The sequence below is a fragment of the Juglans regia genome, chromosome 7, assembly GCF_001411555.2.
Source record: "Juglans regia cultivar Chandler chromosome 7, Walnut 2.0, whole genome shotgun sequence".
NCBI classification, from domain to species: domain Eukaryota; kingdom Viridiplantae; phylum Streptophyta; class Magnoliopsida; order Fagales; family Juglandaceae; genus Juglans; species Juglans regia.
Genome location: NC_049907.1, coordinates 46,176,068 through 46,404,541, shown reverse-complemented (window position 1 = coordinate 46,404,541; position 228,474 = coordinate 46,176,068). Strand labels below are relative to the sequence as shown.

General features: G+C 35.0%; 29 protein-coding genes and 1 long non-coding RNA gene across 39 annotated transcripts; 11 read left to right on the top strand and 19 right to left on the bottom strand.

The window, feature by feature from the left end:
- Positions 1 to 3,513: 3,513 nt before the first annotated feature.
- LOC108998335 (cucumber peeling cupredoxin-like) lies at positions 3,514 to 4,720 on the bottom strand. The gene is made up of 2 exons (XM_018974863.2): positions 4,395 to 4,720; positions 3,514 to 4,134 (listed from the first exon to the last, which is right to left on the bottom strand). Exons 1-2 carry the CDS (start codon positions 4,576 to 4,578, stop codon positions 3,674 to 3,676), a joined length of 645 nt encoding a protein of 214 aa, XP_018830408.2. The 5' UTR covers positions 4,579 to 4,720; the 3' UTR covers positions 3,514 to 3,673.
- Positions 4,721 to 7,385: 2,665 nt separating this feature from the next.
- On the bottom strand, positions 7,386 to 8,433 carry LOC108998338 (cucumber peeling cupredoxin-like). Its single transcript, XM_018974866.2, has 2 exons — positions 8,161 to 8,433; positions 7,386 to 7,923 (listed from the first exon to the last, which is right to left on the bottom strand). Exons 1-2 carry the CDS (start codon positions 8,345 to 8,347, stop codon positions 7,490 to 7,492), a joined length of 621 nt encoding a protein of 206 aa, XP_018830411.1. The 5' UTR covers positions 8,348 to 8,433; the 3' UTR covers positions 7,386 to 7,489.
- An 18,784-nt stretch (positions 8,434 to 27,217) lies between these two features.
- On the bottom strand, positions 27,218 to 28,449 carry LOC108998324 (cucumber peeling cupredoxin-like). The gene is made up of 2 exons (XM_018974845.2): positions 28,104 to 28,449; positions 27,218 to 27,843 (listed from the first exon to the last, which is right to left on the bottom strand). The coding sequence occupies exons 1-2, from the start codon at positions 28,285 to 28,287 to the stop codon at positions 27,389 to 27,391; spliced, it is 639 nt and encodes a 212-aa protein (XP_018830390.2). The 5' UTR covers positions 28,288 to 28,449; the 3' UTR covers positions 27,218 to 27,388.
- A 3,020-nt stretch (positions 28,450 to 31,469) lies between these two features.
- On the bottom strand, positions 31,470 to 34,149 carry LOC108998303 (glucan endo-1,3-beta-glucosidase 11-like). The gene is made up of 3 exons (XM_018974827.2): positions 33,982 to 34,149; positions 32,215 to 33,251; positions 31,470 to 31,708 (listed from the first exon to the last, which is right to left on the bottom strand). The coding sequence occupies exons 1-3, from the start codon at positions 34,055 to 34,057 to the stop codon at positions 31,643 to 31,645; spliced, it is 1,179 nt and encodes a 392-aa protein (XP_018830372.2). The 5' UTR covers positions 34,058 to 34,149; the 3' UTR covers positions 31,470 to 31,642.
- A 1,054-nt stretch (positions 34,150 to 35,203) lies between these two features.
- On the bottom strand, positions 35,204 to 38,617 carry LOC108998356 (methyl-CpG-binding domain-containing protein 11-like). 2 transcript variants are annotated; one of them, XM_018974892.2, is made up of 3 exons: positions 38,402 to 38,461; positions 36,956 to 37,044; positions 35,204 to 36,380 (listed from the first exon to the last, which is right to left on the bottom strand). In XM_018974892.2, the coding sequence occupies exons 2-3, from the start codon at positions 36,956 to 36,958 to the stop codon at positions 35,484 to 35,486; spliced, it is 900 nt and encodes a 299-aa protein (XP_018830437.1). In that variant the 5' UTR covers positions 36,959 to 37,044; positions 38,402 to 38,461; the 3' UTR covers positions 35,204 to 35,483. The 2 variants fall into 2 exon arrangements, with proteins under 2 accessions (XP_018830437.1, XP_018830436.1); XM_018974891.2 differs by lacking the exon at positions 36,956 to 37,044 and having other exon boundaries at positions 38,402 to 38,617.
- Positions 38,618 to 44,952: 6,335 nt separating this feature from the next.
- LOC108998310 (G-type lectin S-receptor-like serine/threonine-protein kinase SD2-5) lies at positions 44,953 to 48,313 on the top strand. The gene is made up of 2 exons (XM_018974832.2): positions 44,953 to 45,122; positions 45,725 to 48,313. The coding sequence occupies exon 2, from the start codon at positions 45,761 to 45,763 to the stop codon at positions 48,218 to 48,220; it is 2,460 nt and encodes an 819-aa protein (XP_018830377.1). The 5' UTR covers positions 44,953 to 45,122; positions 45,725 to 45,760; the 3' UTR covers positions 48,221 to 48,313.
- Positions 48,314 to 50,988: 2,675 nt separating this feature from the next.
- Positions 50,989 to 54,084, top strand: LOC108998363 (G-type lectin S-receptor-like serine/threonine-protein kinase SD2-5). Its single transcript, XM_018974903.2, has one exon. The coding sequence runs from the start codon at positions 51,528 to 51,530 to the stop codon at positions 53,949 to 53,951; it is 2,424 nt and encodes an 807-aa protein (XP_018830448.2). The 5' UTR covers positions 50,989 to 51,527; the 3' UTR covers positions 53,952 to 54,084.
- An 8,232-nt stretch (positions 54,085 to 62,316) lies between these two features.
- On the bottom strand, positions 62,317 to 64,669 carry LOC108998357. The gene is made up of 3 exons (XM_018974893.2): positions 63,892 to 64,669; positions 63,502 to 63,674; positions 62,317 to 62,675 (listed from the first exon to the last, which is right to left on the bottom strand). The coding sequence occupies exons 1-3, from the start codon at positions 64,513 to 64,515 to the stop codon at positions 62,525 to 62,527; spliced, it is 948 nt and encodes a 315-aa protein (XP_018830438.1). The 5' UTR covers positions 64,516 to 64,669; the 3' UTR covers positions 62,317 to 62,524.
- Positions 64,670 to 66,002: 1,333 nt separating this feature from the next.
- Positions 66,003 to 73,746, bottom strand: LOC108998359. Its single transcript, XR_004801980.1, has 2 exons — positions 73,434 to 73,746; positions 66,003 to 66,346 (listed from the first exon to the last, which is right to left on the bottom strand). It is a non-coding gene; the product is annotated as an uncharacterized LOC108998359 (long non-coding RNA).
- A 6,572-nt stretch (positions 73,747 to 80,318) lies between these two features.
- LOC109013122 (26.5 kDa heat shock protein, mitochondrial-like) lies at positions 80,319 to 81,713 on the bottom strand. Its single transcript, XM_018995100.2, has 2 exons — positions 81,255 to 81,713; positions 80,319 to 80,904 (listed from the first exon to the last, which is right to left on the bottom strand). Exons 1-2 carry the CDS (start codon positions 81,559 to 81,561, stop codon positions 80,492 to 80,494), a joined length of 720 nt encoding a protein of 239 aa, XP_018850645.2. The 5' UTR covers positions 81,562 to 81,713; the 3' UTR covers positions 80,319 to 80,491.
- A 1,309-nt stretch (positions 81,714 to 83,022) lies between these two features.
- Positions 83,023 to 87,276, bottom strand: LOC109013123. Of its 4 annotated transcripts, none has more exons than XM_018995104.2 (6): positions 87,039 to 87,276; positions 86,764 to 86,886; positions 84,955 to 85,216; positions 84,554 to 84,644; positions 83,494 to 83,560; positions 83,023 to 83,419 (listed from the first exon to the last, which is right to left on the bottom strand). In XM_018995104.2, exons 3-6 carry the CDS (start codon positions 85,073 to 85,075, stop codon positions 83,366 to 83,368), a joined length of 333 nt encoding a protein of 110 aa, XP_018850649.1. In that variant the 5' UTR covers positions 85,076 to 85,216; positions 86,764 to 86,886; positions 87,039 to 87,276; the 3' UTR covers positions 83,023 to 83,365. The 4 variants fall into 4 exon arrangements, with proteins under 4 accessions (XP_018850649.1, XP_018850646.1, XP_018850647.1 ...); XM_018995101.2 differs by having other exon boundaries at positions 84,955 to 85,211; positions 87,039 to 87,204; XM_018995102.2 differs by having other exon boundaries at positions 84,955 to 85,211; positions 87,011 to 87,175.
- Positions 87,277 to 98,276: 11,000 nt separating this feature from the next.
- On the bottom strand, positions 98,277 to 99,346 carry LOC109013126. The gene is made up of 2 exons (XM_018995109.2): positions 98,777 to 99,346; positions 98,277 to 98,626 (listed from the first exon to the last, which is right to left on the bottom strand). The coding sequence occupies exons 1-2, from the start codon at positions 98,943 to 98,945 to the stop codon at positions 98,400 to 98,402; spliced, it is 396 nt and encodes a 131-aa protein (XP_018850654.1). The 5' UTR covers positions 98,946 to 99,346; the 3' UTR covers positions 98,277 to 98,399.
- Positions 99,347 to 102,576: 3,230 nt separating this feature from the next.
- On the bottom strand, positions 102,577 to 107,573 carry LOC109013124 (phospholipase D alpha 1-like). The gene is made up of 4 exons (XM_018995105.2): positions 107,314 to 107,573; positions 107,042 to 107,141; positions 103,316 to 105,221; positions 102,577 to 103,201 (listed from the first exon to the last, which is right to left on the bottom strand). The coding sequence occupies exons 2-4, from the start codon at positions 107,132 to 107,134 to the stop codon at positions 102,768 to 102,770; spliced, it is 2,433 nt and encodes an 810-aa protein (XP_018850650.1). The 5' UTR covers positions 107,135 to 107,141; positions 107,314 to 107,573; the 3' UTR covers positions 102,577 to 102,767.
- Positions 107,574 to 115,732: 8,159 nt separating this feature from the next.
- Positions 115,733 to 121,811, top strand: LOC109013127 (DEAD-box ATP-dependent RNA helicase 15). Of its 2 annotated transcripts, none has more exons than XM_018995110.2 (12): positions 115,733 to 115,956; positions 116,108 to 116,226; positions 117,157 to 117,257; positions 117,989 to 118,161; positions 118,383 to 118,614; positions 118,778 to 118,896; positions 119,387 to 119,443; positions 119,544 to 119,728; positions 120,759 to 120,903; positions 121,013 to 121,096; positions 121,253 to 121,316; positions 121,494 to 121,811. In XM_018995110.2, exons 2-12 carry the CDS (start codon positions 116,114 to 116,116, stop codon positions 121,502 to 121,504), a joined length of 1,284 nt encoding a protein of 427 aa, XP_018850655.1. In that variant the 5' UTR covers positions 115,733 to 115,956; positions 116,108 to 116,113; the 3' UTR covers positions 121,505 to 121,811. The 2 variants fall into 2 exon arrangements, with proteins under 2 accessions (XP_018850655.1, XP_035548084.1); XM_035692191.1 differs by having other exon boundaries at positions 115,770 to 115,956; positions 117,855 to 118,161.
- A 1,496-nt stretch (positions 121,812 to 123,307) lies between these two features.
- LOC109005276 (RHOMBOID-like protein 5) lies at positions 123,308 to 125,164 on the top strand. The gene is made up of 5 exons (XM_018984121.2): positions 123,308 to 123,769; positions 124,072 to 124,235; positions 124,319 to 124,482; positions 124,563 to 124,819; positions 124,948 to 125,164. Exons 1-5 carry the CDS (start codon positions 123,483 to 123,485, stop codon positions 125,006 to 125,008), a joined length of 933 nt encoding a protein of 310 aa, XP_018839666.1. The 5' UTR covers positions 123,308 to 123,482; the 3' UTR covers positions 125,009 to 125,164.
- Positions 125,165 to 125,406: 242 nt separating this feature from the next.
- On the bottom strand, positions 125,407 to 128,098 carry LOC108981709 (DCC family protein At1g52590, chloroplastic-like). Its single transcript, XM_035692192.1, has 5 exons — positions 127,845 to 128,098; positions 127,234 to 127,291; positions 126,215 to 126,322; positions 125,764 to 125,856; positions 125,407 to 125,646 (listed from the first exon to the last, which is right to left on the bottom strand). Exons 1-5 carry the CDS (start codon positions 128,026 to 128,028, stop codon positions 125,565 to 125,567), a joined length of 525 nt encoding a protein of 174 aa, XP_035548085.1. The 5' UTR covers positions 128,029 to 128,098; the 3' UTR covers positions 125,407 to 125,564.
- Positions 128,099 to 130,090: 1,992 nt separating this feature from the next.
- Positions 130,091 to 140,151, top strand: LOC109015575 (signal peptidase complex catalytic subunit SEC11A-like). Its single transcript, XM_035692190.1, has 8 exons — positions 130,091 to 130,365; positions 131,522 to 131,634; positions 131,968 to 132,039; positions 133,760 to 133,795; positions 137,135 to 137,180; positions 137,460 to 137,547; positions 139,298 to 139,355; positions 139,822 to 140,151. Exons 1-8 carry the CDS (start codon positions 130,287 to 130,289, stop codon positions 139,870 to 139,872), a joined length of 543 nt encoding a protein of 180 aa, XP_035548083.1. The 5' UTR covers positions 130,091 to 130,286; the 3' UTR covers positions 139,873 to 140,151.
- Positions 140,152 to 141,182: 1,031 nt separating this feature from the next.
- Positions 141,183 to 144,784, top strand: LOC108984531 (putative disease resistance protein RGA3). Its single transcript, XM_018956519.2, has one exon. It carries the CDS (start codon positions 141,318 to 141,320, stop codon positions 144,756 to 144,758), a length of 3,441 nt encoding a protein of 1,146 aa, XP_018812064.2. The 5' UTR covers positions 141,183 to 141,317; the 3' UTR covers positions 144,759 to 144,784.
- Positions 144,785 to 144,859: 75 nt separating this feature from the next.
- Positions 144,860 to 148,263, bottom strand: LOC108984535 (O-fucosyltransferase 13-like). Of its 3 annotated transcripts, XM_018956524.2 has the most exons (7): positions 148,007 to 148,263; positions 147,712 to 147,788; positions 147,216 to 147,286; positions 147,019 to 147,107; positions 146,364 to 146,585; positions 145,232 to 145,952; positions 144,860 to 144,949 (listed from the first exon to the last, which is right to left on the bottom strand). In XM_018956524.2, exons 1-7 carry the CDS (start codon positions 148,132 to 148,134, stop codon positions 144,917 to 144,919), a joined length of 1,341 nt encoding a protein of 446 aa, XP_018812069.2. In that variant the 5' UTR covers positions 148,135 to 148,263; the 3' UTR covers positions 144,860 to 144,916. The 3 variants fall into 3 exon arrangements, with proteins under 3 accessions (XP_018812069.2, XP_035547791.1, XP_018812070.2); XM_035691898.1 differs by lacking the exon at positions 144,860 to 144,949 and having other exon boundaries at positions 145,018 to 145,952; positions 147,216 to 147,320; positions 148,007 to 148,028; XM_018956525.2 differs by lacking the exon at positions 144,860 to 144,949 and having other exon boundaries at positions 145,182 to 145,952.
- A 13,352-nt stretch (positions 148,264 to 161,615) lies between these two features.
- Positions 161,616 to 163,497, top strand: LOC108984534 (metallothiol transferase FosB-like). Its single transcript, XM_018956523.2, has 3 exons — positions 161,616 to 161,971; positions 162,193 to 162,298; positions 162,818 to 163,497. The coding sequence occupies exons 1-3, from the start codon at positions 161,817 to 161,819 to the stop codon at positions 163,058 to 163,060; spliced, it is 504 nt and encodes a 167-aa protein (XP_018812068.1). The 5' UTR covers positions 161,616 to 161,816; the 3' UTR covers positions 163,061 to 163,497.
- A 646-nt stretch (positions 163,498 to 164,143) lies between these two features.
- LOC118349023 lies at positions 164,144 to 164,768 on the bottom strand. Its single transcript, XM_035692188.1, has one exon. It carries the CDS (start codon positions 164,679 to 164,681, stop codon positions 164,400 to 164,402), a length of 282 nt encoding a protein of 93 aa, XP_035548081.1. The 5' UTR covers positions 164,682 to 164,768; the 3' UTR covers positions 164,144 to 164,399.
- A 1,830-nt stretch (positions 164,769 to 166,598) lies between these two features.
- On the top strand, positions 166,599 to 171,462 carry LOC108984533 (peptide deformylase 1A, chloroplastic). The gene is made up of 4 exons (XM_018956522.2): positions 166,599 to 167,000; positions 167,756 to 167,845; positions 168,914 to 168,981; positions 170,831 to 171,462. Exons 1-4 carry the CDS (start codon positions 166,638 to 166,640, stop codon positions 171,069 to 171,071), a joined length of 762 nt encoding a protein of 253 aa, XP_018812067.1. The 5' UTR covers positions 166,599 to 166,637; the 3' UTR covers positions 171,072 to 171,462.
- Positions 171,463 to 171,545: 83 nt separating this feature from the next.
- On the bottom strand, positions 171,546 to 176,846 carry LOC108984532 (probable polygalacturonase At1g80170). 2 transcript variants are annotated; one of them, XM_018956520.2, is made up of 9 exons: positions 176,365 to 176,846; positions 175,006 to 175,137; positions 174,729 to 174,899; positions 174,623 to 174,643; positions 174,279 to 174,486; positions 173,126 to 173,207; positions 172,943 to 173,051; positions 172,726 to 172,842; positions 171,546 to 172,168 (listed from the first exon to the last, which is right to left on the bottom strand). In XM_018956520.2, exons 1-9 carry the CDS (start codon positions 176,578 to 176,580, stop codon positions 171,887 to 171,889), a joined length of 1,338 nt encoding a protein of 445 aa, XP_018812065.1. In that variant the 5' UTR covers positions 176,581 to 176,846; the 3' UTR covers positions 171,546 to 171,886. The 2 variants fall into 2 exon arrangements, with proteins under 2 accessions (XP_018812065.1, XP_035547817.1); XM_035691924.1 differs by having other exon boundaries at positions 172,161 to 172,264.
- A 5,258-nt stretch (positions 176,847 to 182,104) lies between these two features.
- On the bottom strand, positions 182,105 to 182,999 carry LOC109016101 (MAPK kinase substrate protein At1g80180-like). Its single transcript, XM_018998559.2, has one exon. The coding sequence runs from the start codon at positions 182,814 to 182,816 to the stop codon at positions 182,439 to 182,441; it is 378 nt and encodes a 125-aa protein (XP_018854104.1). The 5' UTR covers positions 182,817 to 182,999; the 3' UTR covers positions 182,105 to 182,438.
- A 4,567-nt stretch (positions 183,000 to 187,566) lies between these two features.
- On the top strand, positions 187,567 to 191,053 carry LOC108984009 (DNA replication complex GINS protein PSF1-like). Of its 2 annotated transcripts, none has more exons than XM_018955830.2 (7): positions 187,567 to 187,766; positions 188,007 to 188,149; positions 188,747 to 188,814; positions 189,810 to 189,923; positions 190,034 to 190,196; positions 190,368 to 190,514; positions 190,606 to 191,053. In XM_018955830.2, exons 2-7 carry the CDS (start codon positions 188,075 to 188,077, stop codon positions 190,630 to 190,632), a joined length of 594 nt encoding a protein of 197 aa, XP_018811375.1. In that variant the 5' UTR covers positions 187,567 to 187,766; positions 188,007 to 188,074; the 3' UTR covers positions 190,633 to 191,053. The 2 variants fall into 2 exon arrangements, with proteins under 2 accessions (XP_018811375.1, XP_018811376.1); XM_018955831.2 differs by lacking the exon at positions 187,567 to 187,766 and adding an exon at positions 187,774 to 187,823.
- Positions 191,054 to 191,152: 99 nt separating this feature from the next.
- Positions 191,153 to 192,656, bottom strand: LOC108984008 (F-box/kelch-repeat protein At5g15710-like). Its single transcript, XM_018955829.2, has one exon. It carries the CDS (start codon positions 192,325 to 192,327, stop codon positions 191,218 to 191,220), a length of 1,110 nt encoding a protein of 369 aa, XP_018811374.1. The 5' UTR covers positions 192,328 to 192,656; the 3' UTR covers positions 191,153 to 191,217.
- Positions 192,657 to 194,786: 2,130 nt separating this feature from the next.
- LOC109015427 lies at positions 194,787 to 198,199 on the top strand. Its single transcript, XM_018997895.2, has 3 exons — positions 194,787 to 195,087; positions 195,874 to 196,105; positions 197,569 to 198,199. Exons 1-3 carry the CDS (start codon positions 194,996 to 194,998, stop codon positions 197,863 to 197,865), a joined length of 621 nt encoding a protein of 206 aa, XP_018853440.1. The 5' UTR covers positions 194,787 to 194,995; the 3' UTR covers positions 197,866 to 198,199.
- A 4,003-nt stretch (positions 198,200 to 202,202) lies between these two features.
- LOC109015428 lies at positions 202,203 to 205,558 on the top strand. Its single transcript, XM_018997896.2, has 3 exons — positions 202,203 to 202,530; positions 202,627 to 203,425; positions 205,233 to 205,558. Exons 2-3 carry the CDS (start codon positions 202,724 to 202,726, stop codon positions 205,515 to 205,517), a joined length of 987 nt encoding a protein of 328 aa, XP_018853441.1. The 5' UTR covers positions 202,203 to 202,530; positions 202,627 to 202,723; the 3' UTR covers positions 205,518 to 205,558.
- An 837-nt stretch (positions 205,559 to 206,395) lies between these two features.
- On the bottom strand, positions 206,396 to 213,592 carry LOC109015429 (biotin carboxyl carrier protein of acetyl-CoA carboxylase-like). Its single transcript, XM_018997897.1, has 9 exons — positions 213,391 to 213,592; positions 210,969 to 211,163; positions 209,832 to 209,911; positions 208,942 to 209,001; positions 208,559 to 208,789; positions 208,430 to 208,492; positions 206,907 to 206,975; positions 206,714 to 206,759; positions 206,396 to 206,622 (listed from the first exon to the last, which is right to left on the bottom strand). The coding sequence occupies exons 1-9, from the start codon at positions 213,398 to 213,400 to the stop codon at positions 206,552 to 206,554; spliced, it is 825 nt and encodes a 274-aa protein (XP_018853442.1). The 5' UTR covers positions 213,401 to 213,592; the 3' UTR covers positions 206,396 to 206,551.
- A 10,436-nt stretch (positions 213,593 to 224,028) lies between these two features.
- Positions 224,029 to 225,820, bottom strand: LOC108996099 (TATA-binding protein-associated factor 2N). Its single transcript, XM_018971873.2, has 4 exons — positions 225,733 to 225,820; positions 224,797 to 225,196; positions 224,521 to 224,615; positions 224,029 to 224,357 (listed from the first exon to the last, which is right to left on the bottom strand). Exons 2-3 carry the CDS (start codon positions 225,189 to 225,191, stop codon positions 224,540 to 224,542), a joined length of 471 nt encoding a protein of 156 aa, XP_018827418.1. The 5' UTR covers positions 225,192 to 225,196; positions 225,733 to 225,820; the 3' UTR covers positions 224,029 to 224,357; positions 224,521 to 224,539.
- Positions 225,821 to 228,474: the final 2,654 nt, after the last annotated feature.

Below are 228,474 nucleotides of genomic sequence, written 5' to 3'. Positions count from 1 at the left end.
GGCATTTTGGGAGGACCTGGCAGCTATCGGTACTGAAGATCTTCCTTGGATTATTTGTGGTGACTTTAATATTATCCAAGAGGATTCTGAAAGAAGAGGTGGTCATCCTTATTTCTAGTACCCCAATTTTATAAGATCTTCCTTGGATTTGTCTTATAAAGGCTCCAGAATGACGTGGTGCTTTCTCGTCTTCTTAGAAAGTCCTTTGAGGATGGTAAAATTGGCCATTTTACTCAGGCTAGAGGCACACCCCTTATTTCTCGCCTTATGTATGCCAATGATATTATCATTTTTGCTAATGGTGGTAATAGATCCATGAGGAACTTGACCTAGGTTTTAACACTTTATGAATCTTAGACAAGTCAAGTCCTTAATAAATAGAAGAGTGCTATTTATAATTCTAAATGTATCTCTATTCCTAGAAAAGCTTCTCTTTTGCGCATTACTGGTTTTCTTAAGGGTCCTTTCCTTTTAAATATTTGGGTGTCCCTGTAGTGGTTGGGAACCTTAAAGCTAGTGATTTTGGTGAGTTGCTTGGGAAAATCAATAAGAAAATTATGGGTTGGAAGATGAAATTGCTTTCTGTGGGTGGCCAGATTATCCTTCTTCGCCATGTTCTTTCTAGTATGGCTACTCATCTTATGGTTGTTTTACATGTCCCTTATTCTGTTATCAAGGCCTTGAATAGGACTATGAGTTCTTTCTTTTGGGGTGATTATGAAGGGAAATGAAAGAGGAAATGACTTTCTTGGTATAATATATGTAAGCCTACTGAGGAAGGTGGTTTGGGTATTCGTAATTTTGAGGACACTCAAAGGGCTTTACATATGAAACTTGCTTGGAGTCTTATTAAGGGCCAGTCTTTATGGGCGGATTTTTTTAGAGCAAAGTATATCCGTAATAATCACTTATCTCTTTTGATGCCTAGTAAAGGCTTTCGATTTTGGAAATCCTTTGTTCGTTGTATCCCGGAAGTTTTAAATAATTCGAAGTGGATTGTGCGAGAGGGGAATATTTCCTTTTGGTTTGATGATTGGGAAGAAGGGGGTCCTCTTAGTTCCCACTATCCTTTTCTAGATCAGCCTATGTTGAAGATTAAAAAATGTCGTATTGAAAATGGTTGGGATATTCCTTTACTGGAAAGCCTGGTGGGATTTCAAAAAGCTTCTGATTTATGTCAATCCTTGGCTAGGAGGAAGGAGGGCAGGATGTTTTAATCTGGATGAAGGATAGTGATGGAAACTTCTCGACCAAAAGTGCTTGGGATCTTATTCGAGTTAGGGCTCCTTCCTTACCTTGGGCTCATTGGATTTGGCATAACTCCCTCCATAAGAAGATTTGTATTATGATGTGGAAGGCCTATAATAACTGTTTGAGTGTTGATGAGAAGATCAGATCTATCGGCATTCCTCTTGTCTCTAGGTGCAATTGTTGCTCTTTGGTTCATATTGAGGATTTGAATCATGTACTTTTTACGGGGGATGTCGCTAGGCATATTTGGCATATGGCTTCTATTCAACTAGGTGTGCACATGGGTATTTTCCATACTTGGAATGAGCAAGTTAATTTTTGGTTTCAGCATGTCGAGAAGTCTTCTCAGCTTCGGATTATTTTTGGACTTCGCCCTTCTATTGTTTCTTGGCAGCTTTGGAACAGGCGCTGTAAGGCTCGTTATGAGGATAGAACTGATACTGTTGACTCTGTTTGGCATGCCATCAAATTTTGGATTCGTAAAATCATGGAGTCGATTATGAAAATTTCTTAGGTTTCTCACCAAGATGTCGTTGTTTTGAATAGAATGGGCATTCTTGTTGTCCTTCCTAAGCCTAAGATGGTTTGTGTGGTGAGGTGGTCTAGACTTCCTTAGGTTTGGGTGAAGCTGAATACTGATGGTAGTAGTTTGAGTAATCCTGGTCCGGCTGGTGATGGTGGTGTTATTCGTGATAATTTGGGTATGTTTCAAGTGGCTTATTCTGTTTTCTTGGGTCAGGATTCTTTGCTAAATTGAGAAGTTTGTGGGAGGGGTTTAAGAGATACTATCAGTTTGGTTTTTCCGGGTTGAGATTGAGATGGATTCTCAATTTCTTATCAATTTGCTTACTAAAGGTGTTTGTCGTCTTTGGTACCTTGAGGATTATTGGGAAGATCTACTTGGTTATGTAGAGTGCATGGAGTTTCGTGTGAATCATGTTTATCGTGAAAGAAATATTGTGGCTGATTTTCTTGCCAAAAGAGGTGCAAGGGGTTCTGATATGGATTGGTACAATGATAGTGATGATCTGTGGAGAGCTAATTACAAAAATAAAAACCTTTGTACTTGACTAATTAAAGCAATATCATAATCTATGAGACAGCCTCAAATGGCTCCACCATTCCAGTGGCAATTTCCCCGTCAAATCTGCATATGCTGCTATTGTTTTGGACTCCCATAGTCAAGATAGTGAGCCCACCCTATCTATTTGGAAAATGCTTTGGTCACTTCAAGTCCAAGATCGTCTTAAACTTCTCACCTGGAAAATTCTAAGCAACATTCTGCCCGTTAGATCTCTACTAAAGTAGTGCATTTCTTCTAGTAATGATCGGGCTCTCTGTCCTATTTGTCAATCAGCTGAGGAAACAACTTCCCATTTATTTTTAAGTTGTCCCTACTCAAGAATTCTTTGGAGGCAATCTCCTTGGCCTTTAAACATTGATATTATAGCAGGTTATGATATCACAAACTGGATTAAGATTATCTTGGAACCTATTGTTAATCTCCCATTTCAATTGCAGGAAGCTCAAAACTTTCAATTGTTTGCGATTCTGGCTATGGATTGTGTCTGGTTTTATAGGAATCAAATAACCCATGGGTCTATGCCTATTCAAATAGATCAATTTGTAGCTAGAACTCTAAAACTCTATCAGGAACATAGGAATGCTTGGGTTCTTAAGCTCTCTCAGAATACTCCCATTTGGAACCCCCTGCCATAGGACAGATTTCTATATCATTTGATGTAGCGGTGAGAGACTCAGGTAGTACAACAGTTGTTGTGTGTAGAGACCACTTAGGCAGCATTGTGGGTGGTATTACGGAATTTTCTTCCATATGCAATCCAAATGGAGGTGAAGCTCTTGCAGCTTTCATAGGTCTCAAAATGGTAGCAAAAGGAAATTGGCTTAATATCATATCATTGAATGAGACTCATAAGTGGTAATCTCAGCTCTCAATAATTCACATCAAATCCTAGACTGGACCATTGAAGGAAGGACACGGGATGCAAGAGTAATGCTCAACAACTTTGTTAAGTGGGAGGCAATCAAAATACACCGGACTCGGAATCAATGCACGCATACATTGGCACAATGGGCATCTTCAAAAAATTTCTTTGGAGATATATACCCCTCATAGAAGCCCATTTTTTTTCGCCCAATCTTTAGTCTATTGTGAGTGGTTACGTTCTGACAATGAAGCAATATATAATATTTAGGAATAGACCTATTATATGTGGACACCACTACTTTTTGAAGAATTCCTTTATTGATCATATGCTGCTCAAATAATACATTATATATGTAGTTCTATTACAAAATTCAATCACCGGTTGAACAAATCATGACATAAAGAAATAAGCTGCAAACAAAATTCTAACTACATATCAATGTATCATCGACTATAAATTCAACACTTTTTTTCTCAGAAAAGGAAAACCATGGCAATGGACAACAAAGAGATGAATAAACTAGCAAAGACAAAGACAGTACTAGATGATGAAGAGTCAGGCGGCGACATTGTTTCCGGAGTGGTCGGACCCATGGGTGGGGATGATGTCGGGGATGATGCAGGAGTTGGAGCGCAATCAGCAGGGGTCCCTGATGTGGGAGATGGTGTTGTAGAAGGAGTCGGGGTGGCAGGTGGAGTACTCGTTGTAGGCGGGACAGCACTTGGAGAACCGGAGACGGTAACGGCTAACTTCTGACCCGATTGGCAATGCCGGCCAATAGTGCAGATGTAGTAGTGGGTGCCAGCAGTGGACAGAGTTATGTTGACAGGGCCAGTGGTGATGGTGTCACCAATGGGATTAGACGAGCTGCAACTGTCATAGGATTCTTTCGGTACTTGAAGAACATCATGCTCATTTGTGGCAAAGTTGAATACTGTAGGAGGACAAAATATGATATCATATATACATTAATGACAGAGGAGGTGAAGGATGAGGATAATGCATGCATGTGTTGTTATTCACAAACTACTTTACATAGTTAGATTGTCATCAAATAGTTACGGATAGACGCATCTCATGAAGTTGAAGAAGAAATTAATTATTGTAATTTGGAGATCGAATTAATGTTAATTTGAAAGAAGTAAGGAAGATGGTGATGGAATTGAAAATGAAAAGCAGAGGCAGGAATCTTACATAGGATATCGCCAACCACGAATTGCTTACTGGCCGCCCAAGTTTCGTATGCGGAAGCACCTCCTGTAGGAACCCTCCAACCGATGCTATCTCCTACCACATGCACTGTTTGTGCTGCTGCGCATTGCAATAGCAGCACAACAACAACACCAAAAACGGCAACAACACTCGTGAACTTCTCCATTCTCTCACTCACAATTTTGGATATAAAATATATAACTGTGTTTTAAATATGCCTATAGTACTATTGAGACGATCGATCGATCCGAGTGTGTTGTGTGTTTTGAATGGCTTTTGACACAAACTCTGTGTGCTGTAATGCCTTATAGACTATATAAAAAATTTGATGAGGATGCTAAGGCTCCCTATAGAGTTATATAGTCACGCAAAAACCAATGCGCAAGAACTCGTCCTTCAGGACAGATTAGCGAAGTACGTACGCGTTCTTGACGGGGAAATGGAGACGCGACCTGGCTCCGATCGAGACGTTACGTTAGATTTGCTTGGATCGATGCCGGTCCATTTTGTACAAAACAAGTGGAATCTTCCGGTTGAAACCCAATGCAAATTGGCTGAAAGTTCGAAGGTGGACAGTTTCTACGTTTTCATTAATTGGACCAGACTTAACATTCAACAGGGCGAGACTGCCTGAATTGCCACTTGAATTATTGGCCTTGGAAAAACAGTACGTACAGACGTTTTTTGACGTACCCCGGTAGTAATTAATTAATTAATTAAAAAGCTCGAAAGTACTTCCTTCGCTGGTTGACAATAATTTACTGAATAGTACTGTTGATTAGATCAGGAAATTAAGCCTAATGATATAATTAATATAAAATTAGTGAATTAGGATATGCATGCATAATTCATTGTTTCTGTTAATCTTTTTTCTCCTTTAAAATTTCCTTTCACTCATGAACATAGTACGTACCAAGAAGCAAGCAACGCACGTCGACGAAATATTAATATCGATTTCCCAGTAATTCATGTCATGACTTTCGATCGACTAAAATTACTTTTGACTCTTGACTTGATTAATTAGGCGTTTATATTATTATATATGTACGCAACGAGAGAAGATATCGAAAGTCCAAGACAAGACTTGGAAAAACATGAGTTGTTGGATATTTGAGGTCTTTTTGAAACAGCTAGCTTTCTCACCCTCCATAACAATGGGGGTGGCTTCTTCATCATTTCCTGTGTCTTATCAATGAATTAAATTTCCAACAACTTCCGGAGTTACAGGAGTTTGAAACTTTCCCTTGGCTTTCAAAGCACTCTATATAATATTTAACGTTGATAATCATGCATGCAGGTAATTTGAGAATCTTTATAAACGTGTGAGTTAGATTCTTGTCCGACTAGCGTAGTTGCAAGCTGTCTAAAAAAAGTGAAAACTACTGATCATTTAAAATCAAGCTGAAAGATGTAGAAGTTGCTAATCGAATCTCACAAGTTTGGCCGAAAAAAAAATAGATAAAAAATAAAAATAAAAATAAAAATAATAATAATAATAAATAAAAATGAAGAAGAAGAATTTCACAAGTTCGACGTACACGAGTACGTACGTGGAACATTCTACATATGCGCAAGTTTAATTATCATGATCAAGAGAAGAAAAGGACAATAAATAATGCTAAAGGAGGAAAAATATTTAAGAAAGCATTGACTGATTAGAAAATGTACGTATGGCATGAAATAAATTAAAAGTACTGCATTTTGGATGGGAACTAGTAACGGCTAAGTCGTGATGTATCATTTTCACATTAATGCTGCGCGCAGCGACGTACGTGCCACTACAACAGCTTCCTTTTACTGCGGAGATATTTACCGCCGCAGAAAGTCCAATTTCTTAAAACTTATTGCCGTCAACACATTTCGCCACAATATGGTCGGTAGTAATCTGTCAAGAATTTTTTTTTTCCGTCGTTATTGGTCGCCGCAACAAGTTATACGAACTGGTCACAAAAACTATAATATCGTAGGAAAAGTGAAAACCATCCATTAGCGTCCATGTATGTGCGCCACTAATAAACATGAATCACCGGTAACACTTTGCTAAACCGGCGATATAATTACACCGCAAGAAAGCTGTGCTAGCGCCACAACTAATCAACTTACGTGACAGTCCAGTCTGTCGCAGAATTATCAACAAGGCTATCAATGTATTTGGACGCAAATACTTTTAACGGCGAGAGTATTGAGCGACACAAATACATTATTAACGGCGAGAATACAGTTCACGTGAATAAAATATTATTCGACGCAAATGAGTTTTTATTTTCAAACTGTTGTCGTTAATGTTCAAAAATTCGCAGCAAAAACGCGCACTTGCTATTAGCGACAGAAATGAGCTGGTCACTAATGTAAGAATCTCATTATTTCCAGACAGCATATGTGATATGAAATTGATTATTATGAATATTAATTTTGCTTTTTGCAAACCGTCAAATATTTTCCCACAACTACCTAAATAATTAACAAAAGATCTTCTAAAGCAAATATGATTATTAGGTAATACTATATATATATATACATACATATATATATATATTTGAGTGCTTTATATAATTAGCTTAAAATGATCATTCAATATATAAGGTTTGACTGCCATTTTGTTGGACTAATAATTATAAGCTGGCTATTAATTAAGAGGAGATCTAACTACAAGCTAATAAACATATATATGGAAATCAATCCCCCACTACAAGAAAAATGGGCTTTTGTGGCTAGCTATTTAATTGCGACGAAAAGAATATTTGTGATTAAAATAGATTTATTTTAACTGTAAATAATCATTTCGCTGGAATTAACTGGCCACAAATAAACAATTTTCTTATAGCGCCCCAAACTTCAGTAGGTACAACTGCTCTCACTCCTATTTATGTTATGTGGTTCCACCACTGCCGCTTTCTGTCAACAATAAAGGAATATGAAAATCTTTGGGAATACGATTATGGATTTTCGGTTACTTCGTAATAATCACTTTATTAATCATATGCTGCTCAAATGACATAAAAAAATAAGCAAATAAAATTCTAACATCACAGTACGTATAGTGTACTATTATCGACTCTAAATTCCACCCTTATTCCTTAGAAAAGGAAGCCCATGGCAATGGCCAACAAGGAAATAAATAAATTAGCAAAGACACCAGACGATGAAGAATCAGGTGGTGACATTGTTCCTGGAGTTGGAGTAGGGGATGATGCAGGAGTTGGAGCGCAATCAACAGGGGTCCCTGATGTCGGAGATGGTGTGGCAGGAGTTGTTGGGGTGGAAGGTGGAGTACTCATGCTCGTAGGTGGGACACCGCTTGGAGAGCTCGAGACTGTAACAGATAACTTCTGGCCTGAAAGGCAATGCCGACCGAGAGTGCAGATGTAGTAGTGGGTGCCAGCAGTGGACAGAGTTATGTTGACAGGACCAGTGGTGATGGTGTCGCCGATGGGATTAGATGAACTGCAACTGTCATAGGATTCTTTCGGCACTTGAAGAACATCGTGCGCATTTGTAATGAAGTTGAACACTGTAAGAAGATGATATCATTAATGACAAAGGATCGAAATAGAATGATAATACAATTGATGTTATTCACTACTTTAAATAATGGTTAGATTGTCTTTAAATAGTTAGAGATAAACACATATGAAGTTGAAGAAATTATGGTAATTTGGAGATCAATTCATGTTCATGATTTGAAAGAGGAAAGGAAAAGACGGCGATGGAACTAAAAATGAAGGGCATGCATAGGTGGGAATCTTACATAGGATATCACCAACCACAAACTGCTTACTGGCCGCCCAAGTTTGATATGCGGAAGCACCGCCTGTTGGAACGGTCCAACCAATGCTATCTCCCACCACATGTACCGTTTGTGCTGTTACGCATTGTAAAAACACCACAGCAAGAACGCCAAAAAATATAACCACAACACTCGTAAGCTTCTCCATTCTCTCTCTCTCACAATCTAATTTATAAACCAATGTTCGCTAGCTTTATATATGTTGTATGCCTTTGAGACAAGCTAGCTGCTCAATATGTGTATGTCTGTATATATACGCCTTTGATGATAATCTGAGGGTTCTCTCTGCACTATATATAATAACGCAAAAACGATGAGCAACGTACGTACAACTCGTCTTGGACTGTTTAAATGGGGCCTAGCCAGCTAGAAGTCAGAGTTGAGGGTCGAGCGCCTGCGACGCGACAATTAATGGACCAAGCATTCTGTTGAAACCCAACGCAGTGTGGAAAAGTTGGAAAGCAGAATTGGTCTACTTTGCTCTGTGTAGGGGCGCGCGCGCGCGCGCACAAACATATACATATATATATATATATATATATATATATACACTACAAGAAAAATAAATATTTATAATAAATTATTTGTGACAAAAATAACTAATTACGATGAAAACAAATTCAGCAAAAAATATTTATTTTCGTAGTAAATAATTGATCTCAAATAAATAATTTTTTTACTCTAATATTTGAGTGCTTTATATAATTAGCTTATAATGATCCTTCAGTATATATATAAGGTTTGACTGCCATTTTATTTGACTACTAATTATAAGCTGGCTATTAATTAAGGAAGAGATCGATCTAACTACACGCGAATAAACATATGGAAATCACAATTAATTAGTTTCTTCATTCGTTTAGTACTCTTTTAATTCATGAATGCGTACGTACGGCTAGTTTAAAGGATGATCATAATTAATGATATAATTAGTTTTAATTAACGAGCTAACTATATATGTTTGGGCATGAGAGATACTATATATATATATATATATATATATAATTATATACCATGCATGCGCAGCTAGCTTGCACGCATGCATGCATTTGATCATTCTTTTTGGTATAATTACTTTTTCCTGGACCCTAATTATTAATTAATTAATGTTTCTTGAGTTTTTTGTGCCGTTTAGATAGTGAGTGAGTGAAGATAAAAGTTAAAAATTAAAAATTAAATAAAATATTATTAAAATATTATTTTTTAATATTATAATTATTTTAAGATTTAAAAAAGTTAAATTATTTATTATATTTTATGTAAAAATTTGAAAAACTTATAATTATGAGATGAAATGTAATACTTTCACCATCCAAACGGGCCGTTTCTACGTAATACTAAGCAAAAGCCACAATCATGGAAGATTTTTTATTTTTTATTTTTAAATTTTACTGTTAATCAATGCCTGCTTGAGTGTAAATATTTTATTTGAGTACTTGATATAGGTACTGATCATGTTATAAGTAGTAGCGACGAGATCGATCGAAGACATATATACCAAGTCCAGATCGCGAGTACTTGAACCGTTATTGCCCTCATTAATTATAAGAGTCAAGGTTTCCATTTCCACGCCATTTCATACTTTTCCAGTCTATATTCGATTAATTAAACTTCCAACTTCGATCGATCTTCTGGAAGCATACGTACAGGAATTGAAATTTCTACGCCATCAAGATCCCATTCAAATTAAGTGCAAAACACGTTTCCCTAGTTGGGTGAAACAGATCATTATTTAAAGATAATAAAACTTTTAAAGACTTTGCTAAAATAAAGGAATCAAAGAAAGAAGAAGGGCAAACTTATTGGCATATAAATGAAAAGTCCAGATAATAATACAAAATATTACAATAATCAGACAACACAAACAATGATAATAATACAAAATTTGTCTTGAGAAAAAGACTTGAAGAAGAAAAGAAAAGACCTTGCGTTAAGGGAAAGATTGCGGACCAGCAAACCAGGAGCAGGGGAGCGGCTGTCTTTGTAGGACTTACATTAAAACACATACTAAATTAAGGTTTGTCGTTTGTACACTAAATTAAAATCACTTGAGCTGCATTAAAACATAGATACAAAAAATAAGAAAATACTAATTATCTGAAGAGAATGCAAGCAACAAAATCTAATGTTCTATTTTATGTTAATAATTTACCTGCCAAAAAAATAATATATATTTTTGTGTTGTTCCATTATATATATTGGTAAGTATGATAAGATACTGACTCCGATAACCTAAATAACGTAATAACATGAGACCAGTACCTTGTAGTGTGTCAATAAGCTATTCCACAGTGGCTGTTTGCTCAGGACTCAGATAAAACTTGAGAGAAGTGGAGCATTAGAAATAAGACAGACAAGATTTGCATGTTTGAAGTTTATAAAACAACCTATATTTAAAAGAATGAAATCAACAAGAGAAATTCAAAGAATCATTAGAATATCAAAATTTTCAATCACTTGAACTAATCAGAGTCAAACCAGATCACACCACAAAAAAAAAAAAAAAAACTAAGTAAATAAAGTTTGAGCCAGTGTTTTGAACACAAAAAGAACAAGAACAAAATAAACAAAATTTGAAGTTCGATTCTTGCAACCACGAACCAGGCCATTGTATCTGAGGGAAAGGGGGAACAACAAACCATGGGTATATTTAGAAATGTAAAACAGCCAGCAAAAAGCAATGAAAATGCCAACCAGTTATGACATAGATAGGACACCATCTGTTTGTTTGGTTCTAATGAACAATGACTAAGGATAAAATCAAAACTTACTCAACGTACCATAAGCAATTTTGTGCTTCCAACAACAGAATACACATGATATGCATTTGGGGGATCCTTTTTCAATAAATGCATCAAAATTAGTTTGGTTCAGAAACCTTTTTAAAAAAAATTAAAATAAAATAAAATAAAAATCTGCATTATTCAAGTCTTTGAGAAAATACAACTAAGCAAAACCCCAAGAAAACAAAATGTAAGATTCAAACTACCAAACCTTCATTCCCTTCCCATTACCTCCACTTTCTGGAAAAGCATACACAAAAGGCAGTAAAGATAACTAATTCAAATCTTACACCTAGATCAGACCCAAAAATTAATAGAATAACAAACATTCAAAGAACAAGAATAGAACATAAAACCAAAAAAAAAAAAAAAATTACATGTCCCAACCAAAGGTACCTTGGGTTGTACCTCAAAATTAGTTTTTTCCAGGAATTTTTTTTTTAAAAAAAAATGGGACATCATTCAAGTCTTGAGAAAATACAACTAAGCAAAAATATGCACTATTTAAAACATTTGATTTTCACACACAAATACCCTTTGAACCAAAGGTACTCTGGATTTTTTCACAACTCAGAGAGAGATAGACAGACCAAGACACTGATATGAAGAGATTTCGAGATGGAAAAACACACCACACGAAAAAAACAATTTCTTCCTTCTCCTAGTTTGCTATACAGTTTCTTCCTTCTGCTTTTTGGTTTTTTGGGTTGCTCCAAAAATTAGAGAGACTGAGAGAGAGAAAGACCTGATATGAACAGATTTACACAAGAAGTACTTTCTACAGTGATCCATGCTTCTACAAATTGGCTTTCCGATTCACACGGTCTTAGCAAGAGAAAAAACACAAAAATGTAGGAAAAATACAACATAAAAAAAAAAGTAAATAAAAATTCCAAAACAGACTGTAATTTTGGGCATCAACTACTATTGGCTTTATATTTTGGTATTTAAAAGTTAGTTTATCTCTGCTATTTAGCTAAGCACCCATGCTAAAGTGAACTAAATTGATTTAGTAATGTTTAGTTAAGTCTAAGTAGTTTTACTTAATGAGAAGCATATCTCTGTTTTCAATAAAATCCTTCAGTTCTAATGTAAAAATAAAAAACTAAAATCCTAAATATCTGAACCAAAAATAACATAAAACCTAATACCATACAGACCGAATGAGAAGTATGTGTCTGTTTTTAATAAAACCCTTGAATTTTAATGGAAAAAGAAAAAAACTAAAAGCCTAAAAATAGAAGAACATTTATTAATCTATTAATAACAAAATCTATAAATCCAACAATATATACAAAGGGGAAAAAATAATCAACATTCAAAAAATATAAATTTTTAACCCACTTGCTCAAATAATACCAACATAAATATAGAAATCGGGAGAAAATAAACTGGAAGATATATATCTATCTATATATATATATATATATATATATAGTCCAAAGCAGGTTGAACTCCAAACCAAAAAGTACTAACCAAAATATACAAGCTTGAAAAACAGCTGAAAGACATACAAACCTCAAAACACCATCATTTCTCAAATAAAATACTTCAAATTTCCTACAAGAAGCAAACCAACAAGTCATAATAAATAAATGGAAAAAATTCACTAAAACACCAAAACATGGAGAAAAAATGGAAGTTAAATATTTTTTTTAGAAAGATAAATAAACAAAAATGTTCTCTAAAGTCCAATTTTTTTCATTTGTTTCTTTTTTGACAAAGACCTCATTAAAACCCATAAACCTTATAAAAAGACAAGTGGAAATGACAAATCCAACAATATACAAATCCAACAATATATAAAAAAAAATACCCAACACGTTAAAAATATAAGTTTCCCAAAAAACAAAGATCCAAATTTTAAAAGACAAATATAGATGACAAACAAAACTTAAATAAAGCAAAAAAATCCATCAACCAGAAACCGATTTCATCATGTTTGGTTAAATCCAATTAGTTTTTACCTCATGAGAAGCATGTCTCTATCTTTCATAAAATCCTTCAGTTCTAAAGGAAAAGTAAAAAATAATACCCTGACGAGAAAAGAGTTAAGAAAAATTCAGAAAAAAAATATGCACCAGGAAAAGGAATAGAGAGAAAGACACAAAGGGGGAAAAAATCACAAAACAAACATAGAACAACAAAAAAAGAGTAACGAAATAGGAAAAGAAACCACACAGTCAGACCAACACATAATATGGGAAAAAACAAGAGTGAATCTCAAAAGCTAAGAAGAAACTTGATTTTTGGAGGCGAATTTGCGCACCGAAGATGACATGGATTTATGGAATGGGGCTGAGTTAATGAAACGGTGCGGATTGCTCTGGCGGGAGACGAAATTGAAGAGGGGGAAGAAGGCCTAATTGAAAGGGTGCGTTTCACCCTTCTCCTCCTTCCCTATTCCCCCAAAAGTTCTTCTCCTTCGTCCAAGTTGCCCCTTAAGCTTCTGCAAGCCACAGACTCAGCCTCCTCCTAGGATTTTGTTGTCGCTGTGATTTTCTTCGTCCTCACTCTGCAAGCCAGTTCAGTCACCATCGAGATATATATATATATATATCTCTCTCTCTCTTTGTGATTTTTTAAACCAATTTTGATTGTTTTTATTTATTATGTGCTGAAAGTTGTATTTTGATAGAAACCAATTGTTCGTATTTTTGAAGGGTATCGCTTGATAATCGCTGGTTGTCTTATGGATATGCATATTTGGGTATTTGTTGAAAATATTAGGTTTTTAATTTGTATTTGTTGGATGACTTTTTAATTTGGGTAGGAGGATGAGGCTTTTTGGATTAGAAACCAGGACACAACCCTTTAGACCTAACACTAGATTGTTTTTTCGATTAGAAACAAGAACACCATGGTCCGAGTGACCCTCACTGCCCACTAGCTATAAAAACAAATAAAAACACTGATTCCTGCATGCACATAATTTTTATACATAGGTTTTTAGGTGAAACGGCAAGACAGAGTAGCATGATAGGAACCCAAGTACAAGTTACAAGCTTATTAACATCATAGATTGAAACTTGTGGAATTGCATACAAATGGAGCTAACCAATTTTGATACTATATGATGTAATTTCTAACTTTAGCTCCAATTTTGATACAAATCGATGGAACTGTAAGTAATCTTAGTCTTGAGACTGAGTTCCTGCTATTTTTTACTCTTTTATACCTATTTTTAGGGAGATGCCTTATTTTGATATATTTTAATACTAAATATTTTTCCACCAATGTAAGACATGTTTTGTCATCTGAATGCAATTAATAGAAGGATGTCATTTTCCCATACAAATTCAATTCTTTTGGAAAGGAAGAGTTAAAAGGTGGAGTTGATGCCTAGGCTATTTTGAGAAGCTAAATAATATATCGAGTCATTTTAGAGCCTAAAATACTGGGAGGCTTGAGGTGCTTGTAAACCTTTTAAGTTGAATTGAAGGCTCGGAAAGGATGGACAAGGTAAGTATTAGAAACGTGAGATAAGATGATGGCTTCCCTGCAACTTGTTATTTTGGTCTTGGTGAAGTGAAATAAGAAAGTTGGATCTATGGTTTTTTTTTTAAAAAAGGTGGCTACTGAAATTAGGTGGCAAAATTAGCTCTGCCAAGACTTCACTTCATAAATATTGCACTCAACCAAAAAGAGCCAAAATCGTAAATTCATGGTGTTGCCTTTGGAATTATTTTTAATCATTTAGAGATTTTGAGAGTCGTATACTTAATTGTTGTTTCATTGGCTTGTATAGAATTTTGATACTAAGTACTGGTTGTTTGTTTGTGATCATTAGGGATTACCATACTGCAATTATTTCAGATGGACAGATAGTGGTGAGGACATCGAAAAAGAGAGGAACAACTTCTAAAGAGGAGGAAGAACAAGATAGAAACTGAATTGTTAGGATGGAGGAGGAGCTTCGAAAAAGAGAGGAACAACTTCTGAAGGAGGAGTTCGAGGTCCACAACAACCAACTAGCTATTCAATGGCAAGAAGCAGATATCCTAGCAAAACGCACACTACTTCGTGTGTATTGAATTATTTCTATATTAATTTCATTGTATTTCATACGGTCACAGTGAAACCCCATTACGGGAGAAAGTTTTGTATATTGTACTTTTGTGGCTTTTGCTATGTATGACCTCAACCAACTAGTTGTGAACTTTCTTGTAAGTGACTTTGTCTTTGTGCATGGTGGGACTTTCGTGGCCTTCATGTTCAGGTTTGCTAAGCTTTGTATCAACTTGGGAAGTGTGATATTTGTGAGAAAATTAATATACTTGCTAAGCTTTTTAGTAAGCTTGGAAGATGCATGTGCATCAGTACTCTTGGTATTTATAAATGGGAGATTCACCTGCAAAAAGAGACTGATCATGGCAAATGGCATGGCAAAAAGAGACCATCCTGAAATTACATGAAAAATTCCTCCACTCATTTCATGTAGTGGAGGAATTTTTCATGTAATCAAAACCTCATTCAAGTACCTGATCTAACTTTAACAAAATATAGTTTTGGGCTGTCCAAGCAGCACCTCATTCCATTGCATATAAATAACATACTCCTTACTTCACAAGTATTAATTAACACTTACAACTCAACGTACAACCATGGAATGAAATATACTAGTTCAGTTTCCAAACTAAAACATAAACAATGTATTGTACATCTCTGACTTGAGTGTAAACAAATACACCAACAAAAGGCAAAACCATCATTCGAAAGTAATTTCATAAATCTTCAAGCCTGCAAGTGTCCAAAGTGCTATCCAATTCCATTTTGTACAAACATACATCATTATTTCTGCAGAAAAAACAGAGAAACATATGTGAGGGACTTAATTAATTCTCCATTAAAGTTCCACTAAGAAAAATAAAACATGTCCTACCAATACCTTTAACTTCATACTTGTGCTCAGCATGCTCTTTCCCTTTCCCTATCTAGAGAATAATTTTTGGAAGTGATTATAACCAGTATATACTAGGCAAACAAGCAAGAAAGAGGTGAAGAGAAAAAACTATTGATTATAAATATACTGGCCAAACATTCACTCTCCACCATGTATCTTATAAAAGAGGAAGAATATATAATTGACTCAATACAAGTAGTAGAAAATTAAGTTAATAGTAAAAAAAATTATACAGGTTAAAGTGAGATCAATATTCTATTCCTAAGTGAACTTAACTATCAATTTAATTAAACATCAAACTGTAGTATTTGTCTAGTATGACATCGTATAATCCAACAACTCATGAGTAACTTGATCTCTAGATATGACTTTCAATAAAATTACATATAAACAAGAGTTGTTGGATTATACATATAAAATGGTCTTGGTATCATTTGATTTGATGGATTTGTTGATGCATTTTCGATAGGAGGTGTGATTGGAGATGCGTGCTCTTTTCCTTTCTCCATCAGAATACTTTGTTGGAAGAGGAGCCACTATATATTAATTTTATTGATCAGTGCTTGAATGTCCTGCACAAGAATAAGTAAACTGAAAATTAATCGAATATAATCACTAAATGGAAGTAAGGATCAAATCTGAACACCTAACAATGAAGAAATGATTTATTTGTTACAGGATTTCTTTCTAGCCAGAATAATACGATACAGGACAAAGCAGTCAGTCAGGCCACTGAGCATGTACATCTCCGTCTAGGCTATGTCAATCGCAAAATACTAAAGTAACACCATCCAATTTACAATTGCTGGGAATCTATACATTCTAAATCCCATTTGAAACAAACAGGATTTAAACCCCTTGCCAAAAAATAAGCCACTTCCCAAGAGAAAAAAAATACATATAGCAAAAGGTTAAATAAAAAAAATACACAAGGAGAAGCATCAGGCTTCCATCACGAGGGAAACAACCTCAAGCAATCAAAACTCTTCTGGTCCCAAGTCTATGTAGCATCAATACATGACACCAATTCTGATCCTATATGCAAGTACTGCTCGCAGTTCACATAAAATACACTTCAAAAGGATAACTCTGAAATCCTTATTGCTTATAGGGATATTGCTTCAAGAGAGACAGGATTGCACAAATTTTACAGTAACCAATTACAATTGAAACAGTGTTGGGCGTAAAACACATATTTGACACAGATTATGAAGAGGACCAAAGCTGAACTTAAAACTAATTTTTTCCTCAAAAGCAAGAACAGAGAGTAAAGTCCACTACCTTCATCAGAAAAAGAGAAAAAAAAAATGTAAAAATCCTAATTAATCCTAGAAAGTGGGCAACTCTTTTAGAGCAAAAGCTCCTCTTTTTTTCACTCCTCATGGCTGATATTTACCCCCTTTTTACAGGGATTTTAACACTAAAGCATGCTTCTTTTTGTACATTAAGATGGTTGACATTTTTCCTTCTTAGAAATTTTAGTTGCAAAAACAGAATAAATAAATGTGTTCTTGTACACTTACTTCACATCAATCTCACCGTCACGCACAGAGGAAGAGATTTGGGGAGCCTTCGGAAGAGATTTCGGAAGAAGGAGGAAGTGCGCTGGGAGGGAAACAAAATTGACGAAGGATTTTCTCTCCTTTGTTTTTATTGCTTTTATTTTTTTACTTTCCATAATTACATATATACCCCCTGCTGCCTGCCATGTCACACTTGGGTACGCAATTTGTACGCGGTTCGCTTGTACCCAGCAGAATTGAAAAAATAATACACTGATGAGAAAAGAGTTAAGAAAAATTCAGAAAAAAAATATGCACCAAGAAAAGGAATAGAGAGAAAGACACAAAGGGGGAAAAAATCACAAAACAAACATAGAACAACAAAAAAGGAGTAACGAAATAGGAAAAGAAACCACACAGTCAGACCAACACATAATATGGGAAAAAACAAGAGTGAATCTCAAAAGCTAAAAAGAAACTTGATTTTTGGAAGAGAATAGCTTGGGTGAGAAAGATGTTACACACAGGAGAGAAGAAAAAAGAACACTAATGAAACTTCAAAAGACTCATTACCATTTATATATAAACCAATGGTCAAAAATGTAACTACGCAAAAAAAAAAAAAAAAACATAAATCAGCCAACCACTCCAAGATAACAATGAGAAAAAGCAAAGAAAAAAACACTAACCAACTGACACACGTAAACCCAACCCATTAATCTGATTCATTGCCTCTTCCCCAAACACTCAACTCAACGGATAAGAAGGAGAAAAAATAGATAAGAAGACTGAGCGACTGACACACATAAACCCAACCCATTAATCTGACTCATTGTCCCTTCTACAAACACTCAACTCAACGGATAAGAATGAGAAAAACAAACAAAAAAACTCTGACCGACTGATAAACATAGACCAAAACACTCAACCCATCCCCTCAACCTGACACACTGACATACAAACCCATCAGCCGATCCCTTTCCCGCCCCAAACAATAAAATAGCATAGTTAAGAACCATGTAGTTAAAAAACCAAATAAATTAAAAAATTAATAAACAAACAATGAAGTTCAACAAAAAATTGGAACTGCCCTTCATATTGATTCACAATGAAATAAAAATATAATATTGACAGTCAAGAAACACAAAACGAATACAAGTCAAAACACATGTCAAACATTATGTTTAATGTCATTTTAAATATAAAATAAACAACGTGTGAGTTCTAAAATGAGTTATATAATACATCATTTCTGTTAAAGGCTATGTTGTGAATAAAACATAATATCAGAACAATTATACTCCATACTCACTAATAAATAAGCAAAAATTGTGCATTATATCACAACGGCATACCCACCAACATAGATGACATTTTCAATAAATGCATCAAAATTAATTTAATTCATGAACTTTTTTTTCCTAGAAACAACGACAACAAAAAAACTTGAAATCATCCCTTAGATCTAGAGAGACCTAAACATTGATCTTAACATATTTCAAAAAACAAAAAATGAAAAATACATTTCGAGCTACCCATGAGAATCACATCCCAGATAAAGAAGAGAAAAATGATCGGAAATCAACACACCAGAACCCACAATGAACAAAAGCAATCGATGCGGCTGCGGATCTGAGTTCTGAGCTGCAGTGAGTGGCAGATCTGAGTGGAGAGCTACAGTGGGTCCTAATCAACCATCCTTGTGGTGGTCTCGTGGTGGCTAGGGTGGTGGTGAGAGGCGGAGCACAGCGGCATCGTGGTGGTTACAAGGCTAGGCTGTGGGTCACAAATAGGGAAATGGAGAGGACGGCTCGGCTGGGTGCTGAGTGCTGGGTTGGCCATGGAGGAGCTTGGGAGGTCGGTTAAGGCAGGTGGTGGCTCGAGGAGGCGGTTCAGTGGCTGTGGTGGCGGATCTGGCTGTGTGAGAGAGAGAGAACCCGTGAGATGGATTCGTGCGTGGGGGAAAGGGGAGGAGCTAAGGGTGGTTAGAAGAGCATGGGGAGGTCACCGGAGAAGGGGAGCTCAATGGTGGTGGTGAGGTGGAGTGGGGACGGCATACGGCAGCACTATGGTGCAGAACTCGTGTGAGACCCATTCGAGAGAGGGAGTTGCGGGAGGGAGGGGTGGCTTGGGTCCATGGGGGTGGTCGTCAGCATAAGGGAGGCTGTTGGTGGTAGCGTTGCAGCTGAGAATGGCCGCGGTGGCTGGGAAGCCAAGAGGGAAGAGATCAGGAGGGATGGGGAAGGCTACGGTAAGGGAGAGAAGAGAGAGAGGGAGAAAATGAAAGTGAGGAGAAAGGGAGGGAGCTATTTAGGTATCCCAAATCTGATCATGGAATGGAAGAGAAAGAAGACTGGAGGAAGACTGGAAGAGACAAAAAAAAACTAAAGCTGCTAACCATGGACTAAAAAGCAATTATACCCCTAAAATAAAAGCAAAACGCAGACTTATGCATTTAATAGCAGGGCAAAATTGGTAAAAGAATAAAAAAATGGAATAACAAAATTTACTGTTTATTACTATTTCTAACTGATAGAGACTTTTAATCATATAATAGATATATATATATTAAGTTATTTAACCCTTGGCACACGTGAAAATTAAAAAATCAAGTTGGGCTGCAACTAGGTACGTGCAGTTTGTGGGCATGCATGGCTCTGATGAGATTCCTAGAACTGATCGGTTTTATTATAATTCTATGAAAAGTATTGCTACAGTCACAAAAATATTTTATAAAAGTAAATCTACAAACTGATATAGATTTATATAATACGTTAAATCTAGTACTTTACAATAAAAGTAGTTTTACAATCTAACGTATCACATCAAACTACTTCAATTTGTAGATTTATTTTGTAAGATATTTTTGTGATTAAAATATTTCTCTTATTTTATACCATATATGGTAGATATACGTACGTAGCTAGGTTTGCACACATGCTTAAAATTGGGACGAGGTAAATATATTGGCATACGTTGGCTAGTCAGTACACGTACGAACCTAAGGCGAATCATGTGTTTGTGCATAAAAGCATGCAAGAGGTTATATATATTTATATAGTGCCCAACAAAGTTGAGTTAAGGTCCATATGGGTAGATTTTACAGAGAAAAGGCTTTAACTCAGATGGGTTTATAGAGCTTGAGAAGAATTTATCAGCACTTTCTTATACCTAATTCATCCAATAGATTTTTCCTTGCCTGTTGCACAATGGTGTGCCTTTTTTTTCCTTTTTCATAATAATTATAAGGTAAGCTTCATAACTTTTACATCTTTTTCGTTCTACTAGGGTTTTCATATTTTTTCAAGTTTTGTATCCCGCTTGGCTGCATGGCAGCCATTGCTGGCCTGCCTCCCCTAGCAGGTCCTCAACGGTCGTTCGCAGAACTTGTCTCAGCAGTACCACAACCTTTACCGGAGATGGTGGTTCCATTTTGTAACCCAAAATCCATGGATGGAGAACTGTTTTTCACTTTCTCAACGGTGGAGATTAATAAAATGGCATAACCATTTAGGTTCTCAATGGGGATTAAATTTCTCAGGCAGAGGCCTTCGTTAGACTCCATTCGAACGTTCATCAGGAATCGTTGGGGAGTCTGTTCCTGTTGTGTCTGCTATGCAACTGCCCCGTAATGTTTTTATTCGAATGGCAAACGAGAATGACTTCAACAAGGCTCTGTCAAGGGAATCATGCGACATAGATGGAATTCCTTACCGCTCTTTTGCATGGAAACCAGACTTTGATGAGTTTTTTTAGCCACCGAGTGTCTCGGCATGGGTGTTTCTACCGGGTCTTCCACCAAACTACTACCATGCCTCCATTTTGAAGATTTTTTTGGCACCTTTCGAAAGGTTTATCCGCTGCGACAACTCGACGATATGCTCTACTAGGACCGACGGGGCTAGGGTTTGTATTGAAGTTGATTCCTCAAAAGATCCGATTTCGCATTTTTGGATTGGCCAACCTGGGTTACTGAGTAGCAGGTGGTAGGAAGTAGTTTTTGAAACCTTACTTGCTTACTGCTCCTTCTGCCGTTGCCAAGGTCATAATATGAAAACTTGTAGAAACGATAACGATTAGAAAAACATGAAAAAGGGGAGGAAAAGTTTGAATAAAAAAAGGTGAAAAAAATGATGTTGAGCAAGATAAGGTAGAAAGTGAATTGGTCTTGCATGATGCAGAAAAAGCAGATAACAGGATAGTACTCTTTGAAGGTATTGTGGTGGTCGTGTCTGAGCAAGTGGAACAAAGGATAATGAGTGATCTAGTGCAAGGTGACCAAAGGACAATGCAAGTTGAAACTCGGTGGGAGTCCTTGACACATTCAGCTAGTTCTAATGGAGGTGATGTTGCTACTATGGTTCCTCCTGTGAATGGACTGCACCTTTCTAAAGTACCTTTGTCGGGAGATTTGGTTGGTAACATGGGCAAGGAGCTTGTAGTATGTGAGTCTGAAAAGGCAGTGTCGTTGGAGGGTCAGTGTAATGGGCCTATTACGGTGCATGACTTGGGCCTAGTGGGTCAGCAAAATGGGTCCATTGCAGTTAATATGGAGGAGCCCTTTGGTTTTATACCATCGGGAACAGAAGAGGCTGGGCCCAGCCATCAAATGGCCTCGATACTTTCTAAAGTCCAGGTTAGTGCTGAAACTTTTGGCACGGCTGATAATGATGTTATGATTGAAATTGAATTGAGGGATGAGTCCCAATCAGATTATAAAACTGAAATAGATAGGATTAGAGAAGATATAAGGAAAGAGTATTGCACTGATTTTGAAAAATCCAGTAAATCAGTTGGTAAGTTACAAAAAAAGAGTTCCACCCGGGTCGTCACTCGCCCGTCCAAACTTAATCTATGATTAGTCCGATATTATTTTGGAATATTAGAGGAGTTGGTACCTCGCAATTACGCCTGAAAAAGATAACAAACAAATTTAAGCCTAACATTTTAGCTTTGGCTGAGCTTTTTCTGTTGGAGGAAAAAATTCCCTATTTTTTGGGGAGCTTAAATTGTGATTCCTTTGTTACTAATGAGGTGCATGGTAGAAAAATATGGTTGTTGTGGAGTTCTGTCATTTCTGTTCATTGGATGAATGGCTGGGTCTAATCAATTCCTTACGGTGAAAGTAGTGGAGAATGGGCATGCTTATGTTCTTACCATTGTGTATGCCAAGTACAACCAGTTATAAAGGAAGGCATTTTGGAAGGACCTTGCAGCTATCGGTACTGAAGATCTTCCTTGGATTATTTGTGGTGACTTTAATATTATCCAAGAGGATTCTGAAAGAAAAGGTGGTCATCCTTATTTCTAGTACCCCAATTTTATCAGATCTTCCTTGGATTTGTCTTATAAAAGCTCCAAAATGACGTGGTGCTTTCTCGTCTTCTTAGAAAGTCCTTTGAGGATGGTAAAATTGGCCATTTTACTCAGGCTAGAGGCACACTCCTTATTTATCACCTTATGTATGCCGATGATATTATCATTTTTGCTAATGGTGGTAATAGATCCATGAGGAACTTGACCTAGGTTTTAACACTTTATGAATCTTGGACAAGTCAAGTCCTTAATAAATAGAAGAGTGCTATTTATAATTCTAAATGTATCTCTATTCCTAGAAAAGCTTCTCTTTTGCACATTACTGGTTTTCTGAAGGGTCCTTTCCTTTTAAATATTTGGGTGTCCCTGTGGTGGTTTGGAGACTTAAAGCTAGTGATTTTGGTGAGTTGCTTGGGAAAATCAATAAGAAAATTGCGGGTTAGAAGATGAAATTGCTTTCTGTGGGTGGCCAGATTATCCTTCTTCGTCATGTTCTTTCTAGTATGGCTACTCATATTATGGTTGTTTTACATGTCCTTTATTCTGTTATCAAGGCCTTGAATAGGACTATGAGTTCTTTCTTTTGGGATTATGAAGGGAAATGAAAGAGGAAATGACTTTCTTGGTATAATATACATAAGCCTACTGATGAAGGTGGTTTGGGTATTCGTAATTTTGAGGACACTCAAAGGGCTTTACATATGAAATTTGCTTGGGGTCTTATTAAGGGCCAGTCTTTATGGGTGGATTTTTTTAGAGCAAAGTATATCCGTAATAATCACTTATCTCTTTTGATGCATAGTAAAGGCTTTTGATTTTGGAAATCCGTTGTTCATTGTATCCCGAAAGTTTTAAAGAATTCGAAGTGGATTGTGCGAGAGGGGAATATTTCCTTTTGGTTTGATGATTGGGAAGAAAGGGGTCCTCTTAGTTCCCACTATCCTTTTCTAGATCAGCCTATGTTGAAGATTAAAAAATGTCGTATTGAAAATGGTTGGGATTTCAAAAAGCTTTTGATTTATGTCAATCCTTGGCTAGGAGGAAGGAGGGCAGGATGTTTTAATCTGGTGGAAGGATAGTGATGGAAACTTCTCGACCAAAAGTGCTTGGGATCTTATTCGAGTTAGGGCTCCTTCCTTACCTTGGGCTCATTGGATTTGGCATAACTCCCTCCATAAGAAGATTTCTATTATGATGTGGAAGGCCTATAATAACTGTTTGAGTGTTGATGAGAAGATCAGATCTATCGGCATTCCTCTTGTCTCTAGGTGCAATTGTTGCTGTTTGGTTCATATTGAGGATTTGAATCATGTACTTTCTACAGGGGATGTCGCTAGGCATATTTGGCATATGGCTTCTATTCAACTAGGCGTGCACATGGGTATTTTCCATACTTGGAATGAGCAAGTTAATTTCTGGTTTCAGCATGCCGAGAAGTCTTCTCAGCTTCAGATTATTTTTGGACTTCGCCCTTCTATTGTTTCTTGGCAGCTTTGGAACAGGCGCTGTAAAGCTCGTTATGAGGATAAAACTGATACTGTTGACTCTGTTTGGCATGCCATCAAATTTTGGATTCATAAAATCATGGAGTCGATTATGAAAATTTCTCAAGTTTCTCACCAAGATGTCGTTGTTTTGAATAGAATGGGCATTCTTGTTGTCCTTCCTAAGCCTAAGATGGTTTGTGTGGTGAGGTGGTCTAGACTTCCTCAGGGTTGGGTGAAGCTGAATACTGATGGTAGTAGTTTGGGTAATCCTGGTCCGGCTAGTGGTGGTGGTGTTATTCGTGATAATTTGGGTCGGTTTCAAGTGGCTTATTCTGTTTTCTTGGGTCAGGATTCTAACAATTTTGCTAAATTGAGAAGTTTGTGGGAGGGGTTTAAGAGGTACTATCAGTTTGGTTTCTTCCGGGTTGAGATTGAGATGGATTCTCAACTTCTTGTCAATTCGCTTACTAAAGGTGTTTGTCGTCTTTGGTACCTTGAGGATTACTGGAAGGATCTACTTGGTTATGTAGAGTGCATGGAGTTTTGTGTGAATCATGTTTATCGTGAAGGAAATATTGTGGCTGATTTTCTTGCCAAAAAAGGTGCAAGAGATTCTGATATGGATTGGTACAATGATAGTGATCATTTGTCTAGCTAGTTATGTGGTCTTCTCAGAATGGATAGAATGGGTCTTCCTTATCTACGCATTTCATAATTTCTATCCCAAGTACAATTTCTTGGTTTCAATTAGACTGACTTTCTATCATTATTTGCCTCTGTGGTTTTTTCTTCTTGCAAGTTTTGGTTTTGTATTGGTCTTGTCTTTCTGAACATTTAGTTTGTAGATTGTTTGTTGATTTTGATGTCTGGGAGTTGGGTTTTTTATTTTGCTTATTTGTCCATCCCAGACATCTAAAGTTTGTAACCACAGTTTTCCTCCATCATAGGTGAGGGCTATCAATAAAATTAAGGTATCGTCATTTTTCCAAAAAAAAAAGGGTAGATTTTACATTGTCAGGAAAGAAATTAATTGTGAATAATAATTCATAAATGTCCAACCAATTATCTTCTAAATTTTAGGCGAACTGTGGAGAGCTAATTACAAAAATAAAAACCACTCTACTTGACTAATTAAAGCAATATCATAATCTATGAGATATCCTCAAATGGCTCCACCATTCCAATGGCAATTTCCTCGTCAAATCTGCATATGCTGCTATTGTTTTGGACTCCCATAGTCAAGATAGTGAGCCCACCCTATGTATTTGGGAAATGCTTTGGTCACTTCAAGTCCAAGATCGTCTTAAACTTCTCACCTAGAAAATTCTAAGCAACATTCTGCCCATTAGATCTCTACTAAATTAGTGCATTTCTTTTAGTAATGATTGGGCTCTCTGTCCTATTTGTCAATCAGCTGAGGAAACAACTTCCCATTTATTTTTAAGTTGTCCCTACTCAAGAATTCTTTGGAGGCAATCTCCTTGGCCTTTAAACATTGATATTATAGCAGGTTATGATATCACAAACTGGATTAAGATTATCTTGGAACCTATTGTTAATCTCCCATTTCAATTGCAGGAAGCTCAAAACTTTCAATTGTTTGCGATTCTGGCTACGGATTGTGTCTGGTTTTATAGGAATCAAATAACCCATGGGTCTCTGCCTATTCAAATAGATCAATTTGTAGCTAGAACTCTAAAACTCTATCAGGAACATAGGAATGCTTGGGTTCTTAAGCTCTCTCAGAATACTCCCATTTGGAACCCCCTGCCATAGGACAGATTTCTATATCATTTGATGTAGCGGTGAGAGACTCAGGTAGTACAACAGTTGTTGTGTGTAGAGACCACTTAGGCAGCATTGTGGGTGGTATTACTGAATTTTCTTCCATATGCAATCCAAATGGAGGTGAAGCTCTTGCAGCTTTCATAAGTCTCAAAATGGTAGCAAAAAGAAATTGGCTTAATATCATCATTGAAGGAGACTCACAGGTAGTAATCTCAGCTCTCAATAATTCACATCAAATCCCAGACTGGACCATTGAAGGAAGGACAAGGGATGCAAGAGTAATGCTCAACAACTTTGTTAAGTGGGAGGCAATCAAAATACACCAGACTCAGAACCGTTACACGCATACATTGGCGCAATGGGCATCTTCAAATAATTTCTTTGAAGATATACCCCTCATCAAACTTCCAGATTGCATGCTAGAGTTCCACAGTGGGAAGGACCCACCCTAATTTTCTTATTGTGTAACAAACTTTATTTCCATTATGTTTGTACCTTTCTGTTTTGTCTTAATTGTAATGAACTTCTTCTCTGTTATGAAAGGTTTCATCTTTTGGAAGAAAAAAACAAATTAAAGCAATTTTACGGCATGATCATGTACCATATTTAAATATAATATATTAGCTTGTAAAAAATATTAATAAAAGATTTCTTCAAGATTGACAGATTCATCATGTATAGATTTCTTGATCGATCAGCAAAAAGGAATTGCAGATCATGATCAATATATAAGCTCTGACGGCTGAAAGTTCCGTTTGTTCAGTTAAGAGTTTGATCTGCAATAATAATTGTATCTCAATGATACTGTTTTTTTTTCAAAAATATTCTTATATTACTAATTGAAAAAGAAAAATCCATTACGACGTTTTGGTTCTATGCGAGTTTCATGATATGTTAAAAACGTTCAATATTAATAACTTCATTGCTCATAATATAAAAGATCATCGACGTGTGACAATGGTGTTTACAAGAAATATGGATTTTGTAAACTTCTCATAATTGTTAAAAATTATGAAAATTAAATATTAAAAATTAAAAAAAAAAATATTTCTCGTAATTGGCCCATAATCTTTATTTTTTGTGGGGGTCAAGAAAAAAAATTTCAAAATCTTATAAAATTTCATAGAAGCCCATTTTTTTTCGCCCAATCTTTAGTCTATTGTGAGTGGTTACGTTCTGACAATGAAGCAATATATAATATTTAGGAATAGACCTATTATATGTGGACACTACTACTTTTTGAAGAATTCCTTTATTGATCATATGCTGCTCAAATAATACATTATATATGTAGTTCTATTACAAAATTCAATCACCGGTTGAATAAATCATGACATAAAGAAATAAGCTGCAAACAAAATTCTAACTACATATCAATGTATCATCGACTATAAATTCAACACTTTTTTCTCAGAAAAGGAAAACCATGGCAATGGACAACAAAGAGATGAATAAACTAGCAAAGACACTAGATGATGATGAAGAATCAGGCGGCGGCATTGTCTCCGGAGTGGTCGGACCCATGGGTGGGGATGATGTCGGGGATGATGCAGGAGTTGGAGCGCAATCAGCAGGGGTCCCTGATGTGGGAGATGGTGTTGTAGAAGGAGTCGGGGTGGCAGGTGGAGTACTCGTTGTAGGCGGGACAGCACTTGGAGAACCGGAGACGGTAACGGCTAACTTCTGACCCGATTGGCAATGCCGGCCAATAGTGCAGATGTAGTAGTGGGTGCCAGCAGTGGACAGAGTTATGTTGACAGGGCCAGTGGTGATGGTGTCACCAATGGGATTAGACGAGCTGCAACTGTCATAGGATTCTTTCGGTACTTGAAGAACATCATGCTCATTTGTGGCAAAGTTGAATACTGTAGGAGGACAAAATATGATATCATATATACATTAATGACAGAGGAGGTGAAGGATGAGGATAATGCATGCATGTGTTGTTATTCACAAACTACTTTACATGGTTAGATTGTCATCAAATAGTTACGGATAGACGCATCTCATGAAGTTGAAGAAGAAATTAATTAATGTAATTTGGAGATCGAATTAATGTTAATTTGAAAGAAGTAAGGAAGATGGTGATGGAATTGAAAATGAAAAGCAGAGGCAGGAATCTTACATAGGATATCGCCAACCACGAATTGCTTACTGGCCGCCCAAGTTTCGTATGCGGAAGCACCTCCTGTAGGAACCCTCCAACCGATGCTATCTCCTACCACATGCACTGTTTGTGCTGCTGCGCATTGCAATAGCAGCACAACAACAACCCCAAAAACGGCCACAACACTCGTGAACTTCTCCATTCTCTCACTCACAATTTTGGATATAAAATATATAACTGTGTTTTAAATATGCCTATAGTATTGAGGCGATCGATCGATCCGAGTGTCTGTTGTGTGTTTTGAATGGCTTTTGACACAAACTCTGTGTGCTGTAATGCCTTATAGACTATATAAAAAATTTGATGAGGATGCTAAGGTTCCGTATAGAGTTATATAGTCACGCAAAAACCGATGCGCAAGAAGTCATCATTCAGAACAGATTAACGAAGTACGTACGCGGTCTTGACGGGGAAATGGAGACGCGACCTGGCTCCGATCGAGACGTTACGTTAGATTTGCTTGGATCGATGCCGGTCCATTTTGTACAAAACAAGTGGAATCTTCGGGTTGAAACCCAATGCAAATTAGCTGAAAGTTCGAAGGCGGAAAGTTTCTACGTTTTCATTGGACCACACGTAACATTCAACAGGGCGAGACTGCCTGAATTGCCACTTGAATTAGAGAAATCATTAATGTAAGGATTGTATAATCATTTTAAAAAATAAAAAATAAATATAAGATCTATTTAAAAAGAATTAATTTTTTAATAATAAATTTTACTCATTTTCAAAAATATTATATAATATTTATACATTCCACAATTATATATAAAATCACTCCCTGAAATATTGGCCTTGGAAAAACAGTACGTACAGACATTCTTTTACGTACCCCGGTAGTAATTAATTAATTAAAAAGCTCGAAAGTACTTTCTTCGCTGGTTGACAATAATTTACTGAATAGTACTGTTGATTAGAGGAATTAATTGAGCCTAATGAAATAATTAATATATAATTAGTGAATTAGCATACATATATATATATGCATTCATAATTCATTGTTTGATCTGTTCCTTTTTCTCCTTTAAAATTTCCTTTCACTCATGAACATAGTACATGCCAATAAGGCTATAAATGAGTCAATCTGTTTGATAATTCACTCAGTACTCACTCAGTTAAATTCAAATTGAACTAGACTCGTGAAAAAAAAAAAAAAAAATCATTCGTGAAAGTAAATATCCGCTCGATTTATAAATAACACATACCCGACAAAACTCGACTCGACTCTTCTAAGATTCGTTAAGACCTGCTCGTTTATGCTCGAGTCGACTTGTTAGCTCAATTCGATTAAAATTCATTCATATATTGATAAATATAAAAATACATCTATGTATATATACATATATATGTATTAGTTAATAATATAAACATACAATTTTTATAATTAAATATATAATATGTAATCTGATTACTTATGTCTATATAATAAATATACTTCATAGGTATATTTTTTAATTTGTATAATAATTAGTCGATAAAATTTAATAATTTCATATACTAATACTATGTGATAACTATATATGAAATAGATATATGCTATCATATTAAGTGTATGTATTAATAATATATATAGGCATATAATATATTGTTATTTTGGATAAATATCAACTAATTAGATATTAATTATTTATAAATTTTTCAAAATTTTGTAATTCAATAAAGATTCTACTTGTTAGTTGTATAAATTCAATATTAGATCTTTTTTTATTTAATTTGTTAATTATTAAATCTTATTCAAAAAATTAAAAAAAAATAAACAATTCAAGCTCGAGCTCGGTTCGAGTTGAACTCATTTGTGGAACGAATTCGAACTCGAGTTGAGAGTTTAACTTATCAAATCAAATTCAAATAAAGAATAAAAAAAAATATCAAGCTCAAATTCAAATATTTTGAGACGATCCAAGACCGGCTCAGCTCGATTAGAGGCCAGATACTAATTACGAAGCTACAACGCACGTCGACGAAATATTAATATCGATTTTCCGGTTAATTCATGTCATGACTTTCGATCGACTATAATTACTTTTGACTCTTGACTTGATTAATTAGGCGTTTATATTATTATATATGTACGCAACGAGAGAGGATATCGAAAGTCCAAAACAAGACTAGGACAAACACGAGTTGTTGGATATTTGAGGTCTTTTTGAAACAGCTAGCTTTCTCACCCTCCATAACAATGGGGGTGGCTTCTTCATCATTTCCTGTGTCTTATCAATGAATTAAATTTCCAACAACTTCCGGACTTACAGGAGTTTGAAACTTTCCCTTGGCTTTCAAAGCACTTTATATTTCTGTACCTAACAAAGAAAATTGCCCGTACACAACTTTTCCAATATTCTCCAACCTTATAGGAATTCTAGACTCATTATATTGGTCGTTATCTTCTTGTAATAAGTTAACCCCTCTGGACTGTGGATAATTATTTATAAAGATTGTAAAAGTAAACCTAATTAATCAACAAGTGTACAGGATCGATCTACAAAGATTGCCTTCGCGTTTTGGAAGCTCCGTATTCCGTAGTACAGTTAAATAGTTAATTCTACCGATTAATTGGTGCCAACAAAATGAGTAATTTTGGATAGAAAAGGGTTGAGATTACGTAAAGTAAATCAACATAATATACTTTTATACGATACGTTAGATATATTTTATAATAAAAGTAGTTTTATCATCTGACATAACATATCAAATTACGTCAATTTATGAACTTATTTTTATGAAAATGCTATGAGTCCCGACACATTGTCCCGATAATGTATTCCAACTGTTTTTTTTAATTTTTTTTACTTAATGATTAATGAAGTATTTTTTAATGATGTTGTAATTTTTTTTTAAAAATGTTTAAGGGTATTAAAAAATTACATAAAAAAGATTAAAAAAAAAAAAAAGTGGAATACACTTGATCTCGAGACACATTGTCAGGATAATGTATCGACTGTAGTGTCATTCTTACTTTTATAGAATCTCTTTATAGCTAAAACATTTCTCTTTTGGATAATAATTATAACCCAAGTTCATATGGTTTTTAATTAGTTTTAGGGGTCAATGATCCAAAACAACACCCTACCTCACAAGTTTCGCAGATTCATTAATTGAAAGTGTCCGTGTATGTACGAATAATATTACCATACCAAGTTATGTTTATTGATCTCTAAAAACAAAGTAATCTTTATTGGTAGTTGGTTGAATTTTTTAAGTGGGTACATCTCAAATGAAAATTGAACGAATCGCTTTAGTCATGTAAAAGCTAACAGGATTGATCATATGGAGAAGAAGGAAGATTATTGTACTGTGCTCAAATAAGAAAAAACCCATCAGCAATTTTCAGTCAACTATTGTTTCAATAATGAGTGTTAATACAAAGAATAGAATGAATCATGTGTTGTTACAACAATTGTTATGAATTCAAGAACCCAAACTTCCCCGAGCTTGATTGAGAGCGTTGACAGATATAAGGGGGGTACAACCTTCGAACCCTTTGAGGAATAATGACGTTAAAAAATCAGTAGCAGAATTGCAGCACAGCTTGCAAAAACCAGAGTGCATGACGATCCAATTTCCTGCAAGCCAAAATTTTAGAAGAAACCTTACCAATTTAGCATGCAATCGATAAACAAAAACATGACAACTAATTGTAGCTTTCAGAAATATGTTCTTATTGTTTAGTCCTCAGATTCCTAAAAGTCTGTGATCCTATATAAAAAAAAAAAAAAAAAAAAAAAAACATTGCAACACCTTCTGATCATATAAAGAAGTAGAAATGTTTCTAGTTTTTGGCCAAGCATAAGAAGTTCAGCACACAACAAAGTCCCCTGCTTGAAAGAAATATGAGCATATGAGCCCGCTTCATCGATCACAATTATCTATACATTTCACTTTATTGCGATGCATCCCTTAATCTTGATGGAAATGGATTCTGTTGTGCTAAATTAACATTGCCTAGCATGTATTTTATTTTCTCTTTGAATTCCTTAGGATAATCATTTCGTCATGCAATAAATTTGTACTTATTCTGCATATTTTACTTGCTAATTGCAAAATTTGCACAAAAACTAGGAAGCCATACCTTGAAAGAGAGCAGAGATGAGGGTGCTGCAGAAGGCACAAGGCCAGTAAATCCAATGTCATATGAAATGCTTCCATCAGCTTTAAACAATCCAAAGTTCCTCTCGGAGGTTGGCCCTGGCTTCAAATTCTCATTGAATAAAGCAAAAATATAAGCCTTCACCGCAATCTTTGGCCTATAGGGGGTCCCCTTCTTTTTGGCTAGCTTCTTGCGCAAATTATAATTGTAAGTCCTTGCATTGTCTAGTGTGGCACCTGCTTCATTGTCATCTCCACGAGAAGCCCAGCCAGTTTCAGAAACTATGACCTCCATCTTGTGAAACCCGACCTTTTCTAAGGCGGCATAAGCCGCATCAACCTGTGCATCAAACATGTTACTATAGTGTAACTTAGTCTTTGCATCATAAATTCCAGGATTTGATTGGAAGAGAGCATATTTGAGATCAATATGCTCAGGGTCACTCTTGTAGGCCAAGAATGGATAAGCATTTATGTAAAAAGGAGAACCAGTCTCCGAGAAGAACTGCAAAAGTGGCTTCATGAATGGAAGAATATCTTCCCTGAAATTACACAAAGATGGAGGGAAGGAATTGGCGAAGACAGCCTCTGAATGTGGGCTTGAGACCTCAACCTTCTTGGTCAAACCCAATCTATCAAGTGCACTGTAAACATTCTTTACTGCAGGCAGCAACACCTCCCAGAGCTCCACATCCGCGCCTCCCAAGATCTCATTCCCAACTGCAATTCCACGTATAGGAGTTCCAGGAAGGAAAGGCTGCACATTTTCTTTTATCCAATTCATGGCACGATCCTCGCCTACACTGATGTCTTTCAGGAATTCATTTCCGAGTCCAACCACTATCTCAATGCCAGATCCTTTGAAGGCCTTGAGGACATCCTGGTTAGCGTCATAGATTCTAATGTTTTTTATCTTTGCAGCTTTGAGAAGTGTCACCACACTTTGGGGTGAAGGTATGTTGTCTGCTATTCTGCCATAGTTTACTCCATATGTCCCCGTGAATGCGTCTGCTGTCAAAACTGCTCAACAGAAGATGGATAAATAGTGCCATTAACCAATGACTCACCATGATAAAAGAGAGAATGCAACTCATGAACATGTGAATTACGTATGTGCTGAGGCTGATTTTGATTACAAATCATTTGTGCCTAATGTTACACCGACATAATGAAGGAGAGGCTCGAACTTGCGTATCAAAAAAATTCAAATTTAAGTTCGATTGGGAACAGTTTTAAGATTACTTCAAAGAGAGAAAATTTTGGACCTAGATACAGGCTCAAATTTCAAAAGGCAAATGTTCCTAACGCATCATGCCTGCCTGGTTCGAACCTTGCATAAGCTAGGGAGCAATTCCGAAAAACTAATTATAATTCACTGTGGACTATGAAATGGATATTGAAGTCCAATGAGTGAATGTTTGATAATAGAAAGCTTTTCTGATATTCCGTTTGAACTGACTGATCATTATTTAATTAATATTCTAGTGACTATTGACAGGATTTTCAACATTCAATCACACACACACACACATATATATATTAAAAAAATAACAGAGCCAATAGAATTCCCATACAGGTTTGATGTGTTTCTTTTCTGGAGTTGCAAACCTAAGCCAATAGAATTTCATCTATGCTCATGGGGAAAAAATACCAATAGAGTTCAACCTCCAGTTCGTTGGCCATACTAAGCAATTCAAACATGTCATAAGATTCAACATGAAGTTGAAAGCTAGAAAAGAATGATACGTACCATTGAGAGATGTGATGGAGAAGATAAGGAGAGACCAGAGAAAGAAAGAAGAGAACTTCATTGGTTTGATTGGCATATTAACAATGAAGGAGGAGAATTCCAATTTGTAGAGGGGGCTGTGGGTATGGTGCTGTATTATGTAATCCAAAAACGGTAACGTCAACGGAAACAACACCATAAACTATGCTCTGGATGATGCAATGCTTTTCTTTCAGGCATGCCATAGAATCCAGATTCCAAAGATAACGACAGTAGATGAGGGAAGAAGATTCTTAACCTTACTCAAAAGATGATGAAAAAATGATATATGGTATTTCTTGGAGGGGCTTAGAGAATAGATTCTTCCTTTACGCTCACTTTTTATCTCCCTCTCAAAGTATACCTTTTTTCACTTTCTAGTTTTTGTTTCCATCTGGGTGTATTATATATACTCTCTCTCTCTCTCTCTCGTGTTAAGGTTCTGGAAGGATAGTTCATATACCTTTCGTGGTTAAAGAGGAGTTTGAAACTTGGGGAGATGGTGGGATTAGTAGATGGGCAATAGAGGTGGCAGGGGTAACCAAGATTTAGCTTCTTGGCTTGGATCAGTTTGGGCGGTAGGCATCGACTTTCTGGTGTCCACTGTTCAAACTCCAAACAGTACGTGAAAATCTTTTGGACATTCTAGCAACTTCAATGTTTTTTCACCCTGGAAACACAAAAGCAATCTCCACGTTCCTTTTATTTATTTGTTTAATTTGCAGCATATAATAAGGACAGGCAAGCTTATAAACAATAATAAGTCGAAATTTACCTTCAGAGTATCAAACGTGACGACTGTTTGCATATGTTACACGCTTTTCTAGTCTGACCCAACCAAGACTATAATGAGGAAAAGGTGTTTTTTGTTGGAGGAAAACAAAACGAAAGAAGTTCGGAGCAGAGGAAACCACAATAGCATGTACCTCGTAGTTTTGTCATGCATGAAATGGGATTGGCTGCAAGAGCCTCGTATAGAGTATATACCTAGGTTCGTCTAGGCAACATCACTGCAGTGTAGCAAAGATCTGGACACGACCGCAAAAACATTGCATTTTGAGAATCTATTTCTTTTCCGACTAGTCTCCGCTCTGTTCCATCTTGTCTATGTTTATTCCTAGGTTATTAACGTTCTGTTCAGCTTGATCAGACCATAATATCCCGAAACACGAGTAATGGGGCCTTCTTACCACAAGATAAAACAGGCAGCACGAGCATATCAAATCTAAACTACCAACCATGATGTCAACGAATATGGTCTTACAGTCAAGTCTAAGTTCCTCCATATTGTAACAAAAGCTGCAGAATCTAAAATCTATTCTACCATCTTACAGCTTCATTCCCTCACCTACATACAATCAAATCTAGCACTCAACAACACTAATATTAGAGCTATTCTGAGGAATCCCAAAGTTAGGAAACCTAAAAGAAAGGACAGACGAGGTGTTACGGGACTAACTGCCAAGGAAGGCAGGACGGCACGTTCAGCAGCTCACAGTGGAGGGTGAAGGTCGGTGGGGGGCATCAGCTGGCCCCACTTCCTTAACCTTAGCATTTTCAATCACCTCCCCATCATTTTTCTTGACTTTCTCACCAGTCTCAACATTAGATTTTCCATCATTCTCGGACAAAGCTTGTTTCTCATTGATCTCTCCCTTGGGTTCTGCAATTCCACAAGGATTATCTTGCTTTGCTCCCCCATTTGCTTCTGGGTCATCCGGTTTCTTGTCACTTGTACCGTTTGTTTTCTGTGTTTCAGCTTGTGGCACCTTTTCCACATTGTCCTCTCCCTTCTCACTTTTAGTTGCGTCTGTAGTAACATCTTCTCCAGCAATCTTTTCATCTGCTGCTGCTACAACATCTAGATGCTTGACATTAACCTCAGCTTGGGTTTTATCAGCACTAGGCACTTCCTCATTCTTGCTTTCCTCAGCATTGACCTGGAGTTCATCTCCATTTTCTTTTTGTGTTTTACCTCCATTGTCAGCTGGAGCTTCCTTGGAAACATCTTTCTCCTTCTCAGTTTCTGCATCTTCTTTCCCAGCTACCTCCGCATCTTGCATTTGAATTTCCTTAGTACCTTCATTTTCTTCCGAAGCACCTTCCAATTCTTTGTTGTCCTTCTTTATCCCCAATGATTTTCGGCCACGCTTCCTTGGGGACTCACCCTCTGATGGCGGAGTTGCCTTGACCTTTTCGCTGATTCGTGCAGATCTTCTAGGAGTCTCTCCAGTACCCCAATCAAACTCTGATATTGAAGGATTACCAGGGTGTGATTTTAGGTACTGCTCCAGTTGTTTTTTGTTGTTGATCTCCTCTCCAGTAGGAGCAACAAACATGATCTCATTCTTCCTTGGTGTACCTCCTTTCTTGGGTAAGAACTGATGGGGAAACAAAAAGCAGAGGCACATGTCAACTGGTACACAACAAGATTTATGAGCTAATAACAAAATCAATTGAACGTGTCCTTGAATACTTCCCATCATGAATTCTGTTATGATAGAATGCACAAGGCCGACTAAGTTTTTATTGAAGCATAAAATAAAACAATATAAAGGCAAATAACAATTTAAGAGAGAAAATAAGAGAGAAAAGGGGGGGAAAACAAAAGGAATATTAAATGTATGTTCTCAGCTATCCTCTCCTCTTTAAGTAGTCACAAAATGTCTTCACAGCTATCCTACACATTTCTATTGTGCTCTTTAAGTCATTAGATGAAACTTCCTACAAATCCCATGAGGTGGTGATCATTAATTTTCTAGCAGGATATAAATTCAGTAATCTCAAAATTACAAAAAGATTAAGAGTCAAGTCCTCAAAATTCAAGCCGAAGAAAGACCAGAACCTGTATAACATATATGACAGAGCATTCAAGGTATGCAGATTAAAGCCTATTTTGCCTTTGAGGAAAAACATATGTACTCAAGCTTTGATTTTAAAGTAGGAGATCACAAACCATAAGAGCAATGATGGGGGTCTGTTTCTGACTTCAGATCATGTTACTTGAAGGAGTTAACACTGGTTGACTAAGCAGAAGTGGTGAAGCTGAATACTTGAGGAAAAGATGGTTATGAGCAGAATTTGATTACAGCAAATACTACCGAGCAGCATACTACAATTTCTTCTCAGCGGTTACTTAATAATAAAAATTCTACCACCAGTTTACATACTTGATGATTTTAAACATATCAATAGCAAAATCACCCATTGCTCATGGCCCTAAATGCCTATGCATCATTTAGGATAATATGGATCATGGCTAGTTCAGCATTGGTTTTGAGTTGTCATAAATTAAACTAAAAAGAGTCCAAAACCCAGTCCACCAATAAGGGTCCTTGCAGCTGGATCCTATATGCAATGAAGATATGGGAATCAGGGAATAAGGGCAAGTTAACTTGTTACCCTCCTTCCTAATCCTATGGTCCCTTGAAATTTCAGTCACATAAATTGAATGTATGTGCATCTAAAATTAAGAAAACAAAATAAACATCTCTATTCACTGCCCATTTTGACAAACATAGCAGAGACATTATAGAAAATAACAAAGAAACAGTGGATATTCAGTTTTGAATACTTGGCAAACAGAACTGGAATGAAGAACTGAATATTTAAGACAGTTTGCAACTCTGTTTGTGATCAAACTAGCTAAATTAGTAAGAATTATAACTAGAAATTCACCAAAAAAAAAAAAAGTAAAAAGTAAATGAAGCAAATACCAGAAGAATCACATTAAAAAGAAGAAACTCAAACCTGTTGAACCATATGTGGCTCTAAAATATGGTAAGGAAATAGTTGGTCCGAACCATATGTGGCTCTAAAATACGGTAATTTCCTTAAAAATAGCCTATCATTCCAACCAACTACTACATTTTTTTTATAAGTTCCAAACAAGTACTACTTCCAAATTCAACTTTTAGTTTGCCTCCCAAAGGTTAAAAATTTTTCTTTTCACTTTTGATCTACTCAAGGCTTACTTACTACACAGAAACAGGAGTGTCATCAACCACAAAAACAGTAGAGTTCACAAAGTTCGTAAGCAAAACAATTAAAGAAATTAAATAATTACTCCAAGAAAGACATCACTGGACCGAAAGGACGAGCCTTTCAGAAAATTAAGCCATATTATCGACCAGATTCCAGCACACTCACACGACACAACATTCAACCAAAAACCCTAGCTGAGGGAGGCGAAACTCCATGTTATCAACAAAATTACAGCACATGATTTTACCAAAAAGCATAATCCCACCACAAAAAGAATAATACTAATTCAAAAGAAGCAAAAACCACATACCGAATTTACCCAGAAACATAACAGAAAGAACAAATTACAAAGCTCTAAATTGAAAAAAAATTAAAAAAAAAAGGACAAGTTTTTATAGGTAGAGAGAGAGGGAGAGACCAATTTCTTCCAAGAAACAGGAGCTGGGAGCTCCAAGGAAAGAACCTCCTCCTCTTGGGCTCCGATTTGTGCTTCCTTCTCCATCTTAACCTGCAAAACCGAACAACCGAAACCGAACCTAGTCTATCTCGCTATATTGTTGTGTTTGTGTGCGGTAAGAAGAGGGTCGGAAAAACAACCGTTGGGAGTGTGTTGATAGCATATCTCTGTCTCTCACAATCCGCCACGTAGTGCAATGAGGCGGTGACAAAGTGAGCATCACGGTAACGAATAGTTAGGCTAGATTCTTCTACCCTATGTGATGGAAGAGTCAATAGCTCGTTCAAGTTGCATTTGTTACTTTCTGTTTTTTTCTTTTTTTTAATATATTTAAATATTTTTAAAAAATAAAAAAATATTTCAATACATTTAAAAAATGGGTTCCGATTGGGTCCCTTAATTTTTTTGTACTTATTAATAATTAAGAAAGTGTTTTTAAGTGATTTAATAAATTTTTTTTGAAAGAAAAACATTTTAAAGTATAAAAAAAAAACAAATAAAAAAAACTTTTTGTTCTTTTCGGAGCGCGGCTCAACATTTATTTATGAAGAAAAAACTGTCCAATCAAAAGTCAAATCGGTGTTCCATCCGTTAAAAGCCCATTTTTGTGCTTGCTCCTGAATTAACCCACCTACCTACTTTCCTTCGTTTTCAATGCGAGGAGCACGTGTCCATTTATGTAATCCTTAATTTATTTTTATAATTTCTTTCAATTCACTTCATTTTATTTAATTATTATAAATTTTTTAAATTTTTATATAAAATAAAATAAATAATTTAATTTTTTCGAATCTTAAAATAAAAATAATATTAAAAAAATATATTTTAATCATATTTTATTAAACTTGTAACTTTAGACCTAATTTAGATATTGAGATATTCTAAAAAAAATCACATTACTATTTATTATTTTTGAGTAATGCTACATACAGTCGTGGAATGTATAAATTTCGTGCAGTCGCTTTGAAAAAAAGTAGGATCCACTGTTAAAAAATTAATTTCTTTTCCTGTGGATCCCATATTTATTTATTTTTTTCAAAACGACTGCATGACGTTTGCACACTCACGACTGCAAGTATCATTTCTCATTATTTTTTACTTACTTTTCACTATTATTCACTATTATTAAATATTTTATTATTTTTTTTACTATTATTTATAAAATATCTGAAAATATCTCACTATTTAAATATATTTCAACTCATCTCATCTGTAAAAATAAACTAAATTATCTTACGAGTAAATAATAAATATCATGTATTTTAGAGTATATATATGATACTTCTTATTTGTTTTAATTTTTAAAAAAAAATGTTGTATACTATATTCTCAACTTTCTCTCACTATCGACACGATATTCTCAAATTTATTATTTTAAAATATAAGATTCAATATAATATTTGATAGACAATATCACACAACATAATATAACGACTGGTAAGAGCATCGATATTGGACTCATCAAATCAGTTTAATTTTTAAAATTTGATGAATTCATATTTAAAATCACTGCATTGAATTCACCAAACACTAAAATCTGAAATTTTGAGCTACAGTGCATTCTAATTCATCTTCAAATTTGAAGACTCACTATTCACACTCTATAAGCATCATTTTATCTACTTAAATTATTGTTTCCAAATTTTGAGCCACAATATATTTAACTTAGGAAACAATAATTTAAATATCAAATTAAATTATTAATTAATATATAGTTAGTGTGAATATAAAATATAAAAAATAAATAAATAAAAAATATTATTATAAAAAAATAATATTATATTATTATTTTGATAAATCCAATAGCTAATTCAATTTGAGGTTATGAATATGAAGATTTTGAATTTATGAAAAAATATGTACTTTTCATCAAATTTTAAAGATAAAAATGATAAATCCAATATTAATGCTCTAAATAAAAACATAATATATGACATAAATATCAAAATAATAATAAGTTTTTTATATGTGAATAATGACAATCATATACTGTAGTAATATCATTAAATTAAAAAATAGAATATTTCGTAATCCATTAATAACCTTCTATTTAAAATAAAAATATTCTAAGTATTATTACTCTTTATAAATACCTAATCACTATAAACAAGATGCTGCAACTATTATTTTTTGGTCGGACCATCTATAGCATGTACCGACAAAAGAAGAGAGACTGAGAGATTGCGGATAACACTCTTCTCTTCTCTTAACTGAATTTTGTAAGATGGGTCTGCAGTCTAAAGCCCACTACAAAGCTTACTACAAAGCCCAATGTAAGGTTAGAGTGGACCTGCGTCGACTCCCTCAATAATCTCTATTGTATGAGAAATTATATTTTTAATTATATAATGTATAAGTATTGTATATTTATTTTTAAATAAAATAAGTAAATATAAAATTTACATTAAAAATTTAATTTAGTATTGTATATTTCTTTTTAATAAAATAAGTAAATATGAAATTTATATTAAAAATTTAATTTTTTAATAATAAACTCTTTTTTTTTTTTTTTAAATATGCGACACTTATACAGCATTACTCTCATTTTATACCTACACCTTTCCATTAACGTTGTAAAAACAATTATCATACGGAAGTCATTTTAGTAAATTTAAACTTCCTATGCTCCCTGTGGTGAGTCATATGACTGCTTACTTTTCTTACCATTGCTTTTACTCAGCCGTCCAATGAATGTTCACCACACTACCCTTTATTCTTGAAAGGCTTACTATGGCAATCAAATGTGATGCTATATTGTTTATTTATTTATTTTATCTCTTTTGCAATGGTGTCGTGTCAACATCAAGGAATCTATCATATTACAGTAATGGTATTATAAGAAGAGTAATTTTATATATAATTATTTTAAAAATTTCATAAAAAGAGTATAATTGTATAATTGTATATATATATTTTATAAGAAGAGTATAAAAATTTCATATTGTATAAAAATTTCATAAGAAGAGTAATTGTATACATTGTATATATATACAATATATATATTGTTTTATATATATTGTATAAAAATTTCATAAGAATAATATAAAAATTTTATATATAATTGTTTTAAAAATTGTATAATTGTATATACAATTTTATATACAATTATAAGAAGAGTAATTTTATATACAATTTCATATCAAGTACGTAAACATCGCGTAATTGTTTTAAAAAAAAGTGTGAGTTATTATTAAAAAATTAATTTTTTTCATGTGAGTCACATGTTTTATTCATTTTTTTTAAAACAATTATGCGATAATTACATAATTTTACGATTACAAATATCTTTTATCTTATAAGACAAAGAGAAATACCTGTTCTAATTCTTATGTTAATTTTTACATGTTTCCTTAGTTAGTTAGTAGTAATATATATATATATATATATATATATATATATATATATAATTATTGGTCGTACGTAGCCGGAGCGACTTGTGTATTAGGCAGCGGCCCCAAATGCTGGTTTTCTTGAGATATAAATGTTTTAAAATTCGTTCAAAGCTTTGTTCAACACGAAACTCTTTAATTAGTCACGAGTATTGGTGCAGAAAGTGGGAAGACAAATTAATTAAGCAAGCTGTAACAACTAACATTTTTCCAAAAAGAAAATTAAAATAAAGGTGTATTAAAGCTTATATATTCGTGATTCAGGTTCATGAATCCGACTCAAGCTTTATCGATTAAAAATTGTTAACTTTTTTGTACACAAATAAATCAAAATATAGTTAATATAAAAAAAGAAAGTGACCCTTTTATTTTTTATTTTTGTATCTAAGTGTACAATCTTTCCATCCCAAATCAATTAGTATCTATCAATGGAAGCAGTTGGAGGGAAGACTTTAGTGGTTTTTATGAGAGGCTGTTCAAGGTGTTTCAACTTATACGTATATATATATTAATTAATTCATGTTAATCCTAACTACTACGCTTAATTAATGTGAATACAACATGTATATTAATATGATCATGATCAACAAGCTAGCTAGCTTCCATTCATGTTTGAAATTGCTTTTTGCTTAGACTTCTAATGTCATGATGGCATTTGCTGATGCATACATAACCATGTTGTGACTACGTTATTATATTATATATTGTTCTTATTATTATTTTTAATTACTATATATATATTTCATTTTTTTTTTCTATTTTAAAACCAATAGGAATTCATAAACTAGTGCAGCCTTTGACCATTCAACATTAACGTCACAATCACTTTTTGGTTGTAAGTCCGCAATGTATTACTCGTAGAAACTTGTTTGACTAAAACCAATAAAATGAGCTAAATTACGACATTAGCCCACTAATTATCACTAATTAAAGTAAGAGATTATAACAAAGACTTGGTTTGAGTTCAAGAATGTGAGACATTTTTTTAAAAAAATAAAAAGGCTATAGTCCATATGTGAGAAATATAATCTAATAAAGTGATATTATTACATTAATTAATTGTAAGATGAATTATACAATAATTATAAAAGAGTTATAAGCGTAGTATTGTTTTTATAATTTTACTACGTACAATCGACGGTGGAGAACAAACGGATAATCGGCTGGCCAATATATTAAAAAAAAAAAACTAGACACGGATGTAACTTCCGTCATCACAATAGCCAATTCAATAAACTTGACAATATTTTCATGGCAAAGATGGAGTAGGATGTCTAGCTCCTGCTTGAACAATTGGTTTAGGCGCTTGTTGCCAAACTGGATCTTGATTGCCCCCAACCCCAATCCATGGTAACAAATATGAACAAAGCAATTCCATTAAAGTAAGAGAAGCAGTGAAATATGAAGAATATGAAGGGATGAAAACACAGTCTGTGGTCGTCTTTGTGGCCATGATTGGGCTTGCCGGCATTGTCTATTGCTGAGGAGGAGCTTCTCGGACGATGGCGTGGCCGAATCTAACGAACGAAGGCATGCCCAGATCAAGACACATTGTGCTATCCAGGGACTATTATAGCCGCCGGAGGCCATGACTGACTGGGCATGCCGGCATTGTCTGTCGTCGGGGAGGAGCTTCTCGGACGATGGCGTGGCTGCATCAGACGAACGGAGGCATGCCCAAATCAAGATGGGAGAAAATGGGATTTTGAGAAAGCAAAAAGATGGGGGAAATGAGATTTAAGAGGAATGAACAAAATGCAGTATTGGAGAAGGGGAAAGGAGATTTCGGGAGAAGTATGAAACGCCACCATTTCAATAATTCCACATGAGCCGCGATTACCCTGCGATTCTCCCAGCAATTACGTTTAGCATTTTTCTTGTCTTTAATAATATGATACTATATTTGATTCTAATTTTATAAAATAAATAATTTATTTATTACGTGAATTCTAATGACGACGATCGTGGCAATGCGCATGCGGATAAAAATAAATAATCGTTTCTTTTTATTGAAGATAAATATTAAGTTTGTAAAGAAAGCTACGAAAAAACATTATAAGGTTGTGTTTGGATGTTGAAGTGAGTTGAGTTTAGATAATAAAATATTGTTAGAATATTATTTTTTAATATTATTATTATTTTGAAATTTGAAAAAATTGAATTGTTTATTATATTTTATGTTGAAATTTGAAAAAGTTGTAATGATGAGTTGAGATGAGTTGAGAAGATTTTTGAAACCAAACGAAGCTAATTAATACTAATTTGATACGATAGTATATATTATAATTTTTTTAATTTTATTTTTATTACTCTCTTTCTAAAATTTATTTTTGAAGAACTCTCAAGTAACTATGTTTCAAGTTTCAGCTTTGTTTAAAACATGGTAATTTCTATAAATCTCGTATTGAGAAACAAATGGAAAAGGAACATATGAATTTAATAAAAGTGCTTTTCTCAACTAAAACATAAAAGATGGGTAGAGGAGGTAGATAAATGCAATTAATTTAATTTAATATACTCTGCTTTCTCAACCAAAACAGAACAGTGGGACGAGGATGCAAAAAGTTTCCCACGATTCTAACGTATCCACCACATGCTCTGGAAATTTAGATAAAAAAGAAAGAAAAAATAAGAAAGAAGAAAGGAGAAGGCATCCACCATAAGAAAATAATAATATTAGGTATAAATGTAGAGCGCGTAAGTATTGTATTATTTTTTTTAATATAAAATTTATTATTAAAAATTAATTTTTATATAAATTTTATATTTATTCTATATTTTTTAAAATTAGGTATGAATTATGGAGTCATTCTAAATATCATTCGAAAGTTACTATTTATCAACTATTATTTATTCTTACATTTTATATTTGTATCTTTTTAATAAGCTGTAGATGTATTTTTTTATAAAATATAAATTTATTTTTTATAATATGTGCGATGTGGAGCGTAAGAAGGTAAATAATGACGAATAATATAAAATTTTTCATATCATTATTCTAAAAAAAAATAATAATAATAAGCAGCAGTTTCTTGTGAATAGTCAATACAGATGAACGCATTTAAGTTGGTTGCAGTGTAACTATTATAATTTATAACGACAACTTTTAGTACTTGCCAAGGCTGCCAGCTCCTTCCCGATCTCTCTCTCTCCGGCTCTCTCTCACAATCTTGCAGATAGAAAGAATCACTTTCTTTCTCCCCAAGCAGGAAGAACGAAGCACTTAGATTCATGGCATATCTTCTACTGTAAAAAATAAAGGAAAAAAAACGAAGGCTTCATCAACGAATGAGGTGAGTCGAGTTTCTGTAATCTTCCCCAGCTTCCCAACCATTACCTTTTATCTCTGGTTTATTCTAGTTCCTTCTTTCTCATTTAAGCAGTTTATTTATTTATTTATGTTTTTTGCTTCACGTATATAAGATTGTCATATCTATGTTCTTCTTTCTTCGTACCCCACCTCGAATACCATAAAGGAAACTTGTAATTCGTTTTGTGTTCAAAACATTTGTAGAGATTTTTCCGCTCGAGTTTTTGTTTATGCTTAAGTTCTCATGAATATATACTTTTTGTAGAGATTTTTCTGCTCGAGTCTTTCTTTATCTGTTAGTTCTCTTGAATGTATAATAATTCTATTTTCCAAACTGGGTATAATTTTCTCTATGTTGCAATCGCATTTTAGTTAGGTTGGATAGCGAGTTGAAATTTGAGAAATTATTATAATATTATTTTTATTTTAAAATTTAAAATAATTAAATTATTTATTATATTTTGTCTCAACCGAGCCGGATGCAGAGAGTTAAACTCGAATAGATATCGAGCGTATCATTTCAATGTTCTTTTCGTTTCTTTCAGTAGTTTTTTGTTTCTTTAACACCATATATTTCTTGGACAGACATTTGGGGATTATTTAGCCAATAGCAGGGGGGGGATGCTGCAGTTCCAGAAATATATGGGTTTGTTACATTTCGTAACGTTGTGTCTCTGTCTCCTCTCTGTGTTTGAGAGCTGCATTGCCATTAATCAGCATGTTGGTCGGATATATCCTGGATTCCAAGCGTCTCATAGCGAATGGACCGATAAAAATGGGCTATTTCTGTCATCCAACAATTCGGCATTCGCCTTCGGCTTTTACACTGCCCTGGATGTGGAATTGTTTTTACTAGTAGTCATTCACATGGGTAGTTCCAAAGTGGTTTGGACTGCTAATAGAGGCTTACTGGTTAAGAATTTTGACAAGTTTGTTTTCGAAGAAAATGGAAATGTGTTTTTGGAAATTGGGGACGGTGTAGTTTGGTCTACTAATACGACAGGGGAAAAGGTTGGATCCGTGGAATTGCAGGATTCAGGAAACTTGGTATTGCTTGCAAAGAATAGAAGTATTCTTTGGCAAAGCTTTAGCCATCCCACTGATACCCTTTTACCTGGCCAGGTGTTCCGGGAAGGAATGAGTCTTAAAAGCTTCCCAAACCGCAACAACTTGTCTCATTATCTTGAGTTCAAACCAGATGATATGGTCTTGTATGCAGGTTTTGAAACCCCACAACTCTATTGGTCTATAACAACTGATGGCCGGAAAAGCAATAACAATGTCACCAGCAGCGTCCATTCTGTCTCTCTGGTGTCCAATTCATGGAACTTTTATAATCAAGAAGGACTTTTGCTTTGGCAATTTGTCTTCTCTGACTATAATGGCACCAGTGCCTTGTGGGCTGCTATTTTAGGCTCTGATGGGTCAATATCATTCTATAATCTTCAGAAGGGAAAGAGTGTCGCTCCAGAGGCAACCAAGATACCAGAAAATTCCTGCGGTGTTCCAGAGAATTGTGACCCTTATCATGTGTGCTATTTTGACAACTGGTGCCAATGCCCACCGCTTCTCAGCTCTGAATTTAATTGCAAACCCCAGACCGTGTCAACCTGTAATAGCTCCAAAAGTTCAGCCAAGCTTTTATACGTTGGTGAGAAGCTAACTTATTTTGCACTTGGATTTGTTAAACCCCTTTTGAAATCTAATCTAAATGCATGCCAAGAGGCTTGCCTTACAAGCTGCTCTTGCCTTGTGCTGTTCTTCGAAAGGACCTCTGGGAGATGCTTTCTATTCGACCAGATAGGGAATCTGCAACGCTCTGCTGAAGGTTCTCCTGGTTATATTTCATACATGAAGGTCTCAGGTGTCAGAAATGGTGGACCAAGTCCTGCAAGCAGAGAGGAAAGGAAGCACGTTATAGCAATTGTAATAATTGTTATTGCAACCATATCGGTAATTCTTGGTCTAATTTACATGGGATTCTGGTGTCACTGCAAAAAGAAGGGATTGCTGGAATATTCTCGAGACAACCTGGAAGAAGATAATTTCTTGAATAGTCTTTCTGGGGCACCTGTTCGTTTCAGTTATAGTGATCTCAGTCTAGCAACCAAGAACTTTACTACAAAGATTGGTGCAGGCGGGTTTGGATCAGTCTACCTCGGTGTGCTTCCAGATGGTACCCGCTTGGCTGTGAAAAAACTGGAGGCCATTGGGCAGGGAAAGAAGGAGTTTAGAGCTGAAGTCACAATTATCGGGAGTATCCATCATGTCCATCTGGTCAAGCTCAGAGGATTCTGCGCTGAGGGGTCTCACCGGCTTCTTGTCTATGAATACATGGGAAAAGGGTCTTTAGATAAATGGATATTTAAGAACAATGAAGGAAGTCACTTATTGGATTGGGATACCAGATTCAACATAGCATTAGGGACTGCAAAGGGATTAGCTTATCTCCACGAGGAGTGTGAAGTGAAGATTGTTCATTGCGATATAAAACCTGAAAATGTTCTTCTTGACGATAATTTTACTGCAAAAGTATCTGATTTTGGTCTGGCCAAGCTAATGAACCGGGAACAGAGCCTTGTGCACACGACGCTAAGGGGTACAAGAGGTTACCTTGCACCCGAATGGATCACCAAGTATGCCATATCAGAGAAGAGTGATGTATACAGCTATGGCATGGTCTTGCTTGAGATCATTGGAGGGAGGAAGAATTACCATCCAGAATATAGTTTAGAGAAAGCCTATCTTCCCTGGTATGCCTCCAAGATGTTAGAAGAAGGAAAACTGAAAGAAATATTTGATTCTGAGCTAGAGATAGATGAGAATGATGAAAGGGTTTCCGCTGCAATCAAGGTGGCACTGTGGTGTATACAGGACGACATGCATTTAAGACCACCAATGACTAAAGTAGTCCAAATGCTTGAAGGCATTTGGGCTGTGCCTTCGCCTCCAATCTCCTCCCAAACCAGTTCTCACTCGAAGTTCTTCAAATGGAGCAGTGGAGAGACTACTTCATCAGGACCGATTGATTACTATAGCGAGTTGGCCATGTCAGATGTGCGGCTATCAGGCCCAAGATGAAAGCAATTTTCATTAATGTAAACGTAAATATTGCCTTCTTTGTACTTTTGAAGTGAGAAAAAGTTTTATTATAGCCCTTCATATTGTTCCCTATTATATGCTACAAAATCCCTCTGCTGAATTTATCTCAAACTGAATGGTTCATGCTTTTCCAATCATTTGTTGCACTGGGAAATAGCAATCCATTCATACTGGCGCATTCCCTTAACTGAACCAATTCTTCATTAAATTAATGACAAGTTTAACGAGAGTTTATATTTAATAAAAGTAATCCACACGAAGGAGAATCACAAGTTAAAATGAATTTATTTTCATCCAAGGTAGAAACTCGTAAGAGTTATTTCTTTTTTAAGTTGGTGTGTAGAGTACACCATTTATATTACTTAAAATAGTAATATTTGATTTTTAATATTTAAATTTTAAAACTTATCTTCTAAATCAAATTATGTCACGTAAGCACTTTACTAGACATACTCTACACACCGACTGACTTGATAATAGAATTTTTCAATCCTTAATCATTCTCGCTCCAATAATGCTACTCTTTTATCTTTAATTCTATTATTTTAATCATAACGATTGATGTGATACTAAAATTCCAATGAAAAATATAGTTTTATCTTCTCACTTACTTTGTGCAACAGTAAGACAACTAAATAATTACGGTTGTCATGTGTTATATATATTCTAAAGAAAGCATTTTCATTACTCTTCAATGTTATCAAATTCAAACCTCTTACAAATAAATAAAAAAATCCCATTCTTTATTACTTTAGATGCTTCCATGTTGCTTTGTACGAAAAGTTGTAGACATGTCTGCACTAGAAGCTACAAAATGGAAATGCCCATGAACCTCAGTTATATATATAGGAAAAAGTGTTTTACTGCTTTCGAAGTTTGAACACCTTAAAAGATGTGGGGGTTTTGCAGTTGAAGCCCCTAATAATCTTAAATATTGGTATTATAGCTTTATGCTTTGCAAACCTTTTTTAAATTCTAGCTGGTAAAGTATATTGTGTCTTCAACAACATCGTTACAACCTCGACATAAGAATACCGAAGGACAACTAAGCTCTTGACCGTGCAGAGGAAAAAACCAACTGGAAGAGTCCTTAATTAAGATCACTCCTACATGTAGGATTCCATCTATTAACCTTTTATGTAGCAGCCCGAAATCATGGCAGTGTTGCACTAGATCTTCAACCAAAGAGATTCAAAACAAGTTGTGCATGCAATTATCAAAGCAAAGCAGCCAATAGACTGGACAATGCATTCCATTATTAGAGATATCAAGTATCTGTTTATTAACTTTGAAGAATGATAAATGAAAAAAATACATCGATTTCAAAATCGATACGCATATGATATTGCGCAACGGACAATTTCCAAGCTTCTATATGGTAGCATACTCTTAATTAGCATTTTTCAATGTCTATTAACTTTCTATAGTGGGAAATACCCTCCCACCAATTCTGTATAATTAACAAGACTGTTACTTTGCTGTTTTGGTTAATGAATAGAAATTGCTTGAAAAAATAAAAATAAAAGCCTTTTGACCGTGGAGAAGTGGCGTGCAACTTCCTAGGACAAAGCTAAATTGGTATTCTCTGCTTGGAGAATGTAGCACCAGAAGTGGGACTGCAGTCCATGAGACAATAAACCCAATCAAATGGTCAGACTCAGGCTTTTTTTTTTTTTTTTCTTGGTGAAGAATCAATATCCAAGTTGGAAACATATACTTATATATAGATATAGATATATATAATGGTTTGCCAAACTTGGTTTTGTCATGGGCACGATTTTCTTGTCGCCTATGTGGCCGTGGTTTTTGCCATGCCATGTTTTTCAAGCAAAAACAAAATGGCGTGCTTCAAATTTAAAATTATGTCCATTGAGTCATTGACCTAAAAGAAGGAAAAACAAATCGTCTTTTTGACTTGAAATAAATAAAAACAAAATTACATGTGGCACTGACATTATTTATCATTAGTATTAGAAAAATGAGCGGAAGTTCCATTTTTCAAGATCAGAGCCATTCTCTAAAGTCATTATTGGATGGCACGTCTTTATTTTCTTTGTTTTTTAATTAATTTTTTTGGCCAAATTTAGAGGTCAATTTAGGGTATCAGATGTTGGGGTACCCTACCCAGTTGCACCAATTGCATGCACAGCCGTTAGATCAAAAATCTCAAGTCGGTGAAGGGTACCATCACATTGAACTCTTCCAAACACCATGATTGTGTGAATGGTACTTTTCTTCTTTGCTACGGATCATTAGAGTACTGTTTGGCTAGTAAGAAAATGATTGATTATCAAAGACCATACGAATTACAGGACAAATCAAGTAGGCAAAGCAAAAAAACCATCGAACTTTTCACTTCAGCGGTCAGCCTATTGAAAACTCGATTTATTCATAAAGAAAAAGAAAGGTAAGGAAAACGACAAGACCTTGGTATGTTTGGTGACACTTTTGAGTGTCCCGAGAACGAAGTGTCAAATTTGTCCATATTCAAAATATTCTTATTTTCACATGTTACCAAGGGACTAGGGAGGGATGCTTATGATCAATAACACAGAAACTGGGACACGAATGCAAAACCATTTTCCACACACATCTCACAATTTTCGAAGAAAAAATAAAAAAGCAGTTGACTAGCTCAGTCTGAGAGCATCTTCGTTGTTTTCTTTTGATGAATAGCTAAAAGTGTGGTCCTTCTTAATAAATAAGTACTTTTTGTGGAACTGGATGAACTATTTCCCCTATATATCTGTTTGTAAAGTGTCTGTGTCTCTTGCCTGCAAATACATGGAGATAGAGGGACAGTCATGGTTCATGTTAATTCCTTTTGTAGTCCAAAAACTGCGGAAAATGCTCAAAACCCATCTTTGCACTTTGCAAACCCGTTTGTTTCGGTGACTGAATCATAAGGTTAGTCATATCTCGTTACCCTTTTTTTCTTCTGGGTCAGTTTTTCTTTTCCCCTTCATTGATGGCGATGCAAAGCTCTTTTGTTGTTTTAGCATGGATTTTAGTATTTCACACATTTATGCAAAGAAGCCCATCAAGAACCACTGAGGAATAGGCCATTCTCTCTGTAAATGCATGGGATTTTCGAATAACATCAGTCTCTTTTCCCATTTACTCAAATATTGAATTTTAGAGACTATAGAGAGCCAAATTCAAGTTACTTAAAAAATAGTGGTTTTTCAGCCTAAGTTCGCCCCCCAGAAATTTTTGGCAGGTATCCTCCATATATTTCTTTCACTTATTTAGCCAAGCTCAATCAATTGATTCAGTTACAGGAATTATGGGTTTGTTCCAAATTAGAACCTTATTTCTTTGCCTCCTCCTTGTACTTGAGACCTGCATAGCCAGCATTCAACAGTTCGGCCGGATATATCCTGGGTACCAAGCGTCTCAGATGGTATATATTGATCATAAAGGTATATTTCTGAGGTCGAATGATATGAAATTTGCTTTGGGCTTCTATACTAGTTTGGATGTTACATTGTTTCTACTGGTTATCATTCACATGCCTAGTTCCAGAGTGGTCTGGACTGCTAATAGGGGCTTATTGGTTCGAAATAGCGATTGCTTTGTGTTTGGAAAAAATGGGAATGTCTACTTGGAACGTGGAAATGGTGTGGCTTGGTCCACAAACACTACAGGAGAAACGGCTAAATCCATGGAATTACACGATACAGGAAACTTGGTATTGGTTGGGGCTGGTGGAAGAATTCTATGGCAGAGTTTTAGCCATCCTACTGATACCCTTTTGCCTGGTCAGGAATTCTTGGAAGGAATGCAGCTCAAAAGTTTCCCCAACCGTCATAGCTTGTCTCACTATCTCGATTTCAGGTCGGGTGATTTGATCTTGTCGGCAGGGTTTGAAACTCCGCAACTTTATTGGTCCATATCAAATGACAGCCGGAAAACAAATAACAGCATCAGCGGCAAGGTTCATTCTGTTACTCTGGTGTTTACATCCTGGAATTTCTACGATCAAAATAAAACCTTACTTTGGCAATTTATCTTCTCCAATAGTCCTGGATGGAATGCCTTCTGGGTTGCTGTTTTAGGCTCCGATGGCTCCATATCATTCTATAATCTTCAAAAGGGGAAGTCAGTTACTCCCGAGGCAATAAAAATACCACAAAGTTCCTGTGGCACTCCAGAGCCTTGTGACCCATACCATGTGTGCTCTTTTGACAATAGATGCCAATGCCCTTCACTTCTCAGATCGAACTCTGATTGCAAGCCTCAGATTAACTCAACGTGCAATGGCTCCAGGAGTTCAGTAAAGCTTCTGCACATTGGCGAAGAGCTTAACTATTTTGCACTGAACTTCGTTACACCTTTGATGAAACCCGATCTAGATGCTTGCAAAGAAGCATGCCTAGGAAATTGTTCTTGCCTCGTGCTGTTCTTTGAAAACTCATCTGGGAGTTGTATTCTATTTGACCAAATTGGAAGTTTGCAACGGTCTAATATGGGTTCTACTGGTTATAGCACGTATATGAAGGTTTTAGGTGGTCTAGGTCCTGCAGTCGAAAATAGAAGGAAGAACATTCTTTTAATCATGGTCATAGCTTTTGCAACTGTGACGATTATTATTGGTCTACTTTATGCAGGATACTGGTATCTCAAAAAGAAGATATCACCACAATATCATTTAGATGATTCGGAAGAGGATGATTTCTTGGACAATCTTCCTGGGATGCCTCTTCGTTTCAGTTATATTTATCTTTCTAGAGCAACCCAAAACTTCTCTACAAAAATTGGCCAAGGAGGGTTTGGTTCAGTCTATGTAGGTGTGCTCCCAGATGGTACACAAGTTGCAGTGAAAAAGTTAGAGAGCACTGTTCAGGGGACGAAAGAGTTTAAAGCTGAAGTTACCACCATCGGGAGTATCCATCATGTGCATCTGGTCAAGCTAAAAGGCTTTTGTGCTGAAGGGCCTCACCGGCTTCTTGTATATGAGTATATGGAAAAAGGTTCATTAGATAAATGGATCTTCAATAAGAATGAAGAGGGTCACATATTGGATTGGGATACGAGATTTAATATTGCTTTGGGAACAGCAAAGGGTTTGGCTTATCTCCATGAGGAATGTGAAGTGAAGATTGTCCACTGTGATATTAAACCTGAAAATGTTCTTCTTGACGATAATTTTGTTGCCAAAGTTTCAGATTTTGGTATGGCTAAGCTAATGAACCGAGAACAGAGCATTGTGTATACGACGCTAAGGGGTACAAGAGGGTACCTTGCACCAGAATGGATTACCAACTTTGCCATCTCAGAGAAGAGTGATGTATACAGCTATGGCATGGTCTTGCTTGAGATTATAGGAGGAAGGAAGAATTATGATTCGGGAGAGAATTCAGAGAAAGTCCATTTTCCTTCTTATGCGATCAAGATGTTGGAAGGAGGAAAATTGAAAGAAATTATTGACACAGAGCTAGAGATTGATGAAAAAGACGATAGGGTAGTCACTGCCATCAAACTTGCTTTGTGGTGTATACAAGATGATATGCATTTGAGGCCACCAATGACTAAAGTAGTCCAAATTCTTGAAGGCTTTTGTGCTGTCCCTCCGCCTCCAACCGCCTCTCAGCTAGGTTCACTATCAGGTTTCTCTAGATGGAGCAGTCAAGGGGCTACTTCATCAGGATTTGAAAATTATTCCGGTGATGTAGCCTTGTCAGATGTTCGCTTATCAGGACCAAGATGATAGAACCAAATATCATGTACGTTGGAATGTTTCATCTTAACCTCGATCTCTGCATCGTTATCGTGATTCATGAAGTTTTCAAGTTCTGTAATGGCCTCATTTACATCAATAATTCATTTTTACTAGATCTCAAGCTATGCTCATCTTTGTTTCTGACTACTATTGAAGTTCTTGTCTCGAAACATTACCCCCGTTTGGTGACCTTTGTCTTGAAGAGGAGAAATGACAGCTCTCAAATCTAGGAATTTTCCTGGAAACTCCGCTACTGTTGTTGGTCATGTTTTAGGTCTGGTTGCCATGCATGTGTTCATTTTCTCCTCGGATAGAAAAATACATCACCGAGATGGCTGTTGAAGAATTTGATTTGATATTATCTTTATTTGATTTTCATAATAATTAAAATATTTAACTTATCTCATTTCAATGTAATCTTCCTATAAATAAGAATTTATATCTTATATTAATAGCAAAGATGTAACCTCAAATTATCTATTCCTCGTTCTCTTCTCCATCTTCTTTTTCTATTATATTATATTTTCTATCAATGGCCAGCTGAAATAACCATAATCCAGAAAGGAGCATCAACAATATATTTTAAGGGAGCACCGGAACATGCGAGGTTGAAGGAAATTCGAGCATCATGATGCACGTTTGCAATCATATACAAAAATAGAAAGGATCTCAACTTGGGATTTAAAAGTCTATGGTTTGTTTGTATAGTAAGATGAGATGATTTTAAATTATTTAAATAAAATATTATCTTTTAATATTATTATTATTTTAAGATTTAAAAAATTAAATTATTTATTATATTTTGTATAAAAAATTAAAGTGATAAGATGAGATAAGATAAGATAAAATAGATTAAAAATATTTTCATATTCAAATCGAGCTTAAGAGACAGCAATTGTGACACGCACCATAAGGGACCACATTACTCTGATCTTGGAGACTCGTTCAAAAGTTCAATTTCTCTCCCCTACTAGAAGAGCACTAACCCTACCAACAGGGACAGATGGTGGGATTGACAAAATAGTAATTTCCTTCATAAGGACTATTTTTTTTTTTTTTTTTTACAAATATTAATTATAAGCATCTAAGTTATTATTAGCATGTCCTCTCAAAAGAATTATGGGAATATTATTCCTATAAACTATTAATGTGTGTACGTTTTCAATGTTACAATTAATAATTAGTATGAATTAATGCATCAAAAAATTATTCATTAGCATGTATTGAAAGTGGTCATTAGAAATTTTTTACCTGTTGCGTAATATTATAAATAAGAGAAATTCTATTTATAGTCTACAAATAGCGACTGCATGTACAAGCCTTTCATTAAATAGAAAAAAGTATTATTTTGATAAGGATATTATTGTAATTTTAAAAAAATTTAAAAATAAAATTAACTAGACTTACAATGCAGTCTCCAAATAAAGACTGTACATAATATTGCTCTATAAATAAATAAAAGAAATCTCTTCATAAAAAAATGATAGAATTAGAATCTCAACAGGTCGAGCCTAATTATTCATACAATAATAAGCTAACAAATCCCAATAGAAAATACCATTAAATAAAAAACACAAATTAAAATATCTCTAAATTTTCGGTCAAATATATTTTGAACTAATCAATTAACTGATTAGAACCCTAAACTCTTAGTTAATTAACAGAATATTATCAAACCGTAAACTGATTTTCATTAAATTTCGTAGTCATCCCAGTAATCGGCCTAGGTCAGCTAGCTGGAAGTGTGAACAACATTGGATAAGGGAATTAAGAAAGACCAAGATCACCTATGGGGAGTCTTGAGTGGTCTGAATCTGAGATTCTCTGCCAGTTAAGACCGGGCCGGACATGCTTTGGGGTTGGGTTTCTGGGGGAGGTTGGATCTGTTGTTGCTCTTCCTAAGTTTTTTGCATGTCATCTCGACACTTGACTGTAGTTTAAAATTAAATATTCTTTGAACGACAGACAGCAACTTCCACAGTGGAAGCTGCCGAATTTAGAGTTTTCATAGCCCCTGTTAAGTAAAGGAATAAGAAACAAAATAAGATATTTGCAGTGATGCATGTGTTGAGATGTATGTAGAAACTGATTTTGGAGCTGAAAATCGAGAAATAGAGTGTTTGCTTGATGTGCACTCGACTTGGGCTTGAACGAAGCTCAACCTGTGAGTTCGCTCGAGTCCCGCGCGACAATGAGCTCGAGTGAGACACAAATCCTAGTGTTTGCTCGACTTCTGCTCGACACCCCGCTCGAGCCAATATTGATTTGATCGTTCGCTTGATGCGTGCTCGACACGCCACTCGAGCGAAGAACATTGATTTTGTCAAATTAAGATTTTTGGTGTCATTTGATATATATACATATATATATGTCATATTTGACTTATGTTGAACGACTTTTCAACATATTTTAGAAGAGAACAATTATTAAATGAGTACATATTATGTGAGAGAACAAAAAGTCATAGAGAGTGTGAGTTGAGATTGAGTGATTATAATCTCCTTTGATTAATAAGATTTCTGCAGCTCTGTAGACGTAGGTAATTTGCTAAAACATGTATATTGTGCTTTGTGTGTTTGATTGTGATTGTTTTTACTTTATTTGTCATCGTTAGTGTATATGTTTTGCACTGATAAAAACATATAAATAAGATCATGTTTGTCTATTATCATAGCACGCTTAAACTCATGAATAGAAGAAAACATACCTCCTCCATGGTTAAAAGATGAGCTTGTCATTACCTTCATGTATTCCAAAATAATCTGGTGTTTGTGTGTTGAGGAGACTTTTACTCTCTTCCCTCTCGACACAAAAATGGCTCTCATGAAGTCTCATGGGCCAACTCCATTTATATATATATATATGGGGTGAGAGTAAGGGCTTCCTCAAGTGCTCACTAAATAGCCCACCTCATTATGAACTCACATTATGACTATGCTAGTCCACACATAAAAAGTACAACATGCACAACATTTCACAACAGCATGTGCTGTGACAAACGAAGGTTTTAACTTGGTAACATTCTGATCACCACCATTATGTGCGATAAATTAAAAAGAAATGCAGATGGTAGCAAAGGTTTAATGTAAACAAAGGCAATTTGGATTTTTCGTCTCTTCTCTCAAATCAAGGGAAAGGCCAAGGTCCATGATACATCGGCCATCTCCTTTTCCGATTAATACAGAATGAGGTCAGTACGTCATATATTTGTAATACGTTCTGGGGCATGTTGTGCTCCTCATCAATGGCCATGCAATATGCCAATATGTTTCTAGTCTCGACCCTCTTCCTAACTTGTCAACTAGATCTCGCAAGATTATATATATTCCTTTGTAGGTTTACTGGTTGCTTTTGGCTGTATTTGTTTAATTTTCTTCAAACCCAGAAATTACTTCTGCAATATATCATTTCTTAATTTTATCTGTCCACTTCAAATACCAGACAAGACTTTCCATATAATTTAGATTTTTTTTTCCAGAAAAAAAAAAATAGCTTGAACTTTCATCCAAATACATGAAAAGAAATCAGTCAATTAATGGTGGGGTTAAACTGAAACAAGCTATGGATTTGCTCCAATTTAAAGTCTGGTGTTTCTGTCTCATTCTTGTGTCACAAACCTGCGTTGCCATCACTCAAAATATTGGTAAGATATATCCAGGATTCAAAGCGTCTCAGATGAAGTGGGTTGAGTACGATGGGTTATTCCTCTTATTTAACAGCTCAATATTCGCTTTTGGCTTTGGAGGTAGCCAGAATGTCACTATGTTTGCACTAGAAGTTATTCACATGCGAAGTTCCAAAGTGGTTTGGACTGCTAACACAGGCTTAATGGTTACCGATTCTGATAACTTCGTGTTTGACAACAAGGGGAATGTCTACTTGGAAAGTGAGAATATTGTGGTTTGGTCAACAAACACAACAGGGGAAACAGCTACAGCCATGGAATTGCAGGATTCCGGAAACTTGGTATTGCTTGATGAAAATGGAAGAATTCTCTGGCAGAGTTTTAGCCATCCAACAGATACCACCCTTTTACTCGGACAGGACTTCTTGGAAGGAATGCAACTGAAAAGTGCTCCCAACCGCGATAACTTGTCTCAGCATCTTGAAATCAAGTCAGGCGATCTGATTGAATATTAAAGTTTTGAATCCTTTGTCTTTTTCTGATTGATTTATAATGCTTCAAGAGCTTACGACGTCTTCATCAAATGTTTCATTAGCTAGCTTCTACAGTTTCACATTGAGATATCATGACCGTTTGCTCTTGTTGGGCCGTGCTTCATTAGCTCCAAGCTGGCTGTAACTCGTATAGAAATTCATCTTTCTCCGACTTTGGATTTTCACTTGACCCATTTTTTCAAAAACAAACACAAATTGGGCCTTAAGTTTTCGACATGGACGTATTAAGATATAAAATAAACAATAAAATTTATTTTTTTTATCAATTTAAACTTTTAGGACAAGTGATAATTTCACATGGTATCAGAGTAGAGGTCCTGAATTCGAACTCTGGCTCTATACTCTATCTTATTTAATTAAATATTTCACTTGTTGGACCACCTATTGATAAAGAGTCTAACTAATACGTGAGAAAGAGTGTTAAGATATAAAATAAATAATAAAATGTACCTCTTCTATTAACTTATACTTTTGAGATAAGTGATGATTTCATAGGATGTCGAAAACTGCACAGGCACACAGAGCATTCATCTTCTCTAAATAATTTATCTTTCTATGTTATATCTTTAGTAAAATGATACCATTTACTCTTATAGTGGTCAAAATTAAAGGGCATGTTATAAAAGTGAGTAATTCTACCTATACTTATACGATTATAAATATCTTTTCGTAAAAAATAGAACTACCGAAAACCTGTACTATGTGTTTCATTCATATCAACCGTTGCCATCTATAAAGTGACAATGATGTAGGGTGAAAGTAATATCTAGAAATTTCTAAAATATTAGAAACCAAATAAAAAACCAACCAAAAGTTAGAAAATGAAGTCAGAAAATAGTATGATTCAGGTGTACTAGTCGAGTTGACCAATAAAAGGTATCCTGGATTGAATTTCAGTGGATCTATGTACGCAGTGACCATGCATGGTTCTTCTGTTCACCTACCACCACTAAGGTACCAATTGCAACTCTGTGGCTGAGATGTTTCGAAGTTTAGAACCTGGCAGATATATATTTTTTTTTTAAATAATAATTAGAATAATAAATGTATAAATATCGTATAATTATTTAAAAATAAATAAATAAATCTAATCATTTCTTTTCAGAGAAATGATAAAACAACGACTCTTTTACCATTTTTCTATGATCTTTTAATAAAATAATAATTTTTAAAATATTTTTTTAAGTTTAGATTTAGATTTGATGTGTTTGGAATTTAAAAAAAATATTATTTTGTTAAATAATTGTAAATAAAATATAGTTAAATTGTAAGGTTATCATTGCTCGAGAGGCTGGAGTGCCAGGGTGAGAATCAGACTTTACAACTGGAAGAAATGTGCAGTACTATTGCAAGTGAATGTGGGTCCAAAGATTGCAGTCTTGAATAAAAATCCAATTTTTTGTGGGGCCAAACACATGAAGCATTCCAGCCGTGCATCAGGAACTAGCCAATACAATAACAGTAGATGGAACGGCTGGAAAATGACACCATGTCTCAGGAGCTCCACTCCTTTTTTTTATTTTTTATTGAAAACAACTTGTTGATTGATAAAACTGCGTTAAGACACAGACAGATTACAAGTTGGCACTCGATTACACACTCAATCACTGTTAAAATATTTCTCCCCAACGAATAAACAACTAAATTCCCTTATAGTTATGATAACTACAGACAACATAAAAGGAAGGTTAAACAATATGGAGCATGATAATGATTTGATCGAAGTGCTGAGAGAAAGGAAATAAAGAATGATATCTATTGTGTGTATGTACGATTTTTCAGAGATTGTATAGAGATTGTACTGCACTCCCACTTGCAGCCGCCCTTTCCCCACCCTCCCTTACTCTCCAGTCCAGCGTCCAGTTTTGGCAGTGGATATTTTAATGTTGATGTTGATCTGGTGCCACTAGTCCACATAATTTTTGGAACTTTACATTTCTTGGAAATTGTTGGCTCCCATTGTATTTACACAAATTCAAAGAGATTTGACAAGGCTAATCATGATCAGCCCAAGGAATGATAATTTAACCGCGCATGATATTACAATAGTACATGCAATTTGTTTAAACAAAATTATTGTCTTATTCCGTCGTAATAAATCATGCTATTAAAGTTTTTTATTTTTTCCTCATTACATAGATCATTAACTAAGTAGTTATAAAAATACAAAATTCAACGGGTGGATTACGGGAGTTTCTAACAATCGATTCAAAACAAGCAAAATCAACACTAGTGAAAATAAAAAAGTAGGATCTGAAACCAAAAGTTTGATTCCCACCCATTTCATATTAAGGGAAAGCTGCTTAAGGCCCAGTTGGTTTAGATGACCAAAGCATCTTATCTGAGTTGTACGGTCTCAAAGTTTTGTCTATCCAAATATTGTATTTCATTTCTAAGTTTTGAAAACATCCACTTAAATAAACAGTAAATAAACAGTATAAAATTGACAATGACCAGTTCAAAACAGTAAATGAACAGTATAACCTGACGTGAATAGTACGTGAACAACATAAAATCTCAAGAATTCAGGTACTCTATAAATTCCGTGAGACCCACACCTTTTTCAAATCCCAAAAATTCAAAACCATCTCATCTCAACTCAGTATTAAAACATGTATTTTTTTTACAAATTATCATATTTCATCTTAACTCAAAAAATCTCATTACTATTTAAAATATATCATCCTATCTCATATGAACTATATATTCAAACCAAGCTAAAGTGGTTTTAAAATAGTTTGATAAATAGACTATAAAATTACGATTAAAAGTCGTAGTTGAGAGTTGTGTGCTACATTTTGCTGGTCTGGTCCGATTGAATAAGACTTTCACGATCACTTTATCTTAATCTTTAGTTAGGAAAAACAGGAACATAGGAAAATAGCAACATTAAGATGAGTCGATATGTCGGTGTAGGACTGTCATTGGCGGTGGTGGCGCGTGCGGCTCAAACGCCACTCTTAGGAAGAAAGTAGTACTCGGATCTAAGAGATCCGAAGTCGCTGACCCTGACGGTGTCGCGCGTGGTGGCAGAAGACTCACCCTGGCATGGCGGTGAGTGGGTTTCAAGCGCACTGTAAGCCCCGCGTGAGACACACGTGCCACTCTTTTGGACAATTTTCTCCTTTCGTCAGAAAGATCGGTGGCTGGGGAGTCCGATGGTAGGGCGCATGGCCGTCATATAAAGCCGGTAAGCAGTAGATCGGAATATTTTGGTGCTATAGCTGAAAAAGTAAAAAAAAAATGAGGGAAAAAATCGATATACATGGCTGTCAATGATTGGACAATTGTAGTTAGAGATGAGCCGAAGCTCCAACACCCCGTGGGCGGAGAGGCTGGGATAGCTGGCTGCTTGAGTAGAGAGAATAAGAAAACTTGGCACTTTTTTCTAATCATGCTATTAAAGTTATTTATATAAAAAATAATATTTAAGGGGCATAATATCTTGTAATAGGATTTATAGGATTTTTTTTTTATATATATATATATAGGATATTGGAGTCCCACGTATTTAATAATCAAATCAAGGCTATTTAATAATCAATCCAAACTTTGCATCATGCTGTGGTAGGAGACAGTGAAATGAACCAAAACAAATCGACGAAAAAATAATTCCAAGTTGGAAAGCAGCCATCGATCTCTTCAGCTAGCTCGATATATCAATTGCAATTATCAATTACCAATTACCAATTACCAATTACCAAGATCCAGTGGTTGAAAATAATGGGGTTTATTGCACCAAACTGGGGAGTGGCCAGAGGGATTGATGGATTCGAGTATTTGCAGTTTCATCCACCATTTTCTACCATACATCGATTATCTTTTGCCAAGCTTCCTTGGCTTTATACCATTTTAGGAAGAGTGATGCTAGGCCGGCATAGGCAAAACTCATATTTTTTATTACACATTTTTTTACCATCTTTAAACATTTTAAAATATATATATATATATATATCAATTCACTACTAATCAACACTTATAATAACTTCCTTAATCAATAAGTAAAAAAAATTAAAAAAAATAAATACAGTCAAAATAAAGAGAGAGAATGAGAAGACAAACTAACATTTCTCATTAAGAAAACCAAGTTAACAATAAAGGAAAAAATAAATACAAATCCACCGTTTCCCTTTTTTTTCCCCCTCCATATAGGGCAAACCATAAGGCACAAGGCTAGTAGATATATATATATATATATATATATATATTTCCTCAACAAACGTACAAAAAATTTCTCCAGCTGATGAAAATTTACGGTCGGGACTTCTTACCCAAATTTACAGAAAAGGGGGTACGGTATTTATTGTCTACTACGTTACTTGAGCTATCTCACAGGGGAGAGAGAGAGAAAGAGAAAGAGAAAGAGAGCTGAAGATTTGAGATTAAGAGGCTGCAGTAAAAGGAGAATGGTGAGAAGCTCCTTGGAAGAGATTTGGCAGGGTTGCAAGGTTGTGGCCACGTTCATGTTGTTCCTCTTGATCATCCTCTTCTTCGGCATCCCAAAGAAATCGAGCATATGAAGCTAAGACATAACTGCAAACAGTCCAGAAGTTTAGATCAAAACTTTAGCACTAACTTTTATTATGACATCTACAGTAAGAAAGGTACAGACCAATACTAAAAAAATCTCCTCACGATCAGACAAATTATTGGAGAGCCGGAATAAAAAGTTGATCAAATCATGATGAAAAAATATCCAGTACTTGAAGGAATACCTCTATAATTAAAGCAGTAATTCAATCACACTAACTCAATATATGTTCTGAATTAAGAACTTGAATACAGAATATTCTATTCAACAACTTCTAAAAAAAATTGTGTTACGATCCCGAGGGTCAAAGGCTTAATCAAATTAATATCCAATAGTTTTAGGACTTTTAGATCAATGGTTGGGTCTTTAACAATTGATATAAGAGTAAAGACTACATCACGAGTTCAAGTCACGGAGAGGGCTACCTATAGGTTGGACTAAAATGCCTTAGTCCTATGTATGGGCATGGTATTAAGTCATTGACTACTGATAGATGAGTGAAGCCACTTAAAGAAAAAGGGTTACCACCAAGTCAATGTCGATAAAGTAGGCTGCAATGGATGTCGGATTCGGAAGCGTGGTGGAATGTTATGATCTTAAGAGTTAAAGGTTTAACCAAATTAGTATCCAACAGTAAATCTTTGGATCAATGGTTGGGTCTTTAACAAATTGATCTCCACTGGACAGAAACCACTAAACATGCAGAGCCCATCAATGCTTCGTTTTTATAAACCATTCACAATATTAGAGTTGAGATCCAGAATTTGGCCAAATCCAAGCCCGAAGATTTCGATTAAAACAAAAAAAAAGGGGTGATGTCTTTCTTACCAATCGTCTGGGGCGGTTTTGACAGCTTGATGATAATAACTCTCGGCTCGATCAGCATCCTTCTTTGATTGCCATATCAAATCGGCATAGAGAGATAAAACATTCCCATCACTTGGGTTAGCCAAAATGGCCCTTCCACAATACTCTTCTGCTCTAGCGAAATCTCCGCGAACCTATTCACAAATCAAAATTCCAAACAAAAGTTCACAACACAAGTCAATCATATAGCTATAGGAGGCCAATCTCATGACTGCTATGTTAGAATATAACAATTGTACTAATATTTATACGATCAGTTCTTTTAGGTTAGCCATTTTTCGTAGCAACCAAACAAAGAAAGGGATCAACATGCCAAGAGTTTGCAAGATTTTCCAATCAATTCTTGATTACCTCTTTCAAAAACTTTGCATAGTTTCCAAGCAAGAGCGCATTGCCTGGGTTTGCTTCGATCATCTTCTGGTAATAAGCGTCTGTGTTTTCACTCCCATGATTATTACTTTCAAAAGACCCTGACCCATCATGATCACCTCCGTCTCCACCGTCTGATCCTCTCCCACCACCGCCACAAACCCGACCACCATCGCTCCCACCTCCACCACCCACCACCAGAGTCTGCAACAAACTATCTTTCTTCTCCACAGCACGTTCCTCATCGTCCACCACCGTATCACCCAACCCAGAGCTTGAAAAGAGCCTCTGAATCGAATATAATGAAGGTAAAAAATTGCGTTTTTGCTCTTGTTCTTCTTCTTCGCCCTTGATTGTAATTTTTTGTTGTTTTTTAGGGGAGTGAGATACGGGATTCTTCTTTCTGGGCTTTGGTGGAGCTTGAAAGTCCGTTTCAGTCAAGATTTGGGTCACCTTCTTCGTTGAGTCTTCAATGGGATAACGATTAAAAGATTTTGAGAAAGAAACTGATCTGGTCCTTGGAAGCGCGTCGGCCTCGGGGGATGAATCCTTGGAGTGGGGTACCCATGACTTCAAGATAGGTGCGGAGGAGCTCCTAAGAAGCATGGTTTATGATTTCAGAGAGAGAGAGAGAGAGAGAGAAGGTTGTACAGGGAATGAAAAGACAGAGAAGCGGAAAAGAAATATGGCATTTGAGAGAGAGAGAGAGAGACAGAGCGGCAAGGAGATTGTCAAAGAGATATATATAGAGAAGCAGCAGAAACAAGGAGAATCAACAGCTGAGCGTCGGATTTTATTGTATAGAAAGTAGGAAGCAGCAGAAGATGAATGGAATCTGGACCGTACGAATGCTGGGTCCACGTGGGATATTACGTGCTGTCCGCAGAAATAAAAGCCCATGCGGATGAATGCGTAGTTCGGTAGAGTTAAATCTTTACGACCTCTGAGGAACTGACACCCGGCTCTGTGTCACGTGACGTCCACCATCGCCGTTCTTCTTCAAGACTACTATTATTTCAATTTGGTGCTTTGCTATCAAACTTTTGGCTGGAGCTTGGACGGTCACGATTCACGAACAACTGACGCAATTGGCATGCGTCGCTCCCTCCCATCTTATTCTTAGCTTCCCTCATTGTCCTTTTCACTAAGTTCTGGAATAATATTATTTATTGTCTTATCGAAATATTAGGAATTAATTTTTAATGCTATGATAATGAAACTATCACCTATATATTTATTTTCGTAAATTATTCTCGAATACACTTCTTCCATACCAATAATATTACATAAATAAATTTGAAAGAAAATTTACAAATTAAATTTTATCATATCAACAATATAAATAGTATGCTTCATACCGATTTATATGTATGGAAATAACATAAAAAATGGATAATTGACTGACTGATGACTTAAATCCAGATGAATCCCATTTAGAAAGCTAGTCCACTTGAATGAAAACGTCTACATACAGAGATGTAGGGTTTGCTTATCAGATACAGAGACCATAATCTACCATACGAGAGTATATACATCTTATCTTGTGGGTACCCATTCAAACAGTGGGTCTTATGGTCCTGAGTTTTTCTCAATAATTTGTTTGTTGGGAGTGCGTTTAGGTGGGGGCAGTGAATAGTAACTGATGAAAAGAATTATTCTTTATGAGCCATACTTAACTTAAACTATCTTCTAATTCTAGGATAGTGTGATGATCTACATCATTTATCAAAGCCCTAGTAATGCACAAGGCAAGCATGCATGGAACACGACGCTAAAATAAAGTACCATCCGTGAAATACCAAATCAAAAAAGATTATCCTTCAACTACACAAGTTTAGTATATCTTCGGGTTCTTTTTTTTTTTTTTTTTTTTAAACCAGCCTCTACTTTTTGGCCAAGTATCTTCATATCAATCACAATAGGACCGTGTAGCTGCAACCTTTGAGGCAAACGCAACCCTGCATCTTATCCCTAGAAAATGGGAAATAGTGCGTTGCTAACTATAATTGAAATAGTGTGATACAAACTATCATTTCATAGTATCTATTGCCTTTCCTTTAGTTGCCATTGGAAATGGATAACTACCAAAAGAATTGTGAAGGAATGCAAGCCTCGATAAATAGCTTGGTGCTACTTCAAATATCATATTGACTTTGATTATTACAGCATTTAAACTTTATTTATATAACAGAAACAAGTTTATTCCACTACCCTAATTCAAATGCTTCCTGCTTGATGTAGATTCTAATGCCATTCCCCTAATCAAAACATTATATACATGATAAAGGCTTACTGGGCTATCTTCTAAATCCAGATCCTTTGTCCGGTCTACTTCTCTCATCCCATACAGAAGCCCAGAAGAATAAAGACATCCAAAAAAAGACAGCAAAGAAGATCTGTACTCTATCTTGAAATTTGGACAAAGATGCCGCAAGTCCTGTTCCCAAAAGGATGAGAAAGATCACTAGGTCAGTGAACACCAAACTTCAGATACTTAAGGGATACAAGTATATAATGCACACAAGAAATAAATGAGTCACAATATCTGACAAGCTCACATAATTAAGGTCACTTATTCATCAATCAAAGCGTCTTTAACAGTTTGCCAAATGTCATTCCATATGGAAAAAAAAAAAAAAACTATGTATTTTACAAGCATATGGATATGTACATGGGATGCAAGAGGACGGGTGGGGGAAAGGATGCAAATTTGCCCCATTGAAACAGAGAGACTGGCAGAAATCCTTAACCAAATATTCCCTAGACAACTATCCATTGACATGCATCAATTATTAGCATATTCTGCACATACCACCCATAGTTCATGGTATGGCTCTTTTTAATCATCCTTGTATTGTTTGCAACCCACAGGCCATTGACAATTAAGATCCCCCTTTTTTTTCAGTAAGGGAAAAGAATAACACCAGATTGCATGCATGACTCTATTGCTAGCACAGTACCCTTCCGACCAACATTTACTTTACTCCTTACTTAATTGTATATTAATTTTATGTTGGGAGACAGTTTACAGAGTTCAAAACACTTGTGATGTATGATCAGTGTAATGTCTTCAATACTAAATTACCGTATAGAGTCCACTGAGGAGTTAATAGACACCAAAACTTCCATTTTTTTCACGACATGGATCTTCAGCAAGGTAGAGCCCTTTGTACCCAACCTGGAGAGTAAATCTCAGGTACACAACCCCACCCGTGAAAAATCATGTTTCAGGAAATTCAGGAAAAATGTGAAATTGAATTTGGGAGTTCTAAGCCTACAGCTCATCCTAAGCCAGCCATTTGACCACTAGACTGGTCCACGACAAGTATATAATAATCCCCTTGGCATAATGTTGTGTTTTAGATATTCAAAAAGGATTTGGCTTGTGTTTTGTTAGATCGGAACTAGCCTGTTCATTGAGGGACAAGTATAGCATAACAAGGGAAACTTCAAAAGAAGAAATAACGTGTCAAGTCATCTATTTCTGCAGTAATAATGTATGCAATCTGTTTGATAATTCAAAGCTTTCTCTCTCCTAGAAAATTTTCTCTCCGTACACATGCATTTTTTTTCTTTCTCGGTCTGGTTCTTGATTCATTTTGCTTCACCAACGTGGGTATTGCTTGGTGATAGTTAGATGGGTCGTTTTATAGAACTAGTTATTGAGTCTAAGTGCTTCACTATAGCAATATGTGGAGGTGGTGGTCTGAGAATTACTGAGAGAAGCTGGAAGACAGAAAACTCAGTGTTGCTGGGCTTCTCCTCTATTCAGTGGCTTGGGAAGATGTTAGAGGAGAGCTTGAGCAAAAAGGAGGTATACTCGGCAACACGTGATGGGTATTGTAGTTTTATTGATCAACGTTGTGAAAATAGGAAAGGAAGATACGTTGAAATATCAGAGTATAGTCAGGGGGGGAGAAGGAATATGCTATGTATTCCAAAAGGTGAGAATGGTGGGGGATGGAGGAAGATGAGGGAGGCTTTGGTAGAGTAAGGGAAAGAAAAAACCAAGGAAGGTGGTCTGCATGGAGGAGCCAAACCGAGTGATGGAAGAGGGAAACTAAAACACTATGAGCAGTCGTATAAGGAGGTCCTTGCGACGTCGATACCGAGAGCTGAGAAGGAGAAGGTGGCTGGTGCGAAGGTTTTGGACAGAGGTAAGGGACGTTGGCAACGTGAGGGTACGGTGAACCATTCCCATGGCAGGGCCTCTGTCGCATGTCAGTCATGGGAAATGCAAAGGAAGTTGTTGGAAATGCAGGGGCAGCTGCGCGCATTGCAGAAGGATATGGCTACAATTGTAGCATTTGTCGGTTCATTAAAGGAAAGAGGAGGAGCAGATAAGTTGAAGGATGATGGGCTGAGTTTAACTCGGAAAAAGGCTCTACCGAAGGGCAAATACAACAAAGGATGGAACGTATGGCGCCGGGCTAAGTCACAAGATCCTTTTGGGGCTAGGCCGTCTCAAGTTAAGGCCCAGGGTATCGGGCTACATCCTAAGGCCCATTCAGGCGGGTCGCTACCCAGGACCCAATTAGACGGGTCTGGATCCGAGCCAACAGAACTCGCAAAACCGAGTTCTAGCCCGATACATTCCACCGAGCTTCACGGGCTCGGGTTCGTGCTGGACAGCATACAGACGGCGCCGATAGAGGTTGAGGGGATACAGACGGCGCCGATGGAGGTAGTGGGGGTCGCCGGTGTGGTCTCGCCAGAGTCTTGTGCTCAACAGCCCTTGTTAGGCGTAGAAGCTAGGGTTCCTTTGTCTCTGGAGAACCAGAGCTCGCTGATGAGGGAGGCTGGGGTGTCTCTGATCCCGGCAGCAGGGTCGGGGAGACCAGTAGAGGACCTCGAGTTGGCTAAGGTTGAAGAAGACTCGGATGACTTCATGCATTCTGTGGAAGATGAACTTTTCATCCCCTGTGGTTTGGAGGATTTTTCAATGGGAAGTGAATTTCAGAACCAGAATAATAAGATGGGGAATCCTACCCCATTAAATTATTATTTTCCAGATCAAGCATGAGATTGGGTTATACATAAAACTAAAGAAATTCAACATGTTGTGGGAATTGAGTGTGTTGGGTATGAGGAGCAGTTTATAGCCTTGTTAACTGCTATGGAAGCTGGCTACTATCAAGAAAAGAGGGGGAACACAAAGAAAAGTCGGGAATTAAAAAGATTGATGTGGTCGATGAACTCGGAAGCAAGTTCTAGCAGGAATAAGGCAAATGGGAAGGGGCTGAATGTTCTCCAATGAAACCCAAGATTTTATCTTGGAATGTCCGGGGTCTAAACGAGGTAGAGAAGCGTCTTCGGATTCGTCATCTACTCCGTGAGTGGAAAGCGGACATAGTATGTTTACAAGAGACAAAGCTGAAGTTGATTAGTAGGAGGATTATTCGGAGTGTGTGGAGTAATATTTATGTGGATTGGGTATATTTGGCCTCTTCAGGGGCTTCGGGAGGAGTTGTGGTAATGTGGGATAGACGGGTAGTAGAGAAAGTGGAGGAGTATATAGGGAGATATATGGTAGCTTGTTCTTTTAAATGTGTATTAGATGATTTCTTGTGGGCATTTGCAGGAGTATATGGGCCTAACTTAGATGTCAATAGAAGTATATTATGGAATGAACTTGTAGGGGTACAAAGTTGGTGGGACCTCTCTTGGTGTATTGGGGGGGATTTCAATGTGGTGCGCTTCCAGAGTGAAAGTCTGGGAAGTAGATGATTGAGACCAGCAAGCCTGGAGTTCTCAGAGTTTATCTTTGATTTAAACTTGATAGATCTTCCATTAGCAGGGGGTCCAGCTACTTGGTCAAATAATCAGACGTGATCCCGCTTGGATCGTTTTCTGATTTTTCCTGAATTTGAATGCCATTTTCCGGATGTATGGCAAAAGCATTTGAGTCGTATAACTTTGGACCATTGGCCTATTCTACTGGATTGTGGAGGTGTTCGTAACAGCAGAAGGTATTTTAAGTTTGAAAATATGTGGTTGAAGTCAGAAGGTTTTGTGGAAAGGGTTAAAAAATGGTGGACTTCGTATCAATTTGAAGGTACATCCAGTTTCATTTTTGCAAACAAACTGAAAGCCTTAAAAAGGGATGTAAAGGAGTGGAATAAACAAGCTTTTGGAAATGTGGAGGAGAACAAAAATTCCAAGTTGATGGAAATTCAGTATTTAGAAAGGCTACAAGAAGGGAGGCCACTAAATGAAGAGGTACAAGCACAAAAAATTTTGTTGGTTGCTGATCTTGAGAGGTTAATCTTGCAGGAAGAAATCTCATGGCGCCAAAAATCAAGAGCACTTTGGTTGAAGGAAGGGGACCGGAGTACGAAGTTTTTCCATAGAATTGCAAATCACATAGAAGAAATAATAACATTGAAGTGCTGAGAATTGAAGGGGTCGAGAATAGAGAAGAAGAGGTTGTCCAAGACCATGTGGTTGTTTTCTTTAAAAAGCTTCTCACGGAAGAGGTGGGTTGGAGGTCTACTTTAGATGGTTTGGCTTTTGACACTATTGAACCAGGGGATGTTACCAGATTGGAGAGGGCTTTTAAAGAGGAATAGATATTTGAAGTGGTAAGAAAGATGGTAAAAGATAAGGCTCCCGGACCGGATGGTTTCTCTATGGGTTTTTTCCAAGAGTGTTGGGAGGTAATTCAAGCGGATCTTTTGAAGGTATTTCAAGAGTTTTTCTTGTTAGGAAAATTTGAGAAAAGTCTTAACACTACTTTTCTTGCACTAATCCCTAAAAAGGTAGGGGCCATTGAGATTACAGATTTTCGGCCTATAAGTTTAGTGAATGGTGCTTATAAGATCATTGCAAAAGTGCTTGCAAATCGATTAAGTGGGATATTGGGAAAGATTGTTACCAAACCACAGAATGTTTTTGTTAAGGGTAGACAGATCCTTGATGCAGCTCTAATTGCTAATGAATGCTTTGACAGTAGATTGAAGATGGGCAAAGCAGGGATTATGTGCAAATTTGATATGGAAAAGGCATACGATCATGTTAATTGGGATTTCCTTCTTTATTTACTGGGTAGGTGTGGGTTTGGTGAGAGGTGAAGGTCATGGATCAGATGGTGTATTTCTACGGTACGATTCTCGGTGTTGATTAATGGTAGCCCAGAGGGTTTCTTCCCAAGCTCTCGTGGCTTGAGACAAGAGGATCCGTTATCTCCTTTACTTTTTGTCATTGTTATGGAAGCATTGAGTAGGATGATCTCAGCCTTAGTGACTAATGGTTCCATCAGTGGTTTCCAGATTGGATCACCGAGTAGGGGTATTACAACTGTTTCTCATCTGTTGTTTGCAGATGATACGCTTATCATGTGTGAGGCTGATCACGCTCAGTTGAGGGCTGTGAAGGCATTGCTACTGTGTTTTGAAGCAGTATCTAGCTTGAAAGTGAATTATGATAAATCTGAGTTGGTACCGATTGAAGAAGTTCAAGATATAAGAGATCTGACGGGCATTTTGGGGTGTAAAATTGCGTCTTTACCTATGACTTACCTGGGATTGCCGTTGGGTATAGCACTGAAGTCTCGTATGATATGGGATACAGTGATTAAAAAAGTAGAGAGGAGATTAGCAGGGTGGAAGAAAATGTATTTGTCGAAAATGGGTCGGACTACTTTAATCAAAAGTACACTTTCCAACCTTCCCACCTACTTTTTATCCTTATTCCCTTTACCGGCAAGTGTGGCGGGTAGACTTGAGAAGTTACAGAGAGACTTTTTGTGGGGGGGCTTGGGAGATGAGTTTAAATTCCACTTAGTTAAGTGGGAGATGGTATGTCGGCCTATCTTCAATGGCGGTTTGGGTGACAGAAATTTGAGAGTTTTTAATCGGGCTTTACTAGGCAAATGGTTGTGGAGATATACCAAGGAACCAGAGGCCTTATGGAAGACTGTGATCGAAAGCAAATATGGTGATCTAGGGGAGGGGTGGTGTACCAGAGAAGTTAGAGGAACAGCGGGTAAGGGGTTATGGAAACACATTAGAAGAGGATGGGAGATCTTCCAGCGATACACTAGATTGCACTTGGGGACAGGTGTCAAGATCAGATTTTGCAAGGATGCATGGTGTAGTACCAGTGTTCTACTAGATCTGTTTCCGTCTCTTTTCTTGATTGCAAGCAACAAAGATGCCACAGTGGCGAAGGTTATGGAAGTCTCAGTCTCAGGTAGAAACATTCACTGGAACATCAATTTCAACCGGGCAGCACAGGATTGAGAGATGGAAAGTTTTGTAGAATTTTATAGCCTCTTATATTCTGTTCGACCGAACATTCAGCAGGAAGATGAGTTGTGGTGGCATCCTGCAGGGAAAGGGGTATTCTCAGCTCGCTCTCTCTATAAGGTTCTCACACAAGTTCCAGAGATACAGTTTCCTTGGAGAAAGCTTTGGCGTCATAAGGCTCATTCCAAAGCCTCTTTCTTTGTGTGAACAACATCTTTGTGTAAGATCCTCACTACGGATAATCTAAGAAAGAGGAGGATAATTATTGCAGATTGGTATTGTATGTGTAAAAGCGGGGGTGAGTCGGTAAATCATTTACTTTTACACTGTGAGATAGCTAAGTCTATTTGGGACGAGGTGTTTAAAAGGATGGATATGGCGTGGGTGATGCCGGAAACAGTTTTGGATGTATTGGCTTGCTGGAATTCTATCCGTGGGGTGAGACAGATCAAAGCAGTGTGGAATATGATCCCTATCTGTATTATGTGGTGTCTATGGCAGGAACGAAATGAGAGGACTTTTGAAGACAAATAGAGATCTGTGGAGGAGCTAAAATTGTTAGTTTTTAGAACTCTTTGTATTTGGGCCATTGCTGTAGACTTAAATGGCATGGACCTTCATGAATTCCTAGTTTCCAACATGCCTACATAAACAGGGCATTTTCCTTGTATCTTATTACTTTGGTGATTTAATAAAGTCTTATTTTACTTATCAAAAAAATAATAATGTATACAACATTCAAAAAATGGTCCTCAACCAAAAACAAATTGATGTTAAATGGGAATTTAAGGAAAAAAAAAAGCATAAACCAATTCACATACATTAAAGATTGGCAGCCACAAAGCCATTTCACAAATATAAGATTTAGTTTCTTTGCCGCGATAAATACAAGATTAAATGGCTACAAAAAGGATAGGGCGAAGAATTAGATCCCAGACATTAAACCTATTGATTCTTCTATTTCTACTTTCACTTCGGATAACAAGCTACGGTTTTTTTTGGGGGTGGGTGGTTGGAAACTTGGATGAGACTCAGCTACGTATGAGCAAATAGGTGATTGGATGAGACTGACCTACGTATGAGCAAATACATAGCTTAAAAGGCATAATTATTCTTAAGGTCAAAAGAGGGAAAAATCATCAAACAATTGAAGTCACAAAGTCTCTTAATGCTGCGTTTGGAAGAACAAAATTGTGTTTCGGAATCGGAAATGGAGCACAAAGCAAATAAAAAAAAAATCCCAGGTAAATGTAATGAATTTAAAACAGGAATCCGAACCTGAGAGAGGGACTGAGTCATCCTGGGGAGGGGGACCAGGGCTGGCGGCATGGCAAGGACGACAGGGCCGGGGGACGAGGGGGTTGGAGCGGAAGGAGGGGGATGGACGGCAGGGATGGACCGGAGAGGAGAGGATATGACAGGTGGAGAGAGGGAAGAAGCGGTGACAGCGGGTGGAGGATATTATGGGGAAGGAGAGGAAAAAGAGAGAGAAAGAACTTGGCGGTGGTTTATGGAAGGCGATGATGGTTTTGGCAGACGTAGAGTGAGCGGAAGAGGGAGAGGCAAAAAGGGGTGCCATTTGGAGAGGGAATGTGCTTTCGATTCCCGAGTTGGGATGTTTTAACAGTTTTATATAGGGCCGGTTGGTTGGGCTATGTTTGTTGGATTGGGCTCTTAACTCAAAAGTAGAAGTGGGTTTGGTTCATTTGAGGTTTCTTGAAATTCCACGCTCTCCCTCCGTTCTTTACCCGAACAAAGTATACTTTAGATCACTCCAGTGCGCTAAGAGCATTGCATTGGCTTCATTAAAAATTAATACATCTTCAAAATTTGAAGAAGTGTAAATAAAATTATTTATATTGGTTTCATCAAAATGTAAAAATTTAAACTTTGAGTTATAGTGATTTTAAGCATATCTTCAAATTTAAAGATATACTGTTTATCATCAAAAGTAATATTTTATTATAAAAACTAAAATCAACTCATTTCCTGTATAAAATAGTGTACAATAATATAATAGTTTGTTCTTTAAATATTAATCCATTTAAATTCGTATAGGATTAATATTATAGGATTATAGCTACATTAATTTTTATTTGTTATAATAATATAATATAATATAATATTATTAGCTAAAAAATCGGATGCTCCCATCTAATTCCAAGCTAGTAAAAAGGTTGCTGATGCTATCTGGGATGCCTTCCGATTAATCTTTGATTATTACTCGTTGGCCTTTTTTGGGATAGTGTAATTGTAAAATATAAAAAATATATATTATTATTAAAAAATAATATTATATTATTATTTTGATGAATCTAATGGCTAATCCAATATGAGATCATGGATATAGAGGTTTTGAAATATGAAAAATATGTAATTTTCATCAAATTGTGGAAATAATTTTGATGAAGCCAATGTCAATGCTCTAAGAATGAAAAGCTTTATAGAACCGTAAATAAATTTTATAAAAATAAATTTATAAATGGATATAGTTTATATAATACACTAGATATATTTATAATAGAAGTAGTTTTACATCTAATGCACCATATCAAACTATTTCAATTTATAAGGGTGGACAACAGGCCCCCGACCACATCTACCTTGCCCCCGCATGGTGGGACGAGCAACCCCGCCTTCTTGCCTGCCCTCCTATGTGGGGGCTGGGGCTTTGCCCCACAAGGAGAAAGCCTAGCAGGCCCGCCCCACTACTTATATATATTTTATATAAATATATATTTATACATATTTATAAATATATGTTATTAGTTTTACTATATATAAACATAGTAATATGCATTAAGTATAGTTTTTACTTAATATTTTGTGTAAGTTACAATGTAGCCTAACGTAACCTTTATATAATAGGCCACACTTAAGCTATACAGAATGTTGAGTGATTGGGATTACGGTTTGGTACTGAACCTATTCCTACATCTGCAGTGGTGGAACCAGGAACTTTTATAAGAGGACCAACTTTTCTATTGTGTGACACATTTATATAAATTAAAAAGAAACTGAAAAATCATAAAAATATAATTATATATAAAATTAGATCTCAATAGTTTGTTACATATACATAGAAATAAAATTCTAAAAAATACAACTTAATATATGTTTCAAATTTTTGATGATAATGTTTCGAATAATATTAATCCATTATTATTTTTATAATGAAATATTTAGAATTTATTTTCTTCATAGAAACTATCAAGTGATATTTTAAAAGGTCATCTTTCATTCTAGTATGTAAGCTAGTTTATTAAGTTTCATGTAAAATCTAAATATTTTTGTGTCACATTAAGCATATAATGCTATAATTGAGACCTTAAATAATTTGTTTTTACTCAATGAAATCTAGAGGATAAAACCTCTCAACTATTTTTCATGTAAATCATCAATCTTAAATGATTTTTCTTATACTTTCACTTTAGATTCCATATTAAGAAGTCTAATATTGTAGAACAAAAAATAAAAATAAAAAAACTTGGAGATCCATATTAATAAGTTTATTATTTTTCCAAAACTTAGTTTTAATTTAATTTTGGTGAGGTCACATCTTTGAAATTAAATAATATATAAAAATTATACAAAATTTTAAAACTATAGGGAAAAAACTGAAGAAAGTATACTGAAATTTTTAAAAATTTTTTAAAAATATGGGGATTGTAATTTTTTTTTTTTTTTGGAGGGGGGGGGGGGGATTTGTTATATTTATAGAATTATAAATAAAATATAGGGTATAGCCCCCCCTTATACATAAGGTAGGTTCGCCACTGCACATCTGTATTTCCAAACGACGAGATAGTAGTTATCATCAGCTTCCCGAGATGATGCAATGAAACCATTTCTCACATATTCTCTCAACTTATCTCATCTCATTTCATATAATATTAAAAAATATATTCTAACAATATTTTACTCAATTTTTAACTTTAATCTCAATTCATCTTATATCATCTCATCTTATACACGAAAACAAAATAGGCATGTTGTAAAGTACTCTCAACGAGAGAAAGAAAAATGCCCGGTTTGGATGACCAAAACATCTCATTTGTATCTCATCTGGGTTGTACGGTCTCAGAGTTTTGTTTATCCAAATATTGTATTTCATCTCTAAGTTTTGAAAACATCCACTTAAATAAACAGTGTAAAACTAACAATGAACAGTTCAAAACAGTAAATGAATAGTACAACCTGAAGTGAACAGTGTAAAATCTCAAATATTCAGGTATTCTATAAATACTATGGATCCCACACATTTTTCAAATCCTAAAAGTTAAAACTATCCTATATCATCTCACTATTCAAACATAAGATTTGTTACAAATTATTTTATCTCATCTTAATTCAAAAAATCTTACTATTATTTAAAATATTTCATTTTATCTCAACTGAACTATGTGTCCAAACCGAGCCTAAAAGAACTCTCAGTATTTTATTCACACAGCTAGGTGGCTTTGATCCCCACGGCATTTTCCTTTGTTGTAAAGTACTCTCAACGAAAAAAAAAAAAAAACATGTGAAGACGGAATATGTAACTTTAGTACCATCGACTCAACTGGAGTCCGAATTAGGTAGAGGCCTAAGTTCTGAACTCAATGTTGAAGACTTCAAATCAATGCTACACAATAATTACAGGTGAAGCTAAGAGGGGAAGAGATCTTTATAAGACCCGCAGATCAGTATTCAGTGAATCACGAAGAAACTAAAAGAAAATTAAAACGGAAAGAAATTAACTAATTCTTTTGCAGAATAGAAACTGATCAAGCACCCTAATTTGGAATTAATTAAGATTCACTTTCGATTTTTGTACCGTGAATGAGAAAGCGCAGAATCACACATTTTTTTACAATTTTTACACACTTATATTTTAGATGAAAGATATTTTTGTAAAATAATTTATAAAAATAACATCACTTTGACACTTTTAATGCTATGTATAACTCTTAAATATACAAATATTGTATAAGTATTTTGTAAAAATGTAAGCCCCATAAAAAACGTAAAATTTTCATATTTTTTAATAGTAAAATCTATTTTTCTATAAAAGACTTGTGCGAAGTAATCCGCTTAAAAATTTGTTTATATCACTTTTCTTACATAAATAACCTCGAATTAATAAAAAAAAAAAAAGAGTTCATTACTCTTCTAAAGTGAAAAACTATTACCATCATAAGCAAAATGTATGGGTGGGCTCTAACTCTGACAAAGTTGAAATGCTCACCTCCGATTGGAGGTCAAAACCCCCTCCGACTCCGACTCCGATCGGAGTTGCCAAAGTCGGAGTCGCAGAGAGAAATCATTCACAGGAAAAAGAAAAAAGAAAAAAAAAATCAATCCAAATGCAAATTTGATACTTTGATTGCCAAAATCACCCACAAACAAAAACCAATCTAAATCAAATTGCAAAAATACCCACAACAAGAAATTATATGCACAAATCAAGCCATAGAGAAACTAAGAAATAATGGCTAAATCTTGAAGAACATGCAAGGGACCGATGATGAGGAAGAACATGTGCATGACATCCTTGTAGTAGCAAAACACTTAGACTGAAATCTGAATCTTGATAGAGAAGGGACGAGTCACAGTGTCACAATGGAGAAGATGAAGAAGTTGAATCCTGAAGGGACAACAGAGAAGATTAAGCATTTGAAACCAGCCAAGAGGAAAAGGGATGATAGAGAAGATGAAGATTGAAGAGCATGTCATCTAACTCAGTCCTATCAAAGAATGTGAAGGTGATCATGAAGTGGCAGAATGAGTTGAGGCACTGGTAGGAGAAGAGAGAAGAGAGGAAATGAATAGGTTAGGGTTTTATTCTTTGAAAGAGATGAATATATACCCTATTAAAAATGGAGTCATTTAAGATTTTCTTAAAACAAAATTGCAAAACACAAAACTGGGGCCTAAGAAACTCAAACGCAGGTTCTCATGTTTCCAAAATACTGTCACAACCATTAGGCTAGTTGGCTACCTGATATATGTATTACAATATATAATATATAAGGTATAAATAGTTAGAGTTTGGATTCGGAGTTCGGAGCCAACATGACCTCCAAATTTCGACTAAGGGATTCGGAGTTACTCCAACTCTGGGAGTAACTCGGACTCCGATTTTCGAAACCATCAGAGTTGGCAGAGTTTTTGCCCACCCCTAGCAAAAAGTCATGTTGCAATCAACATGTGTCAAAATCACAGTAATATTTTTGTCGGTCAAATTTCATCTCTGATGGATGTTGATAGAAAGACTAATGATATACTTACACCTCATTTGTTACTGCTTTACTATCCAGTTTCTTTTCTTCCCTTTTCCCTTTATCATTTGAATCTAGATTAAAAATAAATTTAACTTTATAAAAGTTGACTCAAAGAGCAAAAGAAGTTTAATTTTTATAAAATTGAATTTATTTTTAATTAAAAGTTAATTACGTTAGTTGATTAAATTTATTTTCTTCTAAATTATGAAAAAATGTTATGTTTTAAGATTTTTAATCTAAATTTAAAGAGCAAAAGAAAAAAAATAGTTAAGTAATAAAATAATAGTAAAGAAAATATAAGGTGTCATTTTTCTCATGGAAAACCCTCTAATTTTGGCAGTGGTTCTTATTTGGGTCAAAACAATTGCCCACCTTTTTCTTCTTTTTCCTCGTCAGCAAAAGCTTCATCTCACTCCTAAAAGATTCAATTATTTTCTTCTTTTTAAGTAATACGTCTATTTTGGACATGTTTTGTACGCACCACAAGGTCTTATCAGACAATTAGGGAATTGATTACTTGACCTGCACCAACGCAAATTCAAAGGAAAGCTCGAGGGTGGTCAGGGAACCCTCCGATGCCTAAATCAGTTTTATCTATCAGAATTATGATCAAATTTTTTTCTACTTGAATTCGTATGTACTTGATGGTCTGCTTTTATACTAGGTATGGGGGAGATCTTGCCTCCGTCACCATGAAATAGTCCCATCACCTTCATGTTTCGGCCTTTAACGAGACTTAAGCTTTGTTTGTTTTTTAAAAACATCTCATCTCATCTCATCTCACATCATCATTATAATTTTTCTAAATTTTCACATAAAATAAAATAAACAATTCAACTTTTTTAAATCTTAAAATAATAATAATATTAAAAAATATATTTTAACAATATTTTATTTAATTTTTTAACTTTAATCTTAATTCATCTCATTTCTAAAAACAAACTAGCTCTAATATACCCGAGAAAGATAAGTAATGTGGCGTGGGTCTCTAACAAATACGTTGGCGACCTCTCAGCTTGTGTCGGCGGTGCTTGCCTTTTCCATTCTCAAGACGTGGGTGATTATTACTTCTCTTGCACGTCCTTCAGCAGCCACAACTCATGAGTGCCTGAGGCTTACCAGAGGAAATCATTGTGACGTTGCGTACTGAAGAAAGGTAACTAATACGGCATGGACCTTTGATAGTTTTGCCAGCGACCTCTCGACTACGCAGACAAGGCTCACCTTTGTCAACTCTTTGTCAGAACTTTATCATTTTTCCTCGATCCCCATTTTTATTGCAGTGAGATGAGCCTCTTGTTTCCCATGAGGCTCTAGACCGAATAGACCCTGGACCGAGAGATCGGCTTCTCATTTACTGTTGAGCTCAGCCCGGTTTTCATCCCTTCCAACGTCCACTTAATTTTATTTTATTATTTTGAAAAAAAGCTTCAAACCGGTTAGATATATTTCATTTTTTATAACCTGTTCCGCAAATAGGAGAGTTATCGAAGAGTCATGATATAAGCATAATTTTTTACAATTTTTTTAATATAATTATATATAAAATAAAAATATTCATCTAAAGTTATTACTTTTATAATTATTTTATAAAAACACACCTTAATTAAAAAAAAATTTGTACAATTAGTCTGAAACAAACATTCGGATATAGCAAGAGCGTCAAAAATTGATACAATTAATATAATTTAATTTGTAAGATTTAAATTTTAAAATTCATAAATTGTGTGCAATGTAAAAACCTTCAAAAAATTTCATACATTTAATCGTTTCAAGTTTAAAAGGTGATCAGCCATGTAATGTGAAAATTTCAGACCCAAATGGTTAATTGCAACACGTACGTGGTAGTGCATGGCATTTTCATTTCAACCCAGCGCATGACATCCAGAAAACAGAAACGTCAATGCTGTTGACAAAAAGAGTCGCATAGATCTTATTGTGTCATGTAAAATATATACGAGTACGTTCTTCAAAACAGAGGCACACACACAGTAACCCTTTCCTTTGTTTTCCACATACATAAACACGTACACATCGCAGGCTCCATCAAACTCGATCAGGCCTCCTATCAAATTAATGTACTTTCACTTCCTTCACATCCTTCTTTGGCTTCTCAGTTCTAGGAATGACAATAGTTAGAACTCCATCCTTCAACTCCGCCTTAAGCTCGTCAATTTTGGCATCCTCGGGTAGCAACAGGTTTGTGTGATAGTAGCCATAGCTCGCAGCTGACCAAGACTCATCGTCCGAGTCGTCTTCGTTCTCTTCCTTGTGCTCTCCGGTTATTGTTAAAACTCCGTCATCGATGGTGACCTTCAAGTCTTCTTTGGATAGCCCCGGCACCTCATACCGCAACACGTAGCTGTTGTCCTTCTCTTTTACGCGGCCGCTGAGTGTCCAGGGGGTTATGTTCAATTTCTCGAACAGACTGTTTATGTTCTGGGTTGCTTGCATGAGCGCATTTCCAAGCCCCGAGGAAAAGAAATCTACATATATATAGGCAAAGCAAAAAAAGGTATTGTGTTGGTCTATTCTATTGTTTTAAATCTGCATCCCACTAGCAGCAAGTATTTTAAGGAGATCGTATATTCTTCACATGAGAATATTACTGTGTAATTCAACAAGCATGCCCAATTAAGATAAAGTATATATCTAGTTGTATAATTCATTGACGATTCAAATATTGCTTCCTTTTATATATTATTCAAGTCCAATTAATTTAGGAATTTCAATCATGATGTGGTGAACGTTTAAAAATAGAAAAAGAAAAATGGTATTGATATGCATATATAGGCCTGGCGCCATAAAAGACGCACTCGAGAGAGAGAAAGAGTACCGTAATGGGCAGGAGAAAAGTCATGACGGTCCTTGTTCCTCCACAGCCACCTCTTGCGTTGCCTCTTTGGGAATAACTTGGACTTCTTACCACCTTCAGAAACAGATACCTGATCTTTGCCATGTTCTGTTTTCTCACCAGCCACCTTATCAACATCTGCTGCAGTAAACGTCCTCACAATCTCATTTCCCCACCTCTGTCTCTGAACACCACCAACACTCCTCTCACGAGCACCTTGACCCAGCAAAGAATTAGAAGCCAACACCCTTTGTAGGATACTCTTCGAAGTTAAACGAGGCAAAGCCATCGATCAGTTTTTCGCTTAAGAATTAGTTCCTAGAGTAAGAAACCTTGACGATCGAGTATTTAGAAGAACATCTGCGTACTTGTTGTCGCCGATGGTTTAGACTAGGGTAAGAGGGCAGGTAGCAAGGAAATTTAAAGAGGGCTGCTTTGGTTTGGACAGTTGGAGAAGTCTCTGGGAGGTGTTAGATCATGACACATCAGAAAAGTGATATACATGAGGAACAGAGGGATGGTTCTTGGTCCTTCTCAAACATACCACGTACCATGCTGAATGAGGAAGAGTGTTCTAGAGGGAAATGCATCTGATTCATTTTTTTATAACTTGTTCTTTTTCTCTCAAAATGAAAAACTTTGTAGATATAGTTAAGAGGGACCCTTAATCATAAATATTTTAAAGATGAGGATTAAAATGTTAAAACATGGAATTTAAGTAATTTTTTTTTTTTTAAAAGTGTCGAAATTCAGAATTGATTTGAAGATCTTCAAATAGAATTACACGTAGATATTTGATTTTATAATCAAACGATATAAGACATCTGGGACCTTCCTGGAATAACATTGAGCATAAAAAGATGCTCGGAAAATAAAAGGAAATAGAATGGTTTCTAAACTTGTGCGCAAGCAAGGATGTAACGAGAACAAATGAGGGGTAGGTATTTATTTGGAGATGGTCGTATTAAAATCAAGTAAACATGATCCAAACTCACTTTAGTTCAAGATTATCAGCCTGCAATTTTCTGAAAGTTGATTATGGGAATAAATAAAGAACAAAACTCAGTTGGAGTTGAGCATTAGCATTGGAACAGGCAAAAGCAAATTTAAAATTTGGCTAATATTACATGTTTTGTCATTTTTCTATTCCATTCAAAACCAATTCTCAATTGGATTATCCAAATATTAATAATTTAATAATTTATTATTATTTTGTATCTTATATTATAATTCTACCGATCATAAATCAAATTATAATTAAATTATTATTATTTAAACAATCATATTTTCAATAGTCATTTAACACTAATAACTACAAATTTTTATACTAGTGTTCCATTTGATGCTGTAAAGAATGCCAAGGCCTGGGGTGAAAAATACTTCTTCAATAACTTTGATAGGTTGATAAGTGTCGAAACAATTATTGATGCAGATAATGTCTTCAGAAATCAGCAAGGTATTCCCTCCAACGTCCCAGGCCGGTTTCAAAGCCCCAAAAAAATAATAATAATAATAATAATTCTAGAAAAAGAGAGGTTTTTTGCGTGGGCCCCATGAAAAAGAAAGAATAAAATAATTTTTGTCCAAGCTACAATATGGCAAGTATGAACCCAGCTATAGAAATACTGTAGCTCAAAGCCTAACATATTTTGGACTTAATTTTTAGTAAAATTTAGGCAAACTTTTGACTTTGATTGAGGATGCATGTTTCAATACCAGTGCTCTTAGACATGCAAACCAAGAAATCCTGTCACAAGGTAATAACTCAGAGATTTATATTAAGAGAAAAAGGGAGGAGGGAATTTACCACAAGCCCTAACTTGCAAGTGCTGGTAGCATTCGAGTCAGTGTAGACAAAGTTTAATAGATTTTGCAAAACTTGCCCCCTAGAACGCTCGTGCCATAATTTGAATTAAATGTAATACAAGCATGTCTAAAAGGCCTGAATTATAGATGATGTTTCTGTTGATATAAAAGCCGCTATTTGCCCAAATCACCCCCACCCCTTACCATGGAAGCAACTTGAATGTTAGAACAGCTATGACGGGTTTTGATATCTCAAAAACCTTTAACGCATCAAACATTTCTGCTGCTCAATCATATAATCCCTCCTGCTCCCAGATGTCCACGAGAAAATCTACCATTTCCTGTGTTCAGGATCAACAAAGTATTAAATAAAGCATGGTATCATGATTATCAGCATTTGAGGGCAGATGCTTACAACAAGCGGAATAGGCTGAGGGAATGGCTTGTTGCTCCCAAGCAAACTTTCATACGATGCATTCCAACTGCAAAGCCAGGATTTGTTTTTTAAATCAATGCATAGACAATGAGTGCTGAAAAGATAAAAGAAATTAATTCATGAATAACCAATAACCGCTTTACAATCTAAGGGGTATACATTCCAGAAACTGTTCTCCAACATTTCCTATATCTTCCACTCAATGCTACTTTAATGCGTAAACTCAAGTAATGAGATCCTAAAGTGCCAGCCACACTAAATCAGACAGGAGACATGGGATGTGACACCAATATTCAACTCTCTTTCTTTCTACTTTTGTTTTGTAGGGATAAAGGCCAAGGCCAAACATTGCCCAACAAGGAAATGGGTCTGTTCAGCAAGATAGTTCATATGCTACAATGAAGTGGATAAACTAAATACAATGAAGGTAAAGAAAGTCTTCGCCTAAGGGTGATCATCATCTTTCTTTAAGGCAGGGAAAGGTGGAAGGGGGAGGAATGAGTTTGGCCCAAAGGGAAGGGAAATGGGAAGATTCAAACTAGTAACCTCCGTTGCATGAGGCATGATCCCCAACCACTTGTGCTACCCCTTGGGGCTTCTTGGGATGATATTATTTCTTGAAATCCTGATATAAAATAACAACTTAGACTCAGATTGTACAGAGGAAAAAAAAAACTTGTTCCAAACTCTTATTTGGAAGAAACATGATATAAATCCATCTTCATGTGCTGTCAAACCCCAAAGGGAAATAATAAAACAAAATAAAAATCAAACTCACCCTCCTCTTCCCTTCTCAGTTTTCAATGGAAAATATGTAACTTAAAAGTCTTAATAACTGAAAACAAATCTTACTAACCAATGAATGAACTTTTTGATAAGTTAGGCCGGGCAACTAATTAATTATCATTCCTTTGAGAAGGAGAGAGAGAGAGAGTAAAATAGGCACAAACTCACATTAGTGTTACACTACTGGTAGATCAAGTATTTTTTTTTTTAATGAAATTAAATCATTTCCCACGCAAAGATTAGAGCAACTCACCTTAATTTGGGTTCTCGTGTCTGTTGAACCCTGTTCTCGGACCTCTTACTTCCTACCCAACGCTGCCTAGTCTGATTCCAGAGAAGAAGACCTATTGCCCGTACAAGATAGGAAATGTAAGTTCAACATAATCAAAACAAAAAAATGGACAAATACACAGACAAAGTCAACACAAGACAAATTTCAGAGCAATATGCTGTACCATCTACAACATCATATAAATGTCTTTTTTTTTATAAGTATCATCATATACATGTTGGCACCCAACAACCTTTGAAATATCAATCGGGGTCCTATATAACTCCAACCCCCCACCTCAACACACCAAAAGGAGAGTCGAGACCCACCCATAGCTGTGGCCGACATATGCACTTAACATTCAAGTAGAAGTAAAAACTTGCCATGATTTACAAATTCAGAAGGGGTGTTAGCATTTCCAGCAACACCATGCAAATCCAGAATTTGATTGGTTGTACTGATTGATGATAAGCTTCCTTGCGACTGAACTGCACTGTTGTCCATATCCCACGTACTGGTGGTCCAGAAACCCTCTGATATGCTAGGCTTTTTCACCTTCTGACCTTGAATCTGCTCTCCTTTTGATTGTGTATCCAATGAGGTAGTTATTGTTGGCTTGGTATAGCGACCAAGACAACCACTGCTCTGTTACAAAGTGAATTCTGTTCTGTTACAAATCTCATATAATAATATAGCCGAGAGCAGCCATCACAACCTAAAAAACTTCAGGCTGATACCTAGATAAATTGGTCCACATAGAACCTTCTCTATCTATCTCAACCCAGAAAGAAAAGACTTATCATTTTATAAATGAACAATAGAAAATCACATATGAATAAATCACTAGACAAAGAATATGAAATTAGCAACTAAAATCACCCATCAATTTTGTTGAAAGAGCAACACCTCAACAAGTAGAAACTGTACGGGGAAAAGTGGAGAGGAAAGAGTTCAAATAATCATTCTTTTATAAGGTTCAAAAAATCATTATTTGGTGTACATCTAGAATCCATGGAATACTTGTGATAACAAACTTGTTTTATAGAAACACTGCTTAATAAATTGCATCAGTTCCCCAGACCTCAAGTTGCTAACAAGTTTTTTCATGCTTTTTGCCAGCAAAAGTTTCATTGGATGCAAGTTCAAGCCAAAACTAATGTTGTGGTTGAGGGGCCAAATGCCAGTGTTGTTAAAGACACCAGATGTAACAATGCTCAAAGGTCTCATGAGGCCTAGGGTGACAGGGTCAAGCAGATATGCATTTTTTAAATACATATCAAGTCATGCAAGATCATTATTTTTGGATCCTAGAATGCTACGGAACTAAATACAAGATCAATGATTTGTATACAGGTGAATCAAAGGGCAAGTGAAACCAATGCCCTGTTTACAAAAGGGCAACTCATTCCATTTAGACAGACGTGATCTTTTTGCTTTTAAAAAAATCTTGCTGGGGGCAGGGCGCGGGGGGGTGGGAGCAGGTGATGTGGTTGCTTGGATTTGGTATTAGACTTTATCACGCGCATTTAGCCATATAAAGTTAAGGGAAACATATAGGGTATGGTGTATTGGACTATGACAATAGTTGATCAACTAATCAACGTTAATTATATATTGTTTAGACCTCATCATCATTTTTCTAATCAGCTAGCAAATCATATTTTTAATCGAGTATTTCTTAAATAAACAATCAAAAGCACGCTCTTCAGTGCCTGGTGCTTCCGGAATAAAATTGGGCACTTTTTCCGCTTTTGGTGCATGCACTTTCGCTATGGGAGTGAGAAGCGTTTTTCTTTTGGCGCTTTGGACCTAGGTTCGCTTTTGACAACAAGGCATGAGATAAGCAGAACATTTATGTCATCTCCGAGATCAAATCATATGATCGAAAACCGGTACTCAACGGGGGGCCATCATGGTGTCCCCCCCCGCCGGAAAAAAAAGGAACGGAACATGATGAAACTATGAAAGTCTGCTACAGGTCTGAAAGTCTGCTACAGGTCTGCAGTGCCCATATCATTTTCTTTATTCAACGTCAGAACTCATTTTTTCCTTCGTTTTCTCATGAACCAAACAACTAAAACCACGATAGATTCCAATTCAAACACGAAAAAAAAAACCAAAGCTGGAAGACTAATTGAACCAAAAATACCCATAGAACTCCAAATCTGTAATGGGAATCAGAAAAAACTTACCCCATGTCATTCAATACAAGAAAGACCCACGAAAGCCTTATCAGATCCACTTAGAAATTTCCCCGGGAAAATCAAAGCTCAAAGGGAAACCGATTCCAGGAAAGAAAACAAGAGAGAGCCCTCCTATGTGCCAAAAAAATAATGGGCATCAGGAAAAAAATTAGAACAAACATGAAAATAAGAGAAGAATAATAATTTTTTTTTTTTTTAAAGGATTGTTTTCTTCAATCAAGGGAAAGAAAAAGACCCGTGAGATTGCGTAATTGAAGACTCACTATCTTTCTCTTTCCTGGAACCGAAAGCAGGGATGGCCTTTCGGATCGCTGCTTGCTTAACCTGTTCCTCTTCTCCGGCTAGTATTTGGAAGAAGGAATAAAGAGGGGAATAGGTGGAATTGAAGAATATTATGTACAGATGGTAGGGTGGAGATTAGGCTCCCCTGCAGTTTTCCACTGTCAAGTTGTTCTTTTTGGTTTCGTTGATTTCCGACACCTCACGACTCCAAAAAGTCAATGAGAATCTACCACACACGAGACATCCATTATTGTTAATTTTAGTTCCTGTCTTTTATTTGTTTATTTTTAGTTTTGGGAAACAAATCAATTTACTTACATTTTCAGATAATTTTATTTTTGCTAATCCGATTAAAGGTGGTCTTAATTTTTTTATGTAATATTGAGTAAAAAAACATAGTCTATTTCGCACATAATAATATTAAATTTCATCCAAAAATTTACTATTCCCATACAAGAAAATAATACACTTTCAAAATTATTTAACATTATTTTTTTGGGAGGATACAAATCCTAATAGGATGCAAGCCACCGAGATCATGTAGCCATTCATAAATTGCTTATCAATTGCAAAAACTCCTACTATAAAAAAAAAAAACATATTATTATATACTTATTTCTTTTCATAGTTATAATTAGGGGTGTAACTGATTCAATTCGACTCGATTTTGTATATTTTTTAAAATCGAACCGGTATATAACGGTTTTGAAAATTTAAGAATCGATACCAAAACTAGAATTTTTTATTTTTTTCAATTTTAGTCCGGTCTAATCTGATTTTTTCAATTTTATGAATTATCTATATTAGTAATAATATGATGTTTACATAATACTAAACTATTAGTTTATTTATATTATAGTATAAATACATTATTTTACAACAACTAACACATATTAGTATTGTATTTAATTTAACTATAGATATACGTTCTAGACTTTTTATATTGGTATATATGATCAATGTATTTGCAAAAGGAATATATATTTATATTATAATTTATTATGTCAAAAATGTATTTATCCTTGATATTTATATATCAAAAGTAAGTTTATATTAATAACTTAATCTTAATGTTTATGTTTAAGATTAAAATTTTATGTTATATTAATTTTATATTATAAATTAAAATTTATATGTTATACCAAATGTTATATTAAAAGTTATAAGATTAATTTTATGTTATGTCACATGTTATATTAATTTTATGTTATAAGATTAATAAATTTGAATAATAAGATTAGAATTTCATGTATATTAATTAGCAATTTAACATATAATATATAAAAATTATATATAATATAAAAAATTATAAATACATATACCGATCCAGTTCGGTTTAAACCAGTGTTTAAAATATTAAAATCGGTACTGAACCGGTCCGGTTCAACCTGTTTTAAAATATATACATATATATTTTTTTAACCCCTACTTGTGACTCTAAATCACAACTTTTTTTCTCCTATGAAGACGCACTGGATTCATATAAGAGAAATTATGTTTTACACTCAGAGTATAAGCGCTACGTATTTTTTTTGAAAAAGTAAGTATAAATAGGACCCATACGAGAAAAATTAATTTTTTAAAGGTGGACCTCACTTTTTTTCAAAAGAAATGTGCGGCGATTGCATAACTCACGACTGTATCTAGCATTATTTTAAATTAAAATTTATTGCCTTGAAAAATCACTAAATTCTTAATTGTCAAAATAAGATAAATTAGTCATGATAAATGATATTTGCAGTTATAGAGTGCACAAGTGTCTCGCGCTCACTTTTTTGAAAAAATGAGTAAATATAAAACTCATATGAAAAAATTAATTTTTTAATAGTAAATCTTACTCTTTTTTAAAAAGAGTGCACGACGCTTGCATAATCGATTATATCTAGCATTATTAGTGAGTCTAGGATCCAAATTTCACAGCAAAAAATATATCCACAGCCTAAATAATAGAGCCCAATTGGTAAGGAGGATTTATTGGAAGCTATTTATAAGTTTTTCCACACTCATTCTATTCTTAGATTCTATGTTGCTTCTTTTATTGTTATGATTCCTAAAGTGGACAAGCCCTCTACTTTTGATAAATTCAGGCATATTAGTCTTTATTCGGTGATTTATAAGATTTGTGCTAAGATTATTGTGAATCATTTGACGAACTTGCTCTCTAAGATAATTTATCAAAAGCAAGGGCATTCATCCCTGGTCGTAGTATTTTCGAGAATATTAGCTTAACCCAAGAGATGATCCATTCTATTCATAACAATTCAAATGGGGTAATGTTTTAGTCAAGCTTAATATGTCTAAGGCTTATGACAGAGTTGACTGAAATTTTCTTCTTCATGTCTTGGCTTCTGTTGGTTTCTCTTCGCAAGTTTGTAATCTGATTAGGATATGTATTGCTACGCCTTAGTATTCTATCATGATGAATGACACTCCTTTAATGTTCTTTAAAGGCGAACATGAGTTGAAGCAAGGTGATTCTCTTTCACTATATATGTTCATTAGTATGCAAGATGTGTTTTTTCGTCTCTTCAAGAAATCCTTTGGAATGGTAAAATTGGGCAATTTTCTCAAGCAAGAGGTACCCCTCTTATTTCCCATTTTATGTATGTTGATATAGTTATATTTGCTAATGGGAGTAAGAAATCTATGAGAGGTTTGATGCAAGCTTTGACTCTACATGAAAATAGGACAAGTCAAGTCCTTAATAAGGATAAAAGTGCTATTTACTTTTAAAAAAAGAAAAAATCCAATTTTCAAGAAAAATTTCTTACTTCACATTACTGGTTTTACTGGAGGTTTTTTCTCTTTTAAATATTTGGGTGTGCTTATTGTGGTTGGTAGACTAAAGGCCTATGATTTGGTAAGTTACTCTGGAAAGTTAAAAACAAAATAGCGGAATGGAAAATGAAAATGCTTTCAGTTGGTGGTAGAACTATTTTGTTGAGGCATGTGTTGTCCAGTATGGCCACTCATATTCTTGCTATCTTATATGTCCCTAAGGTTGTGCTCATGGCGCTTAATAGGATCTTGAGTTCATTCTTCTGGGGTGAGTCTGATGGAAAAGGTAAGAGAAAATGAGTGGTTTGGAAAAATATCTATCATCCTACTGATGAAGGGGGGTTCGGGTTTCAGGATTTTGGAAAGATTCAACGACCTTTGCATTTAAAGCTTGTCTGGCGTCTCATTAAAGGTCATTTTTTATGGGTAGATTTCTTTAGAGGAAAGTATGCTAGGGGTAATCACTTACCCCTCTTGGTACCTAATAAGGGTACTCGGTTATGAAAGTTTAATGTTCATACTATTCCAGATGTTTTGAATAGCTCTAGGTAGGGGTGATACCCGCCCCCTACGGGGCGGGGCCACCCCTCCCCCGCCACCCGCCCCCGCATATGCGGGGGGGGGATTTTTTCCCCCGGACCCCTCCCCCGCATGGGCGGGGGCGGGGTCCCCCGTCCGCTGCCCGGGGTGCGGGGGTGGACCCCCACCCGTCCGCACCCCCGTACTGAGTACTGGGCCTCCGGCCCAGTACTTTTTTCTGGGCCATAAATGGCCCAGAATCAGTTTTTGGGCCCCTTTGGGCCCAGAATTCGTTTTGGGCCACATTATTTATATTAAAAAAAATATAAAATTAAAAACAGAAAAGAAATATTTTTTTTTGATAAGTAGATATTAAGTTTTAACTATTAAATAATTAAGTAATATTCATCACTAAGGCAATAAGACACTATGCTACAATAAATAGTTTACAATTATACAAATTAAGAGAACTAATAAACTATTACACTATTACAAACTCTTCTAAAAAAAATAAATATTACAAATTGTATAATTAACTATTGTAGCAACATTACAATAATTGTAAATTAAGAAAATTAATTTTAGGGGTGGAGCCGTAGTTGTGAGTTCACTGAGCGACTGCTGCGAGACTGAAAATCAATAAGTTAAAAATAAAAGTTAATAAGTCAAAAAACCTGAAATATTAATAAGTTAAAAATAAAACAAATTAGAATTAAAAAGTTATAAACAAACAATTAGGGAAGAAATTATGCAAACCATGGCAATGGTGAGTCCAATACAAAAGTCATACTGCATCGGAGGTAGCCGTAGACGCCGTCTCATGTATCACTATAAGTATTAAATTTGAAATGAAATTAATGAATACCAATTAAATGAAAATAAATAAATGAAAATAAGAAATTAGAATAAATACCAGATCCAGATTGATCATCACCCTCCTCCTCGACGTCGGCCTCCTCATACTCAAGAACATCCGGAACATGAATTGGAGTTCCCTTGATCCAATTCTGGGTGCAAATCAAAGCCTCCACAGTGGCAGGAGCTAATGAACTCCGAAATGAATCTAATACACGTCCTCCGGTGCTAAAGGCCGACTCTGAGGCTACTGTGCTAACAGGGATGGCCAAAAGTGAGCGGGCTATCTCTCCAAGGATGGGATACTTCACAGCATTCACCTTCCACCAACTTAATATATCGAAATCTCGTGAAAATGGTAGCATCTCTGCTGCTAAGTATCTGTCTATCTCTGACTGAGCCTCTACAGAAGTCCGGAGGAAGGGGGCCTGCTCATACCTCTCACCCCACTCCAATCTACGCCTTTTCCCACTCTCGACTTCAGGAAACTGTGAGCCTGAGGCTGAGGGGGTAGATGTAGGTGCCGCAATATTACCACCCCGCAAGGTGGAAAACTCATCAAATAATCTAGTAAGGGTTTCCCGAACCCTTGTTGCAATAAGCTCCGCCCATACTTGCCCGTACGCAAGGCCCAATCCAAATATCATGCCATCCAACTTATACCTCGGGTCAAATACGACAGCTACATATAACAAAATATTAGCCCTAGTTAAATCTCCCCAATACTTGTCGTACTTTGACCTCATAATCAATGCCATCTCCCGCAGCCTAATGTGACCACCCGCGACCATGTCATCTAATTCTTCTTTTACCCTACATATTTGCTGGCATACAACATTGGATGTAGGGTACAAAGTTCCAGATAGCCTCGTGGTGATATCGTAAAAAAGCCTCAAAAAGTCTACAAAAATAGTTACAACTTCCCAATCATCAGCTACGGGTTTCCCCAATCCCCCGTGATCATCAAAATATTTTACATATTGGATGTCTTCATCACCCAATAATGCAAATGCCAGCCTATATTCTTGGGCCGCCTCTAACATCAGAAATGTTGAGTTCCATCGTGTAGGCATATCAGTACAAAGACCCTTCTTAGATGTTAGACCCGCAGATCTCGCAGCAACCTTGAATTTCTCCAACCTTGAAGGAGAAAATCTCACCCATCTCACAGCAGTCCTAACTCGAGCAATCGAGTCATGAAGATCTCTCAAACCATCACTGACAATCAAATTCAGAATATGTGCTGCACATCTCACATGCAGACACTCACCACCCATAAGTGTCTTATTTGCCTCTCTAAGATAAGTTCCAAATGTCCTAATGCAACATCGTTAGACGAGGCATTATCGACTGTGACTGTAACAACTCGGCTCAAACCCCACTCTTTTATTGAAGCCTCCAAGGCCTTCCCAACTGTCTCACCCTTATGATCGGTGATTTTACAAAATTTTATGATTTTCTTATGTAATGTCCAATGGCAATCAATAAAATGCACAGTCAAAGACATATAATTAAAATTTTGGATCGATGTCCAAGTGTCAGTGGTGAGACAAACAAATTGATCTGCCAATTGACCCTTCAACTTCTCCTTTTCAATGTAAAAATGCTTTTTTACATCCTTTGCCACCGTGTGGCGAGAGGGAATATTAAACCTTGGTTCCAAGTAGTGAGAATACGCCTGGAACCCTTTCCCGTCTACAATTTGAAAAGGTAGCTCGTCCATTATGACCATACGAGCTAGATGTCTTCTACACTCATCGGGATCATACTTAGTATACCCCCTCAAACTTGCACCCCCACTAGTCCCATCCGCCATTTTTTGAAGTCCAACTTCTAGCCTAGATTGGCTTTTATCTTGTAATGATCTTAATATTGGACTTTTTTTGCATTGCTCTTCTAAGTGCACCTTTAATTGAGAGGTGCCATGTTTCCTATAGTGGCGTCCATAAATTTTGCCACAATGGTTACACTTGGCTTGGGGGTTACTTGAGTCACCACCCTCTAATTTGGTGAAATGAGTCCAAACTATTGAAGCAGGTTTCTTGCTGGGCTTGGGGGCGGGGCAAGGTGCCGTAGGGCTAGGGGTAGGGGTATGAGTAGGAGGGGTAGGTGTAGGTGTAGGTGTAGGGGTAGGGGTGCCCTCGGCCTGAAAAGGAGAGCTCGCACTCGAATCCGCTGGAATATCCATGAACTAAAGCAAACAAGAAATCTGAAATAATAGAAAACATAACTATATAATGAACATAAAATAAAAGTAGAATAACAAAAAGTATCACACTATCACTTTACATTCACATATATATATAGTGTACTTTGGTTATAAAATGTAATAAAGTATATTAACAACAAATACACTATATGTTGTTAATAAAGTATATTAACAAATACACTATATGAGGCAAGAAAATATGGATGTTTCCTTTATTTAAGTAAGGTGGAAAAGTCCACATCCAACAAATTATAAAATATTAACAAAGAAATGAGAAATAAAAAAATAATATAGCCTTGTAACATGCACGGCAGTGCCTATATAATGAAAGCAAGTCCTCACAAAGGAGGTATTGAATCCAATTTGACACCTTCTAGCTACATACAATTATATATAAACAATTATTTGCTTATTAGTTGTATATACTATCCAACTATTTATATATATATATATATACATACAAGTTGACATAAAAAGGGGTGCCACTTAACCAATATGCATGTGCACCCAGCTTCGCAAGAAGACTGCATGTCTTCAAATGTGTACACACACACACAGAGATCATTCCATAATAACAACAACAATTGTTACTACTAATATTGGATATGATTTTCAAGAAGCAGCAGAAAATCCAAATTATCATAGGCTTCATAGCATAATGGATATGCAAAAGAAATTGTGAAATGGGGCCTAAAACTCATTTACCTCCCATTGAAAATATCAAATTCATTTTCTAGCTAATACGAGGCTTTGGATGCTATATATTTGACCCCACATGCCAACGATGAATTTATCATCTCCTAAGAGTTTAGATTTTTTGGAGTTTAAATTTTTTAGATAAGTATGATTTAACTCAAAGAATGAAAGTATAGCATGAGACTTTTCGGAATTAATTCCAAATCATGCTTGCTCTCTACTGATTTTTCTCCTTTGAAAGCCCTAAATTAATTTAGGGTTTCGGATTTGAGCCCTAAATTAATTTAGGGGTTTCAATCTTTGAAACCCCTAAATTAATTTAGGGTTTCGGATTTGAGCCCTAAATTAAATTAGGGGTTTCAATCCAAATTAATTACACAATTAATTTCAATCCAAAGATTCCAAACCGAAATAATTACAGAAATGAGAAATCAAACACAATTCACATGCATTTCACGGACTCATTCAAATTTCAAACCAAAACACATGCACAATCTAAGCTCCACAGCACACAATTCACAAAAATCCCATCCTCCATCTCCGATAAACCCCATCCTTCCTCCAATCTCCATTAAAAATATAAATCACAACAAAATAAAATGGGTTTCGTCGTTTCTTACCTTTCGGGATTCGGATCTTCGGTGAGATGCAGAGAAACGGACCGGATGGGCGGATGCGCACGGCGACGTTGAAGCCACCGCTGGTAGCTGGGTGCGGCGCCGGAAACTCAGACTTAGAGAGAGGGAGGGTTGAGCGGCGGAGAGACAGAGATGAGAGAAGTGAGGGTCTGAGAGTGAGCGAGGCCGAGGGAGGGAATCGGGGGGGGGCTAATTAACCCAGGCATGAAACGACGTCGTTTCATGCCTGGGTTTTTATATATATATGGATGCGGGGCGGGTGTGACCCCCATCCCGCACCCGCCCCCGGATAGAGCCCCAGATGCGGGGCGGGTGACCCCGCCCCGCATCTGGCTGACGGGGTGGTCCGCCCCGCCGCACGGGTGCGGGGCGGAACCGGGCCGGGGCAGCGGGGGCGGGGCCCCGCTGCCCACCCCTAGCTCTAGGTGGATCGTGAGAAAGGGTGATATTTATTTCTGGTTTGAGAATTGGGAGAAAGGGGCCCTTTGAATGGTCATTATCCAGTGATTGAGAATATTTTGCTTAAAATTAAAGAGTGTCACATTGAAAATGCGTGAGATACTTCTCTTTTGGAATGCCTAGTGGGTCATCAAAAAACAGCTGATCTGGTTCAATTATAGGCTAGTCGTAAGGAGGGGCATGGTGTTTTAGTTTGGTTGAAGGATACTCATGGTTAGTTTACTGCGAAAAGTGCATGAGATTGTATTAGAGTTCGAGCGCCGCCTTTACCTTTGGTTCAGTGGATTTGGCACAATAACATTTCTAAGAAAATTTCTATTATGATATAGAAAGTTTCTAATAACTGTTTGAGTATTGATGATAAGATTAAAATGGTCCACATCCCTATGATTTCTAATTGTAATTGTTGTGCCATAGGTCATTTTGAAGATCTTAATCATGTGCTTTGTACTGATGATTTTGCTAATCAAATTTGGCGTCTGGCTGCGACTCAATTAGGTGTGCATATGAGTAATTTTTGAACTTTGCATAAGCAAATTAATTTTTGGTTTCGTCGTGCTGGTAAGTCTTCTCAATTACGGACTGTTTTGGTCTTCTCCCATATATAGTTTCTTGGAAGTTTTGGGAGAGGCTTTGCAAAGCAATGTTTGAAGATAAGGTTGACACGGTTGAGTCTGTTTGGCATTTTATCAAATTATGGTTTCGTCAGATTATGCATATGATCATTAAAGTTTTGAGGTTACCTAATCAGGATGTTACTATTTTAGATCGGTTGGAGATCCCGATGGGCTGGGTCAAACTTAATATGGATGGGAGTAGTTTTGGTAATCCTGGACAGTCAAGAGCAGGGGATGTTATTCGTGTTGATAATGGTACTTTGTATGCTGCTTATTTTGTTTTCTTGAGTTAGGACTCTAATAATTTTGCTGAAATACAGATTTTGCTGGAAGGGTTTCGGAGGTGATATCAACTTCTTTTTAACTGGGTAGAAATTGAGACTAACCCCCAAATTATTATGAATTGGATCACTATGGGTGACTGTAATATATGGTATATGTGGAATTTTTGGAATAAGCTACATGTTTATTTTGCTTCTACGGAGTACCGAGCGAAACATATTTTTTGAGAAAGTAATGCGGTAGCTGATCTTCTTGCCAAGAGTGGAGCTGAGAGATTAAATCTAGATTGGACAGGTGATAGAGATAAACTACACAACAATTTAAGAGGTCTTCTACGCATGGATGAAATTGATCTTCCTTATTTACAGATCTCGTAGTGTTTTCCTATTAAGCTGCATTTGATTTATTTGTTTATTTACTTTATATGCATGCGGTTTCTTTTCTTTGTTTGCTTGCAAGTTTTTAGATTGGTTTTTTATATTTGGTTAGTTCTTTCTTTTTGGGTATATTGCATTGTGGTTGGGAGTTTTAGGTTTTTTTTATGCCTATGTTTGGATTTCCTTAATTATTTGTACCCCAAGTATCAATAGATATAATCACGGTTTTCTTCCATCATAAATAAAAGTTTTTAGTAAAATTAGGGTATCATCCTCTTCTTTAAAAAAAAGGAAAAAACCCCCCCCCCCCCCCAAAAAAAAACTCAAATTAAAGTAAACGAAGTCAGCAGTCAAATCTTTAAAAACCCCAACTCCTTTGTGTCGAGAAGATTCGACCTTTGCCCGCTTGAGGCATGTGATTGGGAGATTGAGAAAGCAAGGTAAAATGACGCAGATTAAATTCAATTGCTAGAAGCCGTACCCAGAAAATGTTGTACCTTGTCGTTCTCCCTTTCCGTTTAAACCAATGAATACCTTCTTTTGGCAGATAACAAACAAATACATCTCATTTGCAGGACCATTTTGCCTCCTTAAATTTTTATTTTCGAGTGGGAAAAGAACTTGTTGGGATTCTTGATGCTTGTGTCTGTCCAGATGCTTGATAGAATACAAAGCCTCCATGAGCAGGAAAAGGGCTTTTCAGATTCTTGTCAAAGGCGAGAAAAGGAAATCAAAGCATGCATAATGCATTAGTGCAATGCGCACCAATATGCAATGTAAGAGTCAAAAGAAAAGAGTTATTAAAGATCACCAAGATGTAACGCTTGCAGCTGCATATTGTCTGCCACTCTCTGCAATTTGCACCACTGGATGTGAAGTCTCAACCATTTCATTAAATAAAACTGATAATCTGCAACCCCATTTTCACAATATCTACCACTACCTACCAAGATAAAGCCCCCCCAAAAAAAAAGGAAAAAAAAATTCAACAAATCAATAAAAACAGAGAGATGTTATTTTCTGTTAACAGTTGGTTTGGTCAAAATTTTTTTTTTTTTTTGTTGGGCTGGTTTGATATCTTAGCTCACAGACAACTGTATGTGACTCAATAATTGAAGGGGGGGCTCAAGTGCTCAACACCTCTTTGTTGTGTGGTTCCAAAGAAAGTGTCACTCTCAAAACTCACAAGAATTCGGCCTTTGCAATTAATTCAAACTTCACTTCATTCCTGTGATGGGTTGGGTCTTTCAATCAACTCAGCTGCTGCAGTTCTAATAAGCCATTGGTCTTTAACTCGGTTCTAATTATCCACTCGAAAAACACCCGTCTTTCACAACCTATCCCACCACAAAAGCTTGTCTTTATCTTGGGTTGAACCCTGAATGTTCTGGTTTTTAAGAAAACTACAAACCCCAACTCGATGAATAATTGAATATTAGCCAATAGATGGATAATCATCAAACATATTAGTTAGCTAATATACAATATATACGAACGAGCATGAGTGTGGTCCAGAAGCCACCCAATGCCTTTTCTTCTTATTATTTTTTTAAAAAAAAATGAAAGAATGACATGGCTGAAGATTATATTACAATGATCATGTTAATCAAGGATCCTTTTATTATTATTACTATGAATATTTTACCAAATTATTTTCAACCACAATTCAAGCAAATATTAGAATGAAACTGACTATTAAATCCCACCACTGAAACTATATAGAATGAATAATAAATTTGGATGGAAACAAAACTTTACCCAATATTTCTCTTCTTCTTTTTTTTTTTCTTTTTTTTTTTTAAATGTAAAAACGATGAGTTGGACAGAGCCCAAGTATTTACAAACCACAAGAAAACCAAGATTTTTCTTCTTGTGAGAGCCATACCAGAAAATCCAAGAAGTTTACAACTCATCAATATGAACACTGCATTCTTTGCACACGGTCTTTGAGAATTCCATTGTACAAAGCAATCCGATTCTCTGGCATTCCACGAACTCCCCGGATTTTGTTTCTGCAATCCATTTCAGCTTTGCTCGGTTTCGTTTGCTCCTTCCTGTATTTGTCGCCATTCCCACTTGGGTCCTTCACATCCTCTGCAAATTGCACTTTCTTCTTCTTTCTCTCCTTTTTCTTTTCCTCTGCAATAATGAAGAGAAAACACACAAACTATTTGTTAACCGGAATGATCGGATGTGTTCGACGGTTGCGCAGAGCAAATATCCGAAAAAGACAAAAAAAAAAAAAAACCATATTAAAAGGGAAAAAAAATATAAGGGACACCCACGTACCTGAATATAAGCAAGAACGTAGAATTTGCTTTTCCGGGTGCTGGGGATCCTGATTTTCGGAAATCTGGGTCGGTGGGAAAGACTTCTGCCTACAATAAGCAAGAAACAGGGCTGTGCTAGAGATAGCCATGGCGGTAGCCAAGACCAAACCTTGTGATATGGAAGACATAGCGAGAACAAAACCTCAAAAGCAAGAACAAGCAAGAAATATATTTTCCATGGCGGTAGCCAAGACCAAACCTTGTGATATGGAAGAGCTATACAGAAAAATAGAAAGTCGCGTTTGATACTTTATAAGTTAGAAGTGGGAAAGCTTAGGAGACGCTCAGAAAATGGGAGAAGGCCATTATAATGTGAAAAGAATTGAAGGAGAAGTTGGGATGCTGTTAAAAGAGAGTAATTAATAGACGTGAGCATCTGGATTTCTCGGGTGAGAAGGAAAAGAGGGAGGTGAGCGTTCGGTGTATTTGTGTTGTGGCAGTGCTGGGAAAATCTGGAGTCTTTCGGGTGAGGTCGGCAGTCAACTTGAGTAGAAGTTGTGATTAATGAGCCCCGGGTAAGTCGTGGGAACGGGCGCAACTACTTCTAATTAATCAGGCCTCTGCCACTTGTCACTCTTAACTCAATTTTCCAATAATATAGGAAAACATCTTCGTTGATGATGTTTTAATTCTTTTTTAATTAAATCCCTTTATTTTTCTCATTTTTATTGTCGGTACACGTACACGGAGGTTCAACTCTGATTGCTCACTGAAAGCCACATAAAAAGTCCACTTCACAGCAGATAGAATATATGACAACATCAATCTCATCACACGTGGAAGCTTCGTAGTTCAGCAGCACCTACTTTGATACACGTGTCCAACAGAACCAACGAATACGGACGATGTGGACAAAGAAGGCCTGCGTCCCGTTGCTGTTGGAATAGCGTATACGATGTTAAGGAAGACTCCGCCTTGTAATTTGCCCCAAGTCATCCTGCACATTTATGAGATTAGAAATCACCAAGACAAAAAAAAAAAACAATTATTGGGAAAAGAGTAGACAAGTCAAACTAATGAGAACTTGCCCATCAGTGTAATAATGATCAACCAAACTTGATGATAGTAATAAGCCAGATAGACCTGCAAAACAAAGGACAGCTGCTCAAGAACCTTAGATTTAAAAAGCATATGCCTTCAGAACAAAACTAATGAAGCAGAGAGTTGAACAACATTACAACATTGATCACAGAAAAGAGAGAGGCTATACTTTAAGCAATACAAGAGATCAAAAGAGACGCAAACTAAAATTTAATGATTAACAATAACCTAGAAGACAAAGGAAGATACATTCTTTTGGCAGATTTCAAGGCCCTTTGAAGCAGATTTCAAGGACCAAAGTACTCAAAAGGGCAGTCAACTCAATATTGGCACCTAATATACAAGCAAATATGTAGTTAAGACCAAGAAAGGATACGTCATGAGTTTAAAACAGGCAACTAATATTCACATATTTATCCGATCTAGGAATATAAAAGCACTACAAGTTTCAAAAACTGGTGAAAATGAAAATATGGCGTTACAAAGATCGGGAATTCAAGTCAACAACAAGATGTAGACTAAGAACTTTCATCAACCATTACATTTCATAGCCTCGCACTTTAATAGTCACGTTTCATATTATTACTTATCAAAATAATAATAATCACTTCTCATATAAATCCCCCAAAACAAGGACATCAACTGGTAAACAACCTCACCTAATCCAAAAGTTCAACTTACATTAATGGTTACAATCTTGACTCTTGCATAATAAGAGGGTAGTCACTAAGGAGAAATCCGAAATCCTCTGTTCTAACTGACATTTTGGTAGTATAGATTCATTAAAGCTAGGTTTATCAAACTGACTTCATATGTTGTAGATGACATGATTAATTAATTTTCATTACCAGTCTGCATGACTTGATTCTTAATTACAAGAACATCAATTTCCAGTAGAGATCCTACTGACTTGGAATTTCCAACTGATAGTAGAGACGTGTAGCCATGATAAATGTACAATTTAGAGATTCATAGAATGGTGCAAACCAAAATGAGTGGCACACATTTGCATCCCCGTCAGATACAGTTCAATTAGCTATATCGTTGATCACATAAACCATTTTTGGCTTCTCCCAACAGATGATCCAAGAGTGAAAAATACTTTAACAGCTCGATACTACACAAAAACAAGGATCTCACCAACAAAGGCAGTTAAACAGTTTTTAATACAGGCAAAAAAAAGCAAGACACCTGAAAGATTTCAGCTAGGCTCTTATGTTTGCTCCCAAGTCCTAAACCCGGCAAACCAATCAGACCATCACCACCCCACTCTGCAGAGCCATGTCCTTTGTCTGACTCAAGCTCAGTTTCGAGTTTCCTCGCATTAAACCCCGGGGGCATAGAAAACAACGAACTACTACTACCATCATCGACTCTATTCCCTTTCCTCCTATCTCCAATCCCACCTAGGACTGAACTCCCCCCTTTCAACCTTTGTGCAAATCTCCAATCCTCCTTTGAAAGCAAAGGAGGTGGAAGCCTCGAATTTAGATTCACATTTGAGTAATAGTATGAAAGATAAGCTGGGTCAGACCTAAGCTCCTCCTCAGACGAAAATCCATTTCCATTCTTAGTCTCAGAAAACTCTGAAAAGGTGCTACCACCTCCACTGCCACTAGCAGCAGCAGAACCACCAAACAACCCACCAACCACACTTAATGAACCCTCCACAGTCGGAGGAGCAGATCCACTTACCACCAGTCGACACTTCCAATGAGGAGAAGGCGGCGAAGACTTGCTAAGTTTCGGGAGGAAGAAAGAAAAGGGCGAAGAAGAGAATGGATTTTTGGGAGAGAAAGAAAATTCAAAGAAGAGAAGGGCGTTTCGGGAGAGAAAGAAAATGGAAGAAGTTAATGGAGTTTCGGGAGAGAGAAAAGGGCGAAGAAGAGAAGAAAAGAAGAAGAAAATGGAGTTTCGGAGAGAAGTTTCTGGAAAAAGAAAGAGAAGGGCGAAGAAGAAAGGAAGAGAAAACTTTCGGGAGAAAGAAAGAGGAAATGTGAGGGTTTCGGGAAGAAGAGTGAGAAAAATCGAGGGAAAGACGAGCGGGAGACAACGAAATGATAAAATATTCATTTGGTCCGTATACAGTAGCTCGTCAAGTCTAGCGAGGGGTGAAGAATCACTATAGCATAAATGTCAAACTTTGGATGTATAGCTAGGCCAATGTGGATGTTTTCTTTTGCTTTTAATTTAAACTTGCATTGGTAGCCTAGCCATTTGCCAATGCTCCAAGAAAGAGATTTATCAATCTCATCATTACATCCATTCGCATTATTTATTATGGATTATTTATTACGAGTAATGATGTATCACAATACTTTATATAATATTTTTATATAATATTTTATAAAACTATCTCTCATTTAAAATATTATTGTGTAAAATATTATATAATGTATTATGTATAAATCATTTTCTTATTTATTATACATCATACTCTATTTCATTATGATAAAAAATATTTAAGAAAATATCATTCAATAATAATAAATATGTCTTATTTTATATAATAAAATAATAATATGGGATCTTACTATTATAACAAGATTTGATTATCAAATTTTAAAATTTATTTTTTAAATTAGATTATACCACTTAAGTGTAAAAACTTTATAATAGTAATACAGTTTTAAAGCTTCAACGTTAGTTAATTAATGATTTATTTTGTTTTTGGTAAAATTGTCGTAAAATCAAACACCCATTTTTGCGCAGAAATAGTAGATAGAATTTGTTTTCGAAATATAACAAAAGGGGAAAAGAACTCATGAGCCAAACAAACAATACTCGTCACTCGTCAGCATCAAACTCACACAGCATTACCACATCTTTACAGCATTACCACATCTTTCTATATATAGGTCCAGTCATAAGCAATACGTACAACTGCGTACAAACAGTGATTAATACCACTAAGTGGTAAGGATTGGAGGCATGTAGTCAGACTTGGCACCCAGAACACGAGCCTTAGTGTCAGGGAAGAACTCAAATCCAGGTAGCTCTGTGACTTCTCCTTCGGAAGCAATCCCGATGGGGTAACGCAGCAGGTGACCGGGTAGATCATGTTCAAGTGTCTCACTTGCATATTGATCCCAATATTTTTCAGCAATCTGGTTCACTTTCTTGATGCACTCCTCGTTTTCTGGATTAAGGAAAGTATCGTCAAGCATGCCAAGGTGCTCATACCACAGTGCCATGCGGAAACCATGGATCTGGCCTCGTGCTGGCTGCCTATTTGCCAGATGATATGGTTGGTACGCCCCCATTGCTATCTCAGAGTCCCTAGAACCGTCCATCGATCTCTGGTTTATGTTGGCAGATCCAACTATTATATATTCATCGTCAACTGCAAAAAATTCATGGGTTATCTTAATGATTTGATATGAACTATTTACATCTAAAATGAATAAGTCCTATGGAGATTGAATGAAATTCGAAGTTGGTGGCATATATGTCTTACCAATCAACATCTTGGCATGTACATAGATCATGAAGCGCCTGGCCTCCTGGGCTCTGATATAATCTGTATCAGGTTCTGGTTTTTCTGAAGGCTCATATTCTCCATGCTTCTTTACCTCCCGATTTCCAAGGCAGAAAAATGTTAAATAGTTCCGAGGATCCTCGTCAATACCCTTGGCTTTGAGAGCCTGAATGACATCTTTATACATCATCTCCATTGTCCTTTTCTGCCAATCTAATATTGCTTGAACTGATCCACTCTCCGGCATACCCTCCGGCCACATTGGGACAACAATATAGACTCTGAACCTCTCCCCTGCTTCAATCTTACTAACAATCTTAAGCGAAAGCTCCTTTGGAATCAGATGCAGAGCACCGATTTCCTCAGGCTTAATACCATCAGCACTCCAGGCAAAGGAGCTTCCGAGGAAATACTGATTTTCGATATAAATGAATTTCTTTGCACGTCGAATGGCATTGATATAAGCATCCTGAATACTTCTATCAATGATATTATCCTTCCCACTAACAAGCCCAGCTCTGGCCGCGTCTTCAGGAGTCTCTGGGAAGCCAAAAGCAGCCCCACCATCAATGGATCTAAACAACTGCACATTCCAAGTCTCATGGTCGTCTGGGAACATAACCGGAGATGGGGTAATAAGAGTACCATCAAGATTAAGATCTCTGAGCTGAACAAGTAAATCTTTACCACCCTGCTTTCTCCACCTCTGCTCAAAATTATATAGGACATCCCAGGCAATGGGTCCTTCAAGTCGGGAGTGTATGTCGTGCCATGGTTCCCTTGGGCCACCTTTTTTGATTGAAGTACCTTCAAAATTTGGCTGATGAAAATCATCATGATGTGCTGTGTCCAAAGTCCTGAAAAGTGAATGAAAGGCAGTGTCATATCTCCCATCACAAAGATCAATACCCCCAACAAAGCTCACAATTCTCCTCTTCTGTGATCCTCCAGAAGGCATCTCACTGTCCACCACCACAATCTTCTGGTGATGAGTGAACATGGTAGAGATCTCTAAATCCTGAATAATGCTCCCACCATCATCCGGATTCCGGGGACACAAGACACAGTGCACCTCAGTATCATGGAAGTAATGTTCTGTTTCTTCATCGTGCGTGGCCATCAGTCCATCCTTTTTTAGTAAACCAACAGAAGTCCTGTCATCCCAAACAAGCATAAGAACCCTAACACCTTCATTTGCCTTTTTCTTGAGCAGCTCACCCAGCATGATGTCACCTCCAGGCTTTGGCCTTCTCGAGTCCCTTACCAGGGAGATTTCAGTATAAACAGACCATCCAGCAATGTAGATCAAGTGCTTTGCATTAGTAATGGCATCAAAAACATCTTCCCAACATCTATGGGGCTCATAAAATGTGCCACCAGCAAGAGGGATTTTAGGAACAAATTTATCTGGTACGTGAGCATCTTGGTACAAAGAAACCCTACAACCTTGTCTCTGCGTGAAGAACGTGTATGGCACCCCAGGAAATTTAGGACTTCTGATACCTCGTGACCAATTACGGTCTTTTGTGACATCAAAATATTGTAGCTTCACATGGATCTTAGAACTTCCATGTATAGGCTTTTTGTCCTCATCCAAGATTTCAACCCATTTATCCACTTCTTCTCCATCCAATATTTCTTCAACTGGCACATATGCTCTTCCAATTAAGGTCGCTCCAATAGGATTATCATCTTTGACAGTGAATACGACATCTGAAGCCATGTGGGCACAGTATATATGAAAAGACTCGTACCACCTGGGGTTCTTATGCTCCTTTTCTATTATTCTTGTCCTCCCAACTCTTGCTTTTCCTAGATCAATAGTTGCATAGAGTTTAGTAACTCCTTTGCCAAAACCAACCGCCTCTTCAAGGCCTTGTGCAATCTACAAAATATCATTTCACCAATGAAATAATATAAATAATATATGACGTACCGATGCCTAGGTTTAATGGGAAGTTAATGGGAAGAAAGTAGGTTTATTTATTTTTCATATATCCTTGAAAGGGAGGGGAGGGGAGGAGAGGAGAAGAGGGGGGCACAATGAAATTGCAATGGGATTTATAAATCAGAAGTCAGAGCACAAGTTAAAAAAGACGTAAATCCAAGTGTTTTCTACCTCAATAAGTGAATGAAAACCCAGTAATTATGATCACTTCAGAACAAATACCACTCAAATAAGCCTTTCGGATCATAAGCCGATGTCAATTATAGATGCACTTTGAAATAAATGGCAACTCTGCAACCAGCTGTTAGTTCCAATTCCATTTATTTCGAAAAAAAAGTAAATATTAGTATTCCCTATGTCCTATAAATGGCGTTTTCTTCGTCTGCTTTAAGGTAGGAGAAAGTTTACACAAATGAAAGCATTTATCTAGTAGCCTCCCATATTATCCTTAAGTTTGAATCTTTTTTTTTTCCATATTTGAGTTTGTATTTATTTTTTCAAAAAAAAAAAGGTTGGACTGTGGTGAAATTTATCGCATTCTTTCTACTGCAAAAGCTATTTTTTATATTTTTATTTCTTGAAATCCTTTAACATCATTAACAAAAATCACCTCACAAATATCACGATTGTCGTTGGCCACCACTGTCTAGGACTCTACTGTCTGATAAATATCCCCATAATAGCAAATCCCAATAAATGCGAGCAACACGTTATGTTAGGGATAATCGAGAATTAAAAAATCTATACATCTTTCATACATCATATTTTTTATTTTTTTTTTCTTTTATAAAAAAATTAATATATAAGTATTAAATAGAAGAATTAAATTAGTTTAAAAATAATAAATTCAAAACAAATTTTAAAAAATTTTAAAAATATGATATGTGGAAGTTGGGAGGTTGTGTAGCATTGCTCATCGAGAATATAACCTTTGGGTCTAGGCTGCCGCCCACCGCTGGGCGTGCCGCCTGCAAAAACTTTCTTTTTTTATTTTTTTAATATATTTAAATATTTTTAAAAATTAAAAAAATACATTAATACATTAAAAATTAAAAATTAAAAATTCTTTTTTTTAATTATTAAGTAAAATAATATTAAAAATAAATAAATATATAAATAGTGAGACAAAATGAAATGTGAAACTAACATTTTCCTATAACCTTTTTCCCCCCAAAACAAATCCACTAATCGCTTTAGTTTTCATAATTCACATGAACAGCCCCATTTATGTAGCCCCATTTATGTATTCTAGTAAACATTAGCAACCCCAAACTTGATGAACACATCTCTTTGGAAGTTGAATTCAATTGTGATCAATTTAAATATTTAATTCTCAAATTAAATTCATCTTAATTTAAAACTTCTTTACACATAAGATCTATAATTTTTTTTTAATTCAACACTTCTTTACACGCAGTACCCATAACTTTTTTCAATTTTTCATAAATATATATAAACTCATTTTAACATCCAAACACATATAAATTCATTTTATATGACCTCACAAAACTCATTTTACCATTTTAATTTATTATTATTCATAAAAAAACTTATCTCAACTCAACACCTAAACTGATCTAAACCCTGTTTGGATATAAAAATAAGTACAAAAGACAAGTCACAAAAACAAGACTCGTCGTGAAGAAGTTATGCTGTTAAATCGCCATGATTGTCTCGGATCCAAGCTGATCATGATATATATTATATACAAACCTTGTATAGAAAAAAATAATGAAAGGAAAATTAAATATATATACCTTGCTGAAAATGTTCTTGCCACCGCCCGTGTGGATTTCGTCCACCTCAAAGATGGTAGCGTGCAGCGTCCCATGTAGCAGAATGTTCGCCATTTCTCACCTGCATATATGCGTGCACCAGAAATCAAAATTAAGAGAAAAAATAATCTCTAGTAATAGAAGATGAGCATATCGAGTATAAGCCTTGGAAATAGAAGGAAGTGATCATGGGATCAGAGTGCAGAGGACCTAAAAGCGTTGAACCCTAGGGGATATTTTAATCGGAGACTTACAGCGGTCGGAGATCGACGTCGTACGGTAGATCAATCAAAGATAAAGAATAGGATTATCTTACAACAATTATGAGTTTACAACTAAGGTAGAGAGAGTTTGGATTCGCGAATTCAAAGAGATATGGAAACTGAGAGAGCAAGAGAATGGTGGGGAGGTGACGGGCCTGAATATATACAACAATCTGAGAGCCAATGTGAAAAGGAGAAGAGAGAGAGATCCACGAAAGCAATGAAGAAGCTACTAAAACAGCTCCCCGTGAGGCGTTGGTGGAGTTGGAAGAGGGTTAATGAAGGGCGGGGTGGCGGACCTATTTGAAAGGATGTATTCTTTTGAAATTTTATATTCATTTATTTCCTTACATGTTTTCCTTTTTAATTATTATATTTTTAATACTTTATATATGGAATAATTGATTGATATAAAAAATAAAAATTAATTATTTGATTATAATATCAAATTAAATAAAAATCTGATATCCATTATCTAGCATATATACTAATACCACATGAAATAATAAATAAATGATTCCAAGGCCCAAGTCAAACTTCAAATTGATTTAATTACATAAAATTAAACTATCTCATCTCATATAATTATTATAATTTTTTTAAATTTTTATATAAAATATAATAAATAATTTAATTTTTTTAAATTTTAAAATAAAAATTATATTATAATAAAATTATATTGTATGATCAAACGACCTTAATATTGGCAAACAATTGAACTTTTCATCCATTTGTGGTTCATTTTGTCTCGTGATTTATCAAGCACATTAACAAAAATCAAAATTCAAATTAAACAGCAGTACAGCATAAAATAAATACCTTTATTGGATTAAATCTATTATCGTTAAACATTATTTTCGGCGGGGAAATTATGATCATTTAGAAACATTCATTACGAAAGTTACTGGTGGGCCCCAACATAATAGTACAAGAGCAATGATACAATGCAGCCTATCTATTATTTGTTTGAATAATGCCACACACTATATTTTTTTATCTTATTTTAATTATATTAAATAATATGTATCATATTTATTATTATTAGATAATAAAAAAATATGTAATAATAATTATTTAATAATAATAAATATATCATATCTTATTTAATAAAATAAAAAATAAGATAATAATACAGTGTGTACAACTTTTCATTTGATTATGACTGGAAGGTTACTTTGTTTCCCATTATTATTAGTGTCTTGTCCTTTTGATATCCATTATCTAGCATATATGCTAATACCACACACCTCGGCATTTTGTGAGGCGTTGGTTCGTTGGCAGCTCACAAGGAAAAAGAGATTTGTCATACCCTCCACGCACACAGCACTACAGTCTACACCCATTTACACACGCTTTCACACGACCGTGGCATTTTGTGAAGCGCTGGTTCGTTGGCAGCTCATAAAGGGAAAGAGATTTGTCATACCGTCCACACACACAGCACTACAGTGACACAGTCTGCAGCCATTTACACACGCTTTCAACTCAAAAAATACCTGTCCACCTTTAATGATTCTTAACTTGAATTTTTGTATGAAGAGTTGGTGGTAGGAAATATTATATGGTATGATTTAATTTATAAAAAATATTAATTTTATTAGTTTAATTTTACTATATAAACTCTGTATATATATGGATGAAACTATAATTATAAATTTAGAAGGGTAGGATACTTTTAGGTCTGAAATAAATAGTTAAAATTAATTTGCCAAAGCTAAGTGCAAATTTTACCTTTTTTTATCACAAAATTTCTACATTGAACTAGCTATAGCTATATATTTTAGTTTTGAGTTACAGTAATTTTTCCCACCTAGCTATATTTGGCTATACACTATTGAAGGACCAAATGAGTTTTTTATTATTTTTTTTCAATTTCCCTCCCTTTCCTTCCCTTTTTGGTAATTTTTCTTGCCAAATTACTTTTCTTTTATGATAAAGTTTCTAATTGAGGGTATATTTATTTTCTATCATTATTAGCTTAATACACAATATAAAAATATAAATAGCAAAAAAAAAAGGTTAGCAAAAATTAATTTGTTGGTTTCAAGAATTGTTGTATAATTTTTTTTTATCAAATATTATTAAAATATATGAAGTATATTTAAAAATATGAAAAAAAAAATTTGTCAAATATTATTAAAATATATAATATAATAATATTATTTTGACTTTAAAATGGCTAGTCCAATGTGGACTTAGATAGTCAAAAGTTAATACAATAGCTAAAATGTAAGATTTTAGCCAAATTTTAGACTTGGCAATGGCTAGTCCATTGCCAATGCTCTTAGTGTCTTGTCCTTTTGATATCCATTATCTAGCATATATGCTAATACCACACACCTCGGCATTTTGTGAGGCGTTGGTTCGTTGGCAGCTCACAAGGAAAAAGAGATTTGTCATACCCTCCACGCACACAGCACTACAGTCTACACCCATTTACACACGCTTTCACACGACCGTGGCATTTTGTGAAGCGCTGGTTCGTTGGCAGCTCATAAAGGGAAAGAGATTTGTCATACCGTCCACACACACAGCACTACAGTGACACAGTCTGCAGCCATTTACACACGCTTTCAACTCAAAAAATACCTGTCCACCTTTAATGATTCTTAACTTGAATTTTTGTATGAAGAGTTGGTGGTAGGAAATATTATATGGTATGATTTAATTTATAAAAAATATTAATTTTATTAGTTTAATTTTACTATATAAACTCTGTATATATATGGATGAAACTATAATTATAAATTTAGAAGGGTAGGATACTTTTAGGTCTGAAATAAATAGTTAAATTGATATTTTTTTAATAATACCTTTAATGAAGTGATAAAAACATGTAAAAAAAAAAAAAAGAAATAAATAAATGAATTTCAAATTTGGATTTTTTTTTCATAAATACTATTAATTTTACATATAAACTCTGTATATGTTGCAATTAAAATGTTAGATTTAGCTATGAAAACAATTTATATAAGAATTAAAAACGGTAATATATATAAAACATAAACTAAGTGTTGGTATTTTTTAATAAATAGAGATTTTGTAACGTTTTTTTTTTTAGTGCTATTACGGTAGCATTAGAAATTGAGAAGGGTCATTAATGTGATTTTATTCCTAATCCGTTAATAGTTTTAATAGTTTTTTTAGTGCTATTACGGTAGCATTAGAAACCGTAGTTTATGTTTGATCATTGGTATTTTAAAGAAAAAATTATGTTTGATCATTGTGGGGTTGAAACGTTTTTTTCAATTAGTTTTTTCACTTTATTTCTTACCGGTTCTGAACTCGTGTTAATTGCTAAGCCGTTTTATTAATATTAATTTGGATGTCTTTATTCTTTTAATTGCCCAGTTTCATCTTCACTTTCCCTACCTCTCAGGAAAAAAAACAAAATCTCACTCAGAGGCCATAGAACTTCAAAGGGTAACTTGCTATTAAAGGAACGGTTGCCAGGGCAAAGTCTGCAAGAGGTTGATCTACGCTTCTCAGCCTTTTGGATCTAAATCCACGGTCTCCCCTTAGAACTGATGACCCAAGAAAACGCTGAAAATTTTGGAAAAGTCCTGGGCAATATTCTGGAGTTCGACCACCATGCCATTTCAGTAAAAAGATTTCTCAGAATTAGGGTGGAAATGGATACATCAAAACCTATTTCAGAAGGTTTCTCCCTACCAAGAATTAACCGAAAACCGGCAGTAATTTCCTTCAAGTATGAACGACTTTCGGAGTTTTGCTTCATTTGTGGTATACTTGGTCATGTATACCAAGCATGCCTTCAAGATCATGGGAGAAACACTGAGTTTCAGTATGGGATAGGACTGCAGGCTGAAGGACAAGACCAAAAAAGACCTATCAGGATTGATGAGCCAGCGAATGAAACTCTCCGTTCGGTTTTTCAAACTCCTATCATGCCTCTAGGGCTCTACCGCCTTTCAGAATAAAGGAGCCCACGAGCAGCATTAATAACATTTCGGTCAACAACCAACCTGTCGTCAATCAATTTAATCATCAACCTGGTTCTAAATGGAAAGGTAAGCAAACTCAGGAAAACAAGAGAGAAGCAACCAAAAATTCAAAAATCCATCAGAGAATGCTTTTCAAGGGCAATGGCTGCGACTTTTCTGAGTTTGTTACTATTCTTCTCCAACCTCCGAGCCAACAGTACAGTGATCTGGAAAGTCCATGCAAAATCTCCCCGATACGTGGCGCCATTCCAGGACAGCAGACAGATCCCTTAAATGGAATTAAAGAAGGCTGCGGCAGTAAGACTATTATTTATGAATGAATGAATCTTGCTTAGACAAAAAAAAAAAAAAGTAATAGATTGTTTACCAATATTTTCTAGGCAGTTGAATTTAATATTTTGATTAGTGAGTAATGCTGGATAAATTATAAATTATGCAAACATTACATATTATTTAAAAATTAATAAATTTATTATTAAAAAATTAATTTTTTATATAAATTCATATTTAGTTATTTTTTTTAAAAAAATATGTGACGTTTATGCATTGTAAATAGAATTTATCATAAAAATATATATAATTAAACTTATACTTAAAAAATAATAATATATACACAATTATTTTTATAATCATATTTTAAAACAAGTACATTTTATAACGGAAAGGGTAGAAGTACGCTAGGATTAGATATGACCGTCGAGACTAACATCACGTTGTTGACCATTATGATTAAGTAATATTATGTATAAATTTTAAATAAACAAAATTTTTATATTCTTTTTATAAAAATGCGGGTCTCATTCAAAATAATTTTTTTACAATAAAATCTACATTTTATAAAAAAAATTATATAAAATTTATCTATTTATAACTTATACAATTATTTCTTATCTGCATTAGCGTGTACTGCGATTGTTACTAAAATAGCAAGGGGAGGATTTACGCGTTGCCGACAAAAGGATCCAACGGCTAACATCACGAAAGAAATCGCCGTCAAGGCCGTTGAAAGTTGGAGGTGTTGTCAAAGGGATAGGATAAGGATGACCCAAGTGTTAAAAACAGTATCGTGCGTGATACGTTGCCAGATGTCTACTCGCCACGTTTCCAGCAGGATTCTGTCGAGATAAAATAAGCAATAAAGATTTCAAAAAAAAAAAAAAAAGGCAATAAAGAAAGAAAAAAAAGCAGATTTAAGGACGGCCTGACTCGTTATTTTAATTTTTGGAAAATGATCGAGCCACCTCTCGCTAGAGTACAGACTCATCGTTGGTTCTAGTTCTAATTTCTATAATGTATTTTTTTACGTGTTTTTTTTATAATTATTTTTATATAAATTTTTATAATAATTTTAAATATTTAAAAATAAATAAAAAATATTATAATATTATTAAAAAATATTTCTTAAATCATGAAGTAAAAAAAAATTATTTTTTTATTTTATTTCGTAATTAAGGAAATATTTTTTAATAATTTTTTTTACTTCATGATTAAGGAAATATTTTTTAATAATATTCTAAATTTATTTTATTTTTAAAAAAATTTTAAAAATATTAAAAAATATTTTTATAAAAAGTAATTATAAAAAAACACATAAAAAAATATATTCTAAGCTAGCGGTAGCTCTAGCATTACTCTTAATTTTTACTCTCTGATTTTACTTGCACCTTTAGGTAGGTTTTCCGGTCTGGCCGAATTAGGTTTCATTGCTATACATAGGCTTGGTTTTTAAAGTGAAAACATTTCATTTCATTTTATTTAATCTCATTATTATAATTTTTTAAAATTTTTATATAAAATATAATAAATAATTTAATTTTTTAAAATTTTAAATAAATAATAATATTAAAAAATAATATTTTATTCAATTTTTATCTAAAACCATATCATTTTATCTCATTATCCAAACCGTATCTAAGCTTTTAAACTAAAGGTGAAAACTGACGGTTCCAGATTTGGTTTCAATTCAAAATCGAAACCAAATCGACAACTTATAGACATGTATAAAATCAGTTGAAACCGGCTGGTAAAAAGAGAGAAAATCAGCAACGTTAGTTTCAGTGTGATCTAGATCGATCGTTGGTGTCGCAATGAAACGGAAAGTCGACTATTTCGACATTACGAATGCTTTGAAACTGAGATATGGTTCAGCGTGGTGAGACAATGAGATGATTCAAGGTCACGATGAGAGAAAGAAATCTGTGACAGATGGCAAAGAGAGAAAGATGCGCCACTGCGTGAGAGAGGAGAGAGAGTGAGAATTGGGAGAAGAATAATAAGAATGAAAGATGGGTATTAAACCCTAAATTGAAATGACGTTGTTTGGTGTATAAACGATGTCGTTTCTATTTTTTTTCCTAAATAATAAGCATAAAACGACGTCGTTTCACTTAATCGAAATGATTTTGTTTTACCTAATATTTGCATATATATATATTATATTTAATCGGCCGGTTCGATGGTTTGAACCAAGTTCAAACTGATACCTATTTAAACCGCATAATCGACTGACGTTAGTTTCAACTTATTTATATCGCCAGCCGACTGGTTCTCTACAAGTTTTGGCCGGTTCCATACTCCGATAGTTAGTTTTCATCCGTTTCGACCGGTTTGACTAATTTTTGTACACCCCTACTTTAAACAATACTACTAATAAAAATATTAAACTTGATTGAATCAATGGTCGACAATGATTGAAAGTAATTTAATACGAACATTAATCCTAAGAAAGTATTTATACTATACTATTAACATAATTATTTTGATTTGACTCTTTTGTTCTGTATTTTGGGTTGTCGCAAATTTTGTAAAATCTTGAATATAAGTTGAAACAAGGATACACATACATACATACGTAATTTTTTTCACGTTTATACGTTATTTTATAAAAACGTAAATATGATTATATAAAAATTGTTAGTATGTATATTATTTTCCATTATAATTGTGCTATTCCTATCCTTCGATTTGGCACACATATACACGTTGCGAATGTGATCGTTAGATTAACGTTTGCCATGTCAGCTAAAAACTACGTGAATGGTAATAAACTTGTTGGGACACTTGGAGTGTCTGACTTACGTGAATAGTAATAAATTGTTTCGAATTAAAATATTTTATTAAATTTTAAAAAATTAGAGAGAAAAAATTAAAAAAATATATTATAATTTTTTTTTAAAATTGAATATAATCTTTTAATGTTATTTTTATTTTGAAATTTGAAAAAATTATATTTATTTTTTATATTTTGTTTTAATATTTTTAAAAGTTTGATTATTTTTGTGTTTAGATAATGATTAGGTAATAATTATATAAAAAGTTAAATATTTGAATAGTAAAAGTGTTTCATCTCATCTCGTCTCTTCTCATTATTATAATTTTTTTAAATTTTCATATAAAATATAATAAACAATTTAATTTTTTCAAATCTCAAAATAATAATAATATTAAAAAATAGAGTTAGTCTACACAAAGTTACCAAATGGTGATTGCTCATGCAAACTTATACATTTATGTTAAAAAAAATTTTAAAATTACAATAATCTCCTTTTTAAAATAATATTTGTTTCCATTTAACCCTATTCATCAATGAGACTGTACATGCAGTCCCTCACTCAAGATTACAAATATAATTTCTTTAAAAATAATATTATAATAATATTTTATTTAATTTTCATATTTTATTTCAACTTATTTTATCTTAACTTATTATTTAAATAGTACGTAAAAAAATATTTTATGTTTAATGATATTTGAAAATAAAATTATAAAAAATTTAGATAACCTCATGCCTCATCTATCCAAACTTCCCCTCATCAATGTCATCATTGATTTAGGTGCTAATAATCTAGGATTTTACAATTAGTCGTGGGCTATGAATAAGATGACTTCCGACCTTTAATAGCTCATAAAGGGTTCGAGTGCATTCATGGACTTGGGCCAAGCCCATCCTCTTGGTTATTAATAGAGCTTACAGAAAACAATGCCCATGATTTCTTGCGTTTGTAGTTGTACTCCTCCGTCGACGTCTTCTCCCAACTTGAGCTGTTCTTTCATCAATATTGAAGATGAGTAATGGTATTTATCATTTAAATTTTTATTATTTTTTTATTATTTTATAATGTGATATTAGATAATTAAAAATTATTTTTTATTTTTTATTTATGAATTTATTATTTAATACAACATCCTAAAATGAAGAGAAAATGATAAAAAAATTTAAAATACAACATCCTAAAATAAAGAGAAAAAATTTATTATTTAATATAACATCTTAAAATGAAGAGAAAATGATAAATAAATAATAAATAATTTTTTTTTGAAAGGATATACGAGAAATTTGTGTCAATTAAAAAGTAAACAAAAAGTACAGGTTAAAAGAATGCGATATTTTGTGTGCAAACTGCAAAGGCAATAAGAGGGAAAGAAAGGACAATTTCGTCAAATTTGCCAATCCCTATAGCCTATATGATAATATCTTCTCCACTCTTATCCAACCTAGTCTTTCTCTCCGTCTCTCCAAAACCCTAGATCCTGGTCCCTCCCTGCCTCTGTCTCGGGAATTTTCATTGTTTTTTGTTGTTTAATTTTACAGACGCTTCAGCCACTCTCGGTGTCGGAAACCATAATACACACGCACTCTCTTTCTCTCTCTCCCCGATAGAGCTGAAAGGTTAGCAAAGACAAACTATCAAATCTTCCTCCATAGCTAATTTTCTATACCTGCTAATCTATAGATATTTGTCCCAAAAACAAGAAGGAAGCAACACTAGCCTAATTTTCTATATATTTGATTCGTCTTTTTTTCCCCTTTTTGTGTGTAGAGGAAGATGGGTGAAGTCAAGGACAACGACTACGAAGAAGAGCTCGTCGACTTCGAAGATGATGACCCTAAGGCCCCCGACTCCGCCTCAGCTAGACCCGCAGCTGATTCCGTCAAGAAGTCAGTCTCTCTCTCTATGTCCCTCTTAGTGATTTGTTTTCTGTGTTTGTAAAGAGACTTGAAGAGTAATAGATTGGAAAAATTGGTTTAATCTCTTATCGAGGAAAGCCATGCCTTCGTATATTCATAACATTTGTGAACTAGAGATTAAGTCAAATAAGCTACAGTTATTTATCAAACTAATGAAGCGGATTATAACATACCTCCAGATAAGGATAAGGCCAAGGCTAAGAAGCATGGTGATAAAGATGAAAACAATTAAAAGGAACAAATTGATAGTGATCTGATGGGTTATTACTTGAAAGAATGAAATAGAATTTCTGCGGGTTGTGTTTTTGTAGTATTCTTTTCCATTTCAAATATGAAAAACCCCACCGGACTTGATCATGTAATGGAGTAAGCCTTAGCAAGTGTGGCTGTTTTGATTACGGAATCTTCCATTTAATGAAAAGTGAAAAACCAAATAGTGAGGGGCCGTGCTCTGTAGTCTGGTTTAAGGTAGGACGGGATTGAGATGTTTTGGTCTGGTCAGGATATGTCGTCACACTTGCCCAAAACATGCTTTTAGAAGTTTTGGACTCTTAGCTGATGTGCTGACTTTAATCATTTATTCATTGTTGTCTGGCGATTAGGTTTACAGGACCATCTGGCTGTTGCAGCTGTTCTCTGGCTGTCAATTTTTTATTAAAATTAGTATTTATATATTTTAATTTTATTCGGTTAGTTTCATGTGCATGTTGTTTAAGTACTCGGTTCTGTGATTTTATTATGTTGGACAGTTAAATTTGGTGTGAGAACCTCCACATACATAATTTATTTTAAGAAAGATATTGTATTTCTAGACTTTTTTTTTTCATCTAAATTTTTTGGACTAAGTTGTCAACTTCAATTTTCTCATCTGCTGGATATACTTTTCTTTTTCTGGTGTAGGGGCTATGTTGGGATTCATAGTTCGGGATTTAGAGACTTCCTGTTGAAACCAGAGCTTCTTCGAGCCATTGTGGATTCGGGATTTGAACATCCATCAGAAGGCAAGTTCTAATCAATTTTTTTCGTTATATCTCAGTGGGTAACAATATGCTTGCTGAATTGTTGAAATTTGGAAGTTCCAACATGTTTTTTCAGGAGAAATGGGATGCTTGTTGATTTTAAAATCTCATAAATTTTCTTCAAATTTGGCTTTTGCTTTTATAGTCTTGCACTCATGCTATGTTTCATTTTGTTGGTTTCTTGCCTCTTTTTCTTTTAGTTTGGAAAATCTTCTTGGTCTAATTTTGCTGTTTCTGTCCACGGTGGCTGATTTGGGTACTAATTCTAGTTTTGGCCTATCTTACTTATAAAAAAAAAAAAAAAAATTGGCCTATCTTGATCAAGTACCATGCATTCTATTCTGTCCAGATGTGTCTTGGGCCTTCCCTGGGTCGTTATGTAACTTATTTGTGATACTTGATGTTTGTGATGGCATCTGACTTGCTATTTCGTTGATAGTGCTGATTTGGATTGGTCATATGACTCAAGAATTGACATGTTTTGGTTGCTTACATGCTTGCCGCATCCTGTCCAATCCTGCATATTATTTGTGCTGGCCTGTCTTTGATATTTTTTCTTCTACTCTATATCTTTTGCAGGTAATTACTACTGCCATATTCATGATTTGGGCCAGAAAACTGGTTTGATAAACCTTTCCATTAAAAGGACCTGGACAGTCATTTATACTTAACTGAGGATTCGTCTGCTGCAATTTTGTTTGGTTCTTCAATAGTGCAACATGAGTGCATCCCTCAAGCTATCCTAGGAATGGATGTCATCTGTCAAGCAAAATCTGGTATGGGGAAAACTGCTGTCTTTGTCCTATCAACTCTTCAGCAGATTGAACCTGTTGCTGGTCAAGTGGCGGCTCTTGTTCTTTGCCACACAAGAGAACTAGCTTACCAGGTTGGTCCAATGTTTGTTATAGTAGATTAATTCCCTGTGGTGGTGCTATAGTCTCCAAAAATGATAATTTGCACTTGTATGTGTCTCAATGTTGGAATTTAGTCAGATTTTCCATGTGTATTTGCATTTCCTAAAAACATTGTAAGTTTGATATTTTACAGAATTTTACTTATAAAAAAAATCCTGTTAACATTCTTCTTTTGTTCTTTTAACTTCTACAGATTTGTCATGAATTTGAGAGGTTCAGTACATATTTACCTGACATCAGGGTTGCTGTCTTCTACGGTGGTGTCAATATCAAGAGTCACAAGGATATGCTAAAAAATGAATGTCCTCATGTTGTTGTTGGAACACCTGGACGAATATTGGCTCTAGGAAGGGATAAAGATCTTGGATTAAAGAATGTGAGGCATTTTGTTCTTGATGAGTGTGATAAAATGCTAGAATCACTTGGTATGACTATCTTCTTATTCTTCTTCATCCTTTACCTTGTTTACGTATTCCTAAAGCTGAATTTTGCAATTATCTTGTTTCATTTACTGTATTCTTATGAAGTTAACTGGATATTTTCTTATGTTAAGTTATTTTGTTCTCCTTGTGTTTGTTTCTTTTATAGACATGAGGAGAGATGTGCAGGAAATCTTCAAGATGACTCCTCATGACAAGCAAGTGATGATGTTTTCAGCAACTCTAAGTAAAGAGATCCGTCCTGTTTGCAAAAAATTTATGCAAGAGGTAGTGTTATGCCACTTTTTCTTGGTTGCAATGAGAATGCACATTTTTGATATGATTGTTTTCAATGTCATTGCTTTGCTCGTTTTATATCAGTTGTGCAGTTGTGGCATAGCATCCAATTTGCCTGCAAGGCAGTCAAGGCTGGAACTTGTAGTATTTGCAATTAGTTTAAAAATTTGTTTTTCCTAGTTTGCACTTTTTTCCTTGGGTGTGACCCAATCCTTGAAATTTTGGCCATGTATTTTAGTGATGGTGTTCGTGGGGCCCAAGTGAGGATATTGGTTCATTCTAATATTACTGGGTAGTAGTTGGACGTTGCTGGTATTTCAGGCATGCAGAAGTCAATATATATCAGGGTCCAGAACGATTGATTTCTCGGGTGGTTGCTGTTCCTTTATTTTAAATGTTTCACCCCCAACTCCATCGGTGTTGAGTTCTGCTTTCGGGAGAATTGGTATATTGACACAAATTAAATGGATGTCATTTTCAGCCAATGGAAATTTATGTTGATGATGAGACAAAATTGACTCTTCATGGTCTTGTACAGGTATCTGTAAAACATTGTTGCAATCTTTCTTTTTGCCAATTGACTTTTCGTTGCTTGTTCAAATAATGCCTGCCTTCATTTTAACTCAATCTCCGTGCAGCACTACATTTTATTGAAAGAGGCAGAGAAAAACCGCAAATTGAATGATCTTCTTGATGCATTGGACTTCAATCAAGTTGTTATTTTTGTCAAAAGTGTTCACAGAGCAGCTGAGCTGAACAAGTTACTTGAGGAGTGTAACTTCCCCTCTATTTGCATCCATTCAGGAATGGCTCAGGAGGAAAGGTATGTATTCTGTTGCTTGTATTCAGTTGGCATGTAATGTATATGCTAAGTTATGCTCACTAGCTAGTCTCAATTTTCTCAATGCTTGGAATGTTGCTTGTATTTATCTAATATTGGGTAGAAGCTTCTGTATCTTCAGGCGGTGAGGCTGATTTTGGTTTTGCTTTATTACTGGGTTGTGGGAGTCTTGAAAATGGTTGCATGGCACCATATTCTTTTAACTTTGTGAGATCTATTTGGACTTAACGTGTAAAATTAACAATACAAGTAGGGAAGAAAGTCTACAACCTAGTGATGACAGTACAGGGCAGGGATAACATGGAAGCATTTTGATAATATTTAGGACTAAATTGGCTCAATCAACAGATTGGGATGAAATTTAAACCTGACGTATATAAGGGACCAAAATGGTATTTTAGCCCTTTTTTTAAGAGGTTGGCAATCTGGTAATGGTCCATGCCAAGCTTTGGATTACCAATCTGGTATTTGGGATCTGGGGCCAACAAGTGGATTGGTTGAGGGCCGTTGCAGTGGGCAATGGGTGATCTGGACAAGGGATTTATGTTTGGGTGGGTTAGAGATGCGAGGAAGAGATATGCCTGTTCTGGTGGCTGGGTGATGCTTACTAGGAGGGTGTTGATCAAATCTGTATTGGTCAGTTTTTTTATACTCACCACTGAGTCCCAACCCGATGATGTCAGTTTTCCCAGTCCCATCTAATGTAATACTCTATAAATGCTTCCTTGCCATATGTTTTTGTTTCTTTTGTAAGTAGAATGCTTAATGATCAGGTGTTTAGCCTCGAGAATTTAGATTTCATATGAATATAGCTAGAAATGGATAATGAAAGTGACAAACTTTTTGCTTATTAGCAGAGTGACTAGTTTTCTTGGTGGTTGAGAGAAATGATCTTACAGGGATATTTGAATTTACTCTCTTATCTCTTTGCTTAATGGAGTGGGTAGTTTAGTTGGTGGATACTCATCAAAATTGTTTAGTTGGTGGCTGATTCTGTATTGGTTTTCTTCAGGTTGAAACGTTACAAGAATTTCAAGGAGGGGCAATCAAGAATTCTTGCGGCAACAGACTTAGTAGGAAGGGGGATTGATATAGAGCGTGTTAACATTGTTATCAACTATGATATGCCAGATTCTGCTGATACATACCTGCACAGGGTACTTATTTTATTTAAGACCTCAAATAATCTGTAAATGGTTTGTAATTATTCACTAGTTTTTACTGAATTTGCTTCCTTTGTCGCCTGGGGTTGACATAACTCCACAGGTGGGCAGGGCTGGCAGGTTTGGTACCAAGGGGCTTGCAATCACATTTGTCTCATCTGCAGCTGACTCAGATGTTCTTAATCAGGTAATTTAGACATTTCAAATTAATGCGCTCATAATTTTTCGTTCATGTTGTTATTCCCTTAGATCCGTTGTTATTCCCTTAGATCCCATCATTTACCCTTCTTGTTGTTTATTATGCTTGGCCATTAATGTCATACTTCACATTGTTGTTTTTCAGGTTCAGTCGAGGTTTGAGGTGGACATAAAGGAGCTTCCCGAGCAAATTGATACTTCAACTTACAGTAAGATAACCTCTTTGACCAAAAAGATTGATAAAATAGCTTTATTAATTATAACAAGTAATTATGTCAATCTTGCAGAGTTGGGGATTGGATTATATTCAAAGGACCCTGTAACTGCTAATTTGATTCCTTATGTTTTGGTTTCTGAAATTTTTACCCATCTCGTTTTGTATGCAGTGCCATCATGAGGGATTGGTTTATGGTGGGGAACAGACCTGTATGCAATAGTGTTGCCGATGATGGATGTCAGCGGGCAGTTGTGTTAGTGACAGTACTGTTGTTTTTAATGTAGAATCTTGAGATTATTCGGCGAAGGATTAGAAGAATTATTCTGATATTGTACTCCCGTGTTTTGACGCTTGTAATTCTGGGCCTAGCTTTACTTGCTTAAATAGGACTTTATGCTATCGGTACTAAATAACTAATTTTATTAGATGTTTACTTAAATCTTAAACTAATTTATTAGATGTTGGGTTTTTTTTGGTTGTTTTTGTTTAAGTTATTTTTATCCCCCAAGTTATATTTATCCCCCGTGTTTGGTATTACATGGCCTCTACTGTACAATTGTGTTTTTGTTCAGCAGTTAGTATCATTTGTGTGTATTTCAGACATATTATACACAGCATCTACGTGCAGCATACACTTAAACATCAATTATAATAAGAGATGTGCTACAGCAATAGGAATTACAGAAATGTAATCTTATAAATTGACGTGATTTTATATGATTCGTTAGACTTGTTTTACAATTAAAGTAATTTTACAATCTGGCAAATCATGTCAAGTCTTATTGGTTTGTGAGATTATTTTTGTGTAATCTCATATTGATTAATTTCTCTTGTAATAATGACTAATGAAGTTGCACATGTTTCTATTAAATCCTCGTTAGTGGTTTTAAGAAATTAAATCTTGACCTTATTATCTTCAGGGTCCATACAGTAGTACCTAATCTTCGTATCTGGCGTCAATAACGTTTGAAATCTTAATGATAGAATAAATTATGATTTTCATTCAAACTCGGGGTTGGATGACAGATGAATATTTCATAATTTGCTTATTGTATTGTTAAAATGGTGATAATTTGAGGGAGAAAAGTGACTTTGTGGTGCAGTTGTTGGCACTTCTATTCTAGGCCCCTTTCCGGCTGCTGCATCACTCCCAATAAAAGTTTTAATGTGTTTGGATGTTGAAGTGAGTTGAGTTGAGTTGAGTTGAAATGATAAAATATTGTTAGAATATTATTTTTTAATATTATTATTATTTTAGAATTTGAAAAAGTTAAATTGCTTATTATATTTTGTATTGAAATTTAAAAAATTGTAATAATAAATTGAAATGAATTAAAATGAGTTTGAGATCCAAACTTGTAATGAAAAAGTTGTAATGATATCTTGATCTGAGTGATCTTATGTCTTTGACATTTTCAAAATGCATTTAACATCTTTGATACTGATGGAATTAGTGATATTTTCGGTTCTTGCTTTAAATGGCTTCCACCGTAGGTCTATTTGTTATGAAAAATGGTATTTGTAATTATAAAATGGGTAAATATCATGCATTTTTTTTTTAAATGTAAGTAAATATAAAATCTATATAAAAAAAATTAATTTTTTAATAATAGATTTCAATCTTTTTTAAAAAAAATGCACGACACTTACACTACTCATAATTATATATAATATTACTCAATAATATATCTAAACAATGGTGATAGTTACCAAAAAGAAAATAACATAATAAAATATCTTCGTAGGAATCAAAAAAATAATTTGTTAAAGGGTTAAATACTTGACTGATGGTTGCCATTAATTTCGGAGAGACATGCTAAAGATGTAGATCCTACTATATTTAACATTCTTCTACAAAGGTTCTAAATGATATAAGATTGTAAATTTCACATAGTATTTAATGTCGTGTTTTTCTCTCTCTCTTTTAAAATCGAATATTTTATTTCAGTCAGAGAATTGAAGATTCCCTCAATTTTAAAAACCTATTCACAGCAAAAAAGTACCTAACCTAACTGCCAACCCAACAAAGACCCATTCCTTGCCACCCAAGGCTTATTTCTCTCCCCGCGTCCTACCTTCTAATAATGGTCTACAGACGAAGCTCTAACGGCTGCACATAGGCGTCGGTGTGGTGTGCACTCTCCTCACCGTTGCCTGTATGGCGAAGAGGCCTCCATCGCCATGTGACATTGAGGCGGGACCTCGAGGAACTCGGCCACCTCTACCACCATCGCCACATTTTCAACCTCCAACCCCTAAGACATGGCTCTCGTGGCTTGTGCCTCTCATTTTTGCGGCCAATATCATGATGTTCGTGTACACCATGTACGTGAATGATTGCCCGGCAACAACCGGAGAGGAGGAGTGTCTGCTGTCTGCGTACTTGGGGAGATTGTCTTTCCAGCCCTTCACGGAGAACATGCTCCTTGGCCCTTCCATTACCACGTAAGACGACGTCTATTTAATTCGGCTTTGGTTTCTTAACCTTCTTAAAAGACTTCTGAATTGCAAACACCCCCACCCCCAACAAAATATCTTTATTATTTTGTGTTAATGTACATCCTTCATTTGATGCATTTCAATTTATTCAAACATGTAAAATAGATCCTTTCACAAAACTGAACATTGAAAAAGCCTGTTCAAAATAATTATATATTCATGTCAAGCATCGCCCCTTGCTAGGGGCGGACATTTGTTATATCTGTTAGTGTTGAAGATCATCCATATTCTTAAACTTGATTATACAGGCTAATAAAACTCGGAGGTCTTCAGAAGAAACTAGTGGTGGAGGAAGGTGAAGGATGGCGCCTCTTGTCCTGCATGTGGCTTCATGCCGGAGTTATCCATTTAGTTGCTAATATGTTGAGTCTTCTATTTATAGGAATCCGGCTTGAGCAGGAATTTGGATTTGGTAAGAACCTTGATATGGGGTTACGCCTAATCTGTTTTGGTATTCTCAATCTTCGCTAATTTTCTCTCTCTTGGATTTGGCAGTGAGAGTAGGAATCTTGTACTTGCTTTCTGGTTTTGGTGGAAGCTTGCTATCTGCTCTTAATTCTAAAACATCAATATCAGTGGGCGCATCTGGTGCTCTTTTCGGGCTGTTGGGAGGTGTGCTTTCTGAGCTTCTCACTAACTGGACAATCTATGAAAACAAGGTAAGAGACTCAAAGCTAAGGTTCAAACTGTAAGCAACAATAAGGCTACTAGTTCGTCGTCCTGATACCTAATTATACAGTTGGCAGCACTTCTAACTCTGGTGCTCATCATTTCCCTCAATTTGGCCGTTGGGTTTCTGCCTCGCGTAGACAATTCAGCTCATATCGGAGGATTCCTGTCGGGATTTCTCCTCGGCTTCATTCTTTTAGTCCGTCCTCAATTTGGATATGTAAGCCCCAAACACATTCCCCCAGGATATGATATAAAGCGCAAACCCAGGCACAAGACCTATCAGTACCTGTTGTGGGTGACGGCTTTGATCATCTTAATTTTTGGGTAATTTACTAGAAATTTTCCTTCTTTATGAACTTTTAGATTAGTGCAGTTATCCAATATGGAAACGATCCAATCTCAGCTAACCTCTTTCTTTTTCTTATGTTTTTCTCTTCCCCTATATTTGGCAGCTTTGCATATGGCAGTGTCAAGCTATATAATGGCGAGACCCCGTATATTGTGCCTATCTAAAGCATCAATGATCAGCTGGATGGTTTTGCCAAACTAACTGCATATTCTTCAAGCTTTTGGAAGTATAACACCAAAAACTTCCCTCCTATCTATGCATATACGAGAATCTGAATATCACGCGCGTAGATATGTGATTGAGCACCTTCTGTTTCTTTACTGAGGACATTATGATGAGATTTTTTTTTTTGATAAATAACATTATGATGAGATTTCATCTTTTGGTTTGTTTCTTTCCTTTATCTTTAAATAACCCTGCACGCAGTAACCTCCGATAAGTTAACGTACACATCTGATCTTTCATAGCTTTTTGAAACTTTGCCTTGCTTGGTAAAAGGGGTAGAACAAGAGATACAGCTAAAAGCTTGAAATATGAGAAGAAAAAGAAATTCAACCACACGAATCAAGAACAGGATTATACACAAGTTTTTTATTCATAAACATGAATATACCTTCATTCTATTCAGACAAAACATACAATGGTTAACCTCCTGGGGGAATATTATTTCTGGACTCTACAATATATAGAACATAGGCTAAGTACAATGAATTTAGCTGTTTATATCTCACAGGATTCTGAGCGGCCGAAAAATGTGTAACGGTTGTCTGCCACGTTATCGTATGCAAAATCCCTTATGAACCTGCAGTCATCCATGGCAATGGATAAATAACAGAGTTACAGAGCAGCTCTGACTGTTTCCCTTAGCTTCAAATCTGAAGTCCGAATCTATAACAGAAACTGGAAAGGCGGTACTTACAGCGGCACAAAGTGTAGAACAAATGCTAACTGGGGAAATGGTATATCTATGTAATCCATTATCTTCAGCACAGCTTCTGACTTTATGTATGATCTGAAATCCACCATGGTTTCTCAATTTCTTCAGATGACATCTCTAGGGCCATCTTCTACGGTATTTTAGTATAAGCAAAATTGTTGAACCATTAAAGTAGCTGGTCTACATAATAACATCTTTTCACAAGAAAAAACTTTGTGGAATCCATTTGGTTGATGAGAAGCATGGAAAGTGAAGAAAATTTGGATTGTCCCTCGGTTAGGAATTGTTAAATGTAGAAATTTCACTTTTCTGTCCATCTTCTTCTCAACCAAATGAACTGCTATGGAATATTTGATGATTGGTAATCAAATTTGGTCAGCTACGCTTGGTTATTGATCACAATTGAAGTTAATAGAACCTATGATATACAAACCTATCCTTTTCAACAAGTACAACACTGGAGATATCATCAGGAGCCCTCCCTGACCTCCTAAGTAATTTTTTGCCTGCATCGCTTTGGAGAGGTTCGAACCTGATTCTCCTGCCAATATTCAGAGAAAAAAAAGAGATCAAACAAACAGGTTTTTAGTTGTAAAATTGAACCTAAAATGTGGTGGGGAATCCCTATTCATGAAAAATAAGAAAGTGCACCATCAATACACACTTTTTTTTCCTCATGGGAAAGCCATTCTCCATGTATCATTTCAGTAGAACTCATATTATATCATTACATCTCTAACAAGAATTTACTTTTAAATAGTTTCAGAGATAAATTAGTTAACGTCCACTACAGCCAAGTTTAGCTTCTTAACTCCACATCTTAAATGCAAAGTATAACAGCTCGTGATAATCTCTACGGCATCAGACCTCCTTTATCATCTCTATTTGATTGTCAAGACCACCAATCATGTCATGTGAAGAGTCTAAATTTTCAACTTTCATCAGATTTACCAGCAGATTTATTTTAGCAAGCAATATCACGAGTAGCACATAAGTTCAATTATAGCAACTCTGGTTAATGGGCGATTTTTTTTTTTTTTAAAGAAAAGTTAATGTTCTTGTTAGTACGCATATCATACTTTCCTTAGGGATGAACTTAACCAAGACATTGGGATGAAACTTAGTATAACAAAATCTCGTAGCAAGGTCATTGCAAAGGACAAATAACTTCATAATAGGATGATTCGAAACATTTGGCATGAAGTGTTCCTTCCTAATTTCCTAAAAAAGTTCGTGTTCCACCGAACATCACAAGTAAAGTGGTTCCTTTTTCGATCTCTTCATACCTCACTAATGTTCTTAACATATATATAACGCCACTTCAAAAATAGAATTCACTGCTTGCCCCTAAATATATTACATGTTATGAGCCATAAGACCAAATTTCGTGAGTAAATGATGAATTGAAAAATCTGAGCAACTGTTAGAATTTCAAAGACGATCGAGGCTTACCTATTTCGATCATTTTCACGCACAAACCTCACACCTCCGTTACACAAGTTGCATACACCTGCCAAATACAAATTTAGCAAACAAGTTTAATTGCTGTATACATCAATCAAACGAAAAACTGGGCAGAATCATTTGTGCTATTGGCAGCAATTTCCCAATAACTCAACCTATTTGAACTCGGGAAAATAAATCACATAAGAATTTCGTGATATATAAAAGCTATAACAAAATTTACGTTTCCATTCATTCTATGCGTGCGTCTGCAGAGCTTACTTACTCCAAGTTATCGGTCAAACATAAGCCTAATCATTGATTTGGCAAAAGCCCTTGTATTCTTTATTCCTGGACTATATAAACTACTCACAGTTTTTAGTTCATTGGAAGGAGCCACTTCCAACCGTTCAGCTCCATCTATAAGGTCAACAACACATAGAAAAACAAAACAACTAAAATTTTCTGGTACATAGTGTTCCCAAAGGTTGCGTTTTTTTCCCTTTCCATCAACACTCATGGAATCAAAGTAAACCCAAAAGTAATTTCATGGTAGAAAACGATGTGCAAAAAAAGGGTTATGCAAGCACGCCGGTAGAGTATGGTTCAATGAGCCATACCATCAAACAACATGATGGGCCTCGCGTCTTGTTCGAAAAAGCTCGAAGTTGCTTCAACCCAGTCCACGGCATGACCTCCAGGAGGGGATAGAGTAGCGAACGTAGTGATTCTATGTCTAATGGGTGCAGGGCGCGACGCGCATAATCGAGCGCACCCACCGGGAGCCAGTAGGGTTAGAGCCATGACGGCAGGAGTGTTCACCAACAAGCTGTAGGCTTCAGCTACTGAAATAAACAGCGAAAAGCAGAATTAAAAGATAATTGCATCATTTACCAGAGCGTTTCTTGAAATGCTGAGTTGATGACGTGGCTCCATTGTTTTGGTGTCACGTGTAGATTCAAAAATCACTGGAAAATTTTCTGGGTGCCATGCCGGCTCTGTAGTATTTTAGAGCATCCCGTCCGGATGTCTAAAACACTATTATTTTTAAATTATAGGAAAAATTATAAGGAAAAGTTTAAAAACTTCCTCCCATCCCATTCTTTATTTTAAGATTTTAATTAATAAATAAACAGTAACTCTTTAAATATAGGAAACTACTATTAATCTCATAAATTATTTTTTATTAATATTTTATTCAAATAAATAAAATAAATTCTTTTTTCAATCAACTACATTTTCTCTTATACTCATATTTATTATACTTTTAAATCATATTTTTAAAAATAATTTAAATAATTACTAAAATATAAAAATAATAATTTTAAAAATATTATTAAACCCTTAAAAAATAATTTAAATTTTTATTTAAAATATTCACTATAATAATAGTTCAAAACATAAGAAAAAATATTAAGTAGTGAAGTTTGAAAATGGAAGTAAGAGAAAAAAGTAATAAAGAAATAATAGAAGAATATTATTTTAATAGAATAGAGAAAAGATAGGGAATGGAATGTAGAAGGTTTTTTAAAAATGAGTAAAATTTAAGATAAAATTATAGGGAGTGTCATTTTTAACTAAAATTTAAGAAAAAATTTAAGAAATCGGATGGAAATGCTCTTAGTGGCTCGTGTTATCTAACGTTGTACCACTTATGCCCGGTTTGGATTATCTCCAAGACCTTAGAGTCATCCTAAATTTCGGATGTAAACTTAACAACACTTTAAACTAACAAAAAAAACAACACTTTGACATAGGGAAAATGATTTTATATAAAATTTATTTCTTAGTTATGAATTTATTTTTAATAAAATATACGAAATTTACCCTGTCTTAATATTATATATAACACTACTCTTAAAATATTTTTGTTTGAAATCAAACGGATGGATACTCATACTCTTGGAATGCTTTTTAGCACAACATTTTTTGGCTACCTAACAGCTTTTGTTTGTGTTTTGGAACATTGAAGACTAACATGAGAATTGTATGTAGCGTGTACCTTAAAATTTTATATATATTTTAAGAAATTTTAGTTTTTCATATTGAGAAACTATATTACAAATATTATTTGTGAAATACTTTTTCTTGACATCGAAGATGTTATTTACAATAATAGAATAAATTAACTAAAATGAAATTATATAAGTTGGTGTAGAGTACACTCAATAATAATAATAAGTGTTTATATAACATAATTTGACTTATAAGATAATTTTTTAAGTTTTGAATCTTACAACGACGACACTTTGTTTAAGAATAAAACATTTCATTATAATTCTTAATTATTATATTTTTATTAGAAAATACAACTATATCTCTTAATTTATACCACTCATTTTCATCTTTTAACATGTCACCACAAATATGGTGCCACATGACTTATTAAAAAAATTCAAAAATTTTAAAAAATATATATTTAAAATAAAATGAGTCAAAAACATCAAAATGTGAAGATTAAAATCTTAAATTTTCTCTCCTCTTTTTTTTTTTTTAAAAAAAAATATATGTCGGTATTTTTAATTTTTTTAATAAATTACGTAAATAAATAAAATGTATAAATTAGGATCCAAGCATTATCCATTCTTTTAATTATATTAAAATCCTAATTATCCAATAACTCTGTCAGGAAGTTTTTGGTTATGTTTGGACGTTGATGTGAGTTGAGTTGAGATGATAAAAGATTGTTAAAATATTATTTTTTAATATTATTATTATTTTAGAATTTAAAAAAATTAAATTATTTATTATATTTTATATTGAGATTTAAAAAAATTGTAATAATGAGCTGAGATTAATTGAGATTAGTTTAATATCCAAACGAAACCTTTCTCTTTATATATACAGTCGTTTGTTTTTTATTTTTCTTTTACGAGAGCCGAAGAAAAAAGTTAGAGAGTGTGAAACGGCCCTTTGAAGAAGCAGCGGCCAGGGGTTGCGGGTTTGAAGAAGCAGTAGCTCTCCTCTTCGGACAAAAGAAACGGCACTTTGAAGACGCAGTGGCTCTCCTCTCCGGAAAAGAGAAAGAGAAGGCAGAAGAGAGCAAGCGGGAGGGACAAAAAATGGGGTGGATCGGTGAGACAATCGACTCTATCAAATCCCTTCAGATCCGCCAGGTCCTCACCCAGGCCGTCAGTCTCGGTTCGCTCCCTTCGCTCCCTTCATAGCTCTCTCTCTCTCTGACACACACACAGCCGCGCGCGCGTTTTTGAGTCTTCTATTGAATTTTCTTGATCTTGGTACTGTCTAAGGGGAGAGGGAGAACATGGTTTATGCGTCAATACTCTGTTTGGGTGCTTAGAAAATGTGGGAATGGTTAAAAATTGAAGCTTGGACGTTATATATTTCCTTATTCTCTCTTGTATACGTCGCGTGTATTTGGGATAAGCCTATTTTTATTATCAATAAAATCTTCGTTTATATTTTAAAAATATATATTTCACCGTTTATTGTTTTGACGCTTAACAGAAGAAAAAACTATAATTTACTGAGCCTGATGTGATTCTTATGGCCTCGCTGAATTTGGGAATTTCTATTTTCATGGGAAAGATCAAAATAAAATAATCTACTCAAAAGTTTCGTGAATTTCTTCGCAGCTTGATGCACGTTTTGCTTGTACCTTATAATCTATGCCGAGTTATACCACATTGAATGCCAATTACTAAATTTCTAAAGCAATCCGAATTCCTTTATCAATTAGGCTCTTCAACCATGTAACTTGAAGCTAAATTCCTTTGCTATCGTTTCTCCTGGTTTTTAGTTTTTCAAATGTTTTCATTGATAGCCCAACATACTCATATTTAGATGTCTTAATATTATCTATAGTAGAAGAAGCAGCGCAATCCAAGATATCAACGGTCAAGTATGTTTGTTAACCAAATGTTAAGATTTTATGGAATTGGAACGAGTCTTAGAAAGCACCAGCAAACTATCATCTAAGCAAGTGTATAAATTGAAGTAATGTCGTCTAGGCAAAATGTATTACACTTGGCATGAAACGGATATAGCTTCAAAGTTATTCTTTCTTTCTATCCAATGTAAGACAGTTCTTCAAATATCAGAATCCTTGAGAACTTGTGTTGATAATACCGAGAAGGATGCGTTGTTCTTGAATTGGAAGGGTTGTGATCCAAAATTGCGAGGAAGTTGGTATTTTGCATATGCTTTAACAATCATATGAAAAACTAATTGAATTGAAAAAGCATTTAAGTGTGATGGTTCTGACTATTTACTTTGAAATATAAATCTGTTCGTCAATAGTTATGTCAATGTTGTAAATGTCATGCTTTTGTCCCAGGCATGATTGTTACATCTGCACTGATAATATGGAAGGCATTAATGTGCATTACTGGCAGTGAATCCCCTGTTGTTGTTGTCCTTTCTGGAAGCATGGAACCTGGCTTCAAGAGGGTAAGTTAATCTAATGTGTGGAGACATAATAACTTTTTATCGATTTAAAGTTTTGATGATGTAGTTTTGGTGTGTCTTGGTAGCAATGGTTAGTTCTTTCTCTAGCCAAGTGTCGTCTCAGGATTTTTTTTTCTACGTTAAAAATGCAATGGTGGACAAAGCAATTACATTTATGAGTGTGGTGAATCATATTCTAAACATGTCTCTTCACATGTTCAATCTTGTTTTATACTTATAAAAATAAAAATAAAAAAATAAAAAATAAAAATAAAAAAACATGTTCAGTCTTGTTCTCACATTGCTTGACATGCGATAGTCTTATATGATATGTAGGGGGACATCTTGTTCTTGCACATGAGCAAAGATCCTATTCGTGCCGGGGAGATTGTTGTTTTTAATGTTGACGTAAGTTTCTTTTGAAGTTTTATTCTTCATTTTGCTCACTCTGGTTCCTTATGATTTTTTCGTTCAGTTGTTAATAGGCTCGTTTTTTGTAAGCACACCAGGTTGGAACAGTTTGCACTTTAATCCCTAGAAATTGTAGCTCTAGCACAACTGCTTCATTTAGAAAGTGAATACTTACAGTGTGCATATTAATGCATGAGATAGGAGCCTGACTAGCGAAGTGGTTGATAGGTGCATAGGATAACCTTTATATTATTCAGTATATGGCTGTCTTGCATAACAATGGGTGGTAGGTTATGGTTTTAGAGAAAACTGGATGCTGGGAATTTCCTAGCAGCAATAGCTTCCAAGCTAGGATTGTAAGGGTTAATTACTGTAAAAAAAATTCAGAAAAGTATACGTTTAGGGGTTTCAAGCTTTGGGAGAAGGGACATAGTTTGGGTTTGAAAGGAAGAAAACGGAAGAATCTGGTGGCTGTTCTAATCTGTGAACAAAATTTTGAGCAACAACGTGAACAGAAGTTAGTGAAGAAGTAAAGGGATCATACTAGGACATACATGCATTCTGGAGCAAAATACTTGATTCTGAATTATTCGTGTACAACGGCTCCTATATACAGATCTTTGCTTCTAAGAGTTTCAACTTCTATTGTTATATTTATTTTTTGATCGGTAAATACGAATTCTATTGTTATATAAAAATTAAACGTTTTGTTTGCATCTAAAAAAAATCGACGAATGAGATGAAATTTCTTTTGAGTATTCTCACTTATCAAAAAAATAAAATTTCTTTGAGTATTCTCATTCCAACCTTGCAATAGATACTGCAATGGGGCTTGTACATTTCATTTTATATTCCACTTATTTTTTCGGCTGGAAAAATCAATCAAGTAATTCATAAGCAAGCATAATATTGTGATGGGTTTTAGGATGGAGACTTTTAAGTTGATCCTACATATTGCACTGCTGTAGAAATCCTGTAAGGTACATGTTGTGGAAAAGGAAAAAGGAATGCTTTGCATGAAAGTATCCTGTTAGTAACCCGATTTCTTTTTAATTTTTTTTTTTTTTTTTTTTTTTTTTTTTTTTTATAAGAGGTAAATTTTATCGATACAAATGAAATAGGCATAGCCCGTATACACAGGAAGTATACAAAAGAACACCTACATACATTCTAGGATTGATAGATTAAGGACAAGAAATCATGAGCATTGTTTCCATTAAGCACAATGGCTGAAAACCAGAGCAATAATATGTGTACAAAAAAATTCTGAAGCTCTTCCATTGTGCGCTCCCTATCTTCGAAGCACAACTCATTCCTTTCTGACCAAGTACACCACTTAATATGCAACAGAATCATCTTCCACACTGCCGCCACTTGAGGACAGCCTTGAATCTCCTTCCAACAAGCCAGTAGATCAACTCTTTTTAGGTTTTAATGTTAAATCAATTGCATTTTGGAAAAAACTAGACCATGAACAGAATTTCAATGAAGATGAAACTAGAACACAAAACTTTAGTGTATCTATGAATTTCCATAGTTGCAGATGTTTACAAACATTTATTTTGTTGTCTTTTTTCATGCATGGATATTTATGTAACTTATTTTTCGAGTTCTTGTTCATGAGATATGATGCTTTCTTGTTCTGTAAATTCTCCTTTCCTCCCCCTTTCTTATCCGTGTTAATAATTATATATTTCTTGTGTATGTATTTCTTCAGGGTCGTGAGATTCCAATTGTCCATCGTGTTATTAAGGTAAACACATTATGCATGCCTCATACAGCACATTTGATTTTCATGGAATACTGGTACCATAATTACTTTGTGGAAGCTATCTGCACTGTGATTATTCTCCCTATTCACGTGTTTCTAAAAAACTCACTCGATTCTGTTATAGTGTACCTTATCAAAGTGTATGACTCAACAATTCTCCCTATTCACGTTATAATATTATATTACTTCATAAATAAATGTTAGAAGATTATAATAGTGCATTACAAACTAGCCAATAGAAGTGGTCAAATCAATGCTTATATTTGTCTGCACCTGACCCCCATAGATGTTGATGCTTAAGGGCATGTTATAGTGTGCTTAATTTGACCAATATTTTGACTCAGCGTTCTTGGCATTGGTGTAATTTATAGAATGTTCTTAGTGATACCCATTCTCTACAAATGACATGAGGATCTTTTGATCTTTTTTTTTTTTGATAAGTAATCGATAATATTATAAATAGAGATAGGCAAAAACCCAAGTACACAAGATGGATACAGGAGATAAAACCTATCTAGGTCAACGAAAGGGAAGCTAAAAAGTCATGTACATTCAGGCCATTAAAATCTATAGCAATGGCCCATAACATTAAAGTACAGAAAAATAAAGCTCTAAGTTCCCCCGGCGACCGCTCCTTATTTTCAAAAGTCCGATCATTGCGCTCTTGCCAAATACACCACATGATACAGATCGGGATCATTTTCCACACCTCCTTAATTTATTGAACGCCTCTCGGGAGTGTCCAACTGGCCAACAGATCAACCACAGTTTCTGGCATCACGAAGGGTAACTCTACTCGACTGAAAACTTCCACCCACAAGGCTCTCATTATCTCGCAATGTAACAATAGATGATCCACTGTCTCACTTGATCTCTTACACAAGCAACACCAGTCTAGTATAACTAACCGTCGCTTCCTCAGGTTGTCAATGGTCAGAATCTTCCCCCATGCTGCTGTCCATGTAAAGAAAACCGCTTTCGGAGGCGCCTTATTTCTCCAAAGTCTCTTCCATGGGAACTGAATAGTTGTGGTGTGGGAAAGGGACTTATAGAAGGATCTAACAGAGAAGATGCCCTTACCCGTCGGGTTCCACCATAAGCTGTCAGCTTGCTGTCTATTCGGCTTCACAGAATATATGAGACTGAAAAAGGCTTCAAAAATGTCTACTTCCCAATCTTGTGCCGCTTTACTAAATGTCACGTTCCACTGCACATGATCCCCTGATATACTCATGAGGTCCTCAATGGATGCTTCCTGGTTGCGAGCCACGCGGAAAACAGCTGGAAATGCCTCCTTTAGGGCCTCACTCCCAGAGTCCCACACCAAATGTCCTCCCAAAACTTAATATGGGATCCCCTCCCCAACACCATTTTAGAATGAGTAATAAAGTCCCCCCACCCGCGCCTAATGTGTTTCCATATCCCCACTCCATTAGCCCCAATTACCTCTTTTGTGCACCAGCCCCCTCATAAGCTTCCATGTTTATAATCAATCACCAGTTTTCATAGAGCTCCGGTTTCCAAATTATACCGCCATAACCACTTCCCAAGCAAAGCCCGATTGAATGTTCTCAAATTCTTTATGCCCAACCCACCTGACGAGATTGGTCTACACACCTTGTCCCAGCTAACTAAATGAAATTTGAATTCATCCCCTATCCCACTCCATAGGAAATCACGATACGGTTTCTCAATCCGAGCCGCTACACTAACAGGCAATTGAAACAAAGATAGAAAGTACGTAGGTAAGTTAGAAAGGGTACTCTTAATGAGAGTAACCCGGCCACCTTTCGACAAATACAATCTCTTCCATCCTGCCAATTTTTTTTCTATCTTTTCAATAACAGAATCCCAAATGGATGAGGCCCTAGCAGCAGCCCCCAAAGGTAATCCCAAATAGGTAATGGGAAAAGAAGCCATCTTACACCCAAGAATGCTAGCTAACTGCCTAGTATTGCTCACATTCCATTCCCCACTGGTACTAACTCTGACTTGTCAAAATTAATTTTCAGGCCTGACGCTGCTTCAAAGCATAATAACAGAGCCTTCAATGTACTCAACTGGTTGTGATCAGCCTCACAAAATAAAAGGGTGTCATCTGCAAATAGTAAGTGAGACAAAATAATAGTACCCCTATTGGGGTCACCAATCGGAAAACCAGCCACCAACCCATGCGTGACCACCGCCGATATCATCCTACTCAATGCCTCCATAACGATAACAAAAAGGAGTGGGGACAGAGGATCTCCTTGTCTGAGACTTCGAGAGCTGCTAAAGAAGCCAGTCGGACAGCCATTTATCAAGACTGAAAATCTGGCCATAGAGATACACCACCTGATCCAACTACACCATCTCACCCCAAAGCCACATTTACCCAGCACATACAAGAGGAAATCCCAGTTTACATGATCATATGCCTTCTCCATATCTAATTTGCACAGAATCCCTGTAGATCCAGCCTTCAATCTGCTATCTAGTCCCTCATTTGCAATAAGAACTGAATCCAAGATTTGTCGCCCCTTAACAAAAGCATTTTGTGTTTTCGTGATAATCTTCCCCAGAACCGCCCCTAATCTGTTAGCCAGAACCTTTGAAATAATTTTATACACTCCATTCACCAGGCTGATGGGTTGAAAATCCTTAATCTCCACCGCCCCCATCTTCTTAGGGATCAACGCAATAAAAGTGGCATTTATGCTTTTCTCAAACTTCCCAACCAATGAAACTTCCTGAAACACATTCATTAAATCTACTTTCACCACTTTCCAACAAGAGTGGAAAAAGCCCATCGAGAAACCATCTGGACCGGGAGCTTTATCTTTGACCATACGTCTTACTACCTCATACACTTCCCCTTCTTCAAAGGGCCTCTCTAACCACGCCTCTTCTTGAGGCTCAATCGTATCAAAACCAAGGCCATCCATCTTTGGCCTCCATCCCTCTCTTTCTGTAAGTAGTTGTTCATAGAAATCCATCACATGTTCACTAATCACAGGGGCCTCCTTACACACCATACCATTTATATTCAACATTTCAATAGTATTATTTCTTCTATGGGAGTTGGCAATTCCCATCTTTTGATCTTATGGGAAGTTCCTACCCTAAAATAGTTCTGAAAGAGATGCCTTGACAAAATTAGTTTTGGCTTGGGGAACAAGATGTGTTGAATGATGATAGAACATGGGACTGTGTGTTAAGACTACAATTGACAATTTTTTTTTTTTGGCATTTAATGCCAAATGCCAGAAAGAACTGTTGGGAGTTAATTGAAAGAGATATTTGCATACTTCTGTTATTACTGAGCTTATGCCTTTTCTTCAGGTCCATGAACGACAAGATACTGGCGAAGTTGATGTCCTCACAAAAGGTGCCAGCTTTTAGAAAATTGAACACTTTCTTTGGAATCTATCGAGTTACTTTGTATTATCTCCCAGTGTCTTAGACGAGGGTTACTTTGATAGGAGGTTGTGCATCATTATCTATGGGCTTGTCATAGTGTCAAAACTCTTTAGTCCTTGCCTTGTGTTTTCTACATATGCTGTATCTGAACATGTTACTTATTGATATTATTATCTCTACTCTACATTTTTGTAGGTCCTCTGCTGTAACGTAATGCTCTTTCTTTGTTATCATTGATTTGTATCAGGAGATAATAATTATGGGGATGACAGGCTTCTGTATGCTCATGGTCAGCTTTGGCTTCAACGACATCACATAATGGGCAGAGCTGTAGGGTATAAACACTACCAATATCTTCATCTTCAATATTATTGTTAGGCTATGTTTATACCATATTCGCATGGAGAAGTCCTCATTTTACGCAGCCTTGCCAATAACACTGCTTTGCGCATGGACTTTTTTTCCGTAATGAACAAGATTTAACTAAATAGAAAGAGACAGAAGGATGGATGGACAACCCTTACAAAACACTTCATTACAACCAACACCCAACATGAAAATGAATTTAAAAAAAGAAAAAGAAAAAGAAAAAAAGAAAAGGAGAATGAAGCCAAAAGGCCCAAAACATTGGTGTGGGCCCATGTTCCTTGGTTGGACAAAGGAGAGAACTGCCAAAAAGGAGGTTTTGATGCACCGCATAAGGATTGTGGTACTGTGGCTGAAAGCCACAAAATGTAATGATCTGTTGTATTCGACATTTCAGGATACTCGGTAGAACTTCCCACCCTCTTGCCCTCTAAATCCTTCGGAAGGAAGCAAGAATTGATTGCTTCCAACAAAAGATAGGATATATTTAATTTCCAGTTAAAAGGGGGAGTAAAATGGAGGAGGCAGCCATGAGGGGTAGTGGGTCATGATGCTCATGCTCTAGTGAAAACTCGCTGGCAAAGGCTGTTTTGGAAGATTTTTTTTAATTTTTAATTTTTATTTTTATGGTAAATAAGATTTTATTGATCATGAGGATAGGCAAAAGCCCAAGTACACGGGACATATACAAAAGCAATGCCTAGGTGTGATATTCTAGTGTTTTGGAAGATTGGAGGTCCGGAATTCTGAGGGTAGGGCAAATGTTGGCTGGAAGTGGGTGGATCATGTTAGATCTAGCCTCCAAAGACCAGAACAAAAAATATAAAAAAGAACTCAGGAAAAAAGAAAAAAAAAAAAAACAGAAAAAGATGCAGAAGATAAGGGAGAGGGGAGAGGTTGAGGAATTAGCGGTAGGGAGCTATAGTTTGGTGCGAGGGCTTCTCCCTTTCTTCTGTTAGTTTAGCCCTCTCTTTCTTCTGGCAGTTTTTGAATTGGAGGTGCTGATTGGGGAGGTTATCGAGAGAGGTTCACAGGAAGAAGGGGTTTCATTTAGAGATAGAAACGATTATTCCAAGAAAGCATATCTTAGACTTACACAAATATCATCTCTCACCTTCTGCTGTGCGTGGACCCATCATAACACGCCATATATTTTACACTCTCGTGACACTTATGCATGCAGCAGAAGGGATATATTTTCAGGGCACTTTAGATGTCTCATGGCTCTGAAATTATCATTTAGTTTTTATTATTTGCTTTCTTTTTTTCCTCTTTGGTGGCAAAATCGTCATCAATAGAACATGCAAGGGCATGATTGCATCCTTCAAATGGTTTAGGAAATGGATTTGTCACCGCATCTGGTGGTAAATGCCAAGATATTATTGTTTGATTAAATTTTTAATGATAATTGCACTTTAGGATAATGAATATATTGCAAGAAATGTAACCCGTAGGGATTGGCTCAAGTGGTAAAGGCCTTAGGCTTGGGGGTATGCTTTCCCCCAGGTCTAAGGTTCAAATCCCCTTGGGTGCAAACAATCTCTAGAGTATGATGAGCACTAGGGATTGACACCAGTTCTCATCCATTCTTCTAACAAACATAGCATATTAAACAGGTGAAGAAAAAAAAAAAACAGCACCTTTTTTTCCTTGAATTAAAAGAATAGATCTTTTGGTGGCTTACATTTTCATTTTCATTTTCATTTGTGTTGCTTGCAGGTTCCTGCCTTATGTTGGCTGGGTAACAATTATCATGACTGAAAAGCCAATCATCAAGGTTTGATCATGAAACCCTAATTGCTTAGGTTTTGTAACTTTCCACGTATGTTTGACAAAAGGTGTAGACTATTTTTCCTCTTTTTGGCGAGCATCTAATCAGATTTTGTTGGTAACTCTTTGTTCATAGTGGCATCTTTTGAGTTTAATCTCAGAATCGCAAAACTGATACTATTCGAAGTATTGGTTCATATACATGAAGTGTCAGAATTGGTTAAATTTTAGAATGTCAAAACTGTGAAGCAATCGAATTTATTATGATAAATGATAGTTGCAGTCGTAAGTGCGCAAGCGCCGTGTAATCACTTTGAAGAAAGTGAATAAATACGGGATTCACATGAAAAAATAATAATTTTTAAATTGTGGATCTCACTCTTTTTCAAAGCAATTGCACATTCCACGACTGCATGTAACATTACTCACTTATTATACGGGAAGTAATAACATGTGCCATTTTGCTCTTGCAGTATATTCTTATTGGTGCATTGGGGTTGCTCGTTATAACTTCAAAAGATTGAAGAGTGAAGCAAACCGAGTTGTGGGTGATCTCCAATAGAAACTGAAACTGTTGAGCAGCTGCTATCCTCTTCTTGAATGTATTGAATCAGAATAGATGGCTTGGTTTTTTGCCTTTTATCTAAATCATTATCCAGGACGTTGCACTTTGTTTATTTTTAGTTGACCAATGCTCTTTTTAATCTGGTAAACCCTTTTTTTGGGCACTGGTAGTGATACCTTTCATAACAATTTAGGAGAAAATAGCGCATGAAATTTGATGCTGTTTACCATTGAAACAACATCTTAAAGCTAGCAATTTGTTGGGTTAACAAACTTACAGTTTGGATGGTGTGTTTAGATGAGATGAGATAAGATGAGAGTTAAAAGATGAATAAAATATTATTTTTTAATATTATTATTGTTTTAAGATTTGAAAAAGTTAGAATTATTTATTATATTTTATGTAAAAATTTGATAAAGTTGTAATGATGATATAAAATGAGATATTTTTACTATTCAAACGGTTTCAAAATCTTGCAAATTGTTCAATTTTACTTTACATTAATCGTTGTGACTTGTTTACTCTTTTCTGGCCTAACAGCTAAATGGTTTTGACTCAAAAGTTTTAAAATATTGAAATTCAGTCAAATTAACACTTCTTGTAAGTAACAAAAATAACACCAACTAATTTGAATTGAAATTAGGCATAATTCCAACAATATAAATGGTTTTCCCATTCTTCTCCAAGTACTTTGAAGAGCAAGAAAGGATCGGGAAATCCAGTCCCTCGGCATCTAACAGCTCTCCACACCTCACAAAACTCATTTCACATTTTCTTCCCTCGGCATCTATTTTTTAAGAGTTAGTCTATAAACACTCTCTAAATAGGAACTACTCGTACAATGCCATATAATTATATTTTAAAACTACAATAATATTTTTTTTAAAATAATAATTTTTTTTCCTTTTATCTTCATTTATCAATGATACTGCATATACCGTCCGAGACTGCAAATAAAATTTCTCATTTTTTAAAAAGTATTGTCATCCCAAACAATACGAATATTCTTCTCACCAAAACACCCCAAAAAATAAAAAAAAAATACAAGAGGAGAAAACGTCAACGCATTGATGGTCTTTGCTTCAGATGACAAGGTCCTTCAATGCATTATCTGTAGCCATGCAAAATATACAAAGTCTACTCTGAAGAGAAACTTCTCTCTTCTCTCTGCGGGAGACATCTATAACTCGATCATCTCCGGCTTGCATCTCGCCTATATACTTCACTTTAAAGGAACAAATCAGATCTTGTTTCCCTACCGGTCCTTCCTCTTTGATCAGAAAACTTATCGGGTCTATCTTGAATCGTATTCATTTTTGTTTTCTTTCCTTCTTAAACCGTTTTTATTCGATCGTCTATAATTTGGGTCCCGGATTTTCTAGCTTTGAGCAAATTAAAAGCTGCATGGCTGATCTAGTTTCAATTGTCAGTTCTATTGTCACGATCGTTCAAGAGCAGGTCTCTTCTTTTCTCACGGAGAAGTATCTCGAACTCTATGGTGTCGAACAAGAGATAGAAAATCTGGAAAGGTTACTTAGAAAAATTCAAGCCTCGGTTAAAGATGTGGAAGAAAATCCTTTGATCTCTAACTCGATGAGGGTTTGGCTTGAAGATGTACGCGCAGCGGCTTATGATGCACAAGATTTGTTGAACTCTTGGACGACAGAATGTAACCTGCAGCTGGTGGAGAAGCAGGTAAATAAACTCCGTCCTTTTATTGCACATAAGTTATATAACTTGCGTGTATCGGGTGAGCTAAAAGAAATTGTGGCAAGGCTAGATAAGATTTCCAAAGAGAAAAACGAGTGCCATCCTGCTAGAGGGGTGGATGTCCCTGAAAATCCCTGGCGGAAAACTGGTTCTCTTCTAAACAATTTAGTTGTTGGTAGGGAGAAAGAAACACAGGACATGGTAAAATTGTTGGTATCCGATACTGGAGAAACCAGTGCAGGGCAAAACATTGCTGTCATTCCCATTGTAGGAATGGGGGGTGTGGGTAAAACTACTTTGGCTCGACTTGTCTATGCAGACGACAGGATATCCAGATATTTCAAAATTAAGATTTGGGTTCCGGTCGGGAATAATTTTGACTTAAACCAAATTTTGAAAGAGATTGTACTATCCCAGAATAACGATCGCGATGACGGCTTTTTCTCCTTGAATATACTACAAACCCGAGTTGTCGATATCTTGGCTGGTAAGAAATTTTTACTAGTTCTAGATGATATCTGGATTAATGATTATCAAGAGTGGCAAGAGCTGGAAAACGTCTTAAGTCGAGGGGGCAAGGGAAGTAGGGTTCTGGTAACTAGCCGACTCTCAACTGTTTCTAAGGTCATGGGTGCAAAAGCCCCCTATGATTTACCATGTTTTGATGATGATGAATCTTGGTCATTGTTTGAAAAGGTTGTATTTCAAGAAGGTAGTTCGACGGCCGATGCACGTGAAGAATTAGAAGCATATGGTAAAGAAATTGCAAGAAAGTGCAAAGGTTTACCTTTGGCTGTCAAACATATAGGAGGCCTTCTACGTGGAAATGTTGACGTTCAAGAATGGAGCAGGATCGTGAAGGAACTTGACGAAGAATCAAACTCCAAATCTAAAAGCAACACTATTCTGCCTGTTCTCAGATTGTCTTATGATCGTCTATCTTACAATCTGAAGCGGTGCTTCGAATACTGTTCCCTATTTCCCAAGGCTTATGTATTTGATAAGAATGACTTGATCAAATTATGGATGGCAGAAGACTTCATTGAGCGTAATGACATCGACAGAACAGAGGAGATAGGAAGCAGAGACTTTGATGATTTGCTAAACAGGTTCTTCTTTGAATGCTCAAGTGAAGACAAGACAAAATTTAGGATGCATGATCTTATTCATGACTTGGCAATATCAGTCTCCACCCCCCTATGTTTCCAAGTGAAGGATAAGAAACTAAGTCGTGTGCCTAAAGAATCTCGTCATGTATCTGTCTTTTGTAAAGACGTCGAGCAGCCTGCTTTGGAGATAATTAAAAGATTGAAGAATCTACGTACGCTTCTATTTCCAGTTGAACACCTGAAAACTTTCGATCAGGTCCCTGGCAAAATATCGAGTTCACTGAGATATTTGCGAGTTCTTGCCCTCAGTTCAAGCACAATTCTGGCATTGCCAAAATCAATTGAAAATTTGAAGGAGTTGCGCTACCTTGACCTTTCAAAAACTGATATCAGAGAGCTTCCAGAATCGATATGCAAACTCATCAATTTGCAGACGCTGAAACTCTTAGGTTGCCCTTGGCTTTTCCAATTGCCCAGCAAGCTTGGAGCTCTGGTTAACCTGAGGCATCTAGAGCTGGACGAAATGTTTTGGAACAAGATCTCCATATTTCCACCAAAAATGGGGCAATTGACCAATCTGCACAATTTGCACACCTTTGAGGTTGGCCGCAATCCTGGACACAGAATCGAGGAACTGAAGAATTTGGTGTATCTTACAGGAACACTGCGCATCACAAAGCTCGAGAATGCAGTGAATCCAAGAGAGGCTAACTTGAAAGACAAAAAAATGGTACAGAAGCTGGAATATGTGTGGAGCAATGGATCAAATGTAGATAAAGCGGGGGACAGAGACGCGCTTCTTGAAGACCTGCAACCACACTTAAATGTCAAAGAGCTCGTAATTTGTCACTATAGGGGCAATGAATTTCCAACTTGGATGAGAAATGGGCTACTTAGTAACTTGGTTTCTATTTCCTTGAGTCATTGCGCAAGAACGAAAATCCTCTCTCTCGACAAGCTACCCAAACTTGCAAAACTCCACCTTATGAATATGCAGGAGTTGGAGGAATGGTCCGAGGAGCGTTATCCATCCCTCAAAAGGCTTAAAATCATTGACTGTCCCAAGCTCAGAAAGTTGCCCTGCTTCTTCCCTAAGCTAGACGTTCTAAAGATAAAAAGATGTGAATCATTGGATGCTATTCCATTAGCCCAACTGGAAGTTATTACACTTGTGGACAATCCAGTTCTACATCAATGGCCTGAAGAAGATATACCATTCAGAATTCAATATGAAGGTGGCGAAGAAGTCAGCAGCACACTGGCCTCTTCAACCTTTTGCCGCTACGTTAAAATTGTCAATTGCCCTGAGTTGTGCAAGCTGCCAACGGAACTCTATCCACAGAGATTGGAGATAAGTGGGTGCAGGTCATTGACTGACCTCCCAGATGAACAGCACGCAGTACGGCTTGAGCATATAGCATTATATGGATGCCATGACGAAACATTGTTGGGAATGATACCCAGCACCAGCAGTTTATTCTCCTTGGTCATTTCAAACATCTCAAACATGAACTCTCTTCCCAAATGGCCCCGTCTTCCAGGCCTCAAGGCACTCTACATCCGTGACTGCGAGGATCTGGAATGTCTGTCCAATCAAGAAAACACATTGTCCCAGAGTTTCACCTCTCTTGAACTATTGTCCCTTCGGAATTGTCCCAAGCTTGAAACGTTGCCTGCTGAAGGGCTCCCCAGAACTCTTGGATATTTGAGTATCGCCTTGTGTGCAAGGCTCAAGTCATTTGGCCCAAAGGACGCACTTAAGAATTTGACATCTCTCCATGATCTTTACGTTGAGGACTGCCCTGAGCTCCAAGCCTTCCCAGAGGACGGTCTTTCACCCTCACTCCTTCATTTGTGTATTCAAGGATGCCCACTACTTACAGAGCAGTGTCAAAAAGATGGAGACCTGATGCTGAAGAACATCCCAGATCGGGAATTGGCACCCACCGAAATTCCGAACTCATCATCATCTTCGTGGCGGGGGTGGGGGTGGGGAAAATTGCCCTTTAAAAGACAAAAAATATGACAAGGTTAATTCATAGCACATTACAATTAAAGTTGCTGGCATTATGAACAAACAAAATTAGACTTGAATACTCCCAACTTTTGCTATTGTAATAGAAGTCCATTTTCTGCATTGAAAGAAATGAATTACTCCAGGCTGCCTGCGGGAATATTGGTCGTCTAGATACAATTTATAGGATAGCTGCTGTTGGCCTGATAAGACTCAGAAAGATCAGAAGATTTTCTGGTATAGTTGATTATACAAATAAAAGAGCTTTCCATTTATATATCTAGAAAATGTTACTTCCATATTTGTGTCTATGCATTTCCTTTTTTCCTTTTTCTTTCTTCCCTCACAAGTTACCCGCAAGACCTAAACTGCAGAGGAAACCTTACAAGGATTTCTTTTGGGTAATAATCACCTAAAAATTTGAAAAACAAAGAAGAAACAAACAAATAAAAAGATATATCTGAAATGTAAAATTACAATTTAACCTCGCAAAAACAGTAGGGCAAAGCAGACCCTCTTCCTATGACAAAATCATCTCTATGAGCTTTCTGCAGAGCTTGCATCAAATCTCTCCCTCTCAAGCCCTGCGACGTGAAATCTGCAAAAGCTCTTCTGCTTAAGAAAAGAGTTTTGTACAGCCCCTTGAAAGCTCGCATTGCAGCAACCATCTTGTCCATATTTCCAAAATATGTAGCCACGTAAGAATCACTATTAATAGACACGTGATAATCCAATGCAGCTTTCGTGTTCCCATGCATGCTTGTGAAATCCTCACCAGTAAGGAGGCTAGACTTAGTGACTACATTGGTGTAAACAGATGTTAAACCTTCAATTTCCATAAGCCCATCCCCAGCTGCCAGATATATATTTGTGCTTGTCGGGATGGAAAGTGCTTGAAGTATGAAGGCCGTCTCATTAGGCGTAAGAGGACACTTCCCCCGTTTTCTCCAAATGCGGGCCAACTCTCCAGTCCACGGTTTTCTATCTCCTTGTGCTGCCTCAATGGTTTTGATGGAGGCTGAAGAAAGACCTGAGTATTGGCATTGGCTGTAAGCTACCATGTCCGGTTCAAAGCGAAGGTGAAGAGAGAGAAAAGGTTTGGGTATAGCTTCTAGAAGCTCAGAGGCTTTCTTTTCCAAGGATCTTGTGAGGCGTAATGCATTGTAACAAGCTTGACAAAGGGCAGCTTTAGCATTTTGAGGATACCTACAAGATGCAGAAAGCAAGTGTTTTACAAGCAAACATGCAAATCACAAGTCTGGTGAATCAAAAGAAAAGCACGTACAAAATAGAAGTTAAAAAACATTTCTGTTAACATCAAACACCTTTAAGCAATACGAGTAAAAAATAAATGGCATTATGCTGCCAGGTGTATCCACAAGACCCAATCTTAAGATATGCTGCTAACACCCCACCCCCCAAAAAAAATAAAAAAATAACACGTCATTACAACCAAACTACATATTCTAATTTGACAGTTAAACCCTGATAAAAGAATAGTGACTATGATATCTGTTCAATAATCAACCTTGTCAACAGTGGATGCATTTCTCATTCATAGCGATAAGCTTCTAATGTCACCACTAAGAAATAAATATAAAAATACATGGGAAATACCTGTCTCTTCTTTGGCTCATTGCTGGTGTAATTGAAATATAACGATGTTCCAACAAAGATGGAAGAACACTTTCAACATAATCAAATTGGCCTTTGCGTTTGCTACAGTCTACTTGGAAAGGCTCCTTTGATGCAAACTCTGATGGCAACTCTTTCACAACCTTAATAAAGCCATTCATCTGGTGGATAAAGTATTCGACATCAAATACATCTGCAAAGCCACTGAGGTCAAGCAAATAGTTATAAAAATATATACTTATAAAAAAAAATAGTTATAAAAATATATCCCCTAAAAGGGAAAAACACATACACCTTATAAATGCTTGGGAAACCTTTTTGCATCTAACTCATGGCATCATGCAAATACAAAATTGGACGGAAGTAAAATAATTTGGGAAAAACATATGTAGCTTTTCATTATTAATCACAGAATATATGATAATTAATTTTATAAGATTTGCACAAGATGTAAAACAAAACAAAAGGAGAACAATGAATTAGCTTGATAAGTATCTACTATGATCGAAGGTGAGAAATAATATTCATAAACTCTTAGTTTCTTCCAAACTGGAAACAAATGTTTGTGAGGATAACAAAAAATCTCACATATCTCACAAAAATTTCATTGCAATTGAAGAATATAAAGATATATTACCTCGACTCATTCCAATATGCAGCCACTTCAAACTTTGGCAAAACCAGGGTTGCATTTAACAGCCGTGCAATACCAACACCATCACACAACTGCAGTCAAGATAAGTAATGTTCCATTGTTACCAAAGAAGCAATTAAAAGTGAAATCTTTTTCCAATGATCTGAAAGTTGTAATTGCAAAGCTGTCTAAGCACTCACATCTCTTCGCATCTGATTGAGGCCACCATAGCAATCCACTCGGATATACCCATTACTCTTAAGTTCAGCCACTGCAGCATTTCAACAAAAAACCAATGCAACAGTCTGCAATGAACGCCAATTAACATTAACTCAGAACTTCAAAAACAAAAACAAAAACAAAATCCCATTCCACTCTCCCTTCATTCCAAAAGTAAAAAAATAATAATAATAATTAAAAAAATAAAATTATTGTTATTACAATCATAAAAAATCCTTGCTATTCCAATAAGTTTTCAGATACCCAAAATTGTATAATCGTCGCTCAGAAATTCTCAAAACTCAAAGATATTCAGAACAATCATAGACTGACCTAGTGACCGCATTACCTTCTAAATTCTTTTGGTTCCTCTTGTATTTAGAGAACAATATAATTTTCCACATACTTTTGTCGCAGACTACCTAAAAAATCCAATATCTTTAATAAAGGTCAGGAAGAGTTTGTAAAAGCTCCTACCAGTTAGATCTCCTAGTTGCCACCACTTGCAAGGTCTCCATCCAATGATTCTCCGGACAGTCCATATGCTCGGTTTTCTGCATGAAAAAGTTCATATATCAGAAACAAAACCCACAGAAACCGAACTCAACCTCCAATCAAGTACTAACAGAAACGAGAAAAAAAAATAAGAAGTTGAAATTTCTTCTATTTATTCTCCGACATAAGTGAACCGAAAGTAATTAGGCACGTGAATTGTAAAACAAGTAATATCAGCACTGAAAATCTCGTTTTTCTTCCATTTTCCCACACTTACAGTGATGAATTCGAAGGAACCGAGCTCTGGAAGTATGGAGAAGGAGGCGAAAGCAAAACGACAGCGAGGAAGAGAGCAAGCGGGACGACTAGAATCATAAACAGGGGTTTCACCGACAAAATCACCATCTTTCAAATTCGAACTGAAAACTTCAACATATAGAGAATGTCTGTCAGCTCAAGGCCGGATTGGATATGGATGAGGCGAATGTATTTGTACCGTTAGGGTTTGCCCTGATTGTGTAGATAAGTGTTGGACCCCAGTGCATCTGTGACTGTGATCGAGAATTTAGAAGCTCGTTTTAATGGACCGTCGGTCTAACTCTTGGTCAGAACCGATTGTAAACCGGTTCTCGATCTTCGTCCTTTTAGGCTTCGTTCGAAACTTAAAATCATTTTAATTCGTTCAATTCATTATTATAATTTTTTTAAATTTTAATATAAAATATAATAAATAATTTAACTTTTTTAAATTTTAAATAATAATAATAATAATAAATAATAATATTTTATTATCTCAACTCAATTTAATTTAACATTCAATCACACCCTCACTCATGGATCCGTATACTATAAGAACTAGAAGATCTCTATGTGTGCCATACTGCTTAAGATCACAAGTTCACACAAGTTTTGAGCAAAATTTTTTGTAAAAAAATGAATTGTACGTTAAAAAAAGAAAAGTAAATTTTTTACACTTTTTTATAGTTAAATCTATTTTTTTTGATAAAAAACAAGATTGTACATTTTATATTGGTATATATCATTACTCATAAATGAATATTAAGCATTATCATTCGGTTCTCCATCTCTCCCAATCTTTATAATATAGGAATAATTTTAGAATTTTGGAGAAAAACTCCCTCCATCTCAATCCCCATTTTACAATTTGTGTTTATGGTATCTACAGTCGTTTCCCATATATAGAGAACTACTGTACATCTTCATCATCATTCAGCTTATTCTTCATCCCGCGAAAACCTTCTTTCTCGGTTAGCCCCTCCCTCGCAACACTAACGAACGCAGCCCATCTCTATCGGCAATTTTTATGCGTTTGATTTCGATTTCATCAAAATTAAAACCGTTTCTCTTTTCTCTCATTTTCTTGTATTTTTCTTGGAATTTATCTCTCATTCTCTGATTCTCTCTTCCTATTTTTCTTCCTCTCGACGCCATGATCAAGGTAAGCCTTAATAGAAGGTCTTCAACTCTATGTGTTTATGGACGATGTCTTCGTTGTTTGGCTACCAAGAAATTTATGGGTCACTTTCACTCATTTGCATTTTGTGATTTTTTTTTTCATTCTCGTATAAATTTATGATTTTGAGCTTTGTTTGAGGAAATCGCTTCATTTTTATTCTTGCGTTGCCATTGATTTCTCCATATTATTTTGGCTCTCTTCGCATTTTAACTACCGAGAAACTTATGGAAATGTAGATAATGATTCACACGTATTTTTTTTTCCACTCTCGTTTAGATTTATGATTTTGGGTTTTGTTTAAGGAAATTGCCTCTCATTTTTATTATTGCGTTGCCATTGATTTCTTTGTATTATTTTGGTTCTCTTAAGTGTTTGGCTGCCGAGAAACTTATAAGAAATTATCTCTGTTTTTTTTAATTACTCTGTTTCTCTCATTGTGAAACCAACTGTTTGGCTTCATCTAAACATTCACATGGATTTTTTTTTTCTTTTTAAATATGTTTCTCTCATTATTGTCCAACCAATTTTGTTGATGGATTGTTTGTGATTTGCGATTGTGGCTTCTTGAGTATATTCTGTGGTGGGTTTCTGTCTGTGAATGTGGTTGGCTGTGTTGATCGTTGAAATGCCGAGAATTTGATGATGCTATCACACAGTTTAATCTATTTCTCTCATTATTTTTCAACCGTTTTGTGGGATTTTTGGTTTTGAGGATAATTTGGTGGAGTTTGTGCTTATGAAAGTTGTGGGGCTTTTGGTTTTAAGGAGAATTTGGTGGAATTTGTGCTTATGAAATTTGTGGGGTTATTGGTTTTGAACAGGATTTGGTAGAGTTTGTGGTTATGGAATATGATTTATCATTGTTTGAGGTTATCCATTCATTAATGTGTTGTTTTGTTAGGTCATTTGCAGTGTTTCGTATCTCTCGGGAGAGAGAGTTATTATTAGGTTGTGATGATGGTGTTATAGTGCGGGTTAATTCACAAATGTTAATAGGGCCCCATCGATATGACGGGATAATCCACACCCGGATTGCCATATTGCAGTTTGTGATACTTTCCAGAAAAGACAATTGACGTTTGGGTGGAGTTTTGCAATCATTCGATATAAATGGCTCCTTGCTTACGCATACTGTCAATATTTCTACATTTTTAACTCCATTTTTTTATAAATTCGATATGAAGGAATTTGATGGGAATGCTCTTCTTTGACATTATTGTGATTTGCATTATTGTTTGGTTGTTGTTTTGTATGAATATGTGAATTGGTCAGTTTCGTTAGATTAATTTTTTGATATGTCATTATTTGAAAAAGTTATATTGTGATAAAAAAAAATAATGTGTAAATTAAATCCCATCGGCTGTGATGATGACAAAGCCTGGTGGAGATACAGAAAATTTATGGTCATTTCCTCAGGCTAGGTAACCCGAATGACCAACAAGTAGTGGCAACCAGTTGTTACAACTATGAGAGGGTGGCCAAATTTTAAAGATGTCACCATTTGGTTCCTGAGCTGGCGATTGGAAAAACCCCAAACTTCATACTTACGTGTCTAACATTTCAATGCATTTTTAGAGATGGATTCACAAGACTCTGGACATATGTACTTCACCAACCTCCTGAGTGAAGATCTTCAACTAGACCCCACTTACGGTGAGCAAAGTGAAAACTCTCTTATGACTATTGACGACTCTCCACCTCTACCCCATGATGATCTTATCGGCGTTAGGAAATCAGTCAGGGGTTTCACCCCCAAAGAAGACAAGTTATTTGTCTCCACAATGCTTAATTGTAACCTTGATGTCCGTCTAGGGAATAGACCAAAAACACTCCCAACTTTGAAAAAAAATTTATGAATACTTCCAGTAATTTAAAGTAACCACAAATGACCGAACCATCAAGTCTTTAATATATCGGTGGTCGGTTATTCCAAAGGCCACAAACAAATTTTGTGCAAAACTAGCGCAGGTTGAAGGGTTGAATCAAAGTGGCATGATTGAGCAAGACAATGTAGAATATCCCTACTCTTGCTTGTTTTATGAATAATTAATTGTTTTATACATTGGTTTAACATCAAGTTTTTTATTTACATGCAAGTTTGACAAGGCGAATGCTATGTACGCATCGCTAGAAAAATGCTCCTTTCAGTTCAAACATTGTTGGCACTTGTTAAAGGACCAATCTAAATGGATTTGGCATTCGACAAAGGAGGATCCAAAGCGAATAAAGGCGATGTCCCCGTCCCCAACCCTGACTCGATGTTCGGGCGCTATGGTGGATTCAAGTTTTGATCTCGAGGCAGATAATGTGATAGATAATAATGTGATCGAATTGGACTGACCAGTAGGAAGGAAAGCTGAGAAATGAAAACAAAAGGCCCAAGCCACGTCAACATAGGAGATTGTTGGGCTCAGCAAGTTGAAGTATACGCTTTTTGAGGAGTCACGTGCTCAGAAGAAAGAGTATTTTTACCTCAAGGCCGAAAAGATGGAATATGACAAGGAAAAAGAGCTAAATTTCATCTGTCTCGATAATGAAAGACTGAGATTGGACGTCGAGAAGATGGAAAATGAGAAGGAAAAAGAGTTAAATAAAATCCGTCAAGAGGACGAAAAACTGAGGTTGGAGGCGGAGAAACTAGAACTCGCCAAGAAGGAAGCAGATTAGCGCATTATGATGATGGACGTGAGTGCCATGCCAAGACTGCAACAACTATATTTTAAGTAATTATAGAGGGAAATCATGGCAAGACGCAATGACGCAGGACATTTCGATTGATAAACTTTTTATATAAAAAGTTTTATTTCTTTATTAATTTTTTGTTTCAGACAATGATGGATGACAATATTATTAATACTAATACAGTTTAATTTTTAATTTGGATTGTGTAAATTGATATTTTGAAACAAGGAAATTGGCTATTACAATTTCAAAAACTATTACAGATTATCTCAAATATAATCACTACTAACATGAATGAAATACGAATAGAAATTTAATGAACTCAAATATAGTTTATACTAACATAAAGGAAATACGAATTGAAATTTGATTTACTTAAATATAGTCACTATAACATGAATGAAATACCAATCAATTATTCAACATATCTACTGTTGGGAATATAATAGTCATTGATGTTCAATTAGATCTGCTTTGAGCTGATAATGTGCCGAGGTGTCTTTAATATGATGACGATGTTGGATGAAGTCCGTAGGCTCAGTTGTATGATTGCGCGACAATTCGGAGACTTCATCATCAAGTTAATCATACTCATTGTTCGGACCCTCACTATCATCACGCTCGTCTTCAGTGATCATATTATGTAGAATAACATATGTCTTCATTATATTAGTTTATTGACTTTGAACATTCGGGAAGGTCCATGAATGATTACAAATTGTTATTGAAGTACCCCAAATGCATGCTCGACATATTTTTTTGCGGATTCTTGTGCTTTCACAAAAAATAATTTCTTATTTCCTTGTGGTGATGGAATCGTCTTCACAAAAGTTCGTCACTTGGGATAAATATCATCCACAAGGTAATGCCCTATCTGATAGTGATTGCCATTGATTGTGTAGTTAACTGGAGGAGCACGCTCTTGGGCAAGTTCCGTGAAAATATAATATCTCTCTAGCACATTAATGTCGTTATGTGAACCGGACATACCAAAAAATGCATGTCATATTCAGAGATCATATGAAGCAACTGCTTCTACAATAATAATTGGTTTACAAATATGGCAGGAATACATACATTTCCAAGCTGCGGGACAATTTTTCCACTTCCAATGCATGCGACCAATGCTTCCCAGCATTCCTGGGAATCCCCGTTGTTCATCAACCGCAAGCAATCGAGCAATATCATTGATATTTAGAGACCACAAATATTCATCTGAAAAACACTTACTATTGTCTCGGAGAATTTTTTAAGGCTCTCCATTGCGGTGTGTTTTCACCAATACGTATGTATTCATCCATAAAATCTCCAGTAACCCCATACACCAGCATTCTAAATGTTACAGTTATCTTTTTCATAGAAGATAAACTGAGTCTTCCGGCATTATATTTTCTCTGGATGAAGTATGGCTCGTAAGACTCTACCTCATTTAGAATACAGAGAAATAGGAGACGGCTCATCCAAAATCTCATTCGAAATAAATTCGAGGGATATACTAGATTTTCTGCGAAATAATCGTGAAATAGGCACTCGTGCCCTCAAATATGATCAGGCCAAATAAACTTACGGCGTTGGCGATAGGCACAATGCCTCGATGACTGTTCATCGGCCTCGTCATTAAGAACAACATCCAACTCATCTTTAGAGGATAAGTATGTGACCAATTTGCGAAAGAATGTACGAGCCATTTGATGAAGGGAGTGAGATCTCAAGGGAGACTGTTGAATTTCAGTTCTTTAGATCAAATGAGATTTGAGACAGTGAGAATGTGAATGAAGGCAGAATGTGTATTTATAGAAAAAAAAAAGTTACTGTTACATATAGGATAAAAAATGTTACTGTTTGAAATTGGAGAAAAAAATTTGTCGTTGGAGAAAAGACAAATTCAATTACCGTTGAAGGTAGGAGTTCAAATTGTTACTGTTTGAGAAAGTCTTCAAAATCTTACCGTTAGAGAAATGAGAAAAAATGTTACCGTTACAGATTAGACAAAAAATTTTATGACATATTAAAAAAGATTACTATTTTTATAATATGAATTTCGATTTGAAAAATAATATTATATCCGATAGTCAAAATCGTATAAGTATTTAGTAGAATGTGATATTTGAAAAGAAGATAATAAGACAAAAGAATTAATAGTTAAGATTGTAAATTGAAGTGAGAGAAAAAAGTAATAAAAAAAGAATAGAAAAATATTATTTAATAGAATAGAGATAGTGATGAGGAATGAGATAAATGAGGTTTTTAAAAGATGAATAAAATTTAGAGAAAACTTTTAGGAAATGTAATTTTTAGTTAAATTATAAGGAATTTATAGGGAATCCAATGAGAATGCTCTTATGCATTAATCATCATTCACTCTCACACCCCACACTTATAACTTTTTTATAGGATGTAGAGGTATTTTTTATAAGGTGTGAGAATATTTTTCATAAGATGTAAGATGAGGAACTGATGAGAATAATTTTTCTTATTCATAATATTAATAAATTACAAAAGTACGACACTTTGATAAATTTTGCAAAGCAAGCGTTGAGATCAGGTGTTTCTCATTTTAAAATCTATTTTGATCTGGTACTAGTACTATATATTATAAATCTTTTGTACTTGGAGGATCAACTCCGTCGACTGTGTTGTTTTGGTTCCATTCAAACGTACGTAGTTCGTTCATGTAGCTAATCACATTATAAATAGAATATGATAATCATTTTCTATATATAATGTGAGATAGCCAGCTTCTTCCTAAAAGGCCTTTATCGATCATTTCATTTCACGAACGCGATCATTATTTAATTAATTAGATGTTGCTAATATGTTTCTTTTATACGTACCTAGCTACGAAGCATTTTTATTTATTTATTTTTTAAATATTTCTTCTAATAAATTATATAGATCGAGAATTGTTTAACAATAATACTCTTAATTCGGCTCTTTGACATTCTATATATAATGTATGATGCCTTTTGAGTTAAACGTACGATCGGTATAATTTGCGGCCTGGGCGCCTTTTGGTTCACCTATATATAATATAAATTAAATCATGAATTTTAATTACATATATATACACCATGCACCGCTTGGTCTTGCATGCCCATGATTAAATATTGAGAAAATGTATTTGCATCTAACTGTGAATATTTGTGCAACCGTCGCATAATCGTTTTGAAAAAGGTAAATAAAATATGAGATATTTTATATAAAAATAATAATTTTTTAATAGTAGACACTACTCTTTATCAAAGTAATTACGTGACGTTTACGTATCGCGCGCTCGGTTGAAGGAAATGGTATACATTAATATTGGTCGTGATCCATATATTATTATATTATATATGTGCATGGGATCATGCACGTAATATATACTAGTGCTCAAAAAAGATGTACAACTTTTCAGAAGTAATCCTATATTAATATAAATTATATTTTATAACTTTTGTTTGTAAAAAACTCAACGATGACAAATAGAGACGTACATGCATGCATGATTTCACCCCTAACGTTACTTAAATCCATAGTGGCCATACCTTATAATTAAAACGACAAGCTCCAATATTATTATATATATTAAACTAGAACCCTAGCCTTTATTTAAAATTAAGAAATCCAAGTGGTTGAACTTCATCGATATATCTTCTTGTTCAGGTCCCGATCGATCGTCCTTTTCTCCATGCAAGTGACAGATGCTTTTGACGTAGTCTGTTTATTTTCTTTTTCCTCCATGAAGATCCCATTCTTGTGGTTTTGACATCGTTACCAGCATGTTTGAGCTGTTGTATGTGTGTGTCTCATGTATATCTACACTCATGCATGCACACGCATATTATATATATATGCATGATTCTATAAAATTACTAGTTAATACACAAGTAAACCTAGCTAGCGCCTATCATGATAAGTACCCATTTTTAAACCTTATCATCCAGCTCCCAATACGTACGTACGCATGGATCTTTCTCAACCACTATATACGTACGTGTTACTAGGTTTATTAAGGATGAATGAGCTTTTTTTTTCCTTGCAATCATCATCTGAGTCTTCAGAGATTAGTAAGCTGATTGGTTAAGAAAATTTTTGAGAATGTTTGAGGATTGTTTTGAGATATATATACTTTTTATTAGGTCTTCTTAAAGTAGATGGGAAATTTGAATAATTATTTTTTAAAATATGTTTTCTATTATAGTTTGTAAAAGTGGATATATATATATATATATATATATAGGTACATCAGCTGGTTGTTTGAATATAATTTTTTATGGTAGTTTTTGTTAACGTTTTTTTTTTTTTTTTTTACAAAAACCTAAGTATATAATTAGATGAAAAGCGGATAATCGAAACAGAATATTGTTTTTAGATTGAAGTATGTTTGGATTGAAGTTGAAAAATCAATTTTGAAAAAATCATGTTAACCAAACATGGCGTAAGTAGTTAGCTAGTGCATTATTTTCATCTTGATGATGACTTGCTTCATTTGATAATAATATTGTTTGCTAGCTGGAACACGATTATGTCATCATTCGAACAGCACTGTCCCCCGCACGTTAGTCACTTTCAGGTCTGTCATCCAGCATTAATATAAGAGTAATGATATATATAATATATTGAACACAATATTATAAAATGAGATTATTTTTATAAAATAATTTATAAAAATATTCTTCATTTAAAATATAATTATAAAAAATATTATAAAAAATATTTTGCATAAATTATTTTCTTTAATATAAAACTTGCTAGTTGGAGTTTTTCCATGCGCATGCATGCAAGACATGAAGTCAGGATGCAACACATGACATGAAGCCGGCTTTATGACATTATCTTTGTCAATTTGAAGTGTCTAAAACTAGCTAGCTAGCTAGTTGGAGTTTTTCCATGCGCATGCATGCAACTTGCAAGACTTGAAGTCAGGATGCACCACATGACATGAAGCCAGCTTTTATAATGACATTATCTTTGTCAAATTGAACTGTCTAACCTAAGTGCGCACACAATTAGATTCTTCGTGATATCTTTTAAAATACATTATCAAACTTTATTTTTTTTTTATTTTATACATTAACTTTTATAATATATCATACATCAGCTTATCTATTTTTTTTCATATCATTTAAATATTATACTTTTTAATCTTTTTTATTCATTTCAAATATTTTCTCTAACTACTAATGATATTTTCATATATTTTGATATTTACAATATCTCTCAATATACAATGTCATATAATTATGTCCTATTTTAAATTAATCCAAATTTATAAGTTAAATCAAAATATAAATTAATTAAAAAAATAAAAAAAAATTGATTATATAATAAAAATATTCTCAAAATATGTTATGAGAATATTCATTCTCAATAATTATATAATGTGAATAAAGAGAGTTGAAGAAATAAGAAACTTAGCAAGAGGAGGAAAGAGAAATTATTTAAAAATGTTTACAATGATGAACAATGTTCTCTACATCTAAAAATTTACTGTAGCAGAACGTAAAAGTATCTTTAAAATAGAAGATTTAATTTAAAAGTACTTTAAGAGGGCACTTTTGAGAGTATTTATTTATATTTTAAAGAAAAATATATGATAAAAGATTTATTGAGAGTGCTCTAAATTGGTCCCGAAGTTGACATTAGATCTATTCGGAGCGAGGCATTCAAGCTAGATGGATGCATGCATGCCTGCCTCAAATATGCATGCAATTAAGCTGGTTATCAAGTTCATTTTGGGCTATGACACTGTCGGCCATCACAGAGTACGTAATTATTCCGATCCAATCTATAATTCATGATAACGTGTTGAAGAAGAGAGAAAAGTATCATGTGTTGGATAAGAAACTTACAAAAATCATGTATTACATATGTAATTAAGATATATTATATATTAAGATATATTATATATTACCTCGAGATGTCATATGATAAATTAAAAAGAAAACATTAATTCATATCATATATATATATGAAAACATTAATGATCAGATAAGTAATTGCAAGTAGCCTACTTGTCAGTTTTTGTGATCTGCAACATTCTCTTTAATTTCTACCATGTTGGTAATTAATATATTATTCCCATAATTTGGCTCATGTAAACTTGATTAATCCTCAGGATTCATGTTCCTTAATTATGATGATCACTAGTAAATTTTTGGTGCCTCCCCGGTCATGATGTCCTGTTAATTACTCTAGATCAAATGCTATATATAATTAATTAATTCCATCCTAATTTTTGCAGTAGTACTTGATCATGTTGTTTGATGACTTGCATGATTTAGTGTATTTTATCATTTCTTTAAACTCTAGTCTACTTTTATTTATTTTTATTGATTTTAGACTTTATTCTTGTCATTTAAATTTTATTTCAGATTTGAAGAAATGAAGATTCAAATTTTAGCAGCCTATCGTCTAGAGACTCTCTCATTTAAATGAAGATTTATCCGAATATGACTAAGGCTGGTCATCGGTGCTATTTAGGGGATAAAGATCAAGTCGAATTTTTGTAGAGTAGAAGAAATTGGAACTAGTCAAATGACATTTTTTTTTTTAATTGGATAACTATACAATTTTGAATTCGAAAGAGCATATTTTCGTGGGAAGCAGATGAAGACTAAGTCCCGTTTGGATTCAAAGATGAGTTTGGATAATTTTAAATGAGTTGAATAAAATATTATTTTTTTAAAAAATAATAATATTATTGTTTTGAGATTTAAAAAAGTTGAATTGTTTATTATATTTTGAGTAAAAATTTAAAAAAATTATAATAATAAGATGAATTTCCAATCTAAGAGCATCCTCAATGAATTAGTTAAAAAGCTAAATCCATTAAGTATTTAGCTATTATAACATAAAATGACATCACAATGGATTAGAATTATTTACAGTCACTTTTAAAATAATTTTTAAATTTGAAAGTAACTATTCATACATCAAATACATTTTATATCAATTATTTTTCTCTTCCTTTTAAATGACAATTGCAAAATATAATTAGAATATGATTACTAATTAATATATAATATTATGAATAGTAAAATATGATAAAATAAAATAAATTCATAATTAAAAAAGATTAAAATATTTTTAAAATTATTAATTATTCATTACTATATAATGAATAAATGAATAATCCAATATGATGATCTGATGTGAATAGTTAAAATTAAATTTATCTTATATTATTTTATTATTATATAATAAAAAAATAATTATTCTAATATAAAGAGTTATGTAAATAGAATAATAAAAAATTAAATTTATCTTATATTTATTAAAAATATACTTTAATTTTAACTAATTTATTGAGACTGCTATTAAGACTATATAGAAGAAGAAATATCAAGAGACGAAAATTAGAAGAGGACAAAAGGAAACAAAAGACGGAACGACTAGAAGTTGAAAAGGAAAGATATTAAAAAGCAAATGGCGAAAAGAACGGCCGAAAGTAAATGTTGAAATTCAAAACAAGAAAAAGGAAAGAAAAAAAAAAAAAGAGGAAGTTCAGACTTTTGTCGAGACTTACTACCAACCACATGAAAGGCAAGAAAAAAGAAAAAGAGGGAGAAGCTAAAAAAAAAAGAGAGAACGAATAGACGTGACCACCTGCAGACGAGTGGGAGACCAGCGGACCGAGTGAAAATTCGAGGCCGCTGGGAACTATTTTCTTTATTCTCTCTATGATGAATTTGTTGATGTTAAATTTAATTTTTAGCGTGAGTTTAATATTTTTTTTATTTTAAGAAAACGATGTAACATAATTTTAAATTATACTTGTATTTCTATACTAATTTAAAGAACTTTTTTTATTTTTTTTTATATTTATCTGATTTATTCTATACTTATTGCTTCAAATTGATTGACTATTAATTAAATAATTTTGATCTTGTGATTTGCTTTCAAAATATAGAATTATAGGATAAATCTTAGATATTTTAGTATTGGTAAATATAAAAATTGAAAGACTTATATGAACCTATGTAGTATTAAAATCGTTGGTCTTGATGCATTCATGTCCATTAAAATCCAACTAACTATTGAAAGAGGTTTTTTGATGATTTTTGAGAATTTGCTAATAACTAGAGAGAATTAATTTCAATTAGTTAGATGAGAAAAACATAATGAGGGATTATGTGAAATCGATTTTCTATAAGTTATTTTTCACATTGATTCAATCATTAAACAATAGCTTTCATTTCCTTTAAATATTCTTTTTTGAATTGATTTTATTTTTTATAATTACAAAAATCTTAGTGATTTTTTTAAATAAAATCAATATTAATCGATACTTATCAAAGTGAGATATCAATTCTTGAGGACGACATTTTTCTTATCACTTTACTATAAAACTATAATATTGTGCACTTGTAATTTTGCACCAATCATTGTGACTGATAAGATTATAGTGTCCGTATGAATTTTGGCAGTAGAAATTAATTAGTTGATTAATTAAAACTTAGCTAGTAATTAAATTTCATGTTAAAAGGCTAAGTACTAGAGATCAAGTAAGATTAGTGTGTGATTAGGCTTCATTTAATTTTATAAAATTTCTCATTTCATTTCATCTCATCTCATATAATTATTATAAATTTCTCAAATTCTCATATAAAATAAAAGAAACAGTTCAACTTTTTCAAATTATAAAATAAAAAATAATATTAAAAAATATATATTCTAACAATATTTTATTTAATTTTTAACTTTTATTTTAACTGATCTCATCTCATTTGTAAAATCAAACAAGATAGATTCTTACAAGTGCATGGTGGTACAGTGATCATCGTTTATTAATTAAGGTGATATTATCTTTATTCCTGATAGGTTTGGATAGTGAGATAACAATTTTTTATTTTAGATAAAAGTTTAAAATATTATTATTTTAGAATTTGAAAAAGTTAAATTGAGATTTGAAAAAGTTGAGTTGTTTATTATATTTTATATGAGAATTTAAAAAAATTATAATAATGAGATGAATATTTTATGTTTCATCCCAGTTGCCAAATCTAAGAACCTATACTTTTCAAAGAATATATGTAGGTTTCTTCAAAATACGTAGTAGGCCGTTTTGATGAGCGACTTTAGCACGTTCGATCGTCTTTTCTGTCAATGGAAATCAATTTCATTTATCATAATACTTTAGACTTGCATGCATCCACATGCATGTAATTTCAGATTAATTCAAAGCGTGCGCGCCATAAATACTCACAAAATAATCATGACTGGGGACTTAATTATTTAAATGATACAGTATGGATAAATTGCGTGATCGATACATGATTTGATTGCAGAATAATATATAATACACATTTACATCTTTATTGTTTCGTTCTTCATCATCCTATCAAATTGAAAGAAATTTTGGTACCCTTTGCGAGAATGTTTCCATCATTATATTGTCAAAATTAAGAACCTAATTTGCATGATATACGTGCTAAAAAAGACACGTCACTTTTATATATATATATATATATAGGCTGGAGAAAATTCTATACTACTAATCAATAAATTTATTTTCTAAGCTATTGAACAGATTATAAATAAAACAAAAAGGATAGGCTCAGCTAACCTGTCCCGGGACCCACCCACGGAGTAGGTAAGGTTGACATCCGAGTCAGCAACGAGGAGCTATCCTACGTGTAAAACTAATCGAGATCTCTTGAGACATCTGCATGCAGAGGAAACGTGGCTTACATGAAAGAGTTCCACGACGCCTATAGGCTATATATTGAGCCACTACCCGTCCTTTCTTTTCGACTGCGTGACTCAAGGAGTCCCACTATTTCCAAACTTCTCTTGCTTAATTCAATTTCGCTTCCCCTGTTTGGCTCTTTTGCCGTCATCTCTAGCTATCCTCCTCGTTCGTTTAATTTCGAGGAGAAAAAACTTAGTATTAATATCTATTTGGTCAGTGTTTGTTCTTGGATTTGGAGTTTTTCTTGCGAAAATGAAAGAAAGCATGGCAAACCCTCTGCATCTCAAATCTTTGAACCACATCTCACTTGTGTGTAGATCAGTTGAGGAGTCCATCGATTTCTATCAGAATGTTCTTGGATTTTTCCCTATCAGGAGGCCAGGCTCTTTTAATTTCGATGGGGCATGGTAATTAATCTCACATGCACAATAAGATCAGTACATAAACAGGAATAAACGGATCAAGAACATAATTCTTTTAAATTCTTCTCTTTTATTATTATTATTATTTTTTAAGTGAATTTTCATTTGATCTTCTGGATTCTTGTTGAAAAGTTTTGTTTTTGTTTTATTCTTTGTAATCATCTTTGATGGGTTCTGGTTTCCGAATGTTGTCGATATATGTATAGGCTATTCGGCTACGGAATCGGAATACATTTGTTGCAAACAGAGGATCCAGATAACACGCCAAAGAAGACTGAAATCAACCCAAAGGATAATCATATTTCTTTCCAGGTAATTTTCGGTCGAAATATATGGCCTTTCTTTCCTTCTTTCTTCTTGTTTGTCGGTCAGAACGTCGTAGAATTTTATCTGAACAAGTTCTTTAAATGAAGTGGTAGATGAAATTGCTGATTCATTCATCGTACTAAACAAACAAGTGACTGAGACAGATACAAAAAAGAATTTCAATTAAAAATTGTGTTGAGATGAATGGAGTGAAGATTCTCGAATTTTTTTAGAACAATTTTGGAAAGTTTCCTATATTTCAAGAAGCTAATTTTGAGTGGAAACAGATAAGATTTCAATGCTCAACACTTCTTCTGATCAATAGATATCGAGTACTACTCAAGAAATAGGTAATATTCAATATTTTAGGTGTCTTATTTGTCTTGCTACTCCTGTACGTGCACCCCACGTCCCAAATATGTTCAGTGATGCGAAAATTCGAGCATGATCAGGTCCATGACGTTGCTTGTAACAAAACTGTAACAACGTTAATTAAACGATGAAATTCATGTGGTTGATGAGCAGTGTGAGAGCATGAGCGCGGTGGAGAAGAAGCTGAAGGAGATGGGGATTACTTACGTGCGGGCGATGGTGGAGGAAGGCGGGATTCACGTTGATCAAATATTTTTTCACGACCCTGATGGCTTCATGATCGAGATATGCAACTGTGACAACTTGCCCGTCGTCCCTCTGGCGGGCGAGATGGCTCGGCCCTGCTTGCGTGTAAACCTCCAGATGATGCAGCAGATCCGAGTGGTCCATCAATAGAAGAATTGTTGGGTGAAGTGCTGAGAATAAAACCATCCCAACTAGTATGTCCCATTCTCGTGTCTCGTTTTGTGTCCTGTTTGTAATAAGACAACCTCTTGAACTCCTCTTAATGGGAAACGGTTGCTTTCCAACTTTATTAAGAATTGGAATTTCCTTAGCTGTCTTGCATATTCTGGTCTCAAATGCCAACGACGTTGTTGGCAACACCGACTTGACTTTTAAGTCAGTTCCGTGACTGACTCATGTGGGGTTACGGAGAGATGAGAATTGTGCATGGTGAAGTGATCACCAACATCTAGGTTCTACTGTGAGTCTGTGAGAGTTTGCTTTTGTTCACCTGAGAACGTGTAGAAATTGTATGTTCCTATTTGGATGAAAGAGATTTTCATTCTAGTCTATAAAGACATTTTAAACGTTTATTCTGAGAGTATGCAGATTGAAGATTTTCAAATTGATTTAGTTTATATTCAAAGATTGCGTATATACTTTTAGCCTATCAGAGTTGTTCGTATAGCTGCGAGTCCTGCGATTTGAAAGACATGGGGAGAAGATTTATCTACTATTCTGCTGGGTAGCGAACACCAAAATTGACCATGAACAGAGGAGCTTGAGCTTTACCACTTCAACTCAGACACTCTTAACAACCACCTATTTAGGAACTCTTGGGATTCCATTCGGACAAACTATTCACAGGAATTCTGCTCGTGAATTTCTTATTAAGAAATGGGTCAGATCTAAAGATTTGTCAACTGGGTTTTGGGTTAAGACTGATTTTGGCTGTAATTATGTTTGCAGTCAAAGCGGCTTAGCAGAGAATTCACAGATCTCTTATTAAGTGAAGCAGCTTAGCACAATTGCCAACACCAATGTTTTTACGTTTGCTATAATTAGAGTGCCACGGGTTAACAGAGCATTCGCATTCTCAAAGCAGATTGTCTGAGCTGAAAGTTGTTCTAAAATACAAGTAATCAGAGATCTGTATTCTGTAAGAATAATGACCAAAGGGTGTCTGTCTAGGTGCAAATAAAAAAAAAAATGTTATGAAGAAGCATGATAACAGAATTTGCGTACGAAGAATGCTAAATCGATCTATGGATAAATGCTTTGAGCAAACTCGATCGGCACATCTATGACTTAATCAAGAACCGTAAACACAAGCTATTACAACGTTCAAAACAGCAAACAAAAGGAAAACAACTTGTGCTAAAAGGAGGCAAATTTTAATGTTTCATCTTTGAATGCCCAAAAACTTCATCGTTATACATATGCTGAATCCACTCTAAAACATGCATATCCATTAATACAGTCACACGAAGATCGATCAAGAGGGGGTATTTTACAGCCCCCTTGCCAGCATTTGCTCGTAATTCTCTATGGATTCGAGCCTTTGGATCAAGAGCTGGTGCCGGAACTTCTTGATGAAAGCCTCAGCACTTTCATCAATGTCTTGGGGCGGCTTGCTCTCTGCCTTCTTTGACACTGCCTCCTTGTTCTTCTCCACAGTATAAGACTTCACATCTCCCTTATCTCTGGAACCACCGGCCCCGGCCTGATCTCTTTCACGCTGTAGAGTTTTCGGGGTACTATCGAATGGATGCGACATGGAGCTATTCTTCATTACAGCGTCTTCTCTTCTCTGAAGCAAACAATACCCAGGATAGGATTCTTGATCAAGTCCTTTGCTTCCACATATATATATATATATATAGAAGAAAAAATTGTATTATTTTACTATGGAGTCAAAACTGCAATTATTTGTTCCCCATTAGAGTGAAGGAAGGTTTATAAATGGAGGTTGGGCGCCCAATTAAGTGCACAACTTTGCTGACTTTGAAAACAAAGTAAGTTGGTAAATTAACTACGAACTAAGCAAGTGATTGGAGCTTCCAATTTCTAAATGAATATATAGTGCGGCTTAAGGCATGTCCCCCCGCATGGATTAGGATCGAAAGGTGCCGATCCAAGCGCCAGGTATCCCGTGATGGGAACAGAGAGAGAGAGAGAGAGAAAGAGATAAATAAATAAATAAATATATATATATATATATATATATATATATGTTTGAATTATTAGAAAGAAAGAAGGAAGGTTCGTGGATGATTGATTACTAATGAGGAAGAATATATAGCATGGCATTCATACCAAACTCCATAATTGTGTATAGATGCATTGCATGCACATGTTGTATCCAATAAACATGATGGACGTGTCACGTTGCACGTGTGAGCACTTATTGATGAGTATGGTAAGTAGTCATCATCACGGCGGATGCCTTAAATCATAGATGTCAGATAATTAGGATCAGGAATGGGTTGAGGGGAGGATCGAGGGTTTGAATGAATTGCACTGGAGCATGCATGGGTTGCCATTTTTTCTTTTTTTCGATTTGATTTTCATATCTCCCTCCTATAACATCTTCGTAAAAATACGAGTTTAAAACTTTTTGTCACTAAAATCAGTTGAGAATTATTCTAACTTTGAAATTATGCTATATACTGTACTCTTATATTATTTGCATCTCACTATAATATTGCACCATCTAACAATTATATACGTCTTGTTTGGATGTTAAATTGAATTAAATTATTTATAAATAGTAATGAGTTGAAATAATAAAATAAGTTTTGTGGAGTCTATATAAGATGAGTTTAGATGTTAATGAATTTAGATATATTTATGAAAAGTTGAAAAAAATTATGAGTTTCACGTATAAAAAGACATTAAATTAAAAAAAATTACAGGTCTCACATGTAAAGAAATTTTGAATTAAAATAAATTTAATAATTTAAATATTAAGTATTTAAATATTAAATTCAACTTAAAATTAAGTTAAGCTGAATTAATTTCAATTGAGTTTAAATTTCAAATAGAGTCTAGTGTCACCAATGCACCTTTCGTGGGAATAACTTTTTTTTTTTTTAAAGAATGGATTAGAGCACTAGCCAACTAGTGCATTTAATGAAAAGGTAAAGAAAATATTTTATATTAGACCCCTTCTACGTGTTAGGCTCATTTAAACCCCAGCCATTATTACTTAGAGAGGAAAATGAAAAAACCATTTTAAATCAAAAATCTCCGAAAATGGAACAAAGAAGGAGAAGTTAATTGAGCTTTTTAGAGTATATTTTAGTCCTAAGTTCACATCATGAGGACTTCTCAAAATATATAGTCTGTTGAGTTTCTATGAAAAATGTTAAACACTTCTATGAAACTAAAAGATATATTTCCTTTAAAAAAAAAAAAAAAAAGGGTATAGTTGAAAAAATGTTAATATTTATTTTATAAAAATTATTTTCATCAATTACTATTTACTACCTCACATCCTATAAAAAACAACACCCCTACATCTTATGGGAAAAAAAAAATTAAATATAATGTATGTGAGTAAACAGTAACTGATAAATATAATTTTTATTTTATTTTATTCTATAAAGCCGAAGCCGAAGCCGAAGCCGAAGCCGAAGCCCAGCGTAAACCAGCAGCGCCCTTTGGGGCAGTATCGTAATTATATTGCCATGGGCCTTAAACCCCCGAATATGATTTTTATCCAAGGAAATCTAAGTAAGAAACGGCTATGGAGACCTTCCTCCGTCTCCGCCCCATATCCATCGCCGATAAATTCCTCAATCCGGCCACAAAGACCCCGTACCCGAGGTCGCCCTTCAACACCGCTTTCACGACCCGGAAACCATATAGTAAGTCGTCGACTTTGATTACCAGAGCAGGGTGGCTTCTGGGTCTTGGAGAAAAGAAGAAGACTCGCTTGCCAGATATCGTGATGTCGGGTGACCCGGTTCTTCACGAACCGGCCAGGGAAGTTGCAATTGAAGAAATTGGGTCGGAGCGGATTCAGAAGATAATTGATGACATGGTTAAGGTTATGAGAATGGCTCCTGGAGTTGGCCTCGCTGCTCCTCAGATTGGAATACCTCTAAGGGTCAGTTTTGAATTCTTTTTCTTTAATGGGTCACAGTGGTCAGTTTCGCTTTGCACTTCTTTGTCCATTCTAAATCTCTTATTTTCCTTTTGAGTAGTGTGGAAAAGAGAGGAAAAGGCCTAGAAAAACATGGTTTCATAATTGCTGTGTTTGTTCTGGCATGAGGTTCACGTGTAGACATTTTAGTTTTCTCAGTCTTCATTTTAAACTATAGAGGATATTACCAGTAAACTATATGGGAGGATATGGGGCTCCGTGTACTGTGTCTTTGGCTGTCGTGAAGCTAAATATTGAGCATATTGCTTTGGCTAGTGAGAGTGTGTATTGGTAGTGGCAACTTGAAGCTGCATTGGTGCACAAGATTGTGCATTTCTTTTTCTTTTTTCTTTTACTTATTAAAAAAAAAAAGATCTTGCATTTCTTTTTATTTTTCCTATCATGAAACAATGCATGACATAAAATTGAGAGAAACGTGTTTTGCATTAGGGCCCATTTTACTTGACTCGCTGCTTGATCTGAAGGAGAAGTATCTTCTTTTTGGTCAAACGACTACCCTTCTGTTGCTGTTAACAATAGTATTTGTGAATAGAAATCGATGAACCCACTCAGTGATCACCATTTTGTTGTTAATAGATACAATAGATATTATGATTTGAATTCGGCTTTTCTCATATAAATTTACATCCTGCAGAAACCTACACCAAGGAAGTGGGGGAAACCAACTTATCGACTGTCTTGTCATTTTTTCTCTGCAGATAATAGTTTTAGAAGATACAAAAGAATATATTAGCTATGCATCTAAGGAAGTGACTAAAGCTCAAGATAGAAGACCTTTTGATCTCCTGGTATGTCCAATTGCAAGGATGACATTCAAATGGTAGCGATATTTGTAGCATCCAACAACTTTTTTTTTTTTTAAAGTAATAAGAAAATTTTATTCATACGAATGAAATAGGCATAACCTGTGTACAATGAAACTATACAAAAGAAAACACCTAATTACATTCTAGCTAAGGAAAGAAAGTCATGGACATTGTTTCCATGAAGTACAATGGCTGAAAACCATAGCATTAAAGTGCGCATAAAAAAATTCTGAAATTCCTTCATTGTGCGTTCCCTATCCTCAAAACATCTCTCATTCCTCTTGGACCATGTGCACCACAATACATAACGAGATCATCTTCCACACTGCCGCCACTTGGGGACAACCTTGAAGCTCCTTCCAATAAGCCAATAAATCCACCACCCGCTGAGGCATTACCCAAGTAATTTCCATTCTTCTAAAGATCTCATTCCATAACCCCCTCGTGACCTCACAATGCAAAAGTAAGTGATCTACAGATTCTCCCTGTTTTTCACACAAATAGCACCAATCCATCACTATGATTCCCCTCTTTCTCAAATTGTCCGTAGTCAAGATCTTCCCAAGAGCGGCAGTCCATACGAAAAAAGCTACCTTTGTAGGCACCCATGATCTCCAAATCCTCTTCCATGGAAATGATACATGGCCTTGGGTTGACAAAATCTTGTAGTAGGTCCTGACTGTACATTTTTTACTACCATTAGCCCTCCATTGCAACCTATCCTCTTGAGCCATATTATTTCCCATGGAATAGAGCAACCTGAGAAAATCAGATACATCCTGCAGTTCCCAATCATGAATTTTTCTATTAAAAAGAATATTCCACCGATAAGATCCATGGGAGAATACCCGCATATCTGCAATAGAGGCCTCTCTGTTAGCTGCGATACTATAGAGTGCTGGAAATGCCCTGTATAAAGCGCACTCTCCACACCAAACATCATGATTCTAGAACCATCTTCCACCACAAATCGTATGTGACTTTCGAAGCCCTGCCCCCTAGCATCCAACAACTTCTTGATAATTACAATTTTTGGTTCTTTTGAGGCAGGTCATTTTGAACCCAAAGCTTAAAAAGAAGAGCAACCGGACTGCACTATTTTTTGAAGGGTGCCTGAGGTAAACACAGACAGTTGTGAGTAACTTTTAAGGCGTTTTTGTGTATATAAATTTTATTAATATCTTTTCTAATTCAACAGATAGATGTCCTTTCGACCCTTTATCCTTTTGACTTTGATTTGCTTATTGTATGATACATGAGCTGAGACTAGATTGCAAGCTTTGTTACAGTAACCATTTTTTCCAGAAGTATTTTGATGAATGGAGAAGTTTCTAGTGTCAAAATAATGATTCAAATTAATTTAAGGCATTTCTATTATATATTCTAAGTTTTTATTTTGTACAACAAGGCCTCTCAGAGGACACAAATCAAATTTTAAAAGTCGAGCTAGAAATAAAGGGGAGACTGCTCAACACAGGTGATGGCAACAGCATTTTTTAAGATCCTCGGACCGATCTTGTGCCATTACATGCAGTTATGGCCCTATTTTCTTCAAGAGGTCATTTTTCTGATTACTGATCTTAACTTTTACATGCTCTGCGACATTGAATAGAGTCAATTTGAGCACATGTGCATCCTTATTTGGCACTGTCGAATGGTTTGCGAAATTGAGTAGTGTTGAACTACAGAAATTTCTTGAACGGTGTGTGATATACAGTTTTCAAGCATTGGTTTGTGCTAATATTATTGGGAGACCCTATCATTTGAACAGAAACTGTCTCAATGCTTCTGAAGCTTATAGTGCATTTTGTGTTTATATGGTGATATATATTTTGATAGTAAACCAAGACAGATTTCAAATTTCGGGCTTGAGTAGGTTAGTGAAATCATTACCAGATTTAATTCAACCTCAAGCTCCCATGCTTGAGTCAAGACTAAGCCAAGCTTAACCACTCAAAAACTTGTCTAGGATGTGAATCTCAGTTACAAGATTAAAGATTAGCTCAGGAGGAACCACCATCTATCATGTAAAACAAGCTAAATCTAAATTTTAGTATTAAATGTAATATGCTTGGGTATGGGAAAAATATTTGAATTGCTTATAAAAAAAAAATGGGAAAAATATTTGAGTGCTTGTGACAGAAATGGATGATGCCCACAAAAGAGGGACAACTATGTCTCTTCATTGCTCCCTTTGCTGAAAAACTAAGGTTTGATGGAATTAACATACAGTGCTATTATATCAGCTGGAAGATTTTATATTATTTTCTGTAATATATGTAATAATTCTATTTGCATGCATCCACCTTGGTAGGAGCTTCTGCCACACGGTTTGTTTTACTTTTTTTACCTTCCAGTGCTCTTACTTCATGTCCTTATGGTGTCCAAATGACCGTTGGTTACATTGAGAAATTTCTGCTTCTACTTTCCATCCCTTGGAAAAAAAAAATGCTAGTGGTACTTTCTTGTAAAAACTATCTAGTGTTAGTGATGCAAGGTGTCCTTAATGTAGCACTTTATTTTGGGTGCTCCATCTTAGCGTCAATCGATTTCTGACCTTGTAAGAACCAAGGTAAGGTTAATGAATTCTTGGTTCTCAAATCTAAGATCCAACATTATAACTTGATGAGAAATGTTTGTTTCACAAAAAAATGTCATTGTTGTGATACATCAATTGTAAAACTCTTTTTATTGTAAAGAAGATCTAGCGTATTACACCTATCTAGATCAGTTTGTGAACTTTACTTTGTGAGATCTCTTTATCAACCTAGCACTTCTTTAACTTTATTGTGTGGAAGGTTAATATTTTGGATTGACGAATCGTAGGAATCCTAGGCACTTTGAAGGTGTATGTTCTAATTCTCTGAATGTCTGATACTTTTGAATTCCATTTGCAACAGAGCCGTGATTTGGATGGAATTCATGGCCTATGGTTGTTAAATCTAATTTTATTGTCATATTCTGCAGTGTTGATGGATTCAGAGCAGTGGTGGAGCGGTACCTAGATGTTGAGGTTGCAGGTTTGGATCGTTATGGCCAACCCATCAAAATAGATGCTTCGAACTGGCAGGCCCGTATTTTACAACATGAGTGTGATCATTTGGAAGGAACTCTTTTCGTCGATAAGATGATTTCTAAAACCTTTAGAACTGTAGAAAACTTGGACTTACCTCTTGCTGATGGATGCCCCAAGCTTGGTGTTCGCTAGTACTTTGGAGCCGGACATAAAATTTGATATGCAGTTCCGTGAGGCTTGATGGAATTGTTCCAGTACTGCTTCTGAATGCAATTGAGCATGCTGGAATTCAAGATTCTTTGCTTAAGATTGGAAGCTGTATTCGTGTTTAACTTGGAGAGTCGTATTCCCGGCAATAAGATAGTGCTTCGGGATTAGTTCAGCTCATGTTGTGCAAGTGCTTCAATATTGGAAGTTACCGAAAAAATACAACACTAAAACTTACTACTGAATAAGGAGGATCGTAACTTTTCCTTTATTTGTTTTATCATTCCAAATGAAGCATTTGTCCTTGTTTCTTTGGCATTATTGAAGATGAATGTGTTAGCTTGAAAGTTCTATAATAATAAAGGTCTTTTCTCTACGTTCATTTGGTATCATAAACTCGAGTAAAAAAAAAATTGGTATCATAAACACTACAGAATGCTCCTCCATTGTATAACATTTCAGAATAGCCGTAAGAAAGAGAAAAAGCACAGCATCGTTGACGAGTGATGATATACACATAATACATTGTACGACACATTACACAACAATATTATAAAATGAAGATATTTTTGTAAAATTATATTACTTTTGTAAGATGTTTTACAAAAATACCCCTCATTTAAAATGAGGGTTTGCCACGACCTGTTTCTTGGTGCGTGGGCTATTAAAAGGCATGCTTAGGCACCAACCTATATATCCTTGACTAATGATTGAACCGAATAAAGTCGTACACTATATCTGTATCCGAGTTGATCTCTTTGCCATGCTTCCATACATATTAAGAACTGAATGACCTCTCTTCAGGAAGATTGAATTGCAGAACCCAGTAGGACTTCCTGTTTAATGCAGCTTTCACTACATGAAAAGCATGCAGGTGGGTGTACTAAACCTGAACTCCAGCCATGAGCTTTCCAACAAAAAGATCTTGTAATTCCACTCGATGACGGGAGAAGCTGAATATCTTCCAGGTATAGCCCTTCGCATGGGGAGTCATCACTGCAGCCAAATTTTATTGCTTCTTCAGTTGCTGAAGTTCCTTTGATGTGTGTGAAGGAAATGTTCCCCACTTTAACAGCCAAGGTCTGCATTCCCATGGGATGATAGATGTTAATCTCTGTTGCTATATTCTAATTCAAACACCTCTATTCACGAAATGGGGTAGAAGAGGAGGCCAGAGTCTGCAGTCCATACATAAAAGGTCACAGCCACAGAGGCTTAACAATTTCTAAAGACTATCCCGTTCTCTTGATAGAAAATTCAGGACTGTTCCATGCTGAATGAGGTGTCCTCATAGGGCGATAATGACATACAACTATTATAGAAGAAAAATCATGCTATAAATTTTTTATGCTATGCATTATATATATGATGAATGCAATAACGTGTTCCTAGAATATGACTTCTCATCGTTCTCAAGGCACACTTCCTATATACATATATACATGGATGCAAACCAAAAAAAAAAAGGCCATTTTTTCTTCAGTGCCTATGTTAATCCAGTCTGCTATTACAAGAATTGAGGAATTTTTCTGGACCCAATTCTATAAATAGTTGTATAAAGCAAATTGAATTGGGGACATTCACTCGAAATAATTGCTTCTAGTAATACTAATTATTTAAAGTTTTAAGAATTGCAAACCTGATTTGCACATGGAAGCCATGAATCACAGTAATATTGATCTATAATGATTGGATTTGATACATTTTCCATCAACACATTCTGGAATGAAATATCAGTGGCAAAACCACTACCTCCCTGATAAAGATGTAAGAAAACAACGATTCAATCAGCTAGGAAATCTGTATTTGTGTGTTGAGAGAGAGAGAGAGAGAGATGCAAGCTTGGTGAAGATTACCTGCCATGTTTTGATCCTCACCCCATTCTGAGTGTTGGAGAGGAAAGCTCCATCAACCATCACATCATGCACCTGCGACCATGAGTTTGACTTTCCCAAGCTTCCAATACTAAAGGATGTAGATCAGAGTAAAGGTGCTGAAACCAACGGTTATAACTTATTGAAATTAAGCAGTAGGACAACCTTATGCCATGGCCTGGGCCACAGATAATGTTTCTGATCCTGATCCGAGAAGAGTTGCTGACAATGGAGATGCAGTCATCCCCTAGAGTAAGTGCAAGATCTCACTATAAGGTAACGGGTAATGCATAACTTGGATGAAAACAAAATAAATCTGTGAACTTTAGAAAAACAGGTAAAAGGTTTGGTGCAGGTTGTCCTTTCCTTTGGTTGTCAAGATTCAAGAAATGAACAAATAACAGAGATGGTATTTATTTTTATTCATTTCAAGGTAACACAGTGGATTGAACCAACAACTGACCCGCCACCCATTTTTATAGTGGGAAAGTGTCACTAGAACCAGAACTCATCAGCCACAGTAAGAGCATTTTCACCACAAACGTTCCAACCTTGTTAAGTTGCAGCATGTGGTTCTTATCTGTCTTCCTCACAACAAAATTGAAAATATGTTCCTCTATAAATTTCAATAATACATTTAGTTATACAGTAGTCAAAATTTAGGCATATGGGCATTTGAAGCTAAAACACAAATAACCATGTCAGCATGGAAATCTCAGTCATATAACGCGTAGCTGCGTAGTCTAGAGTTAATTCTTCTGAACAAAAATTATTTTCACAAAATTAGGTTTACTGTAATATATTGCTTTGATTTGTGGAAAATTCATGATGAAAAATAAATAAAGTTAACGTTCACATAAAAATCTGAGAACCAAAGGAAAAAAAGAAAAAAAAAATGTATAAGAGAAATTTGAAGTGTGTAATGAGAAACAGGGTTGAGCATTTTTTTTTTAATCTCAAGAAAATTTCTACCAGCAACTTGGAATGAAGCTTAGTATTGCAACACTTCTGTAATACCCCGAATTATGTGAATGTGTATAGGAAGGTGGTGAATGGGATCTCACATTGCTTGGGAGGAAGAAGTTCAAGCCCTTTATAATGATTCCAAGGAGCTTTAAATTGAAACACTGGCTATTCCAGCCCAAATGTGACTTGGGCCTTCTTCAATATTTACAAATGATATCAAAGTAAATCTCAACCAGAAGTGTGGAACTTGAGCCATACCACCATGATGGACCATGTCTGATGAGTTATGTGGGATCTCATTCACTTAAACGCACACACAATCCAAGGTATTACAACTTTGTGCATAACCAACCTGTTCTTATTATGCTATCCTCGAGCTCAACACCTTTTGATGCACTGATGTGAATTCCATCAGTATTAGGGCTATGAGCAGATGCTATCACTTTGAGATTGGATGCAACAACCCGAAGACACTTGGTGAATGCCATGTGCATTTGTTGACTATTAACCACCATGAGGTTCTTGACATTCAAATACTTGCACCTATGGAAAGTAATGGCCTGCATTATGGTTGTCATACCATATCAGGAAAATAAAATCATTGAGTGATTGCTAGTCTTCCCACAAATTGACAAGCAGAGACAATCAAATCAATGGAACTAACAAGACTAACTCCAAAAACAAAGAATCACTAACCGTTGGAGCATGTTGGCATGGCTGCCATAAGACAATTTGAAGCCACAGTTAGTGCAAGTAAAAGAATCTTTAACAGAAATAAGTTCGAGGAGCAAGACAGCAATACATTTGTTGAGTTGGTCTTGCAAGACTGAGCCCACCATTTCTGTCCCATCCCATTGATTGTGCCTCCCCCTTCTATGGTAAGGTGGTTCACCCCATGGAAGTAGATCCATTTACGTGGATTCATACCATACCAGGCATCAGGATCTTCAGGTGCAACTATTTTACCTGAGATCTATTAAAATATAACCAAATAAAGTTAAAACAAGGAAATATAGAAATATGCAATATTTTGGTCTAATTAGATTATTAAGAGAAATCAGAATAATTTTGGAACGCACCTGTAAAATGACCTTTGACTGGCAAGGCCCGGCAAGATCAATAGGATGAATCATAAAAGTGTTTCCAGCCGGAATTACAATTCTTGTTCGCCGAGAGAAAGAACAAGCTAGTTCCCAAGCATCTTTGAAAGCCTAAAAGCATTGTAGTACTATACTCAAGGCTGGGCTTTGAGAAATGTGATGTGGAGGAAATAATGATCATGTAGACTTAGTTTTGACTCCTAATATTTATCACCGACCATAAACAACATATTTTTTTATGATAAAGAAACTGGTAATTTGCATTTTGGTATGATCAAAGTGTCTTCATCATCCCTAGGGATGAGTTCAGAATCCTTCACCAAGCCAGGCTACAGAATGCCTATAGAAGCGGTAGATGTGCTTTCACCTATCTTTCCAGAAATAAAGCAATGCTTGATTTTATTGAAAAAGAATGCAGGAAACCACCATCCCACCCTCCCTGCCCTCAAAATAAAGTTCAAAGCGAGAAAGAAACCAAAAAAAAAAAGGACTTAGTATTTTATGGTAACAGTCTCGAAATCAATTGAGATTTCTGACATCCATTTCTTTCCCAGTTTTCCTTAGCAACTAGCAACGGTCTCTGAATAAACAAAATAATTCGGCTGATGGGCAGGTCCAAACTGTCTTCATGCCCCCCCAAATCTCCATCCAAACTTTAAACTATATTCTACAATGTTGTGAGTTCAAATTTACCAAAAAAACAAAAAAAAAATGTTTCACTTAATAATCACCATCTTCTGCAATTGAAATTAACCATTACAAAAAACAAGGAATTTTTCTCAACAATCTTGAATATTCCAAAAAGCTCACATAAGCTCTAAGTAATGATGTTATCTAATTAAACTCGATCCTCTAAACAAATCTCTCAACCACAAGCAGCCATGGTTTTCAAAGAATATGTTTATCATTCGAATTTAATAAGACACCTCGAGTACATTATTAAATCATTCACTGAATTCAAATAACAGATATAAAATTTTTAAAATTATCAACATTTCTCATAATTTCATTCACAAATATCACTCAAACACGACACTTTTCAATTTCAAACCTTCAACATTTCTATGTAATTATTACCTAATCATTATTCAAACACAAAAATCAATATAATTTTTACAAAATTCAATATAACTTTTACAAACCTAAAAACAAAAATAATATTAAAATATAATTTTTTAAATTAATAATATTTTTATTCTAACTTGTCTCTCTCTTTTCACAAAAAATAACGACGCAAATCATTTTACTTTACAGAATTATGAGATATCAAGCGAGCCCTTAATGTATGTAATTATGAGCTGTGATTATAAGAAGTTAATTAGTAGGTGAATGGACTACCTTGGTATCATCATGGAGACCGTCGCCTTTTGCACCAAAATGACTAAGAAAAAGAACCCGTTTAGATTTGGGTCTGATCCTGGTCGACCCAGGTTGTGGGAGCTGTAAGAGAGAGTCGAAACCTTCAACATATATGAGATTGGAAGTCAGAAATATGAATGTGTGAAGAAGAAAGGTGAGGCATGTGGAAGATGAAGAAGATCTCAGGTTGGTCATGTTCCCTCCGACATGAGAAAAAGGAAGGAGAAATTTGAACAAGTTGGGATTTTGTCTTCAACAGTGATATTTGGAGAATCTGGAAAGCGCAGCATCTCTTTGCGAACCCTCCTCCTCCCCTCCCCCCACTTTCAAAAGTTACAAACTTTATTCGCGGCTAACCATACGCCGTTTATTTGTTTGCTCACCCAAGCATACTCCATTGATGACGTCTAGCAGTACCTGTACACCCAAGAATAGATACTCCATTGATAGCATAGCAACAGCTGCAGCCCATTCACACTTTATAATTAACTTTTAAATCAATCAATATAATTATAATATTTTATTAAAAAATTAATTTTGTTTAACTAACCTTCATTTTAAATAGAGTAAAAAATTAATTGTAGACTAATTGTCCTTAAAATTAACAGTTTAATTACAAATACAAGCCCGACACAACCAATCAATCCAAAATCAACAACGCTGTGTCGACAGTATTGAAAGAAGCAATCCAAGGAAAGGAAACTTCCTTGGGGGAATCTACCGACACCCACGCACGGAACAAATTTAGGAACGCACATTCCCTAACCCATAATTGAACCCGTATTTTTGCAGCTCCACTCTTGTAGCTTACGACAAACAGTAGTAGAGTCATAAAAAAAATATGAAAAATTCTATAAGAAAGCTTTATACTATACTCATTTTTATTATTTTATTTTAATATTTTAATATATATATATATTTAAATAAAAATAATAAATTATATGTTAGTTAGTTGAAAATGTGTAGTGTAAGACCTTCTTGTAGCAAAAATAATTTTGATTTTTTTTATTCAGAACTTATAATAAACAAATTATACTCAACAGCCTCTCACACACACCTGTTAGAGAAAAAAAAAATAGAAGAATTCTCTATTCAACGGGTGTGTGGTTTAGGGTTGTTAAATAGAATAATTAATAATTTTTTTTAACTCATAATTTGATATTATTTCTGTTATAATTTTCTAACAAAATAAAATTATCCTATATTAATTTTCAGTTATAACTAATTTGATATAATTAATTATATTTGACTAGATTTGAACCACACGTAATCTACGTGATATGTAATTTGATTTAAAAATTAAATTTTAAAATATAAATTTTATAAATTAAATTATATCATGTAAATTATATGTAGTATAAAAGTTTTTAAATATTACTACTGATTAATTAATTATATGGGTTGTGAATCTGTGATGAGTTGCTCCGGAAGGTTTGTATGCAAGGAGGAACTGACATTGGTTTTTGCTAAATTAATTCGCAGACCCGTTGTATGGAGTTGGGAGTCGGGACGAGGGTGGGGCTGGGCTGGGCTGGGCCTAAAATTAAGGGCTGGGCTGGGCTGGGCTGGCCTAGAAACTAGTCGGGATCAGGGTGTATCAACTGAAGATAATCTCCCGTAATCAAATAATGTTTCTCTTATTAATTAGTTTACGATAATCAGCATAATTGTTTAATTAGTACCGTACTTCAATCTGAATTAATGAAAAATACTTGTTCCTCGCCGGGAGCTCCATCTCAAATAATGAGAAGAAAAATAAATAAATAAATAAAAGTCAAATATGGTTGCGGGAAAGGCCTTGATGAAAGGCGAACAGGAGGAAAGCAGATATTTGACTGCTGTCGTGTCGATAATGCGCTGCGGCGAGAGCATTAGCATTAGAATATATAAATGTAAACATAAAATTTACATAATATGATATAGTTTTGTATTTAGTTATTCCACTTAAAATTTATTTTTATATTAAATTATTTATTTATTAATTAAAATAATAATTATTATTATTTTATCTAATTTATTTTTTTTTTGTATTTTACAATTATACTGATTATATATTAATTAATAATTAAATTATTATTTAAACAATCATATTTGCAATAGTCATATTCCTCCAATGTCCTAGGTCGGTTTCAAAGCCGAAAGAAAAGTAATGCGTTCCTAAAATGTGAAGTTCTAAATAAGAAGCAAAAACAAAACCGTATCAGTATGCTAGTATCTCACCATGTGCGTGTGACTGTTGTGCGCGTGGGAAGGGAAGAGAGAGAAAATTATTAATTGTTGAGAGATACATGATCCTGAGTGTGTTCATTGTTGAGAGCATCTCATTTTGGTATTTTGTTTGTTTGTTTGTCTACAATTGATTAATTACGTTGTTGAAAATTAAGGTGGAGATGAGTGATTATGATAATGTCTTGCCGTTGCCGAGATCGACCAAATCACATCATTGAAGATCAAAGTCGTTTTCTCAATGATTTTTATTTTAATATTTTTTAGCGTTATGTGATTAATGGCGGTGGGTCGACCGAAAGGGACCCTCACGCCTTTTCAATTAACCAATTTATTTATGGTTATAATTTTTTTACCAACATTAATAATTAATTTCCGTTGGGCAGATCAATGGTTGGATGGTGAGCAAGGGTAGATTACCCATACTAATTATTACTTTATTTAGATTGCATGGATTGTAAGCAAATATAGATCGTATTATATATATATATATAGATAATTAAATTTAAAAATATTTACATCACACATCTTCCACACCGTATAAGTACATACACGTATATAATATGCATGTATTAAACATTTCATGTGTTTTTATCTTTCTCAATATTATAAATGTCAAAATTCGAATAAAAAATCTTAACTCCAAATTGATATTATTCACTTTAAAATTTGATTATAAGATAAGGATGCTGACTTTTTCGTGTTGATAATAATATGGTATTTATAAATATATGAAAAAAATAAAAATAAAAAACTGGTTTGAAATTTTACATTGCAATTAATTGATCAAGTTCATCATTAAATGTAGAATATTCCAAATATAGAAAAAGAACAAATAAAATAAAACACGGAAGAAAGATGGTCCCATTTGATGGATGGATAACCACGAACTCATGAAATAATTGTCTTAAAAATTAAGTATATGAAAAAATGGTACGTACCCTATTTAGTATTACATATAAATGTGTCGACTTTTAATGGACAAATTAAAAAACATGGTAACACCACCACGATGATCAGCTTCTATATAATTATGACTTAATTAGGGAGAAACATATTTGAATCTCTCTAAAAATCTCTCTACATTGATCATCTGATGAGGTTCAATTAATCCTTCACTTAATTGTCTCTTAATTATTTTTTAAAACCACTCTCCTAATTGTCTTATTGAGTTTACATTTAATTATGCAATATCCCACGTTTAAAAAAACAATACATAACGTGAACATATACGAGTTGAAAATAAAATGATTCTTGCAAGAATCTTGCTACCGCCACCGAAAAAGTGGCCCGAAGAAATTTCCAAACAATGTATTTCACTTTTTTCTTTTTCTTTTTTTTATGTATTTTTTTAATCATCATACATATTTGAAAAAAAATCACAAAATTATTAAAAAATACTTCCTTAATCATTAAGTTAAAAAAAAAAAAGTATTTGGGACCTAAAATTTCTCTTCTCGCAAGGAATAGTATTCTCATGATATCATGACGAGATCAACAATATTTTTGAATTCTTTAATATTAAATGAGAGCTAGCTTATGGAAGGGTAGTTGAGCTTATTATAAAAAACAGCCTGAATTCTTGGTATGAACATTAGTTATATATATATATAGTATAGTCTAGCTGCAACCAATGGGGGTTTAGATGCGGCATATGATCTAGAATTGGAGTTGGTGGCCGGGCATTGATCAATCACATTAATTTTGGGAATTAGAAGCTGATGTATATGTATAATATTGTTGTAACCGAAAAGAAAGATGGCATGCACTAAAGAGAAAGGTTAGAGGCGGTACGTCGCATCCTAGCTAGCTAGCTAGCTATCTATCAAGAAATTTATAAGCATAGTCACAAAGAAAATGCAAAACCACTTTATTTATAATGTTGATTAAAACCAATATTATATTAATTATAATCAAGGACTAGAATCTCCTCAGACATTCTAAAATATACAACTGATGGATATATAATTGGTCGTATAAAATCAAGGCAGCATAATGAAATAGACTCATGCTTTGAGTCATCTCATGATGATTAATTGTATCGATCCCTTGGGCTTGGACGAGGATTCGTTTGTTTTTGTAGATGAAATGAAATTAAGTGAATTGAGATTAAAGTTAAAAGTTAAATAAAATATTATTAGAATATATATTTTTAATATTATTTTTGTTTTAAAATTTTAAAAAATTAGATTGTTTATTTTATTTTATGTGATAATTTAATAAAATTATAATAATTAGATGAGATCACGAGATAGAATAAGTTAAGAGAAGTTGTGAAAATAAACTAGACATTTTTTAACAAAAGTCAGTCTCCAATACTTAATATCAATCCCATTTTAATGGAGGGCAATATAATTAACGAGATCATAGGTAGAGTACTCCTAAACAAGAGAACTGAACTCTCGTGTACTGATCTGGTGTCGTGTTTAATTAAGAAACCGGCCTGGGATGGAGGAGGTATCATTACCGGGAAGAGAAGCCGCTCTATACATAATACATACATACATATATAATACATAGTATATATGTGTATGTGTATACATATACTATACTAGTTACATATCATGCAAAGCACGTTTGCTAATTTGTCTAATTGAAAATGATGTACTGAAAAATCAATATGATATGTAAAAATAATATATTTTTTTAAAGAAAATTAATTAGTTAATAATTAAATGCACATGAGCAGGAAAATAAATTTTAACAAACATTATAATGATAAGAAAACGTTATAATAATACGAGTAATATGAAAATTAAAAAATTTTAGATATTTTAACAATAATTTTCTTAGCAAAATATATTAATTGTGTAGAATTCAACCACAATACTCAATGACTCATGAAGCACTGAAAAAATATAAAATCTTTTATTTTTATATTGTTCTCACATTTTTTTATTATTAAAGTAAGTCTTCTTTATTTTAAAATTTTTAAAAATATTTAATAAAATCTTATCATTTATTTTATTGTTCAGCATTATTTAATACTGTTTATTATTGTAGTAATATTTATTACTGTTCGGTATTGTTCTTTACTGTAGCACTTTATGTTTATAGCCACTTTTTAAGTTAAAGGAGATAGAGAGAGAGAGAGAGCGCACAACTCTAATGACATCAGGATAGCTAAAAAAACACCAGGATATCATCGGTACGCCACTCTTTGGTGATCCCAAGAACCCTAAAACATTTCTGCAAAACGAAAGTGCATGGATTCGAGCAGATTCTCCTATGTTCTGACTTTTCACTTTCTCTGAGAGACTGAGGAACACATCAGAGATTCCCATTCACAGCATAAACTCGCACACACACACTCTCTCCGTTCATTACGGCTAGGCCACGTTATCGAAGACCTTGTATATCTGAAATTCCAGATCGAGTCCACCTTTGAATAATCGTAAACAAAAACGAGAAAGATAGAAATGTAATAAAGAAGGAGATCGAGAACCCAATCGATAGTTGCTTTGGACGGAATTGAAATTCCTGAAGAAGAGGGGAAGGAAGAGAGGCACCAAATATATACAAATAATTACATCCATCCAAACCACAAAACCTTCCATCTCCAGGATCTAAGAGAAACAAAACATCAAACATGACAACAGATAAGTAACATGCAATTTAGAACCGGCCAAAGCATACTTAATTCGTCTGTCTGTCTAAATCTTTTGGTTTCCAAAACTCTTACGTCTCACCTATATTGATCATGAGATGAACTTAACCCCTACCGAGCTAGAAATTAACGAAAAACATATACCGTGAATACTATTAAAGAACCATATTACTCCACGAAGACCGGAATATCCCGCCTCCGGTCACCGGTAAACACCGAATTACCTTGATCTATGCTTAACAGCAGGCTTTGTCCTCCTAGTACCCTTTTTCCCCGTCTTTCCGAAAGCACTGCAAAACCCACACGCAGAGACCTTAGGCGAAGGTGGCTCGATCGCCGGGGACACCTTTCCGGTTCGGTATCCGCGTGCTCCGCCGTTCGAACGGCTGCGCTCGATGGTGTTGGTTGCTCCGACGGTTCTTGATGTCTTGATATCTTTGATATCGGGCTTGATCTCAAGCTCTTGTTGTGCTTCTTGTCCAGCTTGTTCGCGGTCTTCTTTTTGGTTGAGCTCCCCCGACAAAAATCTGTCTTCCCATACAAGCCCTGATGAACCTTGTCTCCTAAACGAAACCGCAGATCTTTGCAAACCTGCCATACCCTTTCCCTCTCGCTCTCTCTCTGTCTCTCTCTGTCTCTGGATCTTTCTCAAGCACTATATGAAAAAAAAAAAACAAAAAAATAGGAAGAGGAAGAGTAAGCGGAGGATCATATATATGAAGAAGGTTTGGTTTAAGAGACATCGAGCAGGTTAAAAAAAAAAAAAAAGGCAGCAGGTAACAAGACAACAAGGTCAACATCCTTCTTTGTTTTTTAATTCCATCCTTCTGTTAGCTAGAAGAATGATAGATCATAGAATAATAAGAGAGGCACGTTTAATTAACTTCATTGGATTAGAAATTTTTTTTTTAATTTCATTGACTGCTATATATATATATATATATATATATATATATATATATATATATGATGTATGGCATACACTCATTTCTATATTTTATACGCAGATTATAAAAATTTATTAGCTACTAATTTTGTGAATTAGTATAATATTTATCTTGAAATAGAAAAATGTTGTCCAATCCTGTATTTACATCTGTTAATGTTGTTGAGATCAATAATTTGACAAATTATTCTAGCTCGTGATTGAATTTGTTAATTTAATTTGTCCACCGAGGCTGACCTGACCTCATGACCTACCGGCCTTGGTCACGATCTTATTATACGCATATAGATTCAAAACCCAGACGCCTTTCTTTCATTAATCTCTCAACGCTAAGTAGTGATAACTAATTTAATATAGAACCCAGAAAAGGAATTCGAAAAATGGGTCGTTCCAATAATTTACTATATATATATATAATATTAGAGTTATAAGTATATAATTCGATCATCATAATTGACCCCGATGCCCCCGTCCCCAAAAATTAAAATTGATCATGAAGTTGTTAATTGACAATCGAATTATATAATATTTGGAAGAAATTTCACTTGGTATTAATTTAATTAAGATAATTTGGATAATATATAATTTTTATAGATAAAATAAAATGAGATGAATTGAAATTAAAATTAAAATAACGTTGCTCTTTAAAGACACTTGACACTTTGAGGCAGTGATTATATATACTTGCATGAGTTGCAAGACCAAATGAAAGCTGGCAGCTGGTACGTACGTTTAATGGATGCGCACAAATTTCTGACCTGCTAGGAAACAGCTGCGGGGCCTCATCACAATCAATAAACTGAAGGCAAAATAATACTCATTTACGTACCTGAGCGCCAGGAATCATAAATTTCTTTTAAATTAATCGATCTGGACCTTCTTCCTAATTCAAACATGGCAACTTTACCCGGTCATACTTTCATTGATTACTGATGGAAGTCAAAGACCTGAAATCTCTCACATATTTGATTGAATATTATATATATACATATATATTATGTCGTTCCATGGAAAAAATAAAAAATAAAAAGTAGCAGACAATAATAATTGGACATACCTCTTTTTATTACTCGTGATTGGGGTATTGAAATTTGGTAAGCTAGTAGCTACCATGATGATCAAGACAAAGAATTCGGTTCACTATTTTAAGTCCAAAGCATCATCAAACGCCCATTTTAATATGTCTTCACCGTCTTCATCATCACGTTATTAACAGTATCGTCAACTTATAAAATGAAGAACGAAAAAAAATAAATAAATAACATATAATGTCCATTCATCTTTTTGCCATGATTGATCAAATATTAATCGATGCAACGTTTTACTGCATGTACTGGTGGGCCTTTAGCAAGTCAAATTGACCCAAATAATGCAAATAATAATTAAGAAATCAGATATTCAATTACGATCAGGTCTAGTTCATGTAATCAAACTTTAATTTCCTTGTGTTGGATTTATTTTTTATCGGAAATAAGTGGCCGGAGGGTATTGTTCAAACTCAAACAATATATATACAAGAATCAGCTAGCATATATCGGTTCGAAAAAAATTCTGGTTTTTGGAGACTCAACTGTGGTTATACAAGGTATAATCAACAATTACACAGTCTCATATTGGATTTTGCAATCCATCATCATCAGAGATATTAGACACCACCTTGACTCTTTTGATGAATCGAAGGCAGAAAAAATTTATCGACTTAAAAATTGATGCGCGTACAATATGGTGCAATGAGCAGCTTCAATGCAGGCCTATGGAAACATCTCTTTAATCCAAATCCTGCCTTCTCTATTAGACTTCTATAGTGGCAAGGACCACTTAGATAATTTGTATTTTAATAATTCTGCACTAGGACTTTCTTGTTTTGCTAAGTTTTTACTAATGAAAGCTTGATTATAAAAAAATTATAAAAAAAAACTCAAACAATATAAATAAATAAGTAGATCAATGAGTACTACACTTTAAGAATATAATGATTAGTGAAAATAATTAAATTATCTATTCCATTAGCTTGAATTTTTAAAATAAATAGGGAGATTTAATTATTTTTATTATATTTTTAACTTTAAATTGATTAAACATAATGATGCAAATTATGTTGGTATCAGTCCCTGTCTTTAAATTGAAAAGAATTTAGTGTATGATGAGAGAAGATATTATTGGTACCAGTAAAGGTGATAACAATAATTTGATGATAATGATAAGAGGATAGTGATAGTGTTGGGTGAAAAAGGCAACGTGATGATGATGATGCATGATTTGTGTATCATCATCATCGAGTGCTACTAACAGTGGTGGGAGCTACAGTTGTGACTGATTATGATGTTAATGTTGACTATACATGATATGATTGTGATAATTAAGAGGTACAGCTGATTGCATACAAAATAATTATATATGATCATGATAAATCTTCTTGAATACACGCATTTTATACCAGCTAGCTAGCTATATATGAATTAAAGTTTAGGATATAAATGATTGGAAAATATCAATTAAACTAATTCTCATGTAATGTTTTCTTAAAAAATAAAAAAATAAAATCTATTGTTTTACTTCAAACAATGAGATTAATGGAGATTGAAAACTCTCCAACTACGACTAATTACTCAAAATCTCTTATCTAAATAAGCTAAGCACCACATAATAACACAATATATGTATGAAAAAATCTTCTTTGCAGCCTACTGTTGGGAGAAGCCCCAGCACACTAAACGTGCTGGGTTGAAAAAAAAAAAAAAATTATGTAAGGTGTGTGAAGAGTGCAATGTACAGTAAGCTAATGAGTAGCATTTCTCTATATGTATACCACTAGAGGGTCAAGTTCAATTGAGGTCTACAGGTTTGGATTTTTATCACGATCGAGTCATGATTCGTGTTAAATGTACTGTTGAGTTCTGTCAAGTCGAACTCAATACTACATGAGCTAATTATAAGTCATGGCCCATTTATTTAAACAAATTATAAGATTCCTTAACCACAACTTGTTAACATTGGATTTGTATCGGATTGCGCATTAATATAAGATAAATGAATATTTATGATGGGTTATTTGTGATAAAATAATTATTTGTGATGAGAATATACTCATTTTGATAAAAATAATAATAATTATTTTAACAAAAAATAATTGATAACAAATAAATATATATATATATTTTTTATAATGAGAGGACATTATAAAAGTTTTTGACTTTTAATATAATGTGTTTTTGATATATTGAGTTTGGATCTTATAATATGGTCCATTGATATAATCTAAACAATTTAGGTGAGTTGGACAATAAACTGAGATGAGATGAGTTGATATGAAATTGAATAAAATATTATTAGAATATTATTATTATTTTAAAATTTGAAAAAATTGAATTATTTATTATATTTTATATAAAAAATTTTAAAAATTATAATTATTAGATCATGAGATGAATTGAGATCAACTCTCAATCCATATGGGACATAATGGAACAATGCGACGGCATTCGACCGGCTTGCACACCGCGGTCTCTCTAACCATGCAGAAGAAACTTTTTTTTTTTTTTTTTTTTTTTAGCAAATGACATGCCGCAATCTGATCAGCCTCTGATCTATGCCTTCCAAAAATCGCAAATTTGTATTCCTTTTAACTGTTTGTAGTGACTATATTAATTATATGATGAATAATTCCCCGTATTTGAGTAATATTTATTACTGAATATATATTGTTACAATGACTAGTAATTATTAAAACGAATAGATTCGAATTCAGGATCTGTCAAACAGTATCGAAAGCTTACAAAAATCTTTATTAAAATTGTTGCCATCCTCTGTTGTCTTGATTCCTTGCTAGCTTGCATGTGAGACGGAAACAGCCAACATGTTTTATTTCAATTCTTCGTCCTCATCTGTTCTTTAATCGGGGGAGTAAAATGTGACAACAAAAAAAAAAAATAGTTCAAAGTTTGGCGTATTTGGTTGCTGGAAACGTGTTCAAGTTTTCATTTCCCTTCAAAATAAAACAAATGATCCTTCCATTTCCAATTAAATAAAAATAAAAAATTGGAGTTAAATAAAAGCAATCCCGTGGGTGGCTGCCAAATTACTTATTATAATTGCAAAAATTATCAAATATTTTTGAAATATGAATGACACCAAATTCATATGATCATAAAAAATCAATCATTAAAATTATTTATTAAATATTAACTTATAGTGAGATGAAATTCTGTAATAAATTAATATATATAATACGCATCTATAATTTAAAGAGAAATGTATAGAGATTTTATAAAGAAAAGTATTTAAAAGAAAATGCTTATTATCCCGCTTTGCCCCTTAGTGCAAAAGTGTACGTGTGTTTTTTAATATTTCCCTTACTTAAATTTGTTCCACTGAGACAGGGTTTAAAAGTAATTTACTAATTTCGTGCTGCATGTGTTCGAATGAAAACGCAGGGCGGGTCGGAAAACCTGACCCTGCCCCTGCCGCCTAGATCCAAACAACCACCTGATTTTAGCGGCTAATTTGAAATTCTTATCTTTGCTAAACCCGCCAAAAAACAAAACCTGCGAACCACAGTGGCAAATCAACACTATTCCCCCTCAGCTGTCTCCCCACGCACAGGTAGTCTCACTTTTCAATCTTAAAGCCGATTTTCTATTTCCTCTGCCGAAAACATTTGTAATATTATCGCTCCATCTAATTCCAGATTTTTCACTTCGCGTCTTATATAATTATGTGTGTGTGTGTGTACACCCGTGCTTGTATGTATGTGGATATGTTACTGTGTTTGTTTTAGACGATGGGCTGTTAAGATTTCCGTGTGCAGAAGTTTTGTTTGATGAAATGTTTCAATGAATGTAGGTTTATGCAGGGGATAGTTCTGGTGGATTTGGGGACGAAGATTTAGTTGGTTTTCTTTCAGTTGAAAGATGTATGGGAGAAAGGCATTCCAGCTGGTGAAAGAACTTGCAAGTGGCGAAAAGGGGCAGCTCACACCTTACAATGTAAGACATGTTGCTTGGCTAAGCTTAGTGTAAAAGCTTTTGGCCGTTTTGTATCTACATTTGTGCAAAGGTTTTAGCAATGGGCGGATGATGCTCCATCTTCTCATGTTTGTAAGACTCAATTATCAGTGCACTCTTTGGTAACTGTTAAATTTTTCGATATGCTTGTAAATTGAACGGGAGTGTAGAAGTTGATCTTCAAATTCTGATGTGTTCTTATAACAGAAGAAAATAAATGCATTCCTAGAAATTGGACTTTCTGACTTGCGTCAATTTTTTGGAGCCTTGATAGAGATAATGTTTCATAAGCCAACTTTTTTTTCTTTTTTGGGAAGTTGCAATACATGTCATATGGAAACATTTTTAGGCTCACATGTGACAATACTTAAGATTGTCTATATTGATCATGTTTAAAAAACGTCTTCAGATGAAATAATGTGAAACGTTTAATTTGATTGCATGATGCATACCCATCTCATTTTCAACCTCCCTTCAGGGTTCAAGACTCTCACTGTCTTCTCTCTCTCTCTCTCTCTTCACTTATTTTTCATGATACCATTACTATTTTTTCTTTTTCTTTTTACTATGATCGTGTAGAGCGACTTGTTTGATCAAGTGACTGCAGAATGTAGTCAACATCACCTTGAGCTTCAGTCTTTGATAAGGTAATCTTATTTTCCTTATCTGCTTCTCACAGCTCCTTCATTTGTTGCTCTATTCTATTTCCAATTTTTTTATTTGGAATTCTGTTCCAGAAAATAATATATTCTGTCTCATCTTTTGTCCTCAACGCATTTGTTTTCATGTCTTTTATCCCAAATGTGATTTATGAGCTTTGACGTCGTCACTGTTCAGGAAATTAACCCCTAAAATCCTTAGTGACAAATTCATCCTTAATAGTGTGCTGTTACTACTTTCATTTCTTCTATATTGAATCAGAGGCTAATTCTTCCTCCTTTCTTTGCCCTCAAGATTTATGGCTGTGAATCCTTATCACTGCTGTTCAGTTCCTAGAACTCGATTGGAAAATCAGATCCGAATATAGAATGCTAAACTCAGGTCAAATAGTGTGAAAAAACACCATTGCTTTTCTCATAATATGTTCCTTCTTCTAACAACTTATAGACGTGAACAAATAATACACATTAGCAATTAATGCATATTTGATGCATACATTCTGTATACAACATTTTTATATAGGTGATCAAGAAGTTTTATTCTATATAAAACATTTTTAGATTAGTCTTCTTTAAATAATGTAAAGGGAGAGAGAGTTATCACTTTTCTAGAAACGCTAGTTATAACCAAGAGATAATTTTGAATTGCTGCTGCCTTTTTTCCTTGGGGCAGGGATGACTGGTTCACATTCCAACATTGCTTTTGAATCTTCAATATATCGTCTCTGGCCTCTTCTTAAATGTGTTAGATCCTAAAGAAATTTTTTTATCAAGTTAATAGAAATTACCAACTATAGTTTTCTGATATTAGCAAAATTGGCATTTTGAAATTCTGGTTACTCATTGAGTTAGAATTTATTTTTGGGAATTTCTTTCATCAACTGACTATTTACATCTATTATCTTTTTTCATATGCAATGGTAAATAACATCAGTTTGGTTTTGGATGGCTCACATGGCTCATATATCTTTATATTACTGCAGAAAGATCCAAGAAGAAGGTCTGGATGTCCAAACAACTAGAAATTCAGAACACTATGGATCACTCATCCACCACCTTTCTTTAGTTCGCAATAAGCGCTGTTTAATGGCATATGTGTAATATTTCTTGATTGCCATTTTTGTTGAGCATATTGCCAGCAGCTACCTATTTTTTAAAGGTTTATGTCTTCACTAGTTGTCAAGGTTATGGTTTTATAACCATGCAGGTACAACAGAGCAGAAATTATAAGAAGTTTGATATGGAAGGTAGGTCCTGTGCTTCCTCAAGAAATTCAAGAGAGGCTAAGTCACACAGAGGAAGAGTATTTTAAGAGGCATTCTGCAGCTTTGCAATCATATATGTCAAGACTTGACCTTGATTTGACTGTGGTAATCTCTCTCTCTCTCTCTCTCTCTCTCTCTCTCACACACACACACAGAGATTAGTTTCTATTTTGGTGATTTCACGGGAAGGGTACATTTCAATGCCTACAGTTTTGGAAGTAGATACGTCCACTTTTTTTATACACCATGATTCTATTTCTTTCTTGTGTTTGGCAGGATATGGTGCCACCCAAAGATCCTTACATCCAGGTGAGAGTCCTTGACGATATCGGTGTGGTACTCAGTGACGATAAGACAACCAATTTTGCTCGCCACTCTATGCACTTCCTTAAACGAACTGATGCTGAGCAATTCATCTCACGGGTGGGTTGTCCAGTAACCTATCTACTAAAATTCTCGTGGCAGAATGGCTTTTTGGAATTCTTCTAACCATCTCTCTCCCTACCATCAACAGGGTTTAATGGAGGAACTCACAGACTGACTCAGCAACCTTATTTATTATATTTCGCAAAAACTGTAGAGAAGAGACTCCATATTGCAAAATTTCGAAGTGTGTTTTTTTATGAGGGTGTTGTTTAAAATCACGTCGCTGGTTTTTGGGCCCCCTGCTTTCTCGATAATTGGTACGAGGCCTTGCATTGCTTCTAATAGCTACTCTTATAACTGCTGCCCAATACCTTGTGGATTAGATCTTTAAACGTCTGTGGCCTTGGTGAAAGTAAGAAACTCTGGTCTGCCTCGGCGAAAGGGTTTAGATTGCAAACCCTCTCAAAGTTCAAGCAGGTCTGCCTGTAGTAATTCTATCATGGATACACCCGAATCGGAAGTAAGAAACAGTACTTCCTAAGCTAAATTGAACCTTCTCCATTTTCGATTTGGCACAGGTTGTTCGAGTTATAAAAACAGGTCATACTGAAACTTACTTCAGGGTAAAAGGATCACGGAGCTCTAATAGAAACAATGTTCAGTGAAAGAAACACAACCCAAACAATAAGTGCAAATTACATGGCAATCGAAGGGAGTATTGTTATTAAATTATTAATCATTGTTTTCCGTGGAAGTACTCTCAATTATGGATGACGGCAAGGCTTGGATGAAGAAGTACTGCTTTTATTGGGAAACTCTGAACTAGTTTTCCCCCAATAGAACAGCACCCTTCAACCCAAAACCATTCCCACCTACCTTTATCTACAACTTCCCTCCAAACTGCCATTCCGGAACCAAGACACCTATACAAGTAAATTGCCTCATCACTTCCCACACACTTTGTGCTGCCCCAACTTCCCTTGCCACCTAAAAACCTCATCTCCAATTCAGCTGGCATCTTCTCAACCAGTCCCCAATCATCCCCCTCTCCGAGCTCCCATATGCAAGCAGGTTGACCGCACGTTCCACCCACTAGTGTCAGCACCCCATTCCGGCGCACTAGCGTGGCGAATTCAAGCCGGTCTGCCATCGGCACGGTCAGTTCTCTCCATGTGTTGGTGCCAATCTCAAAACCCATTACACAATAAGCCCGAGCAGAGGTAATCCAATATAGGAACCCCTTAGAGTACACACTCTCATTGGGTGTCCAGACAGTGAGCCTCACCGCAAATTCCACCGGCATGGACCCAACAATTTGCCATCTGTCATGTCTTGAGTCATACATTTCCAACGTGGGTTCATACATGGCACCACCACGTGGTGCCTCGGACATCCCACCTGCCACGTAGACCCTGAAGCGAGGAAATGGAACATCTTGGCTCGAGTCTAGTACTAGAACACCCACGGCAGGGTTAGTCCTCGTGGTGTTTAACAGAGGTAAGTGCCTAAATTGCCTGGAAAACGGATTACAGATAGCCAGTTGGAGAAACGTAGAATTCGTGGGTCTGATAAGAACAAGGCTTCCAATAGGACCAACAAGCCGAACTGGGTCTGGAAGGAAGTGGAGAGAGAGAGCATGCCAATTGTTGTGAACTGGGTTGTGAGCGTGGCAAGACAGTCCGTGGTTTCGCATGGGCATAGCCAGGAACCATGGTGGCTTGTCCCAGGGCACCGGAGGGATTGTGGTCAAGAGGTAAGCCTTGGCACCTGCGTGCCAATGCCGGCAAGTCGACCTGGCCCGAGCCAAGGAGTCTGGGGAGAGGTAGGAGAAGATGTTGGCAAGGAGATCAGAGGGAAGGTCGCTCCACATGGTGATGGAAGAGGAGAAAGGTTCTGCACGATCGGGGAGTGAATTAGAAACGTATCAACAGCTGGGTGGTCACTGGTGAGAGCGATGCAATTATTGGTGGGGATGAATTATTGGAGAGGTATCTTTAGCATTGAAAAGTGTGACCACATGAACTGAGAGCTATTTTCATCTGACCCACATGTGATCTTGTCAGTTTTTTTTTTTTCAATTTACTTTTATGAACCGTAAAGGATGGTTCTTGCCTTTTGGAAGAGCACAAAGGCAGGGCGACTGTAATGAGTTTTACAAGTGGACGAAGAGACAAACGGACAAATTCATTTTGCTTGTTTTAGAGACAAACAACGACAGTAATTTATAGTTGCGTAGGATCTGTTCTTCTAACTATCTCTCAACTCATTTTATTTTATTATTATATTTTTTGTAATTTTTATATAAAATATAATAAATAATTTTAATTTTTTTAAATTTTAAAATAATAATAATATTAAAAAATAATATTTTAATTTTATTATTATTTAAAATTTTAAAAAAATTAAATTATTTATTATATTTTATATTAAAATTAAAAAAATTTATAATAATAAATTAAGATGAATTTACTGATCAAATATATCCTTAAGAGTTTAAAGTTCTTTGCGTGTGCCAGATGCAGGTTGGGATATGATTTAAAGTTGGAGAGGGAGATGCGGCGACAAACCAATTAATAAAGAGAACTGCTACGTGTACAGCACACCTTTTTTTTTTTTTTCCCTCTCTCTGTCTCCTAATTCTCTTTCACGGAAATCCATCTCTCATCAAGTTCTCTCACCGAACCCCCCTCTCTCATTGAGTTCTCTCTTATCAATAATTCTCTCTCACCGACCCCTCTCTCTCTCTCTCTCTCTCTCTCCCCCCTCGAGTTCAGTTTTGGATTGGTCTGAACTCGGTTTGTCACATCTTGTGTGGTATAGAATTTATAAACCGGTGGATGAGAAGATTTCAAAAATCTGGAACTTTGTATTTTTCGATGATGAGTGTGGGTGTGGTCCCGTAAAGAGGAAAAATATATGGGAAAAACAAAAAGTGTTATTGTGTAGTTGCTTTCAAATAAATGAGAGAACACGAGAGATTGAGAAACAAATGACTGGGGTCTCAATGGCCTAGTTTTTTTTTTGGCTAGAAGAAGATTGCTTTTAGTATATAGATTGTGTTAACTATATAATTTCAGTTTTGTTTTCGTTTTTTTTTTTATAGGACTTCATTTACTTATTCGTGATTTAAGAGTTTTAAATTATGATGGGAGTTTAATATGAAGAAAGCATTAATAAGCCCCGTAAGTCAATAGACTGAGAGGCAAACAAGTGGAAAAATGAATCAACCATGAAAAATGTTTTACATTTGTCCTTTAATGAGTATGGCTCTATTAGGCCAGCAACCCGACTAGGAAAAATCGGGTTTGCGACCGACTGACCTGATCCGACCCAAAACATTCAGGTTGGGTTGGGACCTAATCGGTTTTGACTCGAAAATCTAGCTCAAAAATCAACATTTGCTATATATCTAGACTTTTTTTAGATAACAAATTTTATGTGTAGTCAATTTTACATATTTTTTGCACATTTCACTAATATGATTGGCTGCATTACTTTTTTTTAATATAAAATAATTGTCTGATCAATCAAATCAGTAGAATGTACAATAAATACACAAAAGTGACTGTATGTAGGATAATTCATTTTGGATTGACCTATTGGGATAAATAATGGTGAGGCCAACCATCTGACAACAAGTATTGCTAAAAAGTCGACACCTGCGCATTTTCGAGTTGGCTAGGATTTGAGGAGAAGGCATTCAAGTCAATTTGTTTTTCTCGATGATCGGTTTCAACTGATAATAGGGTATAACAGACCCGATATTGGACTTGACCCGATGAACCCAACTTTGGTCAGGTGGGCCCATGTCGGATTTTCAAACGAAACGGATCTAGCGCCTTTTATGCACAATCCTGGGCTACATTAAGCAAGATTAATGCTTTGAGTGGTATTATATAGTACACTATTTTGAAATGCTTTAGCCACAAAAATATCCAATAAACTTTTATAAACATATATGATTTCATATAATATGTTAAATTTATTTTTGTAAGATTTATTTGTAGTTAAAACACTTCTTATTAATAATTAATGATACTGAGAAATAACTTTAGAAAAAAGCTTTAGTCACAAATAGATATCACAAAAGTAAATTCATAAATTGATATGAGACGTTAGATTATAAAATTATTTTTATCATAAAATAAACTAAACGTATTATAAGAAGTCATGTCTGATTGTAAATTTATTATTATTATTATAAGTTTTTATTTATTATTTATTTTTTATATATGCAGCACTTCTAATAACTTAATTATAGCTGGACAAGAATGCGACGAATAACTTTTCAAAATGAAAATAAAAGTAGCATTCTCCTGGAAAAGGACTAGTTCAAAACTTCAAACTTCGAAGGGTATCGCAATTATCAAGTGAAAATCCAGGGGACTACGACTTTACATCCAAAATTTAATCCGCAAATTGTGGGGTCCTCGTCTCCAAAATAATAACTTCCATGAAATTTGCACCGCCAACTTCCATCCCTTTTCCCCTTACCCTTGGTGGGCTCTCTGAAAAGTCCATTTAATAAATTCCCGGCTATGGCTTCTTCAAGGGAATGGGCAAGTTTCATATCCTCCGTTGCTTCTTGCATATATTTCCTCATCATCATCTTTCAAGTTCCACTTTTCAGGTAAACGGCTGTACTTTTCCCAAACATCTTTTAGATTACGAGAACGATGGATTTGGTTCAAATACCCATTTAAGAGGAAAGCGAAATTTTGCACTAACAGAGTTGAAATCGCAAAATGCATGCATCAGCTTCTCTGTCTCGGGAGTCAGGATGCGATCTTTTTTCTCCATATGTTTCGACGGCATAGACAATGCCCTATTTATTTATTTTTTTCATTTGAATTTGATGAATTCTAACATCTTTCTGACGAATCTATGGAAACTAAGCCATTATTTTATTTCAGAAAAGTACGCATCATCTTGCTTAACAGTATATTCTCTCCTCTATAGATCTCTCCCTCTCATCCTCGACTGTTTCCCCATATGCGAGAACTTGCGGATTTTAAAATTCATAGGGCATTTTCTTTCGCTTATATTACCTACGATGATTTAAGAGGGTTTCATCTCACACGCATGAAAGGAAGAGAGGCGTAACATCAAAAGATGTATGTATGTTCCTTTTTTTAACATAAAAGATGTAAGATTGCTAAGTCAAACATGTCTAATGAATTTGACTGGCCTTCAATTGTTTGATCCATTTGTAGTGTGATGCAACATTGCCAAAAACCAGTAGAAGAGTCTGGTTCCAAAGAATGAATTTACATGTGTAACAAAGCTTTTAGATTTGTGAATTCTCCATTAGTTAGAAATACACCAGAGAGTAACAAAGCTTTGCTATCCCAAGATTTTAAAAAGAGCAGTGAATAATCATTAAGATAGTTTACATATTGTTCTCTTTGCTTTCCAGGGTCACGTGTAACTCTGGAATATGCAGAACACCTCTACAAGTGACATGCTCACAATTGATTGCGAGTGAACTCTTTCCCGAAGTTGTAGTGAAGGCTCTGCTCTATCCAGGAGCCATTGCAAATGCTTTCTTTAACAACAAGCCAAGCCCAAACTTCAACAACTTGCTAAAGTTATATAAGTTCACCAATGTGAAGGCAGCTCCTGCAACATCTGATCTCCAGCGCATAGAGGTCGGTATTTTTTAAAGTACTCTTTTACCCTTGCTTAATATTCAAGAATTTAGAATTTTCCTCGAGCTGGGCAATTAATATATTTGCTTTAAATAAATATGATAACTACATAATTATTTGATTTGTTAAAAACACATTGTGGATATGAAAGATTGTAGTTAGTCATGAGAACCATTACCTTCATTGCTATCAAAATAATAAATAATGTGAAACCAAAAAGGAATATTATTCATTACAAGAAGGTTTTAATTAAGAAAAAGATGAAAGGTAAGACGCCAAGTCCATGTAAGAATTTTTTTTTTACTAAAAGAATGTGCATCAATCAGAATGAATTGAGTGAAGGGGGCTTCACTTTAGGGGTTTCCTCATAAGATTTCAAGTTATAACTAGGCCACCTGTTTCTTTCAAGGCTTTAGAGTTAGAGTTAGAGTGGTTTGGATTCGGAGATGAGTTGAGATGATTTGTGAATAGTAGAATAAAAGTTGAATTGTTTATTATATTTTGTGTGGAAATTTGGGAAAGTTGTTTTGGGATTTGAAAAAGTTGAATTGTTTATTATATTTTGTGTGGAAATTTAAAAAGCTAATGATAAGTTGAGATGAGTTGAAGTGGGTTTTGAATTCAAATGTGGCATTAATTTTTGTTCGCTTTAGTTATTTTAAGTATGATTCACCACATTGTCGATATATCATGTTGCGCTATCCGTAAGCAAGAGCAAATGAAAATTTGACTGAAGTTTTGAAAATTTATAAGGAGACCCAGTTCCTTCTGAAATTTCAGTCGGAGTAATTGCCACTACTGAGTTGCAGGTTGCTTCACCCTCAATGACTTCGTGGAAACTTTATTTCATGTAATCCCCTAAGGGTTGACTCAAGTGGTAAAGGCCTTGGGATTTGGGGTATGCCCCCCCCAAGTCTAAGGTTCAAATTTCCGTTGTGTGCAAACAATCTCTAGAGGCCATCGGACTGGGGGATTTTCTCATTGAATTACCCAAGATGACTTGTCGGAAACTTCTTGTTGTGGGCCTGTGCACTCACAAGATTAGTCAGGACGCTGTTCCTGGACACCCAGTGCCAATAAAAAAAAAAAAAATCATGTGACTTCTAAACTATCCTCAAATAAAGAACGGACGATCGTATTTTGCACTATACATGATTGTCCTAAAAGAAAGTTGCAGGGTTTTTGGAAAAAAAAAAAAAAAAGACTCAATCAGGAAGAATTTATGTTTAAGAAAATATAGGGAAGATCAAATAGTACAATAGGATGTGAACAATAACTCATGAAGCAGAGATTTCTTCTCTCCTCTCGGGGGCCAACAAATGAAATGGGGCGAAAAGGAGGGCTACTCAGCTTGAAATGAACTAACTAACTGCACTTCTTGGTGAAGAAGAAGTCGTACTAAACAAAAGAGACCGAATTCTACAAATTAGAAACTACTAATTAGTCACTTTTGCTTGCACCAGGTTCTTGCGGGGAGTTATTTATCCATTGCAGGAGCAATTTTGGGTCTTTTAAAACCAGGGAGAATGAGCCTTTTTGGTACACTTCTTATATTATGGGGCCTCGTTAGGGAAGCCATTATGAGAAAATCAACTAGCATAGATCCTGCGAGAGCAATTTATATCTACCCAATGATGTTAATAGCTGTCATTTCTGCCTTCTTGTCTATAAGAAAGGATGTTAGAAAGATAGTTCGAAGCTACAGAAGTAAGACAAACACAAAGCATTCATGGACTCGTTTAAAAGCAAAACAGGTATGAGTCATTGTGCCAAAAATTGGAATTTTGCTCAACCCATCTCCCACTTTTTAAGGAGATGGACTAGTTGTAGTTGAAATGTTTCATACATATATATGCATGAGACAAGATTTTGACTTGTATAAGCAAAATAGCGAAGATATCTTTATCCTTTCTGGATGCATTGAGAAGAAAGAGAGGAAATTTAAATTAGTTGAAGACTCCTATGATGAAGTTGTTTTCCAGAAGCACTTTTCTTTGACTGGCATTGATGTAGATCGGGAAGGTAGAAATTCATAGTCCTGTCTCCATCTTGTTCTATTTTCACCCATCAATTTATATCTTTTGTTTCGTGACATACATTTATAGTGAATTATCGTTCTGTGATATCAGTTACACTTATAGATGTGGTTCAGGATAATTATAATACACTTATAGAGTGTATACATACACTCGATGCTGCAAAATTTTAGTTTTATTTGGGTAAGTGGATGAAGCAGATTGACATAATTTTTAATTTTAACCATGAATTTTTATAAATCTTAAAATTCAAAATGCTATCATGGAGAATCGTTTCTGTACAACTGTTATCAAAATTTACGGGAAAACCAAAGCTTAACCATTATGTATGTTTGATTTTAGAAATGTGGATGGTCGGACGGTTAGGGTCCAAGGGATTAGGGTAATCAGCAATCGCTATTCCAAACATAGACATCATCATGCACCCTGCAATGTTCTAAAATAAATGTCACCTTTTCAAAATGATTCTGCGGAGTGTGTGCGTAATCATATAACTCTGGGAAAAAAAAAAATTGCATAAAATACTTGCACTTCAAAATTGAAAGCTCTGAATCTAAGAATAAAAAACCTCTAAAACTTGCACTTCAAAATAGGTGCTCAAAGTCAAAACTTAAAGCCACCACTTTCTTAGAAATAAACTAAAAACCCAATTCAAGGGAATGTTTTCCTGCGTCTCAATTTTCAACACAAAATTCAAGCTATAACAATTTGAACAGCCTCGATCGGTGCTGCAAAACCCATCAAGAAAATCGACCCATTAAGCCGAATACCAAAACACCATAAATGAAGTTGATGAAAGTTCTGACCGTCCGTCAAAGAAAAAAGATCGATGTTAAAAGAAGAAAAAAAATAGAAACAAGAATGTCAAAATGGCTCAGTACAATTCCATATTCCTACAAGGCCAGCGAGCCGATATGAAGCACGGGCAGCGGATGAGATGAAAAGGGGATGAGAGGAGTTGTAGGGCGAGAGAGAAGATTACAGCTTGGCTTCACAGAGAAGAGGGAGGAGGCAAAGGAAGTGTCGGGCGAGAGAGGAGAGAGAAACTTGAATTTGGGGATGATTCATTTGTTAGTAAGAATTAATTTGTGCATCAACTAGAAGCCTCAGCATGACACTCAACGTATTGAGTGGAAAAAAAAAAAATATGTGAGGTGTGCTGTGGCTTCCGACTTATGTCCAGCAAATCTCTAGTTAGTAAACCCGGTTGACATGTAGGGTGTGGGGGTGCGAAATCTCTAAATCGGTTAAGGAGAAAATTTTTCTGAACTTGAAAAAAATGTAGCAAATGCCTCTTATTTAAAATTTTTGTTAGGAATTTATATTTAAAATATGTAAGAAATCATTTTTTAATTTTATTATTCTAAATTATTTCGAATTTTTTTCTATACTCAATCCAAAACTTTATGCTCAATTTTTATTTTTATTTTTTTTGTAAAAAATAGTAAAGATAATACTGCTAATTATATTTTGATCTTAATTCAATAAAATTTGTCGGATAGTTTGGCAGAGAATGATATTTTGTTAGATGGTATGGTCGCAGAACATGATATAATGTGGAAATAAATAAATAAAAACATGATATAATTTGAGTATTTCCAATGTAAATACTGGAATGTGATTGAGATATTGCTCGAAAAAAAGAAATGTGATATTGATATTATACAAAGAGCATCAACCGAATTACGTCCATTTACAATTCTTAATAATATAATATTTTTTGAATATTTAAACCCATCAAATTAAAATAAAAGTCAAATTAAAATTTCAAAAAATATATTATTCTAATTTATTATTGTAAAGTTGGTCTATCATTTTTCTTATTTAAAACACAAAAGATTCCTTCCACTTGTCCTTACTGTCGGTCGATCTAACGAATGATTGATGCAAGGAAAATGCTAATCCCATCGCTCTTCCTTCCCGCTTGAGTGTCCCGCTTGATGTGGCATCCAGGTGTTATGATTTAATTAGATTAAAAAATGCCATGCCTGCATCCCAAAAACGGCTGCTTCTCCCTCTCGAAAACACATACCTTCTTCTCTGTCCCCCCTCCCTGCATCTCGAAAAATCTACATTCTTCTTCTCAAAAGCCCTACCGGCTTCTCCCTCCCAAAAACGAAAACGCTACCTTCTTCAAACCATCTCTCCTTCCCAAAAATCCTCTCCCCTCTCCCTGCATTTTGTAGTGCTGGTTCGTCCCTTTTTTTTTTTTTTTATAATCAAAACTCACCTAACTCGACCTCATATTAACCAAAATCAATTAAGATCCACTTACATGAACCCTTAGATATCACAACAAACCACCGACCCATTCGCCAAAACCTCCCAAAAATCCCAAATCAGCTACAAGTCCTCCCCCAAGAACTCAAAGCTCATCCTCCATCCTCAAATACTCCCCAATATCCGCCTGGTGCAGCACCACAATCCCATTTGGGTCCAGCTTTCTACAATCTTGGGTACTCTTGGCGACAATCCCAAAACCCAGAGGCACATCCAACATGAAGAACACCACGACGCCGTCACCGGGTGCAATATTCTCGGTAATCCTCCCCAACCTAGCTTTCAAAACTTGGTTCCCGTATAGGAACGAGGTGGGTTTGAGCCAAACTTTGTGCTTGGCATTTGGAGCGAGGATACTCAAAGACTAAACGGTGAGGTGGAAGCTGCCGCCGTGAGTGAATTTGCCGATGCAAGTGTCGAGGGAAAGGAGTTGAGGGTGAGCGATGCAGGTGCTAGGTTCGTCTAACAAAAAAAATTATAATATTGCGCCCAACAAAAAAAAACTATAATTATTTGCCTCCACTCCGATCCCCACCCTCAATCAATCAACTGCTTTTGGCCAAGGTTCATGCAAATATCTGTGTCGTGGCCTCTGTTTTTTAAAGATGCTCGATTGGGTGGCCTCTGTTTTTTAAAGATGCTCAATGACATCTCCACATAGACGCTTGCATCATTTGTTCTCTGAAGGTTATGAGATACCACCAACATCTATCCAAAGAAATGCGGCACCACCTGCTATCTTTGTAGGATTCTCTGTACAAAATACACTATCAAACCATGCAAAATCCAAAAATAACAGAGGTAGTTTAGTTTGAGGAAGAAGGAAAGAAATCTACCTCTCGGATTGGAGGTCGGACGGAGGAGAGCCGCAACAAAGAACGCTGGAAATGGGTCTCTTGTGCCTTGCAGACTGGTACCGGTGCCAGACGAGATCTATCGGGGAGGAGTTTTGTTTATCCAAGAAGAAGGAAGTAAATGATGTTTAAAAAAAAAAAAAAAAAAGTAAGGTGGCATTCCACGTCAAGCGGGAACCGCAAGCGGGAAGTAAGAGCGGTTGCTGTAGCAGCACCCTCAAACTCCTGAAAACGGATGGAGGTTGTATTTTATATATGTATGTATTCACTTGCTTACCTTTTATCTCTCTACCTTCCGTTATAGATTTTTTTTCTTTTAAGAATTAATTATACTCTACCTTTTAAATTTTCATTTAATTTATAATATACTTTTGAAATTAATAATTATATCAAAGTGAACCTTCAAACTTCTAAAACTTCCCAATTCTCTATTCTATCTACCAACATCGTTAAATCTAACGAAAATTTATTATACGTATTGCTCATGTGCATAACATTTATTATAAAGATATAATTTTTCTATAATTTATTATCATTAACTATATAAAATATAAAATAATATATACTATCAATTAATAATAAATTATTAAATATTTTTTTATTAATTTATATATAATTAATGAATATCAAATAATCTTAACCCATATATAAATTATTCATACTTACTTATAATTTAGGTATAAAATAATTTTATATATAGTTAATGATTAATAATTTACTATTAATTGATATTATATATTATTTTATATATTATATGATTAATAATAATTAATTAAATAAAAATTATATTTTTATAATAAATTTTTATTAAATTTGACACTATTGATAGATAGAAGGAGGAATTGAAAAATTTTAAAAGTTTAAGATGGATTTGATGCAATTATTAGATTTAAAAGCATGTTACGAATTGAGCGAAAGTTGAGGGAATAAAGCATAATTAACCCATATTTTTAAGTTCTGTTATCTCTCCTGTTCGTTTCTTGAATGTTTTACTGACCAAGAGAGACTTCTGGGTGCTGTTAAGGGCTTTTGCATTACCGAACAAGGAGAATCCATGAATTTGCTTTGGTAGACCAGGTTGTCTTTGGGGTTACATTCCGATAACCCAATAAAGTATTTGCAATTCTGGTGGAGGGTTTTTGTTTCACGGGTTTGTTGTGTTGAAACCCAGATGAAAATAGGGGTTTTTGGGGCTGCGAGTTGAAAAAGCTTGAGCATTTACGCGTTTTGAAGAGCTGTGGTTTAGTTGTTGAAGGTCTGCTGATTTACTTTTTCTTTAATTTTCTATCAGAAATTACCCTTCACAAGAGGGATTTAGTTTTGAGGAGCTGATCTGTTAGTTTGTATGTAGGTTGTGGTTCATTGGGATTAAAATTTCAGAAAATCAAGAGAATTATCAGCTTCAGTTATTTATCTTGGCGTAGGAGATGTTTGAATGAACATTGACAATGTCTTTACACACTATGAGTTATGCATCCCATGTATTGGGTTATGTAGATATGAACAGAAGCCCGTATAAGACAAGGTTGAGTCCGGCTCTAGCAATACCTCCATCATCAACTCTCTTACACACTGATGAAAGTGGGAGATTTCCTGAATCAAAGAAGGGTCATGGATCAAATGCACCTTCAAGAAGCGGTGACTCTACTGGTTCTTTACTCGGTCAAGCGAACACAATAGGTATTATTGGAGGGGTGTCCGTGGATTCTACACTGAATTTTTTGAGAAAACTTGTCAAGTGGAGTAAAAGAGAAGGAACAAGTTCCCTTCCTTTTGTACTTCACTCTGATACTGTGTTAAATAAAGAGCTTTTATCACACGACAGAAGTTCTTTTCCTTCCCTCAGCAAAAGTCAAAGTAATCGATTAGACCCTACCCCAATTGTGGAGAACTTGCGGAATAAAAGAACTTTCCTTGAGAATTCAGGAGCTTGTTGCATAGTGATGCCTTGTAACATTTTGCATTCCTGGCACGACGAGGTTTCTAAAGGATGTTCTGTTCCTTTCCTCCATATGGCCGAGTCTGTTGCCAGGGAGCTCAAGGAAGCAAAGTTGAAGCCGCTTGAAGCTGGGAGTCGATTGCGGATTGGAGTGCTTGCGACTGATGCAACTTTAACGGCTGGATTTTATCAGGAGAAACTACAGAATGAGGTAAATTATTCAGAGTCCTGTCTATTACTGTTTTTCTTGCTCTGCTATATCTGGTGAGGGCACGTCTTATCTCCACTATGATAATAAGATATTAGTTTGTAAAATGTTACCTAATACATTTTACAACCTCTAGCAACAAAAAGAAAGTGGATTTTGGAATTGGAGTGCTTGATTGAAGATTCATTCAGCTTGATCTAAAAGCTTAAAATAGAATTAGGTTTGAGTTTCAAAAGGTTTTTGCTCACAATATGGAAGCTTTTGCCCTAGACGTTGTAGCCCCGAGGTTTGAAGAGTAACTTTAGCGTCATAAACTTCCTGAAAGCAGAATGAAAGGAGGCATGTCTTCCAAATATCTTATTTATATCAGCTCTCTTGGCCTTTCTATATATGCAAAAGAGAAAAATCTAACGATTAAAGCTTAACCTGTTTACAGGTAACAAGTATCTTTGTGTCCTTTTGCCACTATAAATGAACTGATGATAAACTTCTAACTCCCTAGTTGTGTAGGGATTCCTTTGATTGCGGATACATAGGAATCATGTGACAGGTTCTGTTGGAGTGGCTGTTATAGATAGTCGACTTTCCCTATATGGAGCATGAACTCCTCAGTATGGACTGGATTAAAACACACAAATAATCTAACCATTTAAATTTTAATGGTTCTCTTACAGTTGCAAAATATTTACTTCACTTTCTCATAACTTTGATGGTTTTGGTTCATTTGAGCGGCTTGTTTGGTTTATGGAATGGAGGAACTGGAGTTTTCTCACAAGTTGGAGACATTAAGAACTTTGCTCTTTTCTGTTTTCCAGGAATCTCTTGTTCCTTTTTTTTTCTGTTTTGTTTTCAGGACTTCGCCCTATTGTTCATTTCTTGCATACTTGGCAATGCCTTTTTCTAATGAATTTTGCAACTTCTAATACATTGTTGACTTAGTTGTTTATATACATGGTCGGCCCTGTTGGGCCACAAGTCATCCATCCCCTTCGGGAGTTTTTGGATCCAGGCAAGCTTTTATGGTGCACACTATCAGTGGATCAGAAAACTATCTCACTTCCTACCCTCATCAAAAGAACTTGGAGAGCAATCCTCATCTTGTGCCTGTTGTAAAGCAGAAACTTGGTAAAGCCAGCATACTGCTTTTCCTTGGAAATTGGCTCAGGAAGCTGGTGAGCTAATTGATTTGTAGGGAAGTCCAGTACAAAAGAAATTGGCGCATGCAGCAGGCAAACTAATTGCAACAAGTGTTAATGGAATAGCAGGAACAAATTCACAATGCCTAAGATGGAGTTCCTGTAGTGTATTACATACCTTTCTGCATGGTGTCCCCAGTATTAACATTATTAAGAATTGAGGAGTGCTACAGTCACAAAGAGATTACACAAAAGTAATCTCATAAACAGACGTGGCTTAATATGATCCGTTAGATTTGCTTTACAATCTGACAAACCACATCAAGCCACATCAGTTTGTGGGATTACTTTTGTGTAATCACTTTGTGACTAGAGTATTTCTCTTAAGGATTTAAGTGTATTCAATGGAAGGATCTGAAATGTCATTTGTCGATGCAATTCCATCATTCTCAATTATATTGATTTTCATCTATTATATTGGTTCAGAAATTCTTTAACCTTTATTTCATATGCATGCAGAGTAACCCCTTTTTTTTTTTTTTTTTTGGTTAGAAGTCAAGTACCTTGCAATTTCAATTATTATTTCTGGAACGGAGAAAGAGCTGACTGAAATAAGAATTTCAGTACATTTCTTTTTGAGAATTTTGATTAACGATTTTCTTTTTTGTATGTAGGGATTTGAGGTAGTGCTGCCAGATAAAGCAACAATGGAACATACAGTAATTCCTGCATTTGAAGCTTTAAACAGAAAAGACACTGAAGGAGCACGCAATCTGTTGAGGATTGCTCTCCAAGTTCTTTTGGTAAGGGCAGTGAACTCTGTAATCCTTGCCTCTGATGATATGAGGGATCTTTTGCCTCAGGATGATCCTCTCCTAAAAAAATGTATAGACCCCATGGACGCATTAGCTAGATCTACTATTAAGTGGGCGCAATCTGCTGAAATGGGTACATACTGAACATTGAGAATGTGATTACTGATTAATCTGGTTAATGTGTTTCGGTTTCTCCATCTGTAATTTCGACCAATATTGTTTCACTGGGGAACGTCTGTTCTGTGAGAGCACTGGCATTGCCCCGTTTGGATAGTGAAAATGTTTCAATCATTACAATTTTTTTAAATTTTCATATAAAATATAATAAAAAATTAAATTTTTTTAACTCTCAAAATAATAATAATATTAAAAAATAATATTCTAACAATATTTTATTCAAATTTTTAATTTTTATCTAAAACTATCTCATATCACTATCCAAACTGCACCTAAAAATTTTGGCTTTATATTAGTGAAACCCTCTATAGGAGTAGCCAAAACTTGGGAGCTCCACATATGAACTACAGTAAATCCAAACCTTTCTCCATCTTTGACTAGATACTGTTCATAGCCAAAACATATATTTTATTTCAAAATACTACTATCTCCAATTATTAATTAACATTGTCAATAATAATATTAATTAACTGATTTTGTGCACGGTTATTAATATTGCTATCTCTAATTATTAATTACACATAGTTAATGTAGTTGCAAAAAATGTCAACAATTGAGGTTAAATATATAAATTACATATTTATTGAAATTATTTAGATTAATCTAATATTTTTATTAAAACTAGTCAATGAATTTATATTTTATACTCTTTTATAAAATGCTTGAATTGCATTACATATGATTTTTAATACTTTTTATCAAAAATAAAATAACCGATTCAAAATTGTGGTGAATGCCGATTCATTGAATGGTCCTCACCTGATTCTAAACCTGATTCCGATTTTTCAAGCCTCGATTCAAACATTTCCTTCTTATTCTTCTTCTTCTTTTCTGAAAACTTGAAATACCTCAATGAAGTGTTTTATTTTTCCTCTGGTCTGCCTAAATAGAGAATAACAAAATACAATCCCAGCTGAATAAAATAACTCCTGATTCAGGATTTCATCAATCTGACCCTAAAACAATGATCCCAGATAAACAAAATATTTGGACTAAATCCTCTACTGGAGTTTCTTTATCCCAGGAAATGATGGAAGGATCGCAATCAGAGCATCACCATATCCAACTGGATCTGTTAAGCAAAGTATATACTATAAGAACCTTCGTAATAAAATTCACAATAAGCCCATTAATGAAAATGCATCCAAAGATGGCAAACTTACCACCGTCCTCTCGGAGTATCTTGATGACCTCCCCAGATACATCAGACTGGATAAACCAAATGTGAAATTAAATAAATATGACATAATTTGATATAGAAGAAAAAAGGATAAGAACCAGGGAATGGAAAATCAAAACACTACACTTCTCGTTCGACACATGCAGACACAATCACTTTCAAGTCAAGAACCAAACCTCAATTGGGAGCTCGCCACCAAGCTGTTCAACAAAGCAAAGTACTTGGTTCTCTTTCACTATTTGTTTCTGCAGAGTAATCATGCGAATCCTGTCAGTGGAGAATGATCAATGCATGATTGCAAAAGTGTTCTATGATTGCATTCAAGAACTCTAGTGCCATAAAAGGGATCATGTTGCATAAGAGAGGCACCCTGGGCTGATGGAAGGTGTTGAGGTTGGGCTGACTATTAATACAACTCAATCCCAAACTAATTTCTGAACCATGAAGTGCATCCATAGTTCTGTTGGAATTAGATCTTTGGGATGCAAGTTGCCAAGTTCTGTTTCACACTCTTATTTTATTTTTATGATCTCTTATGGGATTATGATCTCTTATGTCCAAAATTCAAATGAAAGTAAGCTTAGTTCTTACAACATGATACGGTACACTTACTACTGCAAGGGTACAAAGTAACTCGATCTTGTTTTCAACAGAATTAGAATAATACACAAGTTACAAAAGATTTGTGGTTAAGTTCATGGTACAAGTCCCATCAGTGTTTGAGATGTAAGCATCTCAAACATAAATAAGTTATAAAATAATTTTTAATAAATGTTTTTGTCCACAGACCTAATGAACAAAAAATTCATCACTGAAGCTAACAACTATATATAAACAAATCCTACCACAGATATACACTATAAACATCAGGTTGAAAGGAAAGACGAAGTTAAAATAGCTACAATCTGGTTGAAAGACAAAATAGGGCGCCTCCTAAAGCGGCTTTTTTTGTTTGGTCAGCCTCTTTGGGTAGGATTTTAACGATGGACAACTTACGGAAACGGGGGGTCTATGACTGGTGCTGTATGTGCAGGAAAAGTGGTGAGACTATGGATCATCTTCTACTGCATTGTGAGGTTGCTAGAGCGCTATGGGATGATGTGTTCTGCAGCTTAGAGCTAGCTTGGGTCATGCCCGCCACAGTGGTTGAGTTCTTGGCCAGTTGGAAAAATCTAGGAGGGGCTCCGCAAATCACAGCTATGTGGAAAATGGTGCCTATTTGCATCCTGTGGTGCTTATGGTAGGAGCGAAATGACCGGGCTTTTGAAGACAAAGAACGCTCTATAGAGGAACTTAGATAACTTTTTTTTAGAACATTATTTTTATGGGCTATAGCTGTAGATTTTAATGGCCTTGGCCTTCATGACTTCCTTGTTTCTTTTTCTTCTTCCTAGGTAGGCGTTAACTCGTGTATACCTTCTTGTAAAGTTGGGCTAAGCCTATTATTATTAATACAATTTTTACTTATATAAAAAAAACATCTACAATCAATCAAAGGAAGAATTTTCATTTCTGTGCAGTTTCCGAAAGCTTTATGTTTGCAGTGTACCCCTCGATGAATTCTTTTTATAGGTAAAATAAAATTTTAGTAATAAAAAGAAGGTTGTAACCTTGATACATACACAAGAAGTATGCAAGAGATCCACCTAACAAGCAAAAGGAAATATTTTCCTTAATTTTTTTAAATAATGAACAGCACCTCTTTACATGAAGGTGGAGCACGTTTTCCCTTTATGGTCCTTGATCTCCTAAAAAAACCCACCTGCACCATTCAAGATTTAGAGCCCATAATTATATAACACTAAGGTATTAAAATTTTTATTGTTACCTTCGGAGACTTAAGTATGACCAAGCCTTCATCTGCAGCTTTTTCTAGAAATGTATGAACCCTCCCTGAAGAAGGTACTGGCTTCAAGATAGATAAAGATAGTGCCGAAACAGATCCATTTGCAGGAGTTTCTGTAGCTGCAATTACATCGATAGGAGTGTGGCTTGGGGGAGGTGGAGGTTTAATTTTCCCAGTCAAGTCCCTCATCACATGTAACCAAAATCCATCAAGCTAAAATATGAACAAGAATGACACGACATATTAGAAAGCAAAAGATTTAGAATGCAGAAAAGATTCTCATATCCCAGTAATAAAAAAAGAAAAGAAAAAGAAACTGAAACTACGCTTGTGTTGAAGAAGAATATACACTTCAACATGCTTACCTTTAATTCAAACTCCGCTATTGAAGTTGTATCACACAGTGCTGTGAGCAGAGATTCCACCTGAAAATGAAATTTGAGGGAAGAAAGTTTTCAAACATTTAAAAAAGAATACAGGAGCAAGTATGTGTATGTATATAAATGTTATGAAATTCTCTGTTTTATAATATAAACAAATATACGGTATCACTACCAGTGGCACAATAAAATTCAAGGACTTCAGAAATATGCCATGCTTAGGTCATCTCAAATTACAGAGAAAATGTTTCTGTCAATAATACATTGATGAAAAAAAGTTATTCATAACCCTTTGCAAAACCCAATTGGAAATATAGGGGATGGTTCACTGCAGTGAACATGTCCATAAATAACTAAGCCATCAATACGTACAGTTTGTGAAAAGATTGCTAACTACTGATTATAAACAAACAACTATATGGATATCACATAAAGTTAAGTACCACATATGTGAAGACAATGTTTTTAAATTGAAGAATTAAAAAGAGCATATAGTTTCGGCATACAACATACAAGTACAAATTTTTATCACATACAATGACAAAGGGAGAGCCAGCTTGCCACATCACTCATCCCTAACAACAAGCATACTACAAAAACAACTTGAAAAGAAAGAAAAGAAATGTCCAACAGATACAACGATTTATTTCACAGTACCAAATTACGGTGACAAAAATTTTAGAAAAAGTTTTATTTCCACTTAGTTTTAATTTTTTTGAAACACAGAAAGATACCATGCCAGCAGAGCCATGAAGTTTAATTTTTTGAAACACAGAAAGATACCATGCCAGCAGAGCCATGAAGAAATAACGTACGCCAGTTAGATTTAATAGCAAACACAAAATTTCAATGACATATATTAGCAAACTACTTACCTCATATGAATTAGGAACGAGCGGGTTTGTCCGACCAGAAAATTTAGTCGCTTCGGAACCATTGTCTCCAGCTCCAGCAGCTGTTGCATCAAAGATAAATGCTTGTTAAATTAGCTGGATAGATATACAGTTCTTTTTCTTACTTTAATATACAACATACAGCAGAAGCAAAAAAAGTTGTTTAGAAAGTTCAGAACCAAGGAATCAATCACAGGCCATTTACTTTCTGACAAGGAGCGTATTAGGAGTGTGACGCCATCTTCACTGGAGTATCAGAGTTGAGAAAGTGTGCGATATGATTATTTAACTTGTAACAAGTATCCATGAAACATAACATAATATTATCACATTAATTCTACAGAAGTCATTGGCAATGAACTAGACTGAAATTGTCATCTTCCAAAGATAGTTCGACCAATTCTCAAATCTATTCAAGCTTCCTTTTATATCCTCGAAATGGGCTAGAACTGGATAATAGCATAATGGCATGTTATGCTGACTTGTTTTCTAAACAAGGTGGGGATTTGAAACAGTCAAATAAATTTAGATCAGAAAGGGCATCAGGATCAGCAACATGAACAATCTTACCCAGCATTCTATTAAGCCTGATAACTTATTTACCACTTAACTTATCAAAAACTTATTTACCACTTTAAAAAAAAAATTCTATCTAGACAACCCAGAGGGGCCGCACACTCAAACAGGAACCAAGCCTCCCGAAATTAAAGTCACTTTTATAACTCTCCTGTTTCCCCTCCTCTCACTTACGGAAGGAATAATGTTTTGTATATAAGTCAATAAAAATAACAGTCGCAGAGTCAAACTAGCTCCATACAAGTAGGTAATTAACTTATGTACCAGAACAAGGAGAAGTATCATTATTTCAGCATAAATTCAGCAGGAATCATTTTCTGATAAGTAAAGACAGAACAAATATGTATGATTGCACAAACATATTTATGGAGGGGAAATGATCCAAAATCCAAGATGTCAAAATAAGGATTTTATTACGAATGCAGGAAACTAATGGCTGTAGATATGCATCTTACGTGTGTATAAATGTGCTTATACAAGACATGCAAACTGAATAATTAACTAACAAGGATAGACAGAAATTAATTAACAACAAGCACTTACACTTCTTTTCTAAAGATGGACCACAATACACAGTTTGTGCATTCTTTGACTGTTGTGAAACTTGTAACGTTACCCCTGCAAATTGTGGTGTTCTCTGCCCTGTCCAAGTTCTTATGCCAAACTGTTTCAAAATACCAGCCCTTGCTTTATTAAAGTTCACGACTGAGATTCTAATATTGGAAGTTCCCAAGCTACCTGAAATAGTAACCACATCACAACAGAACGTACAATATCTTTAAACAGAACACTTTTTTAGGCATTCTCCCCAGATTTATGCATGCATCCAAATAATTTCAATAATATATATCATGTCAAAGGAACAGAGAAGATGACTTGAGAAATGGTATGACTTGCAAGTAATGCACACATTCAAACCAACACTAGAAGTTTTATAAAGTGTGATTTTGACATTTAAAACAGAAATTCAGTGATTTATGCCAGATAAAGATAGGAGAGGAGAAAAGGACAGACTATCAAACCCTAAGAGTAATTAGGATGAGCCCCTGAATTAAAATGTTTTAAACCTTCAATTGAAGAAGGTTAAAATAAATCTAAAGAGGCATTGTATGCTGCTAGCTATGTATAGAATAGTAGCATAAATTAGTGCTAAAGGGAAGTTGATACGGTAGTGCAAGAGGTACTTCTTCCAATAATCATCATTCTACTAGCAATGCTATATTATAGGTCAGGACTCATCCATAAGCCTTTCATAGCCTATGATAACATTATCACTTCACCTTATAGCAAATTGGAATAGATTCCACATAATATCAGGTAAAAAAGTAAATAAGACAGTGCTTTGCAGTTCCTATCCATGAATCTGGCACTAACATGTTAATCTCTCTTGAAATAGGCATTGTCAAAAATTATTCAGAGACTGTTCTTAACAAATGCTAGCCTCAAATGTGAGACCCTAGATGCAATTGAAATTGTTAGTAGATATATATATATATATATATTATATATATATAAACCCCAAGGGGTTGGAAGTGGTGAAGGCATTGGTCTTGGGGTATCACTTCCTTCAAGATCCAAGGTTCAGCACCTCATGGGTACCAACAATCCTTTGGGGCCACACCCCCTTGTGAAAAGCCAGAGATTTAACCAGTTCTGTATAGGGAAACTTCCGAGGGTGAGGTGCACGGGACTGGAGTTTACTCTGCAGTGGTGGGTTCAAAGGGTCCTGCCTCGGAGAGGTTTCCCGACATAAAATATATATATATATATATATATATATATAAGCGTGAATACCAGTGGGCTCAAACATGGGCTTATATTTTGGGAAGGTATTTCTTGGAGACTCCCTACTGTTTTCCCTACCAAGTAGTATGTGAGTTGATGATACATTGGTGTGCTGCATGACAGATCATTGTGGTCGGTATCATTCTTAAATGAGGATGAAATGCATGCATAGATATGGCAGGTCGTTTTCCCAATTGGATTCCAGACAGGATGCATCACACAAACAAACCAGCAATGCCAATGATCCTAAAAAAGCCCGTAAGGGTGGCATGTGACCCAGAAGAATGTGTTCATAAAATGCTCTCACAAAGCTTAGAAAAATTGAATTGGCCAACATAGAGTGTACAGACGAGAAAAAACTAGCCTTTCTTTGTTTTTCTGCTTTTCCCATTATCTATCTCACTTTCTACAATTAAAGAATGACTCTTAGATTTTGAATGTATCCACAAGTCTCCTTCATCGCACTAAATTCTCTACATCCAAGGAGCACTCTGAACCATAGGCTACCCTAACTCTTCAGTATAGTTCCAGACTTGGAAAAGTTTGTACGCTAAATTTGGAGCTGAACCCAAGAAAGAAGATTCTGCACTTACACCTCATTTACAAGAGAGAAAACCCATTACGGTATCATTCAGATAATCATGCATTTTATCCATAAAATGGTTTGAGCCAATGAAGTTTATTTTGGTGCTGTATGCTTTATTCGTCCATATAGAATCTTCCTGCAATATAATTTATGCAAATCTCACCCCAACCAACAAGGGTAAAAAATTCAATCTCCACACCCAGCATTTATTAACAAAAATTTAAAAGAACAGGAATAGAAAATTAGGAGGGTGATGACCATAATCAACCAACGTTCGGGATGAACAATGCAACCCAAACGAACTAAAGTGATTTAATTCAAGAATCTGGATTGCCTTGGTGGGGGGTACAAAAACAGTTGATACACACTAACTAATGCATGGTTATTCTACTTTGAATTCCTCTGCCCACAATTTCAACAAACAGAATGACATACAGCCCAATCTTTCAAATATAACAAAAAATTGATTGATCAAATACCCACTTTTCCAGATGCAAAGATGATGAAATAAAACGTCAGTGGACACCAAGTGGAACCAAATAATACAAGTAAAACTACAGTCATTTGGGATATAAGAGACGGAGAAAGACTCACAGGAAGCCATCGGAAAGTTTGAGACTTCAGAGACCAGAAAATCCAGAAAAGGGTTCAAAGTTTCCAAAAACTGGAAACCAATTGAAGTCTCTTAAACTCCATACTGAGAGAAACTCGGCACAGGGACACCCGGCCGTTAATCCCCTAAAGAGGACAATTCAATTTGCCACAAACAAACGTTCCAGCTGGAGTCGGGTAGCTTGGGCCCGGCGGTGTATCTTTTGATCTTTCCTTTTAAAAATTAAAAATAAAATTATTAAATTTTACTACTTACTTCGTAACCCTAAAATTGTTTTACGGTTAATTTTCTATGCCTATCATAAAATAATTTATGTAATTCTCCTCTTTTTTTTTTTTTTTTTTTTTTCTAGAAGAAGAAACAAACAGTATCATATTTAATTGCATTAATTCACAAGGCTACTATAAGAAGTGCTAGCTCTATAATTAAAATTATAAAAAGTTACTTTATAAAGTGACGAATTTTAATGTGATATATTAAGTATATTTTATAATAGATGATATTTATAATATAACATGTAATATAAAATTATGTAAATTTATAAGGTAGCTTTTGTAATATTTTTTTGGATCACCATATACTATGGTTCTACATGATTCAATATCATTGATTCATTTTCACAAACCACAATCAAATTCACCTAACCAAGTAGAATTGATTAGAGGTTTTGTTTTCAAAATTTAAAAATCTGAATAAAATTAAATACATAAATTAAGTCTTACAGCTATTTTATTGTAATATTTAAAAAAGAGCAGTGTTACACTCACCGAATGACTCCCGACAAGACCATTTGGTCTTTTTTATTTTATTTTATTTTATTTCATTCAGTTTTTCATGTCCTTAAATATTCTTTTAAAAAAAACTAACAATATCATTAAAAAACATTTTGTTAATCACCAATAAAAAAAAATTATGGGGCGGGGGCCATCCTAGAGAAGGATCCTCGGTATGGATCCTTGGTGGGTTGAGCTTTTCTTTTAAAGAAATGGTAAGAATGAGAGGTTTGGATTTAAGTTGAGATGGTTTGTGAATAGTAAAATAAAAATTAAATTATTTATTATTTAGTGTGAAAATTTGAGAAAGTTATTTTGAAATTTAAAAAAGTTGAATTGTTTATTATATTTTGTGTGAGAATTTGATAAAGTTGTAATAATGAGATGAGATGAGTTGATGTGGGTTTTGAATCCAAACCTCTTCAAGTCTCACTTAACAGTACTTTCAAATCTATTTTTCTTTAATTCTAAATCTTGTACATGAAAAACCAAAATCTTTATTTTCATGTGGTTTTTCATGTCAGGATTTAGAATTAAAGAAATAATAATACTACATACAGTCGTGAAATGCGCAAATGCCATGCAGTCGTTTTGAAAAAGAGTAGGGTCCACTATTAAAAAATTAATTTCTTTTCATGTGGGTCCTATATTTATTCACTTTTTTCAAAACGACTGCACGTCGCTTGCATACTCACGACTGCAAACATCATTTTTCAGAAAAATAGACTGTGAACACTAAAAAATTTGTTTGGTATCTAATGTTATCAGGTACGTAGTAATTAGTTCTACAGTACAAATAGCAATAATTCACATAACGCTCACTCATTTTATTGATTTTGTCCCAACTTTCAAGAGATCCTAATCCGTAAATGCATAAGCAATGACACCATCTCTACACCTAAAACCAAAACGCATCCTTTAGATTATATACAACATGTTAACACCTAAAAATAGTGCAACAGGCTAGAAGGGGAGAAATATTCATTCCCGATCTGCTGAGATTATTTGGGCATTGATTGGTACTATATAGAGCCTCCAACGGTGGTCCAATATGATTGTGCGGTGTTCGTACTTGTTTCCATGACAGTGAACGGAAAGTAAATACAATGAATATAAATAGATAGACACAAATTTACATGGTTCGGAATTGAACCTACGTACATAGGTCATTTGGGAAGGTAATCAGTTTACTATAATATGAGTATTTTATAGTCTCTCATATTCGTTGTACAATAGAGATCGAAACTCTATCTTCTAGGAAGATCTTGTCATTGAAATCCCTGTCGTCAGGTTGAAGAAGTTGAAGAAGAAAAAGTCGCAGTCGTCCCTCTCTAGTCGTATGGCCCAAGCTCCTTTTATCCTTTGCACCTCCCTTACTTTATGTTGCATATTCTCTCTTTTACCTCATATCTCTACTTTTTCTCGTTACATTTTTCTTTCCTCTCTTTGTCCCCTCCTTGGCTTCCTTCCTCGTGAGTTCTCTCATATTGGGCTGGGTTTGGAAACCCAGTATGGGCCTGGCCGGGATTCCATGGTACTAGTACAGAAGACACACATATATATACAACGGTTCCAAAGCTATGTGAATTATGGCATGGCTGCCAAACGAGTATTGTATGTATATGTACGTACATACGTATGTATGTACATATACATGCCACGTAGCTGGTTTACTAGCTAGCTAGAACAGGAAAGTGCTTGACTAATATCAAAGATGTCTGAAGTAACGTCATAAAGCTTGTCTGAAAGGAAGACAAGAATCTTGCTTAAAGCATCATGGGCATGGAGAGCTGGGGGAGACAGTTGTGCATATGATGCTTTTGATATCGGTAAATATACATATAATACTTTCCAAAGACACATGCATGATATTGATCATGAGGTCAATAAAGGGAATCCAAGACGAAATGCGTTTTAGACATTCCTTTTTTCATAGCTTTTTAATGATGAGAAGTAAATGATCAACGTCGAATCTAATTATTACCCTTTAATATTCGTGCAATTAAGTACATGTACACAGATAAAAAAAAAAAAAACAAAAAAAACAAAACTTTTAAATAAATTATTCATATAAGCGATCAACGAGCTTTGTTTGAACTCATGTGATCAACGTGATATGACATTTACATGATCAGTTCCTATATATATATATATATATATATATATATCTATATATATAAAAAGTGCGAATCGCCTATGAACAGTGTTTTTGTCTAATATTTTTGTTTAAAATTTTGCCCCTAATTTTATTCCAAAATTACGGTTTTGCCACTGAGAATTTTTCCATTTTGCCCTGTCTCTCCCGCGCGCGAGCCCCTCCTCCCCTCTCTCCCGTTCGTTTCTTCATCTGCTACGGTGCGCCGCCGCACGCCGTCGTTCTCGACACTGCCGCTCTCATTCTCTTCCCCTCCGACCGGCGTCCATTCCCTTCCAATCTTAGCCCCTCTCGTGCTGCCGTTGACCGCCACGAGCGAATCGAAGCCGCGGCCTGTCCGATTCTTCGTCGCCTCCAGTGCTCCGCTACACGCCGGCGTGGCCAACACCGCCCCACCCATTCTCTTCCCCTCCGTCCGGCGTTCCTCCCCTTCCAATATCAGCTCCTATCGTGCCGCTGTTAACCGCCACGAGGAATCCAAGCCGTCGCGGCTCTGTTTTTTTTTTTTTAATTTAATTTAATTTAATTTTATTGATAGGAGCGTTGTGTCTTTATTGTGTTTTATTTCCTTTAATTTTGAATTATGTAAATATTGAATTGAATTGTTACAGTTTTAGTATAAATATAATTTTTTTCTTTTATTAATAGTTTTTGTTTAATGATTTATTAAGAAATAAACTTAAATATATTTTTTTTTCATTTTTGGATAAATTGAATAGTTTATTAATTAACTTGAAATTAATTACACTATTTGAGGTAGATGTATAATTTTTAATGTACTATAGTTTGTTTATTTTTTTTAAAGGAAAATGATAGGATTACTACTCTCCTACTACTCATTTACTACTCTTTTTATATTTGATTTTTTTAAAATTTTTTATTTTACTTAATGGTTAAGGAAGTGATTATTAATAAAATTATATATTTTTTTAATTTTTTCGATTAAGGATGTTAAAAAAATATTTCAAAGAAAATGATAAAAAAATAAAAAACTTGAAATTAACTATGAGTAGTAATTGGGTAGTAATAGGGTAGTAACCCTATCATTACCTTTTTTTAAATGTAAAGGATAAGACTTTATAAAATATATGATTAAATTATTTAATACTTACCACTGTAGTTTTGAATTTTAAAACTGACACATTATATATTTATTTTGAAAATAACAAATATACAGCATGCGTATCCAACTATAATTATTAAGAGTAATAATAGTAGATTGGTTAGTATAATTCAAATTTTCATAAGGAAATAAATTATAACTTCTTAATAATTTAAAAATATAATATGTCATTATTACTATTTTATTTACCCAAATGTGAAAATGTTAAATAAATTAATGCTTTTTATTGTTATTATTTTTTATAGTGTTTCTGTTTTAATAATATTAAAAAGAGTTATGAAAACTTTTGAAGTAAATTAAGATGATCTGGTTTGCATTTTTAAATTAAAAGCTAAACTGCCTTTGAACTAACGCAATAATTTAACATTATTTGTAGTGTTAAATAATATGGTCTAGAATATGTTAATATATATTAGAACATTTTTAATTTTTTCCTTCTCTGAAAATTTATATAATGTTGGAGAGAGTTAGATGAGATGAAATTTTATAAAAAATAATTGAAAGAGAGAAAGAGTTAAATAAAAAATGTTATAAAATTAAAATATTATCAGACACTTAGATTATAATTTTATAATATTATTTTTATTTTAAAATTTAAAAAGATAAATTATATTTTATTTGAAATTTTGAGAAAGCTGTAATGATTATTTTTAAAATTTTGTATTTCAGTTATGTTTAAAAAAGAGATATGATATGATATGAAAATTTTGGAATCAAATCTATTTTCAAATAGACTTTTATTTGAAAATAAGTAAGGGATGAACAGTATTCTTATCAATTTTTCTCTCTCTTTTTTCCTTTTTTCTCATCAAATCCGGTTCTCTTATGTTTTTGCTCTTTTGCCGATTAGGTGAGTTTGGATACTGAGGTTTTTTTTTTTGATAGCTTAGATCCTAATTGAGATGAGATTAGTTGAAATGAAAATTAAAAGTTAAATAAAATATTGTTATAATATTATTTTTTAATATTATAGAAACATTAGTCTTTTAAACAAGAGATTTTGGTAAGGTTAACCAAACAATATTTTATTTTTAGTAAAAGAAATAATCTTAATTTGCTTATGGATGTTACATTTCATTTAAATGCATTCAATTCTTGAGTTTGCTGCCTAACAAGATCCAAGATTCTCATTATATATTATTTTATCTGGAACTCGTAAAAATACTATTGGATATAAGCATTGATATTAGGGTTTATAATATGAGATAAAAAGGGAAATGATTTAGTTAAAAATCCTTATTCATATGCTGCTTGTGATAATATGATGATTTGCTTTACACGATGATTCTATCTGAAATTGGTCATATTTTACTGCCTATTATACATCTTACAATATTTAATAGTAGACAACTGGGCATACGTGCAGCGCACGTTGCCCTTAACTAGTATATATATAATGAGAGAGAAATGATCGTAAACTAAAAATCTCCTAAAAAGAAAAAATGCAAACAAGACCTCATTACAAGAAATAAACTTATTTTCAGCAAATAAAATCGTCGCAAATACTACTAACCTTCGCCGCAAAAACGTTATTCCGGCTAAATAAGTTTGCCCAAATGTCGCTGCTTTTAAACAGCCAAGTAAGACATTATGTGCCAAGTTCGAAAACGGACAGAAATGTTGTACATTTCCGATGAGTACATATCGCCCGAAATATCATCTATATCGCCAGTAAAGGTTTTTAGCATAGTTGCTCAAGTCTATTCCGGCGACTACAAATCGCCAGAAATATAATCGTTGCAGCGAATTTAAGTCGCCAAAAAATTTTCACTATTGGCGATAATTGACATTTGCCAGAAACACGAAGTTGATTATTGCGGCGAATTTAAGTCGCCGAAAAAGTTCCATTACTGGCGATAATTGACATTTGCCAGAAACACGAAGTCGATAATTGACATTACTGGCGATGATATAGTCGCCGCAAATAATTGCAAATAATGTCTCCTCATTACTCGCTGTATTTATTTTCGGCGAGTTACATTCACCAGAAATGGTTTTTTTTTTTTTTCAAAACCCATTCTATTTGCTTGTATTTTGTCGTTGTGTTATTTTCCCTGATGTTTGTAATTTCATAACAGATAATTGCTTGCTAATAAATTATAAATACTAGATTTGGATAAATTTATATCTTATTGCACATATATATTATATGTCAACATCATTCAAATAACCTCGACGTACATATTTAAAATTCACCAAGATTTAAGTGTACGTTTTACATAATACCATCCAACATATCACAATGGAATATAAATTTACAAGTGTTTTTCGTTCAAATTATAAATGTCTAACAGCAAATTGCCTTCATGTACTTTTAATTGTCCATGAAGTTGGTAATTATTAACATATATAAAAGTTGTGGGACTTTTAGCTATCCATTATTAATGATCATGGTTGTAACTACTGATCAACTCATCTTTTTACTGGTGCAATTAGATCTAAGTTGCTCATGATGTATTGGAGAGGAATGGATCATTAACATTTAAATGACTAAATATTAAATATGTATGTATGTAGTAAAGTTGGTAACTCCAATCATATATATATATAAGTCATATAATATATATATATATATATATGATTTTGTTTCCAGCACTGCAGATATATATCCATTCTTCCATTGTAATGCTACTTATCAATCTTCTTCTTCTTCTTCCTCTTATCTTTTTAATTAACTTCAATGCCTTTTTAATTTCCCCCTATTATTCTTCCATGTGCAGTTGAATTAGAAACAATTTTTTTGGTAAGATGTTTTGTTCTCAACCACATTATAATCTAGCTACTTCAATAGCATTTTCTATGTATATATGCAGAAATTAAACTGGCAATTCATGCAGAACATCCTCAACTACCTGGTGAAAGACAATAAATGCATGCGTTTTTTCAATCGGTCTTCTCATGCATGCATGTGAACCCACAATTCTAGATCACTGATATAATCAATATATATAATGTTTCAACATCAATATCAAAGACATTAATTTCTGTAGCTAACTCCAGCCATTCAGATATATATGACTGAATAATCAATAATTAACAAATAGAAAGAAAAATAGATCATTAATTCATGATAAGCCTCAAACCCACCCAAAAAATTTAGTTTTATCTAATTACTAGGTAGGTTATATAGCATATATATATATATATGTTTTTTCAATTAATTTTGATCCTTTAATGCTTATGAGAATTAAGGTACATACATACGTAGGTCTGGTTTCAAAATTAAAATAACTAATTAATTAAGAAGACTGGTTTGATATATATCATTTCCATGAAATTATAAATAGCATAAAACTAGAGTTCACTATAAAAATGAGTACGTATTGGAATATTATTGCAAAAACTAAAATGGTCAGTTTGAGAAAAATTAATATGGGAGGAAAGAACAAACCTTCATATTAAGAAGAAGAAGAAGAAGAATAGAGGAAGTAAATGCATGGAGAGGGAATTTGGAGAAACTGAAGGCCCTCGGAGGCAAAGGGCGAAGGTGCAAATTAAGGCAAAAAAGACAATGATTACTAGAGTGAGATGAGAACCACTTGATTAAGCTAAACAATAGCTGAGACTGTTGCCATGTGATTCTAGATCGACCACCATTAATTATGTGTGACATGATCAATTATATATATATATATATATATATATATATAGCTAGAGTACTAGTTCCAGGTAAATATATAGAAGATATTTTCATGGTGGGAACAAGCGTGCACTGCATTTTATATTATTAGTTGACCTATAAAATCACTTACAATATACACGTATATATAAGTGAATAAATATAATAAAATCACTCAGTGTGCTACAAGCAAACTGAACAGCCAGCTTGTTAATTTCCATCCTAGCTATCATAGTACTATCACAAAATGTTGCATTATTATATATAATTGTTAATATAAATATTAATTTTACTGTATGCATGTCGATTGATCTTTGAAATTATCTAATAATTCATTTGTGTGTGTGTGTGTGTGTGTGTGTGTTTGAATTGTAACATGGAGGATTGATACGAGCATGAACTTTGAGTTTCAAGCTAGCCTTGGTTGTGCTAATTAGTAGGATATATATCCATATGAACAGAGTCTCACCTGCATTTATATATATATATATATATATATAGCTAGAGTACTAGTCCTTCCATGTAAATATATAGAATATATTTTCATGGTGGGGGCAAGCATGCACTGCATTAAAAATGGCTGATCGTGATCATCTAGCTAGAAAGCGTTAGATGGAAGATAATCTCCAACTACAATATTAATAAACTTGCAGTAAACTTTTGTCAATGTGATGAACTCTTTGATCTAAGTCTGGTAGTGGTTGAGCATGCAGATGACAAATATCACAGCAGTTTCAATGTCAAACAAAGACTTATGTGCTGAAAATAAAAGCCACACAATGATAGAGATTTTAATGACTTCTTTTTTCTTTCTCTTGTTTGGGGCTCAAGTACAGAGATAAGAACTTCATATACATGGATTCCATATGAAATGCAGTCATTCGGACTATGGACTGGTAAGTACTTCAAGATAAAATGCAGTAGTCATTCAGTTCTATGAAAACAATATTATACCCGGCCAGGAAACCGATCAGCGGCAGCGTTAGAGAGAGAGAGAGAGAGAGAGATCGGTGGAGCCTAAAATAGTGAAAGAGAAACTCACCAGTGTCGGCTAGGCGGCAAGACAGCAACCGGAAACAACCGTGCGAAGCTGTGAGAGAGAGAGAGAGAGAGAGAGAGAGAGAGAGAGAGAGAGAGAGAGATCGGTGGAGCCAAAAATAATGAAAGAGAAACTCGCCGATGTCGGCTAGGCGGCGAGAAGGTGGCGGTGAGGTGGTGACAGCAATCGGAAACAACCGTGCAAAGTCTCGAGTCAGAGAGAGAGACAAAGGGGCAAAACTTGTAGAGGGGGGGAAATAATAGGGAAATTAGGTGCGAGAGGGTAAATTTAGGTTTTCGTTACTGTGTAGGACTAGATGTCGCCGTAATAAGCAAGATGGATAGGATTTTAGGCTTTTGCGACAATATTATTAGCAGCAACATAAAATCGCCGAAAATAATAATTTGTAGCAGCGACTTTTTTTTAATGATAACGGCTGAGTTGCTATACATAAGCGTATTGGGGACGGCCTTATTAGCGGCGACAATAAATCGCCGGAAATAATGATCTATTCCGGCGATTTTCCTATGGACACAAAGGATTTACCGTAACAGTAAAATAGGCTATTAGCGGCGATATTTACGTCACCGGAAATAAACATAGCCGGAAATGACACTTTTTCTTGTAGTGCCTCTATGAAGAAGAAGATCTTGAATAAGTGTTTCGTTCCCCGTAAGGTCCTACCTACTGCATGCATATACATATACCTCAATGACCGTACTGGAATCATGATTCTGGATCAGTTGAACTTCCATGCATAACGCATGAATCCCATTCTAGCTTTTACCTTTGTATGATCAAGTTGAATAGATATAAAGTGAACGCATTTGTTGTATCCAATGTATAAATTATCAAGTGCGTGCCTCAAGATCATGCAGCATGGTACCAACTTTTCTCACAACAATCTCTTTTATTAGTGATAGTACTGTAACTTCAACTTCCACTCGATCTTTCACTTAGGAGAAGGATATACCAATTGATTTAATAAGCTTAATTAGCAGTACTGTATTCTGAGAGCATTCGATTGAGGCCATGCAACTTAAATTAATCTTTCTCATGAGTTTGGATCATGCCTTGCGTACGTATCATCACTGCCCCAAATAATATTGTTTCTTATTATATGTATATCACTGCATGTCTATATATTCTTCCTGTAGTACTGTTAAGGTGTAATTATAAAGATGTGTTTTTCGCCATTGTGTGAGAGATCGATGGGCTTAAGAATCCGGACGCGACGAATTCACATTTTGCTTCTATATATATATATATATATATAATGAATTAAAAAGGGAAGTTTTTCAAATAAAGAACAGAAAACTTCTAAAGTATTGCATTCTGTCAGTATCCAGAATATAATAGTACTCTTTTATACAGTACTTTGATGCCTATTGGAATCAGTCACTATTTCCTAAGCTCCCGGTAAAATTAAAGTCAATTCATAAAAGTTAGCCTTTATTTATTCTTTTGCATGTGTTAAACCTAAAGTTCTTGTGGTGGTCCGTGGCAAGTTTTGAATTGTCCAGTGGGTTGTGCTCAAAGAATTCTTTAAGTGCTCATGTCAAAACGTTTCTTGGACCACTGCATTAAAGCGGCCTTCAAGAGATCATGTTAGTTTAGGCTACATTTTTGTATGTTGAGATGATATGTTAATAATAACATTTTGTGGGTCTCGTTGAAATGTATTTGAATGTAAATAAGTCGAAATATACATTTAAATATATGAAGTAGATTAAGATGAGTTTAATTTTTTTACGAGAAGTTGAAAAAATAGTGAATTATGTCAATGATTGGTTTGATATAGATTGAGATGAGATAAGTTTGTGTTCCAATTATTGCCTTAGTCCCATCACAAAATTCGGTGTGTGAGAGAGAGAGAGAGAGAGAGAGAGAGAGAGTCTTTATGGAAGATCTGCATGCACGTCATTACTGGTGCTGAAAAAGAGATTGAAAATCAATTCCATTATAAAAGAAAGCAGGTACCATTACAATAAATAAAGTCTTAAACACAAAAGATATGGTAGATAGTTCAAACTTGAAAGCACCCGAACTACATGATTGTAATACATTTATGGAAGCTTAATTAGCAAATGCTGAGGTATTAAGCGCTGCATGATGTGAACACATACGTCTATGTTCACCATAAGAACCATAACAATCCAAAGAAATAATGAACGAAAACTAATGGTAGGGATCTATGATGTTGTCTCTCTTGCGCGCAGCTTGGTTGCTCTCTGCCTGCCTGCAGAAAAAAGCCCACCAATGTTAGCAACATTATAGGAGGCAACTAGAGGTAGAGGGATAAAGCTGGACTAACCCATGAATATGTCTCCAAGTTGCCCATTTTTAGTATTGGAAAATAGAACCTTTTACATTAAAGAAAAAAAAATGCAGGACGTACTCACCCAAAATTGGGGAACATGTCTAGTATGTGTCCCTCGGGGCATTGCATCTGAAACATTCCATTCTGCTAGCGAAGTTGTGTTCATTGCATCCCGACCTATCCCCCACCAACAAAAAGAAAAAAAAGATCACAAATCTTCTCATTAATTATAACTTTTGGCACTTAAACACTAAAGTGTCTTAATTAAAAGCAGTCAAAGAAGAGCAGCCAAAGAAAAAGCAGAGATGTACACAAGACTCTATTTCGATAGGGAAAATAATTATATAAATAAAATCACCTGCTGCAAATCCAATCTCCAGATTTCCAACCAGATCTACCGCCAGCACCGCCAGCACCACCAGCACCAGCACCACCACCAATACCAAAACCTCTTGAGCGGGGAATGTCGGAGTCGTAGCCCCCAGATGAGTCATCCTTAAATGCACCACACTTGAAGCAGCTCGACCGGCTAGCAAAGTTGTGCGCCCCACAGTTGCCGGCGGTGCAGTACCAGTCACCTGGCCTGACATCCGAGCCTGTGCTGAACCCAAAGGAAGACCCACCTCTCCCACCAAACCCCCCAAAGTCACCTCTATCACCGGACCTAGGATCCCCGCAACGTTGGCACGAGTCACGCCTCTGGAAGTTGAGGTGCTGGCATGACCTGCAGTTCCAGTCTCCTGGCCGGCTCATATTTTCTGCATCCAAAAATTCCTGGATTATTTCAGTGGTTTAATTTGAATAATTCACTAACATATTGACATATATAGCTTTTTAAATTATCGAGACTTGAATTTTTCTGCTCTCTTGCTAGCTAGTCCTGATCACTGCACCAGACCTTACCATATCGATGACACCAAACTATAATAGTGTAAAGGTTATTAATTAATTCAACTCTCTTAACTTTAATTGCTGGATGCTCATTTGCTTATGAAAAAAATAAAAAATAAATAAATGAGAATATTGGTGCTCTGCAATAAAAAATGTGGCATGCCAGTACGTATTATTTACACCTAGATCATCATCTCCAAGAGCACTGCCACTAGTACTTCTGCTAACTATAAGATCAAGAAACCAAGATTCAGAAGCAAGAGGCGTGACCCCTCCCAACTATGATTTCATTTTCTTTGATGAGAAAGGACAGTACTTAAGAATTAGCTATATATATGCCTTCAAATTGAGAAGAAAGATAAAAACAAAACAGAGAAGAAGTTAAAGACATTAAAGAACAAACCTCAAGAAAATGTAATGAGTTAAAATAATATCAGAAGGTGAAGAAGGGATTGGTGATAGAATGTGTGACGGGAGGGGTATTTATATTAGAGTTCAGGTGACAGATAAAGGGAATAAGTGGAGGGCCGTGTACGTACTTTTTCGTGCTCTCAACTGGCAACCTTGATAAATGGAATCAAGAAAATCTAAAGGAGTAAAAAAGAGATAAAGGAAAATTCCAGCTACGATTCCAGAGGATATTTTGAACTTTGAATAAACATGACTTTGGCTATACATCAGCTTCTTTAAGGGTTTCTATTTCTAACATGATCAGTAACCTCATGAATGTAGCTAGACACAACCAAGTTGCATTACATTAGTGCATGCTCTTCTTTACATGGTTTTCTCCCCCCCTTGGAAGAAGTCGTCTTTCTTTCCTTTCTTTTTCTTCTCTCTCTCTCTCTCTCTCTCTCTCTCGGAGGAAGGCTCTCGATCTGGATCGGAGGAGCTAGTTTTGGGATATATTGATCACTAAGACTACTTCTTCCTCGCTCAAGTTACTTAATAAAGCTGGTATATCTACCTAGCTATTGCAGCTAGCTTATAATTTTTACTCGCAAATTGAGACCCGAATCAAAATGCATGGAGGTAAAGCTCATTAGTGCAGATGGTTGATTTGGAAGATAAGTATTAATTTTAGAAAATAAAATATAGTTAAATATTATTCGATTAAGCAGTTCAGATCAAAGCTCGATCAGTACTATTAATATTTACGAGTACTAGGTCACAATTTAAACTAAAAACAACGTGCGGAGCTCACTAACATGATATATATAGGTATAAACAACATGAGAGCAACTTTTCTTGTGGGCAAATTAACCTTTGTTAATTGTTAACCTCCGAAGTATTAATAAACTAAAGGAAAGAAGAGGAGAAGAGTCAAACCAATAACCTCTTTCGTACCTACCTTGTGAGTAGTGTTCTTATATCAGTAGTGCACGTAATTAAATATAATTCGATCGCACGACTAAGATTCATGTTTTCTTAACTATGTCGCTGGCCTGATCTTGAAAATGAAAACCAAAATACCATAAATAAGTTTGTTCTGTCTTTCCTTCGATCATCCCACCTCAGCCCAAAGAAAATGGTCCTTTCATTTAGTCTATTCCATAAGTAGCTAGCTGCTACTACGTAGTTTCTTCTAATATCACCGAGACAAGTTTAAATTTGTGTATATTTTATTATTTAATTTATATTTTAACACTCTTTCTCTCCTAATTAAAACTCAAGATCTCTGTTTTGATATTATACAAAATCAGTAGTTGTACTAAAAATTTAAGCTAATAAAAATAAATAAATTTTATTATTTAATTTATATCTTAATACTTTGTTACCCACTAGCAAACATCATTCAAAATAAGTGCATTAATCTACCATAAACCATGAACCCTAGAAAGGCCTATATATATTTGACCAAGCATTAATATGGGACCCTTCCACTAAATGGCACTTTCAAGTGCATGAAATCCCCCACAAGCTAGCAAAACTTAACACATTAGACCCACCACAAAAAAAAAAACAAAAAAAAAAAAAACAAAAAATGTCACATTTGGCTCTAAGTTATTGGACAATGTGGAATCCAAAACAAAGAAACCCCCTACCATGTAATGAATATTCTAAACAGAAAACCCATGAAGAGAGGGCCACATACAACTTATCCCAATATATCCACGACGGGCGGGTTTAAGTCTCTTTCAATTGTTCTTCGGGAATCACCAAAATTGACATCAATAATACATACTGGAAAAAATACATATTGCTTTTCAATTATGAATATTCCCTTATTCGTACTTAAAGTCCTCTGTCAATTCGAATTAAAGAAAGAAAACGCTCTTTAATTTATGAAGCCAGCTCGGTCCAGTTATTGTAGAATAGTTTTGAGTTGTTCTCTTTAGGATTACCATGCACTCATCTTCCTCAATCACAACTAGTCTGACCATTTTCATGTCAGAAACTCATTCTAATGTCTTCAAGAGAGAATATACATAGGTGAAATTAATATATAGTTGCATTTCCTTTTTTTTTTTTTTTCTTCATGCAGAGATATATATCAGTTTGGAAGAAGATCGATTTCGAAAGTTAAAAATAAAAAATAAAACAAATGCACAGAAAAATAAAAAAAGGAAAAGGGAAAAGGGGAAGGCCAATTGGTGAGTTTCAATAAAGAGAGTTTGAAGCTTATGATGGAATAGCAAGTCTTCGAGGTTTCATTTGACCATCTTTTCGTCTTTTTCTTTTCCTTGCTTCTCCCACTACTGCTGCGGCTGCTATTCCAAATTTTTTTTTTTTTCTCTCTGTCCAAAGGAAGAAATGAGGAAGATCTGGCCTCCATTCTCTCGGAGAAGGGTAAAGGAGGGGCAGGAGCAACCTGTAAAGATGAGCAAAGAGAAGTGGGCTGATGATCTGATTCGCTTCGGGAATCGTTTCCATGCATGACCACGACCAACCTTATTGCCTCAAATTTGTCACACTCAATCTACTTTGTGTGCGTGCATGCGTGTGTTGCATGTGTTTTTCAAGAGCATGATACTGTGTGTTTTCCGAAAGAGAAAAAAAAAAAAAAAAAACTGTTCAAAAAGTATATATACATATATATATAGGTTTATATATTAAAGTTATTATATATTAATCAGATTCATTGAATGAAATATTTCACTGACATAAAATTTAGTGAAACGTATTAAATATTATATATCTGGCACTG

What these genes read in the sequence shown, in the direction of transcription:
- LOC109015575 (XM_035692190.1), top strand. Translation starts at nt 130,287, where the DNA reads ATGGGGTGGATCGGTGAGACAATCGACTCTATCAAATCCCTTCAGATC. An exon ending in TGGAACCTGGCTTCAAGAGG is followed by an intron (nt 131,635 to 131,967) that starts GTAAGTTAATCT and finishes TATGATATGTAG; the next exon opens with GGGGACATCTTGTTCTTGCA. An exon ending in TTGTTGTTTTTAATGTTGAC is followed by an intron (nt 132,040 to 133,759) that starts GTAAGTTTCTTT and finishes GTATTTCTTCAG; the next exon opens with GGTCGTGAGATTCCAATTGT.
- LOC118349023 (XM_035692188.1), bottom strand. Translation starts at nt 164,681, where the DNA reads ATGAAGAATAGCTCCATGTCGCATCCATTCGATAGTACCCCGAAAACT.
- LOC109015427 (XM_018997895.2), top strand. Translation starts at nt 194,996, where the DNA reads ATGGCTTCTTCAAGGGAATGGGCAAGTTTCATATCCTCCGTTGCTTCT. An exon ending in TTTCAAGTTCCACTTTTCAG is followed by an intron (nt 195,088 to 195,873) that starts GTAAACGGCTGT and finishes TTTGCTTTCCAG; the next exon opens with GGTCACGTGTAACTCTGGAA. An exon ending in CTGATCTCCAGCGCATAGAG is followed by an intron (nt 196,106 to 197,568) that starts GTCGGTATTTTT and finishes TGCTTGCACCAG; the next exon opens with GTTCTTGCGGGGAGTTATTT.
- LOC108984535 (XM_018956524.2), bottom strand. Translation starts at nt 148,134, where the DNA reads ATGGTGATTTTGTCGGTGAAACCCCTGTTTATGATTCTAGTCGTCCCG. An exon ending in GTTCCTTCGAATTCATCACT is followed by an intron (nt 147,789 to 148,006) that starts GTAAGTGTGGGA and finishes TTTTTCATGCAG; the next exon opens with AAAACCGAGCATATGGACTG. An exon ending in TCAATCAGATGCGAAGAGAT is followed by an intron (nt 147,108 to 147,215) that starts GTGAGTGCTTAG and finishes TCTTGACTGCAG; the next exon opens with TTGTGTGATGGTGTTGGTAT.
- LOC109015429 (XM_018997897.1), bottom strand. An exon ending in TCATACTTAAGTCTCCGAAG is followed by an intron (nt 208,493 to 208,558) that starts GTAACAATAAAA and finishes TGAATGGTGCAG; the next exon opens with GTGGGTTTTTTTAGGAGATC. An exon ending in GATACTCCGAGAGGACGGTG is followed by an intron (nt 206,623 to 206,713) that starts GTAAGTTTGCCA and finishes TTTGCTTAACAG; the next exon opens with ATCCAGTTGGATATGGTGAT.
- LOC109015428 (XM_018997896.2), top strand. Translation starts at nt 202,724, where the DNA reads ATGTCTTTACACACTATGAGTTATGCATCCCATGTATTGGGTTATGTA. An exon ending in AGGAGAAACTACAGAATGAG is followed by an intron (nt 203,426 to 205,232) that starts GTAAATTATTCA and finishes TTTTGTATGTAG; the next exon opens with GGATTTGAGGTAGTGCTGCC.
- LOC109013127 (XM_018995110.2), top strand. Translation starts at nt 116,114, where the DNA reads ATGGGTGAAGTCAAGGACAACGACTACGAAGAAGAGCTCGTCGACTTC. An exon ending in CAAGAGAACTAGCTTACCAG is followed by an intron (nt 118,162 to 118,382) that starts GTTGGTCCAATG and finishes TAACTTCTACAG; the next exon opens with ATTTGTCATGAATTTGAGAG. An exon ending in TAAAATGCTAGAATCACTTG is followed by an intron (nt 118,615 to 118,777) that starts GTATGACTATCT and finishes TTTCTTTTATAG; the next exon opens with ACATGAGGAGAGATGTGCAG.
- LOC108984008 (XM_018955829.2), bottom strand. Translation starts at nt 192,327, where the DNA reads ATGTGGAGCGACCTTCCCTCTGATCTCCTTGCCAACATCTTCTCCTAC.
- LOC109013124 (XM_018995105.2), bottom strand. Translation starts at nt 107,134, where the DNA reads ATGGCGAACATTCTGCTACATGGGACGCTGCACGCTACCATCTTTGAG. An exon ending in GCAAGAACATTTTCAGCAAG is followed by an intron (nt 105,222 to 107,041) that starts GTATATATATTT and finishes GATATTTTGTAG; the next exon opens with ATTGCACAAGGCCTTGAAGA. An exon ending in ACATGCCAAGATGTTGATTG is followed by an intron (nt 103,202 to 103,315) that starts GTAAGACATATA and finishes AATTTTTTGCAG; the next exon opens with TTGACGATGAATATATAATA.
- LOC108998335 (XM_018974863.2), bottom strand. Translation starts at nt 4,578, where the DNA reads ATGGAGAAGTTCACGAGTGTTGTTGCCGTTTTTGGTGTTGTTGTTGTG. An exon ending in CGTGGTTGGCGATATCCTAT is followed by an intron (nt 4,135 to 4,394) that starts GTAAGATTCCTG and finishes GTCCTCCTACAG; the next exon opens with TATTCAACTTTGCCACAAAT.
- LOC108998356 (XM_018974891.2), bottom strand. Translation starts at nt 38,485, where the DNA reads ATGGAGAAGGAAGCACAAATCGGAGCCCAAGAGGAGGAGGTTCTTTCC. An exon ending in CTGTTTCTTGGAAGAAATTG is followed by an intron (nt 36,381 to 38,401) that starts GTCTCTCCCTCT and finishes TTTCCCCATCAG; the next exon opens with TTCTTACCCAAGAAAGGAGG.
- LOC108984532 (XM_018956520.2), bottom strand. Translation starts at nt 176,580, where the DNA reads ATGACCAACCTGAGATCTTCTTCATCTTCCACATGCCTCACCTTTCTT. An exon ending in GCAAGACCAACTCAACAAAT is followed by an intron (nt 174,644 to 174,728) that starts GTATTGCTGTCT and finishes GTCTTATGGCAG; the next exon opens with CCATGCCAACATGCTCCAAC. An exon ending in GGATAGCATAATAAGAACAG is followed by an intron (nt 173,208 to 174,278) that starts GTTGGTTATGCA and finishes CACTTACTCTAG; the next exon opens with GGGATGACTGCATCTCCATT.
- LOC108998363 (XM_018974903.2), top strand. Translation starts at nt 51,528, where the DNA reads ATGGGTTTGTTCCAAATTAGAACCTTATTTCTTTGCCTCCTCCTTGTA.
- LOC108998357 (XM_018974893.2), bottom strand. Translation starts at nt 64,515, where the DNA reads ATGCTTCTTAGGAGCTCCTCCGCACCTATCTTGAAGTCATGGGTACCC. An exon ending in ATGCAAAGTTTTTGAAAGAG is followed by an intron (nt 63,675 to 63,891) that starts GTAATCAAGAAT and finishes ATTTGTGAATAG; the next exon opens with GTTCGCGGAGATTTCGCTAG. An exon ending in AAAACCGCCCCAGACGATTG is followed by an intron (nt 62,676 to 63,501) that starts GTAAGAAAGACA and finishes GACTGTTTGCAG; the next exon opens with TTATGTCTTAGCTTCATATG.
- LOC108984531 (XM_018956519.2), top strand. Translation starts at nt 141,318, where the DNA reads ATGGCTGATCTAGTTTCAATTGTCAGTTCTATTGTCACGATCGTTCAA.
- LOC108984533 (XM_018956522.2), top strand. Translation starts at nt 166,638, where the DNA reads ATGGAGACCTTCCTCCGTCTCCGCCCCATATCCATCGCCGATAAATTC. An exon ending in AGATTGGAATACCTCTAAGG is followed by an intron (nt 167,001 to 167,755) that starts GTCAGTTTTGAA and finishes TTTTCTCTGCAG; the next exon opens with ATAATAGTTTTAGAAGATAC. An exon ending in TTTTTTGAAGGGTGCCTGAG is followed by an intron (nt 168,982 to 170,830) that starts GTAAACACAGAC and finishes CATATTCTGCAG; the next exon opens with TGTTGATGGATTCAGAGCAG.
- LOC108998338 (XM_018974866.2), bottom strand. Translation starts at nt 8,347, where the DNA reads ATGGAGAAGCTTACGAGTGTTGTGGTTATATTTTTTGGCGTTCTTGCT. An exon ending in TGTGGTTGGTGATATCCTAT is followed by an intron (nt 7,924 to 8,160) that starts GTAAGATTCCCA and finishes ATCTTCTTACAG; the next exon opens with TGTTCAACTTCATTACAAAT.
- LOC108996099 (XM_018971873.2), bottom strand. Translation starts at nt 225,191, where the DNA reads ATGAGCCGGCCAGGAGACTGGAACTGCAGGTCATGCCAGCACCTCAAC. An exon ending in GGAGATTGGATTTGCAGCAG is followed by an intron (nt 224,616 to 224,796) that starts GTGATTTTATTT and finishes GGTGGGGGATAG; the next exon opens with GTCGGGATGCAATGAACACA.
- LOC108998303 (XM_018974827.2), bottom strand. Translation starts at nt 34,057, where the DNA reads ATGCCAATCAAACCAATGAAGTTCTCTTCTTTCTTTCTCTGGTCTCTC. An exon ending in CTCCATCACATCTCTCAATG is followed by an intron (nt 33,252 to 33,981) that starts GTACGTATCATT and finishes TCTGTTGAGCAG; the next exon opens with TTTTGACAGCAGACGCATTC. An exon ending in CATCTCTGCTCTCTTTCAAG is followed by an intron (nt 31,709 to 32,214) that starts GTATGGCTTCCT and finishes TTTGGCTTGCAG; the next exon opens with GAAATTGGATCGTCATGCAC.
- LOC109013122 (XM_018995100.2), bottom strand. Translation starts at nt 81,561, where the DNA reads ATGGCTTTGCCTCGTTTAACTTCGAAGAGTATCCTACAAAGGGTGTTG. An exon ending in CTTTTCTCCTGCCCATTACG is followed by an intron (nt 80,905 to 81,254) that starts GTACTCTTTCTC and finishes ATATATATGTAG; the next exon opens with ATTTCTTTTCCTCGGGGCTT.
- LOC108981709 (XM_035692192.1), bottom strand. Translation starts at nt 128,028, where the DNA reads ATGGCTCTAACCCTACTGGCTCCCGGTGGGTGCGCTCGATTATGCGCG. An exon ending in GCCCATCATGTTGTTTGATG is followed by an intron (nt 127,292 to 127,844) that starts GTATGGCTCATT and finishes TGTATTTGGCAG; the next exon opens with GTGTATGCAACTTGTGTAAC. An exon ending in CGTGAAAATGATCGAAATAG is followed by an intron (nt 126,323 to 127,233) that starts GTAAGCCTCGAT and finishes GAATATTGGCAG; the next exon opens with GAGAATCAGGTTCGAACCTC.
- LOC108984534 (XM_018956523.2), top strand. Translation starts at nt 161,817, where the DNA reads ATGAAAGAAAGCATGGCAAACCCTCTGCATCTCAAATCTTTGAACCAC. An exon ending in TTTAATTTCGATGGGGCATG is followed by an intron (nt 161,972 to 162,192) that starts GTAATTAATCTC and finishes ATATATGTATAG; the next exon opens with GCTATTCGGCTACGGAATCG. An exon ending in ATAATCATATTTCTTTCCAG is followed by an intron (nt 162,299 to 162,817) that starts GTAATTTTCGGT and finishes GTTGATGAGCAG; the next exon opens with TGTGAGAGCATGAGCGCGGT.
- LOC109016101 (XM_018998559.2), bottom strand. Translation starts at nt 182,816, where the DNA reads ATGGCAGGTTTGCAAAGATCTGCGGTTTCGTTTAGGAGACAAGGTTCA.
- LOC109013123 (XM_018995101.2), bottom strand. An exon ending in TTCTGAATTTGTAAATCATG is followed by an intron (nt 84,645 to 84,954) that starts GCAAGTTTTTAC and finishes TACGGGCAATAG; the next exon opens with GTCTTCTTCTCTGGAATCAG. An exon ending in ACACGAGAACCCAAATTAAG is followed by an intron (nt 83,561 to 84,553) that starts GTGAGTTGCTCT and finishes CTGGCTTTGCAG; the next exon opens with TTGGAATGCATCGTATGAAA.
- LOC108998324 (XM_018974845.2), bottom strand. Translation starts at nt 28,287, where the DNA reads ATGGAGAAGTTCACGAGTGTTGTGGCCGTTTTTGGGGTTGTTGTTGTG. An exon ending in CGTGGTTGGCGATATCCTAT is followed by an intron (nt 27,844 to 28,103) that starts GTAAGATTCCTG and finishes GTCCTCCTACAG; the next exon opens with TATTCAACTTTGCCACAAAT.
- LOC109005276 (XM_018984121.2), top strand. Translation starts at nt 123,483, where the DNA reads ATGGCGAAGAGGCCTCCATCGCCATGTGACATTGAGGCGGGACCTCGA. An exon ending in CTTGGCCCTTCCATTACCAC is followed by an intron (nt 123,770 to 124,071) that starts GTAAGACGACGT and finishes TTGATTATACAG; the next exon opens with GCTAATAAAACTCGGAGGTC. An exon ending in TGAGCAGGAATTTGGATTTG is followed by an intron (nt 124,236 to 124,318) that starts GTAAGAACCTTG and finishes TGGATTTGGCAG; the next exon opens with TGAGAGTAGGAATCTTGTAC.
- LOC108984009 (XM_018955830.2), top strand. Translation starts at nt 188,075, where the DNA reads ATGTATGGGAGAAAGGCATTCCAGCTGGTGAAAGAACTTGCAAGTGGC. An exon ending in GAGCTTCAGTCTTTGATAAG is followed by an intron (nt 188,815 to 189,809) that starts GTAATCTTATTT and finishes ATATTACTGCAG; the next exon opens with AAAGATCCAAGAAGAAGGTC. An exon ending in TTGACCTTGATTTGACTGTG is followed by an intron (nt 190,197 to 190,367) that starts GTAATCTCTCTC and finishes TGTGTTTGGCAG; the next exon opens with GATATGGTGCCACCCAAAGA.
- LOC108998310 (XM_018974832.2), top strand. Translation starts at nt 45,761, where the DNA reads ATGCTGCAGTTCCAGAAATATATGGGTTTGTTACATTTCGTAACGTTG.
- LOC109013126 (XM_018995109.2), bottom strand. Translation starts at nt 98,945, where the DNA reads ATGTCTTCCATATCACAAGGTTTGGTCTTGGCTACCGCCATGGCTATC. An exon ending in ACGTTCTTGCTTATATTCAG is followed by an intron (nt 98,627 to 98,776) that starts GTACGTGGGTGT and finishes TCATTATTGCAG; the next exon opens with AGGAAAAGAAAAAGGAGAGA.